Source organism: Equus asinus, chromosome 13, assembly GCF_041296235.1.
Source record: "Equus asinus isolate D_3611 breed Donkey chromosome 13, EquAss-T2T_v2, whole genome shotgun sequence".
Taxonomy (NCBI): domain Eukaryota; kingdom Metazoa; phylum Chordata; class Mammalia; order Perissodactyla; family Equidae; genus Equus; species Equus asinus.
The window spans coordinates 24,092,198-24,376,806 of NC_091802.1; the positions used below are offsets into that span (position 1 = coordinate 24,092,198).

The window sequence follows — 284,609 nt, forward strand, 5'->3', positions numbered from 1 at the left end:
TCTGGGGCTAGTCCGTCTGTGCACTGGGAATGCTTAAGCGTCCTTCTGCAAAAAGGCAGGGAGAAGGGTCGAGCCCCCTCCTCTTTCACGGACTCACTCCCAAAAGAGCACTTCTCTGCCTAGAGGGGATGAATTGGGGTCCGAGGCTCCCTCCCTCATCTTTCCCTGGAGACACGCTGTGGGGGGTGATTTTGTGTGTTAACTTGACTGGGTCACGGGGTCCCCAGACAGCTGGTCGACATTATTCTGGGAGTGTCTGTGAGGGCTGAACCGGTGGACTGAGAGTAGATTGCCCTCCCTACTGTGGGTGGGCCGTAGCCAATCCATCGAAGGCCTGAATAGAACAGAGAGACTGAGCGAGAGGGACCTCCTCCTGCGACTGCTTCATCTGGGACATGGGTCTTTTCCAGCCCTTAGACTCAAAACATTGGCTCTTGTTGGGTCTCGAGCCCGGCGGCTCTCAGACTGGAACTTCACCACCGGCTCTCCTGGGTCTCCAGCTTGCCGACTGGAACTCAGCCTCCATACTCACATGAACCAATTCCTTACAATAAATTTATTAATTTATTATATATAAAATATATATATAACTTCCACCCTGTGGGTTCTGCTTCTCTGGAGAACCCTTACTACCACACACACCGCCTTGAGGATCAGGTAAACGGGGGTCACCATGCCAGCCCTGAGATCTGCCCTGTCTCAGTTGGGGACCTTTGCAGGTCACTTACCCTGGCTGCATCTTGGTTCCTCCCCTATACAATGGGGTCATCATGACTGCCTCCTGGGACTGGCACAAATATTGGATTAACTGAGATTACCTAAGTAGAAGGACTGGCACATAGTAGGTGTTCAATTAATCTTAGTTTCCCTACCCTTTCCCATCCTCACCTGGGATAAAGCCAAAGGAACTGGCAAGAGCGGGCAGTGGCCGTAACCTTCTGGCAGTAGTTATCTGGGGTTCCTACATTCACAGCAGGTAGCACACAAAGGGACATAAACTGTCCCCCAAATGCACCCCCACACCACCTGGGGTTTATGCATTTCCAGAGTATCTCCCACCCCTAGGTTGCCCTTCGAGGCCTTCCTCCCATCTTAATGCTTGCTCACCTGGAAACGTGGCAGAGTGGGCTTGGTTAGCGGCTACCGTGACTACAGGCCCAGCCCCACACCTCCCCCCAAGGTGTGGCCGCCCCCTAGAGTTGATCAGGATTCTGTCCCTGCACTTCCCAGGGCCATCCAGGCCCTCCCTCCTCTGGGGTCAGAGAGAGTCGGGGTAAGAGGGTGAAGGCCCCATCAGGATGTATCAGCAGGAGGGCCTTTGACCCATCATGATAAAGACTGACATGCTTTCAAGACGCTTTAAAGGGTTAAAGCGTTTCTGGCCCCTCCCTGGGGAAAGCACCCACGAGAGACGGCTCTGGTCCTGCTGTTATCACCAACTGGAAGTGAAGCCAAGGCCTCAGTTCCCTTGTCTGTGACACCAGGAGGGATTGGATGACCTTCACAGCCCCCTCTAGTCTGGTTGTTCATTGACGCAAGTGGTGGACGTGTGCCCCCTTTGACCCACCAGCACCCACATCCCCTTCCCTTTATCAGCCAACCTCCCTGTTAGGAAGCCCCCAACCATGTGTCCGGGGGCACAGGGTGGAGGGTCACCTGACCAGTCCTGACCAGGCTGGCCTGCAGTGGCCAGCTCTGTGTCCTCTTCCACTCCATGGTAGGCCTGGGTTCCTGCTGTCCCCAAGACTAGCTTTCCAGCCTCATTTGGATCCAGGGAGGTTCCATGAATCTTACATCAAACGCCTTTTTGTTAAGTGACCCAGAATGGGTTCCATTGCTGCAAAGAGACACCCTGACTGATACACAAGCCGAGCGCATGCCCTGAACACTTAAGTCCTGGTCCTTAGACCACGCTCTTGCCCCGTCGCTCATCATTGGGTTTTCCTGTCCTGCCCCCTTTCATTATCAGTTACCGATGTCTCTCCCCTCGCTTCCACTTTTTAAGGAAGGAAAAGAAGGAGGCGGTAAATCCAGTGAGCAAAACTACTGAGAAATATAACCTCAAAGATAGTTCCCTCACCAAAAAAAATCGTAACCACCCAGACCATATTGCTCTGAATTAGACTGTGGTCCCTGCGGGGGGCCGGGCACTGTGCGAGGCACAGGGACGCGCGGGAATGAAGATGCACCTTCCCTGGGGCGGCTCCCGGTCCAGCCTCCCTTGACGGATCAAAATCCAAGTTACTCGGCAGGGTAGCATCTTGGCGTTTTATGAGATTTTGCATTATGTGAATTTGACACTGTGATATAAAGATATTAATAAAGTCTCACTTTATATGCAAAATTTGAAATAATGTGCATCCCAAACATGTTTTTGAAGCACGAAGAATGTTGAAGCTGGCGGGCCCAGTGAATTGTGAGCTGTTTCCCTCCTCACTGCCCGGCAATGCCGCTTCCGCTGATAAACAACAACGCCTACCAACCGTCGTCAGGATTTGTCTTAAATCATGCAAGTTTCTGGATTCTGCAAAGCCTCCTGAAGTGCCTGTCTCATATATGATGTGACAGGTCTGGTGTTCAGAGTTCTGGCTGTGGAATCAGCATGTGGGGATCTTACTCCTGGCTCCCCCACTGTGTGCTCTTGGACAAGGCACTGAGCCTCTCAGTGCCTCAGTTTCCTCATATGTACAGTCAAGATAACAGTGTCTACCTCTGGGGGCTGATGAGGACCAAAGGCACTCTTCCGTGCAATGTGCTCAGAAGAGTGCCTGCAGCCGCTGCCACATGGGGGTGTTCACAGCAGCTCTCCGGGCTGTGGGTTGGCAGGGATGGGCCATCGACACACACACTGTGAGGGACATGAACTGCCACCCCGGGCAGAGGCAAGTGCAGCAGCACTTTGCAAAACTCGGACCCCTGGGTCCCACACAGCCAACAGCAGAGCTGCCAGAGCCTTCTTCACAAAGGTCGGGCCCTCCCGTTCTGGTGACATCACTGTCTTTGCGCTCTCATTCAGGTACTCACACTCTAGATTCTTTTCAAAGCTCACCCACACTAACAGGGCCACATCCCCATCCAAAGGAGAAGAAGAGGCGATGCCCAGGGGTCCCAGAACCAAGCCTCTGGCCAGCACCTCCGTGTTCCAAAAGCCTGTCTCTGTAAAGGGCTTGGTCATAGTTAGCTGTTTCTAGCCAATCTAATATGATAAATACGACCCTGGAGCTTAGCCTGGGGAAGCACAGGGAGGCCCACCCAACCCAGCCTGACAGACCAGGGAGGCCTCCCCGGAGGGAGGAGGCGGCGCCACACTGCAGGTGTCTGGAGGGAAGCCCAGGAGCCGGTGGCGGTGGTGCAGCACGTCAGGCAGCGGAGCAGCTTGCACAGCGGCCTGGAGACAAGAGGACACCTGGCACACTCAAGGAATTGCAGGGGCTCCAGATAAGGCAGGAAGAGCATCGCTGGCCCCACTCACTCACCTCCAAGTAAAACGGCCTCCGGGGCAGGTGAGCAAGGCTCAGAGAGGCCCTCTCTCGGGAAGGGGGCCAGGTTTGTGACCTTTTTTGTGCTGTGGCTGCCTTTAGCCACCTGGTGAAGCCTATGGGATCCTGCCTTTAGAAGCATAAAATAAAGTGTACAGAATTCCAAAGGAAACCAATCATAGCTGAGTCATTATTAACAAAATTTTGGCAAACCGATTACAGCAATACATCAAAAAGATTATACACCATGATCAAGTGGGATTTATACCAGGGACACAGGGATGGTTCAACATCCGCAAGTCAATCAACGTGATACACTACATCAACAAAATGAAAAACAAAAACCACATGATCATCTCAATAGACGCAGAGAAAGCATTCGACAAGATCCAACACCCATTTATGATAAAAACCCTCAGTAAAATGGGTATAGAAGGAAAGTACCTCAACATAATAAAGGCCATATATGATAGACCCACAGCCAACATCATACTCAATGGACAAAAGCTGAAAGCCATCCCTCTGAGGACAGGAACAAGACAAGGGTGCCCACTTTCACCACTCCTATTCAACATAGTACTGGAGGTGCTGGCCAGAGCAATTCGGCAGGAAAAAAAAATAAAAGGAATCCAAATAGGTAACGAAGAAGTAAAACTCGCGTTGTTTGCAGACGACATGATCTTATACATAGAAAACCCCAAAGAATCCACAGAAAAACTATTAGAAATAATCAACAACTACAGCAAAGTAGCAGGGTATAAAATTAACGTGCATAAATCAGTAGCATTTCTATACACTAACAATAAACTAACAGAAAAAGAACTCAAGAACTCTATCCCATTCACAATCGCAACGAAAAGAATAAAATACCTTGGGATAAACTTAACCAAGGAAGTGAAGGATCTATACAATGAAAACTACAAGACTTTCTTGAAAGAAATAGGCGATGACATAAAGAGATGGAAAAACATTCCTTGCACATGGATTGGAAGAATAAACATAGTTAAAATGTCCATACTACCTAAAGCAATATACAGATTCAATGCTATCCCAATCAGAATCCCAAGAACATTCTTCACAGAAATTGAACAAACAATCCTAAAATTCATATGGGGGAACAAAAGACCACGAATTGCTAAAGCAATCCTGAGCAAGAAAAACAAAGCCGGCGGAATCACAATCCCCGATTTCAAAACATACTACAAAGCTACAGTGATCAAAACAGCATGGTACTGGTACAAAAACAGGTCCACAGATCAATGGAACAGAATTGAAAGCCCAGAGATAAAACCACACATCTATGGACAGCTAATCTTCGACAAAGGAGCAGAGGGCCTACAATGGAGAAAAGAAAGTCTCTTCAACAAATGGTGCTGGGAAAACTGGACAGCCACATGCAAAAGACTGAAAATCGACCATTCTTTTTCACCACACACCAAAATAAACTCAAAATGGATCAAAGACCTAAAGATTAGGCCTGAGACAATAAGTCTTTTGGAAGAGAATATAGGCAGTACACTCTTTGACATCAGTTTCAAAAGAATCTTTTCGGACACTGTAACTCCTCAGTTGAGGGAAACAATAGAAAGAATAAACAAATGGGACTTCATCAGACTAAAGAGCTTCTTCAAGGCAAGGGAAAACAGAATTGAAACAAAAAAACAGCTCACTAATTGGGAAAAAATATTTACAAGCCACTTATCCGACAAAGGGTTAATCTCCATAATATACAAAGAACTCACACTGCTTAACAACAAAAAAACAAACAACCCGATCAAAAAATGGGCAGTGGACATGAACAGACATTTCTCAAAAGAAGATATGAATATAGCCAATAGACACATGAAAAGATGTTCATCATCGCTAATCATCAGGGAAATGCAAATCAAAACTACACTAAGATATCACCTTACCCCCGTTAGATTGGCAAAAACATCCAAAACCAAGAACGACAAATGTTGGAGAGGTTGTGGAGAAAGAGGAACCCTCATACACTGTTGGTGGGAATGCAAACTGGTACAGCCACTATGGAAAACAGTATGGAGATCTCTCAAAAAGTTAAAAATAGAAATACCCTATGACCCAGCCATCCCATTACTGGGTATCTATCCTAAGAACCTGATATCAGATATCTCAAGAGTCCGTTGCACCCCTATGTTCATCGCAGCATTATTTACAATAGCCAAGACGTGGAACCAGCCTACATGCCCAGAAACTGATGATTGGATAAAGAAGATGTGGTATATATACACAATGGAATACTACTCAGCCATAAAAAAAGACGAAATTGGCCCATTCACAACAATGTGGATGGACCTCGAGGGCATTATGTTAAGCGAAATAAGTCAGTCAGAGAAAGACGAACTCTATATGACTCCACTCATAGGTGGAAATTAGTATATTGAGAAGGAGATCTGATCGGTGGTTACCAGGGAAAAGGGGGGGTGGGGGGAGGGCACGGAGGGGGAAGTGGTGTACCCACAACATGACTAACAAAAATGTACAACTGAAATTTCACAAGCTTGTAATCCATCATAACATTAATAAAAAAAAAAAAAAAAAAAGATTTTTTTAAACACATATGTGCTATGGTAATGTATGTGCCCCTTTTCAGTGCCTTAAAGGACAAGATCTAATGGCAGGAAGTTGTGCTGAGCAAGAATTGTTTTTCAAGATCTTGAAACAACTGTAATATGATATGAAAATGCCTATGATTTCTATTGGTGACAAATCCTGCTAATTCTACCACGGTTTGTGGCCCACGTTCATAATAAAGGGAAACATTCAATTGCAGTTGAAGGTTAGTGAAAATGAAGATGTGAATTTTTCACATCCAGGTTCACAGACCCCCCAGACTCCTCTCCGTGTTCCCCTGGGATCTCCAGGACACCAGGAGAGAAGCCCCCGCCTTACACAAAGGCCTGGCTTTGTTCTCGAACCACAGCGGTTAAGAGCATCAAAGCCAGACGGCACGCTCCATTGGTACTGCCGCTGAACCTTGGCGAGAAACCCACCATCCAGTGCCTCAGTTTCCCCACGATTGTGAGAATCAAATGTGTGGACGCACGTAAGGCAGTCGGGATAGTGCCTGGCACAAAGTAGGTGGTCAATAAAGAAGGGTTAGCTGTTTTCATTCTTATTCTCGGCCCCCAAAGACAACGGGGAGAGAAACTCACAGATGGGGGGCATTGTTTACTAACTGAAGTCATATTAATAAGCGCACGAAGCACAATTAGCAGAGTTATTTCGATTCTGAGGCTCGCTTGACTATAAAAGCCTCACATTTGTCCTTCCCCCATGTCTCTGCTAATTACAACGGCTGCAGTCCATCGCAGCTGCCACACAACGCCCATGTTGGCTGCATCTAAAGTAGTTGTTAAGGCAGCATAATGGTGCACGCTGACTGACTAGCCATCATGCCCAGGATGAATGGAGTCAGGCAATGCGGGCTGGCCAGGACCAGGGCTAGGACCCAGGGCTGCACAGCCCCAGCGCGCTCCCAGGCCTCCACCTGCCCTCCCAAGCTGCCCCATAGGACCAGGCCATGAAAGGGTACAGGGATAGAGTGCTGAACTGGGAGCTCCTAGAGACCCTGTCTGGGGCCAGCACTGTCTCTCTCTTGCTGTGTGGTCATGAGTTAGCCCCTGAACGGTGCCGGGCTGGACTTTAGTCATGGATAAAATGAGGGCGAGAAGGTAGGTCTAGATGCTCACTAGGGTCCTTCCACCTTCCACCTACCCCACTGTACTGGTTATTCCATGGAAGGTTCCCCTTCGAGTGCCCGGGCAGCTCTGTTCCCCTCCCCAGGGGCCATCACAGGCTCCCTCGGGATGAGGAAGTATGGGGGAAGACTGGCAGAGGCAATGGTGCTCACCAAACACTCCATCTGAAGCCCCACACTTCTCGACTTCCCCACAGTTAGACGAGGCCACGTCACCGGCTCTGGCCAATGGGCTGGGGGCAAAGGTGATGTGTGTCACTTCAGGGGCAAAGCATAGAAGAGCTAGTAGGTGACTGCGCCTCAGTCTCTTCCTCTGGTGTGGCCAAGATGGCTTTGTGGTGAGACGGTAGAACTGAGCTGAGACGGAAGCAGCCGGGATTGCCAAACTGCCACTCGGAGAACACGCCCAGCATACTTGGCAGAGGTAAGCAGTAAACCTTAGTTGTGTAACACCATTAGGATTTGCAGGCTATTGTTACCACAGCATAACCTGGCCTCTCTTACCTCACATGGTTATTTTTCCAAAAGCGTTCAAATGATGAGTTTTTTAGATACAGTCACGCACTGCATAACGACATTTCGGTCAACAACTGATTGCATATACAACAGTGCCTTTAAGATAAGTACCATATGGCCTAGGTGTGTAGTGGGCTATACCATCTAGGTTTGCATAAGGATGCTCTATGATGTCCGCACAACAACGAAGTCACCTAACAATGCATTTCTCAGAACGTATCCCCGTCGTTAAGCGACACACGACTGTAAAGGATTTAGGGAGTAACTGCTTCACGGCACTAGTAAGACAAGAGCTGTTCTATAGAAAGGGAGTGGGCTTCCTGAAACGAGCCTGGCTCAACAATGAGACGAGTGGGCCTCCAAGGCCCCCTCACTATGCTCCCCATTACCCTTCAAGTGGGGCGCTTAAAACCAGGCTTAATGCACCAGAAATCTATAAGCAGTCCCAACAGTGGGGACCAGGGTAAAGAGAGAGACACCAGACATTCTCAGGTACCCAGAGGGGAGTCCTCACCTGGTAAGTGACAAAGAAGAAAATGGGTCTAATGATGGAAGAATCACGCAAGGACTTTCAGAATTTAGAAGGAAGTGTTTCGGTGTGGGTTTCACTCTACGGTCCCTCCATCAAGAGGATATTAAGGAAGAATTAAGCCCAGGTGGGACCTCCTTGCCAGCAGCAGATTTTCACCCTGGGAAGTTTCCATTCCTCTTCTTCCGGAGGGGACTGCAGAATGTGAGAAAGAAATGGATCCTTTCTCATCTCTACAGGGTGAAAGAACCCTACAGAACTCATGATTCATTAAAAAAAAAAAAAAAATCACAAACTCCTTGAGTTAGGAAGTAATTCTGCATTGTTCCAATCCTAAGTCAAAGACCCTAGCATGATCACATGTCCACAGCAGCACAGGATTCGAGTCACAGGAATCTTAAAGCTACAGAACAGTCCTGGAAGAAAAATAACAGGAAGCAGGGTCGCCCATCTGCTCGGCCATCAATGCCTGACCCACCAGGGGGGCCGTTGGCTGCTTCTTCTCAGGGATGCGCAGGTGAGCAGGCCCCCAGCCTCCCCCATCGCAGCGCCTGAGCTTCATGCGCCCACGGCTGAGTTGCAGGCAAGCTCTCCCTATGCAGCAAATAAATAAGTAAAGAGCGTGACTTTGTGTTTGAAGGACGAATGCCAAGTTTCCTCTCTGGGGCCCTCTCCCAAACCCCCGTATATCACCTCCACATGACCAGGCTGTCAGGCCTGCCACCCTGAGCTCAGCTTGGCTGTGATAAACACAAGACAACACACTGCCGACACCCTCAGGCCCAGCAATCAGGGAGAGGGGGGCAGAAAAATCCATCCAAGCCATGCCAGGATTTATGTTTGAAACTGTTTTCCTTTGTCAGGGGAGAAAACGAGCAGATGTTCCTAAAGGTGAACCTGATAAATCAGTGCAGATGTGTTGATGTGTTGTGCCCTTTTTGGCCACTCGGCTGGATTTGGAGCTTGCACACTGGGCGTGCACATATCCACCCTTTGACTTCCCCACATCTAGCTTCACTTTGAATCAGCCTCAACCCCTTCTCCAGGGAATCTTCCAAGATTGTTGTTGTTGTTACTGCCGTCGAGTGGATTCCAACTCCTAGAGACCCCGTGTACAGCAGAGCGGAGCCCTGCCCAGTCTTCGCGTGCCATCCTCCCACCTTCCAGCACTGTACCAGACAGAGCTCCACTGCTATTCCTAAGGTTTTCATGGTCAGTTTTTTCGGAAGTGGGTGGCCAGATCCTTCTTCCCAGTCTGTCTTAGCCTGGAAGCTCCTGAAACCTGTCCACCGTGGGTGACCCTGATGGTATTTGAAATACCGGTGGCGTAGTTTCAGCATCACAGCAACATGCAGCCGCCACAGTATGACAACCGACAGACAGGTGGTGTGGTTCCTGATCGGGAATCAAACCCCGGTTGTGGCAGTGAGAGTGCTGAATCCTAACCACCAGACTATCAGGCCTGGCTTCTTCCCGGATTACATTCATCTATTTCCCAGCTCTTCAACTCAAGCTCTCGCCCCTACTCAGCCCCCAGTGAATTTAGGCCATTCTGTAATTGTTTATTTCTCTTCATTCCATGAACACCGGCCCCGGAACCCCTCGGGGGCACCGATCGCCTCTCCCATCAGCCCAGGAGCTCCCTCAGGCCAGGACATGCCTCTCCCATCCATCCCGGCACTTAAGGACAGAGAGCGTGCCTCCCTGACCCCACTCCTGGGGCAGGTCAGTCACCCCGCTTTAGAAAGCAGGGGAAGCAACGTGACCACACCTTCTCAAGCAAGGCTTCCAGACCGGCAGAGACATTGTGAAGTCTGAAAGTACGTGCAAAATGTTTGTAGATACTTGCACTTTTCTGTAAAGAGGGTCCATAGCTTTCAAGTGACCCTCAGATGGATCTGTTCAGAGCCAGAGCGAGACCTTTGGAAGCACCAAGCTCTGAACAGATTGTGGTACTGCCCTACCCGGACCCTCCAGACGTGATTCAAAATAAAAACCGCACTAAACTCTAAAACACGAAGCTGCCGGGATGCACCAGTTCATCAGAGCTAAGCACCTCGCTTTTCCTGACGCCCTCAGTGCATGCTAAGTCTCCTTACGGGGCGGCCCCTGCGCTAGGCCTGTTATGCAGGAAAGCTGAATGCTGGCGGCTCCCAGGCTGGAGATGGAGAAACAGAACACGTCCACCCAGCCCCTGCAGGCAGGCGGGCACTCGGCTAAGTCTGCCCCTGGAAACCTCTACTTCCCCAAGCCGGGCAGGGATGAAGGAAGCGGGGCCACTGTTGTGTTTTCTGAACTGGAACGAGACACAGAGGGTGAAACTCTGTAATATCGGCCGGGCTCCGGTGGACTGGGGAACCACGAAGCACCCTCCTCCCAAACGCCCAGCCCTCCCCACGCCCTGCCTCCAGATCCGGACCTAGGAAAGCCCCTGAAGTGCTCCAGGGGAGGAAGGACCTGAGGACTCCCAAGAAATCCTCCACCACCTTTGAAACGCCATCAGCTCCGGAACTAGTGGCCCCCATAGACCCCAAACCCACTTCAGGGCTTACCCCACCAACCACGCCCCACGCACAGCCCTGGAAGCAAAATTTCCCAGAGCAGGGGTTCAAGGTGAAGGCTGAGAGCCCGCTTCCCAGCCCTTCCTCTTCCCAACGGGAGACACGCGGAGGGTGTTGAATGGAAAAGCAGCAGGGGTCCACATTGGGAGTCAGGAAAACTAGTTCCAGGTCCCACCTCAGCCACCACTGCTGTGCTATTTCACCCTGGGTGAGCCACTGCCCTCTCTGGCCCCCCTGCCCCCCTGCCTCCATCTGTAAAGGGAGGGGCTTGGCCACCTGAGCACTGATCACATCTGCGTGTCTTTGTTGGGGGTCTACACTACAGAGCGGGCCTGGGGCCCTTTCTCCACCCCAGGATAGAAGTCTGGTCTTCCCAAGGCCCCAGGACATGAGCTAACACTCTCCCCAAACTGGGCATTTGCCCCAGGAAGGAAGCTTTGATTTTGCCGGAGAATGAGCAAGAAGACAGCAGCCTGGCCTGTGGTTGGGGGGGAAGGGGGGTGGCGGGCGAGAGTACAGGCAGAAAGTAGGAACAAATGGGGTTGACCTGGCAGACCCTAGTCTGGTTCAGGGGAGACTGCGGCTGGGGAACCATTGGGAGGCGGGTGTAGACAGGGCCCTGAGAACCTGGCAATTGGGATCACGTTTGGGCCCTCAGGGCTCTCTCTGTTGGGAAGGAAGGAAAATGCCAAAAAGCGAAAAGTTTGTGGGAGAAAACAGGTTTGCTGAGGTTTTCTAGGCACACGAATAACTGCATGTAATCCCCACAGCCCCATGAAGTCAGTACTATTGTTGTCCCTGTTTTACAGATGAGAAAACGAACATTCAGAGAGGTCAGACGACATCCCCAAGATCACACAGCTAGGAAACGGCAAGGCCAAGACTCGACTCCAAAGCACATGGTCTTTCCACGGCATCACTCCACCGATGGGGGCCTCTGGCATCAGGCTCAGAGTCCCCAGGATACAGCCTGGCCAGGGCTCCCTCTCAAGGAGCTAGACGAGCCGTCACTGCCCAAGGTGTGCTGGGACCGTCCCCTGCCCCTCTCCCTCCACACATCGGCTGCCGTGCCCCCAGGAGGCTCTCAGGGCCCAGCCACCTGTTGTTCCCCTCTGCTCTGAGCCAGACACCCAGATGGCCAGCAGTCGGACACTCAAGCCTCCTCCAGGAAGTTCCAGAACCTCTGGGCTAGGAAGCACGGTCTCTCCCTGCCGCCCCACCTCCGCCATGCCATGCTGTGCCACGGCCCTGCTGGGCTCCCATCCCGCAGCTGCCTGACTCATGACCACCCTGTGTAATGAAGCGTGTAGTCTAATTGCATCCCCTAATGATAGCCCTCAGCCACCAGGAGACAGGTGCAGAGGCGGAGGGGAGGGCCAGGGAGCGGGAGCCAGGCGAAGAGGCAAGGGCTCCAGCCCATTCCGTACCTGCAGAGGCCTGGGGGGAGGGGAGGACTAGAAGTTGCAGAAGCAGGGGAATGGGGGATGCTGGGGTGGGGAGGGCCGCCTAGCCTCGTGGGACCACAGAGTCAGGCTCCTGGAAGGAGCTCTCCAGCTACCAGATCCTTCAGACGGAATATTCTTAAATAGCTCTATACACAACTAATCACTGTGGAAAGGGGACAGGACCCAACAGTATAGAAGCCAGCCAGGCAGAGAAGATTCAGTGGGAAGGGCAGTGGCCCGAAAGGCAGGATGCCTGGGCCCCACCACCAACTTGCTGTACGACTCTGGTAAGCCATGGGCCCTCCTTGGGCCTCAGTTTCCTTGTCTGCCAATCAGGACTCATTGATGCAACAAATGATGCCCGATAACTAGGCGCCAGGCCCTGCATTAGGTCCTGGGAACGGAGAGCACAGGCGAGACCAGGAGATGACTAAGAAACACACAGGCTCCACTCTCAGGGAGCTTGCAGTCTAGTAGAGAAGTTAAGATTTGTAATAATACTGACAGCTAACAGTTACAGAGCACCTACTGTTTCCCAGGCAAAACCCTATGAGATAGACATTAGTATTATCCCCATTTTACGGATGAAGAAACTGAGACTCAGAAAGGTTCAGTACTTCGCCCAAGGTCACACAGCCAATACGTAGCAGAGCCAGGATAAGAGTAAAGACAAAATAGTGTGGGCATTCAGGGGAGGGAAGTCTTCCTGGAGGAGGTGGCCTCTGACCTGAGCCTCTGAAAGACAGGGGCAATTTGGACATGCAAACATTTAGGAAGGGGGAATAAGAAATTCTATTAACTGAAAATTCCAATAGCACTTGACCTCCGCTCTCTGCCCAAACAGCAGCCACCACCCCAGGGGAGCCACAGAAGCCAGGCCGGCCTCCCAACAGCAGCACTGATGGCGGGTGCAGGAAGGATGGGAGGCAGAGTAGGAGGGAGGAGGTAGAGAGAATAGAAATATTTCCCAAACCAAGTGCTGGCCAAGCTTCTAGAAATGGGGTCAGAGAGAAAACCCAGGGGGCAGCACGGCAGGTGCCAAGAGACCAGGGAGGTGGGAGGGGAGAGGACCTACTGCACACATGGCGGAGGGCAATCTCCAAACTGCTCCCCCAGCACCCTAGCAATTAAAACCCTGGTTGTGACCCAGGACGCACGGAACGCTGTGCAGCCGTAAACCACAATGTGGGAGAGGATATTTATTGACGTGGAAAAATTCACGTATATTTCAAGTGAAAAGGCAAGGCTGAGGAATCAAACGTCTGGTATGATGCCATTCTGGTAGAGGGAAAAGTATCCTTCTGTAAGTCTGGAAGGATACACACCCAAACTTTCAACAGTGGTTGTCTCTGGGCAGTAGATTATGGATGACTTTTATCTTCTTTACACTTACCTATATTTTCTAATTCTTCTGCAATAACAGGCATTATCTGTGTAATTCTTTACGGTTTTTTAAAGATTGGCACCTGAGCTAACTTCTGTTGCCAATCTTTTTTTTTCCCTTCTCCCCAAAGCCCCCTGGTACATAGTTGTATATTCTAGCTGTAGATCCTTCTGGTTGTAGGTTTGTTCCTTTTTTTTAATAAGGTAAATACATCAAGGATTTTGGCAGGGTGGTGTGGGCAGAAGAGATGGGCCAGCCACCTGGGTGCAGGGGTTGGGAGAGGATGGAGGGTGGGGGAGCTCAGCCAGGATGGGGGTGGGGAGGATGGAGGCGGGGCTCAGCCAGGATGGGGGGGGGAGGATGGAGGCGGGGCTCAGCCAGGATGGGGGTGGGGAGGATGGAGGTGGGGCTCAGCCAGGATGGGGGTGGGGAGGATGGAGGTGGGGCTCAGCCAGGATGGGGGTGGGGAGGATGGGGGTGGGGCTCAGCCTGGATGGGGGTGGGGAGGATGGAGGTGGGGCTCAGCCAGGATGGGGGTGGGGAGGATGGAAGTGGAGCTCAGCCAGGATGGGGGTGGGGAGGATGGAGGTGGGGCTCAGCCAGGATGGGGGGGGTGATGGAGTGGGAGGGCTCAGTCAGGATGGGGGTGGGGAAGGGAGGAGGAGGGTGCTTCTGACAGGACAGAGGACTTATTATGAAGACTCGTTTGCGTCCTCCATCTTCTGCCCCCGAGTCTCCTCAGGGCCCAGAGGTCTTCCCAGCTCCCAGAAGTGAAGGGTCCAGTCTGGAAGCCCACAGGCACCTGATAGAGGGCAGAGGGGCAGGGGTGGAGTCCCAGGAGAGAGGCGGGTTTGGAGGGCCGAGCTTGGGAGTTTCGAGGGGAAGGTGAAGTGGAGCTGCCCTGGAGCAGGTGGCTGGGGGGATGGGAGGGCAGCCTGGAGCGGTAATCCGGGTTACCACCCAGCACTGCACCCCACCGCAGCTGTATTGCTCTCTGGGGTGGGCAGCCCAGTGGAGCTCTCGATCTGAGGGGAGGAGGGGAAGCTGGATGAGCTCCAGGCTGGGGAGGGAGTGGAAGATGAACTGGGCTTCATGGCCTTCTCTGAGAGCAAGATAGGAACGACTGAGTAGAACCATGGGGTGACAGCCTGGGTCACTTATGTGTTTGTTATTCTCTTTGCCCCCCTGTGTTCTCCTCCATCATTAGTATAAAAGCTTTAAAGTAGCCAGGATTCTCTTTGACCGGATAATTATCAGAGCTTCTAAAACATCCATAGGCTGTCTGTAAAGGTAGTGAGCTTCCTGTCCTTGGAGGTATTCAACTTCACATTGGGCCACCATCCTGGCCTGCTCTCAAGGGTTATGCATCAAAAAGGGAGTCAGATCTCTGAGGTCCCTCCCATTCCTGAGATCAATGACAGTGGGGTTGTAGGTGACAGTGGCTGGGAGGAAGATGGCGGGCTGAAAAAGAAATCCGTGAAGGCACTCACCATGCCCCTCCCCAGTCCTCACAGACCACGGTCTGAAGGACGAACTCATCTGTCTGCAGGCGTGCCCGGCAGGCTCTGGGTTCTGGGACGGGTCCCTTCTCCTGTGTGCCCCCTGGCGTAGGAGTGGGGGTCTGTGCTCTGCGTGCTGGATGTGCCTCTCAGCTTCAGCGCCAGGAAGAGAAAATGTGCCAAGCCTAACGTGAAGCAGAGGTTCTCAGGGTCATGGGTACTTTGTGAATTGAACCCTCAGACCCCTTTTGTTAGCCCTCCAGCAAGCACATGCAGGTGAGAGCCCAGACCTCCCCGGAGCAGTTAGCGGCCCAGAATTAGGGGAAACACCAGCATCCTTGTTGTTTAGATGCAGGACAATCAACAAAGAGAAGGAGAGAAAGCTATGAAAACGTGGGCAGGTCAGGCAAAGCGAACAACTGATACTGATTGTCGTCCCACGGGTTGTTTACCATCTACCCCTCATATGCAGCCTGGTAACTATTGTACTTGTTATTAAATGGGGAAGATTTATAGAAAAGCAGACTTCCCCAGTGATTAGGGCTGCCTGAAAGTGGGACCTGTTGCTCAGGGGGGCCATGAGTTCCCTGTCCTGAAGTATTTAAGCAGAGATCACAAGAGAGGTGGCAAGGGAGGGCTGGCTGGGCCCCTTCCGTTCCCTTCTCAGATCCACTCTCCATCCTCACCCTGCCCTCGTCCCAGGAGGCTGAGCGGTGTGGACGCCATAACAGGCCGGGCTCCCGCTGTCTTCTGGTTGGTTCTGGCCAATGGGGAGCCCTAGCAGGGCGTGGGAGAGAGGAGGGGGACCTATTTTCCAGGCTCTCTCCCTTGGGCCTCAGGACCTCTGGACGGAAGGTCACGGCTCCCCTTGGAGCAGCCTGCCCCACACAGCCCTGGCCACCTCTGGGCTCTGGCCTCCGTTCCCTTCTCTCACTCCCGGCAGCCCAGCTGGGGCACAGGCGAGGAATCGCTGTTCCTAACCCCGAGGCACTGCGCCACCCCTTGGGGTTTCCTACACCCTGTGCACACCTTTATAAATTGCTCCTTTATTAAAACCTTTCCCGGAACTAGCCTAATGAAAGCGCGCCATCTGTTTCCTGCTGGGATCCTAGCTGATACGCGAGGGCTCCTAATCAGACCAAAAATTAAACTATGTGGACTCTCTGCGTGGTACAGTTAACCCAGCAGTTCCATGAAATGTGAGTCGTGGGCTTCATTTCATTACAGTACTAAATTTTTTGTTATCGGCCGTTATCAGCTGTAGCTTGTGACTCACAACTTCCAAACCATTGCTGCCCACGCCCACTGGTCTACAGAGAGGGAAACTGAGTCCTCCTGGAACCTTCTCCAAGGTCACAGCCAAACACAGGAAGCCAGGAACTCCAGGATCCGACCCCAGGGTGCCCTCCCTGAGCAGAGCAATCCTACTGGCCCCGGCCACCCTTCCCCGTCCCCCTCCCACAACTGAGGCAGCTGCCCCTGCCCTCCCCAGTCCCTGGTGGGAAAGGCCCTTGGGGAAAATGATGAGGTTTTTATAGCATTCCGTGGTAAGCACTTAATAACTCTCCAGGCTATAGATCTGTGCTTCACATGGGCTGGGGATAATTCACAGTAAAATATGACTTTTCATTTATCACATTGACATGTAATAAATACTTCCCAGGGAAGCTTGGGCACAAAAGGCAGGTGGGGTGAGCAACCATCGAATGAGGCTCCACGACCGAGTGCTGGGGTCCAGCTCCATGGCAGGTGGACTCAAGGGCTGAGCAAACCTGTGTCTCAGGGTTCCAGAACCTGGGGACCAGGGATGCTCATGATGTAATAGAAAACTCCGACATTATCGGCACCACAGCTCCCCCACCAGCCTCGCCACCATTTCTGGGAAGTCGAGTCGCTCTCTCTTGGAAAAAAACTCCCCCAAAGGCCAGTGGGGCCTGAATCCAAAAGTCCAGACAGATGTCATCTTCCCCCACTCTCACACCTGGCTCTCTGTGACTCATCTTAAAGAGCATCCCACCCCCTCCCCTTCTGCCACCTGCCTGCCATCCTTGCTGACATTGAGCTAATACTTGGACATGTGCATTGTTTTCCAGCTTTTCACGATTAGATAATAATCACAAAGCTCCTATGCATTCCACATCTACCACAGGTCAGGAGCACTTGCTCATTTAATTCTCAAAACCACCCATGGCGTTATCACATCCCCAGCTCACCGGGGAGGGCACTGACGTCCAGAGGGGTGAGTGACTTGCCCAAGATCCTATTGTGATTACGTGGTGGCATCAGATCTCAACCAGATCTGGCCGACCACAAGTCCCATCGTCTTCATTGCTATGTGTCTTAGGTTGGGCCTCCCCAGAAGCAGATCCTGAGTCGAGGATTTGAACGCGACACATTTATTTAGGGTGTGACCCTAGGAAGCATCTGTAGCGGAGTGGGGCTGTGAAACAGGGAAGGAATGAAGCCAAGACAGAAGATGCTGTGAGCCGGCCACTGCGGAGGAAACTGAGGGAGTCTGGGACAGTCCAGAACACACCTCAGGGTAACCCTGCCCAGGGAGTGAGGGAGCCGGGTTTATACCCACCAGCTCCTGGCGGTCACAAGTGGAGGCTGTTCACTGGCCCTGCTGGGATGGCCGAGCAGGTTCCAGTAGCAGAGAAAGCCTTGGGGCAGAGAGAGCAGGCAGCCCTTGGGTCCATGTATGTGGAAATGGTGGGCAGCGAGGGGCATGGGCAGAGCACCGGCTGCGTCTGCCTCCCTGCTCAGGCCCCAGCCTGGACCCCTGCCATCACTTACCTGGACAAATACAGTAGTCCCCTAACTGGCCTCCTGTCTTAGTCTTGCCTCATCCGACATACCCCCCAGCTCCAGTGGCCAACTGTGACGGGGAGCTGGCTGGCCTGGTGGAAGAAGAGAAAGAGGTCTCCACGATGTTGAGGCTGCGTGGTGCGCTGCACACCGCCACCAGGGGCGCTCTTCCCTCTCCTCAGAGCTCTGACTCCCAGACCCACGACCTGGCCCATGGCCATAGACACAAGGGACCAAGACAAGGATGATTGGCCCAGGGCCACGAGCTGGCTCTGACTGAGCTGCATCCCTGCAGAGAGCCAGGCCTCTGAGATGCCATTCAAGTTGTTCCACCTGGAAAGGCGACCTTCCTGATGATGCCCCACGATGTGATGCGAGAGGGTACTCGGACACACGTACCTCAGTTCAAATCCTTGCTCTGCTGCTTGCCGCTATGTGACCCAGTGCAAGTGACAGTTTTTGCTAAGCCTCAGCTTTTTCATCTATAAAATGGACAAAATATTTTCTGCCACACAAAGTTGCTGAAAGAGAATAAACTCAGGTGAAGTTCACAGCCCGGCAACCCACACAGAGTGAGCACTTGTTTCTCTCCTCTCCTTCTCTCTGGCTTCGAGAGTCAGCAATGACTTCCTACCATCTTGACCCCAAGACTCCATATAGAGAGGTGTGGAATCTCCCCCAAGAGCCCATGCAAGAAGAAATCTTGGAAATCCTGGGAGAGGTGGATGAGCATCCCACTTCTCTGGAAACTTCTGAGAGAAGAGCCATCTCTGCCCATTCTCCCGCTGTTTCTACACTCCTGTCCCTGTGAATCCCATCACCAACACTGGAACCAGATGAATCCCATTGCCAACATTCTTTAGCTCCATGAATTCAGGAATTCTGTCAGGTCCTGAGTGATCCTCACAACCTCGCTGTGTTTACGGGGCAGAGGGTATGTGAACCCATTTCTCAGATGAGAAAGCTGGAGCTCCAAAGGGATGACAGCTCTCTAAAAGCCACTCAGCAGGTTTGTGGGAGAATAGGGACCTGGGCCGTGGGACTGCCTCCTCTACCCTTGACCGAAGGACCACACCATCCCTAACATAGCTGGACAAATAGGAGCATTTACACCCAAAAGTGAATGGGGATTTGCCTCCAGCAGCCAGAGATGCCTCCTAACCCTGCTTCCCGCTCCAGATTTGAAGCAAAGAGCAATAAACAATCCGTGGCATTTCTCGCCTGTCGGAGGGGATTTCTTGCTTACAGAGAATATATGGGTTTCAGAATAATTAAGTACAACACTCAGCTTCCAGGGCCCAAGACTCCAAAAGGCACAGTGAAGCAGAGGCAGAAACTTTCCATCAGCAACTGAGCCAGAGAGAGTTCCAGAAGTTTGCTCCTCCCATCTGAGGACCAGACAGACCTGGGCTCCACCTGGGACAAGAAGCCCAGGCTGGAAGGGCCCTCAGAGACAATCCGGGCCCAGCCTTGCTTCCAGGCAAGAGAAGTCACGGACAGAGAAGAGGACCCCTCCAGGGTTACCCGGAGCTGGAAGCCTGAGGAAGATGGTCAAGTACCCAGACAGCGGCCCGAATACCAGGATTCGAATTCAACTCTATTTCTTTCTGGCCGTGTGAGCCTCGCGAGCCACCTTCTCTCTCTGGGTCTTAGTCTTTCTGTTCTAAATGAGAATAAAACATTACACATGTTGGTGACCCCCATTCTACAGATGGAGAGAAAAAAGAGGTGATAAGAGGGAAAACTATTGGTCAGTTATAAGTAGAGACACAGAGATGGGCTTCAGAAGGCAGGTCCCCTTCCTCTGGGTCCCAGCATCATACTTTCTCTCCTCCTCCTCCTCCCACCCCTGCTGCCTCCAGGAAAAGGCTGAAGGACACGTTCAAGAAGCAGCGGGAAAACAAGGTCGAATTAGAACCAAAGTGCCACCTTCAGAAGAGCCACATAACTCGACAGAGAGGCTGCTGCTGCACACTTAGAGGTCAGCAGACTTAAGGCTAGTCACAGCTCCGGATTGTGAACAGTCACCATTGCTGGCACTTATTGACTGCTTACTAAGTGCCAGCACTATGCTGAGCCCCTTACATACTCGGTCACATTCAGCACTTACAACAACTCTATGAGATAAGGTACTATTGTCCTCATTTTACGGAATGAGAAAACTGAGGCTCAGAGAGGTTAAGTCACTTGCCTGAGGTCACACAGAGAGTTAGTGGTGCAGCCAGGATTCAAAGACAAGCCTGCAGTCTTAAGCCCTCCGCTTTTCTGCCTTCTTAGAGCACTAAAGGAGGTCTTTCTAAGCCCCAGGACTCCGTGCAGCTCAAAGACAGCAGAGAAGCCTGCGCGAGTATCCACAGCTATAATTTATAGGAGGTGGTAAAAAACTCCTCTCACCCTTACCCCCGCCTAGACACGGAAAAGGGCAAGGGAAGAAAGGGAAGAAAGAAGTTGAATAACTTTTCTGTTTCAGCCTCCCAGGACCATAAATGCAGCTGCATAAATCACCCCAGGGTGAGGGAACGGAAATAAAGCAGAGGGAGGATGGGTCCCCATTTATCACGTCCCCCTGCGTAGAATAAATGCCCCCTATTGAAGCCCAGTGAGTTAGCGCTGCTCTCAACACACACACACAGTCCCACTGCCCCTGCCCTCTGCTCTGGGAACAAAGCCTGCACTCCAGAGGGCTTCCCCTGATCCAGAGGTCACGGAAGGACCCCCAGGAAATGGGGCTAGATAGGAATTTCAGAGGCCATGGCAGGACCCCCACCAGGGGCTCAAGTCACAACTGCCCCCTCCCCAAGGGGAAACAGAGCCGCTTCCCATAGCCTCTGTCCAGCCCTCCAGCCCCGCCAGGTGGGGTCACACCCAGCCTGGGGCTGGGGCTGCCTGGACGGGCCCCCTGCAGTCAGAGGACCCATCACGAACTCAGAAGAGCCAGGTGGAAATGAACCTTAACGATGTTCTCATCTGACAACCTCGCTGACACACTGAGAAAAGGAGGCTCGAAGGGTGGAAGGCCTGTTCCAGGCCACGAGGCTCACTGGGATAAGGCCCGGATGAGATGTGAAGCTCCTGACTCCTGCTCCAGGGCTCTCACTCACCATCCTCCAGCCTCCAGGCTGAGCTAGGTAACCGTGCCCTGAATCCCCCACTGCACACGTGAGCCCTGGAGCTGGAAGCCGAGGTGCTACGGGGCCTGCCAACCACCAATACTGCCAATAACCTCCACACTGGGGTTAAAGGGCAAAGGCGGACAGGCAGCCTGGCACAACAGAATCAACCCAGGATGTTAGCACCACACTGACCTGGCTTCACATCTCAGCTTGGTCGTTATGTTCAGTATCTACTGCTGCACAATTACCTCCAGACTTAGCAGCTTGAAACAGCACACATTTATTATTTCACAGGTTCTGTGGGTCAGGAATTTGGGTGCTGCTCAGCTGGGTCCTCTGCAAGCCATGGCTTCTCACAAGGCTGCCATCGAGGTGCCCGCCCAGGGGCTGCGGTCTCATCTGATGGTTTGATTGGGGAGGAATCCACATCCAAGCTCACTCACGTGGCGGTGGGCAGGACTTAGTTTCTCGCAGGCTATAGCAGTGAAGCCCTTGGTTGCTTGCTACATGGGCCTTTCCCACATGGCAGCTTGCTTCATCAAAGCACGCAGGCAGAGAAGGCAGTAAAGAGAGTCCACTAGCAAGAACGAAGTCACAAGCTTCGCTATCTAACCATGAAAGGGACATCCTATCACCTTTGCCATATTCTGTTGGTTAGAATTAAGTCACTTGGCCCAGCCCACACTTAGGAGGAGAGGATTGCACCAGGGCATGAATACCAGAAAGTAGAAATCACTGGGGCCATCTTATAAGTCAGCTTACCATAGCCATTGCTAGCTGTGTGTCCTTAGCCACATTCCTTACCTCTCTGAGTGTCAGTTTCCTCCTCTGTAACCTTAGGAATAGGGTTACTGTGCTCAGCATCAAGCACCTAGAAGGTGCTCAAGAAATGGTGTTATTATTCTTCTGAGTGCTATTGATAGACTGGGAGGCTGGAGAGGCCTGCTGGGCTGATGAGCGGCCAGGCATACACAGGGAGACAGGTGGACCTGGACACAGTGCAGGGACGAAGGATGGGTGCATGGGTCTTCCCAGTCTGGAGGGAGAAAAGATTAGCTTGTGAAGTAGAGGAGATCATTTGCTGAGCTGGATCCCAGAGGAAATGCAACAGGGAGAGTTTGGGGCATAGAACAGCCAGGGACCCTGCAGATGTTGGCCCAGGAACCCTGAAAGTGAACCACACAGAGCTCCCTTACACATCACTCCTTCAGGAGGAAGGCCAGGCTGTTCTCCCTCAGAGGGAGGGATTTGGAGGTCCAAGGAGCTGGTGTCCTCCAAGGGGATCTGAGAGGAACCAGTGGTGGGTCCAGCACTGACCGGCTGGCTGCTCATGCAGGATGTTCCTAAGCCAGATGTTTGCAAGTCGGGGAGCATGCATGTGCCACCTGGCAGCGCTTGGTGAAAGGTGGTACCCATGGAGGGCAAGGACTTTCTTGAGGAGCTCTGCTTCACCCTGGGAAAACAACAGTCTGATTAAAACTATAGCCAGCTGCTGTAGGCTGTAAGCCACAGAGAAGGAAAAGAATAGAATCCTGGAGTATTCAAGCTGAAAAGACTTTAGAGGATTACAGATGGGCAGCAGGGTGCCGCCAGCCTTCTGAAACTATTCACAAGATTGCGAGTGTGGCTGTGCGTTTTGCAGAGGGAGAGAAATCTGTCCAGCATCCCAGATTAGGAACACAGATCCAGTGCAACTCTCCCATTGCACAGATAAAGAAACTGAGGCCCAGGCGGTTGCAGGGACTCCCCCAGCTATCCAGCAGGGGAACCAGGGTGAGGAGCCGGGCCATCTGGTTTTCCACCTCTCTCGGGTGGACTCAAAGCCCACTCTTCACCTGCAGAAGTTCAGGTTCTGTGTCCTCCTCATAAAGCAGCGATGTCTCTGAATGATGTTTAATTATTTTGCAGGAGAATGGTTTTAATGGGCTACATGAAACTTAAAGGATTTTTAATAAACCTCACGAGCTCCGGGGGCTCCAGGCCCCTCCCGGTGCTCCCCTTTGTTATTTCTCCTGATCCCATGAAGATATAACATTTGTCACTGTTTCATTAGGAGCCGCAGTGCCCCTTGTTATTTATGAGCTTGCTATTTATTGAAAATTGTATTTTTGAGGGGGAAGAAGGCGGGGGAATGAAGTTTATCACAGAGAAGCCTCGGCAAGAAAATTAGTGACATTTCAAAGTCCCCAAATCCCTGGTCTTATAAAGACTGGATGAGCTCAGTCCCCAGATGTCAAAGCATGACTTCAAGTCCCTTTCCAGGTGGGGGCTGTCTCGGGGTCCCTCGGTGCCTTCGTCACCCTTAGGAAAGGACAAGTACTTTTATAATCTCCTTTCCAATCTGGCCATGTCTGTCTTCTTCAAAAAAAACCAAAAAACCCTGTTCTTATTGGAAGGAATGTATGCACAAAGTTAAACACAGTATCCTGCTAAACTACTTCCTATTCTCCCTAGGCTGCCGTGTCTAACTTTTTAAAACGTCTTTTCTTGTATTTACCCCCACTTTCATAAATAATATGCTTCTGCGGATATTTCTTGATTCATCAATTTTAGACCCAATCTATTGACTTACTACTGTTCCAGACGAGGATGTGTCTCCCTCCCACCACCTCCACCCCCTCCTGCCACGTCGCCATCTTTACTTCTTCCAGTGGTTACCTCCGTGATCTTCCCTCCTCCAGAACTGCACTTTGCAAAGAGAGAATCTGCACTTTGCGAAAAGGATTTTAATACTCCTATCCTTCCCTTCTCCTCACTTCTCCCACTTCTGCCTCCTCTTCTGTCCTCTAGACTTTCACTTTTATGTTGGTAAAGTTGATCATACTTACATTTATTCTGTAGTCACATAGGTCTTTCAGATTGATTCTAGGAGTTGAAAACCCGTGCAAAGCGTTTACGTCATTGTGCTGGGTAAACACTCTTCACTGCAGAGTCGAGTAGTGTGCTATGATTACAGTTTTCTTGCAGGTCCAGTGGTGTGTGTGTGTTTGTAAGTTTTCAAGTTGCCTTTCTTTATTCTTTTGTCCTCATTGGCTTTATCACATTCCCTATTCTTTTTAAAAGTCTTAACAAAGCATATTCTATCCAGTCCCCCTTTGGATCATGGACCACCATGACCGCCACCGCCCCGCCCGCTGGGGCCCTCGGTCCTCTTGCTTCAGTCTAGACTGGCTGCTCTCCAGGCCTGTGCACAGCTCGTCCCTGCTCTTCTGAGCTCCATTTACAGCCTCTTGCTTTCCCAGCCTTCACTCTTTCCTGGATTACTCTCCCACTTTTTGTAACACATCTTCAAGTTGTGTCCTCAAAAAGGATTTATGGGAGATAAATTCTATGAGTCCTTGGAATTTGCATGATGGGTTGGCTGGATACAGAAATCCTAGGTTGAAAATCATTTCTTTCAGCATTTTGAAGGCATTTGATGTTACTGACGTGAGTCTGATGCCAGTCTGATTCTGGTTGCTTTGCGAGTGACCTGATTTCCCCCTTGGAAATCTTTAGCGTGTTCCTTTCTCCTGTTGCTCTTCTGACTCACAGTGGTGTGCAAAATTGGTGTGGACTCTTTTCATTTATCGTGTTGAGTGCTCAATGGGCCCTTTCTTATTTTGTTTAAGTTGGAACTTACATGTAGTTTTGTAACTTCACATTGCAAACTATACAGATATATGTCAAGATACAAACATTTCCAGGACCCAACGAGCTCCTTCCTGCCTCCTCCCGGTTGACAGCTCTCCACAAGCAGCCACTATTCTCTCCTCTATCACCATAGCCCATTTTGCATTTTTTGAGTTTCACGTAAACGGACTTTTACAGTATGTACCCTTCTGTGTCTGGCTTCTTTTGCTTAATGTTATGTCTTTGGCATTCACTCATGTTGTTCCATGTAGGCATTGTTGGTTCTTTATCACTGCTGTGTAATATTCCATTGTGTGGATATACCACCATTTATTTCTATAAATAGTGATGGACATTTTTAATTGTCCCCAGTTTTGAGCTACCATGAACAATGCTTTTGTAACATTCTTATATACATCTTTGGGTGGAAATAAGTGTTCACATCCCTTCCGTCTAGATTTAGAGGTAGAATTGTTGGATCACAGGGTAGGCCTGTATTTAGCTTTTGTAGATGCTGCCAAACAACTTCCCAAAGTGGTCGTACAAATTTAAGCTACCAGTGGCCAAGAGGACCAGATGTCCAAGGGCTTCAGGTGCTCCACATTCTCACAGTACTTTCAGACTTTTTATTTTTGCCATCCTAGTAGGGGTGTAGTGGTATTTTATTGTGGTTTTAATTAGCGTTTCCCCAATGACTAATAATATTGAGCACCTCTGAACATTTTGTATTTCTTTTATTGACTCATTTTACTTTATTGACTTATTTTGCAAATCTTTGGCTCATTCTTAAAAGCAAAGTTCTCTTACTTTATGGATGTGTGGGATTTGTACATACACCCTAGATGCACCTGCTTTCTTGGGTATATGTATTACGAATACCTCTCCAAGTCTTCAGCTTATCTTTTCACTCACTTAATACTGTCTCTACTGAAGAGAAGTTCTTCCTTTTAGCAGGGCCTAAATTTAGCGATATTTTCTTTTATACTTGGTAGGTTTTTAATTCTATTTTAGAAATCCTTGCTCGTCCCAAAGACATGAAACTATTCTTCTGGGATTTTTTTTGCCGAGAAACTTGACTGTTTTACTTTTCACATTTAGATCTGTGATCTATCCTGAATTGATTTTTGTCTACGGTATGTGATCAGGATTAAGGTTCCTTTCTTTCTCATGTGGCTAGCCAGTTGGCCCTTTCCATGCGTCGATTCAGGTCCCTAGCTTTAGGAAATTATCTTGCATTGTTTCTTGATCATCTTCACGCTCTGTTTTCTCTGTTTTCGGAACTCCTTTCACTCAGATGTGAGTCCCCCTGGATTATTCCTCCTGGTCTCTTCTTTTTTTTCCTCTCCTTTTTCTTGTCTTTTTCCTTTTTTCTTTTGCTTTCTGAGAACTTTCCTCAACTTTACTTTCCAATCCTTGTATTGAATTTCATTTCAACAATAATATTTCTTCCCAAGTCTTTTCTCCTGTTTTCCCATCGTCCTTGTTCCACAGCTCTTCCCTCCAACTGGTAGTTGATGGACAGCTGCCCTTTTGTGTCACCGAGTGGATCACCGTCACTCCCTGCAGAGCCTTCTGCACTCGGGCAGAGGGCTGAAACGTCCAGCCTTGATCGGCGTTCCAGAGAGGGACCCACATCTTCAGAGGCCCCATCTCCTGTCCTCCACTGTCCTGCTTTCCACATCTTCTTCCTTCGCATTCTCTTTCTCATTGTCTAAGGTCGGATTATCTGGGGAGACAAACACTGAAACAGAAATTTACTCACAGAAAATTTATGGGGGTGCCCCCAGGATCAACCCAGAGGAGAGAGTGAAGGAAGTAGAAATGGGCAGAGGGAGGAGATGAGCTGCAATGCAGTTGCAACAAAGACTGCACCTGATCCCAAAGACAGCTCCTGAGTTGGAATGGCCTTCTAGAGGCATCCCACCTTGGGGAGCCGGGGTAGGAATTTTATCCTCCCCACCCCACTGTCCAGGAGTTGAACGTAGTCTACGCTTGGGAGTGGGGGTGCTCTTGGGCTAAGCAGCTCTCTTCCCCTGAGGGAAATTATTAGACTCAGCTGAGGGCAATCCGCTGCCAACACCCCCAGCAGCTGGGGGAATGAGTGCCCCCTCTCCACTTTCACATAAGGGATCAAGTCCTGTATACTCGCACTTGCTTCTGCTGGGATGTGCTGTCTGTGTCCTGCAACAAGTAGGGGATACAGTCCCCTTCCTTCCACAGCAGGCCCACCGCTTCCCCCAGCCAGGCCATGTGTTGACTTTGCCCTAGTTATGGTCTGGTGACCAGAGGAGAGGTGGGGGAGTCCTGAGCGCAGTGCATGTTGTCCGAGGCCTCTGCGTCTTCCAGCAAGGGTGAACAGGGAGGTTGTTGGCCTTTAACAAGGAAGATAGGCCATTTCTGCAGGCCCAAAGGGACCAGGGAGATCTGAAGGGTCATGATATTCAAGGGCATTGACCCAGTTGCTCCCATCACAAGTCTTGGGGTCCCAGTCCTTCTTGGTCAAGGTTATGACCTTGGAGTAGCAGACTGGGCTTGATATTCAGTTTTTTCTGCTCTTCAGTTCCAAGATTATTTTAGAGGTGCTTCCTTGGACCACTCCTGACACTAACTTTCTTAGGTTGACTTAGGCGAACTTTGAGATGGAGATTCATGGTCAGAACGTTTCCTGAGAGTTTCCTTGGGATCAACGCCCCTGGGTGAGTGTTGATGCTTTCAGCCAAAGACCTCAGGTGAACACCCACGCAGGTGAACAAGTTGGGTTTATCACTTGCTGCAAGAAGGAAGACCAGACACCACGGGGACCCATGGGACATCTCAGTAAGGGGGTGTTAAAAAGGACTCATTTTAGGATTTGGGCTCATGTTAGGTGATTTAGGGGATGGTTCAAGGAAGCAGGGCTTTGCTCTGAATTGGCTGCTGTTAGGAAGCCAGGGTAGTTCTGTGACCGGGTGTCTCAATAAGTCTTATCTGGAAGGAGGGAAGACGACCGCGAGGCTAAAGCTGTAGCTGGTGAAGCAGCAGCATCACTCACATTAGCCGGGAGACAGCGGGGTCGGTATTTTGGGGTTTGGACGATGATCATGCTTCTGTCTTTGCTTAGACAAGGTTACAGAGTGGTCTTGCTCTGTGCCTCCTGTCATCGTGGTCACTGAGTGGCCTCGTCCAGTGTTCTGTGAGAGAGTTTACGTCTAACACGGCCACACCAAGGCTTAGGTGAGTGTGCACGGCCAGCTCCTGGAGGTCAGAGGCTGCCTGGCTCTTTCTCGGGAGTGAAGGAAGGAGGACTGGGTAGAGGGAGGAACCGAACATGATGAGTCACAGCAAAGGCCTCAGCAGTTCCCACAGGGAGCTGTGGAGCTGAGACAGCCCTTCAGAGCTGCCCCGCTCTGAGGAAGGGGCTGAGCCCTTATGCCCCCTCCCCACAGTGAGCAGTCAGTGGATGCAGACCACCGCTGGAGGGGGCAAGGCCTTGGGTGAGGCAGCTCCTTCGTGGCTGAAGCAATCCAGAGAACAACTCAGCTGAGAGCCATCAGCTAGGGAGACGAATGACTCAGCCCTGCAGGGGAGTCTGGGCAGCAGGTCGCACCACAGCATGCACTGTTCTCAACCTCTCTCTCTCTCTGTCTCTCTCTGTATCTGTCTCTCTCCCTCTCTCTCTCCCTCTCTCTCTCTCTCTCTGTCTGTCTCTCTCTCTGTCTCTCTCTCCCTCTCTCCCTCTCTCTCTCACACATGCACATGTGCCCCCTGTGAAGCCAGGACTCTGAAACTCCCTCTCTGTACTACACCTTGCTACACAGAAGTGAAGGAACCCATATCGTACTATTCCCCCTCCACCCATAACTCCCTCCTGCCACAGCCACACCTACCATTTGGAACTGACGAGGGGAGAGAGGCTGGAGGAGAAGCAGAGGAATGACATGGCTCTGTCCTGGACCAGAGGAGGGGGATAGAACTAAAACTAGCCCCTTCACACCCAAGCCTCCCACCACAACCCCCAGCTCAGCCCTGTCTTCCCGGTCCCTCCCCGGGGCCAAATAATGTAAAGTGCTCTTGCAAGCAGCTAATCTGCACTACAAAGAGAAGTTGGGGCAGAGACTCAGGCTACAGGGAAGGATTCAAATTGAAAATGCTCAGGGGGCCCTATTAATAAAAACAATAATTCAGCTCCTTACTGAGCAATCCCAGAACAAAGAGGAGAAATCGCTGAGTCCCTGCCTGAGTGTGTGTGTGTGTGGTAGCGGGGGGGGGGGGGGGGGGGGGGGGGGGGGGGGGGGGTGGAGGTGACACAGGGACAGGTTGACAAACTGGGTTAAAACCACAAATGCCCCTTAGAGGTTCTCCAGAAAATGTAAAGGTCTGTGATTTCAATAAACTGTGTTATGGGGCCAAAACCAAACCCTCCCCTGGCTGCTTCCCGTGGTATGTTCCCAACTGGAGCCGTGAAGGTGCTTCCCAAAGGATGAGCTGACCACAGTCCTGGATTCAGTGGGCATCTCCTTGCACCTCTCAAATTTGCCTGTGCAAGAATGCCATAGGCACTAACGTCGCCATCACCAATTATGTGTCAGGAATGGTGCTACCTACCTCGTCCCATATCTCCTATGATCTCCAACAGTCTGCTGATAACGCTAATAATAAAATAATTCGCATATACGGGGAGCTCATCACATACCAGACGCTGGGCTTTATCTCACTGACTCTCATAACAAAACTGGGAGGCAGACCTATTAATAACCCCATTTTTCTTTCGTAACAACTTTGTTGAGATGTAATTCACATACTATACAATTCACCCATTAAAGTACATAATTCAATGGTTTTTGGTACATGCACAGAGTTGTGCAACCATCACAATCAATTTCAGAATATTTTCCATCACCCCTCCCCCCCTAAAAAAAACCGTACTCTAGTTATCACTCCCCTCAACCTTTCCTTCCCCGCCACCCCCCCACCCCCCCACCCCCACCCCCACTGCCCCCAGCCCTAGGCAACCACTTACCTACTTTCTGTCTCCCCTGATTTGCCTCTTCTGGACATTTCATATAAACGGAATCGTACATTATGCGGTCTTTGGTGAGTGACGTCTTTCATTAGCATAATGTTTTCAAGGTTCACCCGTGTGGTAGCAGGTGTCGGGACTTCATTCCTTTTTATTGCTGAACAATATTTCATTGCCTGGATACACCACATTGCGTTTATCCATTCATCAGCTGAGGGACACTTGGTTTGTTTCCACCTTTTGGCTATTATGAGTAATGCCCCTCGGAACATTTGTGTACGAGTTTAGTGTGAACATTTGTTTTAATTTCTCTTTTGTATCTGCATAGGAGTGGAAGTGCAGAACCATCGTAACTCATTTTTAACCTTTTAAGGAACTGCCAAACTGTTTTCCAAAGTGTCTGTACCATTTTGCATCCTCACCATCAGCATCTGAGGGTTCCAGTTTCTCCACATGTCCACTGACACTTGTTATCATCTGTCTTTTTTATTACAGCCATCCTCCTTGTTGTGAAATGGCATTTCATTGTGGTTTTAATTTGCATTCTCCTAATAGCTGATGCTATTGAGCATCTTTTCATGTGTTTACTGGCCATTTGTACATCTTCTTTGGAGAAATGTCTGTTCAGATCCTTTGCCCATTTTTAATTGGATTATTTGTCTTTTTCTTATTGAGTTGTACGAGTTCTTTATATATTCTAAATACAACTCCTCTATCAGATCTCTGACGTTAAAATATTTCCTCCCATTCTGTAGGTTGTCTTTTCATTTTCTTGCTAGTGTCCTCTGAAGCACAAAGGGTTTTAATTCTGATAAAGCCCAATTTATCTATTTTTTCTTTTGTTGCTGATAATAACCCATTTTACATATGAAAAACGTGAGGCAGATTTTTAGCAACTTGCCCAAGAACACATAATAGTAACTGACAGAGCCGAGATTGCAGCCCAGGTCTGCAGACTCCAAAGCATCCTTCCAGGACCTGAGGAAGTCACCGTGAGCAGGGACTGTGTCTCCTGCGGTCCTGCCTGAACTGGGACAGGCCCCCAAGCCCTGGGAGAACGCTTACTCCTACCCCTGCCCAAGGGAGTCAGGCATGGCCACAGCATCAGGCCCTGGAGATGACATGGTGCTACCCTGTCCCAGAAGCAGATACCTGAACCTCCCCTCAGCAAGTCTGCCCCCAAGGCCACAAGGCACAGAAAAATGCTCTCCCTCCTGGAAGGTTTCTATACAGCATGGCACAGGCAAGTGAATGGATCAAGGAACTGCGCGGTCTAGGACCCATCAACTCACCAGAGACCAGGAGCTCGCCCAAGAGTATTAACAGATTCTCACGAAGTCCTTCATGCTCTACTTTAATATTTCCCATCCATCACCTCATCTTTCTCTATAACTGTTCATTCTTTCGACAAACGTGTGTCAGGCACGTATTCAGTGCAAAGCACTGAACTGAGAAACTGGAAGACGAAGGGTTTTTCTCTTTAGATCACCCTGGGAAAGGGGAGAAACTACTGTCTCTGGTCTAGAGAGGAGGAAATGGAGGCACTGGAACATTTCATGACTTGACCAAGGTGACAAACCAGACAGTGGTAACCTAACAGAGCCCAGACCTCCAGGCCCTACGTCCAGGTCAGTCTACACCATGATGAACATCAGCCAATGGAGTCAAATCCAAGGTTATCTCTGCCTCTGTTTCCCATCTACAAACGGGACTCGCCCATTAGAGAAATATTACCCCAGCCCAAGAACACAAAGGTGGCTGCAAGTGCGTCTCGAAGCAACCATTCCTTCTGCCCATTCTGCTGAAACAAAATGGTAGCCCCGTGACCTCAGAAAGGAGCTACTGTCAGGTGCTGACTCGGCAGTCTGGCTTCCTGCCTAGGAAGATAGGGCCCAAACCCATCTTTTGATTATTATTATTTTACAACTAATTTTCCAGTCAAATCCTTTATTTGCGCAAAAGCCCATTCAGCCTTGAGCTCTTTCTTCTTGTCTTTGAATTTTATCTCTCTTTTTAATTTCAAAAAAAACACTCACATAAGGCAGCAAAAATTAGGTCACCATCAAAGACTCCTTTTCCCCAAGAGCGGTTCTACAGTATTAACCCCACCACTGCCGCTGACACAAGGGGGCTTTGTCCACGTCGCTTCACCTCCCTACACTCAGTTTTTTCCTCTCAAAGAAGTAGTTTGGGTACTACTCTCCTGAAGGCCCCTTCCTCTCTTAACAGCCTTGGGTCCTCAGCTAGGCCTGAGCCACAGAAACACAGCTATATGTACGCTTGGGGTGGGATGGGAGCCGAGTTGCACAATGACCTAAACATCCAACAACGGCGGCAACTGTTGACTGCTGAGGTCCACAGCTGACCCCACTTCAGGCACTGCCCTCAGCCAGAAGCTGCCTTGCCAAATCTTACGCCCCTTCCCTGGGAAGACCACGTCCAATGACCTAGTGTAATCCAATAGGGGCATAAAGGTCCAGCTCCTTTGTCTCAACCTGGGACGACTCTCAGTGGCCAATCTAGCCCCAGGCCCCCCATGGGATCGGTTGATGCCTGCTGCAAGTACAGCACGATCCCGCTTCTCCCTCTGCCCCATCCTGCTGCTCTCACTCCCTCACAGGTGTTTTTCCTGAGCACACACCCCTATAAGCCTCCCACTCACAAATCTAGGTCACGGAATCTGCTTCTAGCACCTGACCTATGACAGTCACACAGCTTGAAGGCGGCAGAACTTGAATTCTCACTCAAGTTCATCAACTGGAGCATCCTTATTCTTTCTGCTCTTCCACACCGCCTCTGCCTTGACTTTGATCAGCCACAGGTAGGCTAGGGGCTGGGGCTGCCCAGGTGAACATGACAGAGTCTTTGTCTTTGAGAATCACAGTCCTCAGGGGGAGACAATTCCCCCAACCAACCCACCGGTGGGAACAGCGTGCCACAGGCAGAGTGGACCAGACTCTGGCAGAGAGGACCAGAGGGCCATGGGCAGCCCCACTGGGACAGGCTGCCTTGGGATCTAGACCACAAAAATGCCTCCTGCCAAACATCAACAGGACAGGTCCCCTCCCCCAGGCTCAGGGCACAGACCCTGCAACCTCCAGAAAGGATCCCAGTCAGCAGCACCTAGAGCAGCCTCTGCTACCTGGGTTCCTTGGGGTAAACCTGAACAAAAGGATGCTGAGGTGTCTTGTTTCGATGGAAGAGAACCCAGAATTCCCAGTCCCTGGCTCGGGTCTCTCCGGGCTCAGCCTGGTTCTCAGAACAAACGTCCCCCTAAACTCCCTTCCTCTGGCCTCCCCTGGGGCTTGGCTCTGATCTCATGGCCACCTTTAACTTTTCTGCAGTTTCCTTCCATTCTCTCTTATGTCTCCCCTGGTTCCTGGGAGTCTCAAGAAATTCTCCAGACATACTCAGCCTTTCCTACACAATTCCATTGCCCAGTCCCACCTCCCAGTCCTGGCTTTGGCCAGACCTCTCAGATGCTGAACAAATGTCATGACAGAAGAAAGGAGGGAAGGAAGTGGAAGGGAAGGGAAAGGAAAGTGGGGAGAAAAAGATCAAACGACCAACTCATGATCGGGATGCCCTATATTTATCTGTTTTAACTTCTAGGGCCTCGAAAGCCTCATTTACGGATCTCTCCAACGCTCTTGTCCTCTAAAGCAGATCTCTTGTCTCCGTCTTACAGCTGGAAAGACTGAGGCTCGAGAAAAGAGGAGAAAGCTTTCCTGAGTATACTTGGAGGTGGCGGCGAGAGGTTCAAATCTTGGGCATCCTGATTGCCTGGGTGTGAGGTGCTCATGGGCAGTTTCTGCCCAGGGGGTGATCAGAGAGCAGGCGAACAGATGCTCAGGGTCAGAGGAAAGGCACATCAGCCAGAGCAGGAGCCACTCTGGTATTCTTTACCACCACCGCCCCCGCCCCCTCTGTAGGCTTCAGGTAAAGGCCGCTGGGCCCCAGGAGACACACAGTTTCTGGGGGGCTGCAGCCCTGGTGCCCTCAGCTGTGCCACTCTACATTCATTCTCCCCGACCCAGCCATGGCTTCAGAGCCAGAGAACTGAGGCCAAGCACCAGCTCTGACTCCTACCTGCTGTGAAGCCTTGGCCAAGTCCCTTCCCTTTTCTGGCCTCAGTTTCCCTGCCTATAAAATGTGAAAGCTGGACGAGATGGCTTCTGAGGGCCCTCTCCAGTAGGAAGACCTTCAGGCTCTAGGACCCACCAGGTAAGAGACACACGTGGACAACCCCACATTGTGGCTCCCACTCTCTCACCCAGCCCTGCTCACTGAGTTGAACACTGGCCTCCTTTGGCCAATCAATTAACAAAGCTGGGGCCCCTCAAGATACCTGCCTCCCATCCCAGCCTCCCTTGCTTTCCTAGGGCCCTCTGCATCTCAACTCCTGGTTCTGGGGGTGGGCTCTGGACTGCTCGCAGCTAGAGAGAAGGAGAAGAGACCAACCCTTGCTGAGCACCTCTTCTGTGCCAGGCACAGAACCATGGGCTTTTACACGCACTTCTAGTGGGGATCCTTCCAATGGGTACTCTTATCCCCACCTAAGAAGTCTAAGGTACAGAAACGTTAAGCAACTTGCTCAGCATCACACAGCTCCTGGTGGGCAAGGCCAGAATTCCAGCCTGGAACAATGCAGTTGCCTTTGCATCATCAGAGAAGTCACTTGCAGTGAGAGCCCCCTCTCCACCCTCCCCTGCCAGTCAGAGAATAGCTCCATCCATGTTAGATGAGGAAGACAGCATCTTGCTCTGAGAACCCAGGTTTCTGGGCTTGTGTTTGAAGCAGCAAGAGAGAATGGAAGAAACCCAGACTTTAGAGGCAGCAGCCTTGAAATTGACTCCTGACTCTGCCACTTGCCAGCTGGGTAAACTTGAGCAAGTTATAACCAGTTTCCTTATCTGGAATGAAAAGACATCAATACCTACCGCATGCAGTTGTTACAAGAACTGAACCTGACAGTGGGTATAAAAATACCTGGCACAGAATATGTGTTGCATAAATACAACCCTCCTTCCTTTTTTCACCAGCCCGGCTTCTCTTAGGCTCAAGTCCTGACTCGCTTTCAGATTTCAAGCCCTGAGAGATGCGCATGGATACAGTCACCTTAGCAAAACGTCCCTAGCATAAAGACATGCTCAAGAAAGTGGTTTTCTTCCTGTGCCCCTGCCCCATGGAGGAGGCACAGCACAGACAGTGGCCACGGCAGCCACGCCGGCCACAGTGGACTTTGCCTCCCTTCCCTTCAGCCTGGGTGCCCGCCATCTTCGTGCATTCCATTCAAGCTGAAAGTTGGCACGCAGGCATCACAAACCAGATGTTTGAGTTTTGTTAAGAGCGGATTAAATAAAGCCTTTAAATCAATAATTCTCAGCCATCAAAGAGACATTTCTCTTCTGGCTTCATCTCTCTGACACACAAGAAATTTTTTTAAGAAGAAAAGGGGGAGGAAAACAACCCCTCTACACAGCAGGAATCTTTTTAAAAGCACACAGATTTTGCCGTCATGCTCTGGCCTCTCTGATATCACCACCGAAAGAGAAAGGGGACTTTGGGGAAGGGCCAGTTTTCTCCAGCCTTTGACACACACCTGCAGCTCCAGAAGGTGTCTGGGGGAACCTGAACAGGTGGTGGCCATCTGACAAGCTCCCTAAGGCAGAGTTTAAAGAAACATACCTTCGAATGACATTGGCGAGTTGGAGAGTCTACCTCCTTCTCCCCCCAAACCCTCTTCTCTTGCCAGTGCAGACTCTGCCAAAAGTGCACTTGAGAGAGGGACAAAGCCCCCCACTCCGCCTCCCTGCATGCCGGCACCTGAGGTCGGATGCCCCTTGCAGTCTAGAGGCAATCCTTCCCAAGGAAGGTGGTATTGAAGGGAACACGCACGGGAGGGAGAGTCACCGAGAAGGTTGTCATGGACACAGTGGCGCAACATTTCCAAGAGCCAGTTACAAGACATCATTGCCTTGGCACAAATACCTAATGTTACAAGTGGAATACCACATTCCTAGAGACTCTGCTAGGCCTGGTGTAGCTTTCAGAACAGACCCTGTGGGGCCAGCCCTGTGGCCGAGTGGTTCGCGCACTCCGCTTTGGTGGCCCAGGGTTTCGCTGGTTCGGATCCTGGGCGTGGACATGGCACCACTCATCAGGCCACGCTGAGGTGGCGTCCCACATAGCACAACCAGAGGCGCTCACAACTAGAATATACAAGCACATACCAGGGTGCTTTGGGGAGAAGAAAACAAAAAAGATTGGCAACAGATGTCAGCTCAGGTGCCAATCTTAGAAAAAATAAATAAATAAAAGAACAGACCTTGCCTGGTATGAGCCGTAGAAGGAACCATGTGCTCACAAGTGGAACGAGGGCTCCAACAATGGTCAAGTAGCTCCTATCAGACCCGCCCCACAGATAACAACTATAAAGTCTAGATATAATACGTTAAAAGTACCTAAAGGCACTGGGAAAACAAAAAGCAAGCAGGAATTGGAGGGGAATTTACACCTGGAAGAATGACAGTGGATGTATTTCATGTTTTTAAAGCATTTCTTCTGAGGGCAGACCTCAGTCAGTGTCACACAGGATAGCTAAATTTATAGGAAACCCACAGTCTTAGTGGCTTGAAGAATCAGAGAAAATGTGAATGAACACAGCAGCTGGAAAGTGCTGGCAGAAATCCCAGAAAGGAGAGAGCCATAGAGATTAAGCCCCAACTTCTACGTATAATCTCTGCCCAAATTTCTGGCTGATCCTTCAAGGTACATGCACAGAGAAGACTCTAAAAAGCCTGGCTAAGTTTAAAAGAACTGAACTGAGATTTCAGCTACCACCACCAAAGAGGAGACACAGTTTGAAGTTTGAGTTTAGCCAGATTAAAAGTAAAAACAAAAAACCCAACACTCTTTAGAGGAATGTAATAGACTCCACAGTCTCTTCAGTACATCATTCACAATGTCCAGGATATAATCCTAAACTATTAAACATATGAAGAAACAGGAAAATGTGACTATACTCAAAGAGAACTCAATGGAGACCAATAACGAGATGACATTACAGCTTTAATGGACACAAAAGTGGGCCTGGAATAAGAAATCACTTTTCTGGGGAAGCTCTGACACAGGTCAGAAATGGCTGGGTTTGTGTCCCAGCTCCCCAGTTCCCAGCTGCGTGACCTTGGACAGTTCCTTTACTTCTCTGAGCCTGTTTCCTCAGTTTCTAAGGGGCAGCCCTGTCCATCAAAGTCATTAGAATGCACACATCCAGCTACATCTTCAGTAGGGCCCTAGGAGAGACTAAGAGAAAGCAGCAAGGCCCCCTACTTAGAAATCATTTTGTTCCATGGCTGTGGGAATAAAGTCCTGCCTCCTCTAAGCCCTAGACCCCGGAGCCTCACCCTCAGTTAGGAACTCGTCAATCAGGAACTGAGATACCAAGATAATCATAGGATCAGATGTTGTTCAGGTTGGAAGTGGAAAGAGAGGTGACCCGGTCTAACCTCTTCATTTTGGACTTGGGGAATCTAAAGCCCAGGAAGGAGACGTGATTGGGGTAGAGTCCCATGGAAAATTAAGAGAAGAATCTACCACATTGACACAACACCTTAGAGGATACCAAGCACAAATTCATTCATAATTTAATTTCACTCACACTACAGCTTTACGAGCTGTGAGAAGGACTGATGGAAGGGAACGCTATTCCCATGTTTCACATGAGGAAATTGAGCCCCAGGAGGTGGTATGACTTGTTGCACATCCCCTGACAGGCAATGTCTGCTTGGGGCTCATCCCAGGTCTCTCAGTCCCTGACCTTCAGACACACCCATGTCTGTTAGACCGTGGATCTGTGCATGCACTTCTTGGGGTCCCCTTCAAGCAGAGGGAACTGGACAGTCCCCTCCTGGGTCTCTCCAGGAGGAACCACACTGGAGAGGTAGCAGGGACCAGCCACCCCACCGCTACTGGGACCCATCCATTTCTGGGGCCTTGACCTTGGGGATGGCCTTTGGGATGCCCCTCTGGGGTCCTGGGTTGGATTTATGTGGAGTACCTCAGCACCCTCAGACTGAGAGTCCCCCTGGGAGCCTGGAAAAGCCTCAAAAAGACAACTTGGACAACTTAGGGTCTCTCTCTCTCCTGCAAGCCAAGACTCTCGATTCTGGCCTAGTGCCCCCCAAGGCTGGAGAACGTGCCCCCCGCCCCAGTGCTCTCACGTCCCTTCTCCTTGGTACCCAGCCAAGGCCCAGGCCTCAGGGAGACAAAATTAGGATTTGTGGGCTGGCCCCTCCCTCTGATGCCTGAGGAGTCCCTGCCCCTCATTGGAGTCCACTCGTCACATTCGTTCAGGGCACAGACAACTTCTTACAAAGTGGTCTAGGTGCTAAGGCCCGGGCCCCCCGTGTTCTCTCCAGCCCCTCTCCCATCCCTGCCTCCCCTGCCTGTGCCCCAGACCCTCAGACCATCCTCCAGCCTTCCCACACACCCACCAGGCTATTCGGAGCTGCTCATAAATTGCCAAGTTTGACTCCTTTTTGTCCATAAATCCAGAGCTTCCAGCCTCCTGTTTGATTTGCATTCCTGAATTATCCATGAAATTTTCAATGGCTCGGCCAACGGCCAAGCAGAGGTTCTCCTCAGCCCCTAGGAGAAGCTGCCAGAGGCCGAGACAAGTGTGGGGGCACCAAAGAGTGGAGGGTGGTCCACCCTCTGGAGAGGGGAGAAACTTGAGGGGCATGGCTTACAGGAGAAGCTTACAGAAAACAACTTGCCAGGTCTGGAGAAGCCACTCTGCCACCACCGAAGGAGGTGGAATCAGAGAGGGAACTGGACTTAGCAGAGGTCACACAGCCTGTTCCTGGAATAATAAGTCCCCTGGCATTTCTTTGAATGCAGGATCATCAATCCACAGAGCATTACGGCTGGAAGGAAACTTCAGATTCACCTGATTTTTCTTTTAGAGTTTGTGTGTGTATGCACGTGTGGAAAATAAACACAAGAGTGGCATGAAGTACATTCACACTGTTGTGTAACCATCACCACCACCCACCTCCAGGGCTTCAGCTAATTTTACAGACTGTAAACCAAGTGCAGAAAGACAAGAGGACTGGCTCAGGGATACGCAGCAGAGGCCGGGTTAGAACCTGTCCGAGGGAGTGTCCCCCAGAGGCAGACCCCCATGGGGATGGGAGCCGAGCGTGTGCTCCAGAAGAGAAAGGGCCCCTCCCACGATTCTTCCCCACGCCAGGGCCCCCCCCCCCATCTGACAGACAGCTCCTCGCCCTGAGCACCTGCTGGTCCCCTTGCTCCGTGAACTTGAGAAGCAGCCCGGCTGCATCCGAGCCAGCAAAGGCCGCGGGGTCCCAGCCCCCAGCAGGTGTATGGAAGCCATCCATCCCCAACTGAGAGCTTAAACACGTCTCCGTAATCAGCTCCCTGACCCCTCTGCTCCCACCATTTCTCATGAAACCTCGCTGAGGCTCTGATTCTTTTCTTTTTTTAAAATCGAAAACATCAATCTACACCACCCCTCCTCCCCCAAGGTGGGGGAGGGACAGTGCTCCGTTTAGACCCAGGACTTTGGTGTGACACAGGCTAGATTAGAGGGACAGTGATAAAATACATCTCTCTCTCTCTCTCTCTCTCTCTCTCTCTCTCTCTCTCTCTCTCTCACACACACACACACACACACACACACACACACACACACGAGAGCATTTAATTACCAGGGGAAGTCACTTCCTGCACTAAATGCCGCCCCCCTCTCTCTGCTCCAGTCAGGCAGCTTTGCTGGAATATTTGTCCCTGTAACGAGCCCTCAGCCTCTGCCTCAATAATTCATGCACAGGTAGGGCCGGGTCTTGTAGGGAGGTTTGGGATGAAGTGGGAGAGCCAGGGAAAGCCCCCAGGCTGACGCAGGTGGGAGCTCACAACCAGTCTACCAGGGGTGGGAGGGGAGAGTGTCTCTCGGAGAAGATGACATTTAAGCTGACTTTTAAAAAGACCCAGTGATGGGAAGAGAGGAGAGGAGTGCCTTCCTGGCAGAGGAAACAGCATGTGCGAGGGCCCCGAGCCTGGGCCACAGGTCTCAGGCTGCCTGCTCCCCACCTTGTCCCCACCTCTCTCTCCTTGGGAGGGTTTCTCTCTGCCCTGCTCACCACTACTTCCTACTCATGAACAGGAGAACAGCACTTCACAGCTGACAAAGAGTTACCCCAAACCACCCTGTGAGATGGAGCAGGAAAATACTATTTTAGACATGAGGAAAGTGCGGCTTAGAGGCATTGAGTGACACATAGTCCGGGACAAGCCAGACTTTCTCCTTCTAGAGCCTGTATCATTTGCTCCCCGCTAGAGGCCCCACTGTAGCTGAGCCACCACAGATGGGTCCCACCTCCTGCCGGAGGACCCTTCAGTCCCACAGCCCACTGGGCTTTTGAGGGGGCAGTCAGGGTCCCTGAGAGACTCTGTCCTGCAGAACAGCCTGGCAAGAAAGGCACAGGCCCCAGAGTCCAGTGGCCTGACTCCCCTACTGACTGGACCACTGGGCCAGCGCCCCTCACCCCTCCAGCCTTGCTTCCCTCATCTGTAAAAGGACGTTAACAATTCTCTCTACTTGACAAGGTTGCTCTGTAGAGGACACACTGGGACAGTGCCCAGCACATAGTAAGCCCTCAAAAAAAACCATAAATGATTATTACTCAGATTCAGGCACAAGATTTAATTTGTCTTAAAAATGAAACACACCCCCTCCAACCCCTACATTCACAAACCCTGTCTCCACCCTGCTCCCCGTCCTCCCCAGCCTCTGTGAATCACCCTAACTATTGACCATCGCCCGCAGGGGAGGAGAGCCCCGGGGTGGTCCATTAAGACAACGTGCAGAGTGGCTTTGCATACCGGAAGGGGCCGCACATATGGTCTCTGCTGATTATCATGCTCTGAAGCACCAACCTCATTATGGGATGCTCCTGGGCCCTCCACTCCTATTTTTCAGCTCTGAGCAAGCACCAGAGAGCTGCGCCCTAAGTCATGAAGAGACTTTCCTGTTGTAATCAAATAAAACTTACAACAAAGCTAATCAGCCATGCGTGGGCGTTGTGTGTTATGATTATTCTGCTGCTCGGAGATAAGCTCTCAGTGGCAAGCAGCGTCTCCGGTAGGACGTGTGTGTGTTTTTCTCCTTTGCGGTTCTTCTGAATCTTTAAATGCTGGTGGCGTTGCCTTGAATCCTCAGCACAGACACATCTACTGAAATTCATTCTGAGGATATGCCAAGGACCCCGGGTCCATCCGCCAGGGCTCCCTGCTGCCCCGCCCCCACTCAGGCACAGGCTGAGGCTCCTGGGGTCTGCAGGTGTGTCTCTTCCATTCCTCCCTCCATAACAGTGTCTGGAATGTCAGCTCATCCATCGGTCTTAGAGAGGGTGATAGAAAGAACACGGACGTCTCAATTAGAATGTCTTGGATTCAAATCTTGGCTCTGCCACTTTCTAGCTGCATGACCTTGAGTGAGTCACCTATCTTCTCAAGATCTTAGTCTCCGCATCTGTACATGTAAGGATAAATGAACTAGCACATGTTTTAACAGAGTGGCACATGGTGCAGATTCCAGCATCAGGCTGCTTGGATTCAAATCCCAGCGTGGCTACTTGTAGGCTGTGTGGTCATTTGACTTCTCTGAGCTTCAGTCTCTTCATGTGTAAAATCAGAATGAAACAGTTCCTATCTCATAGGGTTGTCATGAGGCCTGATAGGGACATTCCGTATAAAGTGAAAGCAGAGTGCCTGACACGCAGAGCACACATGACAAATGTTTGCTGTCGTGGTTGTTGTCACCATTACGTGTCTGGTGCTTGGCACATTTGGCCATTCCTGTTCCCACCGGAAGGGACAGCCCGCGGTCCCGGACAACAGCAGCCCAGGAGCCCACAGCCACATGCACATGGTCAGGAGGTGGTAACACTGACGCTGGGCTTCCTTTGGGGTGAGATGGGGCAGGAGAATCTGAACAGGGAAAAGTCAGGGAGGAAATTAGACAGGTGGGAAGGCCAGGGTTCAGGCAGGGCTGGCTCCAGATCTTAGGGCTATCACTTAACAGAGCTGGTGAACCAAAACTGTGGGCCTCTGCCCTTGGCAGCTCTGAGAGGAGATGACCAGCAGCCCTGACTTTGAAATGTGCTCCACTCAACTGTGAATGAATAATTTAGCCTTTTATCTTATACTGCTGAGAAGAAAGAGAAGGGGAAGACCACGAGGGCATTGGGTACCAGAACCTGGGAAAGGAGGAGAGGAGATAACTTAACCCTTTCTGGCCCAACTGAACTGTCACGTCTCCCTCAGAGATAGTCCCCAGAGTCTGGATGCTGGAAGGTCTGCTGATCCTGCCTCCCTGGGGGACCATGCCCCCGATATCAAGAGCCACATGAAACATGTTTGGGCTAGTGCACAGAAAACCTAGCAGGAAAGAGAAAGGAGAAGTCAATAAACATGTGAGTCAAGGTCTAATGCTTTTACCAGCATTGCCAATTGACTTCCATTTCTCCCGCTTAGATCCCATCTCTCTTGTTGGCAAACCACTCTCTTCCCTCATTCTGAAAACACTGAGGGAGTCCTTTCTCCACCAGCCTGTGGGTGTGGACAGCACCAACAACACACAAATACGGCTAGCTCCAAGCACCAATCTCCATCTCAGGGATTTCAATCCTTGGCAAACTCTCTCCCATATCTAGGAGCCCCAAGGGGTGGCTCACTCATAAATAGGTCTGGGTTTCCACCCTTTTCATTGCTCTGCAAATCTGCTATGACAAACCCCTTCACTAAATGAGATGGGGGGGTTTATTTGTTTGTTTTGTTCTTTTTGTGTATGTGTGAGGAAAGTTGGCCCTGAGTTAACATCTGTTGCCAGTCTTCCTCTTTTTGCTTGAGGAAGATCGTTGCTGAGCCAACATCTGTGCCAACCTTCCTCTATTTTATGTGGGATGCCGCCACAGCATGGCTTGACAAGCAGTGCTAGGTCCATGCCTGGGATCCGAACCTGTGAACCCCGGGCTGCCAAAGCAGAGTGTGCAAACTTAACCCCTAGGCCACCAGGCCGGCCCCAAGGTTTTCTTCTTTAATCTTATTACTGCTTTAACCAAGTGTTTTTGAGCACCTATTTGTAGCAGGCAGTGTGCTCAGAACCCAGCGTTCTCCTGCAGGGTGGGAAGAACATCCCCTCAAGCTGTGTTATGTTCGGATGCAGCAGGAGGGGTCCCACCACAGGGTTGCTTAAGCCCCAAAGGATTAGTTCTTCCCAGAACCACTGCCCCTCCACTCCTCAGGCATGCTACAGCAGCCAGACCTCAAAACCAGACCTCTTCACCCTCCCCGGTGAATTCTCTCTCAGGGACCCTACTGTCCCCCAGCATCCTGGCTTCCACTGCCCCTTTCACTGGTCTAGTAGACACAACTCTGAATATATAACCCCAAATGTGGACCGAGTTAAGGGTTTTGGTCCCTCCTCCCCACAGTCTTACTCTCCTGTGAATCAATGTATGCAAACATGCTCAGGGGAAGAAGGGTCATTATCGCACATGCCAGCTAGATCAGAGCCTCGGCAGACCCCGACCCGGGGGCTGCTGTCCCCCTCTCAGTCCTGACGGGCCACCCCCAGGGGCCTCTCCCACCACAGCCCCTCCTGTGAGAAAGAGAGCAGCCTCCTGTGGGAAAAAGCCACAGAAGCCCTACATGGGATGAAAGGCCCACATCTCTGACATTACCTCCCGCCAGAGCCGGGCCTGCTCCTCTCTGAGCCTGGCCATGGGGGAGCCCAGTGTGGAGGTGCCTGGGATGCAGGTGTTCCTGGCACGGGCACCTTAATCTGGCCCTTCCAGCTGGAACCCAAGGTGAGCAGGTAATGTGTTGGGAGAACTCTGAAAGGGTAGGAGGGCATTACGGTGAGCCACAGACCAGCCGCAAGCCAGCTCCATACACACACCCCAGGCTTGACAACCCAGCCAGGCCTTCACAAGACCTAGAGATTCCGGCTTTGACCTGGACCTGGGTTCCAGTGAATGGATTCTGTGGCCTCCTGCCTCCTTCTTGAGGCCAGGTCCCATTCTAGGCCCCCGTTCTGATATCTGCAACCAAATCCTGGAGCTTGAGAGCTTGCCTCAATAGCTAACTAGTAATAATAATAAAATCAGTGATAATGGCTAATATGTATTAAGCACTGTGAGCCAGACACTGTTGCATACAAGTCATCTATCTAATCTTCACACAACCTTGTGAGGTGAGTATTATGATTAACCCCATTTTGCAGATTTGAAAACTGAGGCATGTACCCCAAAAGCTGATGGCCTTATCTAGTACCCCAGCCACCTGCTAATGGACCTCTCCAAGGCCAATCCCTCACCTGACACTGCTCCTAGGCATCATCTAGGCCTGCATCTGTCAAAGCTGAAGACTGGCCACTGCCCTGCCTGTGCTAGATGCCTCATCTACATCTCATTTCATCCTTAGAATGGCTCCGGATGGTGAGCACTGCTGCCCCATTTTACAGATTCCAATACTGAGGCTCAGAGGCTTAAAGGACAAGCTCAGTTCCACCCAGCTGGTGAGCGGCAAAGCCAGGAAGTGTATGGCGGCCTGAACACACGCTTCCTGCCACCCAGCTTCCTCTCTACACAAACATCCAGCGTCCGCAGTTGGCAGGCAGGCACCTCACCCCTACCTCTCCTCCCTCCCCACAGCTCTGGTCCTGGAGGTCTCTGTTCCTGGGGAGAGAAGAGGCCCGAGGAAAAAGCAGGGCCCAGGCAAATGCAGGTGTGAGGATTCGGGGAAATTCTCTGGGTGGCTGCACCCCTCTCCCCTCCACCCCATTGCTTCCTGGGGGAATGTCTGTGAGGAGAGACATGTGGCAGTGGAGGCCTCTTGTAAAACTAATGAAAAGGCCCTCCAAGCTCTGTGAGCGAGTCCTTCACTCCCCTAACACCAGGCTCCCGGGCTCGGGTTGGCAGGTGCCCCTCTGCCACATGGGGTGAGTGTCTCTTCAACATTCTGCCCACTCTCATCCCCAGGGCTGCAACCCTGACGAGAGGTGAGGATTTTGACCCTCGCCCTCTGACCCAGCACGAGAGAACAGAGACTGGTCTTGCTCTCCTGCTTTACCCTCAGCCTCCTGATTTGTTTTGTTTAAATAAACCCCCTTCTGCCAGACAGAGGAGCCACCTCCCAAGCTCCCCGACAGGCCTGTCACCAGTCTCGTCAGACCTGGCCTCCAACTGCCTCTTACAAGAAAAGGGGCCTTCCCTGAACAGCTCCATCCACCTCTGCGTCCCCAGCCTGGACGTGTTCCCTCGCTGTGGCTGGAGCCTTTGAGTGTTCTTGGAAGAGCGGGGAGCTGCCCACACTCTCCACCTCCAGGCCTTTGCAAAGGCTGTTTCGTCTTCAGGAAAACCACTGCCGCCTCCCTACCCCAAATCCTCCTTATGCTTAACGCAGAGTACAAATGCGGACAGCTTCAGCCCTCTGCGAAGGTCCCCATGACCACCCCCAGGGTTCATCGCTCCCCACTCAGTGTCCCCCACAACGCACCCCTTTACCACCCCCACCACCCTGTGACAGAACTGTGGTTTTACTCAGCGTGGCTCACAGTGTCAGCACATAGAAGGTGCTCGATAGAGGTTGGGTGGAGAGGCCGTTTGCCCTGTCCCTGGGTGGGGGCCCGCAGGAGGTGGTGCTCAAGCCTTTGGAGGTCCAGCACTGAAGCGGGGCCAAGGGCAGAAGCAGCCTGAGCCGGGTGCCCCGTTGGCGCTCAGAGCACACCACACTTCACACTATGCGCAAAGCCAGCATTTAATTGGGCACTTACAAGGTGCTGGATGCTGCACCAAGCACTTTACACCCATTATCCTATTTACTCCTCACAATAACTATGTCACATGGACACCATTATCTCCATTTTCAGATGGGGAAATGGAAAATCAGAGGAGTTAATTGAGCTGACCAGGGTGACACAGTGACTAAATGGCAGAGCCGGTACTCACACCAGGACTGTCTGACCTGGGAGTCCAGGCTGTTCTCCACATGGTACCATCTCCTGCCCCTTGGGCACTCACACGCTGCCTCCACCGCACGGTACCCCTCTAGTCGTTTGGGCTTCAGGCTCCACGTGAGTCCATGACTGAAAGGACCAGAGCCTCAGCTGAGACCGGCAGTGCCACCCCTACCCCCCACGCCAGACTCAGACTGCCAGGGGACATCATCAAAGGTAAAACATCCTAGTCAATTACAGAGTCAATTCTCCGGCTCCAGGAGATAAGCCTCACCTGTCAGATGAAAGCCTTACCAGGGCAGGCGCCCAGCCACCTGCAAATCATAATTAAAGGGAAGTCCAGGGCCTTGGAGGGAGCTGCAGAAACTCCCAGCCCAGCGGGCAGGCACTCCTCCCGAGCCCTCCCCTTGCGGCAGCCGCCCAGGCCCTCAGGCCCCTCCTGAACCGGGAGCCTTGAACCTGCCTCCCCAGTCTCTCCAAACCCATAGGCACTGACAGCCCTAGCCCTGGGCAACCTGGAGGAAGAGGAGCCATCCTCACTGGCCCAGGGCTCAGGGCCTGGCTCAAAGGAGATCCCGGGTGGGAGGCGAGCCGTGAGGTCCCCGGGGCCACACATACTGAAAAGAACTTGAGTCGCTTTTAAAAGAAGGATGTGGCATGATCTGGAGCAAGTCACTTCCTTCTCTGAGTCTCAGTGTGCTCGCCTGTAAAATGGGTGGGACCCCTGGTGGGCCTGTCTCAGAGGCTGCCATGGGGAATTGGAGCAGCTCACTTGGGGAAAGCAAGCTTTGTAAGGAGCCCAGGGTCATGCGGAGATATGGGCTTGTGACCGTGGTACACATCCTTACAGAGTGCCCACCTGAGGTGGGCACTGTTCTAAGTGCTTTATGTATATTCATTCATAAGTGGATTATGAAGTGGAAACTATCGTTACCCCATTTTACAGACGAGAAAAGTGAGGCACAGGGAGGTTAAGTCAGTCTCCCAATGACACCCAGGTAGCGTATGGCTGTGGCAGGCTTGGAAGCAGGATGGTGGCCCTGGCCTCTGCTCTAACCACTGGGCCATGCCATCTCTCTAGAGCTGTGCTTTGAGGGGGAGATCAGGGAGTTGCCTCTCTGGAGAAGATGGCCAGAGGGCGCTGCCCCAGGGGAGCACCAACTATGCGCCAAGTCCTTTCCGCACTTCTCACTTGACTCAGCAGCCCAGGGGCAGGCGTCCTCATCTCTCTTGGCGCCCCAGGAGACTGAGGACCAGAAAGCCCCAGGGCTCCCAGCTGCTAGGGATTTGAGTCGTGTCTTCTCTTTGCTCTCTTGCTGTTCCTCCCACTCCACCCCAGCCTTGTCTTCCTGAACTAAAGCCCCTGCCACCTCCTGCATTTCTGGACACCTTGGGGGATGGACAGTGAGGTCACCAGAGGCGGGACATAGGTCACGTCCTGCTTTACACTTCCTGCCACAGGGCTCCCACCTCACCCCACCCAGCTGGCCAGCTGCCTCCTCTCGCCATCGCCATGTGCAAACTGCCCATCCAGGGCACCCTTCAGGGCCCTGCAGAGGGGGCCTAGCACGGCCGTAGCCTGGCACTGGAGAGCTTTGGGATGTGGGTGAGGACCAGCCTGAGGTGGGCCTCAGAATCCCCAGGTGCCCCCACCCACATGCCCAGCTATCCCCCTGGCTACCCTCAGGCCACGATCTTCCCTCCTGTGCCCTCCCACAGCCCCAGGGGAGGAGAGGAGAGGGCCCAGCTCTTCTGCCTGTTTGCCCCGGAGACCCCTCCTCACCCTCAGCGCAAGTGGGCTCCACAGGGCTCTGCAGAGGGTGCGTGGGGTAAGGCTGCCCCCCACAGGCAGTCAGGGGAGGAGTTGCCTTGTTCAGAAAACCTGAAATCCCTTTGCAAGCAGGGGGGTATGTATGATGGGGTCAGAGTCTCTTTGCTGGGTTGTCTCTGGGATCCTGAACCTCACCTCCAAACCCCGAGGTTGGAGAAATCCATCTAAAAGTGTCTCAGGAGCAGACTCAGAGTGAGGGCTGTGGGTGGAGGAGTTCCAAGTCCAGCATGTGGATGTGGGACTCAGGGGGGCAGAGATAACCCCCCTAGCACAGGGTCATGGGGCATGTGCCACCCCCACTCTCACCCTTTTACTGTCCCTACTACTGGCTCTGGGCCTCAAAAACTCCTGTCCTACGTGTACCTTCCCACAACCCCTAATTGTCTGGAACTGCTTCCTGGGATCCAACCAGAATCCTTCCTGCTACCCTGAAGCCCAGGTCCAAATGCTCTGGTCCTGGTTGGTCCAGCATGGGAGAGATGAGTGAGTGGGCACAGTTTCGCACCCTCAGGGCTGCCTCGAGTGGAGAAGTGGGCAAAGAAACTATTGGAAAGGAGCCAGTGGAGTGGAGGGAGCCCTGAGGGAAATCTTCAGGCCAAGGTCAGCAAAGTTGAGAGCAGAGCATCTCCTGAAGACAAATGTTTCCCCGCCTTCAGCCCAAAGCCCCATTTCCATAAAGACGTTATCCTCACTGCTCTTTCGCCTGATGGGAATGCGTCTGTAGCAAGGAGCATGTGCCCACGCCCACGAGAACACCACTAACCATCACTTGAAGCTGGCGCGAGCAGGGGCTAGTGTGTGCCCACCCTGTAGGCCAGGCCAGGGCCTTGATGTGGCCGTTTCCTCTTGGCTTGGCTGGGTTTGAATCCCACCTCTACCACTTCCTCTCCGAGTTTCTTCATCTGTTAAGGAGGAAGAAGAATTCTCACCTCATTTGATATTCAAAAGGATTTATATGGGGTATCCTTTGGAATGTTTCAACACAAAGCCAGGCATATAGTCAGTGCTCCATACACATTCAAAAGCAAGTCCTTCTAGGGCCAGCCCCGATGGCCTAGTGGTTACAGTTTGGCACGCTCCGCTTTGGCGGCCCAGGTTCAGTTCCTGGGCGCAGAACAATGCCACTCATCTGTTAGCAGCCATGCTGTGGCAGCAGCTCACATAAAAAAAGAGGAAGATTGGCAACAGTTGTTAGAAAAAGTGAGTCCTTCTGGAGATGGTCTTGACTGGGTTCCAAACCGTCTCAGCCAATTTATCAACGACTCTTGGAAAAATTACTTACGGTCTCTGTGCCTCAGTCTCCTCATGTGTACAATAGGGATAAGCAATCCCCACCACAGGGTTGCCATGACATTTAAATAAGGCAGCATGTGTAAAAGCTCCCAGCACATAGTAGGTCTGTGCTGAGTCAGCATTATTGGTAATCAGATGCCATCAACCAATTGTTGGCCAGAGCAGGGAACCCCAACATTTCAGAGGGGATTCTGAAGCCAGCCAAGGAGTTTCTTGACGGCCCCTCCAATTTTGAGTCTCCCCCATCCAAACAGTCAGAACTGTGGTGTTTCAGGGCTCTGGATTCCAGGGTCCGGGCCCCCCGTGCCTCATCAGAAGCAGCAGCAAGAAGATGTGCCCACGGATTGTGATGGTCACCACTGGTTCCCCCAGTGTCAGGTAGACAAGTCAGCTCGCCGGCTGCATCTCAGCCCCCTCACCGCACTGCTGGGCTCACCTCAAGCTCCAGCTCTGAGACCCCACGCATCAGTCACACTCCACATCTGTCTGCTTGAGCCCAAGAATCACCAGGAGGACAGGAGGGGTGGGCTCCTTCCTGACCCTTCAGGGCTCTGTCCTGGGGATCTGCCAGAGCTGGCCTCCCCTCGGCTAAGGGGGTCCTTCTGAACCCCCATATCTACAGGAGTCAGGCCATGGCTGGGGACTTCGACCCCTTCCTAGGGGAGAGCCATGGGTCATCAACTCCACAGAGCCACTGACACATTAGGACAGCAAGGCCCAGAGAAGGCAAGGGTCAGAGGGTGAGTCGTCAGGGACAAACCCGCGAGCAGACTTCAGGCCTGCTGAGTCTGAGGCAGGGGCACGCTGCCTGCACCCGCCTTTCTCCTGAGGCTCCACGGCCCAAGGGAACCCCATCTCTATAGAACGTTACTCAATGCTGAAGTGCACAGGTGATGTGAGTTCAAATCTTGGCTCTCCCACTTCCCGATTGGGGCATTTCAGACAAACCCACCTAAGCTCTCTGAGCCTCTGTTTGTTATCTGTGAAATAAGGGCATCGTTGCTTGCTTCCCGAGGTGGCTTTGAGGAGGCAGGGAGAGGATGGAAATGAGTTAGTAAGAGAACATAGTAAGTGCCTGGCACCCAAGGAGCATGCAGTATGGGGAAGCAGTTGCCACGGGCCACCCCTCTGTGAAGCGTGCTCTCATAGTCACACAGACACACGTGCATACACACCCCCCATGCACAAACATGCCCACTCAAACATATACACACACAACACATAAATGCAAATGTTAATAATGGGGAAGGAAATAAAAACCTCAAGCCAACAACCTTCGACTTCGTTCCATCCCTGAACACATGTGCTCTTGATGGCACTGGGATGGGGGAGACAGGGAAGGAGAAGGGGAAGCAAAAGGACAGGACTCTAGACGTGGCAGGAATTCATCGAGAAGTTAACAGTAAAAGGGACAGAGGTTTGCCACAATCGTCCCGCTCACCTCTCCTGACCGGCCCCTGCTGGTCACCTAGCAACAAGCATCTCTCTAGAAGCCTTCCTAAATTGCCACTGGAAATCCACACCTCACACATCCTCCGGACCCACCTCCTGGGGCCAGGAGAATGTAGGAAGCATTGCTGGGACCTCAGTGACACAGTGTTCCGTGTGGAGGTGAGGGGTATCTCAGGGCCAAGAAGGGGCCCACAGCCCTGCCCTGAGAAGGGAGAAGGGACAGAGGCCACTCTGAGCCCCCCGGGCAAGATCCAGAGCCATGTGAGTTCTCTTTTCAGAAGGCACAGCTGTGAAAGCCCAGAGCTGTGTAATGCCAGGGAGCAGTGTTTGGGGAAGCCAGAGCAGAGCAGGGACAAGAAGCAAGAGGAAGCATTGGTGAGCTTGTACTGACTTGGGCCAAGCATCTTACACACCATCTCAATCCACAGACCCCGTGACGTTAGGACTGCAATCCCCATCCTACCGACAAAGCAGCAAGGCCCAGAGGAGAGAGGTCCCTTGCTGGTGATCAGAGAGCAGACGTGTGGCAGCCCCAGGGTCCGAACTCAGATCTGTCTGACCCCAGGACAGTGGGATTTGAGGGCTGGGGCCAGGAGTCTGTGAGACAGAGCCCGCTCAAAGACAGGACTTCGCAGAGCGCCCAGCCCCACCGGACGACTGCCACATAAAAACCCTGAACCAGGGCACAAACCAGTCAGCGGGCCTCCTCCCTCCTCTCCTCTGCTGCCCAGGACCCCTGGGCTCTGGGCTGCCGTGGTGAGTCATCGGACCCCTCTCAGGGTTCCTGCAAGTCTCAGGGTCTCTGACAGGCAACGGCCATCCATCCCTGAGGCCTCCATGCCCTCCTAGCAGCCTGAGCTGCCTCTGAGAGCCAAGGGCTCTTTATTACTAATCCAGCACCATTCCCAGCAGTGGGCTCTACACAGAGAAACAGTGACAGGAACAGAAACAGTAGCTGAATTCCTGCCCCTCACAAAGGCAGCTAGCACCCCCAGGACCGGTGCAGGGCATGGGGTGGGCTGGCAGCCTGGAGAGTCACTGCCCAGGACAGCCAGGACCTGGGTTGCTGGGGTGTGGCCACTCTCCCCAAATCTGTGGCCGTCATAGTTCTCCCTGCATTCAGCCAGAGCCCACTGCTTCCCAGCCCCTGACGTCTCGCTTGCAGCCCCCTGAGTACACCACCTTCTCTCCCACCTTCATGCCATCCCTGTCTCACCCTGTTGTCCACTCTCCATCAGCTCCGCCATGTTTCCTGTAACTCAGCCGTTCTCACTGCTAGCTGGCTGCACGTTAGAATCACCAGGGGAGACTCAGATTCAATGGGTCTGGTAGGACCTGGGCATCAGCATTTTAAAAGCTCCCCAGGGATTCTCCCAGGCCAACCTGAGGACCTTAGCAGAACCACCGCTTTTCATCATAGCTCAGCCCAGAAGCCAACTCTTCTAGGAAGCCTTCTCACCATCCCCCACCACCAGCCTGGGCTGGATGCCCCTCCTCTGAGCTCCCAGGTCCCCTGGGCCCTCCAACTATCAAAACCCTTATCTCATAATACTATAATTGACTTTATTACAAGTCTGACTTGCAAAGCCTGTGATCGACCCCAGGGCCAGGACTGGGTCTTGTTCATTTCTCTATCTCCAGCACCTAGCACAGGGCCTGCCGTGAAGAAGCTTCAGAAATGTTTGGTGAATGAATGAACGACCCCAGCTGCTGATGCTCTGCCCACTGATGTCTCTTGCCCTTCTTCCTTGGATGAGCCTCCCGGATTGCTAAGCTGCCCAGAGTCTCCTGTGCCTAATCGTCCCACGCCAGCTTCCCAGCTGTGCAAGGTCATATGCCTGGGGTGCCCACCACATCAACCTGGGGAAACCTCTCAGGTCTTTCTAGATGCTCCACAAATCTCTCCTGCTCCAGGAAGACCCCACGATTAACCAGGTGGAGTCCAGCAATCCTCCTTGATTTAGAACACCCTGGTTCCTTTCCTACCACTTTCCCCCAGACCTGGCCTTGGAGGGTCAGCGCTGGACTGACCACACAAATAACACTTGGGAACAAATCCAGGACTAGGAGTCAAGAGACTTGAGTTCCTGCCACGACTTCCTATGTGACCCTGGGCCAGTCACTTAACCTCTCTGTGTCTCAGGTTTCCCATCTATAAAATGGGGGAAATAACAGTATCCTTCCGATAAATTTGCTGGGAGGATTAAATGAGTTAACAGACCTAAGGTCTTACAGTAGCACCAGGCACAGAGCAAGTGCTATGATCCAGGGGATTCCTAGCTAATCTTATCTACCAGCTGAGGGATGGTTAACCCCTGGACTTGAGTCCTTTCCGCCTGATGCATTATTTTACTTCATCACTGGCCCAAGTCCCCACCTGTGGGCAAGGCCACCAGCGAGGGACAGTGACAGGTCCTGACTTCTGCCAGCTGGCCCCTGGCCCGAGTCTGGTGATGCTTCTGTGAACACAGCCGTGGTGTGCCCAGGCCACCACCCAGCCACAACCAGGGCTGGAGGATGGCCCACACCAGAGATCTCAGCCCCAGGGTGCAGACCCGCCCCACCAGGACCAGGAGAGGCGCCTTTTTCAAAACCATCCCAGCCACTGTAGCCCCTTGCTCACTCTTCCGCCTCCATTTTCCACTCACCAAGACCCAGTTCGATTCCCCCGACGCCCCTCCCCTCCCCTTAAACAGACGGGAGCATCAAAGCGTGGAAAAACACTGAAATTGCCAAACGCAATTTCTCTCCGGAGATGACAAATTTGCTGCAATTTGTGTTTCCAAACAGGAGCTGCAGCTCCTGAGCAGCAGCCAGGCAGGTTCCCTGCCCCCACTGACCAGCTCCCCACCAGCACGCACCCTCTCTCCCTCCACCCCTGCAGAAGAGGGGGCACCCCTATCTTCGCTCTAGGGACAGGGGTGCTACAACGGGCAGGAGACAGAAGAGAGAACCAGGTGACAGGTCCCTCGAGCTTCGCTGCGCCACACCTGTTCAGCCAAAGTCAGACAGAGGACCGGACAATGAGTCCTGAGATGGGACGGGCTGAAGGACCAGCTCTGCCTCTCGTAAAAAATAACCACGGTAACTGAGCCCACCGCTCATCGCAGCTGGGCCAGTCTCTTCATTAATAAAGTCTCATTTCCCTCGCACCACCCCACCCTGAGAGCTGGGTGGTCTTCTTCCCATTTTACAGGAGAGGACACGCCCGCTCCAAAGTCACACAGTTAGTGGGACGTGACCTTGAAATCCCTCACCTCCCTGACTCCAAAGCTGGCATGCTTCCCAGCCACCACCCCGTGACCTTGGCACGTCTTTAGACCTTAGTTTGCCATCTGCGAATGGTTTGGACCGATGTTTCTTAATGTATACTTTTAAATATATGCGCCTGTTTAAGCAACATTAACATCTCATACCCTTTCTGTGATCGACATCATGAAAAACATAGAGGGTTTTTTGTTTGTTTTCCAAAATAAACTTCTGCTTTCCAAAGAGAAGAGTCATTTCCGAAGATCCTAGCACTGACTTTGCTTTCTCGTGTGCTAACTCCTCCCCACTCCCGGGAGACTGCGATGTGCACCTGCAGGAGGACGCGCCTCCGGCGCTCACCCCACCCCGCTTGCTCTGTGGAAGCTCTGGGCTCAGACTCTGGGTGCTGTCATTGCTCACAGCCCGTGAGAAGCAGCAGAGCCTGTCAGGGGCAGCCCTCCGCAGGGAGAGCCTGGGCAAGCCACTGCTCTTCTCCAACCTCAGTCTATAACATAGCAAGAGTGAATGATCCTAGTGGTGTGATGAGGATTAAATGAGTAAACACCTGTAACGCTCTGAACACACTGCCTGGCCCACGGCGAGCGCTCAGTAAGTATCAACTATCCTCGGGTCCTATGGGCATTTAATCACAGATTCGTCATTTGCTGCCCCAGGAAGATTCCTGTAGCAAGTGCCTGTCCCTTCGCTCGGTCCTGGGGGATGATTTTGCTGGCATGTTCCTTTACTGCAGCTTCTCAATACTCAGGATGACCCAGGACTATTGTGGCCCAGGACCTGTGAGAACCCAAACAGATTACAGCCTCTGAAGAAACTCCTATTTCTTCGTATTTGAGGAACTAGCCATCTGGGAAAAATCTTGTTAGATCTTTACCTCACTTCACACACCAAAATAAATTCCAGATGGATGTCAGATTTAAACATAAACAATGAAACCATAAATGTACTAAAAAAAAATAATGAATCTTAAAGTGGGTAAAACACCTTTCTAAGTAGGACACAAAACCCAGAAACCGTAAAAGAAAAGATGGATAAATTCAACTACATAAAATTGTTTATTTTACATGAAAAAAATGATAACAACATAAAAAAACAAATAATAAGGTCAAGGAAAATACACTTTAATACATACTTCAGAAAAAGGCCTAACTTCTTAAAGAAGAACTGGAAATGAATCAAGTAATACCAAAGACAATTTTAAAAATGGGTAAAGAATCGGACCACAGGAAAGAAACAAAAATAGCTCTCAGACATACCATAAGACCCTCAACCTCGTTAACAAGGAAACATACAAAATCTGGAGCAGGATGTCTATGGGTTTTCATCTATCATTGAAAAAAAAAAGTCAATTATACTTCAATAAAGCTGGAAAGAAATTTAATTTTAAAGTTGGTAATACTCTTTCCGAGGAGCAGGCAGTCACACTTTGCTGGTGGGAATGTGCAATGACAAAATGTATACGGAGGGCAATTTGGCAAAACTGGACCCAGGACTTCCACTTCTAGGAACTCACCCTACAGATAACTTTCCACAGGTGCAAAATGACTTACGTACAAAGATATCATTGTGGTGTAACAAATCCCACACCAGTGGGGATGGATGATTAACCAAGTCTGGGACCTTGGGCAAAGTTACTTGACCTCTCTGGACCTCAGTTTCCTCACCTGTAAAATGGGGATGGTAACGGGACCTGCCTCAGAGGTTGTTGGGTCACGTCTGTATGTAAAGCCCCTGGAACAGTCGCCTGGTGGGAAGAAGTGCTCAGCAAGTGTTACCGTTCATGTCGTTATTATAATTAATCCCGTCACCAGTGGGAGCCTCAGGACTGGTGCTGACCCTGTGAGCGAGGAGTTTGGGAACAGCCAAATCGCCCGTCTCTTCCTTTAAGGAGGACTCTCAGAGAGGCAAGACGAGATTGCAACTGCAGCTGAGGAAGCAGAAACCCAGTCGTTGCATTAGGTCTGGCAGGTACAGAAGCTCGGTCAGCAACGGAAACAGGAAAAACGGCTCTCCCAGAAGCAAACGTGGACCGTGCCCATCCCAGCTCTCGCCCTGGGAGAGAGCATTTTGGCTAAGCGGATTGAACCACTCCTCCTTTCTCAGAATATCTACCCAACTGATGGGTGAAAGGCCTGCTTAATTAAGGCCAACTACTACTAACAGCAACAGCTAACGTTTCGTGATGTTTTCTAAATGTCAGACAGAGCTAGCATTTAACATACAACAGTTCACATTCCCTACACAACTCTATCAGGTAAGTATTATTCTTCCTCCCATTTTACAGGGATATTCTTCTTCCCATCGGTTTATAAACCAATGCTCCACCTTGAGGGATTAACACAGCAAGGAAGAGGCAGGGCCCACCTTTGGGCCTGGGTCTGTGTTGCATCAGCCTTGCCAAGGTGGGCATTCCATCCACCTGGCAGTTCTATTTCTCTGTATAAACCATAGGCAGCATGCTGGCTTCTATGCATCTGCTTCTTCTAGGTAACTGTCAGTGTGAATCGGCCCCAAAGGCAGAACCTCTCTGAGCGCAAGGACAAAATTGGGGTTTGGTGCCTAGGAGGTCATGGGACCCAGCCAGCCAGCCCACGTGAGACATGTATTTCTGTCCTTATCCGTTTTCACAGAGGGATACAGGCTCAAGATGCAGGCTCAAGACACAGGCTGAGAGAAAGAGGCTCAAGGTGGCACACCCAGCAATGGCAGAACCAAGTCACCCTGTCTCCTTCCTACTGCATCTCTGCGGCCCCTCAATGCCTAGGAAACCCAGGCAAAGGCTGTGAAGGCAGGGAAGGTAAGTGTCTGCAATGATGGGAGGTCCCTGAGCAAAACTAGAGTTCCATTCAAGGCCATCAGGCCCCACCCACTCACGCACACACAAGGGCGGGCGCATGTGGGCTGCCAGCTGTCCTCCCCAGTAAAGGGGGGTCAGCACTGGGGGAGGGGTGCAGGAAGAGAAGGCCTTCCCGGAACCCTCGTAGGCACTTTAGCACAAGATAAATCGTTGCCCCTGATTCAATTTCTCCCTCCCTCGCCCCTGCCCTGCTCAGCTTCCTAAAACAATAAAAAAACACATTTCTCATCACTGCATTTAATCCTTCAGGCGGAGAACAGGAGCTCCGCATCTGGCTGCATGTGTGAAATGAGGACAGAGAAGGGCAGGGAGGGGCAGTGGAGGGCGGGTGGAGTCCAGGAAGAGACTCGGAGGGGAAGACAGCTGGAGATGGGGGGCGAGGGCGCAGCTTGCTCTACTGTGTCCTTAGTGAGTCACTCATCCGTCACTCAGCTGTGTCCATTGAGGCGGGCCCTGTGGTATGTCGGGCAGACAGAACAGAGACAGTCCAGGATTCACCATGTAGTGGAGGACACTGACCCAGAAATTCGCCAGGCAGATGACACGAGGAGGAAAATGTCATTTAATAATGCCACTGTCATACTGCAATGGTCCTTACAATAAACACGTGTACGTATAGGGCTTTCCAGTTTGCAAAGTGCTGTTGTACCCATCATCTTAGTTAATCTCATGCCATCCCTGGGAAGCAGGGATTATCTATCATACCCATTCTGCAGAGGAGGAAACAGAGGCCCAGGGGGGTGAAACGGCTTGCGTGGCTCTCCACAGCCAGTCAATGGTAGAGCTGAAATTCAAGCTCAGGTGTGTCTGATTCTAAAACCTGTGCTCTTCCTGCAACCCTAGGGTTGCCAGCTTGTTCCTCAGAAGGATGTTGCAGGCGCGGCCACGAGGCTGGAGTGGGCCCAAGGTGGAGTTAAGGAGGGCTGTGGACAAATGGCCATGGCTCCCTGAACCCAGACAGCTGCGTCCCCAGGAGACCCAGGCCAACCTGAACACATGGCTAAGTCTGTGCTGCCCACGGGGTGACGCTCTCACTCAGCCAGACTGCAATCGTAGACCGTAGATGTGGTTAGTTTTTTGAAGAAAGGGATGTCTGGCCTGTTGGCTCTTACCCTGTAATTATAGATACATATATATACGTAATCAGCTGCTATTTTTAAAATGGACTGAAGAAAAAGGAACAAGGATCTAACTTTTTGTAGCACTTACAACTGCTGTGCTATTTTGTCCAACCCATAGGCTGCTCCTGACAGCCCTATCAAGGGAAACACTACAATCCCCCTTACACAGACGAGGAAACTGAAGCTCAATAAGATGAAGCTACTTGCCCATGGTCATTCTTTTGCACTATAAATGTTCAGAAAAGGAGCAACCAGAGGTCATCAGGCCCCGAGGAGCCTGGAGGTCAAAGTGCGGCTATCACAGGAGTCTGCAGAGAATCACCTCATTTTCATTTTAAGACAGTCAGTGTCAATCATAATAATTTAGTACTAACATTGATTTATCAAAGCATTGTGACTACAAAGCTAAACCAAACCATGAGAGAGAACCAGATCCAAAGGATGCCATTTTAATATCTAGGTAAGTATTGATGAGGATTATTTTAGGCTGGTTACTGTTAAAAACTGCAGATGAGAAGGAGGCTCTGAGGAGTAGAATTTGCTTGCCCTTTGATGAGAGACATTTGCATTTGTAAAGGAAGTCTCCATCTGTGGGGGTGTCTCCCTCTCTGCACCAGTAGGAAGGGGGGATGACCTTATCTCTAGAAACTCTTAATGTGGATGGCAAGGACTTAAGTCTTGTTTATTGTGCTTGTCTGGTAACCTCACGTAGCTGACTCCCCCCACCACAACATCCTCCAGGAAGCATAGGACATCCTGACTTAATCCAGTTTGATTCTTATCTAAAAGTTATAGGACCACCCAATAACCAGACCCCACCTGCACTGATACCATTTTAACAACTTTTTTTACATATTCTTTCCTTTGTCTTGTAAAGAGATAACTCACATACCTATGCCTTAAATTTAGCCCTACTCTCAACCCATGTTTGCAGCGGCAGCAGCAGCTCCTCCTGCCCGTGGGTCCTGTCCCCATGCAGCAGCAGCTCTGACTACCCATGGGTCCTGTCCCCATGCCAGCAGCAGCAGCATCTCCTCCTGCCCGTGGGTCCTGTCCCCATGCAGCAGCAGCTCTGACTGCCCATGGGTCCTGTCCCCATGCAGCAGAAGCAGCAGCAGCAGCAGCAGCAGCTCTGACTGCCCATGGGTCCTGTCCCCATGCCAGCAGCAGCAGCAGCTCTTTACTGCCCATGGGTCCTAGCCCCATGCTATTCCACACTATTCTCTGAATAAAAGAGCACTACTGCCAGACCTTGAGAGTCCAAGAAATCTTTCTTTCGACTCTTCAGCTCGCCGACCCTGCATCAGTATGACGCTTAAGAAATAGAAAGAACATAAACAAAGCTGCAGCATCTCCTCAAGGTCAAAGGTTTTTGGAGCCTGGAGATAGGTGGATATTTAAATATCTCAAGAGGCCAACAAATGCAAAGTCAGATCACGTGTTGTGGTGGCTGAGGAGGGGGTTGCCAGTTTCTGCAGTGGCCCAAAAAACTCAGTAATGAAGGCATGCAAATCCTGCGGCGTGGACCGTGTCACCACCTCCTTTAATTTATGGGGTCCCTGACAGAGCATCTAAACGTGGAGCTTCGTGGGTTTCATCAATGCCACTGATAGGAATCCAGTCAGCTTTGCGGCCAATAACTCTGATTATTATGCAACCTCAACCGTCTGTGAAGGTGACCCCCAAAACTACTTGGGAAGGTATAATTATCTCCTTAGTGGGTAACGATCTTTCATCCTCAAATATAGAAATATTTGAGAAACTCAAACCCACAGGATGAATATTTTTAGACGTTAAAGGGTCTGTGTATATTGGTACCTTATGTATTGGTAATATTTGAGAATTTGGCCTATTTGAGTAGCAAGTCAGCCTTTAGTTCCAATCTAAAATGCAATTTAATAATTGCCTTAGATTTGTGATTTTAAGTTGAAAAAATCATATTAAATTCATGTACAATGTTAGAGCATTTAAGATACTTTAAGATTCTCTTGAATTTACAAGAATTAATTACTTGGGAAGGTTTATCAGTTAGGTAATTAAGCATAGTACTTAAAAATAAAATGAAATATACTAAATTTATCAAATGATATTTTAAATATTTGAAGGTGTTTATTAACTTTGCAAATGGAATAAACATCATCAAAAAACCCCTTAAAAAGACTGCTAAATTTTGGTACTTATAAATAGAAAAATTATAAGCTGAATCTTAAAACATAAGGAAGAACTAGATTTTTATAAAATTCATAACTTTAATAAATTAAATATTCCTTTCAAAAACCAAAGTATCTTCTGAATATGTTTTCTGTGCACACAAACTGTGTTGCGAATTGAAGGAAATCTCACATTTACTTCCTAGAGGCTCAGAGCCAATGCTCTAAATGAATGATCTCACGTAGTCCTCACAACTCTGTAACGTAGGTACTATGAGTGTCTCCATCTTCCAAGCACTGAACGCCGGAGCCAGGATTCTCAGCTGGGGTAGCTGGAATTTCAGAGCCATCTGTCTTAATCCCTGGGCCACAAGTTCCCAGGTAAGAAAGAAGGAACCCCCTATCAGGGCTGGCTTGGAAACACCATTGAAACAGCCTGGTGCTGGCCTCTTCTTCCCGTGTTCATTAGTGTCCGAGCCACAGATCCTGGCCTCACCTCCAGACTTACCTCTCCAGCTTCCCTACTCACTGTGTGTTCCAAGAACCAGCAGCACAGGCTTGGCCTGGGAGCTTGTTAGGATGCAGACTCAGGCCCCACGCCAGCCTCCGCAGTCACGGGACGCCCAGGCAATGCGGCTGCCCATCAGAGTCTGAGAAGCCCTGCTTTAAGTATTACTTTGGATCAGCCTTGCTCTACCCAGCAAAACAAGTTGCTGCTCCACCGTCCCTCTCCCCAGAAGACCGCAGCCCCTGGGGGCAAGCAGAGTGTTTACAAGAGAGGTGCACAGCTACCTGGCCAGGCCCTCAGTGAGTGCAAGGCTCTTCCACCACTCGAAGTTCTTCCAACTCCGGCTGCTGGGAAAGGTAAATTTTGTTGAACCGCCCAAGGCCATGCTAATCTTTAATTACGCCGTTAATGCCTGTCTCCCCCAGGTAGCCGTTATGCAGTTACTGCCGTGCCCTGGCTTTAAACAGCTTGCAGATTCCTGACAGTATTAATGGAAGTTTTGCAAATTGATTTGGGGAGATTAGGTGGAGAGAGGCTGGCATGACCTGACGTGAAGCCCATTCTAAGCAGCTCAGATCCCCCTGTCCTTGATCTCTGCCCAGGGCAAGAGGAAGGGTAGGAGCGAGCGGGAGACCTGGGTTCCAGGCCAGGCCCTCCTACAGCTGGCTTGTGGCCTCAGGCCTGTCACTTCCTGTCTGGGCCTCTTCTTTAAAATGAGCAGGTTGTGCTAGTCCAGATTCACCGGACAGTTCCTCCTGGCTTGCATGGGTCTGATTTCTGAGTCTCGGGCGCTGGCAGAATGGCTCGCCTTAGAGGGGATAAGCTTTCTCCACTCCCTCTTTCCCTCATCCATTCATTCACTCGCCTCTTCACTCAATACACTTGACTGAGGACCTCCATGAGGCTCTGCAGTAGGCAGTGGGGACACAGACACGAATGAGCTGCTTCTGGCTGGCAGAGTCACCCTCAGGAAAATCAAAGGCAAGCAGTGCTCACCATGGTCTGGGTAAGCTCAGCATCAGGTTCAGAGTACACTAGCCCTGCCTCCATCATCCCTCTGCTCCAAGTCCCAGAGGAGGGAGAGGACCAGAAAAGGTAGAGAGATGGGGCAGAAAGAAAATTGGCCTTGGTGCCACAGGCCTGAGTTCTGGAACCAGGTCTGGCTCTAATTGCTGTGTGGCCTTGGGCAAGTCACTTTCTATGTCTATCAGTTTCCTTCTCCAGAAAATGGGGAAATGGGGATGATCATTCCTGTTCTGTCTTGCTCGGGGGTAGTTGAAAAGAATGTCATTAGTGAACCGAGGGCTTTCTGTGTGTTGATGGAAGACAAGGATTGCCAGGGAGCTGCCTGCCCATCTCCAAGAAATCCAGCCACAAGACAGAGTATCTAGGGGGCCTGGCCTTGGTTGAAATCTCCACTCCCCTCACCCCCACCTCAAAAGTGACAGAGACCTCAAAGTCTTTAAAATATTCCCAGGGAGACAGGCAGGGCAGGGACAATGAGAAAGTGGACGTCAGGGCAGACATGTGCTCTACGCCTTGTAGGGGAACCTCAGTGGCAGGCCTGGATCCCTGAGTGTATCCCCATCTCTAAACCATCCCATTGCAGAAAGCAAGGACCCCTGCCGACTCCAGCATCCCAGGGAGGGAAAGCAACTGACTGGGGGATGTGGCCCTGGCCACATGCAGTCTGGGCAGAGTTAGGAGACAACTCGGGCCTCCCGGCTCCCCCCACGCCCAAGGTGTATTGCTGGAAACTGGGCCACTCCTGCGACTCTGCCTTTGTCCCTCTAGCTGCTGGCTTCTATGTCTAAGCTCCTCTCTTCTCCTGTGCACACAGCCTCTGTGTCTTCACCCTCTCTGAGAAGCTCGTTAACATAAGCCTCCTCAATTCTGCCCAACACTACGGTCCCTGACTCCAAAGCCTCTGTCGCCTGTGGGATCCCCAGGCTCACCCCCTCCACCATCGCTGCCACCAGCAACAAGAAGGGTTTATGGGCTTGGGGTTTATTCTAAAAATAAGTTTTCAATTAAAGTCGGGAGGTATGAGAGAATGCTTCCTTGGGCAGGCATCCTCTCTCTGAGGCTTCCTCTCAAACAGATGGTTTGTAGCATTTTTAATTAATGAGAGATGTGCAGATGGGGGCCCTTAATAGCCTGCAGCAAAATGTCGAGGAGGGGTGGAGAAGGGCGGCCCTGAGCAGGCTCGGGGCCAGGGGAGGCTGCCCAGATTGGCGAAAGGAGCCCTGCCCCTCAGCCCTGTCTCTGCGTGCCCAGCCCAGAACGCACCTGGCCAGCTCTGAGGATGAGAAAGCCTTGCCACCTGGATTCTCTGCCCTGCACCAGCATGCGGGAAAGGAAGGAGTGTGGAAGGGCAAGATGCTCTGTACAAATCAGATGGGACTGGGGGCCTTTGCACACCTTGCTTTAGGATAGTTTACACCTCTCTCATCCAAATGCCCCCTCTCCCCAGATCTCCACCTTGAGCAAGTCTTTTAATGTCTCTGAGCCTTAGAATTCTCATGGGGAAGATAAGGTTCAGAGAATCATAAACCTGCAGGCTTGAAAGCTTCAGAAAGTCCATGCAATTCAACCACCAGGGCTTGAATACCTACCAAAACTCTCCCGCCAGAGGTGGCCTGGTCTCCAAGGCCAACGCCTCACTACCTCCAAGAGTCATGCTGCGGCCAGTTTTACCAAGTGTCATGCAGGGGTCAACTCTGACAGAAAGGGCTTCCTAGAATAAGGTGGGCTCTGCCCCCCTGAGTTACGTATGATCGTTGTAAAAATTAAGGAGACAAGGTATATGAAGTTGCTTTGTGAACTGATTGTAATTATCTTTAATTATGAGAGCAGATGACCCGGGGCCAGGAGAGGGGAAAGTAGGTGTCAGTCAAGACGGGGTCCCAGAAGAGCATCCCAGGCCTTGCTGTTGACACCCACCAGGTGATAACCAGCGCCCCCCACCCTACCCCACCCCAGAGCTCACCCCACCTCTTGGGCTCAACAGGGGAAAAGTGGTCAGAGGAACTATGCCTAGGCCAGCATTAACCAGCCATCACTAGATCAGCAAAAGCTCCTGGAACCCTACTATGTGCCAAGGACTGCTCTAGGCACTGAGGATTCAGCTGGGGACAGAAAGCACCTTCCATCCTGCCGCTTCATCAGGGGAGAGGAACAATTAACAAATTAGCATTTTCTTTAAATCTCAGGTGGTGATGAGTGGTCTGAAGAAAAATAAAGCAGATGATGCAGCACACACACGGCAGGAGGCAAGGCACTTTTTTAAAAAAGGAAGAATAACTAAATTAAGTGAAGGAGTAAGTCAGGCAACAGTCTGGGCAAGAGTATTCCAGGCTGAGAAAAAAGCGAAGTCCTCAAGACAGAGACAAGCTTGACGGAGGAGCAGCGAGGAGGCCAGTGTGGCTGGAGAGAAGTGACAGAGGATGAGAGATGAGGCTGGGGAGGCGGGTGGGGCCATGTAGTGAAGGCCCTTCAGGCCGTTCTGATGGATGGGCGCTGCAGATACAGGAGCCCCCTCCTGACAGGAGCCTTCCTCTCATTCCTGCCACAGCCACACCCCCACTCCCAACTCACGCTCTGCTCTTAAGGTGCTACGAGGACAAGGAGGTGGCAAACTATTTGTGATCCACTGGGGCATCAGCAAAGAGAAGCAGGATGGTGAGGAAGGGCTGACTGCATGGCTGCAAGGACTGAGCAAGAGGTACTTCACTATTCACGAGCGACAGGAGGATGTGGATTTCAGTGGGGAAGGGAAAAAGACCAGAAGATGTAGACAAAGCAGGCAGAGGGAAGGAGAAAGCCAAATAACAAAAGCAGCTAACAGCATGTGCCAGACACTGCTCTTAAAACTTTATAAAGTCTCTTCATCTTCCCAACAATGCCATCAAGTGGGTGCTATTATGATCCCCATTTTATAGATGAGGAAACTGAGGCACAGAGCAGTTAAGTAACTTACTCAGAGTCAACCAGTTAAGTGACAGAGCTGAGACACAACCCTGCCAGGCTCGCTTCAGAGTCCACACTCACAGCTATGTAGGATGCTCAGGACAGGAACCTGGACAAAGACGGCCTAAAGTGAGGCAGGCTGAGCAAGGAGGAGAGAACCTCAGGGACAAATTTTGCCTCCCGTACTATTTTTCTCTCCATAAAATTCAACGGTGAGGGGCCAGCCCGGTGGCTGAGTGGTTAAGTTCGCGTGCTCCACTGCAGCGGCCCAGGGTTTCACCAGTTCAGATCCTGGGTGTGGACATGGCACCACTCATCAGGCCATGCTGAGGCAGCATCCCACATGTCACAACTAGAAGGACCCACAACTAAAAATATACAACTATGTACCAGGGGGCTTTGGGGAGAAAAAGGAAAAATAAAATCTTTTAAAAAAAACTTAAATATCTTAAATTGTACCAATCTTAAAAAAAAAAATTCAATAGTGATACTATCCATTCGGGAGTTTACAAAATGCTTTCCTATTTGATCCTATTTCAAGTCCTACTTCAAGGGCTGTGAAGTAGGTACAATTACCATGCCCAATTTATAGATGAGGACGCTGAGACTCAAGAGGCTAAGTAAGCTTACTAGGAAGTGGAAAGACGAGATTCAAATACAAGGTTTGCCTGACTCCAAATTCCATGCTCTTTCATCCACCCAAGAAACACTGAGGGGCACCTATGAAACAGCAGGCTCTGAACCAAGTGTTCAAATACAGGAAAGACACTGCCCTTGGCAGGATTCTTTGGTTAGTGCCGCTGTCACCTACACCCTTTGCTCAGCCCCATGACTCCCAGCTGCAGCCTGAAAGCCAGGAAGGGGCAGGAAAGAATGCTCCTGAGCTGCTGCCCTGTGCTTGGTTTCTCACGCACTGCATCCCTGAGCCTCGCACCAGCCCAGCAGGGTAGATGGGCCGGAACCGCTCTGCCTGCCCAGCGTCGTGCTTCCTGACCTCTGCAGCAGGGGAACCCTGGTTTATCTAGAATGCCAATGTGCCTAACTAAAGGCTACGTTTTAAAGATTTTTCTTTTTTAAGATTTTTTCTATTTTTCCTTTTTCTCGCCAAAGCCCCCTGGAACATAGTTGTGTATTTTTAGTTGTGGGTCCTTCTAGTTGTGGCATGTGGGATACCACCTCAGCATGGCTTAACAAGCGGTGCCATGTCCACGCCCAGGATTCGAACTGGCGAAACCCTGGGCTGCCGAACCAGAGCGCGCAAACTTAACCACTCAGCCACCGGGCTGGTCCCTAAAGGCTACATTTTAAAGCCGCTACTGCAACTAGGTGTAGCCATAAGACTAAGTTATGGCTGGCGAAACATAGGGGAAGTCATTGTGTGAGATTTCTGGAAAAGCTCCTTAAAACGCAGAGAGATTCCTGAGGTGGGACCTTTGGGCCCTTTCTCCTGCTTCCTGCCTGGAACTCAGTTATGAGGGCTTAAGTTCCAACAGACATCATGGATTATAAAGGCAACTTCGAGGATGGAAATCATGTGCTCAGGACAGTGGAACAAAAAAAGTCAGATGATCCTGAGGCCCGGCTGCACAACCCCTGCCCTCCCTGCTTCTGAACGTGAGCGAGAACTGAACTTCTCTGTTGCTTCCGTTACTACTATCTCAGTGGCCGGCAGTCAAATGCAAGTCTTAACAGATACAGTAGCTATTACCATCGTCCCCATTTGGAAACTGAGGCTGCCAGGTTCCCCCAAATCCCACAGTGAAGTAAGGAAAAGAAGCAGGATTCAAACTTGAATCTGTCTGGTTCCAAAAGCCATGCTCCTCTCATGCCTTTGCTAAGAGCCTAGTTCACTCTCAGCAATTCATGAGAGGCCACAGGCATTCCAGGAGAGTGTTAAACAGCCAACAACGCCCGCACCCTCTGCTCTTGGCATAGGGATGCACAGCAGAGCAGACTGCACCCTCCTTACCTACGCACTCTAGGATAAAAGTTGACTGCAAACCAGGCAGTAGGCAGATTTTTAATTTCCCATTTAACATCTCCTCTACCTTCAAGTCCCAAGCTGCCAGGCTCCTTCAGGACTCCCAGAAGAAAGTTCCCTAAACCCATTCTCATGCAAACTTGACAACATGCTCTTCTCTAAGGACAACTTGTGTTTATTAATTCCTTAGAATTTTCTGGATACCAGATAATGTTGTCTGTGAATAAAGACAATTCTTCTACTTCTTCCTTTCCAATCTGGATGTCTTCTATTGCCTTTTCTTGTCTGATTGCATTAGCTAAAACCTCTAGTTCTATTGAATCAAAGAGATGAGAGTGGACACCCTTGCCTTGTTCCTGATCATAGATGGAGAGCATTAAGGCTTTCACCATGAAGTATGATGTTTCTGGTGGGTTTTTTATAGATGCCCTTTATCAGGTTCAGGAAGTTTCCCTCTATTCTAACTATATTGAGATGACTGTGTGGGTTTTGTCCTTTATCCTATTACTTTGGTGTATTACATTAACTGATTTTTGGATGTTAAAACAACCTTTCATTCCAAGGATAAATCCCACTTGGTCATAATATATAATCTTTTTTATATAATGTTAGATTTGGCTTGTTAATATTTCATTGAGGATTTTTGCTCAGGTATTATTCTGCAGTTTTCTGGTGATGTCAGGAATATTGTTGTGTGAGAAGTCCCCAAGACCACCCCCAGTTTCGATGATTCACTAGGAAGACTCACAGGACTCAGCATATAGTCATACGCACAGCTATAATTTATTATGAAAAAAGGATACAAAGCAAAATCTGCAAAGGGAAAGGTGTATGGGATTAAGTCCAGAGGAAGCCAAGTGCAAGTTTTCAGAGGCCCTCTCTCAGTGCCGTCAGACAAGACGCTCTTAATTCCCCCAGGAAGAAATAGTGACATGTGTGAAATGTTGCCAGCCAGGGAAGCTCATTAAAGACTCAGTGCCCAGGGTTTTTATTGGAGGCTAGTCACAGGGGCACCCTATCCCTGACATGTACCCAAATTCCAGCCTCCCAAAAGGAAGCAAATGTTCAGCATAACCCATACTGTTGAAGCTCAGGCACAGTGAGCCACTCTTATTAGTTAGAGTAGTGAGAACACTCCCGAGATCCACATTACCAGATGCCAACCAAGGACCAACCTTGGAAGCAGGTCTTCAAAGGACAGGAGTGAGGCCTGCTATGTTAACTCTTTTCTGCACACTTGCATTTAAAACAAAAACCCAGAAAGCAGATAATGCTTAATACAAAAGAATTAAATGCTAATGTTGGAATTTTAGCCACAGAAGGTAGGGAAGTTTGGGTGTCAGGAACAGACGTCTCGGGGCCTTGAAACCATACGCTTTCAGCTTACCCACATGTAATGTGTAAGGTCAAGCCTGCATCTCTAAAGTTTAATTGGAGTGACAGAAAAGGCCTCGCAGCTCATGTCATACAGAACTTAGGCAGAAGCATTTTCCCTGTATTGTAGGGAAAATGACTTTACAGGCCTTGCAGGCTTTCAGCAACATTAGGCTCCCCCAAAACTACACAAGTTTCATCAGGCACAGTCTGAGGTAGAGACTGAGTATGCCGAAGGGGGACACAGGAAAGCCAACACTCGTCTGGTACACCCTTTCGCACACTCTCAAGCATCCAACCTGCCTCCGGGCAGCACGATCCTGGTCTGACCATCAAAGTAATGTTGACACTTCTTGAGCTCCACCAGCTAGAGCCAGAAGCTTGCAGGGTTACCATCCCTAGCTGATTTTCCTCTACTTATGTCACAGACTGCACCCCCAGCCCTTCTCTGATGCATTCCATTGATGGTAATAAAAATGATAACAGCTAAACAGTCGCTAAACACAAAGTATGGACCAAGCACTGTCTGAAGCAATTTATACATACTAACTTATCCCCACAACAATCCTGTAAGATAGGTACAGTATTACCCCCTTTTACAGATGAGAAAACTAAGGTTAAGTAACTGGCCCCAGGTCACACAGCTAATAGATGACAGAGATGGATTATGATCCCATGCACTCTGGCTCCAGAGCCAGCATTAACTGCCAGCACAATCCCACTCCACAAAGACATCTCCGTGACCGAGGGGCTTTCCAACATTGTCCTCACATCTCTCTGACCTGGACTGAGGGTAAGGTAAAACAGAGTACTTGTTGAGGCTGAGGTTTAGTGAAGACAAAGAACCAGGTAATACAAACAACAGTATACAAGTGGGTAGATTCCTGAACAGTTAAAGTTTCCTTCAGTGGCACATCTTCCAGAGGACATCTGGAAATGCAGGGGCATTCTTGGCTGTCACAAGGAATGGGGGTGTCCTGGCCTTTAGTGCTCAGTGTGCCAGGAATGTGAAACATCCTACGATGGACAGAAGAGTCAACATAATAAATGGTGCCTTCCATATGTCAACAGCACCCCCACTAACAAACACTGCATAACAAACTGGCCCTTGATTACAGCTCCAGGGCTACAGATGAAAGAGGCAGTAGGAAAGATCCTTTTAAGCTCTCTGCTTTCGAAGCCTTACCTTATGCATCGTGAGCTTTTGTGAAGCACCTGCCGGGCAAGCATATGGCCCAAACCTGTTCCTCAACCTCCACACCTAGATTTATCTCCAAGGCATGGGCAGGAGCCAAATTCACGCCCACAGGCTATTTGTCCAACAAGACACTTGGCTTCATCCTGGCCCAGGCAATGAACAGACATAGAGCTATGCCAGCTGATTCTTGGACTAAGCAATTGAGAAATGTTCAGAAAGTCTCAGAAGGAAGGAGACTGCGGTCATTGCTCATTGTGACTGTCACCAGCTCATTTCTAAACTGTCAAGGACTCTGCTGAGCATGAAGAAGATGGCAAGTCAGGTCATGGAAAAACCATTCTTACTGTCTGTGGGCTCTGGGCAAATACCAGCACCCCATTACTTCTCTCTCTGTCCTCAAACATAATGCCCCTCAGTAAAGGCTCCAACTCAGGTCCCCATGTCTCCTTTTTAAAGAAAGGCTAATATTTACAAAATAACTAAAGAGCAGTATAGTCAAGAATCCACAACCAAGTCTCTATTGCAAGGGAACCTTTATAAATAGCTGAACAGCACGTTTTTCACTAAAGCACTAAATCACTGATCTTCCAGTTTCCCATCTCCATCCCTTTCCTATATAGCCTAAACATCTGGCCAGGAAAAGTATGACTGAAGATTCAATCTAATGGGTGAGACACCTGACTTCCTAGCTGATAAGCTTAAAGGCCTCAATGTGGAATAGGCTAAGGAAAGCAAGACTATTTACAGAGTCACTGGGGATGTTCTTAATGATTGCATCTTTGTTCACCTAGGTCTCTTTGACAATTATATAGGCAGCTATAAAGAAAGAGTGAATGGTTTGTTACAAGGCCTTAATACTTAGAGAAATTAAACTGAATTATGTTCAACAGCCAAAACCCTGAGATGTCAGTGGTATTATGGGAAGTTGGGAGGGAAGTAACATATGACTATCAGACAGGATCAAAACATAAAGCAATAGTGATGGCACCAATAAAGGGATCTCAAAGAAACAGTTAGTGTTATGGAAAGGACTGTAAAAAAAGATAGCTAAGAAACAAACTGTTAGGAGAATGGCAGACAGGGGGATAACGATTCCTGGCTCATGATAATTTAACTGAAACAGAGATTTATGAAACAATCTTAGGATTTTTAAGGGAACTGTCATGAATTTTTTATGTGCTTAAAAGTTGGCTACTCTCCAAAAAAAAGAAAAATTAGTGAAACAATTTGCATTAAAAATAGATAGTTCTGGCAGTTGTAGCACAGGGCTGATTTAGCTAATGTGGACAACCCCCCACCTCGCCCTCAATTTACAACAGAAATGCCAGATAAAATGCAGCATATTTGAAACTATATGGCTCACAGTAAGACACCACTTCACACTCATTAGGATGGATATTATCCAAAAAATAGAAAGCAGAAAATAACAAGTGTTGGCAAGGTCGCAGAGAAACTGGAACCTTTGTGCACTGTTGGTAGGTATGTAAAATGTATGGTGTTCCTCAAAATGTATGATGTTCCTCAAAAAATTAAACACAGATTACTGTATGATCCAAAAATTCCACTTCTGGGAATACACTCAAAAAAACTGAAAGCAGAGACATGAACAGATATTTATATGCATGTGTTCACAGCAGCATTATTCACAACAGCCAAAAGATAGAGGCAATTCAAGTTCCCATTGGCAGATGAATAGGTCAACGAAATGTGGCACAGACATACAATGGGATATTAGTGAGTCTTCAAAAGGAAGAAATTCTAACACTTGCCACAACATAAATGAACCCTGAAGTCGTTTTGCTAAGTGAAATAAGCCAGTCACAAATGGACAAATACTGAATGATTCTACTCATATGAGGCATTTAGAGTAGTCAAACTGATAGAAACAGAAAGTAGAATGGCAGTTGCCAGGGGTTGGGGAGAGAGGAGAAGGAGGAGCTATTATTTAATGGGTAAAAAGTTTCAGTTTTGAAATAAAAAAGTTCCAGAGAAGGATGGTGGTAATGGTTGCGCCACTGCATTGACCAATGTCAACGTACTTAATGCCACTGAACTGTACACTTAAAATGGGTAAAAGGTAAAAATAAATAAGTAGCAAAAGATAAAAAAGCTGTATGGCTGAACTTAGAGAAGGGGAGATTTTCTTCAAGAGGAAACCAAAACAGAGTGATAAACTCTAAAGGTGAACTGTAGAAACCTTGGAAAATAAGAAACTAGATGCAACAGCTAGTCTAGGTGTCAAGCTTTTAATGCCCACAGAGAAGCAGGGCCACACTTGAAGGAAGGAGTTGAAACTAAGGCCCCTAAATGAAACAGGAGCCTTGGAAAAACCCCCTCTCCATAACGCTAGACAAACTCTACCCACCTGCCCAGTGAGCAGTAAGGAAACCTGTTCTGCTCGGGGTTCCTACAAAAAACTGAAGCCAAGGTCTGCACCATGCTCAGGTGCAGATGAAGAATTTATACTACCAGAGTGAAAAAAAAAAAAGGAAAAATGGGTCCCATGCTCTGTAAATTGTTGTGGGAAGTACAAATTGGAATAACCTCTATGCAGGGAAATGTGGCAATATTTGTTGAAATTACAAAGCATATAAAACAGCAGAAAACAATGGGATAATATTTTCAGAGTGCTGAGAGAAAATAACAATTAACTTAGAATTCTCCACCCAGCTAAATTACCACTCAATAGTAGGGGGCAATAAAGACCTTTTGAGGGAAGTAAAACTGAGAAATTACTACCAGGCCCACACTAGAAGGACTAAGGATATACATCAGTAGGAAAGAAAGTGATCCCAGATGGGAGAAGACAGTTTCAAGAAAGAATGGTGAACAAAGAAAGGAGTAAGCATATGGAAAATCTAAAGAGGAACTGTCTAGCTAAAACAACAATAATTATTATTATGACTAATTTAGGGGATCTAAAAAGCAAGATGGAACTAAAATATTGACTAAGAACACATGCTAAACAAGAGGAGATGACTACATTTAAAATGTTTTAAGGAGCCGGCCCCGTGCCTGAGTGGTTAAGTTTGTGCACTCCGCTCTGGCGGCCCAGGGTTTCACCGGTTCGGATCCTGGGCACGGACATGGCACGGCTTGTCAGGCCATACTGAGGCAGCATCCCACATGCCACAACTAGAAAGACCCACAACTAAAAATACACAACTATGTACCAGGGGGCTTTTGGGAGAAAAAGGAAAAATAAAATCTTTAAAAAAAAAAAATGTTTTAAGGACTTTGCATTGCTTGCTAGGGAGGAGCAGCACAGTCATTAACTATATCAAGTATGCAAGTTAAAACTTTAAAAGTAACAACAAGACATATAATTTCCAAACTAGTAGAGGGAAAAGAGGGGGAATAAACTAAATGTAGAAATTGGATCAATCCAATAGAAGGCAGTAAAAGGAGAAAAAACATAAAAAAGAGGGATAAACAGAAAGTATCAAAATCACACAGTAGAAATAAATCCACTACGTCAGTAATCAAAAAAATTAACTCAACTTGCCAATTAAAAGATAGTGTCAGAGTGGATTTTAAAAAATAATAAAAATCTAGCTATAAGCTGTTTTTAGAGACATACTTAAAACCTAAAAACAAAGAAAGTAAAAGAATGGGAAAAGATAAACTAGAAAAATATCCTCTTTCAACCCCCACTGCACCTACCCACCGCACCAAAAAGAGCCAGCATTGCTAGAGTAATACAAAATAAGATAAGACTTTAAGGGAAAAAACATCATTGTACTGAGTTTCTATAAAAATATAAATTATCAAAACAGACCCAAAGGAAACAGAAAACTCTAGACCTAAAACAATGAAGAAAAATTGAATCAGTAGTCAAAAATCTATCCCTCGCATTTAAAAAACCAGTAGGCCAAGACCAAGCTGTCAAGAGAGAACCCTCTTACTGACTCAAACTGTTCCAAAGAAAAGAGAAAAAGGAGTAATTCCCCAACTCATTTCATGAGGCTATGTCATTGATACCAAAATTAGACAAGGATAGTGAACAAGTAAATTATAGTCCAATCTTGCTTATGAATACAAGCAAAAACCTAAATAAATATTAGCATCAAGTCCAACAATATATAAAAAGTTAATACGATATTTCATCGAATCGAAAATGTCACTGATTGTAAGATACACCATTACTTTACAAAATAAGAAAGAAAAATGCTATCATTTCAACCATAACATAATGCTTTCCTATCACTCATACATTTTATTTTTTACTTACTGAAGAAGCTTTTTTAGACTTATTTACACAGACTTTCATCATCTATCATTCTTATGTATGCATAACAAGGAAAACATAGGCAAAATAAATAAAGCAAGATCTTCATATTCAGAGTCTAAGTCTTCTAAATCACTTTTCAGCTCAGAGTCTTTGATGTTCGTTCTTGTCATCAAGAGGCGGTAGCGCAACATTTCATAAAAGAGTCTCCACCATTCTCCCCAGTATTTTCTTCTAAGCCACTGACAAAATTCTGAAAGTTCTGATGCTGAAATCTTCTTTAACTTACTAGACGATAACAAAAGACAGTTTTCAGGCAAGAATCATGATTCCTGTTTCTTCCTCAAATGGTCCTTCAATGGTTGTTGACTAAAACACTAAGGAATTACAGGTGACCAAGTTCAAGTAAGAGAAACTACAAGATGCCACTGACCATAAAACATACACTGATTACAGAAATGTGAAAAATCTGCACCTCAGAATCAACAAATATGGTATATCACGATCAAACAGGTATTATCTCAGGAATATAAGAATAGCTTAAAATTAGAAAATCTATTAAAGTAGGTCACCACATTCACAGATTAGAGAAAAAAATCTCAATGTATGCAGAAAAGCAGTTGATAAAATTCAACAATCATAACTTTTTTAAAAAACCTCTTAACAAAACAGAAATAGAAAGAAACAGACAATCTCATGTATAGCTACCCATCAAAATTTCACAGCAAAAACAAAACAAAACAAAACAGTCAAATACTGGAAACCTCTCCTTTAAAGGCAAGAACAGAGTAAAGGTGACTGCCATCATTGCTTCTATTCAATTTTATACTAGAGGTCTTAGCCAGCGCAATAAAAGAGGAAGATAATAGAGGTAGCACAAGGACTGGAAAAGAAAAAAGAACTAAACCGTTACTATCAATCCAGATAATCCAAAATCATCTACAAACTATCACACTCCTAAGAGAGTTCAGCAAGGTTGTGGGAGACAAAGCCAATCCATAAAACTCCATAAAGGGCCTACAGTACAGCAATGGACAATTAAAAATATAATTTTTATAAACGATCCTATTCATGATAGCTTCCAAAACAAGATACATAGGAATAAATCTAACCAAAGATGTAAGGCATTTTTATAGAAAATATTTAAAGCTTTACTGAAAACAAAACATTTACTAATAAAAAAAAACTAAAGCACTAAGACACAAATGAAGTGATATAAACTATTTATGAGTGGGAGGAATATATATATATACACACACATTTCTACCTGAAACAATCTATAAACTGCAATTCTAATCAAAACATGTAACTCAACAAGCAATAGACCTTGGTATATGATAGAGGTGATATCACAAATCAGCATGAGAACAATTGGTTAGCAGTATGGGAAAAAACATTAGATCCACAACACATACCATACACAAAAACAAATTCCAGATGATTTAAACGCCTAAAGGTGATAAACAAAATTTTAAAACTCATAAAATACAGGAAAATATCTTTATCATTGAAGTAGGGAAGAATTTCTTGTAGAAGCACAGAAAACACAAAATAAAAAGAAAAAATGAAGGGGCTGGCCCAGTGGCCTAGTGATTAAGTTTGCGTGCTCTGCTTCAGTGGCCTGGGGTTCGAGGGTTCAGATCCTGGGCACGACCTACACATCGCTCATCAAGCCATGCTCTGGTGGCATCCCGCACAGAACTAGAAGGACTTACAACTAGGACATACAACTATGTGCTGGGGTTTTGGGGAGACAAAAAAAAAAGAGGAAGACTGGCAACAGATGCTAGCTCAGGGCCAATCTTCCTCAAAAAAAAAAAAAGAAAGAAAAGAAAAAAATGATAAATTTCAGTATATAAAAATACATGTATCAAATTCTTCTGCATAGTTTTCAAAGTGAAAAAGCCTCAATCTGGGAGAAAATACTGTGAAATATAGATAGATAGATATCTTTTATCAATCAGAAAAATATATCTAATGAAAAACATGGGCAACAATATGAATAGGCAATTTTATAGAACCAAAAATGGCTAATAGATTTATGAAAATACGTTCAGTTTCACTAGTAATCAAACCAATTGTTATTAAGATGAGATATAATTTTATACCCTTTAGACTAGCAAAAATTAAAAGTTTAAAAATACCAAGACAGGGGCCGGCCCGAGGGCGCAGCGGTTAAGTGCACACGTTCCGCTTTGGCGGCCCGGGGTTCGCAGGTTTGGATCCCAGATGCGGACATGGCACCGCTCAGCAAGCCATGCTGTGGTAGGCGTCCCACATGTAAAGTAGAAGAAGATGGGCATGGATGTTAGCTCAGGGTCAGTCTTCCTCAGCAAAAAGAGGAGGATTGGCTGCAGATGTTAGCTCAGAGCTAATCTTCCTCAAAAAAAAAAAAAAAATACCGAGACTTGGCAAAACTGTAGGTACACGGAACCATTATACATTGCAAGGGAGAATGTAAACTGTAATAGTCACTAAGTAAATATACAGATGAAGAGCCCTAAACCCCAGGAATTCCATTTCCAGGTACAATCCCTAGAAACACTCTCATACACGTGCCCAAGGAGACACGTGTGCAGAAACTCACTGCTGTGGTGTTTAATATGGCGTAAAGTTAGAAACAATCAAAATGTCCATCAATGGATAAATACGTTATAGTACAGAAATCCACTGGAATGCTCGAAAACAGCTAAAATGAATGAATGGATAAATCTCAAAAACATACGTTAAGTAGGAAATAAAACCAGCAAAAGCATATACTTCTTACACATCTTAAAAACCCAAAAGAATAAATTTCACATTGTTACAGGCATAGACATATATACTAAAGGGTTTAAAATGCATAGGGATGATACATATCAAATATACACCTCTAGATAGTCTTTCCAGAAAGGGTGGGAAAGTATATGATGGCAAGAGGTTAAGGGAGGGTGGCAATTTAACAACATCTGTACTTTTTTATTTCTTCAAAGAAAATCTGAAGCAAACATGACAAAATGTTGTATTTGTTAAAGCCAGTTAGAGGGTACAAAGGTGTTTATATTTTTTCTGTCCTTTCAGTATATTTAAAATAGTTCATAATTTAAACATTTTACATAGAAAAAGTCTAGCAATATGCATGATATGCCAGTTTTAAAAGGCCTATCCTGTAAAATAAGGATAGAGGCTAAAAAAGCAGATGTCTGTTTATAACGGGGAAAAAATTGAAAATAGAATTAGTTAAATAAATTGCAGAATAGCCATGCAATGAAATGTCATTGAAAAATTATAGTGTGGTTATTAACTCAGAAAGATGTTAATAAAGACAACATGTTGAATGGGGAAAAAGGCTATAAAATTACAGGTTTTCAACTAAGGCATTAAATGGTTAAACGAATCTTCTCCTATATGCACTAATAGGCCAAAGTTCCATTAATGCATCTGCCATAGTTTAATCTCTTATCAACTTGCATCCCTTGAAAGAAGTGTGCCTAATAATAATAAAAAGTTTAATAGATTAATTTTAGTGTTTCAAACAAGAAAGATATTGCTATAATACTGATACAGAAGAGCTGCGTTCAAACCGCAAACCAATTACTTCCCAGTGTTGGTGCCAAGAATCCCCACCTTTGCAGAAGAGACCTGTTCTAACCATCAGTCAGAGCTCCCAGAGCTGGCACAGGAGCGTAAGTTGCTGCTCATATGTACCAAAGAGCCAGGGAAGATATAATAAACTGTATACAAAATGAACTGTCAGGTATCAATGAAACCCAAAGCTATACTCGCAAAGTGATGTCATGTCTATAAGAGGAAGGAGGGACAGTAGGAAGTTACTGAAGGAATTTTGAGAGAAAATTAAAACATTTTGTCCTGTTACATTTATACCCTTTGATAATTTGGAAACTGACTTGGCTGCTCTAAAACCTGTGCTGTATATTTTCTTGATTAAAAGTTGTCCAAAAGGTCTAAGAATCCTAACAGATTCTATTTTATGAAAACTGCAATAGCATACTAAAGGGAAACTGTCTCCTCTACTCACCCGACTTCTGACACCAAATGTGTGGGGATTTTCCCACACCAACCAAGTCTCCAATGCTCCAGACACTAACTGGGCATCCTGCAATTCCATTCTGACACTAACTACCTGGAGTTATGGCAGATCCCGCAGGTTAAGGGCTCAGTCCCACAAGACCGCCTCCCACTTCAGACGCCAATCACAAGTAGTGGATCCCCATGTTACCCCGACTTGTGTCCAACTTGGCTACAAATCAGGGGTTCCCATGCCCCCCCTTCATGTTCAGTAATTTGCTATAACAGCTCACCGAACTCGGGGAAACACTTACTTACATTTACCAGTTTATTATAAAGAATAGAGATGAACAGCCAGATGCAGAGGTACGTAGGGCAAGGTCCAAAAGGGTCCTGAGGGCAGGAACTTCTATCCCCCCCATGGAGTTGGAGTGCTCCATCTTCTTGTCACATGGACGTGTTCACCAACCTGGAAGCTCTCTGAACCCCTGGTTTGGAGATTTTTATGGAGGCTTCATCACGTAGGCATGATTGATTAGTAACTCACTCTCCACCCCTCTCCCTTGCCTGGAGATGAGGGGAGGTGCGGAAGCTGAAAGTTCTAACCCTGTAATCACATGATTAGTTCCTCTGGCAACCAGCCCCCATCCTGAAGCTATCTAGGGGTCCATCAAGTCACCTCATTAGCATAAAAAAGCCACTCATTAATTCCAGCGATTCCAAGGGTCTTAGAAGCTCTTATGTCAGGAACTGGGGACTAAGACCAAATATCATAACAAAAAATGCTCCTATTACCTCTATTACTTAGGAAATTACAAAGATTTTAGAAGCTCTTGTGGCAGGAACTGGGGATGAAGACCATAAATATATTTCTTATTATAGCATAATATCACACCTACAATAAACGGGAGGACATTATAACTCTTAGGGAAAAAGATTTTCATTATTATTCCTTTATTGTGAAAATATTTCTTGCGTTCTTTACACCTTGATGAAATATATTTAAGACTGCTAAGACCAACAAATATAAACCGCATTTATTGTGTAAAAATTAAGGATGGTTCAGACCATATAATGGTAGGTGCATGTAAGATGTGCTAAATCTCAGCTTCTAGAAGGTTGATTTTGAACTCAATCACCCTTTGAGAGAAGACATACCAGCTCGCATAATTTCATCAACCAAGAGAATGTTGGTGGCAATCACTGTGCTGAGGAAAAACATGACAGGGTGAGTAAAGCCTGCCAACCCACTCTTACCTTTCCCCCTAGCCATCTTCAGCTACTAAGGGTACTTTGTTCTTCAATGATGTTGGTGTGAGATTTTATGAGACACAGCTATTATAAATACAAACACCACCCCTTGTATTATAATTTCAACTCCTTTGCTGATAAAAGTGGAAGCCTGATTTTATACTCCAGCAAAACTGAGCTCAGTTTTAGCATATCATTTGATTTTTCCCACTATGCACGTGGTACTACTTCAGTAAACTTCCTTCTTTCTTTTCCCCTTCAAACAAACAGGAAGATTACCATTTCCTATAACTTACACAGCTAGAACTAAAATGTAAAAGGGACTATAAAATGAAAAACTAGTCTTAAAAACTGGATACCACGCCTTTTCACACACCTAACCATTTTTCTACTGTAGGGTGGCAAAAATCATAGAAAAATTTCAATGTTATCAATTATGTCCCTAAGTCTTTCTCTTTTTATTAATACAAACTTACCATGAGTGAAGAAGTTGTTTTTTCACACAATAATTATCCCAAACTCCTGCATCTGCTGCTACCATTGGCTCACCTGCAGAGTAAAAACAAACTATTTCAATACTACAATCTTGATATATTCTGTTAATATTGGCTGTATATTTTAACAATATTTAATATACCACCAACACTACTATTGTCAAGGTCACCGGTGACCTCCATGTTGTCAAATCCAATGGTCGATTCTCAGGCCTCATGGATCGGCAGCACTTACACAGTTGATCACACCCTCCTGACTACTCTTCTTCACTTGTCTTCCAGAACACCGCTCTTGTCTGATTTTTTTCTTTTGCACTAGTGGCTCCTTTTCTGCCTATTTTGCTTATTCTTCCTCTTCCTCCCTGAGCTCTTGATGTTAGAATACCCAAAGGCTCAGTCCTGGATTTCTCGTCTACACTCACTCCCTAGGTGACCTCATCTAGTCTTCTGGATTTAAACCAGATACACTCTGACGACTCTTAAGTTTTTATCTCTAACCCAGACCTCCTTCTTGAATTCCAGATTCATATACCCAACTGTCTATTTTACTTGAAAGTCTACAGACTTCAAACTGAACTTTGCCAAAACTCAATGCTGATCTCCCCAGACCACAACCAGCTCTACCACAGCCTTCTCCAATGCAGTGAGTGGAAATTCCAAACTGCAGCTGTTCAGTGGACTCCTCTCCACAGGGTAGACAGAGTGATCCTTTTAAACAGGATTAGACCATGTCACACCTCTGCTCAAAACTGCTATTTCACTCCAGTCAAAGTCAAAGTCCTTAGACTGGCCCACAGGCCCTTACATGATCTGACCTATTACTTCTCCCATCTCATTCCTCTTCCTCAAAAACATCAGACACTGGCTATTCCACTAGTTGTTCCCTCTGCCTGTGACACTCTTTCCTCAGTACCCCACAGGGCTAACTTCCCCACCTCCTTTGATCTTTTTCAATAGACATATCTCAATGAGGCCTACCCTGACCATCCTCTTTAAATTGACCCCCCTTCCTGTCCTAGCATTCACAATCATCCTTATACTGCTATTTTTTCCATATAATCTATTACTTTTAAAAATGCTAAGGAACTTACTAAGGCTATTATTTACTTCCTATCTTGCCCCGCTACAACCTAAGCTCACAAGGGCAGGGCTTTTTGTCTGTCCCAAGAGTCCAATAACAAGCGCTCAGTAACTGTCTCTTAAATGAATGTTTTCTCTTAAGAAGTTCAAAAGCAAACTAAAGGCACCCAAAATTTAAATATTAAAGTCACCTAAACCTCTACCCCCTTACTATAAGTTCTGGGTCACTGTAGTATAACCTCTTTCTTTATGAAGCAGCAGATTTTTCTTCACCGTCTTACCGGTATTCAAATCTATGCCAACAAGTTGTCTTGATTCTGAATGCTCAGCCTGAACTTTTACTAGTGTTTCCTGCAGGTCATAACCAGAATTCTGAGCCAGAACCTTTGGGAATAAAAAGAAAAATAAATATATGTGTGGAATACCTTCATATATATATATTTGAGTATCAAACATAAAAAATAAGGCACTGCTCTCTAGTCTCATGAAAACATATCCATAATCATCATCTCCTTTTGAAGAATTCCATTCTTAATCTAAATAAAATTATTTTGTGTATCTAGTAGTTTTTATATTTACTTAAACATTTTCCTTATGTACATCACACTAAATTCTGAGGAGGACATTAGAGTTCTCCCACCACCATCCCACCATATTAATTTCCTTCCTTGCAAAAGATTTTTTAAAAAAGAATGGAAGGAATAGAATGATATTCTTGTTTCCTCTAGTCCCCCTGGCCACACGTTTTCCAGTTTTTCCTGGCACCCTGCTAAAGGAACCCTGTAGCATCTTTGCGCCCCTCATCAACACGAGGAGAGTCATGATCTGTGGCAACAGGGATGGAGATACCTGCACTCCAAACCAGCTTTATTTCCAAATGGTCCCAAACCAGCTGATGAGTAAAGAGGTACCACCAAAGAATATACCAGGTTTACCAATTTGGGTCAACTACAGGATCAGTACTTACTGATTCTGCTGCTTTGGGGAAAGAAAAAAATTGATATCTGATTCATAAGATTCCACAAATTACGAATAATTTTAAGCAATTATCAAAGAGACTTCGCTAGCATCGTTAATAATGTTTTAACTCATGGCAACAGCGTATCCGAAGTCATTTTTCTGTGTTTTAAGTGGTTCACAACTAGATTAAGGCAAAGGTAGTTCTCAGTCCTTCTGTTGAGACATGCAAAAAATCTAGTTTCAGTCCTTTTCTAGGAATTATACAGAAAATGACAAACACAAGCCAGTACTTGGGGGTGGTAAATAGCCTGAAGTTCTCACTTCCCACAATTTAAAGTGCTAACACTTTGGATACCACCAACGAAATAAAGGTCTACTCTAAAATCTAATTAAATTTCAAGCTTGAAACTGTTTCATTATGATTAATCATGAACCATTTTTAAAGGAAATTTTTGGAGTTAGTTCAACTTTTGGAGCTCAGAGATGGAAGCAAGGGAGTAATTTAGCTATTTGATGAAACGCCTATAAGGATTCTGAGCTGTCATCTCAAAGTTTTCCTGCTCTAGCTGTAAAATATCTTAGATAAACTGTGTGGGGAAATGTAAATAAATACCTGTCTTTCTACTCTGCTAACTGTTAGATAATATGGGCAATTTATAACTAAACAGTTTATGTTGAACCGGGTGTTCCTTGGCCATTAGGGTAGTTGTACCTTAGGAATAATGAGTAAGGCATCAGCAAAGGCTTGGACTCCGAGAAGAGCTCTCCCTTTCACACTGTGCTTGTACCTAACCAGAGCTGCAGCTATTGCCACTTCAACTGCACCTGCTCCTGGAACCACACAACCTATTGGAGGACAGAAAATGACTGGCAAGACATGCCATACAGAAAAACCAGAGAAAAAAGCAAGTAGCTATTCAACGTATTCTATTATCTTGCCTACATCTAAAATGTATTTAAATATATACAGAAATAAAATAAGACGCACAGCTCAGTGATTATTCAGATGTCTAATGAAACACCTTGAGGTTATACACCATTAAATAATTAAGCATGGAACAGACAACTGGCTACAAACAGCTTATTTCATTGTTTATAAGAGTAGGCATTTCTCCCACCTTCATCTTACTCCTTTATGAAAACATTTAAAAGGTAGCTATTTTAAATTTATAGTGGCAAATAACTAATTGTAATATCTGATTTGAAAAAACTTTACGCCAAGATAATCTGACCACAGTTTCTGGTATGGAACTCTTGGGACTCAATGAAGTATTTGATTTCCGTGCTGGAACAGAACCAAACTGCTACCTGAGAAAAAAATTTAAGTGTTCTTCTTTTTCTAAGGCAAAAGCTCTGTGGTTAAACACATCAATTTTCACATCAGGATACGACTTTTATACCTGCTTGTATGGTTTTAAAAAGTTATGACATTTCTTTGAATCAGCAAACTTGCTTTGGAATCACTCATCTTTAAAACAAAACACCAAAAAAGAATCTCTCCTTTTATCCCACATCATTTTTAAATTACTACCCCCTTGCTCTGCTTCACTGTAAACATAACTGCTCAAAAGAGTTGTCTACCCACAAGGTGATTACATCCTCACCTCCCATTTACACTTTTTCAAAGTTCCTTGTTACGAACTGAACACAAAAGAATATATGTATAAGGTATAAAGAATAAATGCACAAATAAAGGTGCCCATGTACCTACCACCTAGCTTAAGAAACAGAACATCACCAGTAGCTTTGAAAACCTCCCAGATCCCATTCTCCTGTGAAAACACAACATATCAAAATTTGTGGGACACAACTAAAGCAGTACCTAAAGAGAAATTTATATCACTAAACACCTATATTAGAAAAGAAGAAAGGTCTCAAACCAATGACCTCAGCTTCCACCTTAAGAAATTAGAAAATGAAAAGCAAATGAAACCTAATGTAAGCAAAAGAAAGAAAATAGTAAAGACCAGAGTAGAAATCAATGAAATAAAAATTACCAATGTCAGAAATGAAAGTGGTAATGTCACTGCAGAGTCTACAGATATTAAAAGACTAATAAAAGATTATTATGAACAAATTTAAGCCAATAAATTTGAAAACTTAGATCAGGATTGGCAAACTTTCTGCAAAGGGCCAGATAATAAATATTTTAGGCTCTGTGGGCCATACTATCTCTTTTGCAAGTATTCAACTCTGCCACCATAGCACAAAAATAGCCACAGACAATACATAAATGAATGGGTGCAGCTGTGTTCCAATAAAACTTGATTTACCAAAAACAGGCAGCAAATCAGATTTAGTTCATAGGCACTAGTTTGATGATCTTAACTTAAATGAAGTGTACAAATTTCTTGAAAGACACAAACTACTAAAGCCCACTCAATAAAAATAGATAACCTGAATAGCCCTCTATGTATTAAAGAGATGGTAATTCAAAATCTTCCCATGAAGAAAACTCCAGTCCCAGATGGCTACACTGGTGAATTCTACCAAACATTTAAGGAAGAAATAATACCAATTCTACAGAAGAATTCAACACTTGAAGAACTAATACCAATTCTACACAAGAATTCAACACTTTCAGAATACTAGAGAGGAGATAACACTTTCCAACTCATTCTATGAGACCAGCATTATTCTAACAGCAAAAAAGATAAAAGCATTACAAGAAAAACATATACAGACTAACACCCCTTATGAATATAGATTCAAAAATTAACAGAATTTTAGAAAGTTGAGCCAAACAACATATAAAAAGGATAATACACATAGCAACATTATTCAAATAGTCAAAAGGTGAAGCAACCCAAGTTGCCATCAATGGATAAAGGGATAAATAAAATGTGGTATATACAAACAACGGAATATTACTCAGCCTTAAAAAGAAAGGAAATTCTGACTCATGCTAGAACACGGACAAACCTTGAAGACACTATGCTAAGTGAAATAAAAAGTACAAATACTATATTCCACTCATATGAGGTACACAGAATAGTCAAATTCAGAGACAGAAAGTACAGTGGTGGTTTTCAGGGACAGGGTGGGGCAGAGGGAATGGAGAGTTATTGTTTAATGGGTAAAGAGTTTCAGTTCTGCAAGACGAAAAATGCTCTGTGAATGGATGGTGGTGATGGTCACATAACAATGTGAATATACTTATTGCCACTGAACTGTACACTTAACGGTTAAAATGACAAGCTTTATATATGTATATGTATCCACAATTTTAAAAACTGTAATCCACTTTTAAAAAGATAATACATCATAATTAAGTAGGGCTTATCTCAAGAATGTAAGGTTGATGAACATTTTAAAATCAATATAATTTACTACATTAAGAAACCAAAAGAGAAAAACCATATGATCGTCTCAATAGATGCAGAAAAAGCATTTGACAAAACCCAACATCTATTCTTGATTATAACTCTCAGCAATAGAAGAGAATTTCCTCAATCTGACAGAGAGCTTCTTTGAAAAACCTATAGCTAATATACATATTGGAGAAAGACTGAATGTTTTCCCCCTAAGATCAGGAATGAGGAAAGGATGTCCAGTCTCACCATGTCTATTCAATATTGTGTGGAAGCTTCTAGGCAATGAAACAAGAGGAAAAAAGAAACAAAAGATATCCAGATTGGAAAGGAAAAGGTAAAACTATCTTTATTAGCAGAAAACATGATCATTTATATAGCTAATTCAATGAAATCCATAAGAAAGTTACTAGAATAAATAAAGTGAGTTTAGCAAAGTTGCAGAATTCAAGATCAATATACAAAAATCAACTGTATTTTTATACATTAACAACTAACAATCAGAAATTGAAATTTAAAAAATACCATGTACGATAGGATCGAAATACATAGGGATAAATCTGAAAAAAAAGATGTGCAAAATTCATACATTAAAAACTACAAAAATTGCTGAGATAGACTCAAGAAGGCCCAAATAAAAAGAGATACACTTTGACTCAATATTGTTATGATATCAATTATTCCCAAACTTATCTATATATTCATTGAAATTCTAATCAAAATCCCAGCACTTTTTGGTAGAAATTTTGACAGCTGATTCTAAAATTCATACAGAAATGCAAAGGATTTAAAATAACTGAAATAACTTGACAAAGAACAAAAGTGATTTAAAGACTTGTTAAAAATTTACAGTAATCAAGATAGTATGATATTAACATTGAGATAGACAAAGAGATCAATAAAACAGAATAAAGAACCCAGAAATAGAACCACACAAATATGGACAACTAATTTTCAACAAAGATGCAAAGGCAACTCAGTGGTGAAATGATAGTCTTTTCAACAAATGGAGCTGGAACAATTTGATATCTACGTGCAAAAAAAATGGACTGAGATCCACAGTTTGCACCATATATATAAAAATTAACTTAAAATGAACCACAGACCTAAATGTAAAACATTTAAGACTATGATACTTCTAAAAGAAAACACAGAAGAAAATCTTTGTGACCCTGTGTTAGGTAAAGATTTCTTAAATACCACACCAAAAGCATAATCCATGAAAGAAAAAATTGATAAATCAGACTTCATCAAAATTAAGAATTTCTCTTTGAAAGATACTGTTAAGAGAATAACAGAACAAGCCACAGAGAAGGAGAAAATATTTGCAGACCATATATACGAAAAAGTATTTGTCTCTAGAATATACAAGGAACTCTCAAACTTAACAATAAGAAAACAAACAATCCCATGTTTTTGTTTGTGAGGAAGATTCTCCCTGAGCTAACATCTGTGCCAACCTTCCTCTACTTTGTAGGTGGGATGCCTCCACAGCATGGCTGATGAGTGGAGTAGGTCCACACCTGGGATCTGAACGCTTGAACCCCAGGAGCCGGCCCCTTTTTAAAAATTTTTTATTTTATCTTATTTTTTTTGGTGAGGAAGTCTAGCCCTGAGCTGCCATCCACTGCCAATCATCTTCTTTTTCACTTAAGGAAGACTGTCACTGAGCTAACATCTGTGCCAATCTTCTTTCATTTTGTATGTGGATGCTGCCACAGCATGGCTTGATGAGTGGTCCTAGGTCCACGCTTGGGATCCAAACTGGTGAACCCCAGGCCACCAAAGCAAAGCATGTGAACTTAACCACTACACCACCGGGCTGGCCCCCTAATTTTTTAAAAGGGTAAAAAATTTGAACAGAAACTTCACAAAAGATGTGTGGATAGCAAATGAGCACATGAAAAGATGCTCAACATCAATGATCATTAGGAAAATGCAAATTAAAACCATAGTTTGGTTTTTTAAATTTTAGAATGGCTAAAATTAAAACAACCAACTATGGGGGCTGGCCCTGTGGCCGAGTGGTTAAGTTCGTGTGTGCTCCACTTCAGTGGCCCAGGGTTTCGCCGGTTCCGATCCTGGGCACAGACATGGCACTGCTCACACATTCCGTTTCACCAGTTCGGATCCCGGGTGTGGACATGGCACCACTTGGCAAGCCATGCTGTGGTAGGCATCCCACATATAAAGTAGAGGAAGATGGGCATGGACGTTAGCTCAGGGCCAGTCTTCCTCAGCAAAAAAAAAAAAAAAAAAAAAAGCAGAGAATTGGCAGCAGATGTTAGCTCAGGGCTAATCTTCCTGAAAAAAAAAAAACCAACCAACCACATCGAGTATCGGGGAAGATGCAGAACAACCGGAATGCTCATATACTGCTGGTAAGGATGTAAAATGGACTTGGAAAAACAGACAGTTTCTAAAAAGTTAAACATATACCTTCCATAGCCACCACATTCCTAGGTATTTACCCAAGAGAAATGAAAGCATATGTCCATGCAAAGACTTCTACATAAATGTTCATAAGCAGCTTTGTTTGTAACAGCCAAGAACTGTAAATAACCAAATGCCCATCAACAGGTGAATGGATAAATAAATTGTAGTATATTCACACAATAGAATACTATTTAGCAATAAAATGGAATAAACTACTGATAAATAAACATCAATTAACTTAAAAATAATTATCTGAGTAAAAGAAGCCAAACAAAAAAAGAATACATATTGTATTATTCCATTCATATAAAATTCTAGAAAATGCAAACTAATCTATAGCCACAGAAAACAGACTGATGGTTGCCTGAGGATGGGGGGAACCGAGGGAGAGGCAGGAGGGAAGGCTTACCAAGGGGCAACGAGGTAACTCCTGGGTGACTGATATGTTGATTATCTTGATTGAGGGGACAGTTTCATGGGTGTACTGTAAATATGTGTAGTTCATTATATGTCAATTATAACTCAGTAAAATTATTTTTTTAAAAAAGCAAGTAGTTGAAGTGATTAAAAAAATAGTAGTCCATTCACTTTTCTATTATTCTAAATTCTAAGAATCAGGTTGAACTACCAAAGGCTTCATGCCTGAATCACATATGTTTATCTTCTTGAAAAAGTGCTCCCAGCTTTTATCAAAAGTGACCACAAAAAGAGGAAGTGACCCTTATATAAAGCCCCATATTTTTACAACTTAGGAATTGATTGTTTTCTCCTTTTTCTTAATGAAACCTATATAACTGATTGTATCTCTTTATATTCTAGCAGTTTAAATATTTATAGTGATTATTGTATTTGCTATATATTACATTCTTTTTCCCTTGGTTCCAATTTTCCATTTCAGCTTTCATTTTACCATTACTTCACATCTATGTTCTTGCTTATCAGACAAATCTGATCTATTGTTTATAAAGTTCATTACTCTATTTTTTGACATATAATTCACATACCATAAAATTCAGCCTTTTAAAGTGTGCTTTTCAGTAGTTTTTAGTATATTCACAAGGTTGTGCAACCATCACCACTATCTAATTCCAGAACATTTTCAAAAAAAACCCTGCACCCATCAGCAATTATCCTCTATTTCCCCTGCCCCAACCTCTGGCATCCACTAATCTACTTTTTGTCTGCATGGCTTTGCCTCTCCTGGATATTTCACACAAATGGAATCATATAATACATAGCCATTTGTGTCTAGACTCTTTTAAATAGCATGTTTCCAATGTCATCCATGTTGTAGCACATATCAGTATTCACTCTTTTTTATGGTCAAGTAATACTCCATTGCATGGATATACCACATTTTGTTTACCCATTCATCAGCTAATGGATATTTGGATTGTTTTCACTGTTTGGCTACTATGAATAATGCTGCTATGAACATTTGTGTACAAGTTTTTTGTGTGGACATGTTTTCAACTCTCTTGTGTAATACCTAAGAGTTGATTTGCTGGGTCATATAGTAACTCTAGGTTTAACTTTTTGAGGAATTGCCTAACTGTTTTCCAACAGTTCCCATGAGCAACATATGAGGGTTCCAATTTCTCCACATCTTTGCTAACACTTATTTTTGTCTAATGGTTATGAAATGGTATCTCTAATGATTATGAGATGGTATCTCTTTGTGGTTTTGATTTCACTTCCCTAATGACTAATGATGTTGAGCATCTTTTCATATGCTGATTATTCTATTTTAAACATGTGTGTTTTTATTGAATTATCTACCCTAACTCCTTTTAGAAGGAAGTTGGTAATAAAGCACCAATAAATAATAAATGTTAATATTCTTTCTTAATCTTTCTTAAAATTACATTGCACCTGAGGTAATGGAATGAGTTCTAAGCTGTAAAAGTTTTTTCATTGTTTTAAAAATAAATTTCTAAAAATTAAAAATGATACTACAGCATTAAGCATTTTTTTCATTTCAGAAACAGAAGTTAATTAAAAGAGCAGACTATTTCAAAGGAAAAAATCTTCACAATCTAAACTACAAATTGTCCAAAGTGAAATGAGAGAATAGTAATCATTCATATCTTTTAAAATACTATATATATCATGATAGATTTATTATTACTTTAAAAAAACATGAGGTTCATATCCATCACAAAAAAGAGCTTACCATCTTCAATGGCATTTTTGACAGCACGAAGTCCATCCCTTACAGCATCCTTGATTTGAGTGAGAGTATGCTTATTTGGTCCTTTAACCAACAAGGTGACTGAGCGAGGGTTAACACAGTCCTCAATAAAAGTGAACTTTTCTTCACCCTAAAGGATAATACAAGAATATATAATTTAACATATAATGTCATTATGAAATTGAGACCATATTTATAATGTTAGAATGCAATCTTCATGTGAATTTTCCTTATCTAGCATAACTAAAAATGTGTTAAAAGCAGTTAAGTTATATTTGAACTCTTAACAAATAAACCATAAAATCTGTCCTGTGGATTATTCAGACCTTAAAATGTAAAACCTGAATCAAAAAAAAAGTTTACTGTTCACTTTAGGACCACTGCCCACAGAAATACTCACTAGCATATACTCATAAACAAGACCAGCATGTCCCAGGCAATCCACATTGAGGTCTTCGAGAGAATTCACAGCCATTCCACCACAAGCCAGAGAGAGTCTGAAATTACATAAATGCCACCATAGTTTTGGTTATGGAAAACATAAACACTAAGTTCTTTTTTAAAGATTGGCACCTGAGCTAACAACTGTTGCCAATCTTTTTTTTTTCCTGCTTTTTTTCCCCAAATCCCCCCAGTACATAGTTGTGTATTTTTAGTTGTGGGTCCTAGTTGTGGCATGTGGGATGCCACCTCAACATGGCCTAATGAGAGGTGCCATGTCTGTGCCCAGGATCCGAACTGGCGAAACCCTGGGCCAGTGAAGCAGAGCTCGAGAACTTAACCATTCGGCCACGGGGCCGGCCTCAAACTAATTTCTTAAAGGTGAGAAGATATATAACACAGAAGACTGCATTATCATTGTACTGTATTGTTTTTAAAACATGTTTTAAGAAAATAAAAACCTTCCTTGTACTTCAACAAAGTTCTGAGATAGGTTAACAATCTTGATTTTTTTTTTTAAAGATTTCATTTTTCCTTTTTCTCCCCAAAGCCCCCTGGTACATAGCTGTATATTTTTACTTGTGGGTCCTTCTAGTTGTGGCATGTGGGATGCCGCCTCAGTATGGCCTGACGAGCAGTGCCATGTCCCCTCCCAGGATGCGAACCGGCAAAACCCTGGGCTGCCGAACGTGCGAACTTAACCGCGCGGCCACGGGGCCAGCCCCACAATCTTGATTTTTGACAGTTCCATCACTTACTGAAATTAAGAACAAAATTTGGAATTTGTACACTATTTTGCTCAACAACATGTACGTATAGGATAAAAGGAATACACATGGGATCATTTCAATTTAATCTGTTAAAAAACTTAGGATACATAACTATCTGCAAGCTTACCTTTCCATATTTCTTCTTTTTGCTCTGCGAAGAGCCACTATGCCATGTCTTGCAAGAGCATCTAAGGAAAATGGATCAATTCCCTGTAATCAAATTAGCACAAAATTTACAAGCGTATTTTAAGCCAGTAGTTCTCAAACTTTTTTGTCTCAGCTTCACACTCTTAAAAATTATTAAGAGCCCAAAGAGCTTTTGTTTATGTGAGTGGCATCTATAATATTTATATTATAAATTAAAATTGGGAAATTTAAAAATATTGATTAACCCATTTAAAATAATAATAAACTCATTTCATGTTAACATAAGAGTTTTAATGAAAACTTACCATACTTTCCTAAACAAAAAAATACGTATAGTGAGAGCAGTGGCACTGTTTTTACTTTTTTGCAAATCTTTTTAATGTCTGTCTTAAAAGAAAACAGCTGGATTCTCACATCTGCTTCTGCATTCAATGTCAGGTGATATGCTGTTCTGATTAAAGTATATGAAGAAAACTGGCCTCACACAGATATGTATTGGAAAAGGGAAGACTATTTTAATAGCCTTATCAGACAACTGTGGATATTCTTCTTTGACACTATATCAAAACTCAACAAGTGATAGTCTCTTAAAGGTTAGTTTCAATGTGGAATATGGAACCATATCAATGACCTTGTCATACTCCCTCACATTACAACCCCTTTGTCTATCTTGCACTTTGAATGGATTATTTATCCATGCATGGTTTTGTTAAATCAGGTATTTTTCGGTTATTTAGAAAATATTGCTTCACTAAGTTAGAGCTTCCAAATTTTGACACATTTCATGGTTATACAATATCAAAAATATCACATTTACTAATACTATCAGAAAAGTCATTTATGTACTGGAAAGCTGTCAAGCTCACAGTGGCAGATACAAGTTTCAAAAATCCTAATTTTTGTTTGAAAGCTCAAATGTTATCACTGGCAACAAACACTGTCCATTGTTTTCCTTGAATTGACAAAATCACTTCATTCATTTTTGAGAAAAACCTACAAATACTCTCGTCTAAAGAACCACAGCTTGGCTGATAGTCATTCTTTCAAGTAAAAATGGCATTCCATGAAAAAAGTGGCTAGTTTAGCTTGCAACTCAATTATACAAGAGCTCTCCTTCAAGACAACCTTATTTTTTGACATGTGCTAGAAATGTTTTGCACATACTTCACATTTTGTCACATGGAATTATAAAATGATGCATATGTAAGGATCAAATTTAATAAAATTAATGTTTTACCACTTCATCAAACATTCCTAAATGAAACTGCCTTTTTTTTTTTTTGAGGAAGATTAGCCCTGAGCTAACTACCGCCAGTCCTCCTCTTTTTGCTGAGGAAGCCTGGCCCTGAGCTAACATCGTGCCCATCTTCCTCTACTTTATATGTGGGACGCCTACCACAGCATGACATGCCAAGCACTGCCATGTCCACACCAGGGATCCAAACCAGCAAACCTCAGGCCACTGCGAAGCAGAACGTGCGAACTTAACTGCTGCGCCACTGGGCCGGCCCCAAAACTGCCTTTTTTTAATCTGCAAGTATGAGATGGTATGGCAATAAAGAATCTGATGACTCATAGCACAGTTTGGTGCTCCTGCTCTGATTTGTACCAAGGTGCCAGCAGTCTTATCTATTGCTTTTGCATCATCACTGCAAATGTCAACACACATAAAAGGCATTATCTTAATATTATAAAAATAGTTTTGACCTCAGAGACCCCCTGAAATGGTCTTAGGGATTCCTAGGGGTCCAGACACCACACTTTGAGAAATCCCGAAGAACATTTACAAACAGTTAAAATCTAAAGTTTCTTTCTTACCTTTTGATTAATGACAACAAATCCTTTATTGGACTGAGCACAGACTTTGTCTTTCAGGTCTATTATTTTTTGTACTCTATCTTCAATAAATTTTCTTTCAGCTTTTACCAATTTCTCTTTGTCTTCTGCAGTCTTATAAAAGAAACCAGAGCTCACCTCTCTAAAAGAATAAAAAAAACAAGCTAGTAAAGGCAGGGGAGAAATAAGAGGAAAAGGCAGAAGGAGTTCACACCAAACTTTTAGGAGGCAAGAAAGAGATTAAAAACTCTTTTACAAAAAACAGTTTTAAAAGTTATAAAGAGTAACTGACACACATACGTTTTTTCATATTCTAGCGATACATTGCAAATAAGGATAAACGCATCTTCTACTCGCTTCTTCATATCTGGATGACGGGCGCCATGGTCCAAAATTAATCCTCTGATCAACCTATTAAAAATATGCAATGTTTCTTATTTTGAATATCCACTCTAAAATTTGGCATAAAATTAGAATTTTACTCTTAAAGTTGTAACAGAACTGCCAGGGCACACATTGCTTCTTTGCACTAACTTTAAGCCTAACACTCAACGAGTAAAATTAGGAAAAAGAATCTAGTTTAAGACAGCGTGACTGTGAAGTCACAATGAAAAGCCAACCCAGCATTATTCTCTAAATTATGTGGCTCAAACAAATGACACAGCTGATCAAGCAATGAAAGGTAAGCACATAATGAGTTGCTTAGGAACAATTGTTGAAAATAATTATATGGGGGGTTGGCCCGGTGGTGCAGCGGTTAAGTTCACATGTTCTGCTTCTTGGTGGCCCCGGGTTCGCTGGTTCAGATCCCGGGTGCGGGCATGGCAACGCTTGGCACGCCATGCTGTGGCAGGTGTCCCACATATAAAGTAGAGGAAGATGGGCATGGATGTGAGCTCAGGGCCAGGCTTCCTCAGCAAAAAAAGAGGAGGACTGGCAGTAGTTAGCTCAGGGCTAATCTTCCTCAAAAAAAAAAAGTTAAAAAGAAAATAATTATATGGATCAACTAAAAATTGTTAATTTAAATGTCCAAAATAGGGTATTGTTCAGCAAATAATGATGTAACTATTTGATGGTCATGAAAACTATGCAAAAATATGGAAAAATATTTACAGGGGTAGCTGATAAGCAGAGAATGACAAATTGTATACAAGGCATAATTATTACTATTCTTTGAAATAATAAGCACCTTGGCATTGAAAAGGAAAAATGGAAGGAAACTAAGAGTAGGGTTATTCTTGGGTGGTAGGAATACAGATAATTTGAGGGGAGGCTTTTTTTTTTTTCCTGTTTTTCAAATGTTCTTCCAAGAGTAAATCATTTTATAACTTTTTAAAATTCATTTATACCCAATTAGGGAATGGCATTTCTACTTATGAATCTTTTATAACCAATATTTGTTATACATTAAAGAAATAGTTTTTAAATAAACATAATTACAAGGAAGTCTTCAAAATTTTAATCTAACTAGATTACTCCATCTCCTAACTGAATACGAAGATATTTTATTTAGGAAGAAACAAACTAACTACATGTTCAACTTTCTTCACTCTTCAAGTCTCCTTCACTCTTCCCCCGTCCTCACTCTCAGCAAATGACCTTGCTTCTTTGAGGAAATAGCAACCCTGTCCCGTCACTACCTCTAGCAATCCACCTGCACTTGAACCTGAACCTCCTATTCCTACGAATGAAACGTCCACGTCCCTCTCCACGGTTAACCCCTCCAGTTGTGTACTATATTCCATTTTCCCCTCTCTGCTCCCGCACTGTCCCCCCTTCTCCCACATCAATTCTTCATGCCTACAGGAGCATTCTCCTCAGGATACAGACATTCCATAATCATTCCCATCTTCAAAACAAAGAAGTCTTCCTCTTCCATCCCATTCCCATATTCCCAACTAGCTACTGCCCCACTTCTCTGCCCCCCTTTATGGCTAAACCTCTCTGAGTTGTCTACCTCTGCGTCCTCACTTCTCCCCTAACCCTTCTCTCTTGAGCCCACCTTCAATGTGACTTTCATAGCCATCCCTTTACTGAATCAGCTTTCATTGAAGCCACCAAAAAACTAAATGTTTTCCAAATCTAATGGTCAATTCTCAGTTCAAAAACACTTACTCAGACTTCCAGCAGCATCTGACATAGCTGATTATGCTCTCCTTCTTGACACACTTTCTTCTCTCAGCTTCTGGAACACTACTCTTTTCTCAGACTACCCCTTCTCAGTCTCCTTTGCTGAGTCCTCCTCAACTTCTCAATTTCTAAACACTGGAGTTTCCAGGGCTCAATCCAGGAACTTGCTCTTTTCTCCATCTACATTCACTTCCCAGATGATCTCATGAACTCTCACAGCTTTAAGTCATCAATACACCGATGACTCTCAAATATGTATTTCCAGTCGAGATCTCGATTCTGAACTCGACAAATCTGACTCCCTACTCAGCATCTCTACATGGATGCCTGATATGCGTCTAAAACATAACATGCCCAATCATTTGTTTCCCCACACCTGCTCCTCCCAGTCTTTTCCATCCCAAGAAATGGTGCCTCTATTTTTCCAGCTGCTCATGCAAAAACCCAAGAGACATCCTTGACTCCTCTGTTTCCGTCACATCCTATGTCAAACCATCAACAAATCCTATTGCTCCTTCTTTCTAAGCATACCCCGATCTAAACCAATTCCATCTCTCCCTGTATTACAACAGATTCCTAACTGGTCTCCTACTTCTGTCCTTGCACCTCGCACGCTGCTCCACACTGTATCCTCCACACAACAACCATAGAGATGTTTCTAAAACATAAATCAAGAACCTGTTGTCCTCAGCAATGCTAGGCTCATTTTGACCAATCTGGCTACCAAAACAACTAAAAATGCTGGGTTAAAAAAAGAAAACCTTAAAAACTTTGGATGGTCATAAAATACTAAAGAGCTTCAAAAGAGTTTCCTTTCCAAACTGAAAACAAAACAGGAACTCCAAGAGGCATGCAGAGAGGTGCAGGCACTCATCCTAAAGTCATCTGACAATTTGAGCAAATCTGAACTTTGGTTTCAATGGCCTCACTGTGAGAGGGGAGCAGAATTAAAAACTCAGGGATCATCCAGGGTAGAGAGTCTAACAGAAGACTTTCTTTACATTAAGCTGGAACCCCAAAGGGCTACATCTCAGGGTATAAGCCAGATGGATGAACTAGAAGTCAGCAGCCCTCACATGGACTTGCAGTTAGAATTCACAACAACTGGATATTCTCAAGCTGTGGATTTAATTTAAACTTGTCCCTGGGTCCCTTGCAGCAGCAAATTCAAATTCTCTAGGCAGAAAGACACCTGCTCCTAGGTCTCAAATTATTTCTATAAATCCTTTTTTCAAACACAATGAAGGGCACATATAGAAACAAAGCACAGTGAGTGAGAACCAGCAAAATATGACAAACATGAGAAATAGATAAGCCAAAACCTTAAATATTGCAATTATCAGACATGAACTATATGTTTAAAAAAATAAAAGGCAAGTTTGGAAAGATCTACAGGAAATAGGACACCATAAAAAGTGACATGGCAGATTTAAGAAAGAACCAAATAGAACTTCTACAAATAAATCAAGACGCACACACATATAGTAAAAATAAATAAGAAAGTATTTACAGATGAAATGATACCTGGATTGGCTTCAAAATAATCCAGGTTTGGGGCAGGGGCAAGGAAAGAGGAGTATATAAGAGGAATATAAGGGGAAATAAGATTGGCCATACACTGAAAATTGACAAAGTGAAAGGCATGTGTGAGTTCACTATTCTACTTTTATATATGTTTAGAATTTTATATAATAGAAAGTTTAAAATGAGTTAAGTCCAAAATCAACAGGATGCTACATCCTCTGAGTCCACACCTACTCAGACAGTGTTAATTGTCTGGCCCCTCCTACCTCTCTGACCTCATCTCCTACTGCTTTTTCCTCTTACTCTGAGTCAGCACACTGGAACACCCCAGCTCGCTTCTGCCTCAGGGCCTTTTCAACTGTTATTCCCTCTGCTTAGAACACTCCTCTTCCAGACATTCACATGGCTAGCTCCCTTATTTCTTCAGAGACCTCCTTAGCTCTCTAGTTTAGCTTTTCATCACAATGACCTTCCCTGACCACTCTAAAATCACACACATGCTCACACACACTGTTACTCCAGCCTCTTCATAGCATTTATTATCACTCGTTTGTTTACTATCTCCTTCAACTAGTAATGCAAGCTTCTTAGAGAAAGAAATTCTGTTTTGCTTACTCTTCACTCCTAACACCTAAAACAGTGACCAGCTCGCGGTAAGTACCCAATTAATGTATGCTGAATGAATAGATTGATGCTGCATAAAAGTAACCAATGAAATTAATGAAAAAATAGCTGAAGATAACCAAATATTCTAGAATCTATGTATTGTCAAAGTTTATGTAATTTACTTTGTATCTGTTTCTGATTTATGCTTCATCTCCATGATTTCCACCATGAAGAGATCAATAGGATAACCCGGTCTTCTAATGGTCAAAACAGAATCCACCACAGCCTGAAAGAGAAGTGAATGAGAACAGTAAATTATTTGGTCTTCTAAAAGAAAACACTGGCTCAAGTAATCTATCGCCAGACTAAGCAGGTAAAGGGCTTCAGGGTCCAAAATACAGGGCAAGGCCAAAAAGCACCACTTTGTCGTGGACACTAAAAATAACCAATGGCAATGGATACCTTAGAGCCTAAAGGAACTTCAGAGATCATCAGGTACAAACCCTTTATTTTACAGATAAGGAAACTAAGATAAGCCTTTAAGAAACTACAGTCTTAAAGCAAGGTCCAACAGGCAGCAGCAGAGCCAGGACTAGAATTCAGGCATCTTTAACTGCCAGCCCTTGCTCTTCCTACTACACTAACACTACTCACACTTTTCCACCAAAGGACACCTTAAAAGAAAAGGACACATGAAAAGAAGGAAATGTAATCTAAGGGAAGAGCTTTTTTGCTGGTTATAACAACAAAAAATTTTTTATTTTTCCTTTTTTTCCCAAAGCCGCCAGATACATAGTTGTGTATTTTTAGTTGTGGGTCCTTCTAGTTGTGGCACGTGGGACGCCGCCTCAGCATGGCCTGATGAGCAGTGCCATGTCCGTGCCCAGGATTCGAACTGGTGAAACCCTGGGCCACCAAAGCAGAGCATGTGTGCGAACTTAACCACTTGGCCAAGGGGCTGGCCCCCAACAACAAAAAATTTTTAAGTTTTGTGTTTTATCATGAAAAGTTTCCATATCAAACCATAATATACAGGTTTGTTTTAATGTGAAAATAATGCTTTTCCCCAAAATCATAAAGTAAAATTAACACTCCAGAAAGACATGTCTTATCTAGTCTGCCAAATATCCCCAGGGACATGCAATTTGAGAAGCATAGTACAACACATCCTATTGCTTAGCTCAGAAAGTAACATGAAAATAACTGACTACAGAAATTAAGAGCTACAGTATAACCATTCCACAATATAAATAAAGCAAAAAAACTGTATTTTAGGAAAGTCGGCCTGAGGTAACATGATATTTGGGTTTGGTGCCTAGGGAATCATGGTGAAAGTATCAGTGTTTCTGTAACTCCAGAAGAGAATGGGCCCTAACCAGAGAGCACAAAGAGGCTGGGCCACTTGACATATGTACTGCAATAGCAGAAAATCCAGCAGAGTCTTTATTTGGACTCTGCTCAGCAAGAAACTCTCTAATCTTAATTTGATTTCCCAAGTAGGTTTCCTACTGATAAAGAGAATTGACCAGAAACAATTCAGGTGTTCCAGTCCATTTGGTATTTATATTTCTCAAAGCAAATTAGTAAGACAGCGTTCTGATTCATATGTCGATGACTTGTGAATTTGGTTGTTATAACCTCATCATTCCTGATAAACTAATAAATTCAAGTTTCAGAAACTGCAGGGGTCAGTCCCGTAGCTGAGTGGTTAAGTTCGCGCGCTCCGATTTGGCGGCCCAGGGTTTTGCGGGTTCAGATCCTGAGTGCGGACCTAGTACCGCTCATCAGGCCAGACTGAGGCGGCGTCCCACACAGCACAACCATAAGGACCTACAACTAGAGTATACAACTATATACTGGGGGGCTTTGTGGAGGAAAAAAAGAGAGGAAGATTGGTAACAGATGTTAACTCAGGGCCAATCTTTAAAAAAAAAAAAGAAACTGCAAAGCTGAGGAACAATGATGACATCATCAAACTATAGCCACCTGATAAAAGCCTTCCCAAAATACCCAATCTTGTCCTTATATTACACACATTCTACAGTTAGAAATAAACAAAACAAATATGCGTTTCCCAGATGTGAATATTATCAGGTCAATCATGCTTCATTAAGGTGGTAGCCTTAACTACAAGGCATGCTACCAAACCAGCTTCCCCATGTGTCACCTCACATAGTAAGTGTGGACCTCTGGGTTTCAGAGACCAGTCCATCACCCCACAGCCGTGGAATGGCTTCCACGCAGGATGATCCATAGGCAGCCAAGCCCCTTCCACCTTTCAAGTTAACTTAAGAGAAGGCTTCACATGAGAGCTCACACTGTGCTCACCAATCAGATCTAGTCTGTAAGTAAGACCAGCAATGTTTGTCTTCCATATTTTATTTTACTTCCAAAAGAGCCACATGCAATAGCTGATTATCTTATAGGAAAAAGAAAACTATCACCATGTGTTTGGCTATACTCGTGCTGAATGCAAAAGCTCAATCACATACCTCTGTTAAGACATCAGCCAGGTCAGCATGAACTTTAGTTCGTAGAGATGTTCTAGCCACATCTAAGAGCATTTCTCTTTTCATCTCTTTTTTAACTTTAACTTGTTCCAAAACTTCAAGTGCTTTTATCTTCGCAGCTTCAAATCCTTCAGCTATTATTCTAGGGTGCAGGCCCTATTACATCAACATAAAACTATAAATTATCAAATATATAAGTCATCCAGTGTAAAAGCAACCATCCTCTCCCATTAATAGGTATGTCCAAAAAAAGTAATGTTACCCACATCAATGCCACTAATTATAAGTACATGCATGTTAATTTATAAAAGTAATGTTTCAGTGCTTCATATTTGAAACAATCTCAAGCTTACAGAAAAATTCTAAGTCCACTGCAAAAAACTACAAAAGTCCTTTCTATTTCTGAAAATTATGACACGTTGTCATGTGGTGCCCTTCTGAATGGGCACAAAAGACAAGACTCCTTTTAATGCAAAAAACCAGCACTTATTTGAAGAGTGGCAGACAGATACCACCTTCGCTGATGTTCAGTCTTAACACCACAGTAATGGGACAAATAGACATCACGTGCCTCCTGATATGCTGCATTAGAACACTACCGCACGTCTACGGCATTCCTGCCAAAAGTTCATGACCCGAGTCTAATTACGAGAAAACAGACAAATCCAAATTGAGGGACTTTCTACAAAATAACTGGCCTGTATTCTAAAAGTAGCAATGTCATGAAACACAAAAGATGGCTCGGGAACTACTCCAGCTTAAAGGAGACGAAAGGGACATGACAACCAATCCGTTGAACGAACCTAGATTTTCTTCTGCTATAAAGGACACTATCGGGACAAGTGATGAAACTTGAATAAAATCTGCAGATTAGATAAGAGTACCGTATCAGTGTGTGAATGTTAATACTAATTTCCTGGTTTTGATCACTATACTGTGTTATATAAGAGAATTCCCTGGCTTAGAAATATACACAAATATTTAGATCATCTTGTCTGCAACTTATTCTTATACCATTCAGAAAAAAATATGTACATTACTACATATACATTTGAAAGAGAGAGAAATATTATTCTTTGGAATATTCTTATACTGTTCTGTAGCTCTGACATTATAACAAAAACATTTTTTCTTAAAAAACACTATTGTTTATTCTGAAAAATAATACATAAAACTTATTGAAGCTAGAACTAGGTCTAATTTATTCCCTTCCTCCATTCCTTTACATCAGTCCTATAATAATTTTTAAAAGTTGACATTTATTGAGCATTTCTGCCAGGCACTATTCTAAAGGGCTTTACATATATTATTTAATTATTCCTCTCAACACTATGAAGTGGGTGGTATTATTCTTGTTGCACAGATGAGGAAACTGAGGCTTAAAGGGGTAATGTAATTTGCCTTAGATTACCAGGCTAGTAAGAGGTGGAGCCAGGACTTAAACCCACAAGGCCTGACTCCACAGCCTGTGTCATTAACCATTTTCAAAATATTTCCTGGGTCTAGGACCTCACAAGTTCTCACTGGACTACTATGAAAACCTCCAGTCTCGACTCCCTTAAAACTGTCCCCCAAATATTTAAATGCCAATCTGACCCTATCACTCATGAATATGTTAGTATGAACATGCTCCTTCGTGGCTGGTATACTACAGGCCCTCCGTGATCTGGCTCCCACCTTCTTCCCCAGCCTGTTCACTACTGTCCACGTCACTGTCCCCTCCACCAACACCAAACTGCTTGTAGCTCCCCACACATACCACATTGCTTCTCTTCTCTGTGCCTTTGCTCCTGCTGTTCCTGCTGCCTGGAATGCCCTTCTCCCTACCCCTCACTCTTTCATCAGGCTCCCTCCCTACTCCTCCCTCCTTAGTCTGGCTCACTCCTCTCATCCTGAAGATTTAGCCCAGGCCTTATTTCCTCCAGAAAGTGCTTCCTGACTACCTCAGGCGAGTTTAGGACATCCCTCCCTCCTCAGTGTTTCCATCACATCCTGTGCCTAGCCCTATCACTGTACTGCCACACAGTTTCATAATTATGTCAATGTCTGTCAGCATCTGCCCCTTGTCTAACTTCCTTCTTCCTATCCCAACCCTAATTTTGATTAGGTATCTCTCTTCCTCCAGTGCTTCAGAGGAGGCTGACCCTATCCCTAGCTCAAGGGCTGGATCCTGATTAGATTAAGTCAATTCCCCTAAAAACCGTTATTGGTCTGGGATGGACATATAACCAAAGTTGGCCCAATCATATAAAGGAAGAACTTATATTCCATATTTGGGTGAACAGTTTTTCTCGCCCTCTCCTGCTGAGGGTTGCTAAGGGAAGCAGGTCGCCCTGATTTCCTCTGACAGTCTTATATTCAGGATGGACATAACCTTTATGATGAAACACACTCTAAGTGGAAGAGCTAAGAGACAGAAAGGACCTGGGTATTTGATGAGTGACTGAATTTTTTAATCAACCAACCCTGGAAGCCTGCCTTATCTATATTCTGTTACAGGAGATAATTTCTTTATTGTTTAAGTGACTTTTAGTCAAGTTTCTGCTGTTTATAGCCAAAAGCATCCTGAGTTAAGTTGCAGGTACTGAATTAACAGAGAATTCCCAATAACAGTGAAACACAAAGAAGTAATAATTTTAGCTCTTTGACCGGGTTATGCTTTGCTGAAATAGAACTTAAAAGAGGAAAATTTCACGGGGCCGGCCCAGTGGCACAGCGGTTAAGTTCACACGTTCCGCTTTTCGGCGGCCCAGGGTTCACCGGTTCAGATTCCGGGTGTGGACATGGCACTGCTTGGAAAAAGCCATGCTGTGGTAGGCGTCCCACATACAAAGTGGAGGAAGATGGGCACGAATGTTAGCTCAGGGCCAGTCTTCCTCAGCAAAAAGAGGAGGATTTGCAGTAGTTACCTCAGGGCTAATCTTCCTCAAAAAAGAGGAAAATTTCAAATAATTAGAGAAGACAGATGAGTAATGTTAAGACAAGAATAGAGACTGAACAAAGGCACAGAGGTAGAAATGTATACAGTGATTTCAGATGCTGGTGAACGGAGGAGTCTGGCAAGAGCAGATGGTTTATAAAGGGAAATAAAACTAGAAAATAGGTAAATTCACAATGTGGACAACCTTCAACAATTTTTCTCCAGTTATTTTTCACAAAGTGCATAATTTGGTTTCAACTTTATCAGTGATGTTTTCTTTCTTAGGTCATTAGTCATGGGTACATGACTAACTTTTTACCTTTTTATGTATCTTAAATATTTCATTTTAAAAAGAGGTATATAATTCCAATGAAAGGCATTATTTTGACAAAAGTTCTTATTTCCATTTATAATTATCTAACAATATCTTGATAAAAGTTAACTTTTCCCCTCTAAAATTAAACCACTTCACTAGAAAAAAAACTTCCCATTAAAAAAAAGTACCGCATGAATGTGAATTCTATGAAATTCTAATACCTCGGAAATGTAAAGATCAGCTTGCTTTAGTAACTCTCCAATAATTAGAACATTGGAAGTAGTACCATCTCCTGTAACGTCATCCTGGGCTGTTGCTACTTTTGCTATCAAGGAAGCTGTTGGGTGTTGAATTTGCTGGAAAAAGTAAGCAACAGATTAAAAAAGAGACAGAATAAGATAAAGGAATAGTTCGCCAAAAACAAGATAACCTAAGGGTCAACAGTAAAATCAAGAAATGACATAAAATTCATTCTACAAGTTCACAAGTTTTGTATCATCAATACTTAATAAATGTCAGGACCAAAAGTTAAACATTTAGAACGAATGAGGTTTGAACATTTTATAAGAGTCTTTGCTTCAGAACTCAACAACATTTCGAAAATAAGATTAAATCCTTCAATCTCAAAGACGAATATATTTACTAAAATTGCAAAGGATTTTTTATTTTTCCATGATTACAAAGAACATAACTCAGTGCCTTTAAAAGATGTAACTAATTTGGAAGTATCCCTAAGCTACTGCTTGAACTAAACAAAGATTTGAAAACAGCTTAAAAACTGTTATTGAGGTTTAATCCAACAATCTAACAAGCATAGCTCATAATTGCAGTATTTAACTGACAGCCTTGGCTTCAAGATATACAAATTGTGCTATATTCTCAATTAAGGCTTATTAAAGTCAGCAGCATCAGCTCACCATCTCATGGAGCAGCACATTGCCGTCTTTGGTGAGTTTGATGTCACCCGCACCAGAAACAAGCCTGTTCACAAAACAGTGATGTTATTAACTTCATGTGGCAAGAGTCAAGCGAGACACTCCCAGTGCTTGCCACTCCACCATCCTCACTAAAGGGAACTGGGCTTGGAAAATTCCCATCGTGCCGTGGGGAGGTACCACGGCAAGCACCACCATTTGCGGCCCACAGAATCACTTCTCCCAGATGGACTGCTATGGCGATTTCATTCCAAATGGAGCATTTTCAAGTCGAAGGATAAGAGCAATTGAAGAGTTGTGAACCGCGGTTTGGTCAAAGAAGAGTACTTGGAACTCTACACACTACAAATTTGTAAAGTTCCTGCAGGTTTCTTATTTTGGTGAAATGTTACCATTCATTCTCTCAACTTAGTTTCTTCCCTCATCCCTTACATTTATTAGATCATCAAGCTCTATAAATTCTACAACCTAAATGTCTCTTGAATCTACCCCGTCCTCTCCATTTCCAGTCATCATCATCTGTAGTCTGGCCTACTTAGAATCCTGATATCTCTGAATTTGAATCTACCCACTACACTGCACATATCTTTCTAAAAGGTAATATGACTCAATCAGTTGCCTGATCAAAAATCTTTCAATGATTTTCATGTTATCCAACAGCTCTGAGGTAAAATCCAAAATATTTAACAATGGCATAGTTGACCTTTCCCAATATGGGTAATATCTATTTCTTCTGCCTCATCTACTAAGTGAAATCTTGTGGGCAAATCTCGTGGTTCCCTCAAATACATCATTCGGTTTTGTTTCTGCTGGATTTATACCACGGTGCTATCTTGTTCCTAAAGTTACTCTATCTAGAAGGCCTTTACTCCCTTCTCCAACTGGTGCACTCTAACTTATTTTTCAAGACTCTTATCAAAAGTGTCCAACAACTGATGAATGGATAAAGAAGATGTGGTATATATATACAACGGAATACTACTCAGCCATAAAAAAAGACAAAATCGTCCCATTTGCAACAACATGGATGGACCTTAAGGGTATTACATTAAGAGAAATAAGCCAGGCAGAGAAAGACACACACAGCATGACTTCACTCATATGTGGAAGATAAACACACGGATAAGGAGAACAGATTAGTGGTGGTGGCAGGGGGAAGTATGGTGACAGATAAAAACTAGACTCTGAGGGGTGAGCAAGATGTAGTCTGTGCAGAAACTGATATATAATAATAATGTACACCTGAAATTGCACAATATTATAAACCAATATGACCTCAATAAAATACTTTTTCTAAAAGACAGCATTTTTTGAAAGGATGACAGGCTGTAGTCAGTCAGGTGATTGTGGTTAAAGGTAAAGGAGGTGGTGATTTCATAAGCGTGAAAGTACTAAATGCCACCGAACTGTTCACGTGAATTTCTTCAACCTTATGTCAATTTCAGGTGGAGTTTTCAAAAAAATATATAGTAAATGAGGCTCTGAATAAGAGTCCACAAAAAAAGTTGAGACGCTTCTCCTTTCTCCTTCTCCCATCAGTAATTAGGCCCTTCCCTCAGAATAATCATATATCTATCTAAATATATATTTAGCACATTCGTCTTTACCGGATCTCCTTAAGAACAGAAACCGTATCTTGTCATCTGTATTCCCAGCATCCCAGTTACTACCTAAGTGTCCTCTTTTACTGTTAAAATTATTTAGCTCATTCCTCTGAGCCTCTCTCTCCTCTTACACCTTTTTGCCCTCACTAGTCTCCCTCAGTCTCTTCTAAAGAAAATAACGGTGCTAAATAAACATATGCTGAAAGGATGACTAGACATGAAGACCTGCAGGCAGAGTGTTCAAGTGACTTGTCTCAGGACTCATAGCTGGAAGGGGAACTTGTATTTGAACCCAAGCCTGCCAGGCTCCAAAGCCCGTTCCCTCTCCACTACAACACACCGCTATACAAAACCAAAACTAAGTGCATGTAGTCTCAAAGAGCAGGGGACTTGGATGGCCTCTGTTTCATGAGAGACACTAAATGAACTAACTGCAGATGAACCATCTCGAATGGGGGTGGGGCGGGGGACACAGCCCTCCTCGTGGGGCCCTTTCCTCGGGGAGGCGTTTCTCCTGCTCCGCCACCAAGCCAGGGATGACCGCAGGGCCGGAGTGAGGCTGCGGGGAACCAGGCCCACAGGTGCGTCCACACCGCGCCGCCCTCTCCAAGGAACGTGGGCCTCGGGGCGGGCCCCGACCCCCAGCAAAGCCCGGCGCCCTAACCGCCGCTCCAACCGCCGCCTCACATTTTCATGGTGCCCTTGGGACCCAAGTTGGTCCGCAGCACGTCCTGCAGCCCTCGGGCGGCGCTTATGTTGACGGCCAAGGCCGCCTGGGCCCGCGCCACCTCCGCCCTGGAGTTGAGCGCCTTTATTGCAGCCATGGCCGGAGCGCTGAGAGAGCCAGCGAGCCACCAGCAGCCGCCGCAGCCGCGACTCAGATGCAAAGCCGCGCGCCGGCTCACGCTCCCGAGCCTCAGCCAATCCCCGCCCGGAGAGGAAGTGACGTTATCAGGCATCGCCGGGACGGAAGCCAGGCTCGCCTTGGGCCAGGGCGCAAAGATGGCGTCCTCCTCCGCCTCCGGTAGGACCTCGGCAGGGAAGCGAGTGGTGAATCAGGATGAACTACGGCGGTTGATGAAGGAGAAGCAGCGTCTGAGCACCAACCGGAAACGCATAGAATCTCCATTCGCGAAGTACAACCGTTTGGGGCAGCTGAGCTGCGCCCTGTGTAACACCCCGGTGAAGAGCGAGCTCCTGTGGCAGACTCACGTCCTGGGAAAGCAGCACCGAGAGAAGGTGGCCGAGGTGAAAGGCGCGAGGGAAGCCGCCCAGGGCCCGTCCGCCAGCGCAGGGCCTCAGCCGGCCAAGAGGAGGGCGCCGGATGCGGAGAGCCAAGACGCCAAAAGAGCGAAGGCCTCCGCCGTGCCTCAGGTACAGCCCTCCACGTCCGCCTTGCCCACCAAATTTGACAAAGCAGGAAAGGAGTCTGCTAGAGCTGCCCTCAGTAAGGCTTCGGGACTCGGTTTACTCCCTGATTATGAAGATGAAGACGAGGAGGAGGAGGAGGGGGGAGGAGGAGAAGGAAAAAGAGGGGACGCCAGCAAGCAGCCTTCCGACGCACGGGGCAGGGAATACTCGCTTTCCTCCTCGCGGGAGGCAACAAGTAGCAGGCTGCCAAGGGATTTCGCGGACACAAATCCTCCCAAGGCCCCTTTAATTCCTCATTCAGGGTCTATTGAGAAAGCGGAAATACATGAAAAAGTAGTGGAAAGGAGAGAAAACACCGCGGAAGCGTTACCGGAAGGTTTTTTCGACGACCCCGAGATAGATGCGAGGGTACGAAAGGTTGATGCCCCCAAGGATCAGATGGACAAAGAGTGGGACGAATTTCAAAAAGCCATGAGGCAGGTCAACACGATTTCCGAAGCCATCGTTGCTGAAGAGGATGAGGAGGGACGGTTGGACCGGCAGATTGGGGAGATCGATGAGCAGATAGAGTGTTACCGTCGGGTGGAAAAGCTGCGGAATCGCCAGGATGAAATAAAGAATAAGCTGAAAGAGGTTTTGACCATAAAAGAACTGCAGAAAAAGGAAGAGGAGAACGTTGACAGCGATGATGAGGGAGAGCTACAGGATTTGTTGTCTCAGGATTGGAGGGTGAAAGGGGCTTTGTTATAGGGTTTCCAAGACTTCTGCATCCTCTGTGATTGTGTAAAAAGTGCGTCTCTCGATGTGATATCGGTTCCGCCATGCTTGGAGATTTGGTAACCTAACTGGGTTGTTAAGAGACAATGAGCATGTGAAGATAGTACTTTGGGAAACCAGTGTAAAATATTTTTGAGGTAAAAGTTTTTTTGAAATTTTTCAAGTATTATACTAAAATGCCAGCTTTTTCACACACCTACGGATTTAAATGTACACTTTTCCGTTGTAAAACCTGTAAACTGTAAATATTGTACATAGTTAAATATATATTTACTCAAGTAATTCTGTTTTGAAACTTACAAATTAATAGAAATCAGACCAACAGACAAGCTTTTAGATGAAAACCAAGTGTGGTATTTGGGTTGTATATGGCTTTGTCTTTTCTGATCCCCTAAATCAAACTCAAGAGGGTTGGGGGGGAGAGGGTTGTTTTGTTTTTGCATTTTTGTTTTTAAGAACACTACTCATAAACACGTAAGTCATTCGGGGCTAATTCGTTCTCCGAGTATTCTGTTTCTGTTTCATAAACATGCTCAAGGAGAATGTGGTGTAAAATACGTGGCAAACATGAGCAGCCTCCTTAACCCCAAGTTTCTCTTGATTAAACCAGTGATTCCCAGATGTAGGTGCACCTGAAGATAACCTATGAAGCTTTAAAAAGATGCACATGAATCACCTATGAAGCTTTTAAGGAATTCATGTGCCCGAGCCCTACCATTGAAGAGAGTCAGTAAATCTGGAGTGGGGCTCAGGCATCTGTATTAGTTTTGAAAGATTTCCAGGTTATTCTAACATACACCAAAGTTGGAGAGCCACTGCCCTAAATCCAGAAGTCATATTTATCTTTTCAGGCTTTGTTTTTTCTTTAAATAATGCCTTCCACAACTTTACTATCTACTGTATGAAAGAAATGCTAGGGGCTGGCCCCGTGGCCAAGTGGTTAAGTTCACGCACTCTGCTGCGGCGGCCCAGGGTTCGGATCTTGGGCGCGGACATAGCACCACTCGTCAGGTCACATTGAGGCAGCGTCCCATATGCCACAACTAGAAGGACCTGCAACTAAGATATACAACTATGTACCAGGGGGGATTTGGGGAGATAAAGCAGAAAAAAGAAAAAAAAAGATTGGCCACAGTTGGTAGGTGCCAATCTTTAAAAAAAAATGTTACATTTTATTTATATTCCATCCAATCTTAAATGTTATTACATTTTGTTGTAAATTAGAGTTCAGAGTTAACAGCTTCTGTCTATTGAAGGAAGGATATAGAAGTTGTTTTCTCCAGGAGTGGCAATCGGCTTGTGATTGTCATTGATAGTTTAAATCACTCCTCCCTTTGGAGATAGAGGTATTTAAATAGGAAAAAGGAATTAGCAGTGTTCCGGGGCACAGAAATGCATGCTGCGGGGCCAGCTCTGTGGCCAAGTGGTTAAGTTCTCATGCTCTGCTTTCGTGGCCTGGGGTTTGCCAGTTCAGATCCTGGGTGCAGACCTACGCACTGTTCGTCAAGCCATGCTCTGGCAGCATCCCACATAGGAGAACTAGAATGACCTATAACTAGGTACTGGGGCTTTGGGGGAGAGAGAAAAAAAAAAGAGGAAGATTGGCAATAGATGTTAGCTCAGGGCCAATCTTCCTCACCAAAAAAAAGAGAAATGGATATAGCCTATGCAAATAAAAGTGAGCAGTAATAAAACAGCTGAGATTTATGTAGTTCTTACAGAATAGACCAGGCAAGGTTCTAAGTGCTCTACATAAACTCAGCCTAGTTTCCCTAAAGCCCAGGTTTTATGAAGGAGAGGACCAAGAGATAGGGTATGAAAAAATTTTGAATGCTAGACAAGAAATTTTTCCTGTAGGCAATGTGGGAAAAGTGGAGGTTTTTGAGCGAAGAATTATATGTGCAAAAAAATGTCATGGAAGATTATTTCAGTTGCAGTATATAGGATGTAATGAACATGGTAGGGGAAAAGGAAGCTGAGAGACTACTTGTAAACTAGATTTTAAAGCGAGGTGACCAATACTCTGATTAGGTATGGATTGAGAAAAAAGGAATAGGGTTGAAAGAATTTCACAGGAAGAGCTAACATTTTAGTAACTAGAAGTAGAAGAAAAACAGGGATAAAGATGGAATTCAAGGATTTTGGGGGTTTTTACTGTGGGTGCCTAAAAGTTATCTAACACTTATTGAGCATATTAATTATGCTGCCTTTGGCAAGAAGTCTGCTTTCTTGAGGTGTCAGCTGATAGTTGATAGTCATTTCAGTTTGATGACGAGGGCATTACCTGCCTCAAATGTATGACACCACATTTATTCAGTTTTGTATCATTTGCTGCTTTATTATTTCAGAATATGAGAAAGTACAAAGATGGGCTTGAAGGGTGGGCCCAGTTCTTAATGAAATATTTTACATTTTAGGGGTCGTACATCTTTTAAATTGATGTATCTAACAGCATATCTCAGTTTGGATTGGCCACATTTCAGGTACTCACCAGCCATGTGTGACTAACGGCCACCATAAATAGTGCAGATTTAAAGAGAAAGGGATGAGGTGGAAAAATAAAACATGCTCAGGAAGTAGGGAGCAGACCAATTTACCTAGGCAGAGTGATCATTCCTGACAACAGGGGAAGTTATGATTGGAAAGGTAGCTTGTGAAACTTTGTGGAGGGTCTTGAATGCCTTACTCTGAGGAGTTGGAACTTTAAGTTAACAAGTATCCTTGAGGTTGTTGAGTTCTTAATTGTAACACAGGTAAAGGAGAGCTTAAGGAGTGCCAGATATGTGTTACTAAATCTAAACCCCATCGGGTTTTTAGGAGGGCCAGAAAGGTCTCAAAATCTGTTCCCAATGCTCTGGGATACAGAGCATGAGTGGTGGGGTCCTGACCAAAATCAAGTGAATCCTTGTTGGATCTGGGATCTGTTAAATAGCTACAGGGGTTACTGGATCCTTCCTGATCCTCCACGTATTGGAGAGCTCCTTTATACCTCTGAGTTGGGTCAAATAGATTTTGATATTAGACTGTGAATACCATCAGTGTTCCCAAACTGTAAGAATTAGTCCCAAGGGTTTCGTCCGGTCACTTGTTCTCTTTTTAGAGAACCCCCTAATTCAGCCAACAATATATTAGGATTATTGTAAATGCTACAAATGTAATCCTCCCACCCACTTCACTTACCAATTTAATATGGTCCCCCTAACTTGGTAAAAAAAAAAAAAAAATGCTGATCTCCTAACTAGCCTTCAAATGTACATTTGCCCAGTGCCTCACAATTTACAAAATGCTTTCACACCTATTTCATGTAATGATGAAGTAATGACTGCTTTTTACACACCAGGGAACAAAAAGAGGCTGTGGAGTTAAAATTGCGGGAAAAGAACATAATTTAGGCCTAAAACCTTTAATAGCAACAATCACCTGATTAGTATGCAGTAATGGAAAGAACAAGGGGATTGACGATAGAAAACAAGACACAGGTTTGAGATCCCGTTTGACCTGTTAATGGCTGGTGATCTTGAGCAAGTCACCTCTCTGAACCTTAGCTCTGTCTCCTAAAAAGATGATGATACCTCACAGGGTGTGGTGAGGGTCAGATGACACATGCATGTGCAAGGGGTTTATAAACTGAAGTGTGGTGAAAGTATTTCTACTAGTAGTATCTGGTCTGCCCCATGCTACTGACATGCTAACTTGATTTTAGGCTCATAATTTAATGCCCTTTAATTTCTTCTTTAAAATGAGGGAATTAGAGCAGATGGTTTTCTTGAGATTTCTTTTAACTCCAAATCCCTAATTTTGCCATGAGATAAGTGGCGGCTCATCTTTGAGATTTTTTTAAGTCATTTGGTTGACTATCTGGAGAAAGAGATGGCTAGAGCGTTGTTACTTTTACTTACAGGTTTTGCCCAGAATAGTCCCAGTTGTCTTGGTGTAATTTCCCTCTCAACCCTATCCCTTTTTGGAGATATATATGCTCACCTATGTAAAACTTTGATATAAGGAAAAAAGACTTCGTAATAAACACAGAATGGAAGGTCTTGAGGGAAATAGTCTGTTTGCCGTTAATGTTGTACCAGTTGGCTAGCTACTTGGCTAGATGCTGTCTAAGGGGATTTGAGTAAATACGTGGGTAGGAACGGTGGCTGGATACATGGCTTTTTAATACCTAGAGTCTAGGAGGCTGCATGATACCAGGAATTTAGAAGCTTTAAATTTGGACAGGAACCAAAAAAAATTCTAAACTCTGCATTCTGTTTTCTGTCTACATTTCTTCCCTCAGTGATCTCATCCATTCTCATGGGTTTAAATACCACCCATATACTGATGACTCCCAATTTATACCCCCGGCCTTGGCCTCCTCCTGGGAGCCGTGCTTCATTCCCTCTTCCTATCCCCCAGATCCCATGCACTAGTTAAGTCCTGGCAGCCCTCCACTAAGATATGCCCAGAATCTGTCCCCTGTCTGTCTCCACTGGTCCTAGCCCCCAACATCTCTTGCATTAATTGGTGCCTGGTCCCTCCCAATGCTACTAGCCACAATCTGTTACCAACAAAGTAGTCACAGTGATCTTTTAAAAATTTAGGTCAAGTCACCCTGTCACTTAAAACCATTATATGCTTCCATCACACTTGGAAAGAAAGAAAATCCAGGCCCTTATCAAGCCTGCATGGCACTCTACTAGTTTGAATGTCTACTACCTGTGAACTGATGACAACAAGCCCAGTAAAGGGGGATGAGAGGATGCAGGAGAGTATAACTGCCGTATGTTAAAAGCAGTGGTTATCACTCAGGAATAGTGGCCTGGCATGGCCAAGTTTTTTTAACTTTCAAGAGAAATTCCAAGTCAAGATTGCTTTCGTGTTTAGTGAAATGTCCAAAACACCGTGTGAGCTGAATGTGACCCATGGGCCCCCACTTTGTGTCCTATCTTCTAACTTTATCTGCTGCACTCTCCCCCTTTATTCTCTGTGTCCCACTTCTCCCTGGCTAACTTTCTGTTCCTCAGCCATGCCATGTCAGGACCTGTACCTTGTGGTTCCCTCTGCTTGGAACCTGACTTCAAATAGCATGGCAGGCTTCTACTCATCATTCAATTCTCAGCCCTAATGTCCCTTTCTCAGATGACTTGACCAGCCATCTCCCCACATTATTCTATGAATTCATGAAACATCACTGTCTTACATTAGCTTGTTTGTACATTAAGTATGTCTCTCCCCACCGGAATGTAAACTCCACAGGGGCAGGGAGCTTGTCCGTCTTGTTCACAACCTAAAATAATGCCAGGCACATAATAGAATTCAATAAATATCTGTCGAATGAATAATACCCACATAGTGGGAAGTTGCTTGGAAAAGTGGTAAAAAGGCCAAGCTGACTCATGAAAGTTGGAACCAGAACAAAAGTCAATTCAGCAGCTTAAACAAAGGGCTAAGAAATCTTTTCCTGAGTCTCCCTTCTCTGGCACATGAAGCCCTTACCTACTCTGAACATCAGTGCAAGGAGGCATACACAAGTGTCTAGAGTGCAGTGGGCCACCTTGCATTAGCCCCTGAGAATTCCTCATGGCACCAAACAAGCAAAGAGGGATGTCCATATGTCAGCAGGAGCTAGTCGGGAGCCCAGATTGCCTAGCGGCCTCTTCAGCGGAGAAAAGGAGGAATAAAGTGATTTGGTAGCAGAGTAAGATCAGAGTCAGCAAGTACACATTGCCTCACAGCTGCTCTCAGCCCTCAGTCCCTTTCTCTGCCATCGCCATTTCGTTTGGCTCACTCCTGTCACTTGGCAGTCAAATCTATTTCAGACTGAGCCTTTGCACTCAGCTGTCCTTCACTGAAGACTCTCCCAGTCTCTCAGAGGAAGAAAGGACTTCCATCTGGCTGCACCTCCACTTTGCAAACAGCATTTGGTGGATTTCAAGTGCACTTGGGAGCCAGCCATCACCTTTAGGGGAGTTCGAAGGACCACACTTGATTGGGTAGTTGATGGAGCTGGTTACTATAACTCTCGTGTGTGCGTTCTCCGTTTGCTTGTTGTTCTGCCAAACGTGTTTATAAGAGTATCGAGCAAGCCAGCCTGTCGGGTTACTGTTAGTAATAGCCACCATTCATTGGATCCCTACCATGTATCTGGCACTATGCTAGGGTTTCACATACACCATCTCTGACCCTCACAACAACCCTGTATGGTATATAATATCTTCATTTTGCAAATAAATAACTGGAGGCTCAGAAGTGAAGGAACTTGCTCTAGGCAATAATCCCAAACTCACTACTCTTCCCCTGCACCATTATTAACATGACCTTCTATTTGCACAGTGAGAGTACTGTTTACTCACCAACCTTCAGATCAGTTTTCTTCAAGCCTCAGCACCCCCGAGAGAAGTAAAACAACTATTCTCACCTCCATTTTAGATGTCTAATGACTTGCCCGAGATCACTCAAGTTCATTGCTAAAGTAAGAATAGATGTAACTTGATTCCCAGTCCCAATATTCTCTCTAGTATTTAAGAATGACATGTGGGAAATGGGAGAGGATGCCCCAAAATAGCAAGCGTTAAGATTAGGGAAGTGTTGGGGCCAGCCCGGTGGCCGAGTGGTTAAGTTTGTGCACTCCGCTTTGGTGGCCCAGGGTTTCACCGGTTCAAATCTTGGGTGAGGACGTGGCACCGCTCATCAAACCATGCTGAGGCAGCATCCCACATGCCACAGCTGGAGCGACCCACAACTAAAAATACACAACTATGTACCCAGGGGGCTTTGGGGAGAAAAGGGAAAATTAAAAGCTTCCAAAAAAAAAGTCTAGGGCTTGACTTCCCCCACTCACTAGCTATGTGGTATCCTCCTAGTCAGTTTATTCCCCACGCCTTAGTTTTACCCTCTCTAGGTATTACACTGTCTGGGTACTCCCTAAGGACCCTCCCACCTACATCTATCACTGTGATAGTGTGGTTTAAAATAAGAAATACATATTTTGACCTTCCTCCAGCTTCTGGCACAGAGCTCCTAAAACCCTTGGAATTTCCTAAGTGATTAGAGCTATAAGAGTGATAAAGTTGTCCTTTGTAATTCACAACCACACCAGAGTTTACGTTAATAAGGTGACTGTCGGTAACCCCTTAAGGATGAGTGCTGGTTGCCAGGGGAACCAACCATGTGATTAGAGGGTTAGAACTTTCAGCTCCACCCACCCCCTCCAGGGAGGGGACGAGGCTGGAGCTTGAGCTCAATCACTAATGGCCAATGATTTAATCAATCATGGCTATGTGATGAAGTCTCCATAAAAAACAAAAGGATGAGGTTCAAGAGCTTCCAGGTTGATGAACATGTGGAGGTGCTGGGAGGGTGGCAGGCCTGGAGAGGGCGTGGAAGCTCGCACCCATACCCTGCCTTACACATCTCTTCCATCTGGTTGTTCCTGAGTTAACATCCTTTTATAATAAACCAGCAATCTAGTAAGTAAACTGTTTCCTGAGTTCTGTTGCTGCTCTAGCAAATTGATTGAACCCAAGGAGGGGGTCATAGGAAGGTCTGATCTATAGTTGGTCAGTCAGAAGCACAGGTAACAACCTGGACTTGCGATTGGTGTGTGAAGTAGTGAGGGGGGCAGTCTTGTGGGACTGAGCCCTTAACCTGTGGGATCTGACACTAACTTCAGGTAGATAGTGTCCGAATTGAATTAAATTGTAGGACACCCAGCAGGTGTCACAGAATTGCTTGATGTGGAAAACCCACACGTCTGGTGTCAAAAGTTAAGTAATATTCAGAGAGTATTGCATGTAATGTAAATGGAAACAATACAGTTTTTTCCTTTACAATCACCAAGACCAGGAGAGGAGCTGAAGGCAGGAGACAGAGAGCACAGTGGGCTGCATGGTTGGAAGGCTTCAGTAAGAGGGTTTGTGTGGAAGCTCTCAGAGGAGAAAAGAGGAAGAGGGGCTCTCCTGGTATAAAGAAAATGGCATGAGGGACAAGAGAAGAAGGAAGTATTTAACCCTGTCTTCAACCTCTGCCACCACACCAGAGCTGGAAAACTGACTGTCATCAGTGCTGCCTACCAACCAGCCCAGAGTCCAGTGGAGGAGTCAGAACTTAAGTTTGCTTCCCAAATAGGCTCATAGCTTTGTAAAATAAATTTCCCCTTTGAAAATGATTAACTTGCCTCCTAAAAAACATGACCACCAAGACTCCACACTAGAAAACCCAACCTAGAAGTTTAGGGAAGACTGGAGGCTCCCTCACTCCATTATTTGTGACCTCAACCCTGCTCCCGAAGTCCCTGTCTGTATGCCAAGGGTCAGCTATTCCCAGAGGCACATTGGACTCAACTTCTCTCGGCTCTCTCCTACCCCAAGCTGAGAGCTGCAGCACACAGATATTCAAAGGAGAGGCCAAAACACCCCTCTGGTTAAGAACTAATCACCAGGGACCGGCCCGTGGCCGAGTGTGCTTCGGTGGCCCAGGGTTTTGCCGGTTCAGATCCTGGGAGCAGACATGGCACCGCTCATCAAGCCATGCTGAGGCAGTGTCCCACATAGCACAACCAGAAGGACCTGCAACTAGAAAATAGAACTATGTACTGGGGGGCTTTGGGGAGAAGAAGAAAAAAAAAAAAGAACCAATCTGTACAGCTTTACTGAGAATGAAGAGCCATGAGCTGATTTGAATTATGACATCTTCCTACAGCTGTTCCCTTTTAAATATTTATCCTGGCAAACACCAGTACCGTTTTTTACAACATACTTTAATTGTGTGACTATTAAGCAAACCAAACCATAAAATCAGCTCTCAGTGCTGAGATTTATGTGATTCAAAGACCAGCGCTTATTAAAAAAGGAATCCATGAGCTCAAACTAGCCTCATGAGTGCCCTGCACCATCTCTAGGAAGGTGTGAAGCATTTTCTCTGTTCCTGCCTGTGGCCGCCAAGCTTCCATAGCAAGTTGCATAAAATAGGAACAGAATCTACCCATTTCCCTGTGATTTTTTCTTCTTAACAATCCTGATGAGTCTAAACTGGAAGTCAAGGATGCTACAGTCTTAAAGGGGGTGGCAGAAGTTCTGAGAGGCTCACAAACACATCAGTGGCTGGAGGACTTAGGGTCAAGGTCTGACGGAAAGACGTCATCATGGGACTTTGAACAACTAGGAACAGGCAGGAGATAGCCTGCTCATTTGTCACCAAGATAGTTCTTGATTTGGATCATGGACCTACCTTGGGACTCCAATAAATGCTCTCCCTGCAAAAATGCACTTACACACAAATATTTATATAAAATTTCAGGGAACCCTGAGTCCATCCACACATCCCCTAGGGGTCCATGAACCTCAGGTTACTTCTTACCACTTTCACTGTTCCCACCCAAGCTGCCCTCATTTCTCCCCTGTAATTTTACAGCAGCTACCTAACTCATCTCTCAGTTCCTCTACACAGCAGCCAGAGTGATAGCCATCCTGTTAAAATCTAAGTCACAATCATGTTACTTCTCTGCTCAACAGAATCCACTAGCTTCCCGTTTCACCTGCAATAAAAGCCAACATCTTTACAGTGGCTTACAAGGCCCGACAGGATCTGTCTCCAGATAGCCTGCTGACCTCACCTCTAGCTCTTCTCAACCTTAACTCCTGCTGCTCTAGCTACACCTGTCTCCTTGCTGATCTCCCAACAGGACAGACAAATCCGGGTCTCTGGGCCTTTGCTTGCTGCTCTGGCTACCCTGGAACTCCATGGGGCTCTCTTTCATTCCTTCAAGTCTTTACTGTTGTCACTTTGTTGGTGAGGCCTTCCTGACCACTGTACTTAAAACTGCAACCCCCACCCCACCTGCCTGGCACCTCCTATCCTCCTCCTCTGCCTTTTCTCCATAGCACCATCACCGCCTTATGTGCTGTGTATCTTACTTCCTGTTTATTATGTGTCCCACACTAACCTGTTAGCTCCACGAGGGTAGGGGGTTGTCTGCTTTGTTTCACTGCTGCATTCAGTTCCTGGAACAGTGCCGAACACAGAGCAGGCACTCAATAAATACTCCACTGACTGATGACTGACTGAATGGATGAACTGCAGGTGGAAGAATGTATCCAGGCTGGGGAGCGGAGGAGAATGTACACTTACTGAAATTCCTCTAAGTGCCAAGCAGTTTGCAAGTTAATATAAGTCATCTCATTTAACTGTCACACACAATCAAAGAGGTATTTTTATCCCCATTTCACCATGAAAACTGAGGGCCAGAGAAGTAAGGAAAATAGACGAAGGTTACACAGCCAGTGGGGGAACATTAATTCAAACCTAAGTCCATGTGATTCCAAAGCCCTGCTATTCCCACCGCACATTACCTCATTCTCCTTGGCAGCAGATCCCACTTCTCTAAGGAAACGCAACTGCCAACTTTCACACCTAGTGCCATTTTACAGCGGGAGGCCCGAGTCAAAGACATCATTAGAGGTCCCTCAGAGCTCGAATCAAGCCAAACATTTAGAGCCTGAGTCCTTTTGCACATTTACACCAAACATTGTTAAAGATACAATGTAATGAACATCTTTGTCAGGGAGCTTATCACTTTCAGAGCTTCATTCATTCATTCCATTCCCTCATGGGCTTCATAAACCTTTGCTGAGCGCCTACCATGTGCCTGGTACTGTTCAAGGCAAGGCGGATAGAAAGCTGCATAAGGTACAGAGGCCACCCTCCAAAAACAGGTTTGAAGTCTAGGGCAGTGCTGTCCCACAGAAATACAATGTGAGCCAAGGATGCAGTTTCATATTTTCTAGTCACCACATTTTCAAAGAATTAAACAGTTCAAATTAATTTTAAGGATATATTTTTATTAAACCCAACATAGCCAAAATATCACTTCAACATGTAAACTAAGTATATGATTAACGAGATATTTTACAGTCTTTGTTTGGTAACACGTCTTCAAAATTGGTGAGCAGGGGCCAGCCCCATGGCCGAATGGTTAAGTTCGCGCGCTCTGCTTCGGCGACCCAGGGTTTCACCGGTTCGAATCCTGGGCGTGGACATGGCACCACTCACCAAGCCATGCTGAGGCAGCATCCCACATGCCACAACTGGAAGGACCCACAACTAAAAATACACAACTAAGTCCCGCGGGGCTTTGGGGAGAAAAAGGAAAAATAAAATCTTTAAAAAAAAAAATTGGTGTGTATTTTACACCTATAGCACATCTCAATTCAGACTAGCCACACCTCAAGAGCTCGAAAGCCACATGTAGCTAATGCCGACCGAACAGGGCTAGGGAAAAAGACAGATACAGTCAAGGGGGTTTTCAAAACAATGTGATAAATGTCGTGATAGAGACGTGCTCAGGATCACTCAACTGCCAGCGTTGGGATCTGACTCTCCAGTGACCTTCTAATCCCAAAGACTTTGTTCCTTCTGCGGCACAAGACAGACTTTCCCCACTTCAAACAGGGGGATTGTGGTTGGCCTCAACCAATCAAACTTAATATACTCAAAACATAACTCATCCTTTCACCCCAAATACCTCCTCCTCCCCTCTCATTTTCTACTTCAGTTCAGCACCATTATGTACTTGCTCACCCAAGCCATCCCATTTCATCTTTAGGTAAATGAGGACTTTATCTAGAAGATAATTTAAAATCTAAACACTTATCAAAAAATGCGCCTTGCTCTCCACCTCAAAAACTGACCTTGTTCGGGCTACTTTCATCTCTTACAGGGGTCGCTACAAGAACCTTTTCTCCCCCGCAATTTTACTGAGATCTAAGTGGCATAAGGCACTATACAGTATAAGATGTAGAGCACAATGGTTTGAGTTACATATACTGTAAAATGATTACTGCAGTGTTTAGTTGGCATCCATCACCTCATATAGATAGAACAAAAAGAAAAACACTTTTTTTCCTTAAAAATATGGAATGCTTCCGAAATTTGCGAGTCATCCTTGCCCAGGAGACATGCTACTCTCTGTATCTTTCTAATTTTAGTGTACGTGCTGCTGCGGCAGCACCAAGATCCCTTGCCTCTGCCTCTCCCCTACCTAGCTTCAACAGTAGTTACTATTCCATAAGGCCCTTCACGGTTCTCCATCCCCTCCATAACCAAGGTCAAGCTCTTTTTCACATAGCACAGAATTCCCTCCAGGATCTGATCTTTGCTTACCTAACAATGCCCAATTGCTTGCCGTTCCTAGACCCTGAACAAGTTCACTTACCTTCTCTGAGCCTGCTATTCTTCTGTAAAAAAACAGCCATCCTAATCTCTCAAAAACTTAACAGGAGGTGTAAGAGAGAGAATACAGGTTAAATGATCCACAATCAAGGGGTTACTCTCCTCATCACTCCTTTACACTTTACATCTATCTATCTAGAGCTGCTTTTCAATTCAAAATTATTTATTGAATACTTACTATGTGCTGCGCACTGGGCGGGGCACAAGACAGAAGGAATTCAGAAAAATAGATTGAATCACGCGGTCTTTGCCTTCCCCAAGCTTATTACAACAGTTTCTCAATCAGTATCTTTAAGGACTTGATCATCTCTAACACTGAGCAAATCAGAGGACCCTCGGAAGCTCAAGGCTGGCTGCGCCGCTGGGCGCCACCACGTTCTCGCACCTCCGCCGCGACCGCAGATCGGGAACCACCCCCACACCCCCATACGGAGCCCAGGTCCACCCTCTGTCCAACCGGACCACAGCCCACGTGGCAGGTGAGGGGCGGGGAGACCCGCGGCGTACCGTGGGCCTTGGCCTTTGCGCCTGCGCGCTGCGGCCAGCTCAAGGACCCGGATTTAAAGAGACAGGCGCTGCAACCGTCGTGGCGGCGCGCGGCCTGGGGGCGCCTGGTCGGAGGCCCATGGTCCGCGCCGGAGCCCGGAAGGCAGGTAAGGGGCGGCGCGGCGGGCCCGGACGGTGCGGAGGGGGCCGGCCGGGGGTCCGGGGCTCGGCGCGGCTCTGGAGCCGCCCCTCCGCTCCTCCCCCGCCCAAGGAGCCCGGGGCACACCCTCCGTGACGTGGCGGCCCCCCGGGAGCCCACAGGGGTTGGCTCGCCGCTGCCGGGACCCCCACGGTGCGCGCGGGGAGTGGGCCCCGGTGAAGTCGGGGCGCCTCGGGGGGAGCTCGGGAGCCCTCCCCTCCCCGCCGCGGTCCCGGCCCCTGGCTGGGTCCCTGTCCCCGGCCGGCCGGAGCCGAGGGACGCGCCTGCCCGCCGCCTCCCCAGTGGCCAGTCCCCGGCCCGTTGTCCCCAAAGCGTCGCGAGCAGGCGCTCCAGGCACGGCGGCCGCGGGCTGCGCTTCCCGGCCGGGGCGGCCGGCGCGGCGGTTCCTAGAGCTCACTCGGGCCCCCTTTGAGGAAGTGCAGACCGCAGCCGCTGGGGCGGCGGGGCAGACGGTTTCCTCAAAGCAGCCTCGTGCCTGCTGGCGGCCCTGAGGGGGGCGGCGCTCCTCTCATCGCTCCCCGGGGGCAGGGAGGCGTGGAGACCCGATCTCTTCCGAGCTCCTCTTACGGGGCGCCTGCCGTGCTTTCACCCACCGCACCCCTGTGGTTCTATAACTTGTGCTTGTTGCAGAGCCCTTTGTGAATTACATGAAAATCATGGACCTCCTCCCCCCAAAATGTACATTTATGAATATGCACGTCTTGTATACGTTTTCGGGAAGTTCAGAGCCCTTCCCCTCCCCCCCCCCGTCCCAGCCCATCCGTGGACTCGTTTTAGTTTTCCCAACCATCCCGTGAGGTCGGGATTATTTTCTGTTTTAGAAATAAGAAAACTGAGACTCGGAGGGGATAGCATAGTCCCTGAACTGTGCGGTTACACTGGCGCTCCCGTCCCTGATCCCCGTCCACTTGCTTCTTGTTGCACTACAGGAAATAAAGCCTGCTTTTCGTTATAGCCCAATAGCAATTTCGCTACAAAGCGGTGTGCAGGCTGAAAATAATTTCCAGTATATTGAAAGCGAGAATTATGAAGATAGTTTGGAAAATACGAATTTAAGAAGAAGAGGGGATACCGTGCAACTATAATCCGTATTTCCATTTGGGTTGATTTATGTTTCTTTGATTCTTGTGGTCTGGTGACTTCAGCATTCCCCGATTCAAGGTCCTGAATTGCAGGCAGGCTGATTGCACATAGGGAGCCTCTGCTTAAAGGATAGCTGCTTCACCGATGATAATAAGAGCTCATGGTTAGTGAGTTCCTGTTGTGTGCCCAGCTCTGTTCTGAGGGCTTTACTCTTAGCATGACAACCCCTTGAGTTAGGCACTGTTATCATCCACAGTTTACAGTCGAAGAAATTGAGAAACAGAGAAGTTAAGTAACCCACCAAGGTCACACAGCTAATGAGCTAGGATTTGAACCCAAGCAGTCTGTTCTAAGCTCTGTTTGATTGCCTCTCAAAATAGGGCTTCTGATTAAATCACAGATCTATATAGTGGCTTAATTTTCTGACAATGGCGTATATGTTATACTTCACTTTAAAAACTTCATGAACATAGTGTAATTTTTCTTGGTGATTAAAAAGAAACTTCAGGATCTTGTAATACCTAAGGATCGTCACCCATTATGATTTTCAATATTGCTGATGGCCTGAGAACAGCTTTTATGTTATTTGGATTCTCTTGATTGTGATTTACTAGATATACACGTGTACCTTAGATCCTTGAACACTCCTTTGCAAACTGAATTTCCCTATATAGGAACTCTTCTCCCTCCTGTAGGCAAGAAATCTTTAATACTTTGGTAAGCGTTTGGTTAGTCAGCATGGGCTGTATTAGGACTTCGGTCTTTGAGAAGACTGGGAGCCCAGCTCCTTGTTTACATGTCACTTTTTCTGACTCTCACCCTTTCATGCAGCTGTATGACTCTGGCTTTCAAGATCCTCTTCCCACCAGTCTTCCGTGCCCTCAGCCGAAGAGAACCGTGCCTGTTCCGAGAACATCACTGGCCTGACACAAGACAGTTAAGCCAGTGGTCAGAAACAGACCTGCTTCATGGGCGCTGCCTCCTCCACAGAAGAAAGCCATTTCTGTCATTCCAGGAAGGCAGTCTAAGACCGTGTGCCACCTGCTTTGTTTCCTTGCCAGGGTCGCATGTGGGACTCTGCAGTGGTCCCTGTGAGATGGCCGAGCAGCGGTTCTGTGTGGACTATGCCAAGCGTGGCACAGCTGGCTGCAAAAAATGCAAGGAAAAGATTGTGAAGGGGGTGTGCCGCATCGGCAAAGTAGTGCCCAATCCCTTCTCGGAGTCTGGGGGTGATATGAAAGAGTGGTACCACATCAAATGCATGTTTGAGAAACTGGAGCGGGCCCGGGCCACCACAAAAAAAATCGAGGACATCACGGAGCTGGAAGGCTGGGAAGAGCTGGAAGATAATGAGAAGGAACAGATAAGCCAGCACATTGCAGGTGTGCTAGAGAATACTTTCTCCTCTTAAGTGTTGAGAGAAAAGGGGATAAGGAGAGTAGAGTCCAGTTTTGTTGTTGTTTAACTTTTTATTTGGAAATAATTTCAAACTCACAGAAGAGTTGGAAGAATAAAAATAATGCAAAGAATGCTTGTATTCCCTTTACCCAGATTTACCTATTGTTAACATTTTGTCTTTTGTATTCATGTGCACTCTTTTTTTTTTTTTTTGAGGAAGATTAGCTCTGAGCTAACGTTAGCCACCAATCCTCCTCTTTTTTGCTGAGGAAGACTGGCCCTGAGCTAACATCCGTGCCCATCTTGCACTGTTTTATACTTGGGACGCCTGCCACAGCATGGCTTCCTAAGTGGTGTGTAGGTCTGTGCTCCGGATCAGAATCAGTGAAACCCCAGGCTGCCAAAGCAGAGCATGCAAACTTAACCACTGTGCCACGGGCCAGCCCCCAATGTGCGCTCAATTATTCTCTCCTTCCACACACAGTTTTCTTTCCTGAACTGTTTGAGAGTAGGTTGCATTCATCATAGTGCTTTGCCGTTAAATACTTCAATGTGTATATCTCAAGAATAAGAATACTTGGGGCTGGCCCGGTGGCGCAGCGGCACGTTCTGCTTCTCGGAGGCCCAGGGTTCGCTGGTTCGGATCCCGGGTGCGGACATGGCACCGCTTGGCAAGCCATGCTGTGGCAGGCGTCCCACATATAAAGTAGAGGAAGATGGGCATGGATGTTAGCTCAGGGCCAGGATTCCTCAGCAAAAAAGAGGAGGACTGGCAGTAGTTAGCTCAGGGCTAATCTTCCTCGAAAAAAAGAATAGGAATATTCTCTAACATGACCATAATACAGGTATCAATTTTAGTAAATGTATCCTTGATATAATACTTTAATCTACCATCTGTATTCCACTTTTGTCAATTGATCCAATAATATGTTTTACAGCTTTTTCCCCCTCCACTATAGAAGCCCAATCTAGAATCAGCTATTGCATTTCGTTGTCATATCTCTTTGGCCCCCTTTGATCTGGAACATTTCTATAGTCTTTTTCTTTTATGACAGTGACATTTTTGAAGACTAGGGTACCGTACCACCACCACCCCCTTTTATCTGTCAACTTATTATCTGTATGGACTCATAGAGTACTAGTTTTTCCTGGTGGCTTATAATTTTACTGTACTTTATTAATTTGGTACTAAACTGTCCCATATTTAGCCAGTTGGGAGCCCTTTTAAACTGGTTTATGTGTCCTGGATGCCCTCATCATTTTTTAAAAATGTGTTAAAGTACTTCCTTCATTTCTGCGTAGCAGGCTGCTCTTACGCTCAACTTGTATGCACCCTGCCGTCACCCTAGAATGAGCTGTGTCTCTGAGGAGGCCTGGTTCCCATTAGTGGAGGAAGGCATGAGAGACCAAAATCTGGATGCTACGTTTCCTTGTTGCCATGAGGTGTCTTTACTATTAAGCCCTTTCAGCAGACAGAACTAAAAACAGATGACAGATACATATATGTGTGCACATACATGCATATCCATGTGTATGCATGTTAGAAATCTTACGCTGATGCTTTCAAATCCAGTTAGTCCTTTATGACCTTCAGTGTCCTCATCTTGAAAGTAATATTTGCGTCTTTGATTAGGTGTGGTCTGGTCCCTGTAGGAGGACTCGAACAGTGGTTCTGAAATGGGGCCTTATCCTTGTTCTTTGAGAGCAAAGACTTCCAGGAGAGAAAACTACTTGTGTATTCCTTTCTCGAGCTCCCCATCCCGCCCTGCCCGGCCCGAGCCCCTGGGCTCCGCCTCTGGTCCTTCTTGACCTGTCTCATTCAAGGAGGAGAAGTACGCGGTAGAGTTACACTGTCCACTGACTCAGCAGCTGGAAGGCCCCCTGCCTGTGCCAGGCTGACGTGCACTGTTATCCATCTGCATTTTCCTTTCTTGTACATCTGTAAATTGGGGCTAGTTCCATGGAGCTGAAGTCCCCCAGTTGTATCTGTCGAGGTATGATTTCTGATTTCCTCCGGATGATCTGGCAATTATTATATGTGGGATGAGAGGTGGAGAGATAAATGAAAATTTCAGTTACTAATAGAAGAAAAGGGTAACTGGGTTTTTTGTCCCCAGAACAGCCTACCTCCCAATATTTGATTACCTGCTACCTGCACTCAAAAAGCCTGGCCAGCCAGCAGCCAGCCTTGGGGGTAATGCCGTGGTAGTAACTTGCCAAGCAAGGCTGTAAGAGCGGTCGATAGATTCTTTGGAAGCTTTCTCAGAGTCTTTCACTGAAGGATGCATTCCCTTCTTTTGGGGTCCTACAGATCTGTCTTCTAAGGCAGCAAGCACACCAAAGAAGAAAGCTGTTGTCCAGGCTAAGCTGACGGCCACTGGCCAGGTGACATCTCCAGTGAAAGGTGCCTCGTTTGTCACCAATACGAATCCCCGGAAATTTTCTGGCTTTTCAGGTAAGATAGGTTAGGGCTACATTAGCTGTTACCGTCTTCCTTTTAATTTGCTATCCTATTTGGGACTCTGGCTAAGAGTGAAGGGTCTGTGCTGTCTAGTCTCATTAATACTCTGCTTCCATGTGAACAGAGATAGGTGTGGCTAATTCTCAACGCTCCACTTGTATGGCATTTCTTTGTGTGCTTTAGTCTCTATTGCGGCAAAAAGATGTTTGTTTTGTCAAGACTTTTTCCCCTTGAAGTAGTTACCAGGGTCAGACAGAGCTTATTATAACCTTGCTTCCTTGTTTTTTGGTAATGAAAGAATTTTGAGGAATAGCTTCCCTAAACTTGCCCAAACTGGAGGTGAAAGGTGGAAGAAAGGAGATGTCACGCGTGGCCTAATGGAGCAGACAGCATTGAGCTGCGGCTTTTACGTATTCAGTTCCATTCGTTCTTCAGTTACCCTTAGGAAGTGTTTTACTAGGCCCGTCTCATGAGTGAGAGAGCCGATGTGCAGCTCCCTTATGGAGTTAGCATTTACCCTGAATTCTAATAACTGCGACAGCTGTGCTCTTCTACCCCTCACCCTGTTGCCTCTTTTATTTGGAGGCATTCTTGTGATTGACTCAGGTAAAAAAAATTAAAGCCAAAACACATGGACTCAGAAGTTGTTTGAGGAGTTTGCTTTATGTGAGTGAAAGAAGCCTAGGCTGGAGTCAAAAGACCCGGGTCCTGGTTCCAGCACTGTCACCTGACAGCTTAGGGAAGCAAGTCCCTTCGCCTCTGTGGTCTCATCTGGGAGGTGGGAATGGCAACACCTGCCCGTTTACCCCACAGTGTTCCCACGAGGACTAAAGGAGATAAAGTCAAAGAAATGGTGTCTGACTTTATGGGATTTTTATTATTTTAAAACTCTGAAGTTTTTTGTTTAATGGTAGGCCAAAGATAAAAATACAGAAGAGTGCAAGTGATGATAAGGACAGCATGTTTCTGGAAGAGCCCTGGTCCTGGGGAGGGAATTTGGGAGAGAAATGGGGTGTTCTTGTTGTTGTACTCTCCTGAACGTTGCCATTTGGGAGATTTTGTCCCCTGCAATCCTCTGTAGACTCCAGGTCGGAGGTGAGGATGGATTTATACTGTAGGAAGCCCAGGCAAGAAGCTTACGTCAGCAGCCTGCTTGCTAATGGCTCTGCTGCAAGCTTGCAGAGTGAAATTTGCTTTGTAAATGGTCACAAGGAGGGAAGATGGGTCTCTCAAGAGTTGTACGGTCATTGTGGAGTGTCTGGAGGGAAGCCCTGCTCGCTGACTACCTTTTATTTTGACAGTAAGAAAGAAAAGAGTGGTGATGGCGGTGGGTGGGAGTGGTGAGCGGCTGGGCATGTCTTCTTTTCTCAGGCCGTCGTCTCCTCCTCAGTAAGAAGAGGTTGGACAATATAATCCTGAAGGCTTCTTCCAGCCCTGACAGTCTGCGATAGCTGTGATTTCACATTGACTTAACATGTCCTTCGATTTCTTCTCCCTTCCTCAATCCGACTTTTCTGGGGTCAGCCTTACAGTTGCCCTGAGATCCTGCTGACCGCTCTCGGCATGAAGGCAGCCTTTGTTCTTCTCCGAAGCACTCATGTAAAGGGATGCACATCAGCTGATTTCCTGCTTTGGTGTGAGGCCACTGTTTCTTTACCACTAATTGCTGTGAGATTTGGGGAAATTACTTGACCTCCATTTCTTTACCTGTATCCCTGTAAGATGGGTATAATGATATCTACTCCAAAGGGCTGTTTTGAGAGATTAAGTGAAGCTACCTCTAGAGGACCAGCAGAGTGTCTGTGAATTTCCCTTTCTTCCTTCTCAGCAAGGCAAAATGTATCATCTCTGCTATTTCTCTCTCCCTTTTTCTCTGTCCAACAGCCAAGCCCAACAACTCTGGGGAAGCCCACTCAAGACCTACCCCTAAGAGAAGTCTGTCCTCAAGCAAGTGTGACCCCAAGCATAAGGACTGTCTGCTGCGTGAGTTTCGGAAGTTGTGTGCCATGGTGGCTGAAAATCCCAGCTACAACACAAAGACCCAGATCATCCAGGACTTCCTTCGGAAAGGCTCGGCAGGAGGTGGGGCCTAGAGGAGCCTCGATGGGCTTTTCCTCTGAGGAGTTCAGAGCCGTGGCCAGCCGGCTTCGTGGGCATGTGAGCTGTACAGTTGCACAGGGTCCCATGCTTGGTTTGATGCTTTTCTGTTGCCATCTTGAAATTCTTAATTTTGAACAAAGAGCCCTGCATTTTCATTTTGTGCTGGGCCCTGCAAAGTAGCCAGTTCTGCTCAGAGCGTATTGGCGTCTTTCTTTTTCTGCCCTTATTCTGCCCCAGAATAACCAGAAGAACCTATGCCATTTGACCAAGAGGAAAATTCACTGTCCTGCATGTTTGATTAGGTTTTTGTGAACCACATGCACAGCTTGGAATAGAATCTTCCAACTCTTGTTTCTTTCGTTCATCTAACAAATCATCATTGGCATCTGTAATGTGCTCCTCACTGGGGACACTGAAGTGAAAGTCATGGCTCTGCCCTGCAGGAGTTCATCCCGGGACTAAAGGGGAGGCAGACACGTAAACTGCCAGCCGCCAAACGCTGTGGTGTCTACTACTATAGTGAAATGTACAGGGTACGGTGGCAGCACAGGCAGCAATGTAGGCATCTTTTGCTTCCTTGAGTTTATGTATTTGTTTATTTAAGCTCCATTTCTCAAGAAGGGTTCCTTTCTTCTGTCTCCAGATGGTTTCCATGGTGACGTGTACCTAACAGTGAAGCTGCTGCTGCCGGGTGTTATTAAAAGTGTTTACAACTTGAATGATAAGCAGATTGTGAAGCTTTTCAGCCGCATTTTTAACTGCAACCCAGATGACATGGCACGAGACCTAGAGCAGGTCAGAGGACGGGGAGGGTAGGCGACGTTCCAAGTGGGGTTCTGCCAAGCCAAGCACTTGTAACCTCTTTTTTCTGGTTAGGGCACATACTGGATTAGGAAACTGAAACCCGTTTGAGCAAGCTTCTTTTCTGAGGGGAGCTGATAGGCGAGGCTACAGCTGTTAGTTTCACAAGGTTCTGAGGACTGAAATCCTATTGCTAAGCCATGAGAGATCGATCCAACAGGAATCACATTGGCTCAGCCCTGGATTAGTTCTTGGGCCATTTCTCAGCTAAGCCACGTGACCAGATCCTGTGGTGGATGGAGGTCCCCTTTCCAGGAGCTGTGGGTGGGGCAGATTCTCTAAGAAGTGAGGTCAATATGTGTGAGTTGAGGACAGGAATGATGATTGAAATCTCTGATTCACCTTCAGTCCTGGGAGCTTGGGGTATACACTTGGCCAGTCGGGTTGCAGCAGTGGCATTTTGGTTTTTGGAGACAGGGTGACGTGTCAGAGACAATCAGAGTCTTCTTTGAGCAGAGCAAGTCTTTCCCCCCAGCTGCCAAGAGCCTCCTTACTATCCAGGAGGTGGACGAATTCCTCCTGCAGCTCTCCAAGCTCACCAAGGAGGATGAGCAGCAACAGGCCCTGCAGGACATCGCCTCCAGGTAGGGGAGCTGCCCAGTGGGGATGGGCCTGGGGAGGTGGAATCGCCAGGTAAGGAAGGTTTAGGGGTCCAGAGCTCTTCAGACACCAAGTCGAATGTGCCTTATCCTCCTAGGTGTACAGCCAATGACCTTAAGTGCATCATCAGGTTGATCAAACATGATCTGAAGATGAACTCAGGTGCAAAACACGTGTAAGTACCAGGCCCTCTGACAGCCTAAGCTGCCAGTTCCCTTTGTTGCCTGCTGCTGTCAGGACTTCAGAGTCCCAATCTGGATTTGAATCCTGATTCTACCTTCTTCCTTCCTCTAGGATCCATCACTTGACCTAGCTCAGCCTCCATTTTCTCATAAGTAAAGTGGAGGTAACAGTACCTTTCTCACAGCGTTGTTACAATTGAAAGTATGGAATATGTTCAATAAGTGTAATGTGAGTTTCTTGTCCACTCCAGCCCCCTCTTTGCTAAGGCAGCATCCTGTAGGCACAGCATCGCCAAAGAGCTGAGTTTTCTGAGAGCTTTTTTTTCTGTGAAAGTCTTTAGACAATAAAACATAACCACTCCCCCATATGTTAGGCTCCCTCTTCTCTAGAAGACAGACTGCTATCCTAATCAATAAGGTCAAAGGCACTGGTTTTTGTTTCCTTGCTCCTGTCCCCCTTGGCAGGTTAGATGCCCTTGACCCCAATGCCTATGAAGCCTTCAAAGCCTCACGCAACCTGCAAGACGTGGTGGAGCGGGTCCTCCGCAACGAGCAGGAGGTGGAGAAGGAGCCCGGCCAGAGACGGGCTCTGAGTGTCCAGGCCTCGCTCATGACCCCGGTGCAGCCCATGCTGGTAAGGATGCTGCTCTGGCCCTGCTCTCTTCCTCGCCAAGTATGCTGTTCCGTGTAAGATCTAGAAGGGTATGAGGGTGCCAGCCCTTGAAAGTTGCCTCGCGGAGTTTAGGGAAGGAAGAGTGGCGAGGCAGAGGGGTATTCTCAGTGGGGAAGTGAAGGCAAAGGAGAAGACGGCATGATCTAGTGGAATACCTGAACTCCAGGCCCAGCTCTGCCACCAGCACGCTCTAGAATCTTGGGTAAGTTACTTAGCCTCTCTGGGTCTTTAGTTTCCTTGTGTGAATGACGTATGAAACCCTCGGAAGCATCTACCTACAGTGGTTTAGTGGTTTCATCTTTCCTGAAGACAGGTGGGTATATTCTGTAACTCCTGAGGTTCTGTGATCAGCCCCAAAATAGCTGTGAGAGTGGCAGAGCCAGGCTTCCTACGACAGGGTGACTTGGGCTTCCTTTTCTTCTGGAAAGAGGAATCTTAAGGAATGAAGACCAGCCCTGACAGAGATCATCTTGGGCCTCTGCTCATGAATCCCCTTTCCTGAGAAATGGGACTTCCTTCCTGGCATTGGTTTTCCTGTACAACAAGACTCTCCACGTATGTTGGCGTGCCTCCTGTGAGACCCTTTGGGCTGTTCCAGTGGTGTGCAGTGCATTCTATGAAATTGTCTTGTGTGCTACATCAAAGCCTTGGTTTAGGGTTCTGTGTTTGGGGTAGGGAAGTGTTCTCTCCCTCCTGGGAATGTAGGACAGCCAGCACCAAAATAGTGAGCTCTCCGTGCCCAGGACAGGACCCTGGTCACCTGCAGTCGTGACCTTTCTGACTTTTGTAAGAATTCCTTCTGGAGTCTCTTCCACAGCCTGTCATTTGAAGAGTGGCAGTCATGTAGTGTAGTGGCTAACCACACAGGCTTTGGAGTTGGGCCTGGATTCAAACCTCATTCCTCCATTTACTAGCTATGTAACTGTAAGTAAGTACTTAATCTCTTTGAACTTGAGCTTTCTCATCCATAAAATTAAAACAACAATATCTATCACATAAGCTATCACATCGAGGAGGAAAAGAACTGAAGGATATAATCTGACACATAAATAGCCCCAAAATGGTAGCCATTGCTGTGTGAGTCAGGATGGCAGAGGTATGTGAGTCGGCACTCCTGTGTCGTGTCCTGTCCTAGGGAGCCTTGATCACTGCCCTCTGCAGCCTTACTGTCACCTGCACTCTCCAGTCTTACCTCTGCACACCTCCTGTGCTGAGATAAGTGATATGTTTAATAATGAGACAGAGGCCCTGCAAGACCCTAAATTATGGACCCAAAAATGAAATGCTGTTTCTGTGAAATCTTATTTGCTCTACAATGAATTGCACTTACATTCCTCAAAATGCAAGTTCTTACGTCGACTCCACTGATGCATGTGATACTGGCCGGCCTTGTCTGTTCCCATCACCTTTGCACTGGCCTGCCCTGAGGGTGTGCTCTGGCAATCAGTCCCTGGGCCCTGGGCCCTGGGTCCTGGGGCTGTCTCTGCTGAGAGCCCCTCGTTGGAAGAGCACCCTGTAAGTCTCTGGCTTTTCTTTCCCCACCCCAAGGCGGAGGCCTGCAAGTCCATCGAGTATGCGATGAAGAAGTGTCCTAATGGCATGTTCTCTGAGATCAAGTACGATGGGGAGCGAGTCCAGGTGCATAAGAACGGGGACCACTTCAGCTACTTCAGCCGCAGTCTCAAGCCTGTCCTGCCTCACAAGGTATGTGGCCTTGCCTTTCTACTGGGACTGTCTTTCCTTTCCTGCCTCTAAGAATCTCAGGGCCAGAGTTCCATAGCCATTCCAGCCCTGGTACACAATAGGGTTTGTTCTGTATTTGTTGAATGAATTCATTTATTCATTTTTGGAGCCTTCTAATAATGAGGAGCTGCCCAGTAGGGACAGCCCAAGAGCCCAGACTCGGGATAGTCAGCACGGAGCCCCAAGGGCAGTGATGCTTCCCTGGCCCGTGGCGGCGGCAGGACAGTGAGCTCAGCTGATGAGTGTTCTCCAGCACTTGTCTTTTACGTTTCCATGTCCTGTGTGTACCTCCCTGAGCTAAATTACAGCTCCTGTGCAAAGAACCGTTGGGCTGTCCATCATGAATTTGTTCAGCAAATATTTATCAAGTGCATAGTCTGTACTAGGCACTGTTCTGGGTAGTGGATGGACAGCAGTAAACAAAATGGACAAAAATTCTGGCCCTCTGGAAGCTTACGTTCTGACGTAAACAAAATCCCTTGGAGACATCTGGGAACCCAGACTCCTGCCCTTCATCAGGCAACATCAAGAACCTCCCTCCGCAGCCCTTCTCAGCTCCAGGGCCTCTGCGAGCCTTTGGGGGGGTCTTCAGGGAACAGCAGCTGGAACATCTGGCCTGGGTAGCTTGTGAGGCAATGGACTTCCTGTGCTTGCAGCTGCTTCTGTCCCAGCTCAGACTCCATCTCTGATGGCCCCAGTGGGGCCGGGCAGGTAGTATATGGCTCCCATCCTTACCTCAGCCTTGCCTTACTGCTGGAGCATGGTGCAGTCAGGCCCTTTATTTCCAGGGTTCCAGAGGAGAGCTAAGCAGGGCCACCCCCTGGAGCACTAGTGCAGGCTCGCTTGCTCTGTGGGGCACAGTAAAACTGCTGGGGAAGCTCTCCTGTTACCAGGAAGAAGTTTGAGCACAGCTTTCCAGAATTAGAGCCCTTTTGCTGCCCTCCCTTCCCAGAGGTTCGTTCATCCTGGTCTCCCTGGTGCTTTTGGTTCGGTCGAGTGGGATGGATGTGCAGCCCTTTCCTGTCCCACTGCAAGCATCACAGGTGATGGTGGACTGTGTGCCTGCCCAGGGGTTGGACCCCAGTCATGCTCTCTGGACCTCATTGCTGGCATCACTTGGCCGGGGCTGCCATGGGTTACAGTGGGACCTCTCCTTGTCTGGAACTTGCAGACTAGGGCTCTGCCTTTATCAGGAAAAAATCCAGTTCCAAACCTCCTTTCTTACTCATTCTGAAGATGGCTGTGGGTTCAGAGCTCCCACTCAGAGAAGACTCATGTTTCCTTGCTGCTCCTGAGGGGGTTCATTTTTTCCTTTCCACATTTTATCCCACCAGTCTGTGCTCCCCCACAGATCTCTGCCTGCCTGCCTTTCCTCCCTCCCTTCCATGTTTGTCTGCTCCACCTCCTCCCCTACAGATTCTCTGTCTCTTTCTTCCTTTTTCCTCCAAACTCTCCTTCTCTGCAGCGCATAGAAAGTGACACAGCATGAGCCACCCGCTACCTGGGTCTGGACAGAGGTCCTGAAACTTACCCTATTCCTCTTGTCTAGGTAGTTGACAAGGTCTATGTTTTGCACATGATCTGGGCTTCCACACGTTGGTGTTCTCTGTTCTTTCTGGGGCCTGGGTTTTGCTGTCGGTGGCCCTGCTTTAGGTCCTTCCTCACCTGAGTGGCCCTTCTGTCTCCAGGTGGCCCACTTTAAGGACTACATCCCCCAGGCGTTCCCTGGAGGCCACAGCATGATCTTGGACTCTGAGGTGCTCCTGATTGACAACAAGACAGGCAAACCACTGCCCTTTGGGACTCTGGGAGTGCACAAGGTACTGACTCAGGGCCAAATGTGCAAGGATGACTGTGCGTGTCGTGTGCATGGATGTGTATGTGCTAGCGGCCTGAATGGGGAGGAATGTATCACTTACTTTGGGTTGGGCTTATTTTTCATTTCTGAACTGTTTCTGAACTTAGTCCTGAGTTTAGATGTGTTTTGTTTTTGTTTTCTTGCATAAAAAGGAGCTAGTCTTGGGAACTAACTTATAATTGGGTCGGTTTCATTCAGGACCATCTGCTAAGTGCCCTTACGGCCCAGGGGCTTCAAAGCACAAATAGGACTTTTCTTTCAGGTGCTTCAGAGGGTCTCCAGAGGTGGACTGGTACTCCCCATTTTTCATGCCCTCTTATTTTTGTCCCTCATCTACCTACTGCCTCATTTTCCCTTCCAGAAAGCTGCCTTCCAGGATGCTAATGTCTGCCTGTTTGTTTTTGATTGTATTTACTTCAATGAGGTCAGCTTGATGGACAGGTGAGGAATCCCTTTTCGGTTCTTGGTTGGGGAGGTGGGGGTTCACATTGGAAAGGAGGGGGAGGGGCTGGAGCATATGCCTCTTGGTGCCAGGGAGCTGGGCAGCGGCGGAGGGGGCTGGGACGTAGCGCACTTGCTCCGCAGTTAAGTCCCTGTTCTGTGTTAAGAGGAGCTGACGTGTGGACTAGACCCCATCCCTGAGAGCCTCGGCCTCAGAGAGAACCCAAACCCCCGGGGGAGTTTCTCTGCTACAGCAAAATGGACTGTTGACGAGAAATAGACTGTGAGCAAAGTAAGGTTTCAGTTGATTTCTCCAACAGTCCCCGCAAGGAGGCGGGCAGATGGTTTTCAGCTGAGAGCTTTTGCTTTCGGAAGAGGCCGACAACAGGAAACTCATGATTGGAGGGGCACTGTGGGCGGGACTGTTTCAGGGAGAACTAGCGTCTTGACTCAGCTGCATCCAAATTCAGAGGCCCGAGGAACCAGTATTGGCCCCTCCGTGCTTAGAAATGTGTCTCTGCCCCCACGCCTCCCACAGCAGCCCTCCTCCTCGAGTGTGCAAGGGGAAGGAAGTAGAAGAGAGAAAGAATGGCTGTGGGTTGGAGTTGGGATCTGGGCTTCAGGTCCTGAAGCCTGTCAGCCCGCTGACCCAAGAACCAGCCAACCTTGGGCCTGGGGTGAGGCAGGGGTGCAGGGGATGAACAAGAGACTCAGAGTCATTTTTCAAGTGGGACCAGAGTTTATACAGTCTGTTTGGGCCAGAGGCCAGTTCTCCTGGGCTCGGTGAAGTAGAAACAGGAAGTACAACAATGAAGTAGCTCTACGCCACAGCTCACAGTTGTCCATCCTTGGTCACAGTGCAGCCCTTGGAGCCCTTGGCAGGACACGAGGCCTTTAAACCACGGCAGACCCTCAGGAAGCAGCAGTTTATCATTGGGTCTCTTCCCTCCTCAGAACTTCTAATGAGGGGGGCATCCTGGCCTGACCTCAGCTCTCCTGTCCTGTCCCCCAGGCCTCTGTGTGAGCGGCGGAAGTTTCTTCATGATAACATGGTTGAAATTCCCAACCGGATCATGTTCTCAGAAATGAAGCGAGTCACGGTGAGCAAAGACCCCACCCGCCTGGGCAGCATCCTGGTGGTCTGAAAGCAGGGCAGACAACCCCTTGGGCCAGGTGTGACTGGGAGAATGAGTCTGCTGATGTGCGTAGGTGGCCCACTACCTCCACCTAGGAGGGCGGGGTGTGAAACAGCTTCCTGGGTGGCTCCCTGTGTCTCAAAGCCACAGTGGCTCTCTGGTTGGGAGGGTCCCTGTTTTGCAAGCCTTTTGTTCCTTATATTCAAGTGAGTACTTAACTAGTGTGCCAAAAGAAACAACCCATACCTCACTCCCACAGCACACTCTCTAGTCTCACACCAACCTCGACATCTCTCCTGTTACCCCTCAGAAAGCTGCAGACTTGGCCGACATGATAAACCGGGTGATCCGAGAGGGGTTGGAAGGGCTGGTGCTGAAGGACGTGAAGGTAAACAGTCACATCTTTGGCTTTCGGTCACATCTTTGGCTTTCGCCTGCCAGCTCTAAGCTCTCCCCAAGCCTTTCCAGCCCTGGCCAGGAGATGGCAGTGGCGGCCTAAGGTGGTTGGGGTGGGTGCTGAGGGGTGCCTGTCTGGGGTTCGGACAGGTCTGTTCTGGATCCAGAGGATGGGTCCGTGTCTAGCCCCTTAGTGCCTGGGGTCCAAGGGCTCTTCCCCAGAGCGGGCGGGGCACTGCAACAGAACTGGCGTGTCAGCTAAGAGGTAACTCCCACCCTCATGGAGTCTCCATTCTAGTTCGTCGTCTCTCTTGTTTCCCCTTAGGGTACATATGAGCCTGGAAAGCGGCATTGGCTGAAAGTGAAGAAAGACTATTTGAACGAGGGGGCCATGGCTGACACAGCTGACCTGGTGGTCCTTGGGGCCTTCTATGGGCAAGGGAGCAAAGGTCAGGGAGGCCTCTGGCCCCTGGAATGGTCTTTCTTTGAGAGGCTCCACTCAAGGTACAGGCTGGCCTTTTTATTGGCTTGATCTGCCAGCATGGCCAGTCATGACTTCCAGAGTTCTGGGTTCAGGGGCCCCAACCTGGCCCATGTCACCTCAGGCAGGGACACCTGAGAGCTACAGACTCGGGCAGGGAGAGGTCAGGCAAGAATACCCTCTTCTAGCCTGGCACCAAGAAGTTCACCTCCAAGTATTTCTCCGGGGTCTGGCAGCTTTCTCCTCAGGGAACCTCAGAATTTCCTGACTGGAGGGGAAGCTGGGGTCTGAGGAACCAGAACTGTCGGGCAGTCTGCTACATGCCGGGCACTATTCAATTCCAGTTCCTTTTACTTCTCACCAGAGCCCAGCAAGTTATGTTTGATTATCCCTAGTTTACTGAGGAGGAAACTGGGGCTCTTACATGTGAAACTTGTATAGCTAGGAAGAGGTACATCCCAGAGGTGACCTGGCGCTCTGATGCCAAGGCCCAGGCCCTTCCCTCTCCAGCAGGTTGCCTCTCCCTGGGCCTGTGGGGCTGGCAGAGATGGCTCCCTCCACCCACAACTTAGCCCTTCCCCGCTCCTAGGTGGCATGATGTCCATCTTCCTCATGGGCTGCTACGACCCAAGCAGCCAGAAGTGGTGCACAGTCACCAAGTGTTCAGGAGGCCATGATGATGCAACGCTTGCCCGCCTGCAGAAGGAACTGGACATGGTGAAGATCAGCAAGGTGAGGAAGGGTCCCAGCTGGCCCCGGCCTCTGGACCGGCCATCGCTACTGAGGGGCTGCACTGGGGACTGCAGGTATCGTTTGTCTGTCTCCACAGAAAGGCGAGCCGCTGCTTGGCCATGGGAGCAGTGTTAGGCCTTCAAAGTCTCTAAGTCCCCACCTTGTGGAAACTGGCCTGCGTGCCCTCTAGGCCACACCCTGTCTGGGCAGGGAGGCTCCCATCGGGTGAGGGTCAGCCTTTTGTGATAAGTCACCTCTTCCCACAAGCCCGTGACCAAGAGGGGGTGTAAGTCTTGTTTTGGCTTGGGAACAGTCCAGGATAACATCTTCTCTCCTCCAGGATCCCAGCAAGATACCCAGCTGGCTGAAAATCAATAAGATCTACTATCCTGACTTCATCGTCCCAGACCCAAAGGTATCAGCCCTGTAGCCTGGGTCCTCCAGCCCACAGAATGAGCGTGCACATTCTCTAGTGATACAGAGATGCCTTCTCAGCCTAACTGACAGTCCACCCAGGGATGGGGTTCTGGACTGTTCAGCCAAGTGATGACAGGTGCGGGGGTGGCCAGTCAACACTGAGAAATCATCCTCAATAGCGCGAGGCAGAGATTACCCATCCCCTAGTCACAGAGAGCCTGCTCTAGAAGTGACCAAGAAGGCCTAGTCCCTTCTTGCACTGACAGAGAAAGCGAGGCCCAGAGAAGAGACAGGACTTCCCTAAAGTCACACAGCCTCAGCAGCAACAGTGGGACTAGAACCCGTCTCCACCTGTGAGCCAGTGCTTTTGTGGTTTTAAGTGCTCTGTATTGCCTCTAGCTGGTTGGAAGGTGTTTTTTTCTTCTCAACCAGTGAGTGGCCTGACTTACTCCTGACAGAAAGCTGCCGTGTGGGAGATCACAGGGGCCGAGTTCTCCAAATCTGAGGCTCACACCGCCGATGGGATCTCCATCCGATTCCCTCGCTGCACCCGAATCCGTGAAGATAAGGACTGGAAATCTGCCACTAACCTCCCCCAGCTCAAGGTGCTGGCTCTTAGGTGGCATGTGTATCCTCTACCCCACGGTCCCAGCCTTGGAACCTTGAGCGTCTGGCCTCTTCTCACCTCCTGTGTCTTCTTTCTCCCATTCCACCGAGACAGGGCAAGGCAGGAAGGGAGACCAAACTGTTGGAGGGCCAGGGGCAGCAGCACTAGGCCTCCGCCCACAGTGCCAAGTCGAGAGCCCTGCCTTTATCAGGCCCACGGAGCAGCCTGGGCACTGCTGAGGGCCTGGCCCCAGGCTGTAGTCTCTGTGTTGCTGATAAGAACTGGAGCACGGAGAACAGTGATTTGCACTAATTACTCAAGAAACAGGGCCAAAGTTTAGAAAAGCACCAAGGAAGCCAGCTGCTTTTCCCTGCTGTTTGTGTTTCTCCCCTTTGTTCCCCAGCCACGTGCTGAAACACACCACACAGAGCACCTCTGAGGCCAAGGGCTGGAATGATACCACCTGCCCTTCTCCCTCCCCCTCAGGAACTGTACCAGCTGTCCAAGGAGAAGGCGGACTTCACTGTAGTGGCCGGAGATGAGGGGAGCTCCACCACAGGGGGCAGCAACGGAGAGAATGAGGGCACCTCGGGGCCTGCTGTGTCGTGCAAGGCCCCCAGAGCCTCCCCCAAGCAGCCCTCCACTAGTGCCAAGAAGGCGGGAGGGAAGCTGAGTAGCCCCAACAGCAAAGGCGGTAAGGAGAAAGGAGGGGCTGGGGTGATGGAGAGGGTGGTGTGAGGGCAGAGAGGGAAGGACAGGGGCCCAGTCTCCCTCTCCAGCTCTGAGATATGTGGTTCTGTCCACCGCAGCTGACGCTCACTGCATTCCTACTGTGTGTCCAGCCATGGGCCAGAAGCCCTTCTGCTGGGCACCCTCCATCTGCTCAGTAAATGACAGCACCTGGGAGAGCCAACTGATCCGAGGACAAGCCACCTCTGAGCTCAGGGGCTTAGCTTGCAGTTCTTCCCTCCCATCTCACCCATGCTCACAGCAGAGGACGGGCCTGGTCCTTCTCTTTGCTGCCCTGAATTCAGGGACCATTATCAGCTCCCCTTACCCTCTTCTTAGTTCTGATCCTGAGCTCTCTCCTGTAGGCAGCAAGCCCACTGCAAAGCCATCCCCTGTGAAAGGGGGACAGAAGCTGGTCACAGAGTCTTCTCCCATGAAAACGGGGGAGAAGCGGAAGGCTCCTGATGAGACCCCATGCCAAACAAAGGTGAGGGCAAGAATGGCAGGCACCAGGGGCTGTTTTGGCCCAGGGCCTCACGTTCCCAACCCTCCGCACATGAACTTTGAGATGAAGAAAGGTGTTTTCGGGACTAATGGCCAAATCCCCTCCCCACCTGCAGCTGCTCCTCCGTCATGGGCAGGGCCAGCAGTGCCACTGCTCCACCCGGTGCCTTCTTGTTGCCTTGCAGAGGCCGCCAGCCAGCGAGCAGAGAGGAAGGAGAGCTGTGCCAGCAGGCAGGCGATAGAACAGCCCAGCCTAGCCAAGAGAGGCTGCAGGGACCCACCCAGCTGTTGGTCCCAAGTCACAAATTACATTAAAGGGGAGAAAGCCCAGTCTGGGTGTGGGAGTGCAGCAGTGTGAGTTTGTGCACCGGGAGAGAGCAGGGCCAGCCAGGCAGGATGGGGAGAGGGCACTGGCTTGGTGACTGTCCTCCCACCTAAGGACCCTTTTCCCTTTTGTACTCCTTTGTCAGTCTTTGGTTTGACAACAGCTAGCAAACACCTCCTGAGGCCAGTACCTAGGCTCCGCCCTGGGAGGAGCTGATGACCCAAAGGGCAGATAGACAAACATTCGATCACCGTACAGTGTGACTGCACCACCCCACACCCCACCCCCCGCCAAGAGTAAGCACAGAAGTCTCGTAGCGCAGGCCCTGAACCCAGTCCCCAGCAGACCTGTGGCACCTCACCCATCTTCCCTCTAAAGCCCTTGAATCCCTCCACAGTACTGAGCGGGGCTCTCAGCTCCCCCAGGCCAGCTAGTTGTGCACGGGAGACCGCTTGATCCAGCAACATCACTGAATCTGAGAGCCACTGGCCCTGCCCACCAGCCACTGGATGGTTCTTAGAGACACATACTTTTCCCTTCTCCAGGTCCCCAGTGTTGGGACCTACCCTTGCTCCCTCCTTTTCCTCTAGGCAGGGATGGAGCGACATGTCAGTCCTGCATAATCTGGAGTGGGTGGAGGATGGGGGTCTTGATGCCTGTGCCTTTTCTCCAGTAAACTCTGCTTGTGTCCTGACCGCTAGGCTCCCTCTGTCTCTGCCTCCTGTTCTAACCTCTGTGTTCTGTGTCCTGGACTCGTGTGGATGGAGACCCATCTTCCCCCGGCACAGGTCCGGCCCCACTTCTGACCCCTGTGCATTTGCAGGTGCTGCTGGACATCTTCACTGGGGTGCGGCTCTACCTGCCGCCCTCCACACCAGACTTCAGCCGTCTCAGACGCTACTTTGTGGCATTCGATGGGGACGTGGTGCAGGAATTTGACATGGCTTCAGCCACACATGTGCTGGGTAGCAGGGACAAGAACCCTGAGGCCCAGCAGGTCTCCCCAGAGTGGATTTGGGCATGTATCCGGAAACGGAGACTAGTAGCTCCCTGCTAGGCCTGCTGGCTTCCCTCTCCCTCACGCCATCCTCTTCCCCACCACACCACTGGACTGGGCTTTGGCTGGGACACGCAGGCCAGGGGCAGCACAGGGCGGGCACGGGCTTGCTTCTCCAAGCTGTGCATCTTCCAAAACCCACCAACCGCACATGGTCTCTTCCCGACCAGGGGTTAGTTGCCATGGGTGCCACCAGTGACATCAGTTTCTCTTGCTGGTTTACATAGGTCTTTCAGATCTGGGTGCTGGTTTTGTCGTCTTTAAAAAAGCTTTTTTTTTTTTTTAATAAATAAAATATCTTGCAGTTATCTCTGTCCTTTCCCCCCTGTACACCCCCTGTAATTTCCCGAGCAACTAAGGAGTGAAATTCTAGCTGTTGACGCGCTGTCCACAAAGCCAGTCCTGGTGGCAGTCTTCTCCCCTCCTTGCCTGCTGCCCCTTTTGCTTCCAGGCTCATTTTAAAGTTGTATTTAAAAGGCTGCCCTCAGAAATGCTATTTGGCAAAACTTGTATTCAGCCTGGCTTGTTTTGCCAGGAATGAAGCCTCATTTGAAAGAAGAAAAAATTAATTTTATGACTTAATTCTCTGTGTTCTCCTATTGCAGAGTATGGGCCCCGGTTTGAAGGGAGGGACCCAGGATCAGGTAGGAAAAATGGGGCCTTTATGAAGAAAAGGGAGGTTGTTTGGGCTATTCCTCTGGGGGATATGGGGCTCCAGGAGGCTCTGCCTCCCCAAAATCAGAAACAAGACTGCTCTTTAAGAGAAAAACCACCTGAGAACAAATCTACACAGGCTGCTTACAAAGAACGGCTCCTGTTCTTTGTAACAGATCGCCAAGGCCGATCTATTTGAATAAAAAGCAGTTGAGTATAGATGAGTGCTGGTCCACAGAACTCTTTGTGGCAATGTAAATCTCCGCTGGCTGATAGGAGACAACCACATTCAGCTGCTGAGCACTTGAAAGGTGGCTAACAACTGAGAAAAGGGAGTTTTCATTTTAATTCGACTCTAAATGGTCACATGTGACATTGGACAGTGTGGGTGTAAACAGACCTGGTTCAAATCCAAGCCCCGAAACTTAACAGCTGTAACCTCAGGCAAGTTAACATCTGAGCTTCCATTCCTCCAAGAGGAACGGGGATAGGAATTGTGCCTAAATCACAGGGTTGCTGTAAAGAGTAAATGCACTCAAGGTCCATTATATGAAGCACTTAGCACAGAGGTTGGCGCACAGCTATCTACTAGGAAAATCAACATTGGCATGCATGTCCAGACCCTACCCAGGGTTGGGGCGTGCTGGCCATTAATGTCAGAACTGTCAGACCACTTCTACAGCCTCACGTCTGCACGGTACAGCTCACATTCTGGTCTGAGTGCAGCCTCGTCAGGTTGCCGTCTGGTTATAGACTGACTTCCGTGTTCTCAGTTCTGCTGACTCCCGAGGGTGAGGTTCTCTTTTCTCTTATTATCAACAAATTAGCAGGCTTGTTTGTTTGTCCTTCCCCTGTGAGTTAGGTTAACGTGATTCAACCTCTGGAACATACTTGAGTATCTGGGCCTGTAAGATTGAGGACCACTGCCTCCCCCCAGCTCTCCTCCAGTGTGGTCAGCTAAGGTCATACTCTGCTGGGAGGCTGCTTGCCAGTCAGCTGGGAAGCCATCTTTAACCTGGCTGCCTGGGTTTCCACCTGCTGGTTAAAATGTGTTGGGAGGAAGGGGCAGGAGGGGGAGGTACTGCCTTGATGCTAGCCCAGGCCATTTGCTGTTTTTGAATAGGCACCATTCAGTCTGGCTTCAGTATCAAGAATAAGACACTCTTTTATTCTATGCTCTGTGGTGACAAAAGCTGCTCCTCCTTTCAGCACTGACCTACATAAATTTCCACCCCCTTCTCCAGGCTCCTCAGGCCAAGCAGCTGGACAGGGCAGCAGAACAAGGCTCTCCCCTTAGGATTCTGCCAAAGGACACTGACACTGCCCTTCAGCCTGGCTGACCTAGACTCAGCCCCACCTGCCTTTACTGGTCGCTTACACTCAGGGTGCACCCTCACAGTAAAGGGGCCCCGCCAGCTGGAGGGGATCATATCAGTACCGAGCTTGGTCCTTTGGCCCTTCCTGCCTTCTCGGGTGGTAATTCACTATTGAAGGTGTTTTGTCTGTTTCCTTCCAGTCTTTCTGACACACGATTTTTCTTCACAGCTGAGATTATACTGTATATATATTTTCATATCCTTTCATGTATTTTTCACAGATCCTTAGCAGCATCATCTTAAACCTCCCCAGAATGTTGGAGGCCTGCCCTCCTTTGGGCCTTGGTTTACATGCTTCTGGCTGGTAGCAAACAAGACGTCATCCTGGGCCCTCATGTGGTCAGCGGCCCAGAAGAATGAGGACAAAGTGCTGTGGCTCAGCCTCAAGCCTTTACACCCTTTGGGCAAGATTCCTTCCTCTTTCCTCAGTCACACAACAGATCTGCACATAACCTAGTTTTCCCAAAGGTTGCAGTCTCAGGAGCCCCCTCCCCTGGGCACCTGGTCAGGAAGGTGTGTACAGGCCTGTGCACACACAGCAGTCTGCCCCTGAGGATGGGCCAACCTCTGAGCCGCACTCCAAGTACCACAGCTGTATCCAAAAGCTACCATCCATCTCCCAGGGTCGCCTGAAGACTTAGCAGGCACACTGGCTATCCTCAGATCCCCTTCCACCCACATCTTTAAGGCCCATCTCTACCAAATCAGCATCAGTGTCTGAACTCACTTGGTGCTGCTTCTATTTAGTTTTAGGATTGGTCCTTTCTCTACTCAGCTCTCACTCTCTTCTAAGGCTGTTCCATGGCCTCTCCCACATACTAGTTGTGAGATCTTGAACAAGTCACACCACCACTAAGCTTCGGTTTCCTTGTCTGTTGAACAGGGATCAAGGCCGCATAGCCCAAGCATCTCCAGATAGAATGCAGTCTCTTCAGAACATGCCTGTGTGCTCATGGCCTGGGATCAGCCTGTGGTTTATCAGACCTCTGGCATCTTCACACCAGATTGGACAGGCATCTATATTGAAACTTTATTACAAAATTATAAAGCAGAGCTCTGTAACAAAAAATACACATTTGGGTTTGCTTTAACACCCAAGTAAGTCTGAAAGAATCTTAATATAAGCCACTTGAAGTAACACATTCACATCCAAAAGATTTCAACAAATTTATACAACATATATTGAGCACTGATTTCTGTACAGCTTATTCTTATTAGTTTGGATCCAACTATTCCAATGTATTATGAACCAGTCAGCTCTCCAGGTCTTTTAAAACAAGTCTCAACTGAAATCTCCGAACAATCACAGCAAAAGCCATGGAATAATTGGGAGAATTAGATGTTTCCATGATAATTAAGACCAAGGATCCATGAGGGGCAGAAGGGAGAATTCAAGGATAAAAATCAAATTTTCTATAAGGTTAGACAGTAACTGAAATGGGACCTTGGAATTCCCAGCTTTTATTTGGTGTAATAATAAAGAAGATACAAAACCAAAAAAAAACAAAAAACAACAGGGTTGTTTGACACCTTTTTTCCTAAGTGGAAACCTTCACCAAAAGGTTAGAATACTTAAGGGCAAGTTCTTTCTCTAAAATCAGTAAATGACATCAGTTCTAATTCTTACTCATGTTACTAACCAACCATCAGGATACTATTTTTTAACTCATATCTAGGAGAGAAATTGGGAGGTAGGGAGAGGTGAAGCCTCAGCAGAGAAAGCAAGTTTTAAGTAAGGAGAGAGCCAGCTTCTACCCTGAAGTTATGGTTAGATCTTAACTGACTTGCATATATATTGACCTGTTTCACAGTGGAACCAAGGAGTAGCTGAACCCTTTGCTAAACGGGTAGGCATTGTACACTATAGTATTTACTGTCCAGCAGAAAGGCAAAACATGGTATCTTCACAGGGAAATCTCGTTTCCCCCAATTCCTACAAAGGCTGTGGCCCAGAATCAGATCATCCAGGACTGGGTATAATGTTGAGGTAAGCGGCCTAGTGTTCAGCTGACAACTACTTTATGAAATTATTCCATTCCTCTAAGGGGGATTAGTGGTTGATGATGGAGAGAAAGCATAAGAATGTGTGTACCGATAAACAGATCCCCTTAGAGGTTTCCCAGTGCTTTCCAAAGTCGTGATTGGTTCTTCTAGTCTGAGAGATCTTAGATGTATGGGGGGCGGGGGTCACTCTGCCAAGGCCCTCAGGTGTTTAGGGTTTGCATAGTTCACCCATTGGTAATGGCAGCACACACAGCTCTTCTGATAGCCATGTAGGTTTGTGCTTGGTTAAGCTTCTCCAGCAAACTTTTAAGCCCTTTGGCTCTTCCAGTGGTGTAAAGACCCTAAGAGAGGTCAAAAACATCAGCAACTCATTGATGGTCCTTGCTAAAGGGCCTAGAGAATTCTTCCTGACGTGCCCCCAATCAGTAGGCTGAGAAAGGAAATGGGAGTAGGGAGTCCTCCCCACCCCGGGAAATTAAGACTTCCAGCTATCTGCTCAAGAGCTGAATCCAAGTACCTTCTAATACCTCTTAGCTGCTCTGTCGTACATGTTTGGTCTCCAGGAACTTCATGAGAAGTTTGGCTAGAGAAAAGCAAGGCTCATTGCCTAAGTCTCTATACCTTCAATGCGAGCATGTTTAAAACTTCCATGGAAAAGAGAGGGACTTCATTCTCAGGGAAAGTGGTTTAAGACTCCTGTCCATTGGAGAAGTCAAAGTTAAACAGAAAGCTACTGCTTCCACCCACCACTTCCCCTTTTCTCATAAGCTAAAACTAATGATGGCACAAAGTGAGGCCCCTAAAGAAGCGGCAGAGATATCCACGCATCCTCTCTCACACATGGAAACTAGAATTTCCCAGCAGCTGGGGAGCCAGAGGCTTTTGTTGGCTCCCAAGTTCAGGTCAGGAAACCGATAGCTTCTAATCCCAGCACTCAAGGAAGGAACTCTTAACGATGAAATTTTTCAATAGCATTTGTGTTTCATTTCTCACCAGAGAGACATTTACTGGTCCAAATTCTGTCCTAAGGAAGATCACTATTGGTCTGGTAAGCTAATATTTTTTTGGTCTGAAGAAACAAATGGATTTTAGGCAATGTAGCAAGACACTTCAGCAAAGGGAGGTTAATGCACAAAAAGCCAGAGAGACCAGAAATAAATCCAAATGTGCTGGGGAGGGGAGGAAGAGAACCATTTCTACCAGGACTTCTGATTGGTGAAACACAGAGGCAAGCAGTTCAGGGGATGGGTAGGGTACAGGAGGAAGGCTGAAACTGAGTTTAGATTCTCGGAGGAAGGGAGGAAGGGAGGAAGATATGGTCCAAGTTCTGGAAAGTCTTCTCTTCTTCAACTACCATCATCACCCCAAGATCATTGAAACGGGCTTGCCCATGCAATCTGTACCAGTTCCCACTGGCCCCGGGCTCTCCCAGCCAAGAGGTGCATCTCCATGGCAAGAGAGGCATGCCCAGAGGTGACATAGCATCTTTGTTTGCTCTGGTCTTGGGAACACTGCAAATTTTCTTGTTAGCCTGCCCCTCTGCAAGCTGGCCAACCCTGAGCCCAGACACCTCAGCTATGTCCCTATAAGGCACTGACGAAGTCGGTACAAGTCCTCAGGATCGGAAGACGTGCACCGCTCGGATCACGTACTGCCGGCAGATGGGACACTCATTCATGCGCTTGCCACACTTCGTACAGGTTACCATGTGGCCACACTCCAGCAGGACACAGTCAATGGGCGAGTCCATGCAGATCCTACACAGGTTCTCCTCCAGGCCGGACGGCACTGCTCCCCCTGTACAAACACAGGGCAGAAAAGGGGCAAAGGAGAAAGTAAGGAGATTGTCTAAGCATATGGGGCAGTGGGGAGATAGAGGGGGAGAGAACAGGCACAAACCCCCAAATCCACATGCTTCCCTCAGCTAGAGCTCCAAGAAAACATTTCCCTAGTAACTACGTCCAAGTGCTTATTGAAGCTGCACCCCTAGAGGTCAGGCTGTAGATCTGAAGAGTAGAGTATAGATGAAATACATCCTAGAACATGAGAACTAGTTAAGGCAAAGTCCTCAAAGCTTAAAAGAAGTAACTTTCAGACAAGTGAAGCTGTAATATAGTGAGTGAGAGGCACTTAGGGACTCATTATCCCCTGAGGCAGAACATGCTGAAAAGATAAAACTGGTTCAGAAAAGTTTAGATAGAAATGGAGCTGTAATGAATGGTTCATTAAGGATCACAAAGCTTATCTGTAAACAAACCCCAATTTAATAAAGCCAGGGATCATGGGGGCCCCCTGTGCTACCCTACCCCATAAACTACACCAGGCTTCCTCTGAGAAGACTTCTTGGCAGAAGCGCCCAGCAGAGACTACAGCTCCCTCTTCTGTGCTGCCCCCGCAGAAATGATTCATACCCCCATGAGTGCTTATCGCACTGGACTAGAATTTTTGAGTTTGCCAACTTATCTCCCCCACTACTCTATTTGAGCTCCTTAATTCAACACATTCCATTTCTATAGTGATATATTTAGCATTTGCTATGTGTTCTGAGGTCAGATATTCATCTGTGAATCCCTAAAATACCAGTCACGTGGTAGGTGTTCTCCACCTGTCTGATAAATGAACCGTCTCCAGGGAAATAATAACAGCTCACGTTTACCAAATGCGTACAGGTGCCAGGCAGGGTCCTAAGAGCTCTGCATGTTTTAACTCATTGAATCTTTACAAAAACTATGAAGTAGGTATTCTTTTTACTCATTTCATAGATGAGGCAACTGAGGCCAAAGAATTAAGTGCTTGCCCAAAGGCACACAACAGCTAAGGAGAGGAGCCAGGATTCAAATGTGCCCAGAGGGCCTTGTGGGCACGTGGCCTGAGGGCAGGGACTGTCATGATGGTATTAAGTGCTCAGTGCCGGAGTTCTCCATGCCAGCTAACTGGCTTGGGCGAGTGGTGAGATACACTGGGCACAGCTAGGATCCTCCTAGTTTAGCTGAACAAACAAGAAAAACCTTCATGTCCAAAACCCCAGCCATCCCCAGCATGTTTTAAATGATAGCCTCAGCCAGGCAGCCCTAAGTAGGGCTGAAAGACACCTGTGAAAGGTAGTGAAACCCACTTACCCCTTTGAGGAGCTGCTGCCCTAACAGGGAAGGTTTGCAAAGGACTAAACTATACAAATACCTAAGATGAGCTGGAGTACTTTAGAAAATTCATTACTGATTATTTCTCTCAGGAATAACAATAAACTCATCAACTCATTTGCCGGCATTCTCCCAGGGGATCAGAAAAAAGAAAGGAAGACACCAAGTGGATTAGCCTGATCCTGGCATCAGGTAAGGGATGGGTCTAGAACTCCAAAAGGCTTGGGGGAACTGAGAAGAGCTCAGCTCTTGAGAATTTATCAGCTAGAGGACTCTGCCCCATTCTAAGCAAAAGGCTGTTTAACTAAATAAATTTGGAGAGTCTTCTGAGAAAGTTTTAGGGGCTGGCCCCGTGGCCAAGTGGTTAAGTTCACACGCTCCGCTTCAGTGGCCCAGGGTTTTGCCAGTTAGGATCCTGGGCGCGGACGTGGTACTGCTCATCAGGCCATGCTGGGGCAGCATCCCACATAGCACAACCAGAAGGACCTACAACTAGAAGATACAACTATATATTGGGGGGCTTTGGGGAGAAGAAGGGGAAAAAAAAAGATTGGCAACAGATGTTAGCTCAGGTGCCAATCTTAAAAAAAAAAAAAAAAAAGAGTTTTAAAATGCTTTGCAGGCCCCTACACTACTCTGAGAACGTTCTCTCGTGGGGAAGAGCTCACAACCATAGAGCCTCGATGCTTTCAAAAAGGTACAGCATATTTTAGAATGATGCCCAGATCCACTCAGATTCTTGCAGTGTGTTCTAGGGGTACCCAAAGGCCCAGTGGTGGTCTTTAACATACAGGTAGGCGTGTGGCAGCTGAGGTGGGATATGCATCTTAGTGCCCAGGGAGCACCATATGTGGCACCTTTCCCGATCTGTCCCCAGAGCAGCTCTAACCACTGCCTAGCCGTGTACAAACAAGGCTCTCTCTCTCAGGTCACCACCCTCTCTTTTTTGTGTGTGTGGGAGAGGAAGGTTGGCCCTGAGCTAACATCTGTTGCCAATCTTCCTCTTTTTGCTGAAGAAGACTGACGCAGAGCTAACATCCATGCCAGTCTTCCTCTACTTTATGTGGGATACTGCCACAGCATGGCTTGATGAGCGGTGCTAGGTCCACGCCCAGGATCCAAACCCCAGGCCACCGAAGCGGAGCATGCAAACTTAACCATTATGCCACTGAGCTGGTCCCACTACCCTCTCTTTTTGCTTGGTACCAGAAGCTGTTAAATATCCCAGGTGATTTCCCTGAAGATGCACACATACCCTCCCCACTCAGACCAGAAGTGAATAAAACTGTAGGAGAAGGAGTGCCTTAGCACCAGGAGTATGAAAAATGAACCCAATGTGATGCATGCCACCATGCACTTTGTTAAATATTTTACAAATGCTGGCTTCTGAGTTCTGGCAACCCAGAGATGTGCAAGTCAGTCTGCCCCTAGGTATGCTTCCCTGAGAGGGAAGAGTAGGCATCTCTAAGGATGCTCAGAAGCCCTGGTTCTCAGTGAATTTCCCCCACACCCTCTCTTTGGATGCTGAGATACAATTCTTCGACTATAAAGAGGAATCAGGGATGAAGGAGGGGAAGGACAGAGTGCTAAGAGCCTAGGCCCATTCCCAAACAGAAACAGCTACGTACCGTTTTGGTCTTCAGCACTGCACACTGAAAAGGAAAGAGAAAGAAGATGTCTGAATATGTGAGGCACGAGCAAAGTCTCTAGCCACCTGACTTCATTTCTGAACTCTGACTGTTTCCCTGCCAGCAACCAGGCTGGCCAGGACCCTCACTCATTCTACACTGAGAACTCACACACAGCTCCTGCTGGTGTGTCTGGTCTAGTCTAAGAAAAGGATTCCACTGGTCTGCATGAACAAAACTGCCATGTAGGAAGGCTACTACATAAGCAGAATCTCCTTTTCTATCGCTTTTGAAGACAGCATTAAAATCAAGAAAGAAGGAACAGTCTGTTCCAGTCAGCCAGGAAGTCTGGATAAAGTTCCCAGGTGGAGCCATCTCACCTATTCCCCAGGTCCTCATAACTCCAGGGAAACTCTGGGGACAGTCCCAAAGGGAAGAGAGTCTGTGATCAGGGGACTAGTCAGATGTCTCCTAACTCGGATGAATCTGAGCTAGTAGGATAGGAGAGCCTGAAACCTGACTTGAGCCACTGCTAGCATGCGAGGACTCAAAAGGCCATCTGCACGAGCTCAATCACCGGGGGAGGGGCGGGGAGTTTTTCTGCGTAAAATCCTTTCAGGAAATGCAGAGTTTAAAACACCTAAACATATTTCTCTTCTGTAGGACTTGTCTGCCTTTACTATTATAGTATCTACCATGAATCAGTAACAGGGGGACATAATATCAAGTATTTCTTCCCAAACTCATTTGACCACAGACTGGACGTTTTACTAGGCATTGCCTGAAAGTGACACCACAGAGACTTCTTTGGCGATGAAGATGAGATAGACTTCTTTGGAGAGGCCAAGTGCAGGCCGAACAGTTATATTCTCCTTGCATCATGTGTGCAAAGATTCACTTCCTTATCTCCCAAGTGTTTGGACTAAGTATTGTTGGAGGTGGTAGTGAGTACAGCAGGGGTGACATATGGTGGGAAAGGCCATGGGCTTACACCAGGAAATCCTCAGTTCAAATCTGGGCTCTACAATAAAAGGGGGATGCTAATAATGCCTATTTCATAGGCTGCTCTGAGGATTAAGGAAATGTATATGAGGCCTAACCCAGTCCTGGCACTCATCTCCAAATGACAGCTATTATTAGATGGTGCAAATGTGTAAGGTGACTCCTTCCTTGGCTAAAAGCATGGAAATTTAGTCAGGTTGATGCTGTCATGCTTTAGAGTGACAGCAAGCACTCCAGAACTCTGTGCAGCTGCCACCCAGACAGCCCCTCACCCAGGTGCTGGAGTCCTTTCTGATCCTTGTACAGCCGCGTCACCCTCTCCATCAGCTCCCACTTCTCACAGCAGCCCTTGTAGTTGACGAAGTTGCGAGCCAGAATCTCTTTCAGCTGCCGCACAGTCAGACCTTCAATGTCCTCTAGGTCAGTCAAGTCAGACAGAGAGGCCCTCCGGCCCGGGACAAAGCTGTCCTCTGAGTCGACGGACTGCAAAGACAAAGATGAGATCGGTGGACTCAGCTCTTACCTCCCCAAGCTCTCTCCAAGGACCCCAGAGTACTCGGCACACCCTACTTTTGGTGACTGACCTCAAGAAGAGTAGGAACAGAGGCAGGAAGAGTACCTGGCGTAGTGCTTTGCATTGCAACACAGACCAGCCTCTTCCTCACCCACAGTTCTGTGCTCAGGCACAGCCAGCCACAAACCAGCCAATCAGTGTGACAGAGTAGAAGGAGCGCCAGTTCGAATCAAACTGGTTGATTTTGAATCCTGACTCCTCCATTGATTAATGCTAAATAGTAGCGGGCAAGTGGCTCACCTCTCTGAGCCTGTCTGCCCTTCCATAAAGGCAAGACGGCAGTCCTGCACACAGGTTCTTGTGAAGATTACATGTGGCAGCACAAGAAACCACCAAGCACAGTGTTGGTCTTTCTTTGTCTCTCCCCAGAGAAAGTCCTGCTTTTCCACGGAAGAGGCAGACAGCCCTGGCAAGCGCTCCTGTAGGCAGCCTCGACCAGAGCTCCGTGGCCCTGATGGCTGTGCTCTCTGGACTGGCCCCGCCACAGCTGAGGTCTGAACCCCCTCCCTCTCCTCTCTCCTCCTGATTATCTGACCTGCTTCCCCTGACATTGGCCACTGTGCACTAGAAGCAGAAGGAAAGAACACCGAGATTTGCACAGCAGCACCAGGAGGCTGCTCTCTGGCAGCTGTCAAAATGAAGAGACTGGTACTAGCTGGGCCATGAGGCTCCCCAGTCTCCACTGTGATCTCACAACTCCACACTCACACTGAAACTTCAAAGGTTACTCTGGAACACCAAAATTAAACTCCATCCCTGAAAACAGAATTTCAGAGGAACTCTCATCAAACTGATTCTTCTCTGTCCACTTCTGAGTCCGCTGAGAGGCTCCTAATCAAGTCTGAGAACACCAGTGAGAGAGCAGAGGCGAAGGCCCAGACCCGAGCAGAAGCCCACCTGGGTCTCATCCTCAGCAGGTGCTCTGGCTGTGCTCTCCAGGAAGACGGGTTCCTCTTGGTCCTGAGACACATGGCCACTGGCCTGTGGGAAGAGAAAGGTGCCATCACATCCACAGAGATGTCCCAGGGATTTGCACAGCATGGGCCTCTTCCCAGCACAGACCATGTCCACAATGTATTCCCATCTCCCCCAGAAATCTGTCTTGCACAACAGCATTACAAAAGCCTGCTCTCTAACAATGACTTTGTCAGGCAGAGAAACAATACAAATAGATTTCAACTCTAGGACAAGAGTGCATTAATTCTGCCCACCACCAGGATGGAATCAGCTGCCACTCGCCATCCATTTAGCCTCACTTGAACGCTCCGAGTGAAAGGACATCACACGTCCACTCCACTGGCAGACTGCCCTCAAACTGCCATCGAGTTTTTTCTTGACACTGACCCCAAACTGCTCTCCCTATAATTTCTGCCTACTGTCCCTGGTTCTGTCCCTTGGATTAATGTCCACTATTTTCTTCCCAACTGTTCCTATCATGTCTTCCCTTCCTCCATACTAGATCTCCCCACCTTCCTCATCTGGCCAAGAAGAGACACTTTCCAGACCCTAACCACGCTGTTCCGTCTCTTCTGGCCAGTAACATTCTAGAAATGTGCTCTAACCAGCAGGGCACACTATTACTAAGAGCTGTCTTGAAACCTGGTCAAAAATTGTTTTAATGCCTCTAAGAATCTATTAGCCTAAGACTATATAAGACAAACACTTATGTTTAAGGAGTTTCATTCTGCTTAGAATTCTAACTTCTCAAAAGGTTCCTCCTAGGTACTCCTTCAGGTTTTGCCAGAGTAGTCAGAACTGTGAGCCTCCTAACCCCAGCACCATTTAAGCCACAAACCCCTTAACTAGATCCTCTTCACCTGCTGCTCCCTCCAGGCAAAGGGAGGTATCTGAGCTCACAGGCCTTTTCCACTAGACCCTCAGAGCACCAGAAAAGGGACAACCTGGGAGACCAGCCACCCGCTGGCCCCAGCCGCTCATCCCAGACTAGGATGCATAATATGGAGCTAATTAAGAAGAGGCAAGCAACAACAATGGAAATGAAAAGCAGTAATCACCACCACCACCAAAAACAGCAAGCGATGATAAGATAACACAACAGCACACATGTATGTGGCTGCATCCAAAACAACATCTTCATCAACACCTCTAGTGTCCTCTTAGCTTTATGTAGGTGTGGTACCCACTGGCCTCCTGGTGTCACCTGGGAGTTACAAAAAATCTGTCAGAACCAAACCTGTTCCTAAGAAGACAGCTTTTATATGTCCTTTCTTTCCTAGAAAGAGAAACTAGATCTCACGCTGCAAAGCATGCTCTTGTCTTTTCATTTTGCCCACTGGCTAAATAAAAATCTACAGCTGGTATCTGTCCACAGTTTTGCTTATTCCATACACCTCCTTCCCTAGAAACTACTGCTAGGGCATTGAGGGTAAACAAAAGAACGAGAGCAAAGACCATGAGCAGATTTGCATTCCAGGTGCAGCTCACTTGTGGAACTGTCAGGTAGCCTTGCACAAGTTACTTCCTCCCCATCTGTTTTTCTGGCTTGCAAAATGCAGATCTTACCAGAACAGGGGATGTGAGCTGACATTAAGGCCCTCTGAAAACATGAGAGAAGTACCTAATGAAATCTGGTACACAGTTATGACCTGTAGATGCAGTCTGTAAATTTCTGGTTAACGACAGGAAGCTTAAAACCTACTCCTTTCATTGAAAAACCCACCTGCCGGTTCTCTAGGAAAAAACAATTTCCTCAAGTTACTCTCCTGGCTCCCCATAAATGGAGAGGAGCGCTCAACCAAGCAAAGTGAGGAAGTCACAGCGGGAGGCAAAACCTGTCCAGCAGACAGAACCAGAGCTTAGGAAAGTTAACCTCTAGCTGAGAGGAAAGCACGCTCAAGCCAACAAGGGAGCTCAGTGAGTTTACTGCAGGTAAAGTGTGCTATCACACTGGCCTTTATGCCTCAGTGCCCATCAGAGCTGAATCAGGGGGCCCAGGGCTGGCAAAGGAAGTGATCATAAACAAGAGGCAGTAGCCACCCACATCCTGTGTGGGAACCAGCAACACTGGTACTATGCCAACTCTAAGTAGCTCAAAGCTCTTTAGATGTGATCTTATGCTAGTCAATCCTCCTAACAGCCTGGCAAGAGCTAACCCCATTTCATTGCTGAAGGCTCCAAGTTCACCCAAGGTGACCAGAGAGTGAGTGACAAATTGAATGTGGAAACCCAATTTGTAGGTCCTAATCCCCCCACTATTGCCCAAGCCATATAAATAATAGGGTCATGAAGGCAAGTAAGTATATCTGTGGGACGCCATCACTCCTTACACAATGTTTAAGTCCACTGGCTTCACTCTAATCCAATAGGTTTGGGTGTTTACTTTACCTCTTAGAGGGCCTTTCTGGGGGCAGAGGCAATGTACTGCTGATTTCTGTACTTCCCATGCCTGCTTCAGAATTCAGTCAATGTGCTGCTCTGAGCTTACCTTTCCCAGCCCGCCCAGGATGATGAGAAGGCAGCTTACCGCTCAACAGCGGCCAACCACTCCCCCGCACAATGACTGGGAAAAGCAGCAGCATCCTTGTCTTGGACATACCGTTTCCCCACTCTCCCTTCCCCCTACATATTCCTTTTTTTCCCTCTGTGCCTTGTGATGGTTACTAAGGAACCAAGTTCCCATTCAGCTAAGGAAGACCACAACAATGGTGACTAAGTACGAGGACAATTTGAACAGAACTAAATCTGGAGAGTTAACAGAGTTTTCTCAAAATATTTCTGCAACAATGAATTTTTTTTAAATATCTAACTGTGATATGTATGTATTAAAAGCAAAAAACCTGGTACTATGCATTATCATCTCTGAAAAAAAGCTAAATCATAAGTCTGATATCCAAAAAACATCATTCATGAATCAGTAGGCAGAAAGGCTCTACGTAATCAAGACACTTCACCTCACGGCCTGCTCCCACAGCATAGGCGGGGACTTTGGAAAGGAGCCCCGGGCCGGCAGAGGTCGGCAGAGACTGAAGGAGCCCGTACCTGCTGATGTTCCTGAGCGGGCACGGGGGGAACAGAAGCGGCTTGTGTGGGTGAAGAAGGGCGGCTGGGTGAGGTAGGAGGTACTGTGCTGGTGTGAGGCTGGATCAGGAAGGCCTGCTGCTCGGGGAAGTCCGGGGACAAGGTGGGGGCCCGAGTCCTGCCCTCCTGGGAGATTACAGGCTGCTGGCCAAGCACCAAGAACACCAGCTCCTCTTTCTCCCGGCACGTTTCGGTAGAGATGTCATGGAGGCTGAGATAGTCCCTCAGGTCCTTCACCTTCATCTTCATGAGCTCCTCCCGCTGAAAGGCTGTGGCTCGGAATCGTTGGCAGAGAAGGCAGAGGCGGGGCCCATTCCCCACCTGGCTCGAACAGGTCATGCAGAAATTTTTCTTACAGTCCAAGCAGGTCTGCTGCAAGAGGCAGAGGGAACCACATCAGAATGCGAGAACAAGACAGTGGAATGCGAGCTGAGAGCTGCCAAGCCTAGGGAGACCTCCTCCAATCACTCTCTTATTCAGTACCTCCTACAGCTAAGGATGCAAGCTACCCTGCAGATTTCAGGTGAAAAGCCACTCAGGTGGCAGACCTCCAGATGCATCTGTGTACCCATGTATAGGACACTATATTTATTATTCCATTTGAGGCTTATTCATTTTACTGATAGGGAAATGGAGGCTATTAAGACTACCAGATTTAGAATCAAGAAGCCCTGCATTATGATGTCTCCCTCCTCCATTTCTTGAGGTGTCACCTTGGGTGTGTAACTTAGCTTCTCTAGCCCTCAGTTTCTGCATCTGTAAAATGAGGGTGATAATAGTATCTACCTCATAGAATTGTTGTAAAGTTAAGAGATAATGCATTTAGCATATCCGCCACATGACTCTTCAGTAAGTGTTAACTATTTTAATTATTATTGCTAGGAAACACGAGCTAATGATGAGAGCCAGGATTCAAATCCTGAACTATGGTTCTTTCTACTTTATTGCTGAGATAAGAAAGCAAATGTATAAATGTTACGGTGGTGGGGGTTGTTACTATTACTATTATTAATTAAATTTATTAAGGTGCTACTACATGCGAGAGCTCTACCAAGCTTGTCATTTACTTCTCAAGGCAACCTCACAACATAGGTATTCGTGTACCTCCCTGTTTCACAGACAAAGCATTCGAGGCTAGAGAGCTTAAGTATTGTATTCAAAGGCAGGCATCAAGGGCAGAGCTGGGATTCACACTCAAGGGCTGTCTGAGTTTAATGGCCACAATCCTCCTCTTTCCACCAGGCTATGTTGCCTCAGTCCCTTTCAAGCCTACAGCAGTCCTGAGTCAAGAGCCTGGCTCTCCACCTCCAAACTCCCAACCCAGGCCCCATCCATAGGAGCTAGTGCCCAGGCCTCCCCACCCCAGAAAGGCCCCCTCAGAGTGCTGGGAATTCAGTGGTGCATAAGAGCATATCCAAGACAAATATTTAGACAGCTACATGAGGCCCGCTGGACACGATTAGGGAGCCCTCGTTTGTAAAAGTACAGAGTGTCTCAGGCAGACGACCGAGAGAGCCTGGCAGGCAGCTGGTACCGCCTGGCAGCAGCTACTCACACAGTCACAGACAACACAACACACGAAGGCTTGCTCAACTCACAGGAAGCAGAGCCTCGGCCTCTCACCCCACAGGCTGAGTGAGGATGGCGACATCTGACAGAGCTCTGGTCCAACCAAGAGCAGCGGCCCACAGGAGAGGTAGTTCCTGGGCACACTGGGCCAGTCCTGGGGTCACACTCACTAATCTGTTAAATTAAAAGCTTCACCCTATGGTGACTTAAGTATTAACCTAAATATTCCTGCTCCTCTTTTCTAAGTATAGAAAGCTTTTCAAGCTAACAAGAATGCCCAAGAGACTTACATTCTCATAGTCAGAATCACAGACACTCTAGGGTGGGGTTGAAGTAAAAGTCTGCATAGCTGAGAGAGTTATATTTAGTTTTGTCTAAGTGTCATTCATGTAGTAAAGGGAAACGGGGATAATGTTCACCATCCAGTTTTGACTCTTAATACTTAGCAGGCATTGTGAAAGGACACATAACAAGCTCCCTTATACTCTACACAGTTATAACCAGACAATAAAATGTTCACAGATTGACATAAAAGGACGCCTGGCTGCACTAGCATCATAACGGTTCTGGGACCAGTAGCCACTCAGGAGCAAAATGGATGTTTTGGGGTACTGTGGGTTCATTCACACCTAAAGCTTTTCTATTGGGAAGTGAAATGTGTTTAGGATGACTGAGAGTGAAATGAAGAGGCTTCGATGTCACAAAGCTGTAGGTCTGGACATGGAACATTACTTAAGTCAGTGCAGTATGACAAGACCTAGCTCGACACAATTAAAAAGCCCCGCGTTGCTCAATCAGCCAGATCTAAACAACCATCTATTCTTTCTTCAAATGTATGTGGCTTATTGGATTCAAGATCAGAATTCAAAGACTGCAACCCAGCTTCTCTGTACCCCCTGCTCACCAGGGCATCTGAAACACCCTACCGGAGGGAGACAGCGCTGGAGGCTAAAATCCCAGTTTGCAGAGGCAAGAGAGAACAAGGAAAAGGAAAAAGACGCTGTCAACAAAAGTGGGCAGAATGAGCAAAAGGAAACACCTACGTGTAAACTCCAGCAAATGATGCAAACCAACAGAGGAACAGGTAGTATGAAAGAGGAATTAGTGGAGCCAGTGTGCCTGCAAAAATGCCAAGACTGCATGCCGACACCCAGCATCAAAGGGCTGGCAGTGGCACCTCGGCAGGCACCGCCCTTCAAGGATGCCATGTGGGTTGCTCCCCTTTGCTACCCTGTCCTTCCCTTATTCCTACTGCCTCCGCACTCATGTTCCCAAGTGCAGGCCAGGCCCACTTTCTCACCCTCCTCCTCACCACCCTTCTTATGTCCACTGGGAGGAAAAAGGGCAGCGCGAGGAGTGACAACAGTAGGATGAAGTCCTGGCTGACCACTTCCTAACTAAGGGAGCCTGTGCAGAACAGTTAACCTCCCAAAGCATCTTATTCCTCACCTGTAAAGTCGGATGGTCAGCCTATCTCTAAGGACCACTGAAGTATCACATAAGGTAATGCATATAAAACCTTAGCATAGGTGGGCTCTCACAAAAAGGTAACATCACCTTCTATTCCCTCTCCCCTTTGCCTCATCTCTGAGCTTTTGCCAGTACCTACGAACCACTCCCTCTCTCTCCACTCTGAGATTTGAGTATCTCCTCCATGTTTCCAAGCACAACCTCCTCCTCCTCATCCTTCCTCCTCGAACTGGTCCAACTAACGAGGCTGGGTGCCAAACCCCCTCCAAAACAGTCAGGGCTGCTGCTCAACCTCATGTAGCTATTACCAATACAGATGGGATATTTGGCTTGTGGCAAAATTACAGCCTGCCATTTCTTTCCAAGACTGGAAACTCTAGGAAGGCACGGGCTGCATCTTATGTTCTCTCTAAAAGTCCTTAATGTTATCTAAGCATTCAGAAAATACCAACCACAATGAAGAAAAGAAAAAAAGACAGTAGGATCCATGTAATCATTTCAATATAACCACTTCTGGAAAAGACTTTTTAAAAGCCTGAGGCTGTTAAATGCCAGACCCTTAAGATAAGAATGCTGCTCCGCTTAAGCATGAAATTACAAATGAAAAACTCTCATAGGAGAAAACATCCTTAATATTCATAAAATTCATTGTGAATTACATAAAATTAACTCATACTTTGGTGGCAAGAAATGACTGTACCAATAACCATCTTTTACTACCCAAATAGGAATTTTTCTTCTCCTTACAAAAGGAGTACTTCTTGCTACAGAAGCTTTCTTCTTATCTCTGTGTGTGGCTGTATTTGCTCCCATCTTCCTCTCAGACTGCAAGCCCCTTCTTAAGCAGGATCACTTTCTTCACCTTCACCCTCCTAGCCCAGGCAATGCCTGACACACGGGAGATACTCAATAGTTTATTTTCCAATGAATGCAGTTCCTTATTTTAACCACTGCCATGCTCCTAGGCACCCAGGCCAACATCCTGTTATCTTCAGTTTGACCTTCTCCTCCTACATTTCATCTGTCTTCCTCTGCTGCATGCCCATGTATCTTAGTAGCCAAGTACCTAGTTCTGAGTCTCATATTTTCCATCCGTAAAGTGGATTAACAACCACTCCTTCATAGGGTCTGGCATGAACAGTTGCTCCCTAAATGGTAGCTACATCAATCAGTCTTAGCCACCACCCAAGATCAGGCTCTGATGACTTCTCATGAGCTGTGAAAGAACCTCCTAAGACCACTCCCCCCATTCCATCAAAGCATGTCTGCTACCTGAGACAGGAGTGACCACGCCATTCCTCTGTGCAAAGTCTTTCTTATGGTTCCCTGTTGTCTGGTGCCTACAAGCTTCTTACTGTGGCAGTCTTGGCCCTTCACCACCTGATCCCAACTTTGTTCCACCCTAACTTCCAAAGTTTTCTGCGCTCTGGCCAAATAGGCCACTCACAGTTCCCAGATACACCTTGCGTTTGCCCCATATCTGGTGCCTTTACTTCAGCCACTGCTTTGCAAATCAATAAACCTTCCTTCATCCAGCTAAAATTAGCAATTTACCAACACTGCCTGATTTCCTAGTACTTATGCAGCTGACTGTTGTTAGTTCTTTTAAATGTGGGTCGGCTTCACCAGACAAGTAAGCTCCCTGAGGAAAAGACCTATGTCTACTCAGCTCTATCTCCACAAAGCTATAACCTCTAGCTGCTGGCACACCGCTGCTACAGAACTGGGCCCTCAAAGAAAATCTTCAGCATGGAATTGTCAGCCACAAAGTAATGAAAATAGAAACTCTCTGGTCTTCTTCCTCTTTTTCAAATTGTTCTCAACTGTCCATTTATTCATTTGTTTATTTAAAAAAATTTATTGCCTATCTACCACGTGTCAGTCACTGTTCTAGATGCTGGGGATAAAGCTGTGAACAAAATGGACAAAATCCCTGTTCCTAGGTACTATCTGAGAAGACAGGTAATCCACAAACATATTCACGTCAGGTGGTGAAAACCACTATAAAGAAAAATAAAGCATTTTCCCATCCTCACCTAACCATCATTCATTCTCCTTTCTCTGGGGGCGGTTTCCTTGCTCATTCACATTCTCTCTGCTGGCTGAGAAATGTCAAGAACTCACTGGATCCCCAGGTTCTCTCAGGCTTTCAACATCTTGACATGCTGATCCCCGAGCCTGGATCACCATCCTTGACCTCTTTGCTCTTTCTCTCTCCATTTCCACTCCATAGAGGATAACTGATGTTTTAAAAAAAGATTCATGCAGATTCACACTGCTTCATTTAAACAAGGGTGTCCTCTATTCCCTTCCTGCCAATTACTTTGCCACTTCTACCAGCAGTCGTTCCTAGCATCTCTCACCATGTAATAATGAAAACAACAAGATCTCTGGCTATCCAACAGACACTGATGTACCCGAGGAGTCCTTGAAACTACTACCTTAGGTAAAAAGAACAATTTCTTCATCTGTAAAATGGGAACAAATCATAGTGCACATTTCATAGGCTGCTGTTAGGATTCAGTGAGATAACGCATTTGAAATGCCAAGCTCAGTGCCAGGCATGCGGCAGCACCCAACAGCCCTCCTTCCATCTCCTCTCAGATCCTAACTCCACCCACCATTTCCATCACTGAGAAGACTGAGACCATGTGGTGCCAAGTTCCTTCGAACCTGCCCCTCCAGTCTCAATCTATGGACTCAACCTTTCAGTCTAAGTGTAAAAGGTGGGGAGGGGCACCTCTGCCCACCGAGTCATAGCTCTCTGGCTGCCTGCAGCAGCCTCCCTGGTTGAGTTCTCACAGTGACTGGGGTAGCCAAGCAAGTCACAACAAAGCTCTGCAGTGGGCCTGCCTTCACTGCATCACAGTGAAGTGCAGGCAAAACGCCCAGCCTTCCTCATCTTACAGGCACCAAAGGGTGGGTGGTCAACACTCCAAGCTGCAGAAATACTGACTTGTTGAATGTCTTCTGGGACACAGCTTGAGAGTCAAAGACCTGGGTTTGAATCGTGGCTCTGTCATTTAATAACTATGTGATCTTGGGGCACTACCTTAGTAGAGGGAAAAGAATGAGTATTTTAATGTCTTGTATGCCATTTGTCAGGAACTTGATCTGTACAGTTTCCTTTTTAACTGTTAAACTCTAAGCCTTAGTTTCTCATATATAAACTGGAAGTTTAGGGACCCTACAACCTACGTCAAAGTTATTGCAAGGATTAAATGAAGCAAAAAGTCTAAATCGCTGGCATATAAACAGATGGTTTAAAAAGTCTTTTTTCCTCTCAAATTTCCCATTATCGCCATTTTAACATCACATTCTGGGCTGAAAACCTCTCATTCTGCAGAATAATGCAGAAGGCAGTTCTTTCTTTCTCCAGGTCAGGGTTCACCTTCAGCCCCAGCTGTGCTTGACCATAGAGAACATGCTGCCTCTGGGCACTGACAAAGGGACGGCCCTCACCCACGCACCATTACCCAGCCAGTAATTTTACCTCCTGCTTGCTAATCTGGAAAACACAGCTACCATGCATTTCAAATGAAATCGCTACAGTAAATAAGCTCCAGTCTTTGTCTTGTCAGGGTCTTGATGTACCTGAGACGTCCTTGACACTGCTTTCGATAAAAAGGACAAGTTAATCTTCAGTCAGGCTTTTTATGATGGCAGCTAATGAAGGAAATAACATCAAGTGCCTGCTACATTCCAAGATCCTGCTGGGCACCCTCTGTAGCCAATCTCATTTTAGTCTCACAACACAGTGAGATAGGTACAACTATTATATCCCCATTTTATAGATGGGGAAAATGAATCTCAAGAAAGGGTAGGTCATACAGCTAGTAAGTGACAAAGCTGGTATCTGAATCAGGTCTAGCTGGCTCCAGATCTATGCTGAGACGCTTGGCTTTTGCTTGGCTAGTTTTTCTTTAATACTTTTGTGAAAGGAACGGGCTGGGTTACCAGCATTGCAAAGGCAAGGCGGAGGCATTATAGAAGGGTCAGGGGTTTGTCTGAGGGCCTGAGGCTGTAGCAGCAAAGCTTGCAGAGCAGTCAACACTCACCTTCCTGGCTGTGTTTGCGAAGTGGGCCCCACAGGCCTTGCAGCTGGGTTCCAAGCCTGTTGGGGAAGGGAAGGAGCTGTACCCAGGGTTAGAATAGGCCTGCGTCCTGGCTCCCTGGGGTGGTGAGGCCTCCTCAGGCTGTCCATCCAGGCAGAACCAGTTGCAGCAGGTTGCCCACATGATAAAATCTGGTATAAGGGAGGAAGGGGGAAAAGGTCAGAGTTAAGACACACCTCTACTGCGTTTCCATTCCTGAGGGCACAGGTGAGCAGGCATACTCAACCCACCCCTGCCGCCAGAGTCAAGGTGGGGACACGCTTTTGAGTCATGGATTTCTTGCCACATCCTCTAAGCACACAGTTGCCGTTGCATGTAAGAGTGAGAATAGACACCTGATCTGCCAGGACAGCAGGGACTGCCAAGATAGCATGCTACCTGTCAAAGGTTGCTGATCCCCATTTGGGATTAATCTGACATCTAACTTCAAATAAAATCTTTTGCCTTCGCAATTACAAGTGGCCTAACACCCACTTTATTCAGGAATATGACCTTTAGAGCTCATACCCCTAGAGCTCAGATAGAACTTGATCATACACATACACACACACACACACACACACACACACACTTGTATAATTCCACACTCACCGTGACCATGGGAAGGAGGTCTTATTATTTCCTTTATATAGATGAGGCAATCCAGGCTCAAAGAAGTCAAGGTCACACAGCCAATATATAGAGAATGGAGATTCTGGACAACCAGGTCTTCTGACTCCAAGCAAACCTAACGTTCTTTTCTCTATCCCGTGCTATCCCCTTGATGCCCCCTCCCACCAGCCAGCAGGACTGATTACTCTGACATCTGTCCCTCCAATCCTACATAAACTTCTATCATAGCCCTCTAACAGTCTGTCGCACAGATACATGCTCACCCTGGCTCCTACCACTAAGCCATAAATTCCTTGAGGGCAGGGACTGCGTCTTCTTCGTGTCTGTGTGTACCCTGGCAGTGCCATGCGGATAGCAGATGCTCACACGTGTTCATGTCCTTGCTGAATCAGTGCCTCTGGGGGTTTACTAAGAAGTTTGGGGGGCTGGCCCTGTGGCCGAGTGGTTAAGTTCGCACGCTCCGCTGCAGGCGGCCCAGTGTTTCGTTGGTTCGAATCCTAGGCGCGGACATGGCACTGCTCATCAAACCACGCTGAGGTAGCATCCCACATGCCACAACTAGAAGGATCCACAATGAAGAATATACAACTGTGTACCGGGGGGCTTTGGGGAGAAAAAGGAAAAAAAAATAAAATCTTAAAAATAAATAAATAAATAAAAATTAAAAAAAAAAAAGAAGTTTGGGATTATTGTTCCCACTTCACGTATCAAATTCAGGAACAGGGACAAGGGGGTTGATGATTTTTTTAAGATTACAGAAGAGGATCCAATCCCTCAAATGTCAGAATAGCCTAAAGATTGCAAGAGGATCCACTAAAATACCAAGCTGCTGTGATAAAGAGCGAGCATGCTTTTCTCAGTAGACCAACGCAGCCAATACGGACATTTTGAGCCTGACTCTGTTTACAGAGACAATACATGAAACATTTAGTGTTATTACTCAATCATCAGTTAACACAAAAGAATGGTACTTTCTGCTCTGCCTCCCGACTCATTGAAAGTGCCTTTGTTAAATCATAGTTCAAAGACGTGGTAAGCCAGAAGGAATTAAGTTCAACCTTGGTCATTTTATGGAGGAAAAGAAAGAAGCCCAGCAAGGGAAAGTAACTTCCTGGTTCACACAGCTTCCGCAGGCCTCTTAACTACTCTAGGGACTTTTTAGCTTCCCAACACTGCCCCCAATACACCTGTGACATAATTCATACACTTTTGTGGACGTGCCCGATTAACACCTATCTCCATCACTTGCCAGGGACTTCCATGAGAACAGGGACCATGACAGTCATACAGTGCCAAGCAGACAGGTGGCTCAACAAGGACTACTGAATGAATGAATCACACACAATATTTAAATCTTAACTAACCACACATTCGTTCCATTTCCTACAAATGAAAAACATTTCTGACTCACTATTACTTGCCTGAAAACTCTACAGTTCCCAGAAGACAGGGACCCAGTCTGCCTTACTTGCAACTAATAGTTCACATGGAATAAGGAAGTAAAGAGCAGTTAAATAAACGAGTTCTTTGTTGGCAAGAGAATGGAGACAACAACGGAGCAGTAGCCCTCTGAAAGAGGAATTCTGTAGTTCTTTAAATCACCTGTTGAGAGCAGCATCTGGGACAGTGTGTAAGAATACAAAGAGCAGAGGATCTGGAATCAGAAGATGGGGGTCCTGAGCCCTGCTTTACTATATGTGGTTGTTGTCACAGCCCTAATAAGTCATAACTTTCCTATCCTCCTGGGACCTTCTCCAGGCTGTGCAGCACTACAGCCGCATCAGTTGCTGCTACTAGCATTATAACAACACTTTACTATAATTTCTCTGGGAAGGCACAGGGAAAAAGGAAACCGAGACATTTCACCACAATTACCATCTAGCTTTCTGAGCTTATCCCCAAAAGGGATGGACAGATCTTTGACAGAATTAGCAGAATGTGTCAATGTACTGAAGAGGCTAGGGAAGGGGGAGAGAAAACAGAGTCTTGCACGAATCCCAGGGTCTCTGAATTACACAACAGGACAGACAGTGGAATCACTGACCGGGATAAAGCCCTCAGGAAGAAGAATGTGTCTGTGTGTGAATGGGGAGCAGGTTAAGGTGATGAGTTGAGTTTTGCACCTGTGGGACATGCTGGTGCATACATACACACAGGGGGATGGTCTTGGTTGAAGATAAAGGTTTTGGAATCCGCAGCCTACTGGAAATATGTAAAGCTAGAGTGGGGCAGAAGACTGATTAGACAGTCTGAGTCAAAGAGAAGATGGCCTGGGAGAACCCCTGGGGACACCTGATCTAAAGGGCAAGCAGAGGAAAACCAACAAGCAGAACAGAGAACGGAAGAACACGCAGAGATGGGTGAACTGGAAGAGTGTTTTAAGCTTCAAGAAGAAATGATCAATGCTGTCAAATGACCCAGAGGGTGGAGTACAATAAGGAAGGCAAAATGCCCGATGGACCTAGTTTTAGGAAAATGTGAGTGTGCTCTTCACTGAGCAGTTTAGGAAGAGAGAGGCTGCCTGATAACCACAGGTTGGAAATCGAATGAGAAGTGAGGATGTGCCAGACTCTAAGGATAAATTATTCTTCAGGAAACTTTTGACTATGAAGGGAAAAGAGAAGGCAACTGAAAAGGATCCAGGTCACCAAGAGAAATGTAGACATATTCATAGACTGCAGAGGAAACCCCCAAAGACTAAGAGATTATGGAAGAAGGGAAGCTGGCAATACGTGATGGGAGTAAGGGCCAGGAATAGAAAGAAAAGTGACCATGTGATAAGATTCGGGGGGGACTACTCCTGGGCAGAAGCAAGGTCACCTTTCACCAGAGAGTGGAATGGTGGTGACGAGAGATGTAACCAAAGATAACTTTACAGCATTAGCAGAGAAAAGTGAAAGAATGAAATAAAAACGGGCGGCTATATCTAACCTCAAGAAGAAAACAAACTTTTCTTCCACACAAGGAATCTATGCCTTACAACTGTTTCCTAAGAGGTAAGGACTTTGTCACATAATGGGTAAGACCACTTGGTAGGGCACAATCAGTAGGCAAAAATGGGAAAGCGGGCCAGCTGTCTACTGTTTAAATCCATGTGCTTTAACAAGCACTTAGAAAGCACCAGCTACATGCTGGGCACTGGGGAATACCAAAAGGATTTCAACAAAGTCCTTGCCCCTAGGGGATTTTGGGCCCAGGAAGGCACTATAGATAGCTCAGCTCGGCCATCCTGAGACAAGAGCTAAGAAAGCTCTTCCTTAGCTGGGCATCAAGAGAACCTATCTTCCTCAGCACTATTTTCATTCTCCCAGCTTTGGTTCTAATCTTAGCTGCCTCCTCTGAACAGCTCTGAAAGAAAAGCTGTCAGCCTGTTGAAGTATCTGGCTACTCTTACAAGGACTTGGCTGTGTGAGAAGACTTGAAATTTGCCACTGTGCTATTCCATGGGCTCCATGCTTAAGTGGAGAATGGAGTCTTACCCTGGGGATGCACATGTGGGGAAGAGGTCATAGAAAGGGTTAGGTGGAAAGAGTCTCCAGTGCTAAAATGCCTTAGACCTGCTCAGCCCACAGAACAGGTTCACCAAAGTCAGCAGACTAGGCTGTTAATCTTTTTGACAAATATTTAGATACCAAAAAGACACATTTCCTAATGTGGTAGGTTAAAAGTATTCTCTTGCCAAACTGGAAAGCCCTAGGCCTAAATGACAACTATATTCAGGGTTATTTCAGGGAATGAAAGGAAAGAGTTTATAATGTTAACACTGCCATACAAACTAAACACTTTTCTCTTGGGAATATTTTTTCACTCCTCAGCCCTAAACAGATACACATACATGGCATCTGATTATGTTACTGAAGGACTGAAAGTGGAACCAACTGTGGGGCATATGAAGAATTCTCCAGGGGCCAGCCTGGTGGCGTAGTGGTTAAGTTCGTGCACTCTGCTTCTGTGGTCTGGGGTTCACTGGTTCGGATCCCGGGTGTGGACCTACACATTGCTCATCAAGCCATGCTGTGGCGGCATCCACATAAAAGAGCTAGAAGGACTTATAACAAGGATATACAACTATGTACTGGGGCTTTGAAGAGAAGATAAATAAATCAATAAATATCAATTAAAAAAAAAAAAAGAATGTTGACCACTTTGAAAAACTTCCCTCTGTGATCTGCAAACCTCCTTCTGATCTTGAAAGAAAATGATTATCAAATCTTCACTGAGGGCTTGAAAACTCCTTCTCCAATCCCCCTCACCCTCATCAGAAAAGACGGATTCAGTGATTTAATCCTCAAATACAGTCTCTGACTGACCTCCTACTGAGTTTGTTAGAAACCTGCCAGGCTCCCCTCTTGCACTTTGCCTAAAGGAGAGAAAGATGGGAGATGTAGGGCTGGGGTAAACAGGAAAATGTACTATTCCCTGTGGAAGAACCCTGTGGTATGAGGCAAGAATGGCTAGCCAGCACATGGGATTTTGTCAGCTTGATAAGTATGCTGGTATTTCTTGGGAGACTGAGTCCTAGTGAACAGGAAAATTACAGTGTGAATAACAGGGAAAGATAAATGACCTATCCCAGGTAGGCTGACTACACCCACAGTTAGAGGCAAGAGGGGAGATAATGTGATTTCTCCCTAGTAAGTCCTAGAATCCTAAGTAATTTTAAAACAATCACTTCTCCACTTGTTCACCTGCCCAAGGCAAATAATCTTAAGTGGATCAGTGGCTGTCATGGATTTTCCCATGGAGGAAAGAGGGGACAGAATGGACCCATGGAGTAGAAGGGTCAGAATGTCAGTGTCCTAGTAAAACCACCACTGCTAGTTTGCAATGCAACGCCAAAACCACCTTGCTAACCACCAAAATCTAGGACAGTAAAGTCCAATCCCCAAGGTTCTCATCCAATCCTGATTTTAATTAACTGCTCTGTGTGCCAAGGTACTTTTGCAACAGGCTTTACACAGATGCATAAACAGCAACATCTTGGAATTCTAACATACTTACAGTGAAACCACTGTATAAGACTTCACAAAAATCCTTTAAAATTACCTAATTAAAATGCCTCCAATCCTCAAAGAAGTACCTTTGTGACACAGCAAATCAGAAAATGGCTAGGTGGCAAGCCTCATAGAATAGTCTCCAGTTTATTGAGGGCGGCTTGCCTACTGTCACTACCGTATTCCTGGAATTGCTGAAAGCGTCTATGCTGTAAGTGCCCAAAGGAAAGTATCCCACATTATGGATCATTAATACAGAATGGGCTTTGCTTCATCTTGTATATTATCCTTAAAAAGGAATTAAAGTACAATTACAGTGGCTTTGAAAGGAAATGCTATGAGAAGCCTATCAATATGACTTAGCTATGCCTCTTTGAAATAACTGATAAGGAATTACATGTTTCGAGAAGTAAAGAAGACAGTAGGCTACAAGAAAAGTGTTCTGATTCCACCAAAACCAAATCGGTCTGTCTACCCTGCAGCCCATTCCCTCTGAGCTTTTGCTTTCCATCTCTACTACAGCTTTCCCATCCACACACAGGCACGCTCCAGGATCTCCCACATTTAAAACTCTTCCTCATCATAAGGGAAGTACAAATTACAACCACGAAGTGTTACCACCAAACACCCACTGAAGTGGGTAAAATGCAAAAGACAGATGCTAACAAGTACTCACAAAGATAGAGAGCAACTGGAACTCTAACAATGCTGGCAGAAGTGCAAACTGGTACAACCTTTGGAAACACACACACACACACACACACACACAAACACCATGGCTTTGCAATTCCACATTCAGGTACATACCCAACAGAAACACATTTACCAAAATAAGTATACAAGAATGTCAAGGGCCAGCCCCGTGGCCAAGTGGTTAAATTCGTGCACTCCACTTCGGCCGCCCAGGGTTTCACCAGTTCAGATCCTGGGCGCAGACACGGCACCACTCATCAGGCCATGCTGAGGCGGCATCCCACATGGCACAACTAGAAAGACCCACAACTAAAAACATAGAACTATGTACTGGGGACTTTGGGGATAAAACGGAAAAATAAAATCTTTAAAAAAAAAAAAAGAATGTCAGAGCAGTACTACTGTAATATCCCCAAGCTGGAAAAAATCCAAATACCCATCGGCGGTAGAATGGAGAAATAAATTATGATACATTCATACAGCAACGAGAATAAACAAAATACTGATATATGCAACAGTACAGATGAATTTTATAAATATAATGTTGAGTGAAAGAAGACAGGCACAAATGACTATGCACTAAAATGATTCCATTTACATAAAATTCAAATACAAGAGCCCCATGGTGTAGTGGCTAAGTTCAGCAAGCCTCGCTTTGGCAGGCTTGGGTTCATGGGTTCAGATCCTGGGTGCAGACCTACATCACTCGACAGCCATGCTGTAGTGGTGACCCACAGATGTTAGCTCAGGGGTAAGCTTCCTCAAGCAAAAAAGGAGGAAGACTGGCAACAGATGTTAGCTCAGGGCTAATCTTCCTCGGCAAAAAAAAAGAAAAGAAATAAATTCAAACATGGGCAAACTAATCTACGGTGTTAGAAATCAGGATCATGTTTATCCTCTGAGGGTAGGATAGTAAATGGAAGGGGGCACAAGGGGGTTTCTGATAATGTCTGTCTCTTAATCTGAGTGCTGGTTATACAGCTGTTTACTTTGTGAAAATTCATCAAAGCGGACACTACAATTTGTGTACTTCTCTAGTTATATTTCACTTAAAAATTTATGAGAGATTTTAAAAGCACCTAGTAGAAAATTTGTAATTTGTAAAAAGTAATAACCAAAAAACCCCATTTTGACCCCATGTCCCCGACTCCTCAGTGAAGGTCCTTTTCTCTGCTCTCCCCTACACCAAAACCTCTCCAAATATTTGACTGCACTTCCTCAACCTCTAATTCACTCTTCTACCTTCTCCAGACTAGCCTGACCAACCACTCCACCTAATCTCTTCTTTCCAAGGTCACCAGGGAGTTCCAAGGGCCAAGGCCAAGTGACACTTCTCCATCTTCTTCTTACTCAACCTCCCAGCGGTGCTGGACACAAGTGACCCTTCCTCCTCCTTGAAACACTCTCCCCTCTAAGCATTTCTTAGCTTCCAGAACTCTGCACCCTTGGTTTTCCTCCTACCTCAAAGCGCTGCTGCGGGTTCTTACCCTCCCTCTGTTCTTAAATGTCGGGAGCACCTAGGCTGTCTTTGGTGCCCTCTCCAGCCACACTCTCTCTCCCGAGGAAACCCCAGTCAGGTGGCTTTAAATGCCATTCCTAAGCTGAAGATTCATAAATTCCTATCTCCATCTCCCCTGCCCCGACAGCGGTCTCAATCACCATCTCTCGGTTATTACTCACATTTCCCTCCTTAAGCGCTTTGAATTTGCTGTTTGTTCCTTCTGCCTGGACTCTTCTCCCCAGAACATCACATGCTTGGCTCCCTCTTGCCATTCACCCTTCAGTTTAAATGTCACTTTCTAATCTCATGCGTAACACTTAGTACTAGCTGGTATTATTTGCTTACTTGTTAACTGTCTTCCCTAACGAGAATAAAAAATTGATGAGGGCAGGGACTTTGTGCTCTACTGTATTTCCAGAGCCTAGAATGGCTTCTTGGATGAAAGAACAGCCTTCTAACTAGTTTCCCGACTTCAGTTCTTGCCTCTCTCCAATTCTGTCTCCATAAGGCATTATCCACTGCCCTCCTCCCACAGTACACACATTCAGAGCTCTTTAATCGATTCCCATCACATTTCACAACAAAACTTCCAACTCCTTACATGGTGAGAAGACCCTGCGCGCGCCACCAGCCCCTGCCCACGTCTCCAATTCACGCCGTGCTGCTTTCCCCACCACTCACTAGGAGTCAAGCCGCGGTGCACTCCGGGCTCTCCAGCACACCAAGCCCCCTCCTGCCTGAGGCTCTCTGCACTCACGCTCCCTTGCCACTCCTGCTCCTTCTCATCCTCAGGTCTCAGCTCAAAGATCTCCTCTTTGGAGGAGTCCTCCACAGCGACATACACTCTCTCATTGCCCTTTGAGTTTCCTTCATGAGAAGTATCATAATCTGGAACTGTGTGTGTTTGTTTATCTGCAGTCTATCCACCCACAGACTGTAAACTCCAAGGGCAGGGGCCTCACCTGTCTCTGCTTTTTAATCTGCATCACCTAGCACAGAGCCACTGCATAGTAGGCACCCAAATAATTCGTGGAATGAGCAAACTGAGGTCAGAGGAACAGTCAGCTTTTTATCAATACAGCCAATGAGTCAAGTCCTAGTTATCTCTCCTTAGGGCCCAAAGCATTTTATCAATATTTATAGTGACATAAGCGACTATGAAAAAGAAAAAGCCCTTTATCAAAAACAAAGGGTGGCTAACCTTGCACAGGTTCCTTAGGCCTTTTGAGTCTGTCTCCTCACCTCTGCAAGGGGGATAACAGCTCCCCTGTTGGAAGGTAGCTAGGGATGAGAAGTAACACACAGCGCCTAACCTAGAGTAAGTGCTCCATAAACAGCATATTAAAATAAATGGTCATCTAACTCTAATTGCAATTCTAAAGCAGCAACAGCCTAGATGTTCAATTGCGCCTACTGGCTAGAAAGTCCAGCATCTCTCTCTCTCTGGTCACCCAAAGCTCCAGTTCCTACCACCCAAAGGACTGGGTGGGGAGGCACCTCTGGCACAGCTGATCACATCACCCACACAATGAAGAACCAATCGCTATCTTGAGAACTCACCTGAAATTTAAAATCATCTCGAAACGTTGAAGGCTGCTTACTTTTAAAAAACAAGTTAGTCTGAAAAGAAACTTGAACTCCCTTGAAACTGTTTAATTTAAAACATAACCTCAGAGTCACAACTGGAATTTTCCAGTAAACCTGCCGGAGGTGGCCACCTCAGAAGGGGAAGATTTAAAATGCTGGTGACAACACAATAGCATACAATAGGGCAACTGCTGCATTTGTAAGTAAGCAGAGTGAACACAGCACAGACTGGTCTCACTTCCTGGGTGTGGGACAATGAGGCATGTTCTCTGTGATACTGAGATTATTTCTGAGATACTCATTTCAGAATAGAGAATTCAGAACACCCAAGTCACAGAGGAGACAAGTATATCATGGAACTTTGGAACCCAAAGCCTGAATCAGATCAACACCCCTCCTGAAGTGGTGTACCAGCCAGACGTAACAAGGTACAGTCCACAAGGCCGGGACACAGTGAGGAAAATGATATTTCCAAATGCTTTAAAACCCAGCAGACATTTTCTATCCTCCAAGGTAGTCCTTTTGATGTGGGTAATGGATAATGTCTATTTCCTAAAGAAGAATTTTATTTTAGGCCTAAATTTTTAGAAAATGGAACAGCAAAAAAAAGAAAGTTCCCAAATAAGTTTTAGACTGAGGCTGACTCGACCTTAAATCCTGGCTCTAACACTGAGTACCGGGATGAGCTTGAGAAAGCTGCCTTTCTGAGCTTCAGCATAACAGAAATAAACTTTCCTACACCTCACAGGCTGGATACAGAGTAGGTGCCCAGCATAACGAGGCAGCACAGCTTCACTGGGCTTTCAACCTTACTTACAGAACAGAAGGCAGTACTAGACATGCGGTAAATGGTAGGCATTGTAATACAGCACGGGACTGAGGAGGAGTCCATGTTTGCCTCTCTCCAAACAAGCCTCAGAGAACCTGTTCACGCTGAGATGGCAAAGACAGCAACAACACCAGGGCTCTGTCTCCTCTCTCCTCCGGTTCCCGATTACACTCTAATATAACGATCAAAGCCTGAGGTGAGAGAGAGAATCTCCTGGCTGTTATTTCAGGTGGCAGACAAGGGGAAAACTGGGGGAGTTATTCAGAGTCGGGGTCCTGAAGTCCCTTCTCAGATGATCCTAGGAAATTTTATTTTTTAAGGAAAAAGTAAAAACTCTACAAAACACCTAACATGTGCCAAGTGAGTTGTTACATTTGCATCTACTGTCTCATTTAATACAGTAACGCTGCAAAATTCAGAATGAAAATGTTCATTTTGTACTGAGGAGGCTGGGCCCTGAGGACTGGGTAACTGGCCCAGGGTCACACAGCTGGAGCGTGTCAGGATCTAAGCCCAAGTTCTCTGACTAATTGTGATCCTACACTTTTTTCACCACCCACACTCCTGACCCTCAGCACTAGTCATTCAAGGGCCTGTGTACTGGAGAGCAGTTACCAGACTGACTGTGGGAGAAGACAACGGATATCAACCAAAGTAGCCAGCAGGGAGGAAGTATTTAATACTAGCTTCTACTCCCTTCTAGGGACACCAGAAAGGGACACCTACCTGCCAAGCCAACCTTGCAACACTTGAGGACCTTGTAAAAGATGTAACAGAAACCCCTCCCTGGGAATCCAGAAGTTTAATTTATACATCCAGTAAGTCATCTGCATTTCCTACTGACTAGGACTTCGGGGCCCTAGTGCTAAAGATACACGTGCAACTTTCTAAAGATAAGGCCCAAACCTGGCATATAAGATGTGTTTCAGTTTCTATTCTTGCCCACCTTTGCTCCAGCTGAGGGAGGGTTTTGACTTAACAGTCTCAACTACAACTAATGCTCTATTACCTTCCTTTTAATAAGCGTTCTCACTGGTAACCATTAAAGAAAATGAAAGTAAATCCTTGGAGCTCATTCCTCAACCTCAGCTCCAGCTATCCTCCTATTCTTTCGGTCCCTCAAACGCCAGGCTTCTCTGGCTCTAGGAACCTCCCTCAAGCTATTCTCTCAGCTTCGACCACTGTTCCCACTCTGTCTGTCTCACGTGGCATGTATTTCCTCAGGGAAACCCTCTCTGACCCTGTCTCTGCTCCCACAGCATCTTGTACACCTCCCGACACTTTAATTCATTCATCTGATTACCTATTTAGCACTCCTTTCCGCCAAGCCCTCTCCCAGTCGCTGGGGTTCCAAGAGGAACAGAACCAGGCAAGGTCCCTCATGCGTGGCGATTACCTTCCGAGAGGATGAGCACTAGAGCAGCACTGTACTTACCCAACTGGCCAAAACCAAATCATTCTGTTTCAAGTTTTCTTCTCCTGTGGTTAGGATGTGAAAAGTGAAACAAGGAAGTAAGAGCACGTCTACTTTACAGCTTTACTCCCAGACTTAGTGCCAGGTAAAGGTGATCACTGGGTATTTGTTGAAATATTACTTATGATAACAGCATTAGAGCTTTAAAAGAAAAAGGGGACAGAAATTCATGCTTAAAAACTCCACAACTGTAATTCCAGAGTGATCAGCAAATTAAGAGTTTTAAAACCATATAACCACAGCAATACCTTTAAGGAAAGGCCTAATAGTAATAGTCCCACCGCTACCTTACACAGGCTGAAGATAACCTAAGTGTCTGCTAAAATTACTTGAAAAACAAGAAAAGAAGGGCAACAGACAGACCTTCTAAAAGAAACAGAAAAATATTACAGTTGTCAGTGATGATAGCATTCGAAAAACAGAAAGGGAGAGCCCTGAGGAGGAAGAAGATGAACACTTCCATCCCCCACTGTGTCACAAGGCACAGAGGGCTTCAATGCCCTCCTGGGGGCTTTGGTTTGGAATGGTGCTGCGATGAGAACTTCCAAGAATACAAATAAAAATGAAAACAACAAATGGAGAAGTAAAATAGAGAAAAGAAATGATGGCAATCAGACAGACCTCGACCAGCACGCCCAGGTCTAAGTAGAGCTTTGCCTGTTGCTACTCACACACACAGCGAGGCAAGGTGGAGGCAGAAGCACGACAAAAAGATGCAAGAAACAGAACGGCAGAGGGTCCTGCAGCATAAAGTGTTAGAATGATAATATGAAAAAGGGGGAAAGGAGAGAGATTTCACTTTTCCCCTAGTAATAAATCGGCTCTTTTCCTGAAGTGGTAACTGCTGTAAACAACTTAAAAACATACATAATAATCACAAGTCATACATGTTCTTGGAAACTGCCTGGTTTCAACTAGTCTATGACAAATATGTGCAGAGGGACCTGAGCATCTGCTGTGAAGTTCAGGGAAAACTCATTCTAACCAATGGAGCGGTGCCAAAATCTCACCCTCGGGGGCTGACCAATCAAACGGCTGCTTCTTAGCGTGGCAGTTAGGAGAGATGACAGATTGAAGACTGCAGCAGAGAAGCCTACACATTTAATTTCAGCCCAGGCATTCTGCCCCGAAGGGGAGTCAATCAGGAAAGAAAGCCGTTCAGAGGAAAGTCTTGTAACCAGGCTGAAAACATAATAAATGGACCTGTAGTTTAATTAATTATCACAGGATCCTTCTTCCACCAAAACCGATGACAAAGCTCATCAAGAATAAAGAGACTCTGATCCCACTCATACTCTTGTGCAGGAAACAGGATTTACCACATAAGCTCTTGCAGACCCTCTGACTGAAGAAGCTGCTTTCAGGAGATATTATCACAGTGTCCGACTAATGGGTAAAAATGTTCACGAAGCCAGGGACAAGGAGAGAGGGTTTCTGGCACTCCTGGGCCCTGGGAAAAGACAGGAATTCTGCCTAGGATCAAAATTACAATCATGCACTTTACCTTTCCAAAGTGGACTGCATGAAAGTTACTGTAGCAAATGTACTGCGGTGTGGGATGAATGTGGACTCTAGATTCTGGGTTATCTAATCCCTTTAAACCTTAATTTCCTCAAAACCAAGGGAAGCTGCTGCAATGAAAGGGTAACTGAAAGGTTTAAAATAATGCATGTGAATCATTTACTCCAGACCCCTAGCAAAGAACAGATGCTCAATAAGAGTTGGCTATAGGGGCTGGCCCCGTGGCCGAGTGGTTAAGTTCGTGTGCTCCGCTTCCGCAGCCCAGGGTTTCACCGGTTCGGATCCTGGGCGCCGACCTGGCACTACTCATCAAGCCATGCTGAGGCGGCATCCCACATGCCACAACTAGAGCACTCATAACCAAAATATACAACTATGTACCACGGGGCTTTGGGGAGAAGGAGGAAAAATAAATTCTTTAAAAAAAAGAAAAAAGAAATAGAGCTGGCTATAAATAATTCAAAGAAAATCTTTTTTAAGGTTGTTTAAAGTGACAAAATTTTTCTGCTCTATCCCCTATCCTACTTTTTGTTTTTAAAGACATGCTGATACCTTTAATCAGGCTCCATCTAGTTTTCCAATCATCCTCGAAGAACTACAGGACTCCAGGCTCCTCCCACCAGCTCTTAATTTTATAACCCCAGAAGAACAGCTCAGAGGTGGTTTATCCTCCGTGCAGCCCCAGCCTGTTACATTTCTTCCTAATTCTATCCAATTGCTAATGAGTTTGTCTCTTTTCCCACAGCCCAGCCAGTCTAGACTTCCTCCCTTAGCTCCTCAATCTCTCTTGTCCACCAAATTCTGAGAAGAACCGAACACACATACACCCGGCCCCCACCTGGTGCTCCACAACTGCTTGCACTGCACTAACGTCAGATAGGATTTTGTGATAAACCCAGGATGAATTCAGACTAACCACCCCCTTCTTGGGCTGGGTTTGATGTTTGATCTCAATCTGAAAATTATGCTGACTTTCTGAAATGTTTTCTGCTCCTGCCAGGAAGTGATATGCCCAGTATCTATCCCAAGGAGCAAAAAGGGAGATTTCTAGTTCGCCTAGTACCACAAAAAAAACCTTTGTATTCTTGCGTATTCTCTCCTTTTGAAAATACCTGCGCTTAACCTGGTCTCAGGTTTTACTCTTTGCCTACATCCCACAACAAAGTGCAAACTGGCTCATATTCATGACTCCTTGATAGATTCGAGAAAAAAGACACCTGTGCTGGCATCAGGAAGTAATGCTGTTCTCATCGATGTTGAGATGTGCTGCTACTTCACCCATTTGCTCCCAGAATTACAAAGTGGAAGGACAGTCTTCTTTGCAACATAGTAGGGATGCAGAATGCACAAAAAACATTCCCCAGAGCTTTACCTGCCCCATATTATGGTTTGACACCATCAGAACAGACCTAATCTGAAATAACTCAAGTGGTTATAATAAGCCACCAAGATCCCAAGATCACTTGGCTATAGTTAGTCTACAGCCAAGCCAGCCCCCAGTGAACACCAGATACAGCAGACTTCACAGTGGGAAGCAACGAGGAATGGGAGGGAGGTTCAGAAAACAGGAGTGCCTATGACTGTTTATCAGCTGAGTGACCGAGCCCAGCAAATCACTTCTTCAATCTCTTCTCCAGAGACCTGCCTAGGAGTAAATCAGTTCAGCAGTTAGCATCGGATCCAGCCTCCAACACGCAGGGAAATTTTCAATTCAAAGACTAAAAAGGCCGCAGGGTAATTTGTAAACTACCACACTCAGGAAACACTCAAAAGGTGTGCTAGACGGGCCAGCCCAGGGGCGTAGTGGTTAAGTTAGCACACTCCACTTCAGCAGCCCCAGGTTCACAGGTTCGGATCCCAGGCATGGACCTATACACGGCTCATCAAGCCATGCTGTGGTGGCATCCCACATACAAAAAATAGAGGAAGACTGGAAGGGATGTTAGCTCAGCAACAATCTTCCTCAAGCAAAAAGAGGAAGACTAGCAACAGATGTGAACTCAGGGCCAATTTTCCTCACCAAAGAAAAAGATGTGCTAGAAATCCTAGAGTCCTACAAAAGGAATCCATAATGTAAAAGGCTGGTGAATTATAGGCTAAGATTTCCCATTGTTATTAAAAAATAAATAGGGGCCGGCCCGGTGGCTCAGTGGTTAAGTGCGCACACTCCGCTTTGGGGGCCTGGGGTTTGCCAGTTGGGATCCCACATGCGGCCATGGCACCACTTGGCAGGCCATACTGTGGTAGGCATCCCACGTATAAAATAGAGGAAGATGGGCACAGATGTTAGCTCAGGGTCAGGCTTCCTCAGAAAAAAGAGGAGGATTGGCAGCAGTTAGCTCAGGGCTAATCTTCCTCAAAAAAAAAAAAATTAAATTAATAAATAAATAAATAGCCGGGGCCAGCCCCGGTGGCGCAGCAGTTAAGTGCACACATTCCGCTTTGGCAGCCCGGGGTTCACCAGTTTGGATCCCAGATGCGGACATGACACCACTTCACAAGCCATGCTGTGGTAGGTGTCCCACATATAAAGTAGAGGAAGATGGGCACAGATGTTAGCTCAGGGCCAGTCTTCCTCAGCAAAAAGAGGAGGATTGGCAGCAGATGTTAGCTCAGGGCTAATCTTCCTCAAAAACATAAATAAATAAATAAATAGCTAAGCACAGCTTGAATCCTACATCTACCAAAAGTACCAGATCGGCAGTCAATTCAGTGGTTTCATTTTATAAAACCTAAGGATGCAGTATGGTGCAAGCCAGGAAGAACCACCATGCACCAGGAAGAATGACCTGACCCGTAGAAGACATGCACCTGTTCAAAGGCAAGGGCAGTAAAGGACTAGTTACCTTAGCTCCTTCCCAAACCAGAAAGAGAGACTTCTTCAGCCAAGCTCAAATATCAGAAGTCTTGACTTTTTAACCACACCAAGTTTCAACACACAAGTCACAGGGAAGACAAGCACATCCTGTTTGCACTTGACTTCCTGTTCTGGGCTGTCTGATCTCCTTACACGGCAGCTCCCTACTCCAAATAGGTAACCTCTCATATCTGCCGACAAGTGGTTCACTCGACAGTATGTCAGTGACAGTAAAATACATTATTCTATGAGTTGAGCAAAAGATTCACCTGAAAAGCACAAAAACCATCATGAGCCTCTAAGATATTTTCTGGACTTCCCACGCTTCATACCGACATCTGACCTAAAGGAAACAATAAAAACTTAACACAAATCGTGCTGAGATAAGAAAATTAAGCCTGAACCAAATCTTGGAGTATGAGGGCTGGGAAAAAGGACAAGAAAAATTGGAAATGTTTTTATTATTGAACGTTGGCCTCTTTTCAAATGTAGAAGACACGGCTTTCTGTCAGCCAGTCCCCACTGAGCACATTCCCAAAAGGGAACCACCCCAAGAGATCGTGACAATTAAAAGGGCCCTTCCGGTGAACACTGCCCCCAGGCCAACCGGAGCCTACTGTTCAGCACTGCAAAAGCCTTCAGTTTTATTTTATTTTTTTGAGGAAGATTAGCCCTGAGCTAACATCTGCTGAGGAGGACTGGCCCTGAGCTAACATCCGTGCCCATCTTCCTCTATTTTATACGTAGGACACCTGCCAGAGTGCCTTGATAAGCCAGGCAAAGGTCCGCACCCAGGATACAAACCAGCAAACCCTGGGCCGCCAAAGCACAACGCGCTAACTTAACCACTACGCTACAGGGCCAGCCAAAAGGCTTCCGTTTCAGAGACCTGAAGCCTCCAAGTGAAACTTCCATTGCTTTCAAAGAGCCAGTGGTTCCCCCAAGCCGCATTCAGTATTGGGAGCAAATGGTGGGCAATGAAGATCCCAGTTTTCTTTGTTTTTTTTTTTTTAAAGATTTTATTTTTCGGGGCCGACCCAGTGGCGCAGCAGTTAAGTATGCACGTTCTGCTTCAGCAGCCTGGGGTCCGCTGGTTCGGATCCCGAGTACGGACATGGCACCACTTGCCAAGCCACGCTGTGGCAGGCATCCCACGTATAAAGTAGAGGAAGATGGACATGGATGTTAGCTCAAGGCCAGGCTTCCTCAGAAAAAAGAGGAGGATTGGCAGCAGTTAGCTCAGGGCTAATCTTCCTCAAAAAAAAAAAAAAAAAGATTTTACTTTTCCTTTTTCTCCCCAAAGCCCCCCAGTACATAGTTGTGTATTTTAGTTGTGGGTCCTTCTAGTTGTGGCATGTGGGACACCGCCTCAGCATGGCTTGATGAGCAGTGCCATGTCCGCACCCAGGATCCAAACCAGCACAAGCCTCGGCCGCTGAAGCGGAGTGCTCAAACTTAACCACTTGGCCATGGGGCCGGCACCGGAATACGCCAGTTTTTCCGGACATGTCATTTAGCTTCTTTGGGTCTGTTTTCTCATCTGGAAAACAGGAGGGTTGGACTACTGTAATCTCTAATGTTTACTCCAGCTGCTGAAAAAATTCGGAGACTCAGTACTAAGAGGAGAAGCCTCTGTGGCTTCCTGCATCATTTCTTTGGTCAAATAAGATGCCTCTAACATCCCAGAGTCCAAAGGGTGAATATACGCCTTGGTTTACCTCTCAAGTACCCAAGGATGTTTTTCCCTTTCCCTTGAAATGTCAGTCAGAAAGTTTTCCACTTGAAAGCAATATACTAACAAACCTTAAGGACCGTTCTTTACACATGGTCTTTTTATTAAGATTTCAATGTAATCACCACTCGGTTCCCATGCTGGTCATATGATTCCTGGAGAGACTAGAGCCACAAAAGGATGGAGAAAATCTTGACCAGCAGCATGTGGCACTCCCACACAGTGACTGCTAATGGGGAAAGAATGAGGCAAAATCTGGGTAAGAAAAGGGAGTGGTGAAGACAAGTTTGGTGAGTCAGTGCAAGGGAAAACACAGCAAGTTTAACAGAAAAGAAAAGGAAATGGGAAAGGAAAAATAAAAGCAAAGAAGGGGGGAAAATCTAAACCAATGAGCAGAAACTTAAATCCGAAATCCTGCTCATCCATTCATTCATTCATCCCACAGATATCAGATGCCCACTATGTGCAGGGAACTGAACACAATATTAGAGGAGATACAAAGGTCAATCAGACACGCTCAGTGAGGTTTTGGTCTAGTAGGAGACAGAAAGGCATGTACACTAACAATTGAAATATATGGCAGAAAGTGTATTGTGCCATAAAGAAGACATAAAAGAGAATCCTCTACTATGAGACCCAGAGGAGAAGAGATTACTCCCAGTGAGGGATCAGACAAGGAGGCTTCATAGAAGAATGACATTCCAAGCTGAAAACACAACAGAAAGAAGGACACCCTACCAGGAAATCAAGGACATATAGGTACAATGAGTAACTGGATTTGATTGAGTCATAAGGGAGGGATGGTAATAATAATAACTAGCAATCCAGAGAGCCATGGCTAAACTGGATAGCTGGATTGGAGCCAGACTGAGTATTCCAAAATCAGACTCAGAATTTGAATTTAAATGCAGTGGAGAAGGAAGGGGGGGGTTGACTAGTCAGGAGAAATCTCATAACTTAACCCATAAAATTAAAATAATGAAATCAACACAAAATCAATGGGTGCAGAGATATGAAAAGTCCCTCCAAAGAGATACGATGTCTTCCAAACCAAAGTAAGAAGAAAGGAGGACGGAAAGGCTTGGATGATGGCATTAATATATTTAAACAAAGAATGTGACCACATCCAAGTATGGTCAACAAAGAGACTTAGAAAAATCTAGAAAAATAGAGGGAGCCATTTTGATTCCAGAATCACTCAAGGCAGAGAAATATTGGAACCAGGTGATACACCATCTTTTCTGCAGGAGGACAAGGCTCTTTTATGAAGCTTAAAGGAAACAGCATATAATAGCAGCTGGGGTCTGGGGTCTTAGAGTCAGAGGGACTTGGTTCCAATCTCAGCTCAGGCTCTTACTAGCCTGGAAAGAGCCTTGGTTTCCTCATTTGTAAATTGAGGATAATTGTGCCTACTTTGCAGGAGGACCATTGGGAGAACTGAATGTCCTACTGTATGCAAAGCACTTAGTATAAAACCTAGCATATAGTAAGCAATCAATAATCTTAGCTTTTTGGTAACTGTATTCTCCCCCACAAAGTATGCTATCATATTATTCCATGCTCACCAAGCAAGCACAATATTATTAAATTTCATTTCTCAGTTTTCTTGGTATTGAAAAGCAATATCCTAGCAAAATCCAGAATCCTGTTAACCAAAAAGGAATCATCCTTCACTCAAATAATAAACTGGCATTCCATTCTGAGCACAGTCACTCAAGTCTGAATAAAATCCTGTCTCCATAAGAATGATCTTTTCCAGCTACAAAACAAAATACATTTTGTTACCTGAGAACCAGACCTAAATCATAGTGACCTAAACCCTGAGGGGTCTTCCTGAGAAGCTAGATGTCACCCACCAGTCCAGCCCTACCTAATGCTACCCTCAATCTACAAGCCAATTTGGATAACACTTTCTCATACTTGTCCTCCACCTTCATCTCTCACATACCCTTCAATTATGCACTATGATGAAGCACTATATCTTCCTCTCTAACCTTCTAGAGGTCAAAGATCCCATCTTATCCATCTTTGCATTCTTTCCTCCATATCCCAGCATACCTTGCATCACACAGAAGCATGATATTTACTGTAAGAATGAATTTCAAACACAACTTTTTTTAACAGCACAATCCATTGCAATCTGCCATTCCTGCACCCTGAAGCCCTCTTCTGATTTATTGAACTCTTATTCTGCACTTTTCCTCCCCTCTCTTCTCCGCTCCCCAATCTCTCCACATCTGAGCTACCAAGTATTAAAGAAAAGTCAGAAGACTTTTATTCACTGGGTTCCCAACAAATTCACACGACTGAGATCAAGCCAACACTGGGCTGGGAAATCTTTTATTCATATCTAGTTGATGTCTCCACTGTGACTCCAAAGAGCAGTGTTGTGCAGGGTTTAAGATACGGGGCCTGGAGTCAGACGCAACTCATCGTCTTCCTGTGTGACCTCAGTCAAGGTGCTGAATGTCCCTAAACTTCATTTTCCACATCTGTAAAATGGAGTATCTAAATGAGGTAATTAATGCAAACCCTTAGCACCACAGAGTTCAAAAAATGGGAACTAATGAGGTAATTAATGCAAACCGTTAACACCACAGTGTTCAAAAAACGGGAACTAACACTGTCTTCGAGTTTGTCTAAGTCATCTTCCAACCCCCATTCTCTCTTCTACTCCTTCTTCGTTGGATAACCAAAACCTCCTCACCTACTTCACCGAAACAATTCAACTGAGTTCTGTCCACCTATTCTGGGAGGCAATGGTGGCACAGTGGAAAGAACACTGGAAGCAGGAGTCCAGCTGGTGCCACACACTAGGTATGTGACCAGGCACTAACGTTTCATCTGTGCCGCAGATCCCTCAACTGCAAAACGGGTATATTAATACGTTCCTTATAGAATCACTGGGAGAATTAAATGCAAAAATATGAAAAAGTATTAAGCAGATGAAGAGGGGGAAGAATAAGTGAGGTGATAAGGCTATCAATTAAAACAGACCTGGTTTCAAATTCCAGTTCTACCACTTAACCAGCTGTGTAACCTCAGGTAAGTTAAATTCTTCAGTCTTCAGTTTCTTGTCTGTAAAATGGGGAAAATAACTTCAAGGAGTTCTTAAGAGATTTAAAACAATGTGCAGACTACTTGGCATGTTGATTTCCCATCCTTCTCTGTGCTTCTTCTTTTCTCTCCATTTCAAAAACTCCCCTTTATTCACTAGACCAGTAAGTCTACCATTTTTGATAAGTAAAAAAAAAAGTTTAGCAATCTACATCTATATTTAACAGCAAATTAGACAAGTACTACTACACAAATATACTATGTTCTATCTAAAACATAACACTATCTAAAAGAAATTTCAAAGGGTAAGTTAAAAACATAGAAAAACTTTTCTAATATTTCCTTCCCATACCCCAAAAGAAGGATTCATATGCCCCTAGAATTTGGAAATTCATTTTGGAGGTCACTACTCTATTAGGCCAACTGTTTAAAGACAAAGATAAATATAATAGACTTGTTACAGCTCCTAGTACAGTGACTGGCATAGAGCAGATGCTCAGTAAGTATTGGTCCATTACAGTTTTAAAAAGCCTGCCTCCACACACACTCTTCTCTGTGCAAGTCTGCACAAAGTGAGCTCTCTGCTCCGTCTCCCTTTCTCTTCAATTCCCAACTTCCCCACCAGAGTAGCTGATACTTTGCTTCACTTCTGTGTCACACACTTATTCCTTAGCTCCGCTCCACTCTACTAAAGGCCCTTTCTCCAAGGTCACCAATGATCTCCTGATGGCTGAATGCATGGCTTCTGTATAATCCTCACCTTCATGACCTCCCTGCAACCTCATAACCCCATGGCCTACCCGCTTCCTTCCTCCAGCCTCTCTCCCAGGCTCCTTCCCTTTCGGCTCCCACTGAAAGTGCAGTAGCTTAACTCCACTTTGATCTCAAACATCAGTCTTCCTCTCTGTCCTTCCCTGGCTCCTCCTTTTGTTCCCTAAATCACCCCTAGGGCTCTGTACTAACCATTCTAAGTTTCCTTCTCTAGTGAATTTTGGCTCTACTTTTTAAATATATCCTATTCTCGCTGTGTCACTGCCATACCCTGCCTTGTATGCCATTATCTTTCTCAAGAGCTAGAGCAAACATCTCCTTACTAGCCCCATCTTTGTCGCTCTCTATTCTCCAGACAGTAGTCAGGGTAACCTTGTGCTTTAAAAAAACACACTCTGCTTGTTACTCTCCTGCTTTAAAGCCTTCAGTGGTTTCCCACCAAGCTTTTCTGCAAAGCCTAGACTCCCGATATGGCCCACAAAGGCCCCAAGTGATGTGGGCCCTGCCTTCCTCTCCTACTTTACCTCACACTATTCCTCTCCCCACCCCCATTCACCTCACTCTAGGTCCTTCGTGGTCCCCTTCAGCTCCTCAAAAATAATAAATTATTTACTGCCTCAAGGCCTGCATACTTGTGGCTCCTTTCCTGCCTGGAACACTCTCCATAGCTGGCTCCTTACCAGTCAGACTTCAGCTCACTTTCCCTAGAATGCAGTTGTCTGGCACACAGTGGAAGCTCAGTAAGTATTTGTTGAATGAATAGATTCCATAGTCCTCAGTCAGATGACTCCAAATCTAAATATCGAGAATCAATCTCACCCTTCAGTCTCAGCACCTCATTTCTAAATGCCTGCTAGATAACCAGACCTCAAATTCAGCATACCAAGTATGCTCAAAGCCAAACCCTTCATCTTTTCCCAAACCAGTTCCTCCAATTTTCTGAGATTATATGAGCAATGTAATCCACACTTTCCACTTCAGAACTATGAATTTCCCATTCATTTGCTCCACCTGCCCAAAATTCTCATCACTCTTTAAAACTGAATTCAAATATCACTTCATTCATTCATGCATTCAATCAACCACTTATTCATTCAACAAATACTTACTGAATACCTTTTATAAGGAAGGAACTATGTTAGATACTGGAAAGCAAAGCAGGCATATTTTTGTCTATTATACATCTGTCAAATAATCATACAACTATTTAATTATAAACAAAATAAATGCTATGAAGGAAAAAGAGCTAGAAACTACGAGAAAAAAATAAGTGAGGTATCAAGAAACACTCTTCTGATGAGGTGCTGAGTGAATGAGATATAACCTACACTAGGCAGACTGAAGGTAGGACATGCCAGGCAGAGGTTCAGCCAAGTCCCAGAAGCAGAAGACCAGCAGGCTGATCTTAAGGTGCCTACCATTTGGCCTTATATGTTACACCTATCTGGATCTGTCTCGTTCCCGTCCACCGTCCCATCCTCCTTCTATTGATAGCTACCTGAGAGAAAGGACATAGAGGGCTCTTATGTGTCAATATCCCCAGGAGATACTGAGTCACATGTCTGGTATCTGAGGAGTCTAAGCTTGTAAAAAGCTCCCAGATGACTCTGACATGCAGCCAAGTTTGTAAATCAAATGCCCAAACTACCTACTCAATAAACAGGAGTTGATTATGCTCTCACTAAAAATCTCTAAGGTCAGTATGGCAAATTGTTTCCAAAATTGGTCGCAATAATCCCAACCATCCTGCATGCCCTTCTGCAGTGCGACTTTGACACTCAACCCTTCAAGAGGTGGAGTCCATGTCCCCTCTTCTTGGATGTGGGCTACACTTGTGACTTACCTTAACCAAAAGAATGGGGTAAATGTGATGAAGTATGACTCCCAGGCCTAGCCCTTAAGAGGCCCTGTAGCTTCCATTATGGCCCCTTGGAAACCAACCATCATGAAAAGGAGCCCAATCTAGATTAATAAATGATGAGAGGCCAAGAGACAGATGGACCTCATGGAGGAGAACCAAGATGTTGCAGCCAATAGCTAGCACCAAGGCCCCAGAGATGTGTGTGAAGTCATGTTGGATCCTCTACTCCAATCAATATCACATGGAGCAAAGCAATATCTCCCTCTTCCCTGAATTACTAACCCACAGAATCATGAACAATAAAATGTTTGTCATTTGAAGCCACTAAAAGTTTTAAGGTGATTTCTTACACAGGAATAGATAACTGAAACAGTCAGAAATTCAACACTCTCTTTCAGCAGTCATTCAAATCTTTCCCAACTTTGATGATCAAGAAACTGTTCCTCATATTCATTAAAATTACTCCTCCTTCAATTTAAGTCCATTTCCTCCTAAATCTTTGAAGTACATGAAAAACAATTAATCAAAATCCCCCTGGCAAAAACTATGCTTGTACTCAAAGATAGTAATCAAGCCATCTCTTAGCTTTTCCTTCTCCAGGAGAAAATCTTTCCATTTTTTTTTTAAACTTATGATAGGACTTATCTTTTTAATTTTTTAATCATCTTTATCCTCTCTTAAGTATGGCAGGACCAAAATTGGATGCCACATGCCAGTATCTAACAGAGATTATTTCCTAGCCCTCATGGTTCACCTTTCTATAATCAAATCCCACAAAGTCCCAACTACGGCATGTTAGGACCCCAAAAGTTGTGAATTACCCTACAAACTTAATCACTTACTAGAATTACTGTGAAGCCTTTCCTACTCTTAACACTCAGCTTGCTCCATTTTGTGATGACTCCCTTCACTCATCAATCTGGGTTGACACTCCACTATTGCAGTAGGTTTTAACAAATTCTAGACATTTAAAGCACAATAGAAAAGCTTCAGAGGTTGAAGTGGGCACACCATTAATTTCAGTGAAGGTCTCTAACCACGGTCAAGGCCTTTCCACAAGGTTAGGCAGGCTCTGGGTACCTCCTCCTTCTACCATGAAGATAAAATAGCCTTGTAAAAGGCAAGATCTTTAGCACTTGTGTATTGAGCAAAGGCACCTATTCTACAGAACCCAATAGGACAGATTTAACTACAAAGAGACAAACCAGCTGCTTAACACAGTGTAAAAACATGTTTTTTTCCTCTGAGTCTTACCTGAATGTATGCTTCAATGTCAGAAGTAGCTTTATAATCACCAGTAAAATAGGCAAAATAAAGCCTACCCAACACAAGATATTGCAGGTATCAAATAAAATGACACAAGAGAATAATTTTGTAAAGTACTATAAAAATGTTAGGTGATATTGTGGGACTAGGTTTTAGCAAGCCTTATAAATCTTCAAATTAACTCTGAATGGTTACCAATGGTTTCAGGTGACATATACAGAATAGGCACCACGGGCTTAAGTTCATCAAATAGGAACCAAAAACATGCCATCTAACAAGAGAGCTTATGAATTTTCTAATACTGCCAAGACTAATAAAGCCATCTGGACTAGTGGATTGACCCTGGGGACCCACACTTCAGCCACTGTCTGGAGGTGCCAGGCTCTAGGTCAGGGACCAGGTTCAGTCAAGGAACTCAGTAGTCTAGTGGAAGAGATAGACTGCGGAAGTCCAAATAAGGAAAAATAACTCTACTTGAGGAAGTCAGGGAAGGTTTAACATATGAACTAAGCCTCCTAGGAGATGAGTACTTTGCCAGCAGAGAAGGGGAGGCCACTAGGAAAAGGCACAGAGTCCTAAAAGGAAGTGGTTTAATCAGGGACTGAAAAAATGAGTTTAATGAGGTTTGGAGAGGAGAGAAACGCTGGAGAAAGGAGCGGGAGCTAAGACGGGCTACAGCAAGAGGTAGGACAGGGTCAAAGTGTAAAGGACTTTACCTATCAAGCTAAGCAGGAAACAGGGCACAAATGGCACTCTGCAAACCCAAGAATGAAAAGGTCAGATCTGGCCTTTAGGAAGGTAACTGTAGCAACAATATGAAGAAATAGGAGCCAAGAACGACCTATGGTAGAGTGGCAAAAGCCAGGTCAAGATTTGATAAGGGTCTGAACCAGAAGTTACAAACTCAAATTCCTGGAGACAAAGCGAGTAAAATGTGACATCTTTAGTGTGTAAGATCTGGGGGAACGGTGGTATCTGTAATCTTTGAAGAGTGCAGGCCCTGCCTTAAAGTATTCACGCACAAAGTTTTAAGTCACTTGGCAGATTAAACAAAATGTCTAGTTTTTGACCTCTGGTAAATTAAGGCAATACAGTGGGAATGAAGAAAAGACATACATCAAACACTACTCCACTATAATCAAAAGGGTTTAGCAACCACAGATTTAGCATATTTAGAGGATGTGAGGCATAAAAAGAATGAACAGGAAGATTTGGTGGACATAATTATCAGAGTTCAAACATACAGCAATAAAATCAGATAAGAGATATGGGTAGGGGAGATAACGAGTTGTTATGCATTGAATTTAAGATGCCTTTTGAACACCCTGGTAGGTCTGTCGAGTTGGACAAAGTTTGTCAAGATTTGTCAAGTCGGAAACAAGGATCTGAAGTTTGGGAGAGACAGCTCGGCTGGTAAGACATACTGAGGATAGCTAAATTTATGGCACATTTGAGATCCTTAGAGGAAGGAGGTGGGGGAAGAGTGAAAAGATACCTCGTGAGTGAGATGCCTTGGGGCATCTTAACATTTATGGGATAGTCAAAAGAGAATGGGAATAAAGGAAGGATGCTCCAGAAACTCAGAGGAGACAAGGTGGCCTCCAAGCCAAATGAAGAGGGTTGCTGGGAAAAAAGAAATGGTTCAATAAAGAGTGCTTCAAGCCAAATGCTAGGCAGAGATTAAATAAGATGGAGGCTGAAACCAGAACATCAGTTTTGGTAACAAGGGGTTTACTTGTGATCTTCAGGAAAAGATGAGTAGGGTAATGGGGATAGAAGCTAAAATAACAGAGTTGCTAAGAGGATCAGAGTTGAGGAAGTACCGTACAGGCTCTTCCTCATTCTACCCATGAGAACCTACTATGTGCCAAGTACCATGGCTATAATCCTAACAAAACAGACTGGAGTCAACCCAAGGCTCTCCTGAGTACTCATCCAGTCCTAGTGAGTAAGAAGAGACCTCAAGGAAGTGACTTCTAGGCTCAAGCCAGGCGGCTAGGGAAAGTTGGGGCAGGGTATTTCAGAGAAGTCTTGTTTGTGGAAAGGCCTGAGATGAAAGATAACATGAACCATTTGGGGGTAATTGTAAAGAGCAGAAGTAAATGTTGAGGGGGGCAACTCCCTAGAGATGAGGCTGAAAATTTAGAAGAGTAAGAGGTGAAGAGCAGGTGGGAAATAGGGCAGCAGCCTGAACAGAATTAGGGATGAGGAGGGGCTCTTCATAACACCTCAGAAAGGAATATGGAAACTCACCCATAAGACAGTGTTCTCTACAATTCCAAACTGACAGTTATTAGGTAGATAAGCACATATGTTTGCCTCTCTCTCTTCCTTTAACAATGGTTTAGCTTGACTAAACTACTTCTCACAAGATACAAAAAGAACAGAAAACATAAGAGCAAAAGATGGATAAAGTGTAAACCTAACGTGTTTGCCTTCTCTAAGGTCTATATAATAAATGGTCTAAATAGGTCTAAAACCACATCCAGATCCCAAATGAAATGAAACTTTTCCCTTCAAGACCCCCTCCAAAGAGCTGAAGGACTAACTTTAAGATTCCCAAATTGATAAGGATTTGACTCATTTCTGAAGACTAGAGATTTTCCCAGTTTCTCCTGCAGCTCAGTTTAGCTAATAAAACTAAGAGAAAAACAGTCTGGGGTTACCTGATTTTGCCTGTTTCAAAACATTGCCACGGCAGAAAGCAAGCTGTCTCCTGTTCCTGCTGCTGAGGTCCTTGGAGCCACGCTCAGATGAGATCATCTCAGGAACCAACAGCGGCGGCTTTCAGGCAAAGTGAATGGTGCCGCCTGGGGACGTATCTTTGGTAAGCAAGATTGCAACAGAGCAAGCAGTTTACCCAGGGCAGTGCTGACTCACACTGGGCAAAACTCCTATTTCCCAAACAACTCAGCCGGAGCCGACTGCAATCAACTGCAACCTTGGGAAGAAAAGGCACCCCACCGCTCTTTAAAAATCGAGTGCTGATTACTGGGGCAGGTAAACCTCATTCCCCTACTGCTGGTCACTCGGCAGCCTCTGGAGCCCTTACCTGGGAAGCTCCAATGGTCACTTTCTGAAATTTCATCTGAGAACAGCCTAGGGCTCAGGACAAGATTACTCAAGGTAGCAGGTTCACAGCTCTGAAGATTTCCCCAAGAGGCTGATAGAGAAATCATTTTGCACTTACAAATTAGAACATCTGGGTCAGAGGATCCTGGGAACTCGCCCAGTCATCGCTAGCTGCTCAAATCATGAGAGTAAATTTTTATCAGCTCTAACCGGGCCCACGCTTCTTTTTCCCCTCTAGGCCTTCTCTGACCTCTCTACTTCCTTAGACAACTTAAGTTCTCTAATTAAGACAGACATACTGCAGGTTTTTTTGTTTAATCAGCTGCCACATTCTCTCTGCTAAAGCTAAATTATCCATCATACCTACCAGATGCTTAAGGAATATAGGAGTCTGTGAAAACCGCCTTAACATTTGCCTTTAAAAGAAAAATCCCTAAATGTATGTCGATTCTCATTTATTGGCCAGCTTATTAAAAAATCAATTCTAGAATGACTGGCTCATCAAGAGCTATTAATTGGTATTGAATTTGCCCTGACAGGCTAGAATTGGCATTGGTGCTACACAAAAAAACTAAAGATTGAGTCCTTGCTTTCTATGTGTTTTCATTTGACGAAAAAGAAATTAAAGTTCATGTCAGATCCTTCTGTTCTCTGCTCAAAATTTCCCATACTCTCCAGCAATTCCTTAGCATGGGCATTTGAAGTTACCACTCCTAGCCTCGTCCATCCTTCGAGGTAGGTCTCACATGGCATCAACTCTGGATATAGCTGCCAACCTGGCTTGTCATTCAATAAATATTATTAGGTTAATTAAAATGTACATGTAGACCATCAGAATTTTGGTTTAAAAAACTATGCTACTTAATTGTATTCCTTTTCCAGGGGCTAACTTAAAAGTTATTTATCCAACTCATTTAATTTCCCTTAATTACATTATTCCAGTAGGATAGACACACTGAGCTTTTATCAAGTTTTGTAAAACGTTCTCTCTTTTATTTCCTCCCCTTCAGCATTTTCCTTTTCAGAACATGGCTGTGTTTAAAGAAGTTTTCCTACAGTATGTGTTAATTAGTCCTTTTCAAATGATAAAAGCATCTTTACAGCAGTTGCCAACCATTATCTCACGGACCACACTTTAAAAAATATTTCTGTAGTTGATGATAAGTCACAAACGTTCTAACACAAAGCACCTCTCAAGGCACATACAGTATAAAGGAACATGGAACCTCTTTTGGAAAAAACACAGTATTGTTCGCAGCTTCTGGCTCATTCTGTAATACTAAACTTAAAATAAGGAAGAGAAAATCCAGATGGTACTGTGCCCAGGAAGTAAATGTAAATTATACAAAGAGCAACGTCAGGGCCAGAAGCATCAGAACTTCCTAATTCTGCTAAGAAAAGCACCATTTAGCAGGTGAGGAGAGCTGTGGCAGCTTATCATTTCCTTGTTTGGGATTCTGTACAGTTCCAATCAGTTTCCCCAAAACATAACTATACTCCATCCTAGTTCCCTCTTTTAGACCAGAAAGCCTGAGTTATATATGTTTAGAGCTTTAAAAAGATGCTAAATCTGAACTAATGGCTTCAGGCACTTGAGGTTTAATGAGGTCATATGAAAATTATGAGAATATAAGAGAAATAAGAAAAATTATTGTGGCTTTGAGCTTCAGTTCTTTCAATGCATTATCCTAAAATTCAGACAAGTAATTCATCACCCAGTTATACAGGTTTATTTTTTTTGGGTGGTCACAACAGATATTGAATATGTGTGTGTGTGTGTGTGTGTGTATGAAATTTGCACACACTTGGGGCTGGCCCCGTGGCTGAGTGGTTAAGTTCATGCACTCTGCTTTGGCGGCCCAGGGTTTCGCCGTTCGAATCCTGGGCGTGGACATGCAAGCCCTCATCAAGCCAAGCTGAGGCAGCATCCCACATGCCACTAGAAGGACCCACAACTAAAAATACACAACTATGTACCTGGGGGCTTTGGGAGAAAACGGAAAAATAAAATCTTTAAAAAAGAAAAAGAAAAAGAAATTTGCACGCACTCATACCCCTTGTTTTACTTTTTAAACAAAAATATGTAATGCCATTTATAGCGCACATTTGGTTTTTTTTCTCCCTGCAACAGATCTCACCATTATAAACAGTAAGCAGGTGTCAAAAGAGAAATAAAAATATTCCTTTCTCAGGATTCTTATAGTCTTCCAAATTCATAGAAGATTACCAAACACATACACAAAGATATGGAAGGACACACATGCCAGGAGGGGAATTGCAATGGGAGCAGATCAAGGAAATATTTTTAGCTTTATCAGTATTTGAGATTTTTCTAACAAGAAGCTTATATTGCAATATCACTTGGTAATTTAAAATTTGGTTAAAGTTTAAAATTTTTTTACCGTTTATGAACTACTTTAACGTTTTCCTCCTCACTTGTTCCTCTCAACACCTCCCTTTCACTACTTTCCCATTCCCAACATCCTAAACCATACTGCACATTTCTTCTTCTTAAAGATTTTTTATTTATTTTTTTTCCTTTTTCTCCCCAAAGCCCCCCGGTACATAGTTTGTTTTCAGTCGTGGGTCCTTCTAGTTGTGGCATGTGGGATGCCACCTCAGCATGGCTTACCAAGCGGTGCCATGTCCGAATGGAACTGGCGAAACCCTGGGCCGTGGAAGCGGAGAGCACAAACTTAACCACTTGGTCACAGGGCTGGCCCCTACATTTCTTCTTCTTAACAAAATTTATCTTACTTATGTCCACATCCTTTTTCTGATTGAGAAGACAGTGAATTGATAAACCCAAACTTTCAGAAACCAGCAGCAGTCTCACTTTGTTAAGAATTAGGGACATTGCCAAATTCTAATCTTCGGTGTTCTGATCTTATAATCTTTTTTTTTAAAACTAGAGTACCTCCTCTTCAAAAAGACAATAGGATTGTCAAGCAAACATCTATCATCTAATAAATGACGGAAAGTAAAGATGAAAAATGAAGTAAATTTTAGGATACTTGAGAATCAACGCTAGGGCTAAGAATCAACAGGGGTGCTTATTGAAAATGATCACTTCTCGTCCCAGTTCCAGACACTGAATTAGCAGAAGCACAGGGAGGCCCCGAGTCGGAATTTTTAATAAGCACCTCCCTCTCCCAAGCGGTTCGACGCAGACAGGCCCTGGATCCTGTTTTGAGACAGGTCACAACTATGCTTCCTAAGCACTGTTCACAGTAAAATGAAGTTTCTTTTCAGAGACCACCAGACTCAACACTCGCCTCACTGAGCAGCCTTAGACATCAGTCCCCTCGCCCACAAGAACCGCCAAGAAAATAACAATTGAACTGTATTTATTTTGTCGATTGGACCATTATTTTCTTCAAGCCTCCAGAGACAATTATCCTAACTACTCTTAAGGATTTTAGCTGTCACCTATAGTGGTGTTATACTGAGACGTTTTCACACCTGGGATGCAGTACAAGGGGCTTAATGGAATTTTTATGGCTGTGAAAATTAAAGTTCACTTGACTCAACAGAATAGTCAAATAAAACAAAGGAGAAAACCTCCCCAAAGGCATGGCTTGAAAGGAGAAGCTTTTGACTTCCTGATGAGGCAGTTCTGCCCAGAAATTCAAACCACGGGATGCTATATAGCTCATATGTCTTCAGAGTACCCGAATGCCAACTTATCACCAGAGCATCAGCCGACGCAGGCTTACTGGAGCATGTGGAAGCACAGACCTGCTGTATAAAATGGCCTCTCCTGGGAGCCAAAGCTGTCGCCACGGCGGGGATCATTCCATCTTGGGGCCAGAAGGACCCGACAGTCCTTTTAATCTTTAACCAGCCACTTTCATGTTCAGATATAGGAACCGGCACTGCGTGAGGTTCAACCCGATTCACAGCACTTTGCAGCAAAATCACCCCTGAGCTGCGTGAGGGCACGGGAACAGAGTGTGTCCCTGCTGGTGCAGTTACCAGAATCTGTTCCATAGTGTGACTGGGGGCACTCTATTATCCACTCTGGTATAACACTCCATAGTTCAGAAAGGTATCCAATACCGCGGGTATATCAGCCTTCCTCAGGCACAGTGAAATTCTAGGTTCCTAAGTGTCAGGGATTGACAGAGTAGCAAACCTGCAGGAAAAGGAAGAATCCAAGGCTGAGAAGACACAGTCTGAGGACCTGATGACAAGATTGGGAGAAAGGAAGTCAGCAACGTAACCAAACTGCTTTCTTGAGGAGCTCACTTTAGAAACCTGGCAACGGCAATCTTGGAAGCATGTGATGGGCATAATTTTCTCTACAAAGCTATTTCTTCATTTTTTCCTGAGCTGCTAATACAGAAGAAGGGCAGGGGAAAGGCCCTTGTCAAACTCCATCCCTTAAACAAGGCCAACAGCTTCAATGAAGTGACTAGCAAGCTCCTGTCCTATCCCCCAGTAACTACTCTCCCAAAACAAAAGGTTCTGTAATTCAACTTTGACGACTTCCTGAATTCATAAATCTTCTTTATTGTACACCTCTTGATTCTTCTCCTCTACACACACTCCTGCCCCTCCCACTCCCACTCTCTCCTCAGACTCGTGCCCTGTCTCCAATAAGTCAAACTTCCTAAACTTTCACCCTGGTTTCCATTAAAAACGCCACAAGATTAAGTTACCTTTGTTCACATCCCCAAGTCTAGGAGGCCTTTGGTGACGTGTGTTTCATCTTGACGGGAGATTTCCAGCCAAGTAGATAAGATTACTTGTTCACCTACAATTAATCTTCAAACTGGTTTCTGTAGGCTATGGAAATAAAAGGATGAGCTGCACAGCTTGGATGTCCCATCAAGGTAATCAAAGTAATGCAAGAGGGAGAGAAGACAGGAGGAGACATTCCAAAATAAAGACTGAACTGTGCCTTTCAGGAGCACTTAAGGAAACACTCCATCTGACTAAGCACCTGACGAGCAGACAAATACCCGAAGGACTAGACATTCACTAAAGATGACTGCTCACAGTTCTGGCTTCCCCCAAGGTTCTGCAAGAGATCACATCAGAAATCCGACTTGCATTACTAGGTGGCTACATAGATCCTAACATCCAGAATTCTACTGATTTACTTGCAAATAAAGCTACAGTCTTATTTCAACCCAAACCCACGTAACAAGGAAGAAAATATAGTTCAGGTGTTTCAAAGGTATCTCTCTTATCCCTTTTATAAGAAAACACAAGAAGGTTAGAGAAAGGAACCCAAAGCTTTGTCCCAGGCATTAAGTGCTCAAAAAATAAATCACAGGAAAAATGCCCATAATACATTACCCACTGGAAGAAAAAAAAAGCACTACAGAACAGCAGGTGGGGAATACACACAGACACACACACACACACACACACAGAATACATACATACATAGAGAAAGAAACAAAACACATATAGTTAAAAAGTCTAGAACCATTTAATAGTTACTTCCGGCAGGGATGGGGGTTTACCTTCTGCTTTATACAGACACTTCTGTGCTATTTTAGAATGAGCAGTGTACACTAATTACTATTACCAGAATAAAGTACCTAAGATCACTTGATAAATAAACTGAAACAAGAACAATTTGAACAAGTTGTTAGGGCCATTCTGAGCCAAATTTTCAGCATATTTAAGGCTATATTCATTGAGGCAAATTTATAAAAAATTAACCAAACGTTCACAGTCTTGGGATAGCATCGTTGGTTCCTTCACCACCACCAGCAGCACTGTGCTACAAACAGTGCTGTGCTAGGTGTTGCCAGGTAAAGGAAGAGAGTTAGTCTTGTGCTCGCACTCCTTGCTTCCACCAAGGTTAGTCTTGGTTAGTCTACCCCCTCTCAAGGAAAGCGTCACGGGGGGATTAGAAAGCAAGTCAGCAGACCACTGAACACTACAGAGGGAGAGCCACACAGAGGGCTAACAACACACAACTCAAAAATCTTTGCTCTTTGTCAGTCAAATCAGTTTTACTAAGTAATCTGATGAACTTAAAAAACAAATATGCTATCTATTAGAAAAGCCAAAATAAAAAATGGTGACAATACCAAATACTGGCAAGGATGCAGAGAAACTGGATCGAATACATTGCTGGTGGGACCATAAAATGGTACAGCCCCCCTTGAAAATAGTTTGGCAGTTTCTTTAAAAAGCTAAACATATACTTATCATTAATACTCAGCAACTGTATTCCTGGAGACTTAACCCAGAGAAATTAAAACTTGTGTCCAGGGCCAGCCCCGTGGCCGAGTGGTTAAGCTCGTGCAGTCCGCTTCAGCGGCCCAGGGTTTCGCTGGTTCAGATCCTGAGCACGGACATGGCACCACTCATCAGGCCATGCTGAGGCGGCATCCCACATGCCACAACTAGAAGGACCCACAACTAAAAATATACATTTATGTACCAGGGGGCCTTGGGGAGAAAAAGGAAAAATTTTTAAAAATCTTTAAAACAAAAAAACGTGTCCACAAAACACCTGTCCACAAATGTTCATAACGGCTTCATCTACACTTGCCAAAAACTAGAAACAATCAAAATGCCCTTCAATAAGTAAATGGTTAAAAAAAACTGTGGTACATTCATACCATGGAATACTACTTAGCAATAAAAGGAATGAAGCACTGTTACACACAACAACTTGGATGAAGGGCATCGTGCCAAATGAAAAATGCCAATCTCAGAAGCTCACATACTGCTATCATTCCATTTCCATAACATTTCAGAAGTGACAAAATTATAGAGATAGCAGATTCCTGGCTGCCAAGGATTAGGGGTGATGGAGGAAGCGGGGTGACGATGAAAGTGCAATTATTCATTCAACTGTCCCACCACTATGCGGAACCAAGAAAGGTGAAAAGTTTGTAAAGCAAAGCACATTTCATATTATTTTGCAGTCCCTACTATGCCAGAAAAAACAAAGACTCCTGAAGCATGGATCAGTTGCTGGCCCAACCACTGAGATACATTTCAGCCATTACCTGTGCTCTATCCTGCCAGGTATTTTTATCCGAGCTCCCCCAGAGCCATAAGCAATGAGCCAGAAGGCTGCAGAAGGAACTCAGGCAGAAAGAACTCTCAAGGCAATTTCAGCTCAGCATTCAGCCAAGCATCTTGCCTGAAATCAAAAGTGTCAGAAAACTGCAGCAATTAGACAAATTGTGAAAGATGTGGTTACCAGGAAGGGCACCTCACACGTGACAAGCTTCTTACCACAAACAGTTTCTCTTACAAAAGTCTCAACAGCAGTCCCCAAAATGTGAGGGAGAGGTTGGTGGGAACAATTACAATGATGCTTCCTGCGATTCTCTAAGCCAGTCCTCACAGGACCTCACGTCTCGAGTCCAGATAACAAAGGTTTACTTTCTAACGGATCAGGGCTTCTTACTGAAAGTGGTCTAGCACCGTCCACTCCACTATCGCTTACAACCTGAGGCCCCGTGGGGCACCTACATCACATAGCTTACATGGAAGTGAATTTACTGGGAAGGCCCACTGACAAACAGGAAGAAGTCCCCCCAGAAATTGAAAAACGGAAAACCACCAACAAATTCTCCTCTAACTCAATGCTTTAGCTGTTTATACAAAGTATAATTTTAGAATCAGGAATAAACTATAAAACAATTCTTCAGTACTAATAGAACTAAAACTAGTAAAACGAGTCCCGAGGATTGCTAATATCATTTATAAATCACATTCCACACAAGGAGGCCCATGTGTAGAAGGACAATTATAAGCCCACGTTACATGAAATGGAACCTATTTCTAAAGACCTACTCTGAAAAGTCATCGTGAGAGATGAGCTGACAGAGTGTGAGGCAGCTGTAGGCTGGCGATTGAGAGCTCCACCTTCACAGTTCGCCTACTTGGCTTCAAATCCTGTGTGGCCTTAGGCCCACTATTTAACTTCTCTGCGCAGCCTTTTCATATCTGTGGAACATAGATAATAGTACTCATACCTCCTAGGATTGTTGGGAGGATGAAATGAATTCAGAGTACTGTCCCTGGCACACGGTAAGCACGCAATAACTACCAGTAGTTTTTAAACAAGTAAAATATGGCTCGAAGAGAAGTATCCCGCAGCAAAAGCAATGTCAGTCTTTTGATCACTCTTACACAAAATTCTCTCATACTTTTAGACAAGAATAAGCCTTCCCCCAACTTCCACCAAAGAATGCACACAATTTCATTCAGAAAAAAGTGTCATCTTACACAATGGAATGAATAAAATAAACCCTGCTGAGCATGCCTAACACTTCCCGAGCTCTCGTGGGCAACATGTGATTTCAATAGGAAAGGGGCCGGTTTTGTAAAGACAGTTTTATAACATACTTCACCAAATGAAATGTTCAGAGTGAAAATTCAAGCCTTCCCAGAGCAGGCAGAGAGATTTTCAAAAACATCTGTACCCTCACTCATGTGCCCCATCCTTCTTTCCTAATCAAGGTCATAATTACAAAAGTCCCCTGCAGGCTGGCACACAGCCTGACAAGTTGCTGTCCTACTGAATAGTCACTAACTAGGAAAGAAAGGCCCAGGGAGAAGACAGTCTCATAACAGCCCACACTGCCACCCGGTTCCAGTTAGGAAGACAGAGTGTATTCCAGAGATGCTTAAAGAAAAAAGGCTTGACCTGAATAACCTAGACACATGCCATACCTTTCTCCATTGCTAGGTTTCCCAACTATTCAGGGAACAACCATAGACATTTTGGATTTAGAAACATAAATTGTTTTCAAAAGTTTTCAGACAATGCTTGTCCAAAGGCCCTAACATAGCTAGTAATTTAGACAGCTGTGCTGGGAGCCACAGAAGCTGCATTTTTTAACTAGTATTGCTTCTGAACAATTGAAACTTTCTCCAGTGCAAAGTCCAGACACAGGGAGCAGTGTTCCTCGCAAACATCCAAACAGTTTCATTATTGTTTAACTACCAAAATAACAGCGCTCCAATAATCTATCAAGTTTGACATTTCATCCAACTAAGCAATTAAACCAGGACACACAACGTGCAGGGAGAGATTTTTTTCCCCTGCTCCAAATCAACACTCATTCTGACATTACAACCACACAAACCAATAATCCTTGTTCCTAGAATACTTATAAAGGCGTCTAAAAAGCAAACAGACAGAAGTGCCTCAAAGAAACCATGCACTTCCAAATTTGATTTTGTCTCCCACCTTTAAACATCTTAATTAACTATGAGTAAAGTTACAAGCCAAGAAGTTAGAAACTCCTTTCTAGCGTTTAGTCAAAAGAGGTAAATATCTCTCCTGCTACAGGCACAAAACGTAAGTCCTATCAATTTATTCTTAAATACGTTAAAGGTAAGCATCCCTCACCTAATCCCCAAGTATTAAAATTGTGGTGCTGATCTAGCAAATCATCAACTGATGGAACCTCTTTTCCCAAGCAGGAATGGGAGTTCTCAGCGGGCTGCTTGAGTTACAGGCAGCATAAGAAAAAACACGATCAATGACCTCTGATATCAAGTTTCTAAGTGTGTAGTCACACACCCTCCATAGAGGTCCACGTCAATATAAACACAAAAAATCACAGTAAGTAATACATTGCTGTTCATCCAAGTGCATACTCTTTCTGGTAATTTATTTTTCTTGTACTTTATAAAAACACTAGTTGGTAACAGATAAGAAAGAAACCTTACAAAACTGGTCCTTCATTACAGAGAGTTGGAGAGCACTAACCTTTCACACCAGAGTGCCAGTTTAGTCATCTATTGTTCTGCTGGGATCAAAGCACCCTTGCCCTCACTATCCTATAGCTTCTGATTTGAAGGTAATTAGAAAAACCAGGGGCCGGCCCTGTGGCCCAGTGGTTAAGTTCGAGCGCTCAGCTTCAGCAGCCCGGGGTTTCACCAGTTTGGATCCTGGGCACGGACATGGCACTGCTTGTCAGGCCATGCTGGGGTGGCGTCCCAAATGCCACAACTGGAAGGACCCACAACTAAAAATATACAACTATGTACTGAGGGGCTTTGGGGAGAAAAAGGAAAAATAAAATCTTTAAGAAAAAGAAAAGAAAAACCAGTAATAAGGTAGACCATGGTGTGATCTAATGGAAAGAGCACCGAATTAGGAGTTAAAAGACCTCACTGCTGATCTGCAAGAGCCAACAAACTTGCTGGAGACCCCGGGTGAGTCTGGGTCCCTTTACTTCTCTGTGCCCTGCCTTCCTCCTCTGCAAAATAAAGGCAGCCCTCTAGCATCAGCATTTCTCAGCCTTATTATTATTTTTTAAATGTGTGGTTCTTTCTCACGGCAATACTTTCTCCAAGTGTGGTCTGCAGATAAGCTACATCAGAATCCCCAGCTTCATTCCCAAACACAATGATTCTATAGGTCTGGGCTAGGAACCAGGACTCTGCAATTTTTACAAGTACCGAGGAGACACTGACACACGCTAAAATCTGACATCTATTGTCGTAATATATATTCTTACTAATGCCTTTAGGAATATAAAAAGATCACAATTTGTGTGTAATCCCTGACAAAGAAATTATTTTAGGTAAAAAGAACTTTTTAAAATCAGTATATTAAAACTTACAGAAAGCATGTTTTAGTATGTTTTTATATTTGTAATATATAACAAAAAATTTCAACTTTTCCCCATTTTAAAAAATGATGTTTGGTTGGGAAGATCAAACGTATTTTTTTTTTTTTGAGGAAGATTAGCCCTGAGCTAACATCTGCTGCCAATCCTCCCTTTTTTGCTGAGGACGACTGGCACCGAGCTAACATCCATGCCCATGTTCCTCCACTTTATACGCGGGATGCATACCACATCATGGTTTGCCAAGCGGTGCCATGTCCACACCCAGGACCCAAACCAGTGAACCCTGGGCCGCCAAAGCAGAACGTGTGCGCTTAACCGCTACACCACCAGGCCGGCCCCTCAACCGTATATTAACATGTATGTAAACATTTACATGCTATGGCATCAAAAGCTACTTTCTTGACAAGAAATTTTGTATCAATCCCTCCCAAACAAAACTAGTGGCTTATTTTTACGTATGTGTTGCTTCTAAAAAGATGAGACAAGGGGAAAGATTTCAGGATGCTATTTGTGAGCATTTCCACAAATAACAGTGCAGGTGTGGACAGCCTGTATCTCAAATAAAAACCGAATTAGATAAAATTGTCAATATATTTTCATTTTTAATATCAGTTTTGGTAGTACAAGAGACATGTTGATGTGCTATATAAAAAATTATATGAAATAAATAAAATTTAGGAATCCAATGAAGATCATCTGGAGGTGAAGCTGCAGACTTTCTATCATTTTTATGGCCCCCATTAATCAGTTGGTTCCCTGTCGCTGTTCAACAAGCTGCTGGTCTGCAACCGTGTCAACAGTCAGAGAGTTGGGAAACACAGCCAGATCAATGGGTGTGGGGGTGATGATTCAGAGTTACCTGGAGTGCTGGGTCCAACCATATGATGAGGGTAGTAGGGAACGTAGAGTGCCCTTTGTCAAGCTCTCTGGGAATATTCTGGCACCCCTCCATCCCCACCTGCTCTGTAGCAAACACTGGCTAAGGTAAACTTCAACTCTGACTCAGAATCATTAACTCCTCATAGGTATATGATAAAATGACCAAGAATGGCAGCTGAGTCTAGCCACGCCCAAAAGGTAGAAACAGAGGCAGACAAATGTGAGAGAATCTGAAGAACTAAGAATTTTCCACTGTGGACTGGCCAAATCCCAGCCGCAGCAGTTCTTCCCTCCCACCCCACATCCCTTGCACAAAATTTTAGCCTCTAACTGTTCCTCTTCACCCCCATAAAACCCGAATGGCCCAAACAATGGCTAATCTGCAAAAACAATTCCTCCCTCTTCCAAGAACCACCCTTGACTAAGGATTCCTCAAACCAGCTGAACTTCAGCTGACCCACTCCTGCTAAAGCCCTAGAAAACATTCCACCCTCTTTCCCCAAATTAGATCGTTCCTTTTGTCCAGCATTTTCAAATAAAGGTTTATGATCTGGTAAACTTCTTTCACACCATGCAAAATAATAATTTAACATGGTCATAATTAATTGGCTGTGGACCCACTGACTCAAGACCTAAGCAAAGGTTAGACGTCGACAGACGAGGCTTGGTTATTCCTCAAGCAGACATCTTAATCATTATGAAAGTGAAAAAAACACAGAAGATTCAGAGAAATTGCTAGAGGGACAACACGCTTTCCTATATATATTAGCATAAAATATATTGATTCATGTGCCTCTAAGAATGTAGATGTGTGATCAGGACTAAGACTAGAAAGATTTTCCAAAACACAAAGAGTACAACAAGAAGAGGACGGGGTAGGAGAGGACAACACTCCATTTACTTAAGAAAAGCCCTTTTTTTTAAGTCTTTTAACATAATCCAGCAGTTGCAAATAAACAATGGCGTTGATTACTAAGGAATTACATTCAACAACTCAGAGGCCAGCAGAGCCTCCAGTTGGCCTAACTTCCTGTAAATTTCAGGATGACTAGGCAGCATTTCTTTAAAGAGGATGAAGACAGTTAAAACATTGCAGCAAATCAGCCTGGCTCCAAGGAGTTCAAATGGCGGTGGGCTTCCTCTACTCTGAGAACTGACCTGGTGCAAACAAAAGGCTGTCCCAGGGAGACCTGACCACTACACAGCCCAGAGATAATGAAACCATATCTGTGTATGAAATTCTAGAAAAGCCATGTAAACGTTAAACTAGGAGATGTCGGCTCAACCTGTAGCACTGGAGAGGGGCAACTTAAAAAGTCAAATAACACTAGCTCAACAAAATTGTTTAAAAGTTCAAATTCAGCACACAGGTGGTAGCCTCTAAAAAAGGCTGCTGAGAGAGCAAGAAGGTTTTGCTGTATCTTTTTATAGGAGAGGACAATGGAGAAATTACCAGACCAAGGTCACTTTCCATTTTAGAAAAAAAAAGGATTAGCAGCCTTAACAGAAACAAAAACCTGTGTAGGTCAGAACTCCACGAAAGCAGCAGCCTGGTGAGAATCTCTCCCAGAATCCTGTAGGAAATGAAGTGTGGATTAGGGTAATTAAATGTACAGTCTTCTCAAGAGCGACTTCTGTTCCTGAAAACTAGAGCCGTTTCTGTGAAACGTATCATAGAAAAATTGAGAAGAGGATTTGCCAGGCATCAGAGCCTTTCCACTTCCACATCAGGTCTGCAGGCGCGATGATCTGAAAAGAACAGAGCAGCGATTGGGGAGGGAATTAAATAATACAGCTTATCAGAGAAAGCCACCCCATCCTCTAGTCTTTGCAAAAGTTCACATGCTCGTGTAACTCTAATATACTTATCGGTTTCCAGAAATTACATACACTTCCTCAAAAGAGACATAGGAAAAAATATAATCACGGGGTAAAGGCCAAACATTGTCTCTTCTGAATGCTTAAACAGCCAATTATGTGTCTTAATACATTAATGAGAGAGAGAGAGAGAGACTATTACAGTAAAGTTGAAGACATCTTAAAAAATGTACCCTGGGGCCTACGTCCATCCAACTGACAGCAAAATCACCCCTCAAAAAAGCAGTTTTATGCAACGTCTAGTATTTTAATTTCCCAGCTGCCAACAGAAACATATAAGGAGCAGAAATTAAACTAATTATGTCAGCAGTGCAGTGAACAAAACTTTAATTGTATTACCCACTAGTTAGACATTTGCCGAACAATACAAAAGCCCTTAAGGGGAGAAACTTCCTTAGAATACAAATGATTCCCAATCAATACGACAGAAATTAGTCTGTTTGGGCAATAAACAGATTCAGGGTTTAGATGTAAAAATTCAAACATCGTGATTCAATTTAAAAAATAAATATGTAGAAACAAATCTCTAAAATGGCCTTAAATCACTCTGTGATTTACATATGCTGTATCATTAATAGGTCCTTTAAGCCAGTATTGTACTAATAGCTTTTTTAACATCCTGCCCACAAAAGAGCCTATTCATTTAGCTAGGAGACAGGTGTTAGCAACTAGCAACCTCTTTTAGCCTTGAGTTCCAGGGGCCTGGCCTGGGATTATTGTGGCATGATTGGCAAGTCGAAAGGAAAGGCGGTTTGAAATAGGGAAAGGGAGGAGAGAGGGAAAGAGAAACAAAAAAGACCAAAAGGGAGAAAGGAAGATGAGGCAAGAAATGGATGTCAGGTGCTCCTTAACCAGGCCACCTTCAAAGCTTCCTAGCCTGATCTGAGCTCGCGGGCTACCACCCAGATACATGAGGCAGAATCTATTAATTTATTCCTGCAGACAGGAATTCTGGATATATGCCTACACTCCACTCATTCTAAAAACAAAAATTTTAAGTGTCCTATGACTCATTCTTCTTACCCATATTCTCTAGTTCTTAACTTTAATCTTCATTCTTTCATACATTTTCTAAAAGAGCTGACTGAGTAGATATTCCTAGAAAGAGATATAGAAAAGGCTGGATTTAGAAAGACATCTTGAGCCTACAGAATAAAAATCCTATGAGAAAGAGGAGAAAAGAACATTCATTGAGTTGCCTACAATGTACAAAGAACACATTTTCTCTCTTTTAACCCATATAACCATCCTACCAGGTACTATTTTCATCTTGCAAATGAAGAAATGAAGCTCACAGAGGTTAAGTAACATGTCCAAAGTAGATGGAGGAGCTGGGATTCAAAACCAGGTTTGTCTAGTTCCTAAATTGTTAGGGTTTTCCCAAGTTTAATTCCCCAACTAACATATTTAGTGCCCGATTCTGTTTTACCTCTGATGGTTCTGTATTTCAGCAATTTTTGTTCCTTCCATGAACTCCGCAAAGGACCTCTGCTAAATTTTATTGACTATCAAGCATCCATTATTTTCAATTAGCGCTTCAGCTATGTAGAAATGAAACATCTGGCAAGTTAGCTTTATTTTTAAAGCAGCCTACCTAGAGTTCCCAGGCTTGTCTCCTATCCAACACTGATCATAACTAGATTCGACGACCTATTCAGACCTCCAGTTGTTTCCACATTATCATTCATTTGTCCACTCAGGAAATAAAGGATGCTACTTTTATCAACCCTCCCTCATGACTCCTGATAGATAATACAGCAGAGGGGGCCTCTCTGTAAAGTAATTTACATAAAAGTTATAAAAGCTCTTTGTTATCTGTCATGACTCGGAAATAGGCTATTCTAGCAAATCAAACATCCTGGATAACATAATGATGCTTTTAAAGGGACCGGCAATTTATAAAGAATTTCAAAGCAACACATCAGTGGTTCCCAAACCTGGCTGAATATCAGAATCACTTGGGGAACTCTGGAAATAGATGCCAGAGTGGTTTTTAAAATGTAGATTCTCAGTCATCACTTACCCACTCAATCTCCAGGAGGTGGGGATGGGAAATCTGTTTTTAAAGAACCCCTCAGTGACTCAGTCGCCAAGTGCTGGGTACTGAATCGTTCAAGGCGTGGTTGGCTTTTGGAAACTCTTTGCAATAAAACGCTAAAAAGGCTAAAGCTGCACTAAATCCAAAGTGACCTTCTTTTGATGATTCAGGAGACTTCAGGATCTCCCAATGCCTCCTGGTTCCTCATTCATGACTAGTCACTAGTCACTGTACTGGCAAAACCAGAAAGTAAGGAAAGGTTAGGAAGATTTCATCTTGTTTGACAGCCAGAAAAACCAGCTTCTGTTTTTCTATCAGATTCGAAGAGCTGGTTTTACCCCAGAGGAAATGCAGATTTTACGCTTGCTTTGAAAAAGGAAAATGTTTAAAAACACGCAGAAGGATTCTCTTAAACAACTGCTCAGCTTCAATTCAGAACATTAATAGGCCCAAATGCATAAAAAATGTGGAATATTCAACCTGATCAAGAGAAAGCAAAGAAACTTCACGGCCGTCTTAATGAAGAGAAAGGAGGAGAATGGGTTTAACTAAGAATGGCATTATGGGATCAGATAAAACCACTGTCCTAACAACAGCAACTGATAAATCCCGGAAACTGGGAGAGCTGTCTTTCAACACATGAAGCCAACGATTCCTACCTCTCCGGGATGCCTTTCATGTAAGATATTATGGAGATATTAAGATATTAAGAGCACAAGTGGTTTTAGGATTTTAAAACTGTGAATAATATAAGGTCACAAAATAAGAAAGTGACCACACAATTTCCCTATCGAACGAGTGGGAGTTTATGTGTTTGGATATAAAAAGATCGTGCTTACAACTGTGAAAATCTTTCTTACCTAAACACGAGTAACCACTACCAATAACCAGTAACCATTACCAAACAATAATAATAATGAGGGGGCACTTCATCCCTTGAGACTTCACCAATAGGAATCTAAACCATATATTCTCATTAAACTCTAAATTATAACTTAGCTCTGTACTGCATGGGTTATGGGATTCCAAGGTGCAGAGGCGAAATCTTTCCTCCTAAAACAAACACTACAGCCAGTACAAGTTTGCTAAAAAAGTCTCTAATCTACCATTAAAACAATAGCAGTATTAAAGGTTCTATTATAAGAATAAAAAATGAAAGTGGAATTAATCCCCCTAAGACTCCTTAGGTTTATGTAGGTGTTTTCACACAGTCGTAGGCACAACACTTACAGATGGGTGTGGCTGTTTTAAACATCACAATGAACACGTAAAGAGGGAAGAAATGGGGCCCTTTTTTGTTATTGGTGCTGTTTGTCTTGTCTGTTTAAATGCTGGTTAACTGAAAACGCCTTTTCCACTGCTATTTTAAGAGCCCTTAAAGAGGCATTCCTATCAGATGGTGCTAAGCAGAATTATGTCAACTGGCTTGGCCATGAGAAAGTTTGAAAACAAATTAACTTCTAACCTTTCTGAGAACAGCTCTCTCTTTGTGTGTATTATTTTAGCAATTGGTTAAATTAAGTCAATTTAGAGGTTTACAATCCTTGATCCCTGAATGTAAACAGCCAGGATACCTGTTCAATATGAAAGTTTTTAGTGGGCTGATCTTTGTAATCAGACATAGACATTCAAGTGTGTGTGTGCGTGTGTGTGTCTTAGATTACATGGAAATTTTCTTCAAGCACAATCAAGTTATTAGTTAGCCCTGCCACAAATCTGCAATAGTTATATATAATTTTCACACTTAATAACACCTCTGAATAAACTGTAATTTACAGGTTGTACTCTGAGGTCCAGAATTATTAGGAAATATGCCATGAAGTTTGAGAAAGGCTTGCAATCATCTATTTCCTTGAATGTGAAAGAGAATGCAGTCAGGAACAAAGGATAAAGAAGCTGTCAGACCTGAAATCCCCTGAAGAGAAAGGAAATGTCACTGCCAGCTCCCAACCCTAGAACCGGGTATACAGACTCGGCCCAGCACCACGTCCCCTGCCCACTCCCATTCCTTAGAAAACGGTTCAATAAATGCACAGCCTTGGCCACACTTCAGTAACTTGAACGGTCACCGGGAAAACCACAACGCTCCAAACAGCTGTACCAACGAGAGTGACAGGAAAGTCTTCTCTGGCCTCCAAACCACCTGTAAAAGGGACTTACTGCTTTCTAAGAAGGCCATGCACCTGGAGACGTTTGTTCATCACGTCACTCTGGCCTTTAGCCAGGGTGCAAAGTGACAGCTGTGGGTAAAACCCTATTTCCAAGCTAACAATAATTCTTCCCTAGGGTAGGCTGGGAGGAGCATGGGGCACTCTTCCTTGATTACACAAGCCGTTTTCTCCCCTTAGAACAAATGACAGACCAACCGAAAGGAGGAAATACGCTGCTGTTTCTATCTCCCAGCCTGAACTCAAGCCCTGAGCACAGACGCCTGCATCGCGCCGGCCGCCCTGGTCCAGCCATCCGTCCCCACGCCTCGGCAAACGTCTCCCGGGCAGCCGGCCGGAGAGAGGCCGCACCTCCCCCTCCGTCTTAGCCCTCGGCGACCTCACACACATCACCGCCAACAAACAGAGGACAACTCCCAAAAGAGGGAACGGTGGACCCTGGGGGGAAACCACATTCCCAAACTTCTCCGTCAAGCCTCCGAACTCCAGCCGCCTTCCTCCTCCGAGAAGCCCGCAGGGCTCCTCCACTAGGAAGCAGGGCCAGGCTAGCGCCTCTAAAGGGGCACGCAGGCCGCCGCCGACCTGACTCAGTTTCCTCCGCCGTAAGCGGCATCTTGCCCCCACAAGCCAACTGAACTTGCCGGTCTGTAGGGCGACAGGAGACCGTTGAGGACACGCGCCTCCTGTTACTGTCCCCACAGGTGAAATGCACTGAGAGGACTTTTCATGGGACAGGTGCGGGCTAGCCTGAATGCGGCGACTTCCATCCCGCCTACGCAAGGGGAGCCCCAGGCCGCGCCCGCACCGAGGCGGCGCCCCCAGCCCACGGCGAGACCCGAGGCCGAGCAGCGTCCCCCACCCCGGCCTCCGCCAGGCCCCCGCCCCGGGCAGGGCGCTCACCTGCCGCGGCCGCCTGCCCGGCCCGCACCTGGGAGAGGAGGGGCCGGATCTGCAGCGCGGACGCCTCAGGCGGGGGGTCTCCTGACTCGGCCGCGGCGGCGTCTCGAGGGCTGAGGGGCACCGGGGGGCAGCCGCGACATCCTCACGGGCGGCCCCAGGAAGTCGGCCCCCCCCACCCATCCCCAGCCGCCCGGCCCGGCCGCTCCCGCCCCCCCGCGCGGCCCCGCCCCCCCGCGCGGCCCCGCCCCCTCGCGAGAGCGCGCCGCCGCGCCCGCCGCGCCCGCCGCGCCCGAGCCACCATAGAGAGGAGCCAGGCGCGCGCGGCTAGAGCGCGGCCCCGCGCGCGCCCCCTGGCGGAGCCTAGGCCGCTGGGAGCGGGCCGACGCAGCCTGCGTTCCGGCTGGGCGTCGGTTCCCCTGTGTAAGCGAGCCAGCTGCTCCTCGTCGCCTTGGTCACCGGACTGCGCGAGGAGCTGAAGGGTCCACGTCCCAGTTTCGGCTGGGTCATAGTCCAGCTGGGTGACCTTGAGCGAGTCCGTTAACGTCTCTGAACTCGTTTCATAATAAAAGTTTGAAAGTTGCCTGAGTTTCGTATGGCATTGTTCCTGGCAACAATGCTATAAGCACGTGATGTTTCCCCAAATTACGATGGAGGAAACCCCGGCCCATTAGGGTTCACTAGCTTATTCAAGGTCCCACAGCTGGGAGCCAGATCTATAGGACATCAAAGCCCATGCTGGTTCCACTCTACTGCACCTCCGTCATCTAGCGTTTCCCAGTCTAAACTCCCGCCGCCTCCCCCGCCCCGTCCCGGGGTTAGCTAGTTTCACATCAGGACGGTGAGGGAACTGCTCAGAGAAAACCCTGGTAGAATGAAAATGACTCTGTGCAAGGAGCCCACCCTGGCCATTCGTCAGCGTGTACCTTTCAGCAGGTCCTTAACCTTCTGAACTCTGGTTTCCTCATCCCTGAAGGAACGAGTGCAGTTGGTATGAGGATTAAATGAGCTAATGCACATAAAAGTGCTTCGGAAGCTATAAAGCACCAGTGTCGCATGGGGGATCATTAGGCACGGGGGCTAAGAAAATGCCTAGTCATGAAAATAACATAAATTCGAATCCTTCTTCTGACAGTGTCTAGTGACAGTTTTCTTATGCTTTAGGATCCTATCAAGACGTCCCAGAGTTGTTCTGAGCAATTTGTATTTTAAAATAAGAAATATCACAAGGAAAAGTGAGGTAAAAATGATGTCATTTATACATGCAGACTGTCACTTCATAAGTATTATTTCCAATCTTCACATCCCAGCAAACTGAGTACTGTTATTCCCAAGTTATTACCCAAAGCCAGACAGTTAGAAAAAGGCCAAGCTGGAATTTGAAACCATATCTTTCCACCACCAGGAATGCACAGAAACACTGACCTTCCAGACGCCTCTTGCACCTGAATTAAACGTGCCCATCTTTCTCCTACCTGGCTGTTTCAGTAACTTTCCTTGAGGCAATTCCCTGCCTGTCTTCCCTGCCTCTCTCCAGGGCTTTATTTTCCCCCATGAAGGCATTTATTGTTTCCTCTTTTCCCCTCTCTGGTTCTTTTTCTCTTGAGATGCCAGGACCTTGTTCATCCTTTCTTATTTCTGAAATGGGTGTGTGATTCTCCACCGGAACTCTCCTTCTCTTGCTGTTAATTATAGAGTGTAAATAGGTCCAGAACACGGATGGAGTGCAACCCAGAGATGTCTTTTTGAAGCTTAGTTTACAAGCTGAGCACTCAGTTCTGAAATGGGGTGTGCTTCATCCACTGATTGGACCCAATAATCAGAGTCTGGATTCACGACATGCTGTGGAAAATCATTTTTTCTGGGCCCTCTGGTCTATATTACAGCTAAATCATTGGAATGCTACTAAATAATGTGCATATCCCTGAAGTGAGGTGGTCTCCTTTTTCCACCTTCAGCATTATCACCATCACTATTTTTCATCTTTATTGTGCCCTTCCACAGAGGCACTCAATAAGGTACCCATTGTGCAAGTAATCTGAAATCCTTTTCGGCAAGCAACAGTATTTACTGGTAATAAAACACTAATTTGTCTACCAAGTGACATATTTATAGGAGCTGTTTACTTTGACATATTTTTATTATTTCTACTCATTTGCTAAGTACCTTCCAATACATATTTATGAAGCACATGCCTTTCCCCAAACAGTAGTGAAAAAATAAATCATATTATTTCTTTTATTAGTAGCAGCATCGTTCGTAAGTCCTAGTGCCCTGATTTTTGTTACTTCCGGCAAGAGCCAGACAAATTAATGGTGATTGAACACCTACTATGTACCAGACTCTCCGCGAAAGGTGCTTTACATACGTTATCTGTTTAATTCCCCTGAGACATAGATTTTACCCATAAGGAAAATCTAAGTCCCCTGCATCATAGATTTTACCAATGAGACAGAGACATGATCTTGTCCAAGCAATTGGGCCAGAAAGGGCCCGGCAGGGTTTTGTTGTTGTTGTTGTTGTTTTTAAGATTTTATTTTTTTCCTTTTTCTCCCCAAAGCCCCCCGGTACATAGTTGCATATTCTTCGTCGTGGGTCCTTCTAGCTGTGGCATGTGGGACGCTGCCCCAGCGTGGCTTGATGAGCAGTGCCATGTCCACGCCCAGGATTCAAACCAACGAAACACTGGGCCGCCTGCAGCGGAGCGCGCGAACTTAACCACTCAGCCATGGGGCCAGCCCCCCGGCAGGGTTTTAAACCCAGATCTTTTCCTGATTCCAAAATCCCAAATCATCATTCCACTTCACCACCCCCACTTAAGTTCTCTGCATCTAATAAATCTTGTAAAATGTAAAGTGTTCCTTTCTGAGAGAGGCTGTGTAAGTTACCCCAGAAAGGAACAGTTAGAAGTAAACAGACACAGGATGCTAACTAACCCTGACTTTCCTACGAGAGGTTACTCTCTGAGGGAGTTATTCCCCAAGGAATCAGTGGTAGGGCGTTTCCCGCAGAGAAGGGCCAGTACAAGAGTTCTACTCATCCCTGGATACAGGACAGGCTAGTCTGCCGGGCATAGTGCAGAATGTGGGACCCCTGCTGAAAAAGTATTAAGAATTTCAGGATGGCAGGAGCAGAGCATTAAATTAAGCTGAGGGCTCTGTGCCACTGCACTGGTCACACTAACATGAAGCTGGCCTTGCCGGGACAGAAGGAAGCTGTCACCAGTATCTCCTAAGCATCATAAACCTCACAATGATATGAGATTGAGTGCCTATTACATGCCTGGAAAAGTATTCACTGCTTTATATAAGCTATACGACCCGAAAGCACTTGTACACAGCAGGTATTTCCCCCATTTCACAGTGGATGAAACTAAGGCTTTAAAGAGGCTAAGTGATTGACCCAATGACACGCTGCAAGTGTGTGTCAGAGCTACAACCAAGGTAGCTGAGATGTAAAACATCTTGTTCCTTGACTTTGTATCCTTTTCAGCACGGGCCCCATTGTCTGCTGGCAAGACCCAGGTTTAGGTTGAGGCTACTAATCCCAGAAGCTACCGAGAGGCAGGAAGAGATGGATTCAAAGGCCACTCAAGGAGTCAAACTTGTGCAGCAGCTGAGGTGCAGTTGTACGGCTCCGGGACGCATGGACCTTCCATTGGCTGGGAGAGAAAACTCTGTGCACGGCAGATGTAACAGCCAGTACCTGGCCTCCCTCTCCAGGACAGACAGGAAACACCATGAGGTCTCTTTACCTTGATAAAAGGTAAGCATGGGAAATCCATGGCACCTTACTTAATGCTAAAATTTCGGAAATACACCACTCAAATCAGGAACAAGACAAGGACAGTGGCTATTGTTGCTTCTATTCAACTTAATACCAGGAGTTAGTCTAGCCAGTGCAATAAGACAGGAAAAAACGAAGGAAAGCACCTTTTTGAGAGTAACTTTCGATGAATAATATACATAGCTCTAATTTAAGCTCCGTGCATCACAGAGCCTTCTCCATTGCCCATCCCCAACACACCGAGTTGGACAGTTTTAACTACCCAGCACAACTCCATGCCAGAAAACAGCAGAAACCTAGTGGGATATGCATTTAAATCCCTCATTGCTCCCCGGCTCCCATCTCAGGGAGCAGAGACCCTGTTGTTTTTTATTCAGCTTCATTTCCCCCTAAACCTCCAGTTCACTTTAATACCAATGATATCACCCTTCTCCAAGTGTTTATCATTCTCTTCGCTTCCCTAGGGGAAATCAGAAAGAGCTGATAAAGTAGATCTCTGATCCAGCTTTTTATGGTGAGCTAAGCTGAAAAGAGGCTGGGACGTGTAGCCTTGGCTGCTATGAGGGAAACATATGAAAAAGAGTATTATTGAAACATTTCCATATTCACAGCTGAAGGCAGCATGAGGATGGAAAGTAGAGTTTGGAATCAGACAGATTCAAGTTTGATTCTGGGCTGCCACCTATCATTATGTCCTTAACCTCGCTGGGCCCCCATTTTCCATCTGTAAAATGGAACGATTCCCCATGCCACGAGGCTGTCCTAAGGTCTAAATGAGATGTGTACAAAGGGCCAAACACAAAGCCTCAATAAACTTGCCTTAGTGGTTGCCCACCCAACGTCCAGTTCCTCCACGCACACTCCTTCCTTTCTGGTAGCATCCCCATTTTCTACCAATGGCCACAGCATGTGCTTAAGGAAAGCCTGTCCCCACCTCCAGGGCTATTTCCTGGTTGGTCTGAACCAATCACAGTGGTCCCATACCATTTGCCATACCATGACAGAGACGTGGGTGCATGAAGCAATTCTGCACCAATGAGACATGAGGTAAGTCTGCTTTGGTTGGAAGGAAAGTTCTGAGTTTTCCTGGTTCTTAAAAGGACACAAGGAGGCAATCATGTTCCTGCCTGTAGATACTGTCATGTGCCTCATGTTTCAGTCAACGACGGACCACATATATGACGGTGGCCCCATAAGTAGTAAGCTATATCATCTAGGTTTGTGCGCATAAAAACCCTATGATGTTTGCACAATGATAAAATCTCCTACAGACGCATTTCTCAGGATCTATCCCCGTCATTAAGGGACGCGTGACTGTATTGTCACGTCTCAATTGACGCTTAGAATGGCTGCATCCGCGCTTTGATGAGAACAAGGAGCTTGATGATAAAACCAACACAAAAGGAGAGCAGAGCAGAAAGACGGAAAGGCTCTGCACTCCTTGACAATGAGCCAACCTTGGCCTCGGTGTTACTAGAGAGAGTAAATGTCATTGTTTAAGCCTCTTTAAGGCAGGTTGGTTACTTGCAGCAGGGAGCAGCCTCAATACGTGAATCTTTTGCCTGAGAGGCGTGGGAGTTCAAGTGCCTGACTTAAAGTCATCAAGCGCTAGCACATAGTAGGGACTCAACATTAATTCTGCCTAATATCAAATCCAGGACCTATAATGGTCCTCTGCAGGGAGATATGTAAAAATACACTCTGGGGACCCAATTTCTATGTAAATTAAGAGGAAAACATTCCTGCTTTCCTCCTTTGCCATCTTTAAAATGCATCAAAGCCTACCCATTCAGACATTTAACAATTACAGCCATGCGTTGCTTAATGACAGGGATATGTTCTGAGAAACACGGCAAGCAATTTCACCATTGTGCAAACATCAGAGTGTACTTAAACAAACCTGGACGGTATAGCCTACCACACACCTAGGTTATATAGTACTAACCTAATAGGACCACTACGTACTTTGCCATTGACCGAAATGTCACTATGCAGCACATGACTGTACTGAGCATTGACATGGGAGCCCTTAAAGTCGATCTTGGGCTCATGGGCAGGCAAATGAACAGAGAGTGAGCGAGTGGTACAGGGGGGTTATGATGTCTAACAGTTGATGCAGAAAAAGGGGAGGATGTCAGGGTGGGTGTGCATGGAGGCACAAGCAGAGGGAGCAAAAGGCACTCGGGCAGGAAAGCCAGCGTGGCCCGAGCCCTGTAGGCAAACTGCAGGGCGTGGGGTGCCTGGGACGGAGCATGCAGTGGTGGCACGCCTCTCGAGAGAAAGCCCTGGTCTAAGGCCAAGGCCCAAGGAAGAAGCAAATTGTGAGAGGCAAGGAATGTCACAGGATGGTCTGAAGTAGCAGTGAATGGGGGGCCTTCTCACGGGGGTGAGGGCTGTGGCGCCTTTGGCTGGAGTAACTGCCTCAGCGGGAGCAGAACTGTGTGATTAGAAACTAAAGGCAACATGGAGATAGGAGTCCTGGCCTAGGAACCAGGAGTCCAGGGTTCCAGCCCCTGTACTGCAACTGGGACTATCACTTCTCCTCTTTGGGCCTCAGGTTCCTTCTCTGTTAGATGACAGGATGGGGCATATGATCTTTACAGGCCTCTCAAACCACATTATTCAAGGATCCTCAGTCAGGGACTAAGCACCTGGACTTACCACATACAGGAAACATGGCAGATCTGCCCAGGGCAGAGGTGGCAACCAGCTCCACCCTGAAGGTCAACTCCAACTGATGGTTGCGGCTACCTGGAGTGCTGAGTGGAGAAAAACTGCGAAAGACTTTGAACTCCATAAAAAAGAATGCTTGGGGGCCAGTCCATTGGCGTAGCGGTTAAGTTCACACACTCCACTTTGGTGGCTCGGGGCTCATGGGTTCAGATCCCAGGTGCAGATCTACATGCCGCTCATCAAGGCACGCTGTGGTGACGTCCCACATACAAAATAGAGGAAGACTGACATAGATGTTAGCTCAGGGCCAATCTTCCTCAACAAAAAAAGGAATGCTTGCCTGACTGATGATGTCTACATGGGCTCAGGATGCCCAAATGGTACAAGCGCCAGGGACTTGCCATTCCTAGCTTAACATCTCATGTCCTGCTATGGTTGTAGAAATGAGCCAACCACTCATGGTATAAGGATATTGAAGATTAATTTCTCCTGGAGTCTTCTGTGACAGCAGCAGCATCCGGGTTCCCCCGGTCTTGAGCCCACCAACCCTGTCCTCACTCAGGCAGATACCCTTGAGCCCGTCCACCACTCATTCCAAGTCCTCCCTACTTCTCACTCCTATCCCTGCTGCCTTCATCATCTCTAAATGTCCTATCTTCTACGTACAACTCTGACCCCCTTGTCCCGTAGCCAAAGCACAACTAATTAATTACATAACAGGTTCTCTGAGAAAGGCGACCTTCCTTTAAAAAAGGTAGTCAGCAAACAACCCTGATCATTTCTCTACTTTGCCTTTTATTCTCCTTTCCCTGGTGTGCTCCTCCCCTCCCAGCCAGGGTTACAGCTCTCAGACGCAGGGCGACAGTGCTGGTCACAGACAGCGGGGGTTATTTTATCCACCAGGGCACTAGGCCGTGGTACAGCTGGCAGGAAGAGAAGCGTAATTATATTGCATCTCGGAGCCACTGGCCATGAATTTCTGCATAAAGGACTAGATTTGCCATGTATTATTTACGCCAGCATCAATTTTCCCAGCTGGCTCTATTTACTGTGCAAATTCTCCTGTCTGTTTACGGGCAAGGCTACGGTTCAGCACCTCTGGTTACTCTGTACTGTGGAGGAGCCCCACAGGGCGCCATGTATATTAAACAAGTGGCTGGATTCACCAGGAGCAGGTCACAGCCTCTTTTCCTGTTAAACTATATCCCTGGGATTGCAGCGAGCTCACGTCTCACCTGGTCATGGTGATGTGGGCAGGTGTGTGAAACCCAATCAGCAGAAGGCAAAAAGGAACGACAGTCGTTTGGGGCCTCACTGGGGGAAACTGAAAAAAAGCCTTCTGGGGGAAATCAGGTGGCTGTGGGGCGGGGGGATTTTCCTTTTTATATTTGTAAGAGCAGGAGATAGATGAAGAGTTTTACATTTACGAGGTTACTTTCCACCCAGTAACTTACAAACAGACCTGAGGGAAAGGGAGCCCCATCTTATAGATGGAAAAACAGGCAAAAAAAACAGAAACAAAAGCAAGCTAGAGGCTTCATGGCTTAGTCACTGTGTAGGGACAGAGCGCAGGTACAATGGTGGCACACAGGGTCATCCATCCAGTCACTAGTGTGTCTCTCCAGAGATGCCCCAAGCCACAGTGAACTCGGCTCCCACTGGAAACACACATGGTAGGAAACAAGGGAAGAGAACGTGGCACCAGCATGAATGTCTGGGTCCTTCCACCACAGCATTCTCTCTTGCCTGTAGCTGTGTGAGAAAGAGAAGCTAGGCAAACATAGACATCTCTTCTGCCCAGTCCAAGAGCTTCTACTGCAGTCCCAAGGGCTGGGTGGCAGGGGACAGCAGGCATTACTGCTCAGGAGAGTTGGGGCCTTGATGTCTCTCCCTTTCCCAGTCAACAGCACAGTCATGTCGGATGTCCCTGTAACGCTGGGCTCTGCTTCAGAGTGCCCCAGGTCCCAATGTCTACTGTCTCCTGGAAACCTGTTGGCTGGAAGAAGACAGGCGGGAAGGGCAAGTTTTTGAGGTAAGCAACCCAAGAGGGTTGCCTCTTTGGTTCTAAGGTCTCGGCATCCAAGAATTCCTCTGTAAGACATGTGTGGGCATAGAAACCGCTCTCAAGGGCCCAGACTACTGGTTCTCCCCAGGGCCCAGCTCACCAGACGGGGAGATTTGATCAGACATGCCGTGCGCTGACTGCCTGATGCTCCTGCTCCTTCGCCCGTATCCAGGAGAATCCGAGTGCTGGGCACAAAGCTCCAGGAGCGTCCGAGGGCAGGTTTGAGCTTCCCGCTGTCCCTCTCTCGGGTCATGTGGTTGGTCACCTGTGGCAGAAAGAATCAAAGACTTAGAGATCCATAATGCAAGTGTAGAGGACGTCTGCTCCTACTGCTTCATCTTACAGACGGGAAAACTGAGGCCTGGCGCACAGAAACGACCTCCCCAAGGCTCCATGACTTATCGATGGCAGGTCTGGAACTATAACCCTGGGCTCCTAACTTGTGCACAGCTCTTTCCACTAAGCCACAATGCCTCAGGCTTAACTCCAACAGGTGATGGGGTGCACGTCAGGGAGTAAGTAGAGCTGCCTGCACTTTCCTGGAGGGAACCAGCGCTGGGCTTGAACCTACCACACCCCCACTCAGCAGACGGGCATCCTGAGACCATGTCCACCAGCTCTTTGTGTCAGGGAGTACATCTGTGTGGGTGGGGGTGCGGGCAGTTCTGGAAGGGAGGTCCTAATCTGGTTGTCAGCTCTACTCTGCCCAGGTTGATCACAGGTGAGCAACCCAAGGCTCAGAGCATCCTCCTGATGAGGCTCTCCCCCCACACACCGACCCCCCAGGGCAGGGGCTGTGGCTTGTTCCTCACTGAATGCCCACTGCCTAAGCCAGAGCCTGGCACACAGCAGGTGATCACATACATCCTCAAGTCAGGAGAGGGAGGCCCTGGGACCCAGTACAAGAACAAAAGAAGAGGAAAGCAGATCCTCTTACACTGCCGGTGGGTGCACAAATTACTATAACCTTCCTGGAAATTTAGCAATGTCATATCTAGACATTTAAAAATACAAGCATCCCTGACTCAATAATTATACTTTTAGGAGTTTGAGGAAATAGTATGAGATGTGCAAAGAGATTTAGATATGAGGATGTTCACTATAGTTTTATTTAAAATAGAGAAAAACTGGTGACCTAAAGGCCCCAAATCAGGAAATAGAAGGTTATGGTACACCAGGGGTCTGCAAACTACTGCCCACAGGCCAAATTTAGTCCCCAAATTGTTTTTGAAAATCAAGTGTCACTGGGACATAGCCATGCCCATTTGTTTAGGTCTTGTCCATGCTTGTTCTCCTCTTCTACAGGCAGAGTTGAGTAGTTGCAACATAGACTAAAAAGGCCATAAAGCCTCAATTACTTACTATCTGGCCCTTTACAGAAAAAGTTTACAGGCCCCTGTAATATAAGAATTAAACAAAATAATAAGTAACTGCTAAAACTGGCATTCTTAAAGAATCTATTTAAAAATATAGAAAATGGAATGAAATAACTCTTTTTTTTTAAACAAGGTTACAGTTTAGTTGGAAAGTTGGTTAAAAGTACATGTATGTAAGCAGAGAGAAAAGATTTTATGGGGGCAGGCCCAGTGGCACAGTGGTTAAGTTCGGTGTACCCCACTTCGGTGGCCCAGGTCCAGAGATTCAGATCCCAAGCACAGACCGACACTACTTGTCAAGCCATGTTGTGGCAGCGACCCACGTACAAAACAGGAAGATGGGCAGAGATGTTAGCTCAGGGCCACTCTTCCTCAAGCAAAAAGAGAGAGATGGGCAACAGGTGTTAGCTCAGGGCCAATCTTCCTCACCAAAAAAAAGAGATTATATGGAGAAATATAAAAATATGAATATGGTTTCTGTGGATGTGGAGACTGCTTACAAATTTGACTCTTCTATTTAATTATTTTTTACCCTTTCTAGGAGAAGCAGGCAGACTTTTAAGAAACTATTCTATAAGCAGAAAAAGTTACTTAAAAAGCAAAAAGATCTCTTTCTATGAAGCTCTGGGAAAGGCAAAACTACTGGGACAAAAACGACATCAGTGGTTATCTGGGGTTGGGGGACGTTCATGGGGGGATGGAAATATGCTGTATCTTGACTGTGGTGGTGTAACAAGACTGGATACGACAGTATCCATTAGTCAAACTTCAAACAAGGAGAGAGTTACTCTATGTGAATTACACCTCAGTAAACTTGACTTAAAGAAAGGAAAAAGGAAAACAAGGTTGTCCCTGAACACTTGGCTATTTATGGTCCCGTCCCCTCACAGTCCAGCGCTCTAGATGACTCAGGAAAGTGCAGCTATGACCCTTTCGTAAAGGGCCACTTTGGGAGTTCAGAAGCTGCCAGTTAAGAGAAATAGAGAGCTATAATTAGAAATCAAGTTCATTTCAAGTCCCCACTTGGTGAAGCCCAGGGATCCCAGACAAGAGAAGCACAGCTGGCTGAGCCCACTTCCTCACCACCACTGCCAGGCCAAGGTCCCGGGCCAGGGTCTTCAGCTCTTGGGCCAGCTGCATCATCAAGGCCAAGCCTGGAGGAGAGGCAGAGGGGGAAGGCGGCAGGGCCTCAGGGACTGGGCGGGGACTGGCCTCCAGAGGGGAAGGCCAGATCCCATCCCTAACCCTGGGCTCTGCCACACCACTCACCTTCCCTCTGCTGACCTCCCAGAAGTGGGGAGACCACCGCGGTGACCGAGTCCACAACCACCACCTTCACAGTCCCGGAAGAACCGCTCACCTGGGGGTTCGGGGGGGAAGTATGTGCCATGAACCAGCTGGCCTCTAGGGGGCACCCATTCCAGGACAAGCTTGCTCCTCTATCAGAAACTGGTAAGAAATAACCTCCCCAGACCCCAAACCCAGGAGCACAGGCATCATGGAACGTCAGCAATGTCATCGTTCCCCACCCCCATTTGTCTGTATAACAGATTCTGCTGAAGACTTGGGTGGACAGAGAGAGATTAAGTCACAGAACATCACAGATACCCCAAAATAATTAAATGTGACAAATCCCTGTTCAGAGTCCTGTTGCCCCCGGTCAGGAATTTTCTCAGTGACCACCTTTCTCCTTACGGCCAGCCCCCCATCATCTTGTCAGGCTCCTCTTCTCCTTCTCCTGCCTGCTTCCCAAATTCCTAACTTCCTTTGCTGAAGAGTTTAGCCTTCTCTTTACTTCAGTTTCTCCTTTCAGATCATTCCTGTGGGGCCTCATCTTCCACAACTAAAATGGTTCCAAATATAGACTATACAGACAGCCATCTGTGAAAACCATAATTTTCTGTCTCTACACAAGCATTACCATCCTCCTGGTTTATCAGACCTAAACCGTCTTTGACGCTTCCTTTCTTCTCTCCTTAGTCCTTATACTGATTATACTTAGTCCTTTGCTGATTCTGTTTCCACAACTTTTTTTTCACTTTGTGTTGGCCAAGTCTTGGATACTCAGCATTATCTGGTCTCTTTTGCACGTCTCCCCTCATCTTCCAGTTACTGACTCTTGGCCAGTCATCAGCTTGTCTAAGAGAGGTTGGTGGAAAAGAGAGAAGCTAAAACTGAAATCGGCTTAGCTCTCCCTCACTCTCTGAGAGAGCAAGTTGAAATCTCTGGCCAAAATAGGACAGCTTGCAGCCATGGAGCTGTCAGGTCATCCGTGGCAGACAGACCCTAAGGTGGTCCCCACGATCCCCACCTCTAGGTATCTGAGCCCTTGTCAAATCCCCTCCCCTTGACTGTGGCTAAGTCCTGTGACTTGCTTCTCACTAATAAAATGTCAAAGATGTTGGAATGTCACTCTCTTGATTAGGCTACATCAGATGGCAAAGGCAATGGGATGTCACTCCCGTGATTACATTATGTTTTAAATACGATTGCGTGCTGCATTTTGCTCTCACTCTCCTGCTGTCTTGAAGAAGCAAATGGCCATGCTGTGAAGTGCCTTTGGAAAGGGCCAAATGGCAGGGAACAGTGGGCAGCCACCAGGAGTTAAAGGGGACCTCTGGCCCACTGCCAGCAAGAAACTGGAGCAGCTAGGAAATGAATTCTGCCAACAACCTGAGTGGACTGTAAGCAGCTTCTTCCCCAGGTGAGCCTCCAGATGAAAACACGGCCCAGATGCCGCCCTGATCACGGCCTCATGAGACACCAAGCAGGGGACCCAGCTCAGGTGTGCCCAGACGCCTGACCAATGAAAACTGTGAGGTAGTAAAGATGGGTTGTTGTAAGTCACTAAGTTTGTGGTAACTTGTTATGCAATAGAATATATACCATCTAATGCTCCTACAGTAAAAAATGTAGTCTTTTGACCTGAGAGTTGAGATTTTGGGCTTATAAGCTTAGTTCTTATCCTAAACATGTGGTGACTCCGGGCAACTCACTGAGCTTCTCCAGCCCTCACTCTCCTCATCTCTAGAAACGAGGGCTGGATCAGATCAGGATGTTTGCCTTCATGTCTCAACACACACGTGGGTCATAAGCAGCTATGACTCCAATGGCAAGTATTTGTTCAACTGTCATATGTACCAAAGTGTGTAAAAATGATTTACTTTATACACAATCCTGGGTATGCCCACAGGAACATGTCACGCTTTGGGGTGAGAGAAAAAGTTTAAAATGAATTAAACTATTCTCTCTAAGGTATTTTGCAATCTAGTAGTCTGGAAATCAGTGCACCAAGTCCTGTCTAGGCATCCAGCAGGTGTAGGAGGGTACCAACCCAAATGCCATTCCATACCCCTCTTTCTTGTTAACAGGACTCTGAGTGTGTTCAGGTACTAGACAGAAATCTCCTGGCATCAGGGAAGGTGGGCCCAACCCCTGGTCTAAGACACACATATAACTCAGTTTGGTTTTTTTTTTTTTTTTGAGGAAGATTAGCCCTGAGCTAACTGCTGCCAATCCTCCGCTTTTTGCTGACGAAGACTGGCCCTGAGCTAACATCCATGCCCATCTTCCTCCCTTTTTTTATATGTGGGACGCCTCCCACAGCATGGCTTGCCAAGCGGTGCCATGTCCACATCTGGGATCCGAACCGGTAAACCCTGGGCCACTGAAGCGGAACATGCACACTTAACTGCTGCACCACCGGGCCAGCCCCATAACTCAGTTGACCAACTAGATATAAGGCGAAGTGGGAAATCTACTAGTGGGTTCTGGAGAAAGATTTTTCTTCCCTGATAAAAGGGAAGAAGTACAAAAAAGAGGCATTTATTTTCTACTGCCCTGCATATGGATGTACATGTGTGAAGACATGCTTAGAGCTATAGCAGCCACTTTGCAGTCACGAGGGAGAAGAATAGGAGATCAGACACACCAACCTAGAGCCCTGATATTGTGGACCTGCCAACCTCCAGACTCGTGAGATAATTAAATGTCCTCCAGGTTCAAATATCTGTCAGACAGACTCTAGCACTTGCAGCTGAAAGTAATGCTAACTAATCCAGTGGGGGAATGCAGAGATGACTCTGACATGATCCTTGCGCTCAAGGGGCTTACTTTAGTGGAGAAGATGGGCATGTGAACAATGAGGCACTGAGGAATGAATTAAGCATTCAGGAGTCCCATCCTGGGAGTGGCAAGCAGAGCTGGAGTCACCAGACTGCGCACCTGCATTTCCAAACAGAGTATGTAGTAGGACACCTGCCCACATACAGACAGCAGCCGGCAAGCTGGGTGAAGCAAGAGGGGCAGAACAGCATGCTCACCCGCTGAGCCACCGTGCTTCGGAGGTCCTGCAGCGCGTCCAGCATCTGGAAGATGTCATATGCACGCACCACCTGGATCCTCTGGAGAGCTCCTGCCTGAAGAGGGAGGAGAGAGAAGGAGGGGCTTTGGATAAGAGGGAGCAGGGGATTGAGCAAGATGAAGGGGGATTTTAAGGCTGAGCAGGAAGCGACCCCTAGACACAAGGACTCAGGTCCAGGGTGGTACATGGGCTTTGCCTAATGAGTCAGTTCTCACAGTGGTGGCTGCTTGGGGCCGAGCTGCAAAGCCAAGTCAGAGCTCAGCGGGAAAGAATGACAGGACTGATTAGTCACGTCTGCCAATGGCAAGAAATGGGATAGAAACACAGATGCTGGCTGGTTGCCAGGCCTGAATCAGGGTATGTGGGGAGCTGGGGTTCTTGGAAGGATCAGCGTGGGCAGCATCCAAGCTGGGGTGATGTCATAACAGGGGAGGCTTGAGGAATATAGGAAGTATTAATAGAACAGCAAGTTCCAAAGCCAGAAATAACTATTCATCCAAATGGCCCAAATTCTTGCAATGTAAGGGATAATGAGGTCTTTTTGTGTCAGAACCTCAAAGGAACCCAGCTCCCTTGCCCCTTACCTGCTCTTCCTCAACTGGGGTTCTGGCCTGAAGGAGCTGGAGAAGGCGGGAGCCGGTCAGCCCTCCACTGGAATCGATGTACAGGACGTTCTGCTGCAGGCCATGGGCCACATTTGCAGCCACACAAAGACATACCTGAGTAGACGGGGCGCTGGCTGAACTTGAGCCCTCAAAGAGGGCCCAGAATGGGAGCTCCCCACCAAATCTTGTCCAGATCCCAGCAACATGAATGGGCCAAGTTCAAGCCCCTGTCCTCACCACTGCCTTCTCTCTTCTGAGCTCTGAATCGCGAGCACAATGGCAGAAGTTCCCCAGGGATCCAGGGCTATGCACCCACCTCCCTCACTCCTCCTGGCTGCTGGCCACACGTGTACCTGGGTTTTGCCGCTACCTGGGCCTCCTACAATTTCAGTCACTTCTCCAGTATAGAGACCAGCATCAAGCAGTTTGTCCAGGCTGATGGCAGAAGAGGGGGGAAGAGAATCAACCCAGGGGATTGGAGACAAAGAGGGAGTAGGAACCAAGAAGAAAAGCAAGACACTCCTTCCAACCACTGGTTCTGTCCAGAGACATTCTGAACATCTCCAGCCAGGAGGCTTGTCCTGGTGGAGTTCCCTTTGGGGAAAGACTGCACGGCGAAACATTCCTCCTCTGGCGCCTCCTCATCCTTTCACTTCAGCTTAAAGACCAACCTCCCAACAGACGTCTTTGCCGCCCTATCAAAAGATGCTCCTTTCATTTTCCATCTCAGTCTCTTGTGGGTTTCCTTGATAGCATTTCTCATAATTTGTCTTTTTTTTTTTTTGAGGAAGATTAGCCCTGAGCCAACTGCTGCCAATCCTCCTCTTTTTGCTGAGGAAGACTGGCCCTGAGCTAACATTCATGCCTATCTTCCTCTACTTTATATGTGGGACGCCTGCCACAGCATGGCTTGCCAAGCGGTGCCATGTCTGCACCCATGATCTGATCCGAACTGGCGAACCCCGGGCCGCCAAAGTGGAACGTGTGCACTTAACCACTGCACCACCGGGCTGGCCCCCAATCTGTCATTTTTTTAAACTTTGAACTAATTATAGATTCACAGGAAGTTGCAAAAAAATGTACAGGGAGGTCCCGTGTACCCTTCACCTAGTTTCACCTAATGGTAGCATCCTGCACTACAAGATGTATTGTACCACAGTACAGCAGCACAGGCTGACCTGGGGCAATCCACAGAGCACATTCAGATTTCACCAGTGTTACGCCCGTGTGTGTCCGTCTAGAATTCTATGCCATTTTATCAAGACACAGAACATTTCCATCACTACAAGGCTCCCTTGTTGCTACCCTTTTATAGCCACATCCCTTCTCTCCACCCCTAATCCCTAAGCCTTGACAACCACTCATCTGTTCTCCATCTCTACTATTACATTATTTCAAGAATGTTATGGGGGCCGGCCCTGTGGCGAAGTGGTTAAGTTCACGCGCTCCACTTCAGCAGCCCAGGGTTTTCCCGGTTCAGATCCTGGGTGTGGACATGGCACCGCTTATCAAGCCATGCTGAGGTGGCATCCCACATGCCACAACTAGAAGGACCCACAACTAAAAATATACAACTATGTACCAGGGGGCTTTGGGGAGAAAAAGGAAAAATAAAATCTTTCTTAAAAAAAAAAATGTTATGCACCTAGAATCATACAGTATGTAACCTTTGTGACTGGCTTCTTTCACGCCACATCATTCCCTTGAGATCCATCCAAGTTGTTGCGTGCATCAACGGTCTGTTCCTTTTTATTGCTGAGTAGTACTCCAGGGTACGAACGTACCAAGTTTGTTCAGCTATTCATCCACTGAAGGACATGTTCCCTGTTTCCAGTTTGGGGCAGTTATGAAAAAAACTGCTATGAACATTCACGTACAGGTTTTTGTGTAAACCTAAGCTTTAATTTTTCTGGAACAAATGCCCAAGAATGCAATTGCTGGGTTATATGGTGAGTGCCTATCAATGTTGTAAGAAACCGCCATTTTCCAGAGTGGCTATGCCATTTTACTTTCCCACTAGCAATGTATGAGTGATCCAGTTTGTCCACATCCTCACCAGCATTTGGTGTTATGACCATTTTTTTATTTTAGCCATTCTGGTAGGTGTAGTAATAGCTTATTGTGGCTTTTCTTTTTTTTTTTTTTGGAAGATTAACCCTGAGCTAACATCTGCCGCCAATCCTCCTCTTTTTGCTGAGGAAGACTGGCCCTGAGCTAACATCCATGCCCATCTTCCTCCACTTTATATGTGGGACGCCTGCCACAGCACAGCTTGCTGAGTGGTGCCTTGTCCACACCCGAAGTAGAATGTGCAAACTTAACTGCTGTGCCACCAGGCCGGCCCCTTACTATGGTTTTAATTTGCAGTTCCCTCATAATTAATGATGTTGAACATCTTTTCATCTGATTATTTGCCACCTGGATGTCCTCTTTGGTGAAATGCCTGTTCATGTCTTTTGCCCATTTTTTAATTGGATTGTTTTACTGTTGAGTTTTAGGAATTCTTTATGTATTATATGCAAGTCTTTTGCTGAACTTGTGGCTTGCAAATATTTTCCCCACTCTATAGCTTGTATTTTCATCCTCTTTTGCAAGCAAAAGCTATTATTTTGATTTTTTAAATTTATCAATTTTTTTTTGGATCATACTTTTGGTGTCAAATCTAAGAACACTTTGCCTGGCCCAGGTTCCCAAAGATTTTCTTCTCTGTTTTGTTCTAAAAGCTTAAGTTTTACATTTAAGTTCATGATCCATTTTTAATTTTTGTATAAGGTGGGAGGTTTACACTATTTATTACTTATGATGTCCAATAACTCCAGCACCATTTGTTCAAAAGGCTATATCCCTCCTCCATTGAAGTGTTTTTGTACCTTTGTCAAAAATCAGCTGGAGATTCTTGTGGGGCTATTTCTGGGTTCTCCCTTCCACTCCATTGATCTGTGTGCCTTGTTATTTGCAATACTGCACTTGTCTTGATTACTGTAGGTATACGGTAAGCCTTAACATTTGGTAGAGTGATTCCTCCAACTTTTTTTTTTTTTTTTTTTTTTTTTGCTGAGGAAGATTGGCCCTGAGCTAACATCTGTTGCCAATCTTCCCCTTTTTGCTTGAAGAAGATTTGCTCTGAGCCAATATCTGTGCCAATCTTCCTCTATTTTGTGTGTGTCACCGCCACAACACTGCTGCCGACAAGTGGTATAGGTCCATGCCCAGGAACTGAACCCAGGCTGCCAAAGCAGAGCACGCCACACTTAGTCACTAGGCCACAGGGCGGCCCCTGATTCCTCCAACTTTTTCTTTTTCAAAATTGTTTTAGCTATTCTAGGTCACTGGCTTTTCCATGTAATTAATAGAATAAGCCTATTTCTACAAAAAACCTTGCCAGGATTTTCTGCATTCAATCTATAGACCAATTTATGGAGAAATGACATCTTTACAATGTTGAGTCTCCCGATCCAAAAACACAGTATGTCTCTCCATTTACTGGAGTCGTCTTTGATTTCTCTCATCAGCAATTTTTAATTTCAGCATACAGATCCTATGCCTGTTTGGTTAGGTTTAGACCTAAGTATTTCATTTTCTTTGGAGCAGTTGTAAACGGTATTGGGTTTTTAATTTCCATTTCCACATGTTCATTCTGAGTATATAGAAATGCAACTGATTTTTGTGTGTTGATCTTGTACGCTGCAACCTTGCTGAATTCACAATTAGTTCTAGGACTTTGTAATTATTTTCCATTTGCTTGTTTTCGTCTGTCTTCCCCGTTTGGCCTGGAGCGCCCTGAGGCAAGACCTGGGCCTTGTTCACTGTTACGTCCCCATCACTAGCACATGCCTCAAACACAGGAGACACACAGTAAATGTTCCCAGAGAAATGAGTGATAGAATGGTGCTATTTAGTTCCTATGTTGTCAACACTCCAGCTATGGAAGCCTTGGGAGAAACTCAGGACAGAGTCAACTCCTAACCCAGGTTCTGTCCTTGAACCACCATGAAATAGGTCACTGCCCACCTGCAATGTCCTGTCCAACCTGCGGGCTGGAGCTGCTCCTCCTCTGCCACAGCCTACACCAGTGCCTCCGTGTCCTGACTACACGCATCCCTTTTCTACCCTGCAATCACCTTCACGGGCTCCAGTCCTCTGAAAAGGTTCCTGAAGACCTCCCATGACCCCTCTGTATGTGGCCAGCAGCACCTCAGTAAGCACCCATCTGTTTCAATTCCAGGGACCCCATCATTATAACCACAGGCCTCTGCCAGTCAAACACTCTGGTTATCACTCCAGCCCCATGGCTTCTTGGAATAACTGTATTCATCCTGTCTCTGTTTAATAAGCACCTGTTTAAAGCACATTGAGCCTTGGCCACCCCTGGATCTCATTTCTTCCACTGAGGTCAGAGAACCCCCAGTTCATTACAGCAGTGGTTCTCCCGGTGTGCTTCCCAGACCAGCAGCATCGGCGGCACCTGGGAACTGGTTAGAAAGGCACTCTCGGGGCCGGCCCGGTGGCTCACTGGTTAAGTGCGCACATTCCACTTCGGCGGTCCGGGGTTCACTGGTTTGGATCCCAGGTGCAGACATGGCACCGCTTGGCACGCCATGCTGTGGTAGGCGTCCCACATATGAAGTAAGGAAGATGGGCACGGATGTTAGCTCAGGGCCAGCCTTCCTCAGCAAAAAGAGGAGGACTGGCAGCAGTTAGCTCAGGGCTAATCTTCCTCAAAAAAAAAAAAAAAAAGAATCAACCACTTTCTTGGCTGTGAGGATCACGCTGTGTAAGGAATTCCCAAATCCACTCCCCAGCTGACTTCTCATCTGTTTGCCTTCCAGCTCTCCTACAGCTTAGAGGACCTTCCTACCAATCTCCTCTTAGTCGGCCCATCAACATGGAGAGAGACCCCCGGTCTGCCTTGTGGAGCAGAAGTCCACCTGGGGTTTTACCACTTGTTTTGAATACAAGTGATTTCTGGGGTTTATCCTACACCGTTCCCTCTGAGCTGGCTTTCAGTCATTCATTCAGACATCGTCTAAAGGCCTGACATTTCTTGAAGGCCTTATTCTAAAATTGAGATATAGAGATGAGCAAGATATAGCTGGTCTTTAAAGAGCCACCAATCTCCCCCCATCAATGCAGTTTCTTCCAAGGCACACTCCGTGTTCTATGGGCCTACACATCAGCACTAAAGGCTCGGAGAAGGCATACAACAAAGAAACCTGTTCAATTCGGGGTAATGAAGCATTTCCCAAATTCTTGACCATGGAATTGACCCCCTCCCTTTGTGAAGTTACACCCATTAACTGTTCAGAGAACACCAAGGAAGGCGAGAAACTCAGCGAGTCATCTTTGATTCCTCACGCCTACATCACACCCGGCAGTACAGCTTGTCACATCTCTTCTTCGACTCACCTCCTGCTGTCACCTGCCCTAGATGGGACTTGCCCCCCGCCGTCCCCGCCACCTCTCTCCTTGGCCTCTCTCGTGCCAGCCTCCCTACTCCAGTCCACCGTGCACACCTCCACCCCACTGCCTGTGGCTCTGCTTTCACAGAACGGCCTCCCACCTCCAGGGAGGCAAGAGGGCAGGCGAGTGAGAGCTCGGTCCCTGGAGTTAGGAGTGTGACAGACATGACTTCAAGTGCCTGGTCTGCCATTTACTAGCTGTGCCTTCTTGAGCAAGTCGTGTGACCTGAGTCCCAGTTTCCTCATCTTTAGAATGGTGATTTTAACCATAATGCGCTCATTGGTGGCTGTGAAGAACAAATAATATAATGCACCGTGAGGTGCGAGCACGGCGCCCAGTTCTCGGTAAGCAGGCAGAGAAAGCCCATCCACTCCTCAATGGCCAAGGCCTGCCTCCTTTCAGAGCTTCCTGAGCCACTCTGATGCCCCCTGCAGTGACCCCACGCAGCTGCACTCCTGCCAGTTCACCACTTGACGGCTCCCTGAATGCCTCCTCTGTGTATGCTGGTTTTATAAGCTCCTCTTGGTTATATAAGTTCCCTGAGCCCAAAGGCCAAGTCGACTTTCTGTTAATAACGCCCCCCCCCATGCTGCCTCCCCCTGCTTACACTTGTGTCTACCCACTAGACCCCATGCCCCTTAAGTGCAGGAGCCTCGCCTCACTCGCACACAAATCATCTCATGTATCTACTAGGCAGCAGGCACTCAGTACAACCTCACACAGAGCCCCCAGGAGGCACTCAGCCAGTGCTTGATGGACAATGGACTCGGACCCCCAACCAAGGGGAGCAAGCACCACGCTGCATGGACCGTGCCAAGAGAACGTGTTATGGAAACGGCAAGGGCCAGACCGATCCGGACCTCTCTGGTGGCTGAGCTCTTCATCAAATTCTGCACAAGCAGGCCAGGGAGAGGTCAGACTTCTTTGGCCAAAAACTGGCTATTGTCTTCCAACTCCTTCCCTCTCCAGACAACACGGCAGAATGGAACTGCTCTTCTCCGGAAGCTCGCCTGTGCCCTCCGGCTGCAGAGTATGGGGAATGAACCAAGTTCTGGCTCAAGTGCCAGGGCTTGAGCCCCACCTCTGCCCCTCGCTCCTCTTGGGCAGAACTCAAGTGGGCTTAATAATTACTAACTCCCAGAGTCACCGAAGAGATTATGTAACCTACAGTCATGGCTGGAGCTTAGTAGGCACTCAATGAATGCTGGTCCTCTCACAATCTCTCGTGCCCTATCCTTAAGTGAAACAGGAGCTAGGGCCAGAAAGTGTTGCTCTGACCTGCCGAGTAATAATGAAATACTGACACCTTGTGTGATACGACAGTGGTTTCCAACCAGGGGCAATTCTACCGCCTGGGGCATCATCTGACAATGTCTGGAGACATTTTTGATTGTCACAACCTGGGAGGGAGGTGCTATTGGCATCTAGTGGACAGAGGCCAGGGATGCAGCCAAACATCCTGCAACGCACAGGACCGGCTCCGGCTCCCCACACCAAATAATTAGGCATCCCCAAACGCTAGAATGCCAGGTAGAGAAACCCTGTTACAGGGTATGAGAACTCAGAAGTCCTGCCCATCATCCACGCTGCCCTCACCACAGCTTGAAAACCCTGCTCTCTAGTCTCCAGCATCAGAAGCCCAGCTGGAGGCAGCCCCGGCCTGCGGCCTCTCACCTCCTTCCCCGAGGACACATACAAACCTCTCAATGCCGGTGGACAGGATGGCAGTGGAGGTCTTCAGCTCCTCGTAGAGATCAGCGCCATTGAATGGGAAAGCTGAGAACTGAGCCAGCAGCACCCGCCTCAGGGCAACCAGGGCCTGCGGAAGGGGCAGGGGCAACTCCGCATGGGGCAGGGGCACTTCAGCCCACCGCAACCCCCAGGACTCGCAACCCCCAGGACTCGACGAGGACCGGCCGAGGGAGGGGCATCCTGGGGTCTCACCGGCCCTCCACGCCCTTATCCATCTCTGGAAACCCTTTGCTCCCTTGGCTCAGAGATGGACATTCAGAGGCACCCAGGTTGGGAGCATGGGAACTGTCAGCTCACCTTATAAGACAAGCCACATTTCTGGGCCACCTCCTCCAGGTCTGCGGAAACCAGGTCCACCACTGAAAACAAAACGCGCGTGGCTGATTGGCAGGAAGGCGGCCCGGGCTTGCCCCCCCTGGGCTCTCCCTCATCGGTGAAATGGGGGCGCAGTTCTAGCTCCGGGCAGGCCGTCTCGGGAGGCCCACGCGGACCACCAGAGCCGAGGGGCCGGCGGGGAGTCGGGCACACCGGAGGGGTCCTGCCCTTCCTCGGGGAGCCTCTCCAGGTGGCGGGGGCAGGGCGGGCAGGGCAGGGGAAGGCCCCTCCCGGGAACGCGGGGCGAGCCCACGCCGCCACCTGTCCTGATGCCGCGGCCCCTCAGCAGCTGGACCACGTCCTGGGTGAGGCCTGGGCACAACCCGGCCCTGAGCAGACCCATGCTGCCTGCGCGCCGCGCGCGGGCTTCCGCCGGGCCCTCGGCGCGCACCCCTCGCAGCGGGCCCGCCCGCCTGCCCTGCCGGCCGGCCGCCGCTTCCGGCGCACGGAGCCCGGGGCCCGGCCTGCAGCGCCACCTGCCGGCCGCGCGGCCTCCCGCCCCGGCCCCCGCGGCCCCGCCCCGGCTCCCGGCCTCGGCGCCCGCCTCCGCCGCGGGCCTCTTCCCCACGCGCGCAGGCCTGCCTGCCCGCCCCCCGGGAGCCTGCTTTTCTTCCAACCGCTGGGCCAGAAAGTTCGCCTGGACGGACCGCCCCACGCTAAGGGACCGACCCGTTAGTGAGAGGAAGACAGCGAAGAGGAATCCACTAAATCAGATCGTAGGCTATTGCACCTTGTATGATGGGTGCTGGGTGCTAGGTGCTAAGCAGCCGCAGAGCGCGCAGCGGGCGCCTGCTTCTCTGTCTTCTCTGTATTTTCCAATTTTTTTTTAAGATTTTATTTTTTTTCCTTTCTCTCCCAAAGCCCCCCGGTACGTAGTTGTATAGTTTTAGTTGTGGGTCCTTCTAGTTGTGGCATGTGGGATGCCGCCTCAGCACGGCTTGATGAGCGGTGCCAAGTCCGCGCCCAGCATTCCAACTGGCAAAACCCTGGGCCCCCGAAGCAGAGCGCGGGAACTTAACCACTCGGTCACGGGGCAGCACCTTCAATTTTTTCTTTTTTTTTAATGAGTAACAACAACAAAAGCCCTGAGTATATAGAACACAAAAAATATGATTTGGTTTTTTTTTTTTTTTTTTTGAGGAAGGTCAGCCCTGAGCTAACATCTGTTGCCAATCTTCCTCCTTTTGCTGAGGAAGACTGGCCCTGAGCTAACATCCGTGCTCATCTTCCTCTACTTTATATATGGGACGCAGTCCACAGCATGGTTTGCCAAGCGGTGCTTCCTCCGCACCTGGGATCCGAACCAGCGAACCCCGGGCCACCAAAGTGGAATGTCCGAACTTAACCGCTGGGCCCCTGGGTCGGCCCCTGATTTGGTATTTTTAAATGTCCTTTGCTTTGCCTCATCTTCTAGAAGAAATAAAACAGCTTTACAGGGTTATCTCCTCACAGTCCAATGCAGTAGGTGCTATTTGTATGCCTATTGCACAGATGAGGAGACTGAGGCACAGCAAGGTGAAGTCGTTTGTCAAAGGTCACACAGCCTGTAAGCGAAGAGCAGGACTTAGAGTGGACGAACCCCTTCTAAGAGCAAAGCCAGTGCCGTCTTAACAGCCTCTCACCGCCCCCCCCCCCCCCCCCCCCCGCCCCGCAAGTTGTGTGTATATTTTCCTGCTGTAAAGGGGTTTCCTGGAGAACAGACATAGTGTCTGGCCCATCTTTGTATCCCTTTGTTGCATCCACTGTTGTCGCTCAACCTGTGAAGACACTTGGGCCTGGCACATTTAGAATTCCAGCAGTAAAATCTGGAGCTGTCGACTGTCCAGGCTTTCCCTATCCCTGGACTGAGTGAGGATTTGCTGCCTGGGATTTCTGGGTATCGAGCCTCAGCATTCCATACACCATTCTCCCACCCCGTCCCAGCACTGCCCCTCCCAGGGCCCCGGCGCCTCCCTCCACGCCCGGGTGCCTTTCTCTCACCATCCTTTTCCTCCTTCCCAGGGCAGCTCTGAAGGAAACAGGTGGTAAGCATTTTGAGATCTTCAGAAAAGGGCAGGGCTGCTGTAAGCACGGAGTTAGAGCTGGAGGGCGCAGGGAGTGGCATGGGCTGTCCCTCGACTCTCCCCCACCCCTGACACTGGCCCTGGGCAGTAGCAGCCTCAGGTCAAGGAGGAGGCTGGTCCCCAATTGTTACACTCTGCAGTGATTATGAAGTCAGCTCGCTGCACGCCCACCCCACCCAAACTTAGGGTAGGTGTGCTGCCGCCAGTTTCTCTCTGCTTTCTGTCAGCTTGGTTGTCCTGCCTGGTGACAGCTGTGGTCCCAAACAAACTATATGGCATCAGAGGTGCTCTACAAAGTGGGGAATGGGGAGGGGGCCACGATGAAGAAGGAAACCCTCAACCTTCTGAATGCGCACCATCAAATGCTGCAGCCCTTTCCAAACCCCAAGTCTATGAACAGGACCATCACTACCAAAGGACTCCCACTTTCCTCCAGTGGCAGTCTGGTTACCTTCTTGGAGGAAGATACCATCAGTCTTCCGTAAGACACAAATCTAGTCCTTTCCTTTCTAAGGCCAGAGCTGGGGGGTGGGGAGAGGGGCTTCAAGAGGCGGTATTTCCTTGACCTGTCACAACCCTGTCCCTGGACTCCCAGGCAAGCACATGTGTGCAGGTTGCACTATGGATTCCTGACCCCAAATAAATTCTTGGTGGGCATTTAGGCCTCCTGCACCAGGAAGCCTTCCAGGATTAGTCAGAGTTAACAGTGCTCCTCATCCAGCTTTGTCTAGCTGCAGGCCTCACACCCCCACACAGACGCCCCTGTCCCATTCCACTCCCCCAAGGCTCCTCTCCCTCAGTCCTCCCTTTTGGTGCCTTTGCCTGCCTGATTATGTGCCCCCAGTAGCCTGCCTGCCTGAGGTTTACTGTTCCTCCTCAGTGATTCTGGGTTCCCTTTACTTCATTCCTCAGAACTCTTTGAGCACCTGCAGGGTGTCTGGGCCAGTGTTAGTTCTGGGAATCCAGTGCTGGAAAGCACAGTACCTGCCTTCAGGGAGCTCCAAGCCTGGGGCGGGGGGCCGGGTGTTGGGAGGGTGTCAGGCAAGAATTCAGAATAATGCATCAGGGTCTGTGCTGTCAGAACACCCTGAGGAACTGAGGGGCCTTAGTGTGGCTGGGGAGGGGTTGCATTAGGGAGGCTTCTTGGAAGTGGTGATATTTGAGCTGAATCTCCTGGGAAGGGAAGGAGTCAGCCCGTGAAGTGGCGGTGGTGCCGGTTGATGTGGGATCTGCAGGGCAGCTTCACAGGTGTGTGACCTGTGCAGTCAGTCACACACAGCCCCACACTTAGAAGGGCCCTCCCTGTGCTTCGTTTAATGCTCTGCTGTCACTGTCTTAAAATTCTTAATAATTTTTGAGGAAGCATCCCCACAAACTATGTAGCTGATTCTATGAAAGGGTCCTGATTCTATGAAAGGGATACAGTGTCCATTTCCTAAGGGACCTGTAAGTAAGCAGGTGTGGTTGAAGTGACAGATGCTTGCAGGAAAACTCATGGTAGGGTGGGAAAGTCTTGGGCTAGGAGTCCAAGTTCAAATCTAGGTTCTACCACTTAGATAGTTGGCCATAGACAGGTTAGTTAAGATCAGGGACTCTCAGTCCCTCATTTGCAAAATGAGGCTCACACCCATCCAGCAGGGTGTTGCGAAGATCAGAAATGTTTTTGTCCAGCATATAGCCCAATGCCCAGCTGCCGTCCCTGCCCACTTCAGCACTGGTGTTTTGAACAAGTAAATCTAACACAGAACTTCATTAGGACAGTCTGAAGTATAAATGACGCCAGTACTCAGGCTCTTCAGCCTACAAAGGACCTTGGTGGGGGAATCATCTATTCCAGATGTCCACCAAGGGCTAGCACAGGAGGTTTGGGTGGATCAGGATTTCTCAAGAGGAGGTCCACAGGACTGGAGCTCAGAGAGGAAAAATTTGGCCCATCAAGTAACCATGAAGCCAGAGGCTGGCCTGGAGTAAGGGATCCAGGACTGTGTGTCAGTTGCTGAACCTGGCCAGAGCAGTGAGGGAGATGGGCTAGGGCGGCTGAGGGGCTGCATGACGTGGAGACGGCGGGTCGGGGGATTGGCCAGGAGATCTGGGTTCTAATTCCAACTCTGCAGTCAACTCACCGTGTGACTCTGGTCAGGGTACTTGGCCCCCAAAGGCCTGTGACTGCTCTCTCTAGACCACTGCTCTTCAAATTATGGGTTGTGACCCATTAATGGGTCAGGAACTCACTCTAGTTGGTGGAGACCAGTATTATAAAAATGAAATAAAATAGAGTGAAAATTCCAGAGCACATCACACGTAAAGTCCTGGTTTGTGAAACGTGGTTTAGTTTCATGTTATGTATAAGTATACAGATCTTCCTCAACTGACAGTGGGGTTGCGTCCTGATAAACCCATCCTAAGTTGAAAATATCCTAAGTCAAAAATGCGTTTGATACACCTAACCTACCGGACGTCACAGCTTAGCCTCGCCTGCCTTGAACGTGCTCAGAACACTTACATCAGCCTCCAGTTGGGCAAAATCCTCTAACACCAAACCTACTTGATAGTACAGTGTTGACTGTCTCCTGTAATTTATTGAATACTGTACAGAAAGTGAGGACCAGAGCAGTCCGATGGGTGCAGAACGGTTGTAAGCAGATCCCTCGTTTACCCTCGTGATTGCCGGGCTGACTGGAGCCTCCGTCGCTGCCGCCGCCCCGCATCACGAGAGGATCGTGCCATGAGTCGCTAACCTGGGAAAAGATCAAAATTCAAAATTCGAAGCACAGGTTCTACTGAATTCACACAGCTTTCGCACCATCCTAAGGTTGAACCATCATAAGTCAGGGGCCATCGGTACTAGGGTTCCGAGTAATATGTGTTTCTTACTTTGAGTCAAGGTAAAAAAAAGACTTGAGGGCAACTTCTAGATTCTGCACTTCATCAGTAAAAAAAAAAAAGTTTTTATTTTTATTTTTTTTTCCTTTTTCTCCCCAAAGCCCCCTGGTACGTAGTTGTATATTCTTCGTTGTGGGTCCTTCTAGTTGTGGCATGTGGGACGCTGCCTCAGCGTGGTTTGATGAGCAGGGCCATGTCCACGCCCAGGATTCAAACCGACGAAACACTGGATCGCCTGCAGTGGAGCGCACGAACTTAACCACTCGGCCACGGGGCCAGCCCCAGAAAAAAGTTTTTAAATAGTGGGGAAATATGTGCAAGGTTTTTCTTTGTAGTAGCAAAGAATTGGTAACAATACAAATATCCACGTAATGGAAAACCATACAACAGTTAAAATGACTGAACCAGAGCTACACATATCAGTACAGATGAATCTAAAAAACCACGATGTTGAGTGAAAAAGCAAGCTGCCAATGGATATGTATTGAATGATACCATTTATTTATATAAAGTTTAAAAATATGCAAAATAATAGATTTTGCTTGGGGATAACATACATATGTAACAAACCTATAAGACAGGGAGTAATAAACATAAAATTTTAAATTTACTACACTGGGTTAAGGAGCAAGGTGAGGAAAAGAAGTCTTCAGGGGCTCTGCCTATATTGACAATGCTTTCGTTCTGAAGCTAGATGGTGACTAAATGGAAACAATATATTATTCTTTTATTCTTTTTTTTGTTGGTCAGATGTACTTTATTTTTTCCAGTTTTTTTTCTTTTTTCTTTTCTTTTTTCTTTTTTTTGAGGAAGACTGGCCCTGAGCTAACATCCATACCCATCTTCCTCTACTTTATATGTGGGATGCTTGCCACAGCATGGCTTGGTAAGCAGTGCTTAGGTCCACACCCAGAATCCGAACTGGGGAACCCTGGGCCGCCGAAGCAGAACGTGAGGACTTAACTGCTGCGCCACTGGGCTGGCCCCAATTTTTTCCAGTTTTGTTGAGATATAACTGATGTATAACATTGTATTAGTTTAAGGTGTACAACGTCATGATTTGATATATGTATATATTGCAAAATGATTACCCCAGTAAGTTTAGTTAACATCCATTGCCACATAGTTACCAATTTTTTCTCGTGATAAGATCTTTTAAGATCTACTCTCTTAGCAACTTTCAAAATACAATACAGTATTATCAACATGGTCACCATGCTGTATGTTACATCCCAATTAATGTAGTGTTCTTGATATCTTTCTGTATGTCTAAAGTGTTTCATAATCTAACAAAATTAAAATGGAAAAAGGTTTTTTAGCATTCACTCAAAATATGTATATTTATCTATACTATTGTTAATTTTACATGCTAGGTATTAATAGTGTTAAATATTCTAAAACCTGAGTAAATAAATTAGTAATTACATTAAATATTAAACAATAATAAGTAATACTAGTAAAGCTTAATTCTTTTTCTTTTAAATACTTTTCGATATTCTCCCATAGCGCAGTAGATCATTTTGGTCATTCCCTGGGTGTCTGCACCCCTCTCTGGAGGGAGGACTTAAAGGTTTGCCAAATGTTTCTCAAATTGTGGTTCTCAGAACACCTGCATCCGAATCGTCTGAGAATCTTATTAAAGATACTTTAGCAGCTTCCACTCCCATCCCAACTGGGGACCAGGGACCAGGAATGTGCGTTTTTCATTATAAGTGCCCTGTGGGTTTGATGCACTGCTGCAGGGCAATAGGGTGTTCTGAGCTGTTCAGAAGTAGCTGGGGATGCTGGTAAGTCAGGTCCAAGGCCTGCCCTGCAGGAACTTCCAGGTTGATGGGCTGGGGTGGCCTCCTTTACCTGGTTCATCTATCTCCCCTCCCACTCCAGGAAACTGATGCCACTGGAGGATTCTGAAGGCAGCTCCGATGACACCAGCATCTCCCCCGTCTCATCCACCTTGTTGAATCCCATCAAATTGGTTGTGACCCAGCCCAACAGCAGCTTCTTTGCAGGGATGCTGGAGGGCGAGCTGAACAAACTTAGCTTCTCCTCTGTGGCCAAGAATGTAGAAAAGGGAGACCCGGCCCTCTGCCCCCACCAATCTAAGTCCCAAATGGCCTCTGGGGGCATTCTGGACCTTGACAACCCTGAACTGGACATAGACACCTCCTCAACGTCCTCAGAGTCCTCTGTGGTGGTGGATGTGCCAGAGGCGCCCTTCATCTGTGAACACACAGTCAGCGATTCCACTGCTGTGGTGCGTTTCGCTCCTCATGCATTTGGCTAAGGCTTACTGACCACCCCCAATGTGCCAGGTACCGGGCCGAGTTCCATGGGGAATGGGAAGATACCTACCACCTGCATGCTGACCTTAAGTTGTTGGGTTAGGAGAGACGGCATGTCTGTAAAGAACTCCAATGCAACCTAGAAAGGGCTCAGTGTTCAGATCAAGTGCCACCAAGAATTCAGAAGGAAAGAAATATTACTTCCAGGTGCAGGAATAAGCTTGGTGGCTTTTGGTAACTGTTGAGCTGGGACACAGAGGTAGGATTTAAACATCTAGAGCTGGGGAAAGGCATTCCATGGAGAGGCTGACACTAGCAAAGGCTCACAGGTGGGGAAGTGTGGAAGGAAACACCCAGGTCCTGACCCAGGGCTTCTCCCACTTTCAATGTGCCTGCAGATCTGATCGTCCTGTTACGAACGAGATTCCTAGGCCTCCCCGCTAAAGGTTCTGATTCAGTAGGTCTGGGGTGGATCCTGAGAATTTGCACCACTAACAAATTCCCAGGAAGTGCTGATGGCCCACGGACCACATGTTGAGTAGCGCTAGAGTGCAGGAAGGGGGACAAAGGGGAAAGTCAGTCTGGGGTCATTTTCCAGAGGTCCTCCACTGTTAGGCTACTTTCTAGATTTCTCTGTAAGCAATAGGGAACAGCTTTTTGCAAAGCTTTATATCAGGCGAGGAATGCAATTTGAGCTGTATTTTAGAAAGATAAATATGGGAGCCCCATTGTTAAATGGTCTAGAGCAGTGTTTCTCAAAGTGTGGTTCCCAGACCACTAACAGCTTCAACATCATAAGGCAACTTGTTAGAAATTTAAATTCTCGCCCCCACTCCCGCCCCTACTGAATCAGAAACTGTGGGGATGGGGGCCAGCAATCTGTGTTTTAATAAGTCCTCCAGGGGATTCTGATGCACACTGAAGTTTGAGAACCACAGCCTAGATGGAAGAGAAACTGGAAATGGGAGACCAGACAGGATGCAGCAGGGCTGGGAAACTGTAGTGTTATAAAAACTCCCCAAGATCCTTAGCCAGGCTTGGCAACCGCTGTTGTAGTGCAAAGTGTATGGGCTCTGGAGCTATTGGCCTGACCTTGGCTCTGTCACTTAATAGTTGTGTGACCATGGGCCAGCCACTTGCCCTCTCTGAACCTGTAACCCCATCTGCAATGAGTGAGGTGGACAAGATGATCTCTAAGGTCCCTCCCAACTGACACACAGTCCAGAAGAAATAGGGAATGAGGGCACACTCTGAGGTGAGTGGGACTGCCCAGGGGGAGTAGCATACCTTTCAGGCCGGTGGTTCCACATCCAGCGTTGGAGTGCCTTTCGCCTTCCATCAGACCTGCCTCAGCTCCAGCAGGGGCAGGGGATGGGAGTAGGGCATTCTGACCCACGTGGGGCATGGGTGAGGGGCTGACAGGCCAGGGGCCAGGTCTCAGGAAGTCTCGGGGACTCTCTTCCCCTAGATTTCCTGGACCTATGCCTTGGGCAAGCAGCAAGTCAGTTTCTACCAGGTCCTCTTGCAGGAGGTGGCAAAGAAAAATGACGATGAGCCGCCCAAGGCAAAGAATCGCCCATGGATCTTCAACAAGATCTTGGGGATCACGGTGAAGCTGATGGAGCTGAAGCCTAACACGAGTTACTGCCTCACCGCCCGCGCGGCCAACACAGCCGGGGTGGGGAAGTGGTGCAAGCCCTACAAAGTGAGCCCTGGGAGAAGAGGGGCCCAACGGGGCCGGGAGGGAAGTCTGAACCAGGGGCCTGGGGGTTGGGAACAGCTGTCTTCGCCCACCACTCATCTCCCTGCTTGTTTTCCTTCTGCCTGGGCAAATAAGTATCGATTCCAGGCTGCTCTCTTCTGGGAGGTTGAAGGATTAAGCCACTCTGGGGCCCACTGGGAATGCAAACTAACATATTCATCAGCGCCTCTACAATGTTCATCTTCCAGAGCCATTGGTTTTTGGATTCTTCAACTTACTACTAATGATTGTGAGAGGGCCAGGAAGTCAAGAGCATTGAGGGAAACAGAGGAAAGGGAGCAGCCTGGGGTGGGCAGTGGCCTGGGGAGAAGAGGCCCAAGGACAGCCAGCCCTGTGGTTGGAAACATCACGCAACTAGGGAGGCACACAGTTGAATCATGCCTCTTTGTACATGTTCCCTGTGTCGATGAAAACGTTGGTAAGGCTAGCGAAGATCCCACTTAGCAAACAGAAGAGGGGCTGCAGAAACAAAGATGACAGGTTTGGGAGGGAAGTCTAAGGGGTTTTCTCGATTTATTTCAGTTTGCAACTGTGGCCGCTCACTTGAACATCTTCCCCGAGCACAACCCCATCCAGATCACTGTGCAACGCAAGGAACCCCAGCGGAAAACCGTGTTCATCAGGCTGGAGGACATGCGGAGGCAAGATCCGGAATGCCTATTTCCCTACAAAGTGGGAAGGCTCCAGGAAGCCCACCTACCTTCAGCTTTGGCCCAGGGCCCTCAGGAACTGGAACCATTAAATGGACCACCAGCACCATGCCAGGGAACCACTGATGATGCTGCCGGCCCAGGGCCTGGTGACAGTGGTACTGGAACTCCACCCCTGGGCTGGGGCCAAGGCTAGACAGGAGCTCCATTCACGTGGAGACACCGCAGGCCAGGCTAGGGCAGCCACTGCCCACAGCTGCTAGGCCCCCTCCCCCAGATCTGGGCTGGGTCCAGGTTCCTCATTAAAGAACTGCAGGTCACCTAGTGCCCCTACGTTCTACTTCATGCCGCAGACAGCCTCAGCTGAGCCGCTGGCATCCACCTTCCTAGCTTGTGCCAGGACCAAGAGTCCAGGTGGGAGGGGCATGGAAAGCAAGGGTGGTGGGGCAATGGGATGCTACCACATCTACTGCCTGGCTCTGCCAACATAGCCCTTTTCTCTGTGGGAGGAAGAGATGGTACTCAAAGACTAAAATACACTTACACCAGGAAAAACAGCAAGGTTGACAGAGGTGGTGGCAGCCTGTAGACTGCCGGCATCAGACACGAGCTCTGGAGGGACATGGCGTCAAGTGCACAAACTTTGGGGCAGGGTCTGATAATCCCGGCTCTTCCTGGGTGTAAGGGCACGGGCAACCATTTAAGCTTCTTGGGCTGTTTCATCATCAAAAATATGGGGGGGCCAGCCTGGTGGCGCAGTGGTTAAGTGCGCACGTTCTGCTTCAGTGGCCCGGGGTTCACCGGTTCAGATCCCAGGTGCAGACATGGCACCGCTTGGCAAGCCATGCTGTGGTAGGCGTCCCACATATAAAGTAGAGGAAGGTGGCACGGATGTTAGCTCAGGGCCAGTCTTCCTCAGCAAAAAGAGGAAGATTGGCAGCAGATGTTAACTCAGGGCTAATCTTCCTAAGTAAATAAATAAAAAATATGGGGATGAGAGACCTTTCCAAGCATGGCTGCAGGGTACTGTGAGGGTCTGGTGAGAGCACAGGACAATGAGTGCCTGCAGAGAGTGGAAACTCAGCAACCAGTGCCTCCCTTAGCCCCATGCAGCCTCCTTGCAGATGTGCATGGTGGAAGGCGAGAACCACAGCTATCGATATGCAAAGCCATAAAGGCATGAATGGGGGTGGAGGTTAAGGAACAAGAGGTCAGGAATGCTGTGGCCCTAAGCAGGCCATACAAGGGTGGTTTAGAATTGCACCTGAGTAGACCTGTGTTAGCAGTGAACAAGGGAAAGTGAGGCAGGATGCATGGAAGGCAAGATCCTGGCCTAGGGCGTGAGGATGTCCTCCTGGGCAGAGAACCATCCTCCCATATTGCAACACAGCCACTTCTGCTGGAGCTCTTAGGGTACCCCTGCACACCCCCTTAGAAGAAGTCTCCCCGGACAGTCATGGCCTTCCTCTCTACCCCAAGAGCCCAGCACAGTGCTCGGGACGTGGCAGGGCCTCTAGAAGAGTGCTGCGAGACGCCGAGGAAAGCACCCCTCAGGCAGCACTGGCCAGAACTTCAGGTGACAATGAAAGCGTCCTGTCTGCGTTGTCCCGCACAGCAAGGAGCCTTCCCGAGCCAGTGTGACTGAGGACTGTGTTTCTCCCTGTAGGGAATTCTAGTGAACAGGAAGAGCCACCTGTAGCTAGTGCCTGCCACAATGGACAGCACAGCCTTAGATCACCCTTTGGCCACTAAGATAGAAGCTCCAGCCAGCCTCCCCAGCCTCGCCTTCAGAGGCGCAGGGGAAGAGAGGAATGGCAACTTCCTGTCTGTAAGCTTCTAGCGAAGTCCAGGGCAGAGGGGCTAGACAAACGGACTTATCAGCACCTTGGCTGAGCCCTGGGATTCTATGACAAAGATTTATAACCCAAACACACAAAATATAAGTTATTTATTTGGTCAGTGAATAGAGCTGACAGTGGAAAAGCAGGCAGAGGCAACAGCAGGGTCCAGTCATTGTCTGGCCTCCTGCCACCACTGTTGGCACCAGCAAGGTACAGAGTGACGGCCAAGGGCTGAGCTCCATGATAACCTCCTGTGACCTTTGACTTCCTGCTCTGGAGAGGGACCCCACTGGGGTCTGTCCAAGGACAGCAGGCCACGCTTGTTCTCAGGGTTACCACCCTGGCCTTTGGTCTCTGTCAGGGCAGGCAGATGGCGCAGGCTGAGTCCAGGTAGGGAGCAGAGGAAACCGTGGGATTTCTCATCTCCTCCATCTGCAGAGAAGGAAAGGGCACAGGATGGGGAAAGGGAGGCTGCTGTAATACTCCCAGGAGCCCACTACAGGGGAGAGCTTGTGGTTCACACTCAGCCGTCAGGAGTCTGGCTACTGTCTCTGCTCCAGCCACGCAAACTCAGGCTAGGCACCCACCGCCTGCCTTGGCCAGACCTCATCCCAGGGCCTGGCCCCTGGGACGCCCGCCATGGCTGTCCAATGAAAACAGCGACAATACAAGTACATGATGCTTCAGGTTCACCTGCTATCTTTGGTGTTCCTGTCTACTGAGGTTTGATAACTCCAAGAGACAGATTAACTAAACGCTCTCACACTGAAAGGCAGAACCAGGATCTGAACTAGGTCTTAGGACTCCAAGGTCCAGTGCTTTAACAAGAAACTGCTGCCTCATGCTGGAGGGACCCTGGACTCGCCCATGGAGAGCGGCCTGAGAGGTCAGGGTCTCCCATGATCCCTGCAGTTCCCAGAGCCCTCCCACTTGCCCACTGAGAACCCAGCTCCACACACCACCTCAGGACAGTCTGGGCACCTGGAGGGCACCTAGAGAAATCTACGCCAGAAGGGAAGGTCACAAAGAGTGACTGAATGAAGGGAAGGAGAGCCACGCACACCAGCCACGACCTCCCCCAAACTCACATCCGGAGGCATTTGTCCTTCCCACCGCTTGCCACCCTCTGGCCGTCAGGACTCCAGTCGACAGCATACACCTAAACCAAAGAAGAGGGAAAGTGGGGCAGTGAGGACAGCGGGTGGAGGAGGGCCAGGCTTCAATTCCACCCGCCCCCAAAAGGGTTGGCCGTACCTCATCCGCATGGCCTGGCAGGTCTGTGGCTAGCTTCTGGGCCTTCACATCCCACACCTTCAGTGTGCTGTCACTGCTGCCGCTGACCAGGAGCCGGCTGTCGGCTGACCACGCAATCTGGTACACGGCAGCCACGTGGCCACGCAGGGAAGCCAGGTACCTGGGCCAGGGCAAGATGATCATGGATGTTAGATCTTCAGACATGTCTGAAGGGTCCTCTTTGCCCACAGCAGTGGTTCTCATGCTTGGCTGCCTGTTACAATTACCTGGCTACTTTCACAAAATCTCACTGCCTGGCCCCCACCCCGGATCAGTTTAATCATTACTGGTTATTAGGAGTTTGTAAAACTTCTCCAAATGGGTTGCTTCTAGGGTGCCTCTTGCCAGGCCTCCATACCTGCACGACTCCACATGCCTTAGAGTCCAGTGCAGCTGTCTGCTTAGCCCATCTGCCTGCCACCCCCTACACACACTCGCCTGCTGACAGGTGGCATGGAATAATAGTGGGCCAAGCCCACTGGAACTTTCAGGTCAACACAGACCAGCTGTTTCTCCTGGGACACATCATTAGGCCTCTCTGAGACTCAGTTTCCTTATTTTAAAAAGGAACTGAAGGCCTGTTTCAAAGGCCGCTGTGTGAAAATACACGGTGAGGGACATACAGGTGCCCTTTGGCCCCACAAAGGCTTCCCTCCCTCCTCCTCTTGCCCAGGCCTCTGCCTCTCCTAATTAACCCAGGGCACTGAGCCTCATTACACCTGTGCTGCTCAGACTTCAATGGTGAGCAGACTCACCTGGTGACCTTACTGAAATGCAGATTCTGATTCATGAGGTCTAGGGGTGGGGCTCAAGGGGCTGCATTTCTATCAAACTCCTAGGTGATGCCTCTGGTCTGTGGACCACACATGGAGGAGGGCCACAACACAACTGTCCCATAAAATGACACTTCCATTGCATCCCTGGCCCTTGGCCAGCTTTAAGACCATTTCTTTCCTTAGATGCGAAATGAACTAACATTTTCAGGGCTCACTTAGAGCTGGTCCTAAATGTACCATTTCAATTAGTTCTTGTAATAAAGCTGAGAGGGAGGGGGCCTGCACATTACAGAAGAGGAAACAGAGGCTCAGAAAATCCAAACACTTGCCAAGGCTACACAGCTGGTAAGTGGCAGAGCCAAGCTCCTTCCGAGGAACAATGGCCCCCACTTGCCCTCCCACAGCCCCACTCACTTGCCCGTCCTGCCATCCCACAGCTTGATGGACTTGTCGAAGGAGGCGCTGGCAACGATGCGGGAGTCAGGGGAGAAGAGCACCTGGTTGATGAGGGCTTGGTGTCCCGTCATCCGTGCGAGGGGCTTCTTGTCCTCTGCTGGGGACCACAGGAATAAGGTGAAGTCGTCTGAGCCAGACACCAGCCTCTCTGGGCCCTGGCCCTAGGGGAGGCAGGAAGCACACTGTGTTGGACATGGTCTCAGACAGGAGAGCCCACCCACAGCAGCAAACACACCACTGATCACTCAACACCAGCAGAGAGGCCTAGGCCAGCCACTAACTCACATGGGTTACCTTCTCCAAAAGGAAACTTTATGCACACGGGACGATTTCTAAGATATACACTTACATGAAAAAGCAAGCGACAGACTGGTGTGTTAAAAGGGGAGGGATTTTGCATGTGGGTCTGTACACACATGTATATATGTACTGTATATATACGCGTGTGCATGGTGTGCATATAGACAGGTATGTGTAGATGTAAAGTCTCTGGAAGGAGACACAAGATACTGGTAGCACAGGATGCTTCCAGAAGGAATGGATGGATATGTGATGGAGATGGGAGGCTTTTCACTAACTTTTTATATTTTTTAAACCTCAGGTCATGTGAGTGTGTCACTTAAGCAAACTAAATAAAATGAAAAAGAGAGGTATTTTGGGAATGCAATAAATAGATAAGCAAATAAACAAGATGAAATAAAATGATCCCAAGCGCATTAAGATCTTAGGATCATAAACTAGGATTATCAAGAACAACTTTCTGGAAAAGGTACGTTCCGAGCTGGGGCTGGAAGGGAGAGTGGCCTGAGTAGCTGCAGAGTTTTAGGGATGAGGAGAGGACGAGTAGAGAGCTGGGGATGCTGGCGGCTGGCACATACTCACCCGCACGAGGTTGTACCGGCTGAGAGCCCTCTCCTTCAACTCCTGCACTGTGTCCAGGTACCAGAGGGGAGAGAAGGAGACGAGGAACGAGGCGGATTAGAAAACCCAACAGAAACCGCAAACACCCTCGGCCCAGGTCTGACTCACACAAGCCAGAGACCTGGACCCTTCCCCAGCAGCTCTCGGCCCTCCTTCCCTCGCTTACTCACAGGACCCCTGAAGGTCCTGGGCATTAATGGAGGCCTCCGCGGGCTCAAAGGCCCCTGTGCGCAGGGCGTAGTCAGTGCTGAGTGCCATAGTGTTCACCCAGTGGCCGTGGCCTTGCAGAGTCCGGCACAGCACGCCCTAGGGCAGAGGGAGACGGGTCAGACACACACACCACTCTCCAACCCCGGAAACCTGCAGCCCCAAGATTAGCCCCAGAAAATGGGTGGCATGAGATTCAGAATCAGGACCCTCACTAACTGTGAACTTAATCCAACCACCCCTCTGGGCTCAAGTCTCTCCTCATTTGTAGAATGAGGGCACTGGTCTACACCAATGTTTCTGAGTATGTTTCATGGAAGGGAAGTTAAATATGTCAAATACAAGGGCTCCAGTCAAATAAGTCTGGAACACAGCAGGTTCAATGAAGCTAAGTAAGCTTCCTACAGTGGGGATTTCTAGAGCCTGACCATGCTAAGGGATGCTGGAACCTCCACTAGAGTGCAGCCCCGACCACAGGACCCCCCTTCCCAAAGTGCCTCCCCGACCTGCTCCCAGAAGACATTCGGGAAACACTGGTCTGTGCTCCTTCCAGTACCCGTAGCCCCTGGCCTGAGACTTCCCCAGCTGGTTTCTGAACCCCCCCAGCTCTTACATCGTGAGCCCTCCAGACTTTGATAGTGCGGTCCTGGGAGGCAGAGTAGAGAAGCCCGTCCCCTCCCCACCGGAGACAGGTGACTGACTGCGTGTGCCCAGTGAGGATGCGCTCACAGCGGCCTGCAGTCGTGTCCCAGACCCGCACACTGCCATCCTTGGAGCTGCTGGCCACGTAGCGGCACTCGGGGTTCCTGGAAGGGAGAAAGATGTGACCTCGCTTCTGAACTGGCAACACCTGTCTTCCCACTGCACCTCCCCCTTCCCAGCTCAAAGACCACGGATAATGTCCAGACAGCTCCGCACTCCAAAACTAGCTGCACTGCAAGGCGGCCCTCAGGCCCGGGGATGAGCAGCCTGCTCTCGAGCAGTCACACAGGCACAGACAACCTCCCCACTGCCCGCTGCACCATCACTGCAGTCAGACTGCCCACCTCGCCCTTCCCTCATGTAAAACTCCTCTGCATCAAGCAGGGGAGGGGGACAGCTCTGAACCTCTGGCTCTTCATGTGTCCCAGCTCTGTCAGCGTCACTTACGCGTGGAGGGGCTCCCAGCTCAGGCCCGTGATCCACTTGCTGTGGCCGGCAAGGGTCCTGCCCACCTGCTTCCCCGTGCTTGGGTCCCACAGGAGAATCTGAAAGTCAGAAGCTCACTGAATAACCCTCCCCAACCTGTCCATGGCCCCACCAAAGATCCCCCACCCCTGCATCCCCAAAAGACCCCAGAACCTGATTCTGACCCATCTCCCAGGAAGGGAGCCCCAGAGTCCCCGCCTAGTTCCCCGGACCACCATCTACCTGGCCATTCTTGCAGCCTGAGGCCAGCTTCTTGCCGTCCGGGGACCAGGATATGCTAAGGACCCAATGTCTGTGTCCTAATAAAGCAAAGGAGAGAGAAAGGAGGGACCACATCTGTCCTCATCGCCAGTGCCTAGCAATGCCTGGCACACTGCAGGAACTCAACTAGTTTCCGAACAAATGAACGCTCGAACAAAAGGAGATGAAGCTTTCTCTGCAAAGGGAGAACCCACTTCAAGTGCTAGTGCTATGCGTCTTGCTGCAGAGACAACACTGCCACTTTCTAATAATTCCTTACGTGATATGTGGTATAAACTGTTTTCACATAGGCCATCCCTTGTAATTCTCACAACAGCTCTAAGGTATGAAGCAGAACAAAAATTATCACTCCCATTTGCCAGATGAGAAGACTGAAGTTTAGAAAGGGAGTATGTCCTGTGCACATAAGGTAACCCAGCTACTGGGTGGTCCCCAGGCCAGCAGCATCAGCATTACCTGGGGACTTGAAATGCAAATTCTCAGGCCCCTCCCAAGACCTAACAAAACAAAAACTCTGGGGGTGGGACCTAGCAATCTGTGTTTTAACAAGCACCCAGGTGATTCAGATGCACACTCAAGTTTGAGAACTGCTGTGGCAGAGGGTGGATTTAAGCCAGGTTCACCTTGCTACCAGCCAGTCAGCACCCTTAAACCCCACGCTGACTCTCTGGTCAAGTCTCTGTTTGTAAGCGGCTGGCTGGGCTCAAGTGTATGGTCTCTACCTGGGAACAGGCAACCGTTAACTGGATGTGAAGGGACTGGAATCTGCTCTGGGCCTCCTGGAGGAGCTAAAGAGCTGAGGGAATCACCCACCCCTCATTGTGTTAAGACTCCTCTAAATGACTAACTGCATACTGACCCTGGCATGTGAAATGCGGTGTCTCGGTGCTGAGATCCCAGAAGCGCACAGTGGTGTCTCCAGAGCCACTGGCCAGGTACCTGGAAAAGTAGAGAGGCTGCCTGACCTCTGCAGTGGGGTGGGGGGAGGGGCCCACCTGGAGACACTGCACATGCGCATCCTGCTGCCTATTCCATCGTCATCTGAGACTGGACTTTTTTTCCTCCCTTGAGAAGGATAAACATAACAGTGATGCCATCTAGGAGAAGGCCCCAGGAGGCCATTACTCTTCTCTTCCTAAAAGGAAGGGCTACAGCTACAACCAGATTTGAAGCTTCTCATTATCCTCCTAAGATTGTGAGAAGCTAATAAACCCAGTTTCACAGATGAAGAATTAACTCAGAAAGGTTAAGTGACTTGCTCAGGTCACGCAGCTAGGAAGAGGCAGAGCTGAGCCTGCAGCTCAGATGTCCCGAGATCAAGTCCAGGAAGGGGTCTTCTGAGGCAGGTGTCCTCTGCCTTTGCGGACCAAGCCCTGCTGCAGAAGTCCCTTACTTGCAACCTGAGCCAAGAGCTTGGGTCTACAGTAGGCAGCCTGAGGCCCCAGTGATCCAAACTTGGGGGTTCCCCCTCACCACAGCCAGAGGCTGCACCCCCACACTCCCCTCCACAGTTCTGCAGCTGTCCTTACTTTCCTGTGGGGCTGAAGGCCACGGAAATGACCGCCTCGCTGTGACCCTCCAAGGAGCTGGTGCAGCGGGTCACAGCGCGGACCCTGAAGATCGCCTGTGGCTGGTAGATGATGTCGAGGACCTTCTCTGTCTCCACCGCCTGTGACTCCAGCGTCTTCCCCAATGAGGAGACGATCTCAGCATCATGGACATAGAAAGCCAGAGGCAGGGGATCCTCCTGGAGGGCAATGGCACAGGGCAACTCCCCCATCAGAGGATGGCAGGGGCCACCTCCGCCAGGGAGGGAGGGCCACCTGAGCCGTGAGGAAGTGAGGCTTCCTTCTTTTCAGCTACCCTACTTGGGACACCCCCATCATTCTCCACTGAGCGAGACCTTTTTAATCCTTGAAGAGCAACTGTAGGATGCTTACATAGCTCTTTACAATCCTTTATCTGCATCTCACAACAACCCCAGGAGGCAGGCATTAATAGTCCCACTGACAGATGAAAAAACTGAGGCTCAGAGCAACTAAGTAATGAGCCCATCGTCCTACTGCTAATGACGAATTCAGCTTCTTTAGTGTTCTTCAAAAAGAACACTGAAACCCTGGATTAGGGTTAGTATATAGCATTATGCAGCATTTTCTAAACCACCACTCCATGCTGTATCGTGTCTAAGAAGTATCCTCAAAGCTGTTTGGAAATGCAGACTCTGTTTCACCCCCAGTCTGGCGTAGTGGGTCTGGGGTGGGGTCCAGGTACTGCATTTTTAAGCACCTCCCACCCCAAGAGAGGGCAGCACTCTGAAAACAGTGTCTTAGAAGTTAAGAGCATGGGTTTTGAGTCTGACACATTTGGGTTCCACTTCCAAATCAGCCATCTACGGCGTACCATCGCGCAAATAATTTAATGCTTCTGGGCCACACTGTAAAACGGGGATATTAAGGAGGGGCTGTAGCGAGAAATCAACCGGACAACGTACCCAGTGCGGGCTCTCTCGGCAGTGGGGGCCCCGATGGTCGGCGTGTAAACCGCTCTCACATTGATTACATCTTCTGATCACCCCCCCGTCCCCCGCCCCGAGGTGGGTGGCATTGCCACGGACGCGCGCGAGGATGTATCACCCACTGACGGTGAGTAGCTGGGGCCCCTGAACGCAGACCTTCGGCCTCCTGACCCCCTGTGCGCCCGCCGCTCACCTGGGCCAGCAGCGCGTTGCACACGAGCTGCAGCTTGTCCGGAGTGATGTCCACGGGCACGTCGAACGGGGAGCCCAGCAGCTGTCCGCCCTCATCCTGGAACTGCACTAGCAGCCGCTGCACGTCGCGCGCCGCCGCCTCGTCCTGCGCCCATAAGCGCGGCGGGGGTCAGCCACGCCGCCGGGACGGGAGGGCCCGTCTCCCCCGCCCGCCGGCCTCAGGGACCCCGGCCCGAGCACCCCGCCGCGCCCGCCCGCACTTAAGCACACCCACCGCCGCCACCGCCATCCTGCGCCCCACGTGGAGGAGAAAGACTCCAGCGGGACGGAGCGTCGCCCCCGTGCTCGGGCGGTGCTCGCCGCCCGCGACATCGCCCTCTGGTGTTGCGGAGGGGAAGTGTCACGCCGCGCGCGGCCTCCGGCTCGGGCAGTGGTACCCGCCTCCACCGCCTCCCTTGGACAGTCAGCCGCCGCCACATTCAGTGCCTCGCAGAATACGAACAGCCTTTCCTCTCTTTAGAACAGGGATGCTTGCCCCACTTTATACGTCGGGAAATCGAGGCTCCGAGCGTTGAATTGATTTTCCCCAAGATCACAGACAGGAAATGCCAGAGGACTGAGTAGGCTGGGCTCGTGGCAGCAGCGCCCTGCAGGGGGTGGCTTAAGAAGTCAGAGCTTATTGGGTTGAGGGCAGAAATTGTTATTTTTTAAATGGATCAAATCAATTCATAATACCTGATGAGTAGAGAGCAAAAAACATCTACAGTTTTCGACACTGTAAAGCAATAACAGTAATAATGATGATGATGACAGCGATGTGGCACGCATTGTTCTAAGTGCTTTACACATATAACTCATTTCATCCTCACCACAACCCTCTTCTCCCCGTGTTACAGATGAGGGACTGAAGCAGAGACCGACCCTCGCAAGCTCTCTCACCAGCTCTCCTCTCCCCAGCCGCTCACATCCGGGCAGTCTCAAACTCTGTCAGTCCTGCCTGGTTAGGACTGAATCTCTTCTCTGTCTCCACTGCCACACCCTGGCCTGTGTCGCCATGGTTCCCTACAGCAGCCTCTTCCCTTGCCTCTTTGTTTCCACTCTTGCCATGCATTCCCCACGCTGCAACCAGGGCAATGTTTTCAAACCAAAAATATGGTCTGTGACTCTCCAACCTGAAACCCTAGGAGGGGTCCATTACGTGCAGGAAAGAATCAAACTCCTTATAATGGTCCTCTCAGCCTTACTTACCTCTCCAGCCACTCCTTTCTCTTTAAGATCAAATCCTGCTGGCTTTTTCTTCGTTCTTCCAAGGCGTGAGCCTTCCTGTATCAGTGCCTTTGCACGTGAAGTTTTCTGTGTCTGGAACTGTGATGGACTGACTTGTGTCCCCTTAAATTCATATGTTGAAGTCCTAACCCCGACTGTGTCTCTGTGTGGAAATAGGGCCTATAAGGAGGTAATCAAGGTCAAGTGAGGTCATCGGGTAGGGCCCTAATCCCATAGGACTGGTGTCCTTATAAGAAGAGGAAGAGACGCTGGAGCTCGCTCTCTCTTTGTGCTCACATAGAGAAGAGGCCATGTGAAGAAACAGCGAGAAGGTGGCTGCCCACAAGCCAGGAAGAGAAGTCTCACCCGAAACCAACCATGGTGTCCTTGATCTTAGACTTTTAGCCTCCGGAATTGGGAGAAAATAAGTTTCTGTTGTTTAAGCCCCCCAACCTGTGGTATTTTGTGATGGCAGCTGGAGCAGGCTAACACAGGAACAGTCTCTCATTCTTCAGGGCTTGCCTTCAATATTCAATCTTTCATTCAACGAATGTATTGAGCTCCTCCCCTCCACCTGGCATTGTTCTCAGAGCTCTACTCATATTCATTCCTTTAATCATTGACTCAGGGAAACTTTCTCTGAAAAAATGTTGTGTTTCCCTATTTTATGTTTTCAGGACATCCTGATATTCCTCATATTTAAAATCTCAGATCCATAGAATTATTTCATCCTTTCATTCAATAAATATTTTTGAGCACCTGCTATGTACCACACACTGTTATAGGCACGTGGAACAGGTCAATGAACAAAAGAGATGCAAATCCTTGCCCTCATGAGTGTTCTCGGCTTCCATTATCATTCACAGTTCCTGGGACATAGTAACTGCTTCAGAAATGCTTGTGGAGTAAATTACTGATTCAGGATTTGAATCTAGGATCTCTTCGATCTAAGTCACAGAACTGCAGTTCTCTGCCAATGGCAGGATCTTTTATCATATTACCTCATGGTTCCAGAAAGCTTGCCCCACAAAGGGGCCCAGGGTTAGGGACATCATGAGGGCAGGGAATTTATCTATCCATTCAATCATTTATTTATTCAATCAACAAACATACAGCCGACAAACATGCATCAGGGCTGGGCCTTGTGTCCAGCAGGGCAGTAGGACTTGTCCAAGCTCACATAGCTGTGTGTCCAAGGTCATAGAGCTAGGAGCAGAATCTAGTGTGGGTGACCCACCTATGCTTTTTCTTCAGTGTCTTTCTCAGCCCCAGACAGGTAAGGTGGAAGATATATGTAGGGGGGAGGAGGAAGTGAAGCAACGCATCAGCACGAAGACATCTTTTGTTCATCCATCCATTTGCTTAGGAAACATGCATTGGGCAGTGACTCTGCCAGGCTCTGTGCCAGGGGAAGTCAAAGTCATGAGATGCTGTCCTTGCCCTCCAGGGGCAGCTCACAGCCCAGGCTTGGTGACACTGAACAGCAGGCGAGCTCTCAGTCCAAGTAGGGACAACCTCATAAATTTGCCTCAGGAACCCCCAGTTGAATGTAGAGAAACAATTCCTGGCCCAGGGGAGACCCTCTCTGGTGGTGGCTACATAGTTCTTGTCCCAAGACGACCCCTTTCTGACGCGGGAGACTCAGCTTGTCCCAGGAGAGCTCCCAGTCCGATGGGGGTGCAGGCCTTGGTCTCAGGGAATTCCCCGGCTGACCCCAGGAGAAGACTCCAGTCTTCTGGGATATCCAGAGCCCATCCCAGGGAGCTCCCAGTCTGATGGGAGAGGTGGGCTGAAGATATCCACTCCACACAGATGGGGAGGAACAGAAGACAGGAAGGCCGAAACAAAGAACCCACCTGCACTAAACAGTTAGCAGGTCCACCGGACTTTCTGAAGAGGAAGGACATTTTCAACAAGTGAGTGCCGGAGGGGTAGGAAAGTTGGGGACAAGTGGAAGAGGGCACGGAGCTTTCCTTCCCTCCTCCCTCCAGAAGGGCATTTCTGGAAGTCTCCAGTTGGTCCTGGACCTGGGCAGCTGCTCTGCGTGTCTAAGTCTGTCAGCCCCTCAGCTGTCACTCTGCTCCCAAAATAGCAGTGGTTGGGAGGAGGGGGAGGAGGTTGTTTATCGGGGATGGGGGTGAAGAAGGGCATTATAACTGTGCCTAGGGAGGGGGCGTCTGCCGGGGGGTTCCTGTCCCTTCTGAATCTCTCACTCTTTGGGGTGTGAGTGCCTGAGCCCCCAGGACTGCCCCCTGACTGCAGAGTTTAGTCAGCACCTCCACGTGGTAATGACTGTCCAGTCTGGGGAGAGGGAGGGCCCTGAGTATCAGTGACAGACTCCAGGGGCACCTGCCCCTATGGCCAAATATGGTCTGGAGCCACTGGCAGGGGTGACAAAGTCTCTTGGGTGGGGGCTGGGAGGGGCAGACCGAGGCCGGCTGGCTGGGGGTTCACACGGGAGCTCAGAGGGGCAGCGTCACAGGAGGACAGACCAAGAGCATTGTCCTGGTGAGAAAGTGAACCCACCTGGAGTATTCCTGGACTGGGGATGGAGGGGACTGAGAAGAAGTTTTAAGACTCGTATAATGAGAGCTCAGGCCTTTGGCTTGGTGGCTTCACCTGCCCAGCTGGGAGGGAGGGAGAACGAGGCACAGGGACTCTGAGCCCCGTCTCCACTGTGCTGTTCTCTGAGCAAATGCCATAATGTCCTGCTGGGTAATCGAGTTGAAGGTGCTGGGGTGGGTCCCTTCCAGGCAGAATCCTCACCTTCCATCCTGGTTCGGGGGGGACCCTGGAGCTCCAGATGGCAGGCCAGAGCCCAGCTCTGGGTCTGGAGTGAGGGCCTGGCCAGACAGAGCTGCTCCTGTCCCGGCAGATGGCCGAGGGAGAAGCAGCACAGCTGAAGGAGGAAGGGAACCGGCATTTCCAGCTCCAGGACTACAAGGCCGCGACAAAGAGCTACAGCCAGGCCCTGAAGCTGACCAAGGACAAGGCCCTGCTGGCCACGCTGTATCGGAACCGGGCGGCCTGTGGCCTGAAAACGGTCTGAGGGGGGGCGGGGCGGGAGGCTGAGGGCCGGGGCTGGGATGCAGGGCGCGGAGGCAGCCCCCTTGTCCTGATGGGCATCTTCCATCGTCCCAGCCCTCTCCCCTGGACCCCTCAGGTGGGAGAAGGGCGCTTCCCACTGCTTTCCTGGACCCACCGCCCGACCCTCTGCTCTGGGAGACAGAAATTCCTCCAGACAGGAATCACAGTAATGCGAACCAGCCTGATGCCTGGGGCTTTTCAGATGTATTTTGTGGTCTTTTAATAACAGCCCTGTGAGGCGGCTGCTGTGTCAGGCCCACATTGCACATAGGAAACTCAAGGCCCAGATGGCTCAGTAACTTGCCCAAGATCTCCCAGGTAATTAAATAGTAGGGCCCGGATTCAACCCCCAAAATGCCAAGGCGCGTCTACTTTTCCATGCCCAACGGGGGGGCGCTCCCTGGGCCTCTGACAGCTGGCAGCTCCCAGCGAGCCCGCTCCCCTCACCGAGGGACTCTCTCTGGCTGTGTCTCCACTGGGCCCCGTTAACTGAGTTTCCTTCTCCTTCCCCATTTCTCAGGAAAACTATGTTCAGGCGGCTTCAGATGCCTCAAGAGGTGAGTGCCCCCAGCCCCCAGCTGCCCCTCCCCAGTCCCTGTTTTGTCTGAGAGGCTCTGGGCCCTGGCCGTCATTTCAGATCCTGGAAGCGCCATCTTAGGCATGTAGGCGGGGCTTCAGATGGACCACCCTCCTGTGAGAGGAGAGCTCCAGAAAAGCCATCCCCAAGTCACATTTTGCAAATTGAGTTACACGTTAAATATGTTGGGGCAGCTTCTTTTCCTGAGAGGATGTTTTTGGAAATCCTTTTGTCATGGTAACGACATCCCCCTTTGTTATAAGTTAGGATATGCTCATCCTGGGGCTCCTCAGATCCAGGTGCATCAGCTCAGTCTGCTTCCAAGGGCAAGAGGGAGGCGCTAGCCTGTGCCACAGACACTAGGAGAAATAAACATTAAAAAACCCCCGCATAAGTCAACACTGGCTTCAGTGTCTGATCAAAATGGGCTGACTTCTCTTGGCTGCAGGTGTGTGTTGGGGTTCGGTCTGGTTACCATTGTTTTAGGAGAAACAGATAGTCCAGAGTAAGTTCAGAAGGGAGGGAACAAGCTGCAGAGGGACTGGAAACACATGCTGTGAAGAGCAGTTGAGGGAAGTGGCAATATTTAACTGAGAGAAGGCAACCCAAGGTGGGTCGGAGAGCTGCCTGCAAACACCTAAAAGGCTGTCACAAGGAAGAAGGATTGAGTTTCATCTCCGGGGTTCCAGGGCTGGACTTAGGATAAAAGGACAAAGTTACAAGGAGATATGTTTCACGTAGGAAGAGGGAAGGGCTTTCTGACAGAGCTGCCTGGCTGCCTTGAGAAGGGAGCTCCCCACTGTTGGAGGTATGTAAGCACCAGTCGGATGAACACTTGGTTGGGATCATCATGTAGCGGAGACTGAAGCATCAGGAGTTGGACGAGATGGCCCTTGAGCTCCGTTCCAACCTTGAGACTGACTCTTACTGCCTCCTGAACAGAGGGGAGGCTTGGGCCAGATGGTCCGCATGGGTGGATAATTTCCAAGGAAGGTGCAGAGGCCCTGGAGTTGGGGGCCTAGAGGGAGGAAGGTGCAGCCCAGCCCCCTGAGGCCCTGCCTGTTTCCCTCACTAGCCATCGACATCAACTCCTCGGACATCAAGGCACTGTATCGGCGATGCCAGGCGCTGGAGCACCTGGGGAAGCTGGACCAGGCCTTCAAGGATGTGCAGCGCTGTGCCACTCTCGAGCCACGGAACCAGAACTTCCAGGAGACGCTGAGGAGGCTGAACACCAGCATCCAGGAGAAGGTGAGCTGGACACCCCTTCCCACCTCCCCCTATTCCTAGTAGGGACAAGTTAGGGAAGCAGGACATCAGGGCAGGGCTAGCCCTACCTCCACACCCTTAGAGGGGGCAAGCTCACAGCACAGGCAGGTGCCATGGAACAGCCTGCATTCATCTGTGAGTGATCAGAGATGCTGTGATGCTCGTTTGAGGGGGCAAGCCAGACAGAACATGGGTCTTTTAAATTCCAGATGGAGGCTTTAAAAAAAATTGTAACCGAATATGTCTGCAACATGATCTTCTCTCCTTCTAGGAGGACAGAGGCAGCATGAGATACCTGAATTGGGGGGAGGATATTGCTGGAAGATAGAGAGTCAGGAACCAGTAGGAATAGTCCTGACTTAAGTACGAATTTCCTGAGGGGCCCCTTAGGGTGTCAGTTTCTCCTCTGTAAGAGCAGGAGGGTAACTGATCACTCAGCTCCTTGCCCCAAGACTCAATGACTCCTGTGTGCTGGGGCAGCCCCACGGTGGGACCACAGCATCATGCCCCGAGTGCAGACTCCAGGGCTGAGGAAGTGTGAACTAAGCAGTGATCAGAGAAAGGGCGGCAAATGGGAGACCTCCCTGGAGGAAATGAGCCCAGGATGGAAATAAGCAGCAGTGTGGACCAGCAGAACAAAGCGGTGGGAGGTACAGAAGGAGCTGGCGAGATGGGGGTGATGAGCAATTAGGTCGTTTTCCAGAATCTTCAGAGCATTGGGGTTGAGGTTGTGAGTGTGAGGGATGAGACATCTGAACAAAATGGTTTTAATTTTCATCAAGAGGTGCTTGAAAGTTTGGGGCGACAATCCCTTGCCTTCCGAGACTTGTGATGACCAAATGGGATAGCGAATGTAACTAGACTGTAAGCTTTGTGGAGCAAGAACTTGATTTTGTTCACCTGTCTATCCCCAGCATCTACAACAGTGTTTACCCCGGAGTAGGTGTTCAGTCAACGTTTGTGGAATGAATGAATGACAGTGCGGGGGTGGCGGAGGGGCCCAGAGTAGATACCCTAATATTTACTGAGATGAACTTTATGTGGAGCCGATTGAAATGTGGACCCCTCCCTGCCTTCTTCCCACTCCCTCCTCTCTCCTCAGCTCCGTGTGCAGTTCTCCACAGACTCGAGGGTACAGAAGATGTTTGAGATCCTCCTGGACCCAAACAGTGATGCGGATAAGCTGGAGAAGGTGAGTGCAGTCAACCAGTCGGCCAGCAGAGGGCGCGCTCGGGACCGCCCTGTAACTGCGCTTCGGCTGCAGCGCAGGCGCCGCCTGGACGGGCTGGGGGAGGAGACGGGGGAGGAGACGGGGGAGGAGACGGGGGAGGCGTCCCCTTGGATTACTGGGGGAAAATAGGCCAAAGGTTAAGCGCTATAGAAAATAGCATGATCTGTGAGAAGGGCCGGGATAAGGTGAGACCAATGAAGAGAGTCCTGCAGTAGGATGGGATCTTGTCTTTTTTTATATTTTTGATATTTTGTTCATCCAGAATTTGTTTTTGCATTGCATTGATTTAAATATTTTAAAATATTGCGTTAAATATGATTTGTCCTGATGACTGAGGTTTTTGGCGCCCCCGTAAATCTTGCACCTGAGGTGAGTGCCTTACTCACCTCACGCTGGTTTCAGCCCGGAGAAACAATGACACGTTTAAATGTATTCCGTTAGGAAATATTGCGGAAAGTCATTGTGAAATATGAAAATATTTACTCTTAATACCGTCCTCTTAGCCACATTTGTTGCGTTTTCTCGTATTCCCTTCTACTATTTCTTCAAAGGAAAAAAAATGGAACATCTGAATGTTTCACATTTAAAAGAACTTGACAGACAATGCCTGGGGAGTTTTTGTTAGTTTTATGGTGAATAAACCCATGTAATATGCAAATATCTTTTATAACAAACTCCTGTGAGGGCTAAATGAGTTGTTAACAGATAAAGATGCTTTGAAAAGCACCAAGTCCTTGACTGAGAGTGATGATGGCTCTGGTCCTGTTTGCCTGGAATTCTCTAACAGCCCATTCCCCTCCATCCCACTCCCCGTCTCTTTGCCTGCCTCCTCCTGAGTTCCTCCTCCAGCCCTGTCCTGCTGGAGGCCTCCTCTCCAGGGCTGGGGTTTTTTAAGGTGTATGTATCCTCGCGTGGAAATGCTTCAGGGTGAGAAGACACTTGGAAACCTCTTAGCTCAACTGCCTCATTTTACAGATGCGAATCTGGGGCCCAGAGAGGTGCTATGACTTCTCCAAGGTCACACAGCTAACATATGGCAGAATCAGTACTCAAACTCAGGGCTTTCAAGTCCCATCCAGTGTTCTTTCTGCCCACCACCTCCCACCTTCCTGAGACCCCCTGCAACTTCAGATTACCCAGAATAGGTGAACAAACAAATTAAAAAACACCAAAACCATATTCTAGGAAAATCTTTAAAGGAAAAGAATTCTCCATGTAAAAACACTTCTGTTTAAAGATAAACTGAGGCATATTAAATATTTTAGGAGTTTCTTTGGGCAAAATCCATTTGAATTGTGCAGCACCAAGACAGGAAGCGGTGAGGAGCTGTGTACCGACAGGAGCCCAGAGAAAGACTTTTATAGAAAAGATGCGGTGGCAAAGCAAGAACATGATTTGATTGGCTGTAGTTTAAGTGGCTGCATTATTTGGGAAAGCCTGGTTCACTGTGATCGGTTGTCCGTAAGTTTCGGTTTCTCAGCCTTGAGGCATCTCAGGCTCAGGTTTGGACTTGCCTACCAGCTACCAAGCCATTAAAGCCACCTCAGTCTAATGCCCCTTTCTTTAATTAATTTAACACTTCTCTACCTTTTTAAAGTCCTTATCCATAAGCATGTATACACAATTTTATTTTAACATAAGCGCAATCACAGTGAGCTTGTGATTCGGATTCTGCTTGCCCATGTTTTTTCCAAGTTGCTACATAGTCTTTTTATTTATGACTTTAATGGCTTCAATATATTTCACCAAGTTGGTCTTTATGCCTGTTACTTTGTTTCTTCTTTTGAATTACGTGGGCTATATTCCCAGGAGTAGGATTACAGGGGAAAGAATATAACGATGTTTTGAAGACCCAGTCCTTGCACTTGGCTCATGGCCAAGGCATCTGCAGCCGGAGCGCCCTCATGACCCTCATCATGTCCTCCCTTCTCCAGTCTGCCAACAACCTCATTGTCCTAGGCCGGGAGGAAGCAGGGGCCGAGAAGATCTTCCAGAACAACGGAGTGGCCCTGTTGCTGCAGCTCGTGGACACCAAAAAGCCGGAGCTGATGCTGGCCGCCGTGCGGACCCTGTCGGGCATGTGCAGCGGCCACCGAGCTAGGGTGAGGGCCTGGGTGTGGGGTTCTTGGCACAGATAGCTGCCTGTCCTGCGAGGACCTGGAGGGTGACATGTGGGCAGGGTGTGGCTGGCATGAACAGACCTGACACAAAGTCTAAAGTGTCCCTCTAACCTTGGTTGTTTGGGCCCCATTCAAGAGACTGATCCTCTTGTTTTTCCTTTGAGATGGAAATGGGTCTACCAAGGGTAAGGTTATTGAAGGTCCTCTGTGAGGAAGAGGGGAATGCAAGGCTACGATGGTTTACATTGTTTCATACTAAGTCTTTGAAATCCAGTGTGTATTTTAAACTTAACAGCACATCAACGTGGACGCCATGATGCAAGTGCTCCATGGCCCCATGTGGCGAGTGGCTGCTGCATGGGACAGCACAGCTGTAACCTCTGGAAAGGGGCGTGGCTTATATCAAGGACCTTCTCAGACCCTGGGCCCCATGAAGTGTTGACTGCCTGTGCTTGTTTCCCTGCTGCATGGGGGGGCTATCTCCCACTCCCTAGCCTGCGTGGCAGCTGGAAAGGAGGGGCGGGCAACTGACTGTGGTTCTTGCTGGGGGTCTAGGCCACAGCGATTCTCCACGCAGTCCGGATAGACCGAATCTGTAGCCTCATGGCCCCCGAGAACGAGGAGATGTCGCTGGCTGTCTGCAACCTGCTCCAGGCCATCATTGACTCTCTGTCTGGGGAGGACAAGCAGGAGCATCGAGGGAAGGAGGAGGCCGTGGTTCTGGGTAGGAGACATTGTTTAGTTTTGGTTCAAGGGGGTGGGAGCAAGGGAGAGTCAGTTACCGCCTCAACCGGGCATTCCCTCTATGTGGAGGTGGCCTGGTTTTGTTTTTGTATTTATTTTCTGGTTATAAAAATAGCAGAGGCACAGCAGCATTACTAGCTTAAAGGTGGAAGCAACCTCAGTGTCTGTTGATGGATGAATGGATAAACAAAATGTGGTATATACATACAATGGAGTATTATTCAGCCTTAAAAAGGAAGAAAATTCTGACACGTTACAGCATGGACGCACCTTGAGGACGTCAGAGTAAGTGAAGTAAGCCAGTCACAAAAAGACAAATACTGTATGATTCCACTTATATGCGGTTAGTAAAATAGTCAAACTCATAGAGACAGAAAGTAGAATGGTGGTTGCTGGGGGCTGGGAGAGGAGGAGATAGGGTATTTAATGGGTACAGAGTTTCAGTTTTGCAAGATGAAAAAAGTTCTGGAGATGGATGGTGGTGATGGTTGCACAACAATGTGAATGTTCTTAATGCCACTGTACACTTTAAAATGGGTAAAATGGTAAATTTTATTTTGTGGATATTTTGCCACAATTTAAAAAAGTAACAGAGGCTTACTGGAGAAACTTGGGCAAATTTAGAAATACATAAAGATTAAAACAAACAAACCTGTAATCACTCTCCAAATAACCACTATTATCAATTGTATCCTTCCAGTCTTTTTTCTATCCGTCTGTATATCTGTTTAACAAAGTTGGAATTCAGCTATGGATAGTTTTGTGGTTTTTTCCTTCACTGAGCATTATATTAGTATTGCATACTATTTAATATTCTTAAAAAGGATTCCTTTTGACTTTAATAATTATAATTTTACGTTTGTTTCACTCCTCATACATGAACATACCGACTCATGCTTCTTCCTCCACATCCAGGTTGTGGGCATCGTTTTAGAAGCTCCTGCTCTGCCTGAGAGGGTGACAGAGGCAGGTTCCCTCACAGAAAACTTAACATTAAATAATAATAATCTTAAATAATAATAAGTAACTGATCTTAAATAATCATCTTTTTTTTTAAAGATTTTATTTTTTTTCATTTTTCTCCCCAAAGCCCCCAGGTACATAGTTTTGTATTCTTAGCTGTGGGTCCTTCTAGCTGTGGCATGTGGGACGCTGCCTCAGCATGGCTTGATGAGCGGTGCCATGTCCGTGCCCAGGATCGGAACTGGTGAAACCCTGGGCCGCTGAAGCGGAGTGTGCAAACTTACCCACTCAGCAACGGGGCCGGCCCCTTAAATAATAATCATGATCTTAAATAACAATAATAAAAACTTGATCTTAAATAATTTCACATGATCTTATATACTATACCATTGTATGGCTGTATCATAATTCATCAACCGGCTCTATATTGTTGGCGATTTAGATTCTTTCCAATTTGCCTGCTTATGAAAACACTTCATACCGATTCTTTATGTAAGCCTATGTTTGCATTTTTAATTATTTCCTTGGAACAAATTCCTAGAAATGAGAATATAGGTCAAAGTCTGTGAACAACTAAAATTCTTTCTCCATCTTGCTTTCGGATTCCTGTCTGAGAAGGTGCTGTTACCGATCCTGAAGTGAATTCGCTCACCCGTTGTGCAGCAAGCCAATCTCTGACACCGGGTGTGGTGGAAGAAAGTAGGAATTTTATTTTTGCACAGCGCTGAGCAAGGAGAGAGGGCAGCTAACACTGAAATCCCAAACTCCCCGAAAAGCTAAAAGGAAGGGTTTTTATTTGGGGTTTTAGGTAGGGGAGGGGGAGCATATGGCCTTGCTGGTCGGAGCTTTCCCACCAGCCTGTCTGTGGCCTTGAGACACTTGCAGAGAGGAGGAAGCCTGTGACCTTGCTGGTCAGCAGCTTTCCCACCAGCCTGTATCTCTTTGCGGGGGGAGATAGTCCAGGTGCTTGTCCTTGACGGTGTCTGTCTCCATGGAGGATAGTGGATTCTGGAGCCAGGAAGCCAGAGAGTAAGCAGGGAATGAGTGTTTTGGTTTTAACCCCATATATGCTGGGTTTAACGTGGGGAAACTGATATCCAGGTCGGTATCAGTGCATCAATTTGTACTCTTCCCAAGTGATAAGAGTTCCTGTCTTAACTCATTCTCAGACTAGTTATGAATCATTCTTAAACATATTTTTATCATTCTTAAACATATTTTCCTGTGCAGTGAGTAAAAATCATCTTGTTATCTTGTTTGAATTTCAAAAAAATTGCTAGTGAGATTAATCATTTTTTAAATATTTACTAGCCATTTGGACTTCTTTGTCTGTGAATGGTTTGTTCAAATTGTTACCTATTTTGTCTGTTGGGGTATCAGTGTTTTTCTTTTTTACTGGTTCATAAGAGCTCTTTGTAGATTAATAATATTAACCTTTTGGAGTCCTGGATTCTTGATGTGGTTCTGACTTAACATTGTTATGGTCAGCAAATCACGTTCCTTTTCTGTGCTAGGATCATTGGAGGGTCCAAGATGGCCTCACTCGTATGACTGGTGGTTAACTGAAGATGCTGGCTGGGGCACCTTGCTTCTACTCCTTGTGGCCTCTCTAGTGGGCAGCCTGGGTTTCTATGTAACATGGTGGCTACATTCTAAATGGACAAGCCTCAGTGTGCAAGTGCTTTTTAAGCCTCTGTTTGGGCCATAAAGTCACATGAACAACCCAGTGTGTGTGTGGGGGGGGACTCCCCAGGAGCGTGAATACTGAGAGGCGTGGTTCGCTGGGGGCCACAACTTCCTGGGGAGGTAGTGAGCTGTTGGATGTCTCTGCTGAAAACTTCTTCCATGAGTATTGATTTCGTATCTGTCTCCTTGTAGCTTCCGCCCCACTCTGGTCCCAATTCTGCCCTCTGGAGCCACAGAATAAGTCTGTCATCTCACTCTCATGACATGCCTTTATCTGAAAACAAGCTGTCATGTCCACTTGTGTCTTCTCCAGTTAGATAGCCCCATTCTTTCATCGTTTATTTATTTGACATTGTTTGGGTTCTTTCCCTTTCTACCTGCCTGCCTGCCTTTGGGCTCCAACCTAGAATGAGAACAAAGTCTCCAGGTCTCAGAGAGCTCAGACAGGGCACAGCAGGAACAGGCATTCGCCTTTCAAGATCCGCAGTGGCAGGGAGAACCTGGTGTCCCAGCAGAGGCTGAATTCAGGCTCCCAGCATGCCTGAATCTTGGGAGTAAGATGCCTGTAGGGACTGTAAATTTCCCTTCTGGAAAACGTTTTATTAAATCAGTTTATTAAAAACACCATGAAGTGTCCCTGGATCCCTGCCAGTCATCGCCTGGGACTAAAGAACTTTCTAAGAACCAGAGCTGTTCAAGGATGGAATGGCTGTTGTAGAAGTCAGTGTTCACTGGAGGACCCCTTGGGGGTGTTGTCTGGGGATTTCTCTCTTTTTGCGGTAAGATGGGCAATACTATAGTCTCCTGGGAAATTCCAATATCTAGGAAGCAGTGGGTTTGATATTTCCAGAGTCCTTCTAGAAGCCTCTGCCATTCTTGGCCCTATATGCGTGAGGCTCCCTATTCCTCTCTATTTACCCCGTCCTTTTCTTCCTCAGACACCAAGAAGGACCTGAAGCAGATCACCAGCCACCTGCTCGACATGCTGGTCAGTAAGAAGGTGTCTGGCCAGGGCCGGGATCAGGCCCTGAACCTGCTCAATAAGAACGTCCCCAGGAAGGACCTCGCCATTCACGACAACTCACGCACCATCTATGTGGTGGATAATGGTGAGGAGGCAGAGGGTCTGGGGCTCGCTCCAGCATTTCGCCGGGGCACCAGGTGACCCGGTACTGAGCAGAAAGTGGAAGAGGCGTGGCTCTTGTCTGGGAGAAGTCTTCAGTGCCACCGGAAAAGCCAGGAAAAGGCATTAGCATATTGGGATCCCCCTAGGTGGGGTGGTGAAAGTGTAGATCAAGGTTCTGAATTCAGGGCCTGAACACACCCAGAAAGTGTCCACACACCCCCCAAAATATGTGGGTGTGGTTACCTAACAAATGGGGCAAATGCCAAAAAACTAAACAGGACTCCACCAACCATGGGGTAACATTCCTGATGGCCAGCAAAATATTTCCTAGGCCTTCGAGACGGGAGAAATGGCATCGAGTGTCCTTGGTATAAAGCACAGTAACGGTATTCTAGCAGATAGTCACTAAACTTGCCAGCTCCAGGGTGTCACCCCCTCTCCTGAATCACCTTCTTTAATTGTTCAGGAATCATAGCTGTGGCTTTAGAATCGGCTGTGATAAATTCTCTTACAGTTTTAATGACATACAGGCCATACCGTGTTCTAAAAGGTTCAGATTAGCTTTTACCAGCTTGCAATTTATTCTCTTTTGATGCTGCACTTCCTGTGTTTGGTTGTCATACATCTCAGCAAAGTGCACTTTAACAAATTACTCTGATGCTTCAGCCCCACCCCCAACCTTTTCTCCCAGCTCTGGACTTCTCTGCATGTGTTACAAAGGCTGAGCATAGACAACAGCCCCCTTTTCTCTGCACTAGGATCTAGGCTCAACCTCATGGTTTAGGGGATGGGGTGGTAGGGAGCAATATTTGTTATTCTAGGCACCAAAATGAATAGCACTTGAGTAAAATAACGTAGACTTCAAAATCCTAACGAAAAGCTGCCATGCTGAGCTTGTACGTTGTGCAGACCGGGCTGGAAGACTGGGGCAGGGGAGCCACCAGGATGTCAAGCCTGAAGTGAGCTTTTGGGTTTGGGGAGGGAGCAAAGATTAACAAGGTGGAAGTCCAGAGTGTTCTAGAAGAGAAGTGAGATGCTCATGGCAGCTCAGGAAGGAAAGGGAAGAGTGGGAGATGAGGGTGGGGAGATGGTGGAGGTGGAGCAGGTGTATTTGATGGGGCCTTTGGGAGGCAGGCTGAGGAGTTTGGGTCCCTTCCTCAGGCCCCTTCCTGTACCTCTCCAGCTCCACACGCTTTTGGGTGGGTGATAGAACACACACTGCATAAAATGTACTGCTGAGCGCTTCCAATTCCCTCCTAACACCAGAGTGTCGTGCCTCCAACATTTACCCTGGGTGTTCCTCCTCCCACTTACCTGTGCCACCCAAGGGCTGACCAGCTCCTGCCACCTCTGAAACCTGGCCTGAAATCACGCCATCCATTGTCCCAGAGGCGGCATAGCGTAACAGTTAACATGGAGGGCTTGGAAATCAGACATTGCCGGGAGGGTGTCCTTGCTGTGTCACTTGCCAGCTGCGTCATCTTGGGCAACTTACTTCACGTCTCCGAGTCTTGGTTTTCTGCTCTGAGAGATGGGAATAATGATTTGTAACCAGTAGGGTTACTGTTAGGATTAAATGAGGTAATGGATATAAAGCTCTTGGCGCACTGTAAGTCCTCAGATGCGTCAGCGTACAACTCTTACTCTGTTGGAGCGAACCATCCCACTCGCAGGTTACCACTCTGTCCTTGTCACCCTGGTTGTCATCTTTTTACATCTGTCTTCCCTATTGTATTGGGAGCCTTTTGAGGTCAGGATTGTTATTTTTATTTCGGTATCCGGTACCTAAAGGGTGTTCATTTATTCATTCACTCATTCATTTATTTATTTAACAAATACGTAATGGTTGAATTAGCCTGATGGGTAATAGGAAGCCATTGAAGATTCTTCCACAGAAGAGAGGAGAAGGGATAATAATAAATAGTAAATATAGTATTTACTAAATAAATAATAAATATTTATTGAATGATAATGATGTGAATGGATGGGCAAAGGGCAGTCTCCCTACATTATCTCCTTGAGTCCTCAAACTCCGTGAGGTAGGTAGTATTGTTCCCATTTTCCATATAAAGAAACTGAGGCCTGGGGAAAAGAGAATGTGAAATGGTATTTGAGGAAGGTTATACATCAACCCGTAGAATGTTAGCACTGGTCGAGTCCTCTGAGATCGACTAGTCTTAATTCTGCAGTGTGAAAGTAGAGGCTCCTAGCGGGAGGTGAGTTGCTCAGGTAGGGGCAGAGGCAGGCGTAGAAGCTGGGTCTCTTGGCCCCGTTCCAGTGCCCCTCGCTCTGGATAAGCCATGTGCTATGTGAGGGCAGGCTGGAGAGAAGCTGGTGATAAGACACGACTGAGCGAGGGGGTGTGTTTGTGAAGACAAAGCCCTGCAGGGGTCTTATCCTTGCCACCATCTGTCCTGCAGGCCTAAGGAAGATCCTGAAGGTGGTGGGGCAGGTTCCAGATCTGCCATCCTGCCTGCCCCTGACCGACAACACCCGCATGCTGGCCTCTATCCTCATCAACAAGCTCTACGACGATCTGCGATGTGACCCGGAGCGCGATCACTTCCGCAAGATCTGTGAGGAGTACATCACGTGAGTTTCCTGGAGCCCTCATGGGGTCGGGCTCTGTATGAGTTATGGCTGGCTGTGTAACAAATTGCTCCCAAACTTAGCAGCTTAAAACAATAATAATCATTTATTATCTCACAGTATGACAGCAATTTGGGAGAGGCTAGGCTGGGTGGTTCTGGCTTGGGGGCTTACAAGTTACAGTCACAAGTTGGCCTGGGCTGCAGTCGTCTGAAGGCTTGACTAGGGCTGGAAGATCTGTTTCCAAGATGGCGCACTCACATGGCTGGCACGTTGGTGCTGGCTCTTGCTGGGAGGCCTCAATTCCTCCCTGAGTGGACCTCTCCTCATGGTAGCTGGCTTCCCCTGGAGTGAGTGATCCAAGAGAGAGCAAAGCAGAAGTGGCAATGTCTTCTATAATCTAGCTTCAGAAGTCACACACCATCACTTCCACCACATTCCATTCATTAGAAGCAAGTCATTAAATCTGGTCTATGTTTAAAAGGAGAGAATTAGGCTCTGTATTCTGCTGGGAGGAGTGTCAAATATTTTTGGACGTATTTTAAACCTACCACAGGCTCCTGTGGTTGAAACAAATGAACGTCAGCTTGTCAAAGAGGGAGACCTGGCTCTGTCAAGACTTTAAGGACTATGTGGCCTTACAGAAACTAGACAGGAGCCCGGGACCCTCAGCAGCTGGAGTCCCTGGGACTTCTCATTGCCCCTCCATCATCACTGTGACTCTGATGCTCTCTCTGCGTCTCTGTTTCTCTTTATGTGTCCTTTCCCTTCTCCTCCCACTGCTACATGGCCTTTTAGTCCTTTATTCCAACGATTCTCAAACTTGTTAATGATTGGTATTTCTGGGAACCACCCCCCCACCCCGGACTCAGTAGTCTGGGGTGAGGCTCAGGAAGTTGCATGTATAGAAAGCACCCCAGGTGGGTCTTGAGAGGATGGAGACACTGCCCACTTTCTGGAAAGCCTGTAGGCTGACGGCTTTCACTTGCTGTCACGTAATACTTGCCTCAGCTGAGGACGACAGCTGCTTCATCCTTCCCAGGGCAGCCAGCACCCAATGACTTGTCCCTCATTCCAGCTTGGGAAAACTTGAAGGGTGTCTCAGCTCTAGAGCTCTTCACAGACTGAGGCTCTGTCAGGACTGCATTGCAGCCCAGTGCTTCCTTCTGTCCAGTCCTGCTTTCTTCCCTTCCCCGACAGCTGTTGACCCCAAGAACTCTCCCTAGTAAACTTCCTGTGTGTCAATCCCCATCTCAGAAAGTGCTTCTTGGGGAACACAATCCATGGCACTCCTGTTATATCGTTTATCCTCATCATAACTCTGAGAAGTAGCAGTATGGTCCTCAGTTTCCAGATCAAGAAGCTGAGGCTCAGAGAGCTTCAGTGAATTGCCTAAGGTCACACAGCACATAAGTAGTGGATCCGGGATGCAAATCCAATTCTGTCTTGTCCTCAGATCTCACACTCTTCCCACCCCCTGGGCCAGTTGTCTTGACCACGCTTGCCCTCTGTTTCAGGGGCAAGTTTGACCCCCAGGACATGGACAAGAATGTGATTGCCATCCAGACGGTGTCGGGGATCCTGCAGGGCCCCTTCGACCTGGGCAATCAGCTGCTGGGACTGAAAGGTGTGATGGAGATGATGGTAGCGCTGTGTGGCTCGGAGCGTGAGACAGACCAGCTGGTGGCCGTGGAGGCCCTCATCCATGCCTCCACCAAGCTCAGCCGCGCCACGTTCATCATCACCAATGGCGTGTCACTGCTCAAAGAGATCTACAAGACCACCAAAAACGAGAAGATCAAGATCCGCACGCTGGTGGTGAGTGGGCTTGGTGCCAGACACCATGCCGGGCACCAGGGCACCAGGATGAATGAGGCATGGCCTCATCCTTGAGGAAACCACACTCTAGGGGGCACCAGACCCACCTGTAAGCCCCTGCAGAGCAGGGTGATAAGCAGGAGGCTGTGAGAACATGGAGTCAGAATGGTGGATCCTCCCGTTTAACTGTGACGACGGTCGTCTCTGTGCTTTAGAATGACACTAACACCAATGAGCTTCTGTCCAGGAAATATTTTCAGAGCAAACTCCAAAAAGTCAGTTTGTTTCCTTAATCAGTTTCTATATGGCACAGTTAAACCTGTGTTTTTCCATTTTCATTTTAGAGAAATTATTTGTATTGATCTTTTCTTTTCCTTGTAAACAATTACAGTGAAGATTTGAGTCATTGATCTGTTTGTTTACGTCAATTTTTAAAAAACTAATTATAGCTCCTGCCATTGTGAGTTTTCTCATATAGAGACATTTTTTCCTGATAAGAGTCCAGTGCTTCCTGGGTAGAATTCTGCACAGCTGCATTTGTGACTCACAGGATGTGATTTCTCTGCCCATTTTGTGCTGTAACAAGTTACCGTTGTAGTTCAGATAGGATTGGTGTTCCTTTGTGCTTATTTTTCAAAATGGCAGACCCAAAATATTTGTGGGGTCAGAATGGTGGGGGAAAGGGGCAGGGTGAGAACCTTCAGCTTCGTGGGCATCTACCCGAACCCGGAAGGCTGAGAGGAGGCATCTCGGAAGAGGTGACACCCGGGCTGAGCTTTGTAGTATGCATAGAGGTTTATCCAGGCAAAGAAAAAGGGGCCAAGTGTTCCAGCCACAGGCACCTCTTTGAGCAGGGCCTCGTGCCCAAGCCTTGGTGTTTCTGACCCGAAAGTGTCCGCTGTCTGCCCTCCCCCACAGGGGCTCTGTAAGCTGGGCTCTGCAGGTGGCACAGACTACGCTCTCAGGCAGTTTGCTGAAGGGTCGACCGAGAAGCTGGCCAAACAGTGTCGCAAGTAAGGGGGTCCTGGGGAGGCCCAGCATCTCCTCTCTGGGGTGTGCCCTGGTGGATGCCGGATGGTGAAAGGCCCCTCTCCTGCTACCTACTACCCTGAATTGCTTCACTCTCCAACCTGAGCCCTGGCACCACCCCCCAGAGCCCCTCCCTCCCCTCTTGCAGGTGGCTATGCAACGCATCCATAGACACTCGCACCCGGCGATGGGCAGTGGAGGGCCTGGCCTACCTCACGCTGGACGCTGACGTGAAAGATGACTTTGTCCAGGACATTCCTGCCCTGCAGGCCATGTTTGAGCTGGCCAAGGCAAGTGTGGCCCTGACCTGTGGCCTCAGGAGCAGTCTACCAGATTCAGGCTCACGGGGCCCCACACTGAGCCTGGGAAATGGGACCCCGGTGTCCTCATTCTGGTTCTACCTCCTCTCCCTGTGTAAACCTGGACTGGTCATTTCCCTCTTTCTGGCCCTCATTTTACCTGACTGTAAAATGGGCTCACAACTCTTCATACCTTCCAGGCAGTGGGAGGATGGACAACAGACTGGTATTTTTTCCTGAGACCCTCAGGAAGTGAAGTCTTGAGGGACCGAGAGGCAGTGCCCACAGCCTTTTCTGGGCCCTCTTCCTCCTTCCCAGTGCCTCCCAGACTCCTTTCCTCCTCTGCTGGGCCAACCCCCTGGCTCTTTTCCACCACTGAAGGGAGGAATTGTGGAAGGGAGTTTCCACCGGGGCCAGACAGAGGGTGTCCAGCCCCACCCTGCCCCATCCCAGTCTGACGAGAAGGCGTGTTGGATTGGGCTTTTGAAAGAGGCACAAAGCAGAGAGCACGCTCAGAGGACGCCCATTCCTGCTCTCGGGGGGCTGCTGAGGGTGCAGGAGGAGTGTCTGCCCGTCCTGTAGGAGCAGAACCAGTTGTCTCCTCTGTGCCGCTTGTACTTCTCCAAGCTGAGCCGCACCAGCCGCCCTCCTCCCAAACCACCTTGCCAGCCATGCGAGGGGGCCGTCTTGGAGGCAGACGTCTGTTCTAAAGTTTCCTTTCTGCCTTCCCCCATCCCCCGACTCTGTGCCTCCAGACCTCTGACAAGACCATCCTGTACTCGGTGGCCACAACCCTGGTGAACTGCACCAACAGCTACGACGTCAAGGAGGTCATCCCCGAGCTGGTGCAGCTCGCCAAGTTCTCCAAGCAGCACGTGCCCGAGGAGCACCCCAAGGTGGGGACGGGGATGACCTGGGAGGGGTCTGTGACACCAGACAGCCAGAGAGTTGGGAGGGGAAGATAGTGATGTCTGGGTGCTGTGCATGTGTGTTTAGAGGATTCTGCGTTAAGACAGATAAACTGAAGATGATAATGGTAAATCTCGTCCACCGGGTGGCGCTCATGTATTTTCTTAGTTGTTATTCTGCCTGAAAAAGACCTGAATAATCTGTAGTCTGAGAAAAGAAATGGAGCCATGACGAACGTTTTGCAGTTTATGTTGTTGATTTCATAGTCATCAGACAGTTGTATTTCATATTTCCAACACTTATAAAAATTTTGTTTTCTGGGATATCTGAATTTGGAGCTATTAGTGCTAAGTAGGAATAATGAGAGGGGGAGGGACACGGGTCACCGTTAGCCCAGATGTCACAAATCCTCTTGGGGCCCTCCCCAGTGAATCCCTGCACAATAGGGTATACTTCGTATGTAGTTTGTATGTGAATATATATGCATCATATTTCCAGCCAGTAAAACATTTAGACTTTTAAAAATGATCAAAGTAATATAACCATGTTGCAAAAACAACAAAAAGGTGGACAGTAGAGAAAAGAAAATAACCCTCACGATTACATCATCTCCATGTGAGCACTGTCGCATTTCAGTGTATTATATCACCCACCAGAGGCTTTTTTTCCCCCCTGTGCACTTTTTTTTTCATAGTTATAATCAGAATGTAGTTACCATTTTGCGCCCAATTTTGGGAAAATACTTTATATGTTTTCCACACTGCTATGTCATTCTCTGAATCGTTTTTAAAGCTGCACAGTATTTCCTGCAGGCAAGAGTGTGTGGCATGTTCTGCCGCCATAAAGTTCACACGCAGCTTCTAGAGGTTGCCAGTGACTGTCGGCCTCTTCCCAGCCTCCCGGAGGATTGTCTGCAGGGACTGTTCAACCCTGGGGCTGATTTTGAGTTTTCCCCAAAACCTGATCCGTTGTTATGTCAGCTTTGTCTGCTCCCTATCCCCTCTCACCCCTGCCTATGTCCCCCAGTGCCCCGTCTCCCCCATGGAAAGCTGACATTTTGTAAGCCTTTTCTTTGCAAGAAAAGTAATATATGAGTCTTCCAGGGTTTTGGATCATCTTTCTTCTGTTTCACTCCTCTGTGAATGAACAGGCTTTGGGGTTGATGTCCCTGTCACATCAGCTCCTCAGGCTCTGCATTGGGAGTGGGGAGGGCAAGGAAGAGGAGACGTTCTGACCTCTACAACAGCGAACATACTTACACCCCCTTGGCGGTTGTCGGGCAAAGGGGATCTGGAGGAGCGTGTTAGTTTCCTATTGCAGCTGTAACAAATTGCCACAAACATAATGGCCTAAAACAACACAGATTCATTCTCTTCCCGTTCTGGTGACCAGAAATCTAAAATCAGGTTCACTGGGCCAAAGTCGAGGCGTCAAAAGGGCTGGTTGCCTCTGGAGGCTCTGAGGGGACAGTCAGTTTCCTCATCTTTTTCAGCTTCTAAAGGCCACCTTCCTTGGCTTGTGACCTTGAATCCCTCCACCCTCTTGCTTCTGTTGTCGCTTCTCCTACTACTAATTCTGACCCTCCTGCCTCCCTCTTATGAAGACCCTTGTGATTATGTGGGGCCTGCCCAGATAACCCAGGATTCTCTCTTCGTCTCAAGACCCTTTACTTAATCATATCTGCAGAGTCCGTTTCCCCATAGGAGGGGACATATTCGTAGGTTCTGGGATGAGGACGTGGACATCTTTGGGGGTCATTATGCAGCCTTCCGCAAGAAGTCAGAAATGCACCGTCTTTAGTTCCAATACAGATTGCCCTGGTGCCCAGGCCCCTTCCCCACTGCCACCCTTTCATCTCCCCAGGACAAGAAAGACTTCGTAGACATGCGGGTGAAGCGGCTTCTGAAGGCCGGCGTCATCTCCGTGCTGGCCTGCATGGTGAAAGCGGACAATGCCATCCTCACCGACCAGACCAAGGAGTTGCTGGCCAGGTGCGGCTGCAGCGGGCCAGGGCTTGGGTCCGAGCGGACGGGAGGCAGGAGGCTGGGCAGGGAGTAGAGATGGCAGGGGACTAAATAAGGGAATCAGCCACTGGGGAGGCTGGCGAGGAGACTGAAGGGGATCAACATTGAAAAGTGATGTGGCGGGGCAGGTCACCACAGGTAGAAGTTTGCCTCAGGAGGAAAGAGGTCACTATCCATTCTGGTTCCCTAGTCCCCAGGCCCTGTGTGGGACCTGCTATTCCAGAGATGAGAGGCACAGTTTCTGTGAAGCCTGATGGGGAGGCAGACAGCCTCGCAGTTACAATACAGTGCAGTGGGTGCTGTTATGGGGAAAGACCGAGGGGTGGTTGGAGCACAGGCAGTGGCACCCAGCCAGCCAGACTGGAGGGTAGGTGGGTGGGCAGCTAGGAAGGCCTCCTGGAGGATGTGACAACGAAGTGGAATCCTGAAGGAAGAAAGGGAGCCTCCCATATGTGGGGAGGGAAGGGTTCCAGGCCAAGGGGACAGCATATGCAAATACACTGAAGACAGAGAGGGAATGAGTGAGTAAGGACGGGGTCCTCCTGTAGTGTGTCCAGAGCATGCAGTGCACAGGAGGGAGCAGTGCTAGGCAAGACCAGAGAAGTAGGCAAGGGCCAGATCATGGAGGTCCCAGGGTGTCTCCATGTTGAAGAGTTTCTCCTTGGAGGTAGGCAGCAAGGAGCCATTCTTTATCTCCCTAACTAGGCATGGAGTGGCTCCTTTCAGCCTCACTTGGCCTCACTTCCTCCCCAGCCTCTTATATTCATGGCACTGTCTTCCCAAGGTGGCTAATTCTGGAGCATGTGCACACTGCCAGCACTTTCCAGGGCTTCACTGGATCTGACTGGCTGGCCTGCTGATGTCTGAGACAGGTGTGCTGGTGTATTAAATGTCCTTTGTCCTTGCCCTACAGGGTTTTCCTGGCACTATGTGACAACCCAAAAGACCGAGGAACCATTGTGGCTCAAGGTGGTGGCAAGGTAATTGGGTGGGATAAGGTTCTTGCCATCCTAGAAGGTGCTCCCCTGGGGAGGAGCACACTCATGTGTGTGTGTGTGCTCTTTGCCTGGCCCAAGTATAAGGTACCTCCTGCCCCAACCTGACCTCCTGGAATAAGGTCATTCAATTATCTGTGCTGTCTGTCCTCATGGCCCCAAACCAATATCTAAGCAGATGTGTCATGAGATTTACTGTGGAATCCCATTTATCCTCCTTGCAATTGGAAGGAAGCAAAGTGCAGACACAGAGACCATGGACTTTGCCATAGACGACTTGTCATTGAGTCCTTGCTTGTCCTCTTTTTAGCTGCATAACCTTGGGCCAATTACTTAATCTCCCTGAGCTACAGTTTCCTCATCTGTAGAATGGGGGAAAAATCCCATGCTCATTTTGCAGACTGTCCCAAGGATTAGACAAAACATACTTAATGTATTGGCTCATAGTAGGCGCTCAATAAATGCCTGCTGTTCTGATTCCATTGGACTTAGGCTGAAAGTAAGAAATCAGCATATTGATCTATTTGTCCCAAAGCCAAACGAATGTATGCGTAGGTGAGGGCGAGTGCGGGTGAAGATCTCGATGTGTGCTGGGAACCAGGGGGCATGAATCCGTGATTAAGTATGTAGTTGTTTTCTATGATTCTCAAGAGTTGATGAAATTACAAAGTCTTCCCGAAGTTCTGATGGAACAGGAGGACAGCAGCTGGAGAGGGAGGATGGGGAGAGAAGCTGCTGGGTGTCTGTGACCGAGGAGTGACTGTGCCCTTTCTTGCAGGCCCTGATTCCCCTGGCTCTGGAGGGCACAGACGTGGGCAAAGTGAAGGCAGCCCACGCCCTAGCAAAGATTGCTGCGGTCTCTAATCCGGACATCGCCTTCCCTGGGGAGCGGGTGGGTGCCTGGGAGGGTGGGATGGGGCGATGGGAGGAGGCTCCTCTGATCCTAGAGGCCTTCCCCTCGTCATCCTACCTCCGGCCTGGGAGGGGGCATGGAGAGGGCAGTAAATTGGAGGCACCTGGATTCCAGGCCTGGTTCGGCCTCAACTAACTTGGCTGTCCTCTTGGAAACTCAGTTATCTCATATGCAAAGTAAAGGCAATAATCTTGCCTCTTAGCATCATTGTGAAGGTTGAATCAGACAGTGGGAGGGCATGTGCTTTGGAAATTCTAAAGCTGGGCTGTTATGAATGTTCAGGACTGGGCAGACATGGTCTCCGCCCAACCCACTCCTGGACACTTCCCCACAGGTGTACGAGGTGGTGCGGCCCCTCGTGAGTCTCCTGGACACACAGAGGGATGGGCTGCAGAACTACGAGGCCCTCCTAGGTCTCACCAACCTGTCTGGGCGGAGTGACAAACTCCGGTGAGTGGGGTGTGGAGGGAGCAGGGATGGAGAGAGGCGTCCCATGAGGTGTTTGGTGGAAATTTCACATATACCGTGTGTGCCTTCCTCCGAGGACAGGATCCAAGGCGGTGGGTAGAAACGACAGTGGGAGGGATCTGTGTTAGGACTTGGAAGAACCACAGAGCGAATGTATGAAGCCACAGGAGACTGCAAAGGCGCTTCTTTCTGAAGTAGTAAGGAAGATATCCAGCTGGCTGGGTGGGAATAAAGTGTATTCCTTCTTGGAAGCAGCAGGATGGTCGAGTGTATTGGGTTGAGGCTCTTTTGGTTGCAAGTGGCAGAAAACTCACCTTCAGCTGGTTTAAGCACAAAGGGAATTTAATGACTAATGTAAATAAAAAGTCTGGGGTAATCCAGATTCAGGTGAGGCTTGATGCAGGGGTTACAAAGCTGTCCCAGGTCCTACTTCTCTCCACCTCTCCTGTCTGTGTTGTCTTAGTTTTCAGATCAGCTTTTCCCCTCTCTCATGATCACAAGGGTTGCTCCAGACCTCACAACGTCTTGGCTTCATATTCAGCAGGAGAGAGAAAGAGAGAATTTCTCTTCCCCATCAGTAATGCAAGAGAATCTCCAACTGGGTGACATGTTCATCCCAAACCCCATCACTATGGCCCGGATGCTGTACTATGTCATTTAGTTTATGCCCAATGGTGCCCCTCCTGGAGCGGGGGTGGGGTCAGTGCCATCCAAACCATGCTGGCTGACTGGGATGGTGGAATGGCCCCTGGGTGGGCAAAAAACCCAAGTGCCCATGACAGAAGACTCAGTGGCCTTTCTTTCTCCACCCCTTGCACCCTAGGCAGAAGATCTTTAAGGAGAAGGCCTTGCCAGACATTGAGAACTACATGTTTGAGAATCATGACCAGCTGCGGCAGGCAGCCACCGAATGCATGTGCAACATGGTGGTGAACAAGGAGGTGAGGGGGCTCAGGATGGGGACGGGAACGGTCAAAGCATGGAGAGTTGGGCCACAGGTCAGGGCTGTTACAACTGCGTTAAGGGAGCATTTTGCCAGAGAACCCAGGAATCCTTCCTAGGTTATAGCCCCTTCCTGTAGGGACCCTGAGAGGAATATATGCACAAAGGAGACAAAGGACAACACACAAAGTCCTATTCTGCCCAGCTGGGGCTTTGACCCCAAAGCTTGGCACTGGATGAGATGGAAGGAACCGTCTCCCTAAGTTATTTAGGTCTAAATAATCTCATGGCAAAGCAGGATATGAGACCAGGGCCTCTGAGAGGTCAAAAGAGGCCAGGCCACTTGCATTTATTGAAGTTCCACATATATAAAAAAAGGAGGAAATGCAAAAACAGTTACAAACAATTTTAGTATATTCTAAATGTTAACATTTGATGAACTAACGCTATTTCCATAGAAACTGCAATGCACTATAAGTGTGCTCTTCACAGAATAATTACAGGATTTATAAAAATAAAATGAATTCAGAACGTGTCCATGGCCTCGTGGTCCAGCAATGGCACAAATTATAACCGTACAATGAATGAGTGTCTTCTTATTTCCATCCTGCCAGAGGACTGCTGTGCCTGTGGGTCTAACCTCAGCAGAGGTAGCAACAGCGTGTAAATGTGAGGCCCTTCATGCGTGTGAGGGCCAGGCCAAGGGGCCCTCCTGGGCCCTCCTGTAGGGTCTAGTGTGAGACCCACTCTGTTTCCCCTCAATTCTTAAGTCTTGGATCTTCTCACTGTTACAGGAGGAAAACTGAGACCATGCAAGCCTGTTAAAGTCAAAAGAAATAAAGCTACACAGGGTCCATCAGGGATCTGGCCTAAGGCTGACCTGGATCCTGGCAGCCACATGGGGGGAAGAGAGTGAGTGTGTCCAAGGAAAGGGGAGGGGAGTGACAATGGGATGGGGGAGCAGCCTTCCCCCTGGGAGCACCGGCTGCTGCAACAACCCAAATCAAATTAGTCAACACAGCGGTCCCACAGGATGGAAGTCATGTCTCGCCCACATCACTTCTCGCCCATGTTTGGATCAGGTGGCTCGCTTCCAAGCAATGACTGAGGGATCCAGGCTTCTGGGATGGTCAAGAACTGTCTCCCCCTCTGCCACCTTGGCAGATAGTGAATGAGGAGAGGCACCTGCAGTACTCCACCGTGGTGGCCTGGAAATGACACACATCACTTCCACTCACGTTCCGTGATGAGCGTTGGTTCAGAGCCACATCTAGGTGCTAGACTAGGGGGTGGGGAAATGTAGTCCTTTTAGGGCAGCTGCTTCCCAGTCACAACTGTCCCCCATGAGAGGGGACCACACTGACATCTCTGCCATACTCTCGCCTCTGAGGACCACTGCTCCAGCTTCAGGGAGATGTAGGTGGAGGGTCATAACCTGGGCAGCTGTGACCTTTGACCCCTTTTGGAGCCCCACTTCTCGGAAACCTGGTCCAACAAAATGCCCTTAAACCTGACCAGCCAGACTTTACTGTAGAGCAGAGGGGCGGGGCCTCAGTGTGCTTCAAGACGTGTCAAGGCTCTGGGCCCCAGGAGGCCCTTCGCCTGGCTTTTGGGTCCTTGGGAATCTTCATCCCTCACCTGGTGATGGTAAAGCAGCTCTTTAATACCAAGTCAACTACCCATTCATCCCTTGCTCTTGCCAAGCCCCTCTGCCTTCAGGAACTGCAAAGTCATTTTACGGCAGACCCCAAAGGCCCATCTGTTGTGGGAGAAACATTCCACCCCAAAGGGAAGTGAAACATGGCTCTTCAGGCAACACCTACCTTCAGGAGTCTGTGCCTGCCCCTTGCCCTGCTGGATAACTGTGTGGATAGCTGACTGCAAACAGAGGTGGTGGCACATGCTGTATGGGGGATCCCTTATTCTCTTTAACCTTTTAGCTAGAGGAGTTTGTAGCCCCTTCATCCAGCTAATCAGAGAAGACTTCCTGGGGGAGGTGGCATGGGTGAGCTGCTCACAGGAAAGCTCCAAGGGATCTTGGGTCAGAGAACGCGGCTTCAGATGCATCTTTCCCTTTCCAGGCTGGGGAGAGGGGAGCATTTTTCTCTGAGCCATGTACCTGCCTCCCACAGGTACAGGAGAGGTTCCTGGCGGACGGGAATGACCGGCTGAAGCTGGTGGTGCTGCTCTGTGGGGAGGATGATGACAAAGTGCAGAATGCGGCCGCAGGGGCCCTGGCCATGCTGACAGCAGCACATAAGAAACTGTGCCTCAAGATGACCCAAGTGGTGAGAGGGGGCCCTGGGGGCGGGCAGGGGCTGGGGGTGCTCCAGGGAATGCCCCACCCCCAGACCACACCGCCCTGTACGGTCCTCTGGGGGAGGCCAGCCCCGTGATAACCCTTCCCAGCCCGCTAGGTCTCTGCTCCCACAACCTAAAGAGAGGAGAGTCATACTTTTTGGCCCCTGACATTCATTATTTGGACTCCTAAGTGTTCTAATTCAGATTCCTCCCACTGTTGTTCCACCCATTGCCTTTGCTGGTGCTTATAACTCACTACTTAAGAATAATGACAGTAATAACACCCGCAACACTGATTCCTGCCATGGAGCGCCTGGACTGCCCAGGAGAGGTCTGCATGTGGTTTGGGTGCCATAGGGAGCTCGTGGTTTGGCAAAGAGGTGGCAGATTCTCTGAAGTGAACATGATGCTCAGATCCTTTGTTGGGACTGTGGCCATCTCGGCAGGTATAACGGGAGTGATACTTACACAGTCACGAACACGGGGTGCAAAATGAACCTTTCCCTGTTTCACCGGCATCATCTCACTGAGGGCGAGAAACGTCAACATCTCAATTCGAACATATTCAAGTCTCCTTTAAAGGCAGGCTCTTTTAGATCGCTTATGGTTGGGCTGTGTGTGTGTGTGGTGTGTCTGTGTATTCTCTAAATGCCAGGGTGCTTACGCCCTCCTGGCTCCAGGGATGGAGTCTCTCTGCTGGATGGAGCTCATCCTGCTTGGTCCTTGGGCTCCAGCACTTTCCTGAAGGCAAAGTTCTCAGAGCTGGAAGGTGTGTGAATCCCCCGGAGGGCTGGTTAAGACACCTTCCCCAGATATTCTGATTCAGTAGATGGGGGGTGGGTGCTTCCAGCCTGGGGACCACACTTTGAACCCACTGCCCTCAGCAGCCTCTGCTGAAGTAACTGGTCACCCAACTCTTGTCAACAGGCCCACAGGGCGCTCTGTGACTCACCCACTTATTGTGCTCCAGCCGTTGCTCTAAGCATTCATGTCTCTTAAGTCATTTTATCTCCCCAACAACTCAGTGAGGTGCGTATGATTATTGTTATTCCTCTTTTACAGATGAGGAAACTGAGTGCAGGAAAGTCACTAGCCCAGGGCCACACAGCCAGTTAGTTGGGAAAGGACTGGAATCCTTCAGGATTGCTGACCTACTCTTGGCCACTTCTTCCTTCTTTCTGAGAGGCTCAGAAGTCTTGGCTGCATTCCTGTCCCCACACTGGCATCCTGGGGACTCTGTGAAGCTGTCCAGACCATCCTTTGAACAACTCTGAGGCCATGGTGGATGTTGGCCTCCACAGTCTCACGTCTCTGGGACATGCCCTGGGAAGCCAGGCAACAGTTCCTCCTGCCCCGGGATCCTATCCCAGTGGGATCTATCACCCCTTCCATTAGCCCTCAATGACTCCTCCTAGGGAGCGATGGGCACTGGACCCATTATCACTTACTCATCAGCATTAAGTCTTGCCCTGAAGCCTACCACAGCTAGCTGATGAAAAGGAAATGCTTTCATTTCCTTTCCTTGTGGTAGGAGACTCCGTGCAGAGTATACAAAAGTCTGCTTAGATGCTTGGAAGCGCATAATTTGCCTTTTCTTCCTCTCTGTGCCTGTCTCCCTATCTGAGAGCAGTGCATGTAGAAAGCTGTTCCCGCTGACCGTTGGAGGGTCAGGGTAAGAGGTATGAGGAAGCAAAGGGGAAAGCTTTGGGTTAGTGCCTAGAGTCATCATCCCTGTCCCCTTCCCCTGGCTGAGCTCTCACCGTGTGCCAGCCCCACGCTAAGCTCTTTCCATGTATCATATCATTAAGTCATCACGGTGCTAAGAGGTCGGCCTAGCAGATGACAGATGAGGCTCCTGAGGCTTGGAGAGGTTAAATAACTTAGTGAAGGTCATACAGTTGGTAAGTGGCTGAGCTGGGACCCGAACACTGGTCTCTCTGACTCCAGAACACATGCTGATAGCTAGTCTACTCTGCTGCTCATGGGTGTCTGTTGAATGATGTAAGAATCAAGCCTCCTGGTTCTATTCTCAGCTCCATCCCTGTCTCCTGGGGTGATCAGAGTGGTCTAGAGTCCTGTCTGCCCCATGCACAGTAGTTGGGTTGCTTCATACCTGGGAATAGAGGAGAGAGAGGGAGGAGGGATGGAGGAAAGGATACATTCCAGACTCCATTGTTGATTCCAATTGAAGTCAAGGCTGGTGGAGTGCATGGCTAGGGCATGCCTGGAGCTCATGGCACAAAGGGCACCTGGGTTGGCGGAAGCAGGCATTGCCCATGTGCCCAGGGTTAGAATCCTCCTTTCAACACCTTCCATCCCCGTTGCACTCAGACATGCAGTAGGCCTGTCCCTTTGCTTCTCAAGACACTTAAAAAATAAATGGATGGGTGGATGTTTATTCTCTACTATTTCCAGAGGTGTGACCATAGCTAAGTTCCTTCTCCCCTGAACCTCAGTCCCTCTACTTGTAAAACGAAAGGAACTGGATTATTTCAAGTTCCTTCTAGCTCTCCAGTTCCTGCCCTGGCCCTGGTAAGGAGATGGGCATCACCCCGCTAGTCCCAAGGGGCTAAAGTAGTCATGTGCTGAGTCCCATATACACATAACCAGATAGGTGCTCAACCTTTCATAGTCCGGAATCTGGGCCTGGCCAATGCCTTCTGTTTGTCTTGTCCAAAATCTCCTCTGTCTGTCCCCCCACTGATTCCTCCGATTCTTCGTTTTCTACCTCCCCGACTCCAGACAACTCAGTGGTTGGAGATCCTACAGCGGCTCTGCCTGCACGACCGGCTGTCAGTCCAACACCGGGGCCTGGTCATTGCCTACAACCTGCTGGCAGCCGATGCTGAGCTGGCCAAGAAGCTGGTGGAGAGTGAGCTGCTGGAGATCCTGACTGTGGTGGGCAAACAGGAGCCGGATGAGAAGAAGGCGGCCGTGGTTCAGACGGCCCGGGAATGTCTCGTCAAGTGCATGGATTATGGCTTCATTAAACCAGTGTCTTAGACAGGGCCTGCAGGGATGCTGGGGCTGGTCCTGTACTGTGCCGAGTCCTGAGGTGAGAACTCCTGGTGTCACTTCAGCTAGGGATCATGGCAGTGGCAGTGAAGTCTCCATATAAAGGCAAGGCTCAACGGTTCCCTCACTCGTGAATCTTCCCCTTCACCCTAGGAAAGTTGGGATGTTTCATTGGCTCTCTTGCTCCCAGACTCCTTACATCTGTCATGGTCCAGAAATCCCTAGAATAATTTTCATCTGTGGTTTGGAAGATAGGTTGGATAATTCTTTCTGGACCCATTCCAAAGGCCAAGATAATAAGCTGAAGTTGTTTATATCTTGGAAAATGGATTGTGTGGTAAGATAGGACCTAACAGGTGTGTGACTATAAAGGTTAATACTGTTGTATCTGGATGTTGGTCGGTGCTGGTTTTTATACCCTGTCTCCCATAGTGTTGGAACAAGGCTGCCTAGAACTGCGTGTTTCAGCTGCAGGGCACTCTCCCAGCCCAGCCCCATTCCCATCCCTCAGCTGTGTTGGAAATACAGTTTACGTTTAACAGTGTGACATGATTTTTGCAATTTGTTTGGGAAAATCTTCCAAGCAAGATGGACATGATGGATACAAATAAGATCAACTCAAAGGACTTTAAGGAAAAAGAATTCGTTGGTTCATGTATCTTGCCTACCCAGGATTCAGATGTTGTCACCAATATTATTTTCTGTGGGGGTGTCTTTCTCTCTTTCTCACCACCTCCCCTCCCCCAACATCTTGGCTTTGATTTCCTTTGGGTTGACCTTATTTTCTGGTAGGCTCTCTCCATGTGGTAGGAAAGATAGTCCCCAGAAGCTCCACACTCACTTAGTTGTTATAATTCATAACTATGGAAGAGAAGAGAGAGGACCATTCTCAGGAAGCTGGTGAAATGCCCAAGGATGGTTCTGATATGTCCAGCTTGTGTCACATTTTCATTTACCACATTAACAGAATAAAGAAGAAAAATAACATGACTATCTCAATAGACACAGGAAAAACATTTGATAAAATTCAACATTGATGATAAAATGTCTCAGTAAAGTAAAAATAGGAGACTTCTTTAGTCTGACAAAGATTATCGACATAAAATCTACAGCCAACATCATATTTAATGATCCCCCTGAGATGAAGAATAAGACAACAATATCTGCTATTACCAATTCTATTTGACTTTTTACTGGAGGTTCTAGCTAGTATAGTAAGGCCAGAAGAGGAAGTGAAAAGCATAAAGATTGAAAACTAAGAAAGAAAACTTTCAAATTATTCACATAACAGGACTGTAAATCTACAAATATAGTCTTAGAATTAATAAGTGAATTTAGATAAGGTCAATTTACAAAAATCAATTGTATTTCCGTATACCTGTAACAAACAATTGAGAAATGAAAGTATAAAAGATGATGCCATTTATAATAACATTAAGCACATCAAATGCCTAGGAATAAATCATGTGAAAGATTTTGAAGGATCTACATTGAAAACTATAAAATATTATTGAGAGAAATAAAAGAAAACTATATGATGAGATATTACCATGTTCATGGATTGAATGACTCAACATCATGGAGATGTCAATTCTCCCCAAATTGACATATAGATTCCATGAAATACCAGTCAAGCTTTGAGCCCTTTGGGGGACAGAGACTGACAAGTTGTTTCTAAAATGCACATGAAAATGCAGAGTCAAGAATAATGAGCAAGGACTATCTTAAAGAAGAACAAAGTTGGAGCAAACTACGTGAACAAGTACTTCATAAAAGAGGCCAATAAGTATATGAAACGATGCTCAACCTCAATAGTCGTCAGGAAAATGGAAAATGAAATTATTATGAGATGCCACTATAGACCTATTGGAATGGCTAATACTAAAAACACTGACAAAACCAAGTGTCGCTGAGAATGTGGAATAACTGGGACTCTTATACATTGCAGATGGGAATGTAAATTGCTACAACCACTTAGGGAAATGTATTTGGCAATATGTATCCCCTAAAAGGATTTGGCAATGTCCCCTAAAATTGAACATAAGCATAGCTAGCAACTCCTAGGTACATGGCCAACAAACATGTCTAACAATGAGAGAGAACATTTTTCACTATCGCTCCCAAGTGGAAATGACCCTAATGTCCATGGAAAATGGATAAATTATTCCATACTTCTAGAGGAGAAAATGATACATCAATGTAATTGAACAAATTACACTTGTATTTGAATTCATATTCTGCCTCAGAGAACAAAGTGGAGGTAATTTACAAACATGATATTCAGTGAAAGAAGCTGGACCTAACAGACTATACTGTAAAGTGCATGCTTCCATTCACATAAGTTTGAAACCAGGCAAAACTAGCCTGTGATGTTAAAAGTCAGGATACTGTCCTTGCAGGGAGAAAGGATCAGATAGTCACGGGGAGGGGCACAAAGACAGCTTCTAATTTTTGGTCCGGGTGTGTTCACTTTCATCAAACTTATTTTTCGTGCACTTTTCTATATAATGCTATGTTTTTAAAGACAATTTAAAAGGTGAATGATGTCTTTCTCTTAGAGTGTGAGGATTATATAAAACAATGGATCTAAAGCCCCTGGTCCTTAGTCTATGAATAGTCAATACTAACTAGTTCCCTTCCTTTAATCTGTTCGGCCTTCTCTGTTCCTTGGGGTAGAGTTGCAATACGGTACCAGGATGAGCTCCCCTATTGGTGGATCTGTATTTCAACAGGTCTCTTAGGGGAAGGGCAGTCTGGTGAGGAAGCCAGTTCACACTTGAAATTTCTCCAAAGAATGGTGCCACCTGGCCTTAGCGTGTTTAGGAAACGTAGGAGTCCTGGGCAGAAGAGCTGGCAGTGGTGAAATGGAGACACTTCTGTTCACCGTGGTTCTGAGGCAGAGTGGCCGGAGGGCATCCCGTGAGAGCAGCAGCTGGAGCTGGGACTGGACTAAACCGCCCAGGAGCCCCCACGATGCTGCCTACGTAGCAGCTGAAGGCCAGGAAGTGCGGGTTCGGATCAGCTCTCCGTGCAGCCTGCTCCTCGCGCCCTTCGCCTTCTTGGGCCTCTTGGAGCGTCTGGGCAGGGCCCCTGGCGCGGAGCCTGGCACATCGCGAGTGCCCAAAAAATATTTGCTTGATTTTGTTTTCTCTGAATCCCAACACCAGCGCCTGTCACCGTCTGTAACTAAATCCCACTGCCCTAGCCGGGCCCAGAAACTCTGCCTTAGGCACGTATGCTTTAAGATAATTTCAGCAGTAAGAGAGAAAGTGTACGTCTGCAGAAACGGAGGCTCGATTTCCTACCTCCTTCTCCACCCATGGCCCACACTCACCTTCTTTCCCCGGGCAAGTCGAACAGGAACCCACCGGCTGGAAGCGCCCTTCGGGTTGAGAGCACGCGCGGGACTCAGGGGCGTCTGCCCGAGGGCGCCAGAGCTGGAGGTGGGAGGGTGCCGGGATGTGGGAAAGCACCCGGGTCCACCCCAACCCCAGCCACCGCTGTGGTCCTTCCAGACGTGGATCCCTGGGTCAAGTAGGAGTGGGTCCTGGGTCGAGTAGATGCTGTTGTTGCTCCGTGCCCCCAACTCTGTGTCATCCCGGCCGTGTGGCATCCGCGAGCCCGGTACAAGGAGCAGACACAGGAGGTTAGTGCCTCCGCAGAGACGCCCGCGGTGGCCCCGCGAGTTGGTAGGAAGGTTCTCTGAGCTCCTTGGCTCAGATCCTTAAGGCCTCGCCTCTCCCCATCCCTCAGGTCTGGTCTGCTCCTGACCAGTGTTAGAAGGACCCCGATCGGTTGCAGCGGGCGCTGCCCCGCGCACCCCTCTCCCGCCCGGACTTGGCCGCTTCCCGGCTCCAGAATCTGCAAAGACTTGCCCAGAAACAGGAGCGTGGAGGCCTTAAGGGCGGGGAGACCCGGGCCGGGGATGGATGGGGGTGCGTGGGGAGGGCGCGAGGCCAGATGTCACTACCTGTGCGCACGCAAAGCACAGAGGACACAGAAAGAAGGAGGGGGCTTCGGAGTGCTTGAGGCGGGGCGGCAGCAGGCTGGCGGGACAAGCGAAAGGCCCTTTGCACGGACAGGTCCCAGGACCCTCAGTAGGCTTCCAGAGTGCCTGGACGTCCCCCCTCCCCCAGGCTCTGAGAGCGGGCAGAGGCGCTGCGGGGCCGCCTGCGGCCCTACAGATGCGGGGAGAACTTCCACCGTCCTCTCCGACAGGATTTTATAATCTATGAAGGGAGAGAGAGAGGGAAAACGCTCCCAACACAGTAAAATGCCGGGTGCCACAGGGAGGAGGACACATCCATCACCCCCCTTTCCGTGTGGTTCTGCCAATATGTCACTCTGGCACTCATCTTTGTGGTTCCAAGGTTTGTGGACTGTTTCCTTCTTAGTTTCAAAGTCCAA

At 47.2% G+C, this 284,609-nt stretch overlaps 8 protein-coding genes, 1 long non-coding RNA gene and 1 other non-coding gene across 36 annotated transcripts; 5 read left to right on the forward strand and 5 right to left on the reverse strand.

Annotated features, from left to right (window-relative positions):
* Positions 1–72,877: 72,877 nt before the first annotated feature.
* CCT6B (chaperonin containing TCP1 subunit 6B) lies at positions 72,878–119,245 on the reverse strand. Of its 11 annotated transcripts, none has more exons than XM_070482780.1 (15): positions 118,947–119,245; positions 116,484–116,639; positions 102,786–102,849; positions 102,090–102,224; positions 98,615–98,788; positions 96,305–96,408; positions 92,163–92,273; positions 91,845–92,004; positions 90,007–90,089; positions 89,069–89,165; positions 88,651–88,798; positions 81,443–81,576; positions 80,052–80,154; positions 78,673–78,745; positions 72,880–73,225 (listed from the first exon to the last, which is right to left on the reverse strand). In XM_070482780.1, the coding sequence occupies exons 3-15, from the start codon at positions 102,786–102,788 to the stop codon at positions 72,979–72,981; spliced, it is 1,572 nt and encodes a 523-aa protein (XP_070338881.1). In that variant the 5' UTR covers positions 102,789–102,849; positions 116,484–116,639; positions 118,947–119,245; the 3' UTR covers positions 72,880–72,978. The 11 variants fall into 11 exon arrangements, 10 of the variants coding, with proteins under 10 accessions (XP_070338878.1, XP_070338881.1, XP_070338882.1 ...); XM_070482784.1 differs by lacking the exon at positions 72,880–73,225 and adding an exon at positions 77,947–78,153 and having other exon boundaries at positions 118,947–119,223; XM_070482781.1 differs by lacking the exon at positions 116,484–116,639 and having other exon boundaries at positions 118,947–119,222.
* Positions 105,410–106,528, forward strand: ZNF830 (zinc finger protein 830). Its single transcript, XM_014862199.3, has one exon. The coding sequence runs from the start codon at positions 105,410–105,412 to the stop codon at positions 106,526–106,528; it is 1,119 nt and encodes a 372-aa protein (XP_014717685.1).
* Positions 118,445–118,547, reverse strand: LOC123276551 (U6 spliceosomal RNA). The gene has a single exon (XR_006513054.1). It is a non-coding gene; the product is annotated as a U6 spliceosomal RNA (small nuclear RNA).
* A 38-nt stretch (positions 119,246–119,283) lies between the features above and the next one.
* On the forward strand, positions 119,284–142,354 carry LIG3 (DNA ligase 3). 4 transcript variants are annotated; one of them, XM_070482774.1, is made up of 21 exons: positions 119,284–119,421; positions 121,389–121,939; positions 124,267–124,410; positions 126,301–126,498; positions 127,160–127,311; positions 127,795–127,961; positions 128,075–128,152; positions 128,625–128,793; positions 130,381–130,536; positions 132,264–132,395; positions 132,795–132,874; positions 133,887–133,974; positions 134,321–134,398; positions 134,732–134,855; positions 135,477–135,619; positions 135,960–136,034; positions 136,495–136,641; positions 137,130–137,337; positions 137,738–137,859; positions 139,864–139,902; positions 142,172–142,354. In XM_070482774.1, exons 2-21 carry the CDS (start codon positions 121,393–121,395, stop codon positions 142,205–142,207), a joined length of 2,883 nt encoding a protein of 960 aa, XP_070338875.1. In that variant the 5' UTR covers positions 119,284–119,421; positions 121,389–121,392; the 3' UTR covers positions 142,208–142,354. The 4 variants fall into 4 exon arrangements, with proteins under 4 accessions (XP_070338875.1, XP_070338876.1, XP_014717690.2 ...); XM_070482775.1 differs by lacking the exon at positions 139,864–139,902; XM_014862204.3 differs by lacking the exons at positions 139,864–139,902; positions 142,172–142,354 and adding an exon at positions 138,062–139,835.
* On the reverse strand, positions 142,305–207,303 carry RFFL (ring finger and FYVE like domain containing E3 ubiquitin protein ligase). Of its 10 annotated transcripts, none has more exons than XM_044744598.2 (7): positions 207,090–207,303; positions 160,772–160,959; positions 153,636–154,046; positions 150,534–150,617; positions 149,335–149,545; positions 148,061–148,084; positions 142,305–145,089 (listed from the first exon to the last, which is right to left on the reverse strand). In XM_044744598.2, the coding sequence occupies exons 2-7, from the start codon at positions 160,949–160,951 to the stop codon at positions 144,908–144,910; spliced, it is 1,092 nt and encodes a 363-aa protein (XP_044600533.1). In that variant the 5' UTR covers positions 160,952–160,959; positions 207,090–207,303; the 3' UTR covers positions 142,305–144,907. The 10 variants fall into 10 exon arrangements, with proteins under 10 accessions (XP_044600533.1, XP_044600534.1, XP_014717693.3 ...); XM_044744599.2 differs by having other exon boundaries at positions 207,118–207,290; XM_014862207.3 differs by lacking the exon at positions 207,090–207,303 and adding an exon at positions 188,250–188,411.
* On the forward strand, positions 144,205–151,955 carry LOC123276012 (uncharacterized). 2 transcript variants are annotated; one of them, XR_011493710.1, is made up of 3 exons: positions 144,205–144,340; positions 146,525–146,624; positions 150,006–151,955. It is a non-coding gene; the product is annotated as an uncharacterized lncRNA (long non-coding RNA). The 2 variants fall into 2 exon arrangements; XR_006512233.2 differs by lacking the exon at positions 144,205–144,340 and adding an exon at positions 144,992–145,127 and having other exon boundaries at positions 150,006–150,142.
* Positions 207,304–214,317: 7,014 nt separating the features above from the next.
* Positions 214,318–229,986, reverse strand: RAD51D (RAD51 paralog D). The gene is made up of 10 exons (XM_044744602.2): positions 229,803–229,986; positions 229,464–229,525; positions 229,115–229,233; positions 222,308–222,389; positions 221,934–222,068; positions 221,309–221,404; positions 218,256–218,346; positions 218,070–218,140; positions 215,711–215,875; positions 214,318–215,541 (listed from the first exon to the last, which is right to left on the reverse strand). The coding sequence occupies exons 1-10, from the start codon at positions 229,882–229,884 to the stop codon at positions 215,458–215,460; spliced, it is 987 nt and encodes a 328-aa protein (XP_044600537.1). The 5' UTR covers positions 229,885–229,986; the 3' UTR covers positions 214,318–215,457.
* A 1,890-nt stretch (positions 229,987–231,876) lies between these two features.
* FNDC8 (fibronectin type III domain containing 8) lies at positions 231,877–240,880 on the forward strand. Its single transcript, XM_014862060.3, has 5 exons — positions 231,877–232,085; positions 236,372–236,741; positions 238,238–238,474; positions 239,054–239,203; positions 240,848–240,880. The coding sequence occupies exons 1-5, from the start codon at positions 231,877–231,879 to the stop codon at positions 240,878–240,880; spliced, it is 999 nt and encodes a 332-aa protein (XP_014717546.2).
* A 234-nt stretch (positions 240,881–241,114) lies between these two features.
* NLE1 (notchless homolog 1) lies at positions 241,115–249,253 on the reverse strand. Of its 2 annotated transcripts, XM_014862212.3 has the most exons (13): positions 249,106–249,253; positions 248,833–248,976; positions 247,654–247,871; positions 246,984–247,063; positions 246,086–246,162; positions 245,825–245,922; positions 245,289–245,481; positions 244,639–244,774; positions 244,430–244,476; positions 243,506–243,708; positions 242,277–242,436; positions 242,111–242,181; positions 241,115–241,454 (listed from the first exon to the last, which is right to left on the reverse strand). In XM_014862212.3, the coding sequence occupies exons 1-13, from the start codon at positions 249,118–249,120 to the stop codon at positions 241,442–241,444; spliced, it is 1,455 nt and encodes a 484-aa protein (XP_014717698.1). In that variant the 5' UTR covers positions 249,121–249,253; the 3' UTR covers positions 241,115–241,441. The 2 variants fall into 2 exon arrangements, with proteins under 2 accessions (XP_014717698.1, XP_014717700.1); XM_014862214.3 differs by lacking the exon at positions 249,106–249,253 and having other exon boundaries at positions 245,405–245,481.
* Positions 249,254–251,553: 2,300 nt separating this feature from the next.
* On the forward strand, positions 251,554–280,746 carry UNC45B (unc-45 myosin chaperone B). 3 transcript variants are annotated; one of them, XM_014862216.3, is made up of 20 exons: positions 251,554–252,013; positions 252,973–253,140; positions 253,705–253,741; positions 254,837–255,012; positions 256,133–256,222; positions 258,196–258,363; positions 258,937–259,105; positions 262,713–262,883; positions 265,321–265,492; positions 267,007–267,307; positions 268,226–268,320; positions 268,485–268,626; positions 269,391–269,531; positions 271,408–271,535; positions 272,482–272,548; positions 273,342–273,455; positions 273,811–273,926; positions 274,768–274,885; positions 277,019–277,174; positions 279,930–280,746. In XM_014862216.3, the coding sequence occupies exons 2-20, from the start codon at positions 252,973–252,975 to the stop codon at positions 280,188–280,190; spliced, it is 2,790 nt and encodes a 929-aa protein (XP_014717702.1). In that variant the 5' UTR covers positions 251,554–252,013; the 3' UTR covers positions 280,191–280,746. The 3 variants fall into 3 exon arrangements, with proteins under 3 accessions (XP_014717702.1, XP_014717701.1, XP_070338895.1); XM_014862215.3 differs by lacking the exon at positions 251,554–252,013 and adding an exon at positions 252,309–252,605; XM_070482794.1 differs by lacking the exons at positions 251,554–252,013; positions 274,768–274,885; positions 277,019–277,174; positions 279,930–280,746 and adding exons at positions 252,469–252,605; positions 274,408–274,583.
* Positions 280,747–284,609: the final 3,863 nt, after the last annotated feature.

Coding starts and splice junctions, on each gene's coding strand:
- NLE1 (XM_014862212.3), bottom strand. Junction 247,872..248,832: donor GCAACGCGCTGCTGGCCCAG/GTGAGCGGCGGG, acceptor ATTGCCCTCCAG/GAGGATCCCCTGCCTCTGGC. Junction 245,482..245,824: donor AGCTGGGAGCCCCTCCACGC/GTAAGTGACGCT, acceptor TCTCCCTTCCAG/GAACCCCGAGTGCCGCTACG.
- UNC45B (XM_014862216.3), top strand. CDS start 252,973: ATGGCCGAGGGAGAAGCAGCACAGCTGAAGGAGGAAGGGAACCGGCAT. Junction 268,321..268,484: donor CTGGCCAAACAGTGTCGCAA/GTAAGGGGGTCC, acceptor CCCCTCTTGCAG/GTGGCTATGCAACGCATCCA. Junction 268,627..269,390: donor CCATGTTTGAGCTGGCCAAG/GCAAGTGTGGCC, acceptor CTGTGCCTCCAG/ACCTCTGACAAGACCATCCT.
- FNDC8 (XM_014862060.3), top strand. CDS start 231,877: ATGGCATCAGAGGTGCTCTACAAAGTGGGGAATGGGGAGGGGGCCACG. Junction 236,742..238,237: donor TCAGCGATTCCACTGCTGTG/GTGCGTTTCGCT, acceptor CTCTTCCCCTAG/ATTTCCTGGACCTATGCCTT. Junction 238,475..239,053: donor AGTGGTGCAAGCCCTACAAA/GTGAGCCCTGGG, acceptor GATTTATTTCAG/TTTGCAACTGTGGCCGCTCA.
- LIG3 (XM_014862203.3), top strand. CDS start 121,393: ATGACTCTGGCTTTCAAGATCCTCTTCCCACCAGTCTTCCGTGCCCTC. Junction 121,940..124,266: donor GATAAGCCAGCACATTGCAG/GTGTGCTAGAGA, acceptor GGGGTCCTACAG/ATCTGTCTTCTAAGGCAGCA. Junction 128,794..130,380: donor CCCCGGTGCAGCCCATGCTG/GTAAGGATGCTG, acceptor CCCCACCCCAAG/GCGGAGGCCTGCAAGTCCAT.
- CCT6B (XM_070482776.1), bottom strand. CDS start 105,366: ATGCCTGATAACGTCACTTCCTCTCCGGGCGGGGATTGGCTGAGGCTC. Junction 96,409..98,614: donor TGGCTGATGTCTTAACAGAG/GTATGTGATTGA, acceptor CTTCTCTTTCAG/GCTGTGGTGGATTCTGTTTT. Junction 92,274..96,304: donor AAATCAGAAACAGATACAAA/GTAAATTACATA, acceptor TATTTTTAATAG/GTTGATCAGAGGATTAATTT.
- RAD51D (XM_044744602.2), bottom strand. CDS start 229,884: ATGGGTCTGCTCAGGGCCGGGTTGTGCCCAGGCCTCACCCAGGACGTG. Junction 221,405..221,933: donor CCCCAGTTGAGGAAGAGCAG/GTAAGGGGCAAG, acceptor CTCCCTCTTCAG/GCAGGAGCTCTCCAGAGGAT. Junction 218,141..218,255: donor GGGAGGTCAGCAGAGGGAAG/GTGAGTGGTGTG, acceptor CCTCTCCTCCAG/GCTTGGCCTTGATGATGCAG.
- RFFL (XM_014862207.3), bottom strand. CDS start 188,346: ATGATCTCATCTGAGCGTGGCTCCAAGGACCTCAGCAGCAGGAACAGG. Junction 154,047..160,771: donor TCGCAAACACAGCCAGGAAG/GTGAGTGTTGAC, acceptor TGCCTCTTGCAG/CAGACCTGCTTGGACTGTAA. Junction 150,618..153,635: donor CCGCTCAGGAACATCAGCAG/GTACGGGCTCCT, acceptor CTCTTCCCACAG/GCCAGTGGCCATGTGTCTCA.
- ZNF830 (XM_014862199.3), top strand. CDS start 105,410: ATGGCGTCCTCCTCCGCCTCCGGTAGGACCTCGGCAGGGAAGCGAGTG.